The sequence below is a fragment of the Plectropomus leopardus genome, chromosome 12, assembly GCF_008729295.1.
Source record: "Plectropomus leopardus isolate mb chromosome 12, YSFRI_Pleo_2.0, whole genome shotgun sequence".
In the NCBI taxonomy this organism is placed as follows: domain Eukaryota; kingdom Metazoa; phylum Chordata; class Actinopteri; order Perciformes; family Serranidae; genus Plectropomus; species Plectropomus leopardus.
The window spans coordinates 4,981,841-5,270,198 of NC_056474.1; the positions used below are offsets into that span (position 1 = coordinate 4,981,841).

Genomic DNA, 288,358 nt, shown 5'->3' on the forward strand with positions numbered 1-288,358 from the left:
AGCAAGCCAATGTGGAAGTGCCAGAAACTGCAGAAGGATGGCTCCAAAACAGAGTTAATCCCCATAGACGCCCACATTAAAATGTCCAACTTTACAGCAGAAATAAACATCTCTACAGCCTGGTGCAAAAACTGTTTTGACTCTATAGCTACTTTTCGTTTTCATGACAACATTTGATTATGCAAAGTTATGCATATTTAAGGGCAGTGACAGGCTTTCTGCTGGGCGACGCTACAATCTGTGAGTCAGATCGCCCCTTGCTCCTCCACAGCTTCACCCTCTTGTCCAAATATGATCACTTATGGCTCCAAGCTATTACAGTCAAAATGCCAAATTCAAAGAGGCTTCAAAGCAGCAGTCAACAAAGCAATGGGTGACGTCACAGTAGTTACATCCATTATTTATACAGTCCAAGCTTTGCATGTAGATGGTTGTAATAAGTTTCAGGCTTTAAAGAAGCTGCTCCTGTGGCATGACAAAACTCCACGCTGCCCAGTTTTACCACCTACATGTAGCTCTTTTCCTACTCTGAGAGGACAAGCAGCAGCAGCAGAGTCAGTCTGGAAAAGGATCAGAGGAGCCAAACATGAGTCACTAAGCTGAACCTCTTTGTCCTCACAGTGAGGTTACCAAATGGTGGTGGGAGCCATGGATTTGGTCCCAACAATGGCATCATTTAACTGCAAGCAAAGTCCTGTACGTGACGCACAGGCAGTAAGGCTCTACAGCAGAGAATATTCTCTGTACGGTTGCAAAGTGTCCTCTTGATTGGCTGGATATGAACTTTCAGAGCAGTAAAATAAGGACTTGCAAAACACAACACCTTTCATCTCAAGGTGAACAGTTATGTAATGTACCTTGAATGTTGAGTTCAGTATGAATTAAAACACAAGTTTTAATTAATTAAAGTATTTTCTCTTCTATAAAGAGGTAGAGAGCTGAAAGGAAAATTGACTATTTTCATTTTTGCCTCATATTTGTCATCTTTTGGGTAAAACAGTCTACAAGATGAAAACTTACAGCTGCTAGAGATTAGGCTCTGGCCAGTGTAAAAACTTTCCAACTGGTTTGGTATCAAGCCAAACACCGGAGAGGACCAGTTTACCAATTTTTTAGCAAGTGTCCCACAAATCTCAGCTGCCAATCCTGAGTGAATATAATGACATCATGTCCCAAAGGAAAACAAATATGAACTTCTGCCATTTCATGTAAACAAACCATATAGCTATCAGCTGTGCACTCGACTGCAGTGTAGTTTATTTATAGCCTAGCAATAGGTTTCTATTTCTGGTGACTGCATTTAGGCTTCAAAAATCCTGAAGGTGGTGTTTATTTGTGATGATTATCTTGCTGAACACAACATGGAGCATAAACATTTGTTTACCACAGAGCTTATTTTCTGCAATGATCCTAAATCCAGTGGAAAAATCCCATAGGCTTTTTGATGAGGGAAACAGGGTGACGTTATCTTCCAGTTTGGGCTACAGAAAAACATAATCCATGAGGTACTCTATTGGCTCAGAAAATGCAGCATATCATGATGTGAATCCTGTGTATGCATGATATGCTGAGTATGTTAGATGTAAAACTAAAAAGAAATACAGTAATAGACAAGTAGCGCAAATATATGAATATTTCAATCACAATATGTATAATGTGCAGTGTGTATAAATATAATTCATATCAAATATGAGGAGTATTAAAATGCAATAAAAGGAGGTGTGTCCTGACCAACCAGTGTAGTTATATGATCCAGCACCGATTTTGGTTCTCTTAGTCACATGACCTGGAAGCTGTCAAATTGAAAATAACATTAACCTTGTGTCAAAGTAATTTGTTGATGGTCCCTGAGTGAAAACCCTGTACTGCCAACAGACGTTCAAGGCGACACTGCTGGATCGGGAGCAAATGTCTGTCCAATATCCAACCTAAAAATAAGTTCACGCGGTAATTATTTTTATTATCCCACATGCAAAGTAGCTTTATCATTGTTGTTGTTTATCACAGCCTCCAATATCACAATGGTTTCCAGCAATTATTTTTGTGACAGTACACCTAGTTGAAACAGCATGTATTTTCTCCATGTGCAAAATATGGTTAAAAAGACGTCATCAGGTGGAAAAAAGTAAAACAAACAAATTTCAAGGCAAAAGCCCAGAATGACACCCAGAAATAATACAATGCCATGTGTTTATGCTTTAATGGCTGTGGGATCAAAAACTGCAGTTTGAATGGGTTTCAATTGTTTATTTGTTTTGCACCTAACTGTATGAATTTATCCATTTTGTTAACACAGCGTATTTTAGATTTGCTGTTTAGATCTCAGCTGGAAATACCAAGATTATACAAACATACACAATCTTCCCAAAATGTACCAAAATGCTTAAACACAGCCAGAATTATCAAAAAATAAGAATGACAAGCACATTATTTGCACCCAGCAGTCCCTAAGGGGTTAACACAATAACCAAGCAAACACGAAACACAAGCACCAATAAACAACCATTTCTGAATCACCAGACAGCATCAACATCTGTAACTAACCTTTACCAAAACAAACAATAACACTGAACAACTTACCACCATGTTTTCATCCGGCGGCTGTTAGCTTGAATCCAATCCAGCAAAAATGACACCAAGTCCACTGGAGCCCGTATGAAATGTCCACTATGTCCAATGTTGAACACGAAAACGCACAAATGTTCCCAAAACTGTCCATGGCGATGTCCTCTCCTCTCTGCTTTAGCGCACTTCAAAGCGTCCGACTTGAACTTTTTCCATCATGTTAGCTAACACACGGCTAACGTTAGCTACCTTAGCCGCTACATAAAACACATCCAACCGCTACAAGTTCCCCAGACACGATCCGGACTGGCGTCGGTGATGATTATTTTGCCTCTGCTTGATTTTAAACGGACTTTGGACTTTACTTTTTTGGCGTTTTTACCGAGTAGCAGCGACAAAGCAAACAGACAAACAGAGAATCAGCTCCCACCTTTGACATTTCAAAACTTCCGTTGGTCGCGTCGTCACGTCACAAAGGGGCGGGGCCCGTTTGAGGGGGTACTCGCGCTGAATCAACGAGCGCGCACATACTTTTTCTTTATTTTCAAGACACAAACACAAACTTTAAGATATTTAACTAAAAAACATACTGGTGTTCAGTCAGACTTTGAGTTACTCGGAGAAAATGCATGAAGTGTTTGTCCCACATGATATGTTCAAGGACCGACGGAAATTAAAACATTTCACGATAATTTCTTGTTTTTACAGTCTCTGGCTTTTATAACTGGTATAATTTTGGCGAGTTTAGAAATTTTGGCGGAGCCGCATTTCGGAAAGTGTAGTGTCTTAGAAAAATACCCAAAACATTTTAAAAGAAAAAAAATCACAAAAAATTGTGAGGGAAATAAAATTGCTGTTTTTTAAATCACAGAAAAAGGGGGAAAAATTATAGAAAAAAAACATCAACAACTTTTTAAAAAAATAGTTAGTTTAAAGAAAAAAAACATCAACAACTTTTTAAAAAAATAGTTCATTTTAAAAAAAATGAAAAAACAACATTTTAAAGGAAAAAAAGCTTGCCACAAATTTTAAAATAAATATTAACTGCCAAAAATAATAAAATAAAATGTCTTCTTAACCCACAGGCATGTTTACTTATGTTGATTTATTTATTTGTTTGTTTTTTTAGTAAAAATTGCAAATTGCAGGAGAAACATCTGAATTATTATCAGAAAATACAGCTGATTACATCTTATCTGACATCCCAAGTTTTTACAAACATAATAAAACAAAACTTTCTGTCAATTTTTTCCATATATTATCCGTATCTGTTCAACAAATAAAATGATCTGTATCCAGAAATAACACTGAAGGTGGAGGTTTATACTGGAAGTCACATTAATCTGGGCACATGTTGTATTTTTCTACTCTATTAATCATAGTTATTAAATATATGTACTAAGGCTGCATACTGAGGAAAATCGTAATTCAGAAAATATAACCATTTGAAATATGAGCAAATTGGCTGGATTTCTTTTGATGGGAAGGAGGCAATGTGCGACAAAAGCAATGAACCCAAAATTAGCAAGAAATTAGTAAAAAAGAAGAAAGAAAGTTCCCTTTTTTCCCTAAGAGATTTTCCCTGGCTTTGTTTGAAATAATTTTCTAAATCTCAGAATTTCTTGCAATTAGTAAAACATTTCTAACCAAGTTGCTCCTTACCTTTTTCCCATGTGTTTGAAAGAAATCAAACTAATTTGCTCAGGATTCAATAGCTTAAATGCTTGAAACTATTGAATCCTGATCTGAAAAATAGCAAAAAATGGCGACAGATTATTTTTCAATTTAAGATGGGAGACTTCCTGTTGGGTTTCGAGTATGGCTGCCACTGACTGTTTTGTTTGTCTTGTGATGCTCCATACACCACCAAATTTTTGTATGTCTACATGAAAAAGGCCAGAGGGGCTCCTTCATTGAAGTCTGTTAGGTGGCGCTCTTGAGCCATTTTTTTGAGCCTATACAAGTAACCCGTAAAAAATATCAAATTTTTCGCCAGCCTTGATGTCTGTGCAAAATTTGGTGACTTTTTAAGTATGTTAAGGCCCTTAAAAATGGGTCTCACTCGTTCAAAAAAACAATAAGAAGAAGAATTCCTTCAGTTTCAATATGGTCCTCGCGCCGTTGGTGCTCAGGCCCTAAATATTGCAATGTGCATCGCAATTTTAAGCTGCCATGAAATCGGGCATTTCAGGCTGCAACAACCACAAACACAGCCTGCGAAATCCTGGAGGGACTGAACAATACAGGAGACTGTAATTTCTTTTGTGGTGCTCAAAGCATTGTAAATTTACATTTAAAAAATTAAACAGCTACATTTCTTTCCAAAAACAGTGACCCAGTTTCTCTGGATAATCCACAGAACACACTGTCAACATGTCAACAGGGAGATTTCTGTCTCCGGTGGACAATAACTCCAACAAAACTGCTCACTGTTTTCTTTTTTTGTGTCCACTGACCCTTTAAACACCTTTTTTAAAACATTGTCTACTTCATTTAAAAGTGGAGCTCGCCCAGCTCTCCGATTTCCTTGTTGCTTTCACACATCATCACTGCAAATGCACTGTACGACTGCACACAGCGACTCACTCTAACACAAAGTGACTCAGCTGGAGAGTCCACTCCAGGTTACCTTGTCAGACACGTCTCTCTAACGTACACCATCTCTATCTACCGCCTAATTAGCAACCCATGAGCATGCCGCACATCTAAGCCCAGCGACGCTCTCAATATAGATACACTATCTTGACATCTACCTTCTCCCCCTTCAGCTCCCTTTGTCTGCTCACCATGTTGCGAGTGCCGAACACAGGCAAGCTCGGCTCAATATAATGCGTCGGAAGATAAAGGGACTGACTCCCTGCCATGCCAAATCTATCCAGAACGCTATTACGGTGCCATGGCAACAGATGAAGACATGCGGGCCTCTCCGGATGGGGGCACCGCTGGTTCACTCGTCTTCTCTGCTAGACTGACTGGCAGGAAAGCTCCACGGGGCTGCTATGGCAACAGACTGATCGTATGCAGAGAGGGGTTGATGGCTGCGATGGCAACATGGGGGCCAAGCCGTCAGTTTCCCCCCGAGTTGCAGGAAATTAGATTGACTTTGATGAGGACTTGACCTCGAGCAATATTGTTTTGCATTTTGAGGATTTTCGACATGATGGAGATTGATATGCCGACACCAGCATTAGTGTGTGTGTGTATGTGTGTGTGTGTGTGTGTGTGTGTTTTGCTTGCTGGATCTACAATAAAACACAAGAAAGTGATGCAATATGCCAGCCATACACCAAACTAGGCTATCCACTTGTGGGTTGACACTAAGCTTGCAACTTCTAAAATATGTAGTCTCCAACTACTGAAATATGTATGCCACATCTGTGCCCAGGAACACTGTTTCTCAAGCCTTTTCACATCCAGCCCTCTAACCACGAGCACTACAGCACCAGCAGACTCCGAGGGCTGACAATGCAATCACATCAAACTGTCAGGGGGGATAGGAACAATGTCAGGAGAGCGGAGACATCTTACTCCCCCTCGTCCCTCTCTCTCCCCCCTCCATCTGCATGAAAATGGAGAAAATATGAGATATGGATTTGCCTCAGATGTTCGAGCTCGACAGGGGCGCTTTTTGTATGTTGAGTCGGTCCATCGATTGATCGCTCGCTCCCCCTTGGCAGACGCTCGATGGCAGGGCTGGGACTGAAAGCAAATACGCTGAATTATTGGAAGTCAGCTCAAAACAGCTGCTGCATCATTCTCCAAAAAAAGAAGATGTAGGAATGATTAAAAGCTTTTAAAAATCGCTGTGAAATCGAGGTTTTTTTAAGATACGGCCAAATTTTGCCGATTTTCAGCCACTTTTGGATCAAAACAATTGGGGTATTATGTGGTAATGAATTGAACTTTGACAGATGATGCAAAAACACGTCATCCGACAAAGTACCGCTGGCTCTAAGGGCTGCTGCTTAAACTAAAGGCTTTATTTTCGCATTTTCGTTTTGCCCATGACCGCAGGAACAAAGAGTATACAGCTGGATCAAGACACAAACCTACCTTTCTCCCAAACTTGGACCGAAATCTGATCAGACAGTAAAACTGGGCAGTGCTGATGAAATATACTGTCATTGTCTCACCTAAAATGTTTTTACAAACACATTTTAGTGCCCTGTTTAGCTGTAATAGTGAGAGTTTGTAAAGAGGCATAGTGAAAATGGAGGCTGAAAAAACAGCAAAGGACAAAACTAAACAGTGCTGAACAAATATAAACCGAATATAAGATTCTGTAACTGCATTTCCTATTTCTTGCCACAAATGTTTTCAGAAACATGTTTTAGTGTACTGTTTAACTGTACTATGAGACTGTTTCTCACAAGCCGGTCGCCATTTTCTCATATACAAGTACAAGTTCATGATCACTCATCATGATGTAAAATCGTTGATCTGAGTTTTAAAAAAAATCCAGGAAGCTGATTGCCTTGAAAAAGCTAAGTAGGTAAAACTTTTAATCTTAAGTTATGTTCAGTCTTTATCTAAATGTGAAGTTTATTTGTAATTTTCTTTTATTTACATAATTTTTGTGAAGCAACTTAAAAATGACAAGTGGAACTACCTTGTTGTTTCTAAGCGTTAGCAACTTCAGAAAACCACATTAGTCTGACTTCACGAAGAGGATTTTGCAAATAATAAAGTTAGGAGATCTGTGAGTTCTGTGTTGTTGACATGTTTAAGAAAATACAAATACGATAGATTAGTTTGCAACCAACAGAGCACAGATACATACATCACAGTCAACGTACTAAAGTTGCTAAAACTTAGAAAGATTGATTTGATTAAACTTGATTAAGAATTATATTAACTTACATTTTTCTAAGCAACCAGTTTCCTCGATTTTTTTTAAGTAAGACTTTACAATTTCGAATAGATTTCAATGATCTTTGAGCAAATATTCTCAAAAAGGAAAAACTGAATGACAAGAAGTTGCAACAACTTAACAAAACCAAGTAAATATGACTGAACCTTCAGTAAACTTAATTAGATACAAAGTAAACACAAATAAAGACTAACTGAAACGTATACGTTTTTCAATGTAATTGGTTTCCTGGATATTTTAAATAAAACCAAAGTGACAGATTTTACAGTGCCGTGGGAGCAGTCACCGGTCTGGTGCGGAGCACTGTATTCTGGTAGTTGTAGGTTTTCTAATGCTTGAATAAAAACATCTTTTTTCTCTGGTCATGAAGCACCAATTTCAAAAATATTTGGGTCTTCCTATCTTAGTTTTACATGAACGCCGTATTTCCAGTAGAGAATGGAAAGCCACATGATGTCCACTTCTTCTCTCAGATAGATTTACAGCCCAGTCTGTGCAATTGTTTGTGGTAGAAAAGCAAGGGGGAGGTGAAGGCAGAGAGCAGAGAGAGAACGAGAGAGAAAAGAGAATAATCCAGTCCCTGGAGATGGAAACAGGCTGTTGTGCTCCAGTTGCTTCAGCTGCCCTTTGACCTGTGTGTGGATCTGCAGTTGTCTCGTTGTTGCATGTGTTGCACGCGCACACGTGTGCGAATCTGCAGTGATGTATGTGAGAGCACTTGGAGGGTTGTTTCAGGAGGAGGCTGCAGGCTGCAGTTCAGCGAGCATCTTGATTATGAGAAAATACACCACTTAATCTGTCGTGGGCAAATTGCGGAGCGATTAATTATTCATCGGTGTATTCATTACATTGTTACATCAGTGCAGAGGAGGCCGAGTGTGAGAAAATATTATGTTCATAAATTCAATATGCATAATCGGGATGGAGAAAAGATAAATGTGCTCCTGGATCTCTCTTTGATACACAATTAGAAGAACTTCATTATTACAATACATACTTTTATCTTAATAAACACAAACCTGAAATATCTGCTCTCATCATCATCATTTCACCCTTTTCTCATTTGTTTTCTTTAGGATCTATGAAATATTGTCTTTGGGGAATAACTTCTTAATTACTTGAAGTGAATATGAGCATGCATGTGAGGATTTAATGTAAATGAGGATGTAACAGAGTAAAGATGATTGGCTCTACTTGCTGCTGTTGACTTGACATTATTTTGGTGAGAGCTTTGTCTGCTCTACACTGCCACCTCCTGGACACGCAGCGCCACAGCGGCAGCAGCGCCCCGAAACATTTGCAGCAGCAACCTTGCTCTTCTCAGTTGCAGCTCATAAATAATTCATAAACAAATGCAATGCCTACCAGATTGGAAAATGTGAAACTCGATTCTTGCAATGCATGTCTGGAAGGAAAGTTAAAGTCAGGATTAAAAGTATAACTGAGGCAGTGAAATAAAGCAGAGTATCAGTTCAGTGTTTTTCTGTATCTTTTCAGATGTTTTATGTCTTTTTATGGTCATTTTGAGTCTTTCTGTGGTTATTATTTGCTTTTTTGTTGTTGGTTTTTAAGTTCACTAAACAACTAAAAGAACCAAAAATAAAGCTTTTTTTTATTATTATTATTATTATTATTATAAATTGAGTTACATAAACAGAAACAGTAGGAAGTAATTTAGAGGTCCCAGCTTTTCCAACTGTGCAGAGAAATTTGCATTTAAGTCATTTTGAATCTCTTTGTAGTTATTTTGCATTTCTTAGAGGTCGTTTTGCGCCGCATTTTGGTTGTTTTTGTCGCTCTTTGTGGTTGTTTTGCATCATCGTCATTTTGAATCTCTTAAACTTTGTTTCTAACTTTGTTTAAATATTGTTTTCTTGTTGTTCAGGTTGGTTTTTTTCAGTCACTTTGTGGTTGTTTTGCCTTATTTAGTGTTTTTTTTGTGTGTGTGTCTCTTTGAGGTTGTTGGATTCTTATCGCACTGTTTGATTTTTTTCGTTTCTTTGTGTTTGCTTTGAGCAGCTTTGTGGTTGGTTTGGGTCTCTTTAAAGCTGCATAATTCTCTGTGATCTTACATTTGCCGTTTTTATTCTGGATGTTTTGAGTCCGTGATATTCGTGTGTTTCTTTGAAGTCATTTTGCATCTATTTGTAGTAACTTTTGTGTCTCTTTGTGGGTGTTTTGCTTGTCTGTGGTTGTTTTGCATGTCTTTATGGTTGTTTGAAGTCTCTTTGTGGTGGTTTTGCATGTTATTGTGAATGTTTTGAGTCTCTGTGGTATTCTTGTGATTCTTTGTAATCATTTTGCATCTCTTTATAGTCATTTTTGTGTGTCTTTCGGGTTAATTTTCATTATTTTGAGTTATTTTAAGTATCTTTGTGGTTGTCCTGCATCTATTGTGGATGATTTGATTTGATTTGATTTGAACTTTATTTCTTTATTTAACTTATGTTAAAAAAAAATAGAATGATATAAATAATACCACAGATAACCACACAGATATTTTATTAAACGCGACATCACACTAAACAAAATATGCCTCCATCGCGCCCCTGCCCCTCTGGGCCTGTGCTCCGTAGGCCTCTTCAGTAATCTATCCATGCATACAGCAAATATTTTCCATACATGGATAATGAAAATGTGATTAGTAAAATAAATGAGATTTACATTTATTTATGTTGATGCCATAGGCCCAGGCGGACTCGGAGACCAATCAGCTAATGAACTCTGTAATTTTCTTGGCTTTCCATTGATTTTCTTTTCTTACTATAAGTGGGACAGTTCTGCGTTGCTGGTTGCATCAGACATCATTTACCGTGCAGCTCTGTGAGCCTGTGCGTGTGTGTCCAGATGTTGTCCCTGTGCTTCTGGACTTCAGCTCAGTGAACATCTGGTGTGGACTCAGCTCACATCAAGCCTCAGCAGCAGGAGCAGCTCTCAGCCTCCTCCATCTCCCTCATCCAGACTCATCGGCTCCCCCGGTCTCCTTTTGTGAAACACAGAAATAATTCACCAGCAATGAAATATGAAACCATCCCTGGTGCCACAGCGCCTGTAGCTCTGACCAACTGGAACAGTCTGTAAAGGGAAAAGATGAGACCTTCAGCTTCCATGAAGATGTGCCAAAGATTTCCTCTTTCTGTCCAACTGAGAGTCTTCAAAGCGCTGCTGCATCCTGTGGAGACAAACCGGTGCATTGAGGGCCAATAAATGTATTTTTTAAGAACTGGGATGCTGTTAGCTGAGTCTCTCTTTGAACCTGCAATGTGTGACGAAGGGAAATATGGAAATTATGCTGAGTGTTTAAAATAGCGAGTCGCTAATTATTTCAAGGCCGCATCTGTGGGACTAATAACAGCAGAGTTGCAAAGAGATACACAGTGTTTGCATAATATATGCTCAAATTAAACACCTAATTTGATTACTTGTAGTTAAAAGCAACTTGACACTGACCTCTTGTGGTTGAAAAGCTTCAGGTTTGTTGCAGAATGCGGTCAGAGGTGTGCTGTTTCACCTGTAACCTCACTGTCTTTACAAGTGCGTCAAATTAGCTCCGACTGCTGCTTTCACTTATCGGTGCAAGTAAATCCTGAGCTGCAGAGCCCCACAGAAATGTACCGATTAATAACAGCTAGAAGCAAAGGAGTCGTCCATCAAATAATTTTGTGAAAGCTATCCAGTCCCTCCCACGGGGATATTGAAGGCAGACTGCTCTTTCTGAGAGAAGTTTATGCAGTGTAACTGGAGGCTTGCTGGTATGAATCTTTGGACTATAACCTTAAAATGCACGACAGATTTGCATTAGTAAAATCTGCTCCTCCTGCATTTACACCACTGATGTGCACTGGACTGATCTGAACCCCCAAACTGCTGCAGAAAACTGCCTGGTGGCTGACGGATGATATGAAGAGGTTTTAACACTCATAACACAAAAATACTCATCTGCTGAGATTTTTAAACGTGTCTCATTGTATTATAATAATCATTATTATCTCATACATACATTATATATCTTATATTTTGGCATTATTCCAATTGTTTGATTTTATTTTCCAATTGTCTAGGTGCAATCTTCTGGGCACTCTCCTGCCATTGATGGTCATTGATGGTCATTTTTTCAATTGTTGGGATTGCTGTTTGTTTGCATTTCTTTAAATTGCCTGTTTTTCTATGTGTTTTTTTGCCTAAATTCTATATTGTTTTGAATGTGGGATCAACCACACAAAGCACTTTTTAGTGCTGTGACGTGCTCTAGCAATAAAGTTTTTTATACTATACTACTACTACTACTTATTATCATCATTATTATTATTAAATTGAGCGTATAAACAAAAACAGTATATCGTAATTTAGAGGTCCCAACATTTCCAACTGTCCAGAGAAATTTGCATTTAATTTTAATGTATTTGTATATAATATTATAAGCGCCTGATTAGTAAAACATTTAGCTAAATCTGGACACACTACAAAGCGGTTTGGACGCGGCCACGTTAAAGGTTACATGTTACATGTGTTGCTTCCCTTCAGTTTATGCAGGTCATGATTATCTCTGGAGGAAGGTTCAGGAAAGTTACTCAGAAATATCACCAGGGGGAGACAAATCCACATAAATCAGAGGCCCGAGATCTTCACTGAGGCTCCAGATTTGGCCCCTCTTTGACAGGCAGAGATTCAGGGAGAGTGCGGGAGCCACCTCGATATTTAGAGCCTGTGTGTTTGTCCCCTCCAGCAAAAACATAAAATTAGCAGGAGTTTTATTTTTTCATTTACATCATACATTGATGCATAAAAGTTTAACAGAATGCAGGAAATCAATCACATTAATCATCATATCTACAATTATCTTTCCACTTAACACATTTAAGGCCGTCCTTTACCCTCTCTTTAGACGTGCACTTCTAGCCTCAGTCAGTTTCAGTGGAGAACTTTTGTGCCAAATAGTGACATCTGTGGCATTGCACTGGGTGACCAAACTGCACATTTTAAAGTTATTTTTATTTTGACGGTCCCGAGACACACCTGTGAGGTAATGATGCTGCTTCATCAGCATCTTGATGGGCCACACCTGTCAGCTGGAGGGAGTATCTTAGGAAAAGGAAAAGTGCTCACTGACACAGACTTTAACTTATTTGCAACCAAAACTTGAGAGAAATTTCTATTCTATCTATTGAGTGCATGAAAAAGTCTTAGATATTAAACTTAAATCTTTGAAAAATTAGATGAAAAACAAAAGTGCTGTGTTTAATTTTGTTTAGTAAATTGTACAATACTGTTTTATTTATTTTATTTTTATTATTAGCATTATCTAGATTGTATTTGTTCATTTATTTACTTATTTCACCTTTTTGATTTATGTTTTATTTATTTTATTTTATTCATTTTATTGCTATATGTGTCTGTTGTTGTTTTTGGTCTATTTCTATTTCTCTTCTATATTGACATTTTACATCTTGCATCCTGCATTATTTGTCCTATTATTTGGTTTTAATTCTATCTAAACTGTACCCTAGTTTTTTGGCTTTCTGTTGTTGCATCGCTATTTATGTATTCCAGTCTTCCAGTTTTGAAAAGGTGCTGTTTAAATAAGGTTATTATTTAATAATAATAATAATAATAATAATAATAATAATAATAATAATAATAATAATGACAACAATAACAATAATGATAATAATAATAATAATAATTATTATTATTATTATAATCTATCAAGTAGGCAGAGTAGAAAGTATATAAAAATTGGCTCCACACTGATGAACTACAACATCATGCAAACAGAACAATATAATCTATTATATTCACTTTCTAAGGAGCAATTCTGTTTGATGAGTACTTTTACTTCTGACAATTTAATGTACATTAAGCTGATAATGCATCTGTACTTTTACCTTGTTATGGAGTATTTTTATATTACAGTTCTTTTACCTAAAGGATCGGAGTACTTCTTCCACCACTGAAAATAACTCCATCACATTTCCAGTGTAAATGCACCAGTATAATAAGTTCAACTGATGTATCCACTGAAATCAAACAGCCTCACTCTACATTTAACAGTGAAAGTGTGTGATTTCAGTTTTTGTGACTGTGCTGCGAGTCCTTGACAAGCTTTTTAGAGGTGGGTCTTTGTTTTGACTCTGAAAACAAACTCGGGTCTATTCTGGCAGATCAGTCAGTATAAAGACTAAAAGCTTGGTGTCACCCTGGTCTGTTCAGCACATTTAGAAAAAAATCATCTGTAAGAATCTGAGGTTTTGATTCCAACTTCTCAAAGTCATTTGAACACGTCTCATGTACAACTTTTCTTTGTAAAGAGCCTTTTAAAAAGGAGAGTGTGCAGATGGGCCAAATGAAAATAACATTATATTAATATATTAATAAAATATTAATATTTCTGCAAGGTTAGAATACTTGTGGATCATAAAAAAATTAAATAAAAAATAAAAAAATCACACCCAACAACTTCATAATGCATCCCAGCACATCAACACTAACTAAAGCATTAAAACATCACCACAGAGCTAAATCAACACCTCTGACATATTCAGCATTTATATAAGAGGTGCTTTTAGAGGCTGCTGTATTTTATGGCATTATAAAGTTAAAATTGTTGTTGTTACTGCGTTTTTAAGAAGGGCGCTATGATTTCTTGTCATAATAATTGTTGTAGGCCTGTTATAGGACACAAAATATTTTTAGTTTAATTTACACAGTATCAGACTGAAAGAGTTTTCAGAAAATCATTTTGTTTAGTTTCACAACATTTAAAAATACAGAATTTGGCCGTATCATCGGCATTAGTCCGAAGTCAGATGGTTTACCTGTTTGAAGTGGCGTTGCTGTCCACTCAGGGTGTCGCGATGCGACTGTTCAGCCTGTGACAACTTAGTTTTCAAAATCATTCAACAAATATGCTTCAAACCAAACTAGGTCCATCTGCAAAATAGCAGCAAAGCCATCATTGTTTTGGGACTCCCTAAAAACTTCCACAGGAGTGTTGAGTGTTGATCTGCTCTCTGCACGTCTGTTCAAGAGGGATCCCTCCTCAGTCGCTCTTCCTGAGGCGTCATTAGGTGTTTTTTTGGGGAGTTTTTCCTTTTTCTCTGAGGATTCAAGGTTAGCTGGATGTCGTGTTGTAAAGTCCTCGAAGGCTAACTGTGATTTGTGATGTTGAACTTTACAGAACAATTGAAATTGAATTGAAATGACTATTTTTCCATCCCTTTGGGGCATGCCTTGTAATTGGTTTAGAATGACCTTTGACTAAACTGTGAAACACTTGGATGATTGCCAGTGGGTATGAACTGCATGTACTAAATAAATACATTTGCCTTTGTCCCGTGCATGTCCTCTTTGGTAATCTCTTTGCTTTTTGGATAAGATAGCAAAAATGTGAACAAAAGAGTTGTTTATAAACATAATCTTTGCCTTAAATCCAAAATTAAATCTACAGAAGACCTCACACCTAACTGTAATTTCAGAGATGACTTATTACTTTTTTAGTGGTCATGCACTAAAAGGTAGTTTTTTTTTCAACATTGGGAAAACAGATATGAAAGGTGGGATTTTAGGGATCCTCTGTCAGAAAATTTTGAGCATCGAGCACTTAATTGCTGCACTATAGTGATTTTTTCTGTCAATTTGTGCCTTCAGCGAAGAAGATGCAGATTTTTGCTCCTCGTCCTGCCAGCACAGCTTCAACAGCAGCTGATAAATCCTCAAATTGACCATCATAACATTATTATAAGAACATATTGATATTAAAATGGACCAAATCAAGTCCAACAACAAAAATCTACTCAAACGAGGAAGGCATATATACTTCATACATGCAGCAAAAATACTGATCTTGTGTTTATGTATTATTCAATCTAGTTTGCCTAATTTTGCAGATTTTAGAAATAAACTAGCTCTTACTTTGTGACTCAGTCTATATTTTATATTTTTTAATAACTCTTATTCTGCCTTCTCACAAAGATGCACGCAGGTTATCATATAAAGTATGAACGAGCGCTCACAGGCTGAGACGGTCACGGAGCGAGCTGAAACATGCACTGCTGCATCCTGCAAGAACACACTCATCTCAGTGAAAACATTTTAGGGAGTCCCTCATTCTTACAGTAGTGTAACAGTGCAGCTGGAGACAAAAATCAGGAAAACTGATCAATACTGTGGCACCTTAAAAAGCTGTTATCATGCAGGTGACTGTTCCTCCTCCTGTGTCCAACAGATGTCCCCCTAACGTCGTCTCTTCCAGCTCCACTCAGAAAAGAGGCAGAAATACATAATCCAATGTTTATATTGTAGATACATTTATATAATATCTTTTTTCTTTACAATGGAATTGATCTGTCACACAAGATGACCCCCCAAAAAAGAGCACACATTACAGTCAATAAACCAAACCTATAGAACATATGATTGTCACTTACTGCGAGTCACAAAAAAAGTACATACCGTGAATAAATAATCTACAGAAATATGTACAATATGCACAGCAAGAATTCAAATGGAAGTGCAAATAAAGCTTTGGATCCCTGTACAGGAAATAAGGTAAGCAGATGTAGACTGAGCCAGCTGTCCCCGACATGAAGCAATAATCATCTAGAAGTCATAAATTTACAGGACATTTAGTAACATTTAGGCTTCGAGCTCCTGCATTGAATGACTTTAATAATGAGCTGAGCAAAACAAAAAAAAAAAAAATAAATTAAAAAAAATCGGAGAGGATTAAATGAACACGTTAACATTATGTACAGTGCATCGCATTCCAACGGAAAACTGGAGAGTATTTCATCGTCCAGTGAGGATCAAGGCAACAACCACGGGACTACAGGCGGCTGAGAGAGATAGAGGCAGACAGAAAGAGGGATCCAGAGAGGAGGCGACTCACTGCAGAGGAGGAAAAAAAAAACCTCATTGTGCTCCTGCTGGCTTCCTTAGCCGGCACTGACAGAAACAGGCTGCGATATTTAACACTGTACAACTCTGTTACCTTCCCCCCATCAGCTAGAAGAAGAAAAGAGCTGGTCAAAGGAGCTGCGTGTTGGGTTGTGTGTGTGTACCTCGCTCCTGTCGGGTCGGTGACACACACACACACACACTTAGCACAATGCACACATGTGAGCTGCAGTCTTCTGTAATGTTCCAAACTTTTAAGTCTCTGGTGGGTTCAGAAGCTCCGAGTTAGCCAGAGTTCAAGTACTCCAGTGCCACTTCATAGCAAAACTTGTACTGGTCCTGAGAGACAAGAGGAGACAGAAATATTAGAGACGGACACGGCCAAGCTGTGGGGGGCGGGGGGGCAGGACAGAAAAACTGCAACTGCTACAGCAGAGCCAGTGGACAGTTTGATGACAAGTTGAGAGTGAACAGGCAGCTTTAACCTCCACTTCCTATCAAATCCACAACGTATGTTATATTTCGATGCTTAAATATTTATTTAGCACTGATTAATTCTGAAATATGCATCATGTAAACACAATACCCAACCCTTTCTCACTCCCAACTCGTCAAATGTCGCTATTTCGTGAGTGATGTCGGTGTCAGACACTGACACAAAGAGGGACGTTTCGCTGTGATATGAAACTGTGCAGCATTTTTTAACACTAAGCTGGAAAGTCCCTGTAGAGTGGGATGGTCCAACAAACCGCGGACTTTTACCTGGAAGCCTGCTGTTTGCATTGGTGCATCACCTGAGAATTGATTTATCTGCTGTGTTATGACGAGTGAGCACATGGAACCTGTTTATACCTGATATTAACATTTGTTTCAGTGATTTGAACACAAGTGGACAGGCAAGACACATCACTGTTCACAGCCACGTCTGTCCCCGTCTCCAGCTGACCACTTGTCTGCGTACAGTTATTAAATTCACACTGTTGCTAGCTGCTTGCTTATCATGTTTGTATCAGTACAGCTGGAGATATTTCAGCAGAATTCACACGTTTCCTTCAACAGTAAGAAACGATGGACAGTCATGCAGCACCATGTCCAACTAGTCCAGAAACGGGTAAGCTATAGACTATTGGTGCGCCGTCTCCAAATCAACCACCACGTCCTGCATTGATGACACAGTCCCTGTCATTAAGACGCATTTGCATTTACACAAAAAATATGCATCCAAATGCATCCCGGACCACCCTGGCGAGTCCGACTGATGGACTCACAATGATTACCGGATGCATGTTTTTAATACCAGGTGTAAACAGGTTTCTTATCGACCACAAGTCAATAAGACTTTAGGGATTTTTAAAGAGGCAATCGACAAACTTTACACATGAGATCTCAAATCATCAGGATTATATTGGCTCAAGCTTAAAAATAATACATTAATGACAAAAAGCTTGTGTTAGAAACCGCCGGAGCGGAGTTAACAGAGCATTACGTTTAGTTGCATTACAGGAAATGGGGGACTTAGCATTTTTGGAGCTTGACCCATTAATACCATGGACTAAAAGTCAGCAGATCTTGCTTTTTTTTAATATGTCTCTTGTGAGTCCCACAAGTTTATGAAAGTACAATAAATTGCTGGAGTACCCCCTTTAAATACCATCTGGTACTTTGTGAGGTTATAATAAACTCTTAACAAGTGTGACAAAAGTGCTGCTGCAGTGCTTCTCACCAGTAGGTCCACCATGTTGGGTTTATTGTTCCTTAGTGTTTTGACAGCGTGGAAAACATCCACAGAGCGCTGGTGCTGGAGCATCTCACACACGATGCTGATGGCGCAGAACGTCCCACTTCGGCCACCTCCGTTCCTGGAGTTGTCACAAAGGAGAAAGTAAAATAAAAAATCATTTAAGTTTTGTTTAATACAGAAATGACAAAAAAGCTGATAGAGAAGTGCCAATTCTCTTTCACTTATAGACGTTCATTTAGCCAAAACATCATCATCTCTTCATATTTTAGGTGAGAACTGGAGGTCATCCTAAAGAATCAAACCTCCTTAAATGCCTTCATTAGTATATTGTAACCTGCAGTCTAATTATGCACACACGCATGTATGCAAACACACTCACACTCAGAATTTGTCTCAATGTTTTTGTGGTTTATCACTGACCCCATTGTTTATTGCTTGTATTAAAGTACTGTCATTTATTGTATTACTTGTAATTTATTGTATTACCTTTTTGACATATTTCTGTAAGTCCATTTGGGTTTCTAACCTCTCTGGCACATTTTTAAATTTTTTTTTACCTGTCTTCTGTTAGTGTTTCTCATGGTGCTAAATTGATAAATGAGATAAATGAAATAAAATAAGGAGCCAGAGCTTTGTGGTGCAGAGAGGCTCTTCAGTCAGTAGGTGGAGATGTTTCATTTTTAATCGCAGCACTGGATGAACATCCCTTTGCACTGAGTGGAGTGATAACTCACAGACAGTGGACCACAGTGCGTCCCTCGCCTCCGTCGTACTCCTCCTGCCACTTGTCCACCTGTCGAATTAGCTTGAGGAAGGAGCGCTTGGACATGGGCGTGTCTCTGTACATGGGCCAGCCGAGGAACTGGAACTGCTGCACCATCCGGTAGCCGTCTTGAGGCTGCAGGAGAAACACACACTGGTTATCCCAGGTTACCACACAGTAGGGGAGGGGAAGGGTTAATCGCTGCGGTGCAAAGATGCAATCAGACTGTAAAGGTGCGGCTGAGCTGAGCCTCGATGGTGACACGTTGGACGAGAGACGGATGAGGGCACGAGGAGTCAGTGAGGAGATGAACGCGCAGACAGACGGGCTGATAGATGAGCACAGTTACAGCTGGAGACAGATAGTTAAGATCTGAGCTGCAGACACTCTAAATCACACTCAGACGCATCGATCAATAACACTTGTCAGTGATCATGTGTGATTAGATTGTATTATGCCTCTGCCGGCCAGACGCCGTTATAACACGCTCATGTGAGGAGTGATTGTTGACGGCCGCGGGCAGACTGGAGGGGTAAGGAGCTTATGCAGGTGACTGCAGGTGACGCTGGCGCAGATCAGATCCCCTCCGGTGCAGTTATGTCTGGTGGCTCAAAATTAAAGGGTCAGTTCACCCAAATGACAAAAACAAAACATAGTCTGACTTAGTTTTAGTTTTGTTTGGTTAAGTTGAGCGATATCTGTCTCTTAGATTTCTTCTTTCACTCCAACTAAAAGTTAACTGAAAGAATTTGATTTGCGGTGCATAAACCTGTTTACAGGTTTTTTTAAAGAATACTTCACCTTCATGATCATTTCTGTGAGTCACTCACACCGTGTTATGGTTAGTTTGTAAGAAAAAACACTTGTTTCTAATTGCCTGCGGCAAATGTTGAATCCAAAAAAAAAAAAAAAATATGAATTGAAAACTTAGGGGTGCGTGTTTAAAAACAGCAAAACTATATCAAAAGATTAATTTTCAAACTCTCATACAATAATATAACATAACAAACATATATCCGGTTGTATGCTCAGTATGTTCCACACAGACAGCCCTTCCTGACGGGGAACTGAACTAAAAGTGAAACTTTGTCTGTGCTCTCTTTAAAGCCAGACTCCTTTGACAAAAACGGTCATTTTACCTCACTGGACACAGACGCTGCTGGTCTACCGCTGCCTCCATCAGTTAGTTAGTTTGTGTTATTGTGTGACTTTGGTGTTTCACAGGGTTAGTTCAGACTCACTAAAGTCACACAATAGCACAAACAAATTAACTTCAGGAGGCAGCGGTAGACCAGCAGCTGCTGAGATCATCGAGGTAAAAATGACTGTTTTTGTCAATGGAGTCTGGCTTTGAATGGAGCAAAGATAAGTTTCACTTTTAGCTCAGTTCCCTGTCAGAAGGGGCTGTCTGGGAAATACTGAGCACACCACTGAATAAATGAGACTTGGATTATACTGCTTGAAATGTATGAGAGTTTCTAAATGAATGTTTTGATACAGTTTTGCTGTTGCTAATTGTGGTCCCATGTGAATTTTTTTTCCAGTTTTCGGATTCTTCATCCACTGGATGCATGTGAGAAAAAGTTTTTTTTTCCCACAAATTCAACGTAAGAGGGTGAGTATCTGATATACAATTGGGGGATGAAGTACTGCGGTCAACATGCAGCTTTCATAGGGACCGCACCAATAAAACTGCTCACAGAAAGGTTTGTGAATCTATCCAGAGCAGTGGTTCCCACTATGGGGGCCATCTGTGGCCCTTCCCCGAGGGACACAAAATACATCTGAGCAGTCACAGGATGATTAAAGGAATAAGACAGAATTTGTTTCTTTTTCACTAATTTATGTAGATGTTTTTGTCATACCAAGCTCAATTTTTTTCTTGTGAAATAGTGAATAAAATTAATTTACACAACAGATAAGAAGGAACATGATAACAAGTAATCAATCATCACAAGAATCCTGTTTACCGGTCCTGTCCAGGTTAAGGTAACAATTGTGGACCACTGATCCAGACAGCTGGTTCCCAAACTCTTCGGCTTATGTCCCTTTAAACCTGTGAATCTTTTGGATCATCACGTTTTGCATGCTGCATTCAGATGCTTTCACTAGTATTTAAACATACAAACCCAGAGCAAATTGGATTTTTTTTTGGGACAAAAGGGGGATGAACAACTTTTTTTCAGGTCATTCCCTTGTTTTAGTTGTTTTTATAGTTTTTAGGTAATTTTGGTAATGGGTAGATTGTTGTACTTTTTACTTTTTTTGTTGCTATTTTTGTGAAATTTCTTTTTGTGTTTCTCATTGCCTTTTTTTCTCTGTTTTTCAAAGGAATCGAGCCAATTTGCTGGGAATTCAAAGAGTTAAAAACAAAGCAAGTCAACAAGTGACACCCCTTGATAGGTTCAATGTGAGCAGTAAAAAAACATATTTCTAATGAATAATCATTTGAAGACGTTTTGGGGACGTGATTAAGTAAAGCCATCCAGCATTTAACGAGAAAGAGGAATTATTACTGAAAAGTCAGAAAAATAAATATAATTTTGTGTAAAGGAAATGCATTTTGGGATTATCTTGTAACTGCTCAGCTCATTTCGTGAACCCTTTGGGGGGTCGCGACCTCCAGGTTGGAAACCTCTGATATGCAGTAATGAGGAGATTGTTTCTATTCTGCATTGTATTGGTGTAGAGAAGGAAATCTCTGAGACAAAATCTAAAAACTTGCAATAATGAAACAATAACTATTTCCAAGACTGGATAAGTGTTGATTGGAGGAACAGTCGGTTCAACTTCTACCTTTTTAACTATGTGTGAACATACCTCAAGCTGTCTAAAAGACGTGACACGAGGCGATCACACCTCGGTCAAATCCCTGCTGCAGTGGCATAGTTAAAGAACAGAATGACTCTGCCGCTGCACAGCTTGAATGGACAGGCCGGCGTATGAGTGGGACGTGTGAGGTGTGCAGTCACAGAATAAATTGGCTGTTGTGATCACGACAGAGAAGGCAAACAAGCTAGAAAAGTTACAAAAAGTGTGCCGCACAGAAGAAATTATCACAAAGTGTATGTTGTTTTCTCCCAAACACGTGATTGTTGCTCTGAAGCTTGACCCTTCCGTGTCACCGTACCCGTGCTGCGTTATAGATCCGAAATATTCTGCTGATGATGTCCTCCTCCAAGTCTGCAGAGACGAACTCCACCTGGATGGGTCCATGGCGGTGGACTCCGTTTTCTGGCCAGTACTGTGGGCACAACTAAACAAAACAGGCACGTACACACACACACACACACACACACACACACACACACACACACACACACACACACACACACACACACAGAAAAACAGAAAAACACAGAAGAGAAACAAAGAAAACGGAAGAGGATTCATTAGTTTTGAATCCCAATTGAAGCTCATGACATTGGTTTAAAGTTCTTACACACAGAGATGTAAAAGAGGTTTCTGCAGGATTATAAAGTTTGAGGACATGAATCATAAGAAACAAGAGGCAGAGAGGAAGAAGGTGATTTAATTTAATGTGAAGTGCTTTCTTTTTAAAATACCATGAATCGTTTTTTCACGGGAGAAAATTCAAGCAAAAGCTGAAATAGATTTTTTTATGGATGCGACACTAAACAGAGATGCACTCTAAGTATGAGAGCTTTCTCCTAATCAACTGACCCTTTGTCCAACTAATTAAACACAAGTTCTCCAAAAACCTTGGCTAGTTGTTCTATCTCAACAGAAAAAAACACATTCTTTCTTTCTTAAAAGCTGTTTTTCTACTTACTTTGCAGGCTGAGAGAAATTCTGAGAATCTGCTCTGTGAACAAAAAACTGTCTTTAAAATATGTCTGTGAACAATGATTGATTGATAGATAAATAATGGTTCAGAATGTATTTATCTATTACCTTAAAATAACTATTTGAACAATTTTTTTTCTAGTGCAACAAGTTCAGCCAAAATTTTTTGAACTATTTCAACTATTTATCTGTTTTTTAAACCATTGAGTCATTACTTTTAATTTAATAACCATTCATCATATAGCTATCTACCACAACTGTTTATCAGTTACTTTGGCTAATTATCTCATCTCGATTTCATCTGCTTAAGTGTTAGCTATCTATTTTGACCATTCATGTAAGTAATGATTTAGATGATGATTTATAAAATGTCAACAGGTGAATTATACAAAAACTCACCACGTGAACAGTTGTCATGAATGCTGAAATTAGCTTTAGAGACCAAAACTGGTTTTTGTACTCGGCTGTAAATATGTTTATTTCTGCTGTAAAATTGGGAATTTTAACATGGGGATCTATGGGGATTTACTCACTTTTGGAGCCAGCCCCAAGTGGCCACTAGAGGAACTGCAGTTTTTAGCACTTTAACTTTGGCTTCATTTTTCAGCCTCAGAAGTTGCCACTCGTCAGGAGCCTGATTGACCTGTGAAATTCTTTCTGACAACCGACTGGACCCAGTTAATTTCAAAATATATAACCCGGTCTAATGCAACTTACTTGTGGCCATTTGAGGAACTTCAGTTTTTGGCACTTTGTGTTGGCTTCCTTTTTCAGCCCAGCAGGTTGCTGCTTGGCCGTAGACATGGTGTTCAGAAGTTACAGCCGGCAAAATATGTGGATTTTTAAAAAATGCAATAATATCTTAAGTTTTTGAATTTGTTGAGTTGCTTCACAAACTTTTGTAACCCCTGGCAACTGCAGAAGTATCCTCTGGAGTACAAATACCCTTGGTTGAGAATCACAGGCCATTTATCAAGTAAAACTCCACTCGGTGGATCTGATTTGGGCTTCTACATTGTCAAGATTGGCAGTTTTTCTCTGTTTAAAATAACTGTAAATCTAATACTTTCTGCTTGGACGAACAAAACAAGTTACTTGAAGATCTCACCTTGGGCTGTGTTGAAAGCCCAAGGTGATGGTGGGTACGCGATGGGGGTTTTTCAGTATTTCTAACACTTTAAAGAATATTGGGAAAAAAGATTAGTCTGTAACAAAAAATAACACATAGTTGCTGCCCTAGTTAAAAGTAGAAAAAGAAAAGACAACACTGATAGGGTTATTGACAGCTCTGATGGCAGTGTTGAAGAGTGCGTCGGGAGAATCAAACCCCTGGGACAGAATCATAAAAGTGAAAAAATCTCCCCTATTTCTGCTCCTCAGGAGAGAAAGCCCAGTTAAGAACATGCACCTGCTGAGCAAACCGCCGGCCTCACAGCACTAAATCAGACTCGTGGAAGCGTACACGCACAGATGGACAGATTCTGCACAGATAGACGTGCCTTCATGCAGAGTCATGGACAAACAAGGGAAAAAGAGACTACCTGAGAAGAATGCAAATAACAGGCCTGAGTACACGCATATAAATGGACACACAAATACACGCCAAAAAAAACACATTTAGAGTCTGTGTGGCAGAGAGAGCACCACTTTCTAGCTTCCTTTGAGAGCCTGTCAAAATTTGACAAATTCAACAGATGCAGAAACAAAGATGCTGATGGAGAAGATAGTAAACCTCCACCTCCCTCGTCTCCATCCACTCCTGCCTCCCCCACCTCCTCTTTCTCTCTTCCCACCTGTGCTGTTTCCTTGGCTTGCTGACTGGCTGGCTACAGTGAGAATATTGAATTAAAAGGCCTTTTCTATTCAGCCAGTCAGCCAGTCAGTCAGTCACCAAGGGAAAGGGGATTTGGATGGGGAGAGCAAGCCTGGCTTCAGGCTTTGATCCCCGGGTGTTATGACAGAGCCTCAGGCTGAGAAATCTGGATAGTCTCTTCCACAGGCCTGTCTCTCCATCTACCCGCGCTTTCATGGCAAGTCCTCTTCCACTCCACAGCAGCCACCTCATTTCAAACATATACTGCTAGACGCATATATATGTGTTTGCCAGCACAGATACACCCCTGTGTTTTTTCATACTCGGAGAAAACAAACAAAAAAAGCAATCTCTCTTTGAATCCAGTTCCCACGCTGTCCTTTTGTGCTACTTTATTAGATACAGACTTCTGATGAAAGGAGCCGTTTCATCTGTTTGTCAGTGTGCTTCTTACAGTATCCCCGGGGGATTACTTTGTGTGTTAATGCACACGTATCAGGTCGGGTTTACCTGGGCTGGGTCGACGTCGTTGAGCATTACTATGGACGTGCAGTGGTAATCCAGCACCAGTCTCCAGAAGTCCTTCACTGTGTTTGGCAACGGATGCTGGGTCACTATGAAAGCTGAGGGCTGCTTATAACTCTGGAGGAGAAGACGAAAAAGAAAGATGTGGAAAAACAGTCACTAAATACACCTCATGCATATTATATAGTGTAGTCAGTAGGCTGACAACTTACCAAGAATAAACCAATAACCATTTTAAAATGACCTCCATCCTTTGACCTGCCTCGCTCTGAGCGCTGTTTTCTAATGGAGATTTTGTGTCTGGGGAGATTATATTGGGACGCTGCACTTTTAATGTGGTTTCTGGCTCCCAGTGGTGACTGAGAGGATCCTCTACCTGAAAGGTCACCTGCTCAATCTAGACAAGAGCCAAAAAGTCCATCACGGTACACGAGCTTTGTCAAGGTGTTCTTTGTTTAGGCAGCCCTGAATACATTTAACACTCGAAAATTGGTAGACATGGATTTTAAGGTTTATTTTGTGTTGTCCTGTGCATTTTAATCACTGCCACAGATGTCCATGAGGGCAGAACCAACTCAAAATGACACAACAATTTTATTGCATTTGAAGATTTTTCTTTCAATGGCGTGTTAATTGTTAACAAAACACTTCAAGGTCGATTTATTTGCTGTTTGATCATATCACATGATCTGGTCAGCAGGTGAAGTTTGGTGGTCATGAAATTGGCCTGTTTTATATTATGTGTATTTTTTTCTGTTATTTCCAAGGTCAAAAATGAATATTGAACCCCAGACATATTGCACTGCTGGAAAGATGGTCTTTTCATAAATCTAGGCTGTTTCTGCAGCAGAAAGATGCAAATACTTTTGAAATTGTTGCTTTATGACCAGAGAAAATGGAGGAAAAGGACTGTGGCATTTGCTTTTGCTCAGAAATCTGCAGCCACACTACTGCACTGCGCTGCACCGGACCAGTAAACGTCCCTGCTGGTATGTGACGTTACACAAACTCACCTGTTTGACACAACGATGGCCAGCTGACAACAAACAATCTCATATTACGGTTAAACAGTAAACTAAAATATGAGAAACAGGCAGCACATGAACAGAATGCTGCTCAGTTTTATCATTTAATCTCAGTTTTAGCCTTTATTTTCACTATGCAGGAAATAGCAGGAAGCCCACTTCCTGTTAACAAAGTCTTGCAATAACAGCTAAACAGGGCACTGCCTTGTTTTACAGTTCGAGTCTGACAGACAGAAAGAGGGGTGGATCTGTCTCTTGATCCACTTCTATATTCTTTGTGTCCATAGTGGCAGAAATACAGCCTTTAGTCTGAGAAACAGCCCGAGGGCCAGTCAAACTGCGATGTTTTTTTGGCACATTTTGCGTCATCCACAAACTACCCACACTGTTATGTTACGAATCTGGTTGAAAATCTGCAAAATACCCCTTTAACCATGGAAAAATTAACTGCTTTTTAGCAAACAATCAATAATGTCTACATATTATCTTAAAGTGGTGTTCAATTAGCTAAAATCAACAATCTTTGCTGCTCTCAATGTTAGCCGGTGGCAGCAGATGATGATTTGCTGCTGCAATAACAGTCGACGCCGGTGTATAGATATAAATCACATCAAAATATGACTTGAGTCCTTGGTTTTGTGACTGTCGTAGAAAAATTACTGGAAAGTATTTGAATGTCACCATGTATAATAGTTACTGTATGAATGTATGACTCGTCATGGTCATGGTTTAAGTACTTCTGGAGGCCTCTGAGTCCTTCACTGTCTGCATGCAGGTATGTGAGGAGACTCCAGGGTGTCTGAGGGTTAAAATACTGCAGATGTAGATCTTTTAAATGTTTAGACTACACTGTTAGACACAGCTGTGTGGTGTGATAATTATACTTTGTAAGGGTGAATTATTGTTTTTTTTTCCTTTAGAGTCTGGTATGTCAAGTACGTGCTGTACCAAGAGCGTGTTTTATTATTAACTTTGCTCTATTTGCACTTTAATTTATGCTATTAGCACTTTAATGTGTGATATATAGTATAGTCCTTTTGTTTGTTAATGCCTTCTCTGTTGTGGGTGGGTCGGCAGTATTCCATTTTTTATGACACATTTAGTTGTTTTTGTCATTCGCGCAGGCTTGAGATTCTTGTCCCTTATGTCTCAATCTATATTCTGTAGTGTGATGGTATGCATGTGGGAACCAAAAGTCCTTGAATCCTTGAAGTGGAGTTCAAGTCTTAAGATTACAGTTCTTATTTAAGGCACAACCACACCATGGATTTCAAATACAGGAATATGTATGTAACATAAGCGATGTCAAATAATCACACAAAGAGATTGCATATGAGGTTGAAACACAAGCGTCCGCACTCTGATTAGCCTTAACAGATCAGGACTTTTTCTGTTAATTTTAAAAGGCAAAGTACTTGATTTGATATCGACGATTAGACAAGAAAAGCAACATGTTTTAGCTCACACGGAGAGCCGCAATTTCCTGCCCTGGGAATTCACCACTTTAAAATCACAGGGATTCAATTTGCAAGAATTTCAATCATGCTGGAATGCTCCTTTAAGTGATCCGTAAAGTGATGCCACTGTGTGTGTGTGTGTTTGACTCTTACATCCATGAGCGCAGCATTGATGTAATTGGAGCTCTCGCCGTCGATGGTGATCAGGAAGGGGAGGCAGCGATCTGGAGGGAGGACGTCCATGCAGCGGTTCTTCTCGTGGTTCCTGGGCAGCAGGGCGATGCTGCAATCCTCCACTCGCAGCGTGGGAGTCACCATATTCAGAGTCTGTCAGGGTGGAAGCAGAATTACACACTGTCATACGGACGCAGGAAGGTAGGCACTTGGGTCTTGAGTGCGCTAATTATCTCCCAATATGGTAATTAACAATGCAATTCTTTAATCAGTTACATTAGCGATAGCTCTTACTCCCCTGATGCGACCGTGATGAAACTTAAGGGGGGTGATGCATCTCATATAACACTGATTGGTCCAAGGAGGGGTGCTACTATTACAGATTAAAGCAAGGTGATATATTTGCCAGTGATTGTCCCAGAGGGGGACTGCACCATTCATCAAGGGACAACATGTTTACGGTTGTTTTGAACTTATCCTGCACTTGAGATAATGCTTTATTAGGGATTTGCACACACTGCCTTATTTGCATTATCATGTTAAAAGAGACCTATTCTGCTTTTTAGTATTTTTGTTTTTTTATGAAATGTCACAATGAAAGATGAAAATTAAACATGGCCACAGTTTCAAATAATGAGGTAAAAGTATGTTGAAGAAACCCCCTTGAGCAGTTTTTTTTACTCTGACTACAACCTAATGTCAGCTTGTGACTGATTTCTTTATCTGGTCATTTTCTCCAGGAACGCTAGTTCATATTTGGTTGTGTTTATAAGCTCTAACTGTGGACTTTTCAGAGAAAGTGTTGCTATATTCTCAGTCAGTCATTCCATAGACTGTATATAAAGACGGACAATATGGCAGATCCTCCAAAGTGTAGCTTTTTGATGTTGATTGCCCCTGTCTGTCTGCAGTATATATCATAAAGCCCGCCCCTCAAAAAATTAAAAACTCGAAGTACACGCCAAATAAATGTTTCCCAAAGATGGTTTTATGTCACTGAAGGTAGTTCTCATCACTCTGATGTTTGTTCAAGTTTTTGTTTTTATGTTAAGTTCAGTTTTAATGAGATATTTAATCCTACAAAAAGATTTTTCCCCCGTGATTGACAGCTGTGACAGCCAATCTGCGTGCTTGTGTTAAATAGGGCTGCTAGCAAATGGTCGGACGGGTGTTTTCGCAGGAACTCCCTCACCGTGGATATTGCTATACTGCGCAGACTCTGGCTCCAAATGACTTCACCAGCGCATGATGGCAGTGTCCCTATGTGGGATATTTCAGCTCCACTTGAGCATCAGTGGGGATGTGTCGTCCATCTTTATAAACAGTCTATCAGACCAATACTATAGACTATAAATACTGGACGCAGCTACTGTAACATCACCCACTGGTTTTTAGACTCCCGTTTTAATGCCTCGAGTTTGGCATTTTGACTGTCACTATCTTGGTTATTTAGAACCAGAAGTGACCATATTTGGGCGAGAAGCTGCGGCTGTGGAGGAGCGAGAGATGGATCTGTCTGAGATGCCGCGGACTCTATAAGCAGACAGCCTGTCACTCAAAGCGACCCGCCCCTAATTTTGTGTAGTTCTAAGCCTTAATAAAATGTAAACGGGTGAGTTATATAAAAATTCACCCCCAGATAAGTTGTCATAAATGTTGAATTTAGCAATATAGGCCAACATTTGAAACATTTCTGCTTCAAAGCTGGGCATTTAACGTGGGGGTCCATGGGGATCGAATGGCTTCGGGAGCCAGTTTCAAGTGGCCATTAGAGGAACTGCAGTTTTTGTAACTTCTGTTTCGGCTTCATTTTTCAGCTCTGGAGGATGTTGCTTGGTGAATATAGATGTTATCGTGCAAAAAGTATGAAGAAGAAATAAAAAGTTGTTTTTTTTTAAACATTAACATGTAGAAACCTTATATACAAGTGTGGACCTGAGAATAAGCATATAAGGACATTTTCTCACCCTAAACTCTTCTTTTATGGGGCTGGAGTTGGTCTGCGGGTCCAGGCGGTTCATGTCGTAGTACACGGAGCGGAGCTGACTGGCAGGGATGGTGGTGTCGCCACAGAGACATGCCTCCAAGATTGCATCATGGATGAAGACATACTGCTCCTGCAAAAAACAGCATCCTCATTGCGGATCTATCAGACTTCTAAGACTCATAACAACAGACAACATGTTATTTTATTTCTACCAGCAGCGGCAGCAGAAATGCACGAGCCAGTGTTCCTCTGCATTTTTGCTAGAAGAATTCAATGACCTTTCCACAACCTAACCATGATTATTCTTTACCCTTGAGGCATTTTCTATGACTAATATTTGTTATTGTCTATGTTCAAAGGTTACACATTACATATTTTTGCATTTTTATTTTGGTACGTGGCTGATTTAATTATCTCATAAAGCTCAGAACTGCATGACATTTTAAAAGCCTTAAAATATTTAGAGGCCTGGAAGAAGGTATTTTCTTAAATTCCATGACCTTTCAGGTTTTCATGACCCTGTCAAACCTTAGCAGCCTCTGGCAGGTTGAGACTTCAACTTTGTTATTGTCATGATCAAGGCACGAACAAGGCAGATGTCTTAAAATCAAAAACAACCCACTGCTGTCCTAAACTCCATGCAGAGCAATACTGGAGATCGCGACACATTTCCTCCTCCTCCCATCAGTCAGTCAAGCAGTCGACATGGTGACACAGCTTGAGGCTTGATGCAAATCTATTCTGAAGTGACATTTTCAGCTGACACTCCCTTGTCACTTCGGACCAAAATCCGCACACATGCACAGGGTTCACTGATTTACAGATTTACACAGAAACATGTGTTGCCATTTGATAAGTGTAGAGCAGGACGTGAACCGCTGACCTGAGAGTTTGACTAGCTCGCGCTGGGGTCAGCCGGTCGGTGACAACACGGCGCTCAAACCAGGATCTACAGATCTTATCTGAGCTTATAAACTGTAAACAACAACAAGGCTTTTCATTTCCGCGGACAGATTAAACAACGTCGGGAGAGTTAGTGTCTGGCCGCGGGCTGAGGAGCCGTGCCAACGAGCCTGAACACCTGCGAGGGGAAAACACACACATACACACTCTTTGAAGGTCACTGAACTTGAGGAGAGTGACTCAGGGTGAACAACATTTGGTCTCCAGTTACTCAAATCCCAATTCATACGTCAGCGATGAAACATTTGCCCATTAAGTCCAATGACGCCTGTGATTTAAAGGGAATTACGGTGAAATGATGCATTCAACGAGACTATGGACACCTCCAGATGGCCGGTGTTCAGGAAAGCGCAAAGTCCTCCTGTAGCCCCACACAGGAATAAAGCTGCAGGATGAGCCAGGGACGTTTTCAGCCATCAGTATGAGCTAAATGCTCCCAGTTACAAGCCTCTAAACCCTTTTATTATAACATGTATTGCCAAGCACTTGTGCTGGGAAATAGTTAGGGTGTGCACTTCAATAAATGTCTTTTGTGAGAAACAATCATAAACGTGCAAAGTCGTAGCCATCAATATATCTGCTGTAAATGTAAACACTATCCATCTGATATTTCAAGCAGGTTAAAACATGCACTAAAGAGTACATGCCCTCCAGCCTTCACACAGAGGTCAATTTGGACACTTTGGTTACATAATGAAATATACTCCTACTGTTTGAAATATGCAACACTTGAACTGGCACTAGAAAATGACTGACAGCAAAAAATTAAAACTAATTACGCTGCATTTTAAAAGATAATGGGCATCATCAGTCATGGCAAAATGGCTAAAAATCTTTACAGACTGGATCGCTTATCCTGCAGAAATATTGACTAATAAATGTCAGGTATGGTGATTAATTTTTCCCGACAATAACACGTTTTTCATGAAAGGGCTCCTTTCTTTGCGATTAATTCTGAGCATTTGTTCTGGAGCTCCAGAGAAGTGGGGCTTATGCTCAGAATTACTTGCAGATACCACTTAATCCACATCTGATGGCAACAGCCTGTCAAACTGCATCCTCACGTTCCTTTTCTCAGGAAACTCTGTGGACAGGCCCAGCTCTGCCAAGGAGGACCCTGTGGGACCAGATCCGCCGTACCTCAGTCTGGACCATGTTGACCCTCCGTGAGCGCAGCTCCCTCACGCAGTTGTAGATGTCCACCACACCCTCTCGCTCCGCCATGTCCAGCATGATGTCGATGACGATGAAGCAGCCTGTCCGTCCTGCGCCGGCGCTGCAGGGAGACACACAGATTGGAAACCTCAGGGGTGCGACAGAAAGCTTTTTTATTTTATTTATTTATAGAGGAGTAGAATACCTCAAGTTTGACATTTGAAGTACAGCATAATTTAAAAAATGGATGTGATATGTTTTTTTTTTTTTTGCTCTTATAAGCCATATTTTAGAGGGTTGGCTCACAAAAAAAACTTTCTCTAACTTCTCTCTAGTGGTATCTAGTAGTAGTTGTTAGATCTTTATTTCACACATGCCAAATAAGATAGGAGAACAAAATAAAATATAAGCGAGAAAAACAACACCAGAATGCTCATTGGACATATTCGGTAAACAAACTGAAGTCCTTCATGTCCGAAAAGGAGTAGGAGGAAGTAAAACTTATCAAATCTACCCACTTTTTTTTTTTTTACCAGTTTTATAAAAAAAAAAAAATTTTAAACATGGTTATTCCCTATTTCCACCACAGTGTTTAGCATGCACACATTTACCATCCACGTCTAATCAAACAAGATTCAAAACAAAAACAAGAGCAGATCGATCTTAATAAACAAATACACACACACACACACACACACACACACACACACACACACACACACACACACACACACACACACACACACACACACACACACACACACACACACACACACACAACACACTCACACACCAGGTCAATAAGGTCAATACAGAAAACAAAGTCACACTATCAAAAGCAACCGACCTGTCCTGTATCATATCTTACTGTGCCCATCTTCCCTCATATATATGTTTTTAAAAGCATGTTTAAATTCATTATAAATGTTTTATATATATTATATTATATATAATTATATTTTGCGTTTCTTGAGCATACAAACTCCTCTTAAATCACGTATACTTCCTTTCATTTGAAACAACGTTTGGATATTATTAGGAAGTAGATGATTTTTAGTATTCATGCTTCGTGGAGGTGGAAACTTTGTGCACTGAGGATTTTGTTTTTGCGTTCACAGCACTGACAAGATATATTTTAAAAAATAAAATTACATCATGTCCTTTCAAAAGTGTTGTCCCTGTACTTGGGGACAATCCACATATTTTGCAGTCAGTGCTTTTCTTAAGGACTATTTCTCACACATGGATCTCAACACCAACACTGTCTGCATCACTTGATAAGTTTGGAAGTAATTTTTTATCTACTGACAATAAGACTGTCAAACAAATGACAACAAAACATCTGTGATAATCTTCAGTTACGCACAAATCTATTTTTCCCAACCCTGGGAGCTGCTTGTTTTCAATCAGCAGACGGAATAAAACAGAGTAAAAACAAAATGTGAAACAAAGTGGTCATTTCCAGTGCACACCAACCTGCAGTGAACCACCATGGGCCCAGCATTGGTCAGAGTCTTGGACTTGACTCTCCTAATAAACCCCAGCAGGCCCGTGGCGTGATAGGGCACCCCGTGGTCCGGCCAGCCCGTGAAGTGAAACTGTCGGATCTCCCGGATCTCATGAGCCCCTCTCTGAGGAACAGAGCCATCGCGTTAAACACACAAAGCACAGCAGAGGACGGCGGTGATGTGGTGAGAAGACTGAGGATACAGTGTGCAGACGATGTGAGAGGTCCTTCTAAAGCAAATACAGAGTCGGATTGAATACAAACACACACTTCATGGGCAAAGTCGAGGAGGGGCTGAGCAAAGTTTCCATTATCTAACAGCAAACAGTATGTTCAAGGCCGCTTAGATTTTACCTACTATAGAACCTCTGTTATGTGGTTTAACATACCGAAGGCCGTTTTTGCAGTTTTAGTAAGTTCATATTTAAAGGTCCACTGTGCAGGATTTAGGGGGATTTATATTAAGTGTGTTTTCATTAGTGTATAATCACCTGAAAATAGTAATTTTTTTTGTTACCTTAGAATGAGCCATTTAAATTTACACAGGGAGCAGATCCTCGGTCAGTGTTGCATGTTTCTACAGTAGGGTTAAAGAGAGGGTTATTTGTGTTTTAGCTTTGCCACTGTAGTTAGCAGCCTCTCCGTGATGAGCAGCTTTGATAAAAACACTGGTGAAACTGCTTTATTGAGTGTTTTTAGCAGTTTAAATAACCTGGTCCATTTGTTCTGGAGAGGAAGAGACCTCTGCAGATAATTCGGCTTCTGGTGAAAAATTTCCTGCACAATGAACACTGACTGAATTGTAACCGGTTGAAATTTCAGCTGGTTACAATCTGCAATCCTCACCACTAGATGCCACTAAATCCCCATTAACCTCATACACTGCGCCCTTGACAGAGCAGTGTGTGAGATTTGGTGACATGTAGTGAAGCGTGAAATCCCTGTTAGAAATCCATCAGAGGTTCCAGCTCAGGTGGTTTTAACCAGCAGCCGAATTATCCACAGAGATCTCTTCCTCTCTATAACAAAAAAGTTATTAGAAGTTATTTGAACCACTAAAAACACTGAATAAATCCATTTCACCTCAAAAATCATCTCCGTTCAGCTTGTTGATGAGGCGCATCTATCTTTGGTGGCCTACAGGAAAAGGCAAATGGCCCTATTTGGAGTCAGTGTTTGGTTTGTCCGTTCTGGGCTACTGTAGAAACAAGGTGGTACAAGACGCTGGACTCCGGGAACAAGGACCTGCTCCCTATGTAGATATAAATGGCTCAAACTAAGGTAACAAATACACAAAAAAATGCCAAAATATCCCCCTAAATCCTACACACTGAACATTAATGTTTACTTTGTAGGTGGACTCACTGTCACACATTAACAATTATATTGTGACTGTAACTTGAATTCCTCTTTGTTCAGTAATTAATCAATATTAAACGACCCAGAGGGTCCCACTAGGAAATCATTAGTTAGATATAGTACAAGCTATCTTTCCTTAGCAATAGTATTGGAGGTTTTGCACTGCAAAATACATGATTATTCTGTTAATATTTCTTTGTTTACATGGTCTGTCATTGTCTACAACTTTATTATATAATTTTTTTATTCTGTTGCCATGCTTTTTTTGTATTTGGTGTGGGCATTTTTGCCATTTTTTCCAATACTTTTCAAATCCTTAAATGACCGTTTTAAATCTAGAAGTGTGTTTTTATATAAAATACAGAAAAACACTCATGCTAGTTGAAAAAAGTGGAATCAGAGAATTCAAACCCATATTGCTATGTCCTTGATAAGTTGTTTTAATCAAGTGAACATTTGAAACACAAGTCATTTTTTAAATCAAGTTGAAGTAGCAGAGAAACTTTTAAGAGGTGCTTATGAGCAATGCATGTAACCTAGAACTTATTCAGCCAAACTGCTCAACGGCCGAAGGTTTAGGTCGAGCACTCTGCACAAGTATAAAAGCTGTTTTGAATGTCTTTGTGGACAATAGAGATTATGAAGTGTACCTTCTCTACAGCAAAGGTCCTGATGACGTACTCTGACAGCAGCTCAGTCTCTATCAGCGTCACCTTGATGTCTCTGTAGATCTCAGTGTCATCGGGCCAGTACTTACAGCACTTCACCTGAGAGTGACAAAGGCAAGTGTTTTATAACCACATGCACACAGCACTGTATGCTAACCGCAATGCATTTACATTTGCACACACACACAATGCTTTATTCCATAACATGCTCTCTTACAAATTATTTCTGCGAGTTTGCAAGCCGTGAAGATAATCGTCACCCCGCATTTGCCATCTTATCTTTCAGTGTCTGCAGCATTTCTAAGAAGTCAAAATGAGATTTGCTTCTTATTAGTTTCAACCCCTGGTCAAGGATCTGCTGTAAATGGGAATCTTATGTATCGATGGAGAGCTCATTCTCACATTATTGCTTTTTCATTCTCACGTCGATAATGTGAAAATGAGTCTAAAGGTAGACCGTGCACACCTCTGGAACAGAGCTGAGTGGGGGGCGAGAATTGTCCACCTTAAGTTTTTAACTACCGGCGCAGAGAAATAGGACAAAACATTAAAAGAACAGCACACCACAATTGGATGAGGGAGATATAATGACAATCCAATAATGCTATGAAATAATAAACCCTCAGCTGTTTAAAACAGATTTCCCAACAGAAACCTAAAACACCCCACTGGAAATATTACTTGTATTAGGTATCATAAGAGTGCAAAATTACCCCCCCCCCCCCTTTCCCCCCCTGTTCAATTAAACTGTTGATACTGAGGGAGTATGGCTGGTAATAGAGATTGAGATCATGGAGGTATATCAGAGAATGATAATTTTTGATGAGGGATAAATGCGACATCAGCCACAACTAGATTTAATTTTCATTTCTGGAGTCTATGCGCTGATTAGGAATGAAATGAGATTTTGGTTTGTGGAGTGACACAGACAGAGGGGGGACTTTCAGGTCCCTTTCTGTGACACCCCTGATGACTAATCCCCGATGACAATCACAAATCCACCGTCCGCTTCCAGCCAGATTGAATTAGGCAAAAGCCATTACCTTATTAGATCACTCTGAATCAGGCGCCTGGTTTGGGGGGGAATTAGCCTTTGGGCTAAATTATGCCAGCATACACACAGATGTTCAGTTGCGTGGGCACACTTGTGAGCGTGTGTGCACCGAACTCATTCGCTTATATGGATAAAGTGTGCGGAAAAGATGCACACGTAGCATCACCTCATCACACATCAGCACACCACCTTCCAAAGCAAATACATCAAAGCACGGCGAGCGCCACCCCTGTGTGTGAAACCAGCGGGACACAGAGGCTGCCAGGATTTTCCCAGAGTTCATCAGCAACTGTGCCGAGCAGATGGCCCACTGTGATATGGCGGAGTGATTTTATGGGGCCCTCTGTGGAGCCACCGTCACTGTGACCAACTGTGCCTACCGCCCGCCATTGGACAAGGATCATATAACAGACGGTTTGGGGGCCGGGGCCCGCCGAGGACGGCACCGCAGCTAAGCAGGTGTGGAGAAGGTGTGGGGCGGGGCGCGCTGGGCTCAGCTACTGTAGAGGAACGGCCTAATGAGGTACCTAGAGATGGGCCCATGAATCATTATCAGCTCTGCTACATTTAAGCCCCACCAAAAAATGCACATCAGCGAAATCAAGGTGTGCCTGTGTTTAAGGGGCTTTCAGTGCAAATGTGTTTAAAATTCTTGGAGAAAATCCCCTGGCAGTCAAAGCATTACACTGTACGTTAAGACCTTCATTTTCTCTTGATTATAACCTAACCAGGAGGAACTACAGTGCGAGTTAAGTGGAACAAATTAGGACTGAAGTAGAGCTCTGTTTTTTTTCGAGGCAGACCACATGCTAAAAAAAGAGTCAAGGCTCTGCTTCCAGTTTGAGCATTATGAGCCATCCTCAGCACTCAATAACAGTCCCCTTTTGTCCAGTGGGGACAACATTAAGAGATGTTTCTGCTTAAAGGAGCCTGGTAGAAGCGGGCAGCTACAGCGGAGCATAATCTCCTGTTATGGAGCCACTCAGATGAAACAGTACTCAGTTGCCTGGATGCCTCTCCGGTAATGAAGGCCATCAATCAGTTTCTTCTCACTTCTCACTGATCAGATAGACGGAAAAAGAGCTGGCGGCACATGAGACCCATGCCTCACTAAGCCAGCACGCACACACAAACAGAAACATCTGGACAGTGATGTCCAAACCCACAAAGGCACTAAAAAAAGGATGGCTCCGTTTGTCTTCTGATACAATCAGGCTGTCAGTCGACTGGGGGCACGGTAATCTTATTTGAGAGCGGCGGTTAGAGTGAAAGTCTAATTAATACCCACCCTGCCCACTTCCACCAAGTTGGTCACCATGACGATAGCAGCCGTGTTCTCCTGCCAGACCATCCTCCAAAAGTCGAAGACCGTCTCCTGCATGGGGCCTTAGAGAGCGAGAGAGAGAGGTTATTATAGCGTTTTTGAGTTAGTAAATTACATGAACAGTCACTTTATTACACCGTCTATTGATCCTGGTCCCGTTTTATAGAGCTCTTTGCAACTGATGCAACAAAAATCCAGTAAGTCCCTCTTGACCCTCAAAAAATCATTTTTTACTACAGGCCGCTTTTCTCGAAAATGGCCACCATGACTGTAAAGATGAGAGTCTAATCCATCAATACATACACTATATGGCCAAAAGTATGTGGATGCCCAAACAAAGTACATGAACATTAGAGCCATATACGATCTAATTCCAAAACCATAGAGCAGCTTGAGCCTCCACTGCACAGGAAAGACTTTTCACAAAGATTGTGAAACCTGGCTGCGAATATTTGCTCCCATTAAAGATGTGTTATGTAAGATCTGGGCATAATTTTAGTTTAAAACATTCAAAAAACGAACTAACCCTATCAAAAGCGTGTGAAGAGGTAACACCTTTGACATTATGTCCAAGATGCCGATGTATTGGACTGCAGAGATATCACTGTTAGGCAGCCAGGGACGAGCCGTCCCCTCTGTAATAACACATCCTGGCCTGAGAGGCGATAGTGAGTGACTGGAGCCTCTAATGTGCTGCGGGAGAGGATGATGAAGTTGAGCCGTCCGGAGCATTTTCAATGTAAAAATTCTACCTAAAACAACTGGGTCCTTTTTTTACCTTTAAAATGTCTTGTAACGCATTAACACCTAAAATAAAGTGTTTTTATTTTACATTTGTCCACACTGAGCCACTTCTGACAGTGCGTCACCAGTAAAAATATCTCATGATGGGGCTTGTGCATTTTCATGTCTTTATAGAAGGGTGTTTTTCCATTTTCTGTGTTTTTCCATTCATAAACATACAACATCTTCAACATAACCGGTTCTGCTCGTGAATCTAAAGACTGCTTGGAAGCATAGGCATAAGGGGACGGGTCCTTTTTTTTCTTTTTCACTCGTCGCAGTGATTGGCACATCTGGGTGGTGCCGTCAAAAGTGCGTTAGTAATGAGGTCACCAACTTCAGTTTGGGTGATTACGTTCCAGTTTGTCCTGAAGGTGGTGGATGGGGTGGAGGTCTGGACTCAGTGCAGACCAGTCAGGATAGCGAAGCAATGACCCGTGTTACTCTGCTCTCTGATTGGCTTACCTTGATGTAATAATAATAATAATAATAATAATAATAATAATAATAATAATAATAACAACAATAATAATAATAATAACTTGAAACTTAACTTAAAAACAGAGCTTACAAAGTGCTTTGAAAAACAAAGCAAAGCAGAAATGGGATACACAACAGCAATATGACAACAGAAAGCCAAAAAGTCCAATTGAATTAAAGCTAGACAAAACTAAGGTAGAGTTAGGATAAAATTTAAACCAGAGGACAAATAATCAATGATGCAAGCCATAAAGCCAATATAAAATAATACAAAGAAATAGATCAAAAACAACTGAAGCAATAAAAGCTATAAAACCACAAAAAAAGGAAATAAAACATCAATTAAAAAGGTTAAATAAATTAAAAATGAATAAAAAGATGACATCACGTAAAATTAAGTCTGTAAAAATCAGTTTTTAGAAGTGATTAAAAAGAAGTCTTGTGTACGTATATGCTGTAGTGATACGTTTATTTTATCCTAACCTCACGCTAATAACGCTTCTCCCTCCGTCTTCAGAGGCAGACAGAGAAGCAGATCAAGTTACACATAATATACACACAGGGGATTTAGAGGTATTACAGTGCTACAGTAACAATGCAGTATACAGAGCATTTTCCCTTCATTTTCACTCCTCGTTTCGAGCATTGAAAAACACGTCAAACCAGATTTATTTATAGGGCTTCCAACAACAGATTCATAGCAAAGTGCTTACTCTACAGCAGAGGGCTTAAATACAGGTGAAAACAAGACGGTACAAATATATCACAAATTTAAAGATCAGGCTAAAGCGTTTGTGTGTGTGTGTGTGTGTGTGTGTGTGTGTACATGTGTGTGTATGTGTGTTTGGAAAGCTCAAAGTAATTACCACTACACCTCATCTGATCAACAGTAACCTTTCCACCAAACCTGACCCTAACGTGTCTGCTGAACATCAAAATAAATGAGCAGCGAGCCATTGAACACCTCCAATATTTAAAACTTCACTGAGCAATAATTGTGGATTGATAGGATTTTAATTATTATTCTGGTTAATTAAAATTATTAATATTAGTTTTAATCAAGCACCAAGTGGAAAAAAAAAATTACTTCTGACAAATTAATTAGTGAATGCAAATCTCTGCAGTTGTGCATTCTCCTGCGCTGGCCCAAATTACCTGGAGACATGACAAATTATGCAGACACACACGCAGAGACACAGGCTAAGACATGGCACAGACACAAACTATTAGGATTTCTCTTCCTTGTCATTTATGTGGTAAATAAATTAAATAACCTTTAGGCTCTTGGAACCTGTTAAAATACAAGTCACGTAAAACAGCTGAGTTAATTCTGTTGGTTTTTGGCTGACGACGTTTGGTCAGTCTCCAACTTTTGACGTGAAATTTAACAATGAGCTTGTCGGTGGCAAAATATTTACATTTTAACACTGTGTTTTCAAGAATTTTTCGAGTATTTCTGCTTCTGTGTGGACAGAACTGCACCAGGATTGTTGTATTCACAATATTTGGGACACATCTTAACCACGCAGTAAGAAGAACAGCTGCATAGTAAATAAATTTAGTGTGAAATATTACGGAAATCTGAATTACCACTGCAGCAAACCAAAGCACCCAACTATTCACTAAGGGGGGGTGCCTGGTTGGATAGTGGATAGAGCGGGCACCCCATGTAGGCTGTGGCAGTGGCTGCGGGTTCGATTCTGGCCTTGGCCCTTTGCTTCATGTCACCCCTCCTCTGCCCCCCCCTCCCCTTTGGTTGTGAAAAACGAACCCTTTATTGTGGATTTTTCACATAAGAAAGTGCCACTATTCTCCGTTACAGTCTTTTCCCAGGCTGCAATGATGGTGCAGAAACACCAATGGATGTATAAAGTGACCTGGATACACCATTGAAGGCAGAACCCTGTTCATTCCTATGAAAATTCCTCAGTTGATGGGAAAAACGTTTATTTGCCAAGTATAAAAATTACTGGCATGATTTGTGCACGATTTCCCTGCAGAGCAACAACACCAGGAACTTCCGGTTTGGTGCTCCACAAACTTCATTGGGGATAAAATTATTTAATCTTGCGGCTCTTACAGGTTTTCCAAATGTTACTGGACAGAATGGATCAAAGCCTGATAATGCAAACGAGTCCATTTGCAGGACTTTTGGTCACTACGAAAACTGGCTTTAAAACCTGGCGCACTTTCTAGACAGGCACTAAAATGCAGTGATTTAGAAAGTGGGTAAATACTGTTGTTCCAGCACGGGCTGTACAAAAAACTAAAGGTTTTATCAAACATTTAAGTATGTAAACACTTTCTCCAAGAAACCATGATACAACCTGTAAACAAGTGTGATATTTCCTTTTTAAGGTTTTAGGGGCATAGCTAAGCTGTTAAAACACAACCGAGCTGGCGACCTCTGGAGCTTGTCATTCTCCGCTCTCTCCCTTGAGTTCCTGTCTATATCTTTTATTAAATAAAACCATTGAATTAAGGCAGAAATGCCCTGAAAAATAAAAATAAGTGATGTTGCATATAGGAAGACGCTATCAGACACCAGCCGCAGCAGCTCTATCATCCTTTCTAATGATGTAGTGTTTGTGGTCCTTATGGGCTTACATCTCCTGCAACAACATAATTTCCCTCAGGACATCAACAAAGTGCCATCACCGTTTTAATCACTTGATTGATCAAGCCATGTTTGATTTGCTCTCCGTGGCACCTACAGTCTATCCTCCAACTGCGCTCAAGCACAGCCTCGCGTGACATCGTTTAAACCACTTCAGTTTCTCACAAACTGCAAATAAATTCAGGAGACTTTCTGCGTAAAAATAAAAAAAGATAAATGATTCAAAATGAACCATCATCTCAACAATCATGAGCCTGCTGCCAGCTTGTTCATGTGTCTCTTTTTTTGGAAAACTAGAACATTTTGCATAGTGTGTTTTTTTTTTTTTTTAAAAAAGAGAGAATTGAACTTCTGCTGACTTATTTCCATCCCAATTGGATTTGTAGAAATTTGGAACAAAGCTACTCAGTCTCTTCCATTTTTATTCCCACACTTCCTCTGCTATGCATGAGGTGGTTCGTCTCGATTGTAACTGTAGGACCTCAATCTCCAATCCCAGTCACTTCCAGTCTCTCCAATAACTACCCAACCTGATTGAACCACCCACTCGGCTGCCTCCTACACTCGTCCCCGAGGGAGGATACACACTGCTGAGAAGTTTCGTAGAGGGAGACTGAGAAGCAGGACAGCTGGTGTGTAGGACTTCAGTAACACAATAACATTCGGCATTTTATGGTAAATCATCCAATAGGAGGCCCCTGCCAAGCTTCAGCGAGCCAATTTATGTTTCCATATAATGGAGAGATGGAGAAAAGGTGAGGAGGAGACGCTGAACTTGATGACAGCCATAAGGAAGTGAGTATGGCTCTTAATGAATAGCTGGATAAGAACGATCAGATGTCACACAACGTGACAGCTTTCACATTAAAGTGGCGGAAAGATTCAAGAGTTTTGGTAAGAGAGGGAAGTTGGATTTTTCAGAGGCTCGTGTTTTTACCAATCTTCACTGAAAAATAGCTTGATTTTGAATTCAGTTTGGGATCCAAAAGTTGTTGTTTCTCCTACTGCAAGTGATCAGTTACTGTGGTTAACGAGTTGAAAATAGAGCTGTTTTGCAAAATGCCACAACCGGAGGCCACAGAAAGTACACACAAGCCTTTTTTACAGAGGTGACACTATAGGGCTCCTATGAAATCCTTAATTTATGCCACCTTTGCATTTTTACGCAGAACCAAACAACAGCAGCATCGTGTAGCACCAGTGTGTGATTTTAGACAGCATGCCGGCATTGTGGAAACAAAAGTGGAGCGACTGATGTGACACTTAACACAACAGGCTCTAATGTGACATAAAACAAACCTTTAAGCAGTGCTTTCTAAACAATAACAATAGCATAACACGGGAGTAACAATTGTTTACTGTCCCTGTTATATGGCGGCTGAACTGGTCCTCTGCTCAGAGGGTAAGAAGCTCCTGAATCTCATTGTTTTCCCAATTTGTGGGCATTTTCAGCTGCAGTTGTTCTTTTTTGAACTGCTGCTAGCTGCTTTTTCAAATCTCCTGCGGTGGCACGCATAACATGCTGTCAGAATATCCCACCAATTATCCCATCCTGTCCCTTTTACACAAACCTTAATTTGGCGCTGTTACTAACTCTATTGCCGGCTCAAAGGTGAGACAACTGTGTCGCCCTATTCCGTGGTCGTACCTTTTATTCAAAACAGCAAGGTGGCATAAATGCTAAAATACTGAACAGTCAGTGTAAAAGAGACTACAGTTATGCAACGTCAATCGTAATCGCCTGACGCCAGCAGCTGCATCAGCACTAAGGGACAGCTACGTTTGATGGAGTTATCATTACGTAAACACCAATAGCAGCAACATTTATGTAGGAGCTTTTGATATTTTGGTACTAATAGGTCAGGATCTGAAACCAACTTAATACTACTGAACTTTATTTATTTATTGACTATTTATATATACATTCTAGTCTGTTTTATTGTTTTACTAGATGGTATATTGTTTCATCATTTTTAACATTTTAACTATCATTTGTGCTGTTATCCTTTAATTGACCTTTTTTATCTACTACTTAGAGTATCTTATTTATTTATTTACTTATTAATATTAAATTTATTTGTTTTTATCTTTTCATCTATAGGTTTTTTCCTGCCTCTGGTGTTTCCTTACTTATGGTAGCGTTTCCTCAGTTCCTGCATTTAATGAGTACTCTTATTTTAGTTCTTTAATTAATCACAAAGCTTGCTTTTTTAACCAGTGTACATATGTGTGTGTGTGCATGTGTGTGTGTTGGGGGGCTGGGGTATTTCTTATATTTATTTTATTGTGTTAAGAACTTTGTGTTACAGTTTTGCTTATATGAAAAGTGCTATACAAATACAAAATAAAATACCGCTTATGGTGGACATAAGGACGGATGGTTGGGTGGACAAAGTGACATGAGAGATTTGTAGATTAAGATTTTAAGGACGCCTAAAATACGAGTCTTGATAAAGAGCCTCATTTGAGGGAATGTTTACAGCCTTAAAGGTTTTAGCCACAGGTGAGGAGACAAATTGGGTTGAGTGCTAATTTGAAGAGCTACAAGGTGAGAGCAGTGTTTTAGTACGCTGAGCGCAGAGCTTAGTTGAAGAAGTTTGGAGCAGGCACTTCACAGAGGAAGAACACCGGCAGAAGCCTCACTTCCAGCTGTCAGAGAGCTAACGCTGCTGCAGCCGACGCTGTGTTTTGGGACTATAGGCCTGTTCCTCCTCAGAAGAGAGGAGTGTGACAGCTGTAGAAATCCCCCAGCCAGGTACGCCGCAAAACTCCTGTTCCAACGTGAGCGCATACACACTTACAGACAAACAGCGGCGCTCCCGTCTTGCCCATTAATATTACATTCGGCAGACTTTGGAATAATGTACACTCACTTATCATTGATTTGCTCTCTCTCTCTCTCTTTCTATCTCCCACCACCACCCCACCCCCGCTGGGCTTTGAGATGTTAACCTGTAAATAATAAAACTTTTGCGCTGCTGGTGACATTTGGTGCTTGTGAAGGAGGGGAGAGAAGAGCGGAGAAGACCAGAGGGGGAAAGCTTGATGAAATTGAACCCTTTCCCACGTCATGAATATTTTCCACATCACCAGGAGGATGCAGGGACTTATCAGAGCTGTTTTGCACCCTGGCTTCAGTGTAATTCAGTCTCTTCCAGGAGGAAGCTCGTGTCTGATCGGTATTTAAACGATCCGCAGGACATAAAAATGGACAGAGGCGAGGCGGCGAACTGGGAGGGCTGAGCTGCATGCACACGCTCAATCTGCTAAGTAGGTGCAGTTGGTGAATTACTGAGTTGTTGTAGTGCTGCAGCAAAAAAAAGGAAAAAAAGCCCTGGATGAGAGAATGACCTACATAATGAGGAGCGGAGCTTGGGTGATGAGGCTTTTATGGAGTGACAGCTGTTCTACCTGCCGTTGTCACCTTGACAGAGCAAAGGGACTCATCAATAAACCCCAAACTAATGAGTGTCATTGTAGTTTATGGCATAAGAGAACGGGGACAACGTTATCCCACACGTCTGCCATATTAAGCACATCCTCAGCCGCCCCCACAACCAATTTATGACAAAGATTTTTTAGCTTATCCAGCAGTATTGCGAGTATCATCATTTTCTGAGCTGGTCCCAGTGGACCCTGAGTGGAAGTGTCACTCACTGAAAAACTTTACTGGGGGAGAGAAGAGACTACTTCCTCATTTTCAGCAACTGTGCCAATGCCCAGGTGCTCTTTTCAGGTGCTACAGTATGCAGTTTGTCTGACTGAGAGAGACACGTCTGTGTCTGGCTTTCCTATCATCTTGGGCTGCTCTTTGCCTCAGTGTCAGCAGACTGAGCCTTCCTTCCTGTCAGTCTGCCGGAGCTGATGATGAATTATAAAAGGGCCTGCTCTCCCTGAGAATACAGATGTTTCCACGCACACACACACACACACACACACACACACACATGCACCCGCACGCACGCACACACACATCTCCCCTCTTTGGATGACTCTACATTGTGCTTGCGATACCATCGTTGGAAAATGAGGACTTATTATGCAAGCTCAATGAGAAAACAGGGGCTAATTAATTTGAATGGAAGCACGTTTGGCTTCTTGAGCTTTTCATCTTAGAGAGGGCTTCTCTGACTGCTGATCTCCATATGCATATTTTTTATTTTGAATGAAATGCTCTTAATGACTATAAGACAATTATGGAAGTCAAAATAATCCAGTTGAAATTCTGTCGGAGGTGAACGCGGCTGTTAAAGTGGCCTGTTTTTGTGAACCGGAGCCCCGCAGGAGAGAGGCGACACTTGACAGACGGCTCAGTTTGGAGCGTTTGACTCTGTGGTCAGCGTACAGCAGGTGCTGTGCATACAGGCAGACAGACAAACGGAGCAGGCGCTGCCTGATTGGTATGCCATCTCTTTCTGAAGTAAGAGCAAACAGAGGGCTGTTTTTAATTGAGACACTGAGGAAGAGAGGCAATGCACTAATAAACAGGTAATTATGCAACTCCCAGCTCCGCCAAAGCAGATTGTGAATCCATTAAGGCCTCTTCGCAAAAACGCCTAATTTTTTTTCTCTCTCCCTCCACTGACTTTTTTTTTCCCCTCCAAAGTGGTGCGCAAAATCCCCATGCACGCAGCCCTGTTGTGTGGGAGTGAGGCTCTTGACGCAAAATTCATAACAATTAACCATCAATCAGACTTAACCTCTGGGGTCACGGTAAGTGCTCCTCGCCCTGTGAATCTGCCGGCCAGATTAACACAGTGACAAAATGTGCCTGTACATGTCGGCTAATCCATTTATTTATTCAGCTTTCTCCCAGACTGCCTGATTAATCGCTCCCACACCACCAATGGAAGGAAAGAGGGATGAGACGGCGAGAGAAAGTGTGCTGTTCTGCTCGCTCAGAGGTCCGTAAGTGTGTGTGTGTGTGTGTGTGTGTGTGTGTGTGTTTCTGTGCACTGAGCAGTACCAGATTCCCCGAACACACACTTGACTGAGCATCAAAGAGGAGTTTACAAGAGCGTATGTAAACAACGATGGGGATGTTCGGAGAGATATTCGCCAAACACCTGCACACATCCACCACCCCCAAAACAAACAGACAGCCTTAAATTCTCGCCGCCCACTCATTTCAACCAAGAATGCCTTGCAATTTCTTTCTTTTTTTAAAGAAAGTTTTATTCTTACCTTGAGTGGCGATGTAGTGATTTGGCCTGTGGTAGCCCTAAAAAGAGAAAAAAGCGAGAGAAGAGTCACTTCACTTTCTTCCTACTTATAAAAGACCAGCTGTCTTAAGGCCTCAGAAAACACTCATTGTCTTTGATATTTAGTCTGAAAATGCAGGTTGACCTTTGCACGCACATTTCTACATCATAAACTTACAAGCAATACACTTTAATTATTTCTCTTCCTCAAGTGTGGTTGTATGAGTTACAGCGATTTGAAATGACTGAACACAGGAGCTGCTGGTCTATCGCCGCCTCCATCAGTTATTTTGTTTGTATTATTGTGTGACTTTTCTTGTGTTGCTTTTAGATTCCTCTCACAAGTCTTTAAACCTTTGAACCCTGAACAAATTGATATTTTTTCAGAAACATGGAAATAGGCAATACATTTTTCATAAATTGCAAGAAATCAGTAGATTTAGAAAATTGATTTTTAAAAAGCTGGAGAAAAATTATTAGGGGAAAAAAGAAAGATGTAATGATATATATACAGTATATATCATATATATATATTATTTTCAGGAAATGGCCTTGTACTTTTTTGCGAACTTCTTGCAAATGTTTGGGTCATTTCTCTTTCATTGCTCATTGCCTTATGCCATGTTTTTGAAGGAAATCAAGCCAATTTTTCAATGTTCACAGGTTTCAAAGGGTTAAAAGGGCAAGTTTGTATTCACTAAGGTAAGATTCAATAAAGTCACATAATAACTCAAACTATCTAACTGATCGAAGCAACGGTAGACCAGCAGCTTCTGTGTTCAGTGAGTTAAAATTACTGTTTTTCTCAATGGAGTTTACTGGCTTTGACGAGAGCATAGACGGAGAATTTAAGCTATTATTGGCTTTCCTGTTGAAAAAAAGACTGTCTGAAAAAAAGATAAAGCAGTGAAAACACTCTTAAAATCAGGTACACAAGCTGATTTTGATTTTTTTTAGGTTGGACGTGTTTCTGCTGACCCTCATCCACAGCAGTACATTGCTTAGCTTCTGTGTCAGACTCCGGCCTGCTTCTCCAAACTGAGTGACTGTCATCTACTGTTTGTAATACACTGACTATGGATAAAACCCCACTTCAAAAAAAAAAACCCACAACTGTCCCTTTAAGAGTAAATGTGTGAGATTTTTGTGTGAAAACACTGTACACAGTCAGGCTGCCAGCTGTTTGCTACTGTACGCACATTCAGCTCTTTGTTTCAACGTCTGACTGGAAAACGCTGGTGATGGATGCAGCCGGATACGAGATGCATAAACACTCTCCATCACACACTCTACATGCAGCACACCTCTGGAGTAAGCAGCCAAAGTGTTGATAATCCCCAAGATACAACTAACAGCACTGATCTTCACAATAGGCCCCTAGTCTCACGGATTACTCTAATCCCTTCAAGTTTTATTTGTCCAATTCCTTGTCTCCTCTCTGGAGATATGAGGCAGGAAACAAAACATTAGGACTTAAAGGCTCTTCCCCGGCCCTGCCTCCTCTTGATTGTCTTCCCCCCTCTCCCCCTCTCCACCCACCCCTGCTGCTCTGCTTATCTCACTCATATTCAATTTAACTTGGACTGTGATTAACGCTCCTCCAATGAAGGGAGAAACACACAAAGGATATTTTCCTCACTCTCTCTCATCCACAGGGCTCTTTCAGCTCATTCAACTGTCCTCCATTTTTAATGACTTCTTTATCTCTGGACTGAGGAGGAGATTTGTTTGTGCTTTCATGTAAGTTCTGTCAAGTAAAGTGGAGGCCCAGTACGCCGTCGGATTAGAGGGGGAGAGACAGGAAGAAAGCAGGGCCCTGACAGTGACTGTCAGGTGAGTAGAGCTTACTATAAATGGACTCGCCGTTTTTGGACGCTTGTTACATTAGAGCGTGTCTTCGTGATCAACAGAAAGAGATGAATGCACGAATGTCCGTGTTGAAATTATTAATTGAACAGGCTTTGTTTCCAGGGATGTGTAAATTACTAAAGGGGAATTAAATATGTGTTATGCTCTTTGTGTCTTGCTGCATTGCTGATATTACAATGATCATTTACATTAATTCTTTCCAGTAACAACGGGCTGTAGAATGTCTAAAATATGCAGCATGAAATGTTTTTGCCTGTGGGCACGAATTTGTAATTTCAGCTTGAATATCATTATTTTGCCCACTTTTGCAAATCTGGGGTACCAACCTGATCACCTACAATACAAAATACATTTAGAAACAACTTATTTACTTTGACAAATGCAATTTAGAGAAAACATAGAGAGTAAATCCTGCTTCTGTTCACTGGCGAAGTGTAACATCTTTATATTAAACAAAACCCACAGGGAACTGCAAAGCAGGATCGCTAAAAGGGCAAAGTAAGAAACTGCCCTGAGGCCTCAGACCCTGAGGGGCCCCCAAAAGCTCCAAATTTATTGGGTGTCAGTAGTTTTGTGATAATTTATGGCAATAAGTTGTGATTATGCACAACTAATGCGCTATATAAGTAATTATGGTCCTTCTTTCTGCAATTCTCCACTGCATAGACTAAGGTGAACCAGGGTAACAATAGTGCCATCTTTTACAAGCTTTACATGTAGTAAGGTTTAAAGTGTGTGGTAAAACTTCTGTTGTACAACCAATATTGTCATTTTGCTTTTAAATAATTTCAATAATAAAAAAATAATGTATAATAATAAAAACAGTAACGATAATAATAATAATAATAATAATAATAATAATAATAAAATAACTATTATTTAAAACCACAACATAGTAATAATAATAATAATAATAATAATAATAATAATAATATAATAATAATAATAGGAAGTAGTATTAGTAGTGTCATTATTAGATCTGATGGTCTTATTTCCTTTTCAATCTAATTGTTAAGGGTCCAATCCAAACCTCTGTATGACTTTGCATACCCTTAAATTGTTGAAGGACTTAAGGGGTTAAGAAGTGCCAGTTTTAAGAGGCCATTTAAAGGGGAACACCACATAAATTAAATATTCCAATATGTTATTTCCACAATTAGCCTGCATCAATATTTGAGAATATGAGCTACTCTCCCTCAAAGCCAGAAACCAGCGTAAGTCATCAGAACATCGTCCCGGCTGCTTTCACTGTCATCTTTATATCTCTCTACATTTGAATTTCAGCACTCAATTTTTTGGATAATGGAAGTGGTTTTTTTTTTTGTGTTTACTAATAATTTTGGATGGCTTTAGACCATACTAACATTATACATTAAATCTGAAGTAGGTGTTATTCCCCTTTAAACAGTGAGTAGCATCATTTTCATGTAAAGTCAGAATATAGTACTTTGTACTTTGGCCATATTTAAAGATATTTTAACTTTTTGCAAAATATTCCCAATTGGCTGCTCAATACATAACGACACACTAATATAGACTTACGCTTAAATTTCAAAACAATATTGGGGAGCCCTGTTGCTCAGGCAGAACCAAAACTTTTGATTTGTGAATGGTGTGCAAGTTACCACAAACAGCAGGTTGTCGAAACATGCTTAACATGACCATAAAAACAAGAACAATGCTTGAATTGTCAGGACAAACTGACATTTTGCATCATCAGTGAAGGGTTTGGTTAGTACAAACAAAACTGCCAACACCTTTTTTTTCCTATATTAATAAAAAATGCTTGTAAAAATGAGTTGTATATATGAGTGTAATCATTAGGAGAGGAGGCCAGGGGCACCTGAGTGGCTTGATCTCTGTGCACATGATGAACTCCACAGTGTATCACTCCATTATTTTAGTATACAGTGCACAACATCAGCAAACCTCTTTGTGCCCTGTGTGCACACAAATGCTACTCAGCAGACAAAAGGCCATTACACTATGTTTCCTTGCCTCCTAAATGCTTATGAAAATACTCAATCAGCTGCAGAGAAAAGAAACATACCCCACTGGCTCTGCTTACTCGTACATGACTCGAAATAATCGGCAGTATAATAGAGTACAATAACAAACACTGTGGGAAATGTTCTACACATAAGAGTTTATTGGGCAGGACAGGCTTCTAGATGGGTTAAAAAGCTTTCTGAAGAGCAAAAACATCATTACCCATCTGCCTGCATTTCGACTAAGTACTTTTTCAATGAAGCTGGCAGAGCAGTGGAAATCCTTTTCAATCAGAGCCCTCTTTAATATGCGTGTATTCTTATCTTATAATGGGGCCCTCTCTATTGTGAGAGTCTTCTCTGCAGCGCCCCTTTTTGCAGCATAATGGGCCATAAACTGAATAGTGGGAAAGGTAAATAATTTAAGCCCCCCGCATTTGCCGTGGCACACCTTGCATTATGAATTTATGTTTGAAGGCGTAACAAGAGATTACAAATTACCACATTAGGGGGGGGGGGGGATGGGAGTGAGGAGACGAGTTCTCTCCTGAGCCGAAAAAGCACTTAGAGAGTCAGGTACATCACCAGGCCATTACACATGGAGCGGAAGCACCTGCTCACAGAGGCCAATGAGCTGCTGTGATTGGACACATCCGGATACTGACACGACTATCAACAGCAAATCAGGTCAGATCAGACCAGGTTCTATATTGTGTGAGCTAAGTGGGTTATATCTGTTTCAAACGGGTTGCATGTCGCACGCTACTTTTTAATGACTTTTACTTACTGTAAATGTAACGCTAAGTCGCTCGAGTGCATGTAAGTGCAGGGCTGCGAGCATTCGCCTGTGGTAAGACGTATAACAAAACCTATGTAGATAACGGCTGTCATCTTTGATTCACTATTCTGTGTGTGAGGGTTTTTCAGTGTCTGACAGAGGAGAAGGCAGCCGTCTCAAAGCGAGGCTTACAAAAAAAAAGCTTGGTAATTTCTCAAGACTGTCATCACCAGAAAATGACAGCACTGGTTGCTTGTTGAATTGCTTAAAATGGCCAGATGGGACAATGACAGGATTGTGAAAATGTTGACCGTCACCTTGCAGAAGTAGAGGCCGCAGTTGTCTGAGTTTGTTATCATGCTACAAAACATCTGAAGGTGTAGACGCACCAGGCCAGTTTTGGGCTGCACAGCATCTGCGGCTTTGCTACAATTATTTACCTCTGTTGTGCTCTGTGCAATGGTGTCTGTTGATGAAACATCTGAAGAGCTGATTTGGCGAAAAAAAACGGCATGTTTGGTTGCCAAATTTAAGTGAAGAGGAGATTAACGACAATGAGGAAAGCGAGCAAACGACTGAAGTCAAGAGGCCCCACACAGGAGCCTCTTCTCCCAAGGTGTCGACAGATATCACACATTTAAATTTATTGTTTTTTAAAACCTTTCTGAGCGCATTTTTAACTAAATTAAAGATTGATTTTTGGACAAATCATCCTCTAATTCAAGCATTACAAGTAAAAAGGTAAATGATGTATATGTCTAAATATATGGTTTCTGGCTGAGGTTGGTTATGTGTATGAGTGAGTGTGAGTTGGGTTAATCTACATTTTACTAACAAGTAGGGAAACAACAAGTATAGGTTTAAAGATTTGTAACATCAGAAATGTGGACTTTTATGCAAGAGACTCGTGAAAAAATGAAATTTAAAGTTGGATAAATGAAATTAAATCAAATATTTGTGGCAATTAAAGTCTTACAAATTATAATTCAAGACTATATAATGACTTTTAAGGGAAAATATTAATACAATTTAATTTAAGACCTTTTAAGGCTTTTTAAGGGCCTGCTGAAACCCTGTTTATATTGTACATCTTCGTGGTGTGCTCAAGTGCAACTTTCTGGCTGAGACACAGACGATGTGAGGCGACGTAACAGTCGGTCCGTGCCAACGCTATTTTTTTTTTCATAGCGTCAGTTTGGTGTGTCAGGGCCTTTAGGTAGGAGATCGATGTGGACGGTTGACAGATGACTGATGGTTTCTAGAGTAAGTACACTTCAACATGCGTTGACCATAACCATGTTTCACTAAAGCAAATAGTTAGAGATCGCAAATTCGACACTTTGAAATGTTTCAATACTTTTAAACCATTGCTTTGAAACGTTTTAAAACCTGTTCACTCTACATTGGCATCTGCTGGTAGAAGCTTGCATTGGACTCATTTATCATTGTTTTTGTTGTAAGTTCCCTTTTCCCAGCCCAAAAGCCTGTATAGCTATAATATAGTTATATGTATCTATATAAATCTATAAATATATATATGTGTGTATATCTACTTATATATAATATATTATAATATATTATATGTATGTATTTGTCAGTCTATCTGTCTTTCTATCTATCAATCTACCAACAACTCAGCTCAATTCGCACAAATCTCCCTCTACTTCCTCGCTACAACACAACACCTCAAACGCTCGCATTTCCTGCGGTCTTTTAAAACTCTCTGCCCGGGTTTTGTACATGAATCTATTATAAATAGGTTTAGTACTGATCACGTGACATTTCGAAACCTGTCTCGAGCTACGTGCCGAAGCCGGAAGTGACGAAACGTTTCGAAACAGTTCAATCTTGGGTGTCGAATTTGCCATCGCTACAAATAGTTGCCTCAACTTAGTCAACCCTTGACTATGAAGTGTGTGAACAAATCAGAATATTTTTAGTCCTTTTTGTGTCAGCAATATTGTCTGTTACGGAAAGCAAAGACAAATGACCTACTTGTACATTTAAGAATAAAAACTGTAGAATTGTTTACTTGATAGATTTAAGACAAATATATTTTCATGTAAATAAAGCAACGGAGGAGTTATGTAGTAATAGAAATCTTTTGACTTATTTAATGCTTATTTCTTTATTTTTTCTTCTCTTTGTGCTGTTCAGAGCACCGTATTGTACTCTTTGTTGAACTTGTTTTTTTCTCTCGACTTTTTCTCCATCTTTACAACTTCACTAACTAATCATCCATGAAACTCTACTTTTTCTTCTCATTTTTTGGTTTTCACAATGTGTTCGTGCTGTTGTTCAAAGCAAAGTCCAAAACTATAACCTCAGTTTCCCCCGTGTGCTGGTTTGCCTTTTTTCTCTCCCAGCGCTGTCAGCCTCTGATCTTCATTCCTCTTAATATATCCAATGAATAGAGTGATACAGCAGCCCTCTAAAGTTGAATAAAAAGGCACTGTGTGTGTATGTGTGTGTGACTGTTTCTGTCTGTATGTATCTGTGTGCATGTGATGGGCAGGCAGTAGGGGCCGCTTTGTCCCTCAGCCCAACCCGACCGCGACGGTGGCACCAGCGCCCTCTCTCTCCCCGAGAGGAAGCGCAGTGACCTTTGCGTTGGTGGCGCTGGCTTGTGTGTGTACTTACATCAACGTAATTTGCATTAATGTAATCGGAGCTCTGTTCCCCCTCCAGGGCCTGCAGCCTGACACGGGAGTGATCATCTGGAAGAGAGGCGGAGAGGAAGAAACCAGCGTTGAATTAATCATATTAACGAGGGCATCAGGAGAAGAAAGGCGGGAGAGGGACAGAGAGACAACAGAGGAGCAGAGAGGGCTGATGGAGGAGTGATCAGACGGGCATCATGCTGTGGCACAAATGAAATTAGAGTTGTAGAAATGCAACATGGCTGATTAATGGCCACTGTCATGTGACTAAGCCTGGATGACAAAAACAACAGGCCTCATTCACTAATGTGTGCATAGATATATTCTTAGGTTGCACACAAAATAAGAGTGCTAGCAAACTAAATGTCAGATTCATGACATGTACGCACCGCCCAATATTGTTCTTAGCAGCGTGCATATGTTAGTGAATCACAATCACTCTAAACTCAAAGGTGCATACATGCTATCTGCAAATCAGCATAGTGCCACACCCTATTTCTCTATACAAGGAGATGTATTTATATGTTTGCCTGTGTTCAATGGAGAAAGTGGTGGAAAAGTTCCTGTGCCCATATTGGTGAATTTCTCAGCAGTCAGAAACAGCTGATAAGCCGTTTGTCACTCCCTTCAAACAAGTTTTGTGAGTCTCTGAAAATACTCTCTCTCCTGAAGGCACGGGCTGCAGCAAAGCTAGATATCTTAACACCTGCTTGGAGGTAGATCAGAATCTTTTATATGCCCTTTTATATACGAGCAATTTAATGTCGCCGGAAATACTTGGATGTTGCTGATCTTTATAGAATAAGTCAATAAAAACTATGAAAACCAAAACAGTGACATTTATAATATGGACATTACCATGTAGTCAACTATAAGCGAAGACTGGGACACTCAGTTTTTATCGCTGAATATTGTTGTCTTTAAAGCCTATTCAATGAATGAATGTGTGTTTAAAAGTGTGTGTTTATATTTTCTCAGGCAGACCGGACTTTCTTATTTGTGTGCGCATGATCATGAATCTTGGATTTGAACGTTAAAACATTCGTACGGTACACAGAAGCGTAGCACCAAATTTCTGGGCCGTATGCACAAGCAGCCTCTAGGGGCCGAATTGGACTTAATCTCCTAATCCATGTCTTCATGCACCTTTATTAATTTCATTTCTTTGCAATGTCAGTTTGGTTTCTTTACCGTCCTCTTTTTGTCTTTTACGCACAGATTTGTGCATGCACACTGTTTTTGAATGAGGCCCAATGATGCTGCTGTCAGTTAAAAACAGCGACACGACATGCATGCACATCATGCACTGTGCTTCAGGCATCAGGTGCTGAGGGGGGCGCCGAATGAGCGAGTGTTCATCAGTCATAATCAGGGTGATACATAACAATTTAAGACAAAGTACAATTACAATAGGCACCATTACACCATTATAGGCAGCGGTGAGACCAAGCCATTGCTTTGCAAGTTACAAATAAGTCTCAAGTCTTTGCATTCAAGTCCTAAGTCAAGTCTGAAGTCTCTAACTTTGAGTTTGAAGTCCATAAGAAGTCAAAATTGTGCTCTTCCCCAATCTTAAAATTTGTATTTAAACAAATACGCCTGAACTTAATCTGAACAGAATGAATTCTGTATGTTTCTGCCCTGTCTTGTTGATTTCAACTTATTTCATATTGAATAAATGTTGATAACGTTTTCTTTTTCCAAAAATGGGTGGGGGGTGGGGGGTGGGGGGTCCAAGTGAAGTCATGAGTAATTGCTGTTAAACGTGAATTGAATGAATTGTCAAGTCAAGTCTAAAGTCACTTAACTTGTGACTCGAGTCCAAGTCATGTGACATGAGTCCACACCTTTGACTACTGACTCATGCCATGCAGCTCCCTCCCTCGCTGACCAAAACTCCACTTATCTGTCATTATTCTGTGGATTGCTACTATGAATGAAAAATTGGACCAAAAGTTTTATTACAACCACAAAGCAATTATGCTTAGGGCACCCAAATGGCCAACAACGGCCTTGGTTAAAAACCTTGATGATATGAATTTAAGAGCAAAAAGTAATAATTAAAATCTTATTTCAGAACTAATTGACCCTAGGTGTAACTTGCTCTATGGAATTCCTTTATAAACCTTCAATAAATGGTTAATAAGGTCAGCAGAATGGAGAATTGGATGGCAACAGAATTGATATGTGGTATAATATGATGAATAAGGAGATACATTTATGGTTGGATGTGTTTGTGAAATGAAAATCATGCAGCCTTGACTCTGGATAATGCTCATATTTCAATATATTGTTGTAACTCGCTGTATTTTTCGTACATCATTTGCATTCAAGTAATTTTCTTCAGGGTTTTTCAGTGACAGCAGTGATTAATGAGGGTTAAAATTAACTGTCCAATCAGCTTTAATTGTCAAACTTGCATCGCAGCTCAGCCCAAGTTTGGATAGGCAATACGAATTAATTGTGAAATCAAATTCAACATTTCTATAAACACTGCCGATGCTACATGTTATGTGCCATATGCTGCACGGCTTAGTTCTCATAACTGAAAAGACACTGCGGGAAGATGAATATAAAAGTAGATTGGAAAGGTCAAAGCTGCTCTCGTTGGCTGATAATAAAACTCTGTTTGAGCAGCTTATAGTTATCCAGAGTCACAAGCCTGGCCAATAAATCAGCCAGAAGAATGGGAACGGCACACAAAAATTCATGAGCGCTCAGGAGGTGCTTTGTACACACATGCAATAATATTCCCATATCGGTTCTTCATGCGGTTCTCATCCTTCTTGGCAGAGTCCCATGGCGCAGACTGTCCTTCAAAAAAGCTCTGAAAAAGACAGAAAACAGAGAACAGAGAGAGGGGAGATGAAATATGGTGTCATGTGTGAGCACTCTAAATGATAACCAGGCTACAGAACACAGTCTTCCTTTTTCAGCTCTACAGAAAAAAAAGGGAAGGGAACATTGGCAATAGAAAGGAAGACACGCGGAGAGATATATTCACATCATTATTAGACATGAAACACAGAGAGGGTTGTGGATCCTGGGGAGCTGTGTCAAACAGCAAGTGCCATTAGGGCAGTAACGGCGGGTGTCACGCTCAAACCTCTCCCCCTGCGCCGCTCTGCCGGGCGGAGCCACCGCAGCGGCTGTCTGTCTGCCTCATCTGAAGGACTCAATCAGCTCGTCGCGGGGAAAAATAAAGCCAGCTCATCGTCTGCAGATCAAAACCGCTCCGCTCAGATTACCCTCATGAAATATTTATCATCCCTCGCTGGGGAGATTTCCATTCTGATGGCACAACAGGCACAATTAAGCCAAATTATGAAAATACATCTCCACTGCCAGTCCACCGCTGTTTGGCAGGGGCGGGCGGGGTTTGGCTCCGAGCAGACTAGGCTGGACAAAAACATGTTATTGTTCTGATAGTCTAGCTTATGCAAAAAAAAAAAAAAAAGTCTGCTTATACATTAGTATGCAGAGTAAAGATTCTGGAGCATTGATCGGAGGTTAAACAGATTTTTTTTTATGTTCGAGGGCTCCTTTTAGCGTGGTTAGCCATTGTCTTCAGTCATCAGCGATCTAAGACTTGATGGTTTCATTCATCTCAGCACTGTGGCAGGCAGCAGGCCGTTTGTCTCGCAAATAAAGGCGTTTTCAGACACCACACAAGGACATATTCCTGTACTAAGTCCTGAGGATTAGTGATTTTGCTGAGAAACAGCTTTAATATGCTAAAAATATGTCCCATCCTTCCAGTGAAGATGGAGGCACGTCTCAGAGATGGATTACAAAGGCCTCTCCTTCTTGTGTCTTGAGTAAGTGCACGGGCCAATGTCGCTGTCTCTGTCACTCTGAAGGATAAAGGTCTAATATCAAGCATCTGAAGACAAATCATCTTCCAGCCCAAAGGCGTCACCGGGCAACTTTATAATAGTTCTCTCTCAAACTGAGTGACCCTGCCTGTCTCAGATGCTGTGGTCTCATTCCTCAGGCTGTTTGGAGCCTGAAGTGAGAAAAATAAATTATGGTGATAAAGTAGTTAGTGTCCCAAGAGGTAGAGATTATATGAAGGCTTTCAATTTAAAGGCTATATACCCACAGTGGGAATAATTGGCTGCCTGAAATTCATTAGACAGTGATTGGAAAACAACGGCTGGCTCCACCTGTAAAGACTGTTTTGTAGTAAAGGTCGGCATTGTACTTTACTTTAGAGCATCTGCAGGTAGTTTATTTTTTCACCATCCTCAAATTATTCACATTGGCCCAGATCCAGCTTGGTATGTTTTTAATTACAGGCTACCTGCTGTACTGCAGTCCCAGCACAGTTGTGACGGCTCTCTGTCCGTAACCACTTTAAGTGAAAAGCACGATACTTTCTCTGCACACAATCACATATGGGAAAACCTACATACAGGAATGCAACAACAGAGCGCTTGACATACAATACAAACCATGGCAAAGTAAAGAAAAAAAAAAGAAAAAAATAAAGAAAAAGGATGGTGACATAAAGAAGCAGAATTGTTTAGTGAGCTGCTTCTGAATTAATCATTTACTGTGTGAGAAAAGGAGACTCATTCAAACTGACGAGTGTTCATTTGTGGTTGGAGCCTATAGAAATTCTCACAAAAGGCTAGATGCAAAACATTTCCCTTTTCAGTAAAACAAGCTGAACACAAGTGAAGTACAATGACAACATAACACTTACAAAGCAGTTAAAGGACCAGTTTGTACGATTTACAGAATTAGAATATAACATCATGGGTATGTTTTCTTTAGTGTATAATCACCTGAAAATAACAATTGAGTTTTTGTTAGCTTATTAAGAGCGGGTCCTCTTCCATGGAGATCACCATGTTGTACTGCCAAGTTTCTACAGTAGCCCAGAATGGACAAACCAAACACTGGCTCTAGATTGGGATGTTGGTGTTCAACCGCTCTGCAAAAACACTGATTTTTTAAATGTGTAACTGCTTTCTTAAGTGTTTTAAGCAGTTTAAACATCCGCTTCTGTCTGTTTTGGAGACGAAGACACCTATGCTTTCTCTATGCAGATAATTTGGCTCCTGGTAAAAAACCTCCTACAATTCTGGATCAGGAATAAGGTGAGCACGCATTAGCAGGTGCTGGGATAGCGGCCCATCTGCAAGGTGCTGAACAGCATAGGAGAAACATTGATTTGTGACCATTTTTTAGCAGTTTAAATCATGGGGTCCATTTGTTTTGGAGAGGAAGAGACCTCTGTGGACAATTTGGTTCCCAGAAACAACTTCCTGAATGTCTGGATCTTTAGTTATCAGAGAAAAAAGGTGAGCAACACATTAGCAGGTGCTTGGTTAGCAGCCCTTCCCAGACATGAACGTAAAACTGCTTTATTTAGTGCTCTTACCAATTTGAATCAATGGGTCCATTTGTTTTGGAGAGGATGAGGCCTCTGTAGATAATTCAGCTACTGTTAAAAACCTCCTGAACCTTGGGATCAGAAATAAGCTGAGCGCACAGTAAGTTATAAGAGAAAAAAGGTGATTGGCAGGTGCTTGGCTGGCAGCTGGTCTGTAACGTTCAACAGAATTGCAGAAACACTGATTTGTAACTTGAAACTGCTTTATTCAGTGTTTTTAAAAAAAAATGTTTTTAATCATCTGATCTTTTTTTTTTTGGAAAGAAGAGACCTCTGCTGTTAATTTTAGCTCGCTGTTTTAAACCTCCTGAGCAACAAACGCTTTAGGAATTCTGACCGGGAGAAGTTTCAGTTGATTGCAAACTGCAATCCTCACCACTAGATGCCACTAAATCCCCCTAAATCGTACACACTGTTCCTTTAAAGCTTGCTTTCTGCTCATGGTTTACTAACTCAAACTGTGCATCGTGCAGAAGAATTTGGACATGCAAAACCTATGTTATAGTTTCTATTAAACATGGATTTATAAAGCTTTTGCAAAGTATACAACAGGAATCTGCAGAATGTGAAGTGTTGTGCAGTGTCCATTTTTTATGGTTGACTCGAATTATCGGGTCCAAATTGTAAATTCTGCATTTGATGGGTTTGGCTATGTGATAACGAAACACAATAATTAATGTGAAGATCCAGACTTACATTTGTAATTAATTAGTACAGGGCCAAAAATCCACCAATGTGAGTCACTGTGATCTTACAAATTAATTAAATTTGACATTTTATTATGTTTTCAATTGATTCTGGCTCTTTCTTTTCTGTGTAACTGTGAAGTGGTAAGTATGCTTTTGAAAAGCTTTATAAAGAAACATCAGAGTTTAGTTCTGAAGCATTTATGGATTTGAGAGTTTCTGATTATGGGGAAAAAACATGTCAGTGACACTGTAATGACTCAACAAAAAGTTTTTTAAAAAAATGACACTATTTGACACATTTCATCATCTGTGGACTGTCATATGCTTTGGTAACTTTGCATAGCTTCTGTTGGTAAATGCCCTTTTCAGACTGGATAAGACAGTATATGTGAGATGATGTAATCCCACAGGGCCTTAAAAAAATAGCCAACAAGCACCATCAATCTGTCAGGTTTGTGATATCATCTACAAGTTTCAAATAAAAACTCACAAATAACCAAAAGTATTGGCTTACCTCGTTTATCTGATCCAAAGTTAACGTACAGAATAACAAGAAGCATGGGTCAGAGAGAGATATAGTACAGTGTAAGTCAACAGGTTTAGAGGTGCACTGGGCTCCAATCTCATCATCAATAATAAACGGTTAAAAAGGGCATTAACCTTAAGACAGATTGATAAGACAGCAGCGGAACACAACACACAAATGAATCGCTCTAGCCAAGTGAGAATGAGCTCCGTTACACACGTTTAGCATCCCATAGGAATTTTTTTTGGGGTGACAACTGGGTGAGGGGACAGGTCTGATTGTGTGTGCTGCTTCCTTTTGATTGACTGTTATGCATTCATGCAATGCCGGCCGCGTGAACCCAAAACACCTTTATTCATTATGAATTAGGCCCGAAGGCCAGCTCAAAGCACTCCAGCCCCTCAATGATCTGATGCTGCAGGTAGCAATGGGAGGCTGCATTATTTAATTCTGCAGTCATGAGGGGGAAGTGGGGAGTTAATTACTGATAAATCTGGCCCACACATAGAAGAACTAAGCTGGGAGATGAAGAGAGGAAGAGGAAAGCAAGGACAGAACGTAAGTAAATCACGGAAAAGAGATGAAGCAGGAGAGAGGATATATATGTTCAGAGGGTGATAAAAAAGATGTGATGAAAGTCAAAAAGAAGGTGAGAAAGGGGGAGGGGATCAATAAAGACAGAGGATGTGGGAATTAAAAAAGTGGAAATATCATCAGTGATGTCAGATGGAAAAAACTGAAGTGATACAGATGAGTTTTTTCAAAAGAAGGATTTAGAAAGTATAGCTTGGAGCCAGTGTTATAACATGGCACCAGGGTGAGATGAGGCTGGCTGATGTGGTGCTGAGGGACGGCGAAGAGGCTGGAGCGCCGCCAAGCCCTGCCAGCCCTCCCGCACTAATGAGATGAAATGAGAGTGATGCTCTTCTGGGGCAAAATCTTTTCTTTTGGTGTCTGCGAGTGGCATGGAGTCATATTACGAATGCTGTTGTGTGACAACAGTCTTCGGAGAGCAGCCGGAGCCTAATCGGACCTGATTCAGATAAAGGAGGGGCTAACACACAGGTAGATGCTTCTAACTTTGTGTTTGTGTGTGTGTGTGTGTGTGTGTGTGTTTGTGTGTGTGTGTGTGATAGCGGGGGGAGTGGGTTGCATTTCAAGGTGGTCTACAGCTGAGTCTCCAAGGGGAACAGCAGCATTTGACACAAATACACACACACACACACACACACAGTGCACAATCGCTGCAAACAACATGGAACAGATGAACAACAAAACGAATCACACCGTAAACACACTGAGACGGGGTACATTAACAATTTATCATAAAAGTGCATCTGGGGAGAAACAAAACAGTTGTGCTGTGCAGTGCAAAACAGAGAGAGAGAGAGAGAGACAGAAAAAGAAAGAGACGGGTACAGAGAAAGAGACACAGGACAATTTACCAGGACACAGATGAAGCCTTGTATTAGACTGATAAACATTTCCACTCTCTGTGGAGACGTTACAGTCCATCACCAGGCTTTATTTATGTTTATAGCGGGGGATGCCGGCTGCGTCCTACCTCGTACTCCTCCTTGAAGCCGTAGCCCTCGGCGCACTTCATCTGGGTGATGTGCTGGAGGAGATCTGCCACTCGGATCGCCGGGTGCAGCTGACCCGTCTGGTACGGAACGTCAACTGGCTCCCGCTTCCTCAGGGAGTGAGTGTGCGACTGCACCAGGCTGCTGGTGTCGCTGCCCATGTTCTGGCTCTCATCTGTGGGACACAAAAAACAGGGACAGGCAGGTGAGGACGGAGAGGTGGGAGCTATAGCATGATTTATCAGTGTTATCTTAACATAAAGGTGACATAATGCTTGAAGCAGTAAACGGCAGAGGTATTTTTTTTTATATTTGGTCGCCTAGGTGCTGTCTCTTTTCAACCGGTACATATCTCAGTTACAACTGTTCTCATTAACAGATGGCACATTATCTCATTTACTGTTAAGCATTATGTCACCACCCTCCAGATTGACAAACAACTCTCAACTAGTAATCTGTTTGTTATGGATGGTCACAACAACACAACATCATTGAGTAATAGGATGAGTCATGTGGTGGGAAGGTTCAGGTCCATCTGTCTCAGTGTGTGGCTGGAAAGTATTTAATATTATAGGCCGACTCTTCTGTACGACAGCCTATAGCCATTAAAATACGAGGCCCTTCAACTGTAGCACTTAGACTATTAGCATTTAATATGGCTACTGTCAGAATAAAAGGAGTCAGCGGCCCTCTACTGCAAGAAACAGTATAGAGCGGTCATAAAAATCCACATGAAGATGCTGTAAAACAACAAGTTTACTTTTTTTTTTTTTTAAACTGGCAGTACAGTATGCTGGTTTGGGCTGCAGCTCATGTGGAGAGTCAGAGTCCATTCCAGCTCTTTCAAACTGTAATCCAGTCAGTGGCAGACATGAGGCACAGATGCTGTGGGGAGCCAGCGGACGATGGAGGGTGTCCAGAAACATGGAGGAGGAGGATGTGAGGGGGTGCGGTGGGCCACAGTGAGCATGTTGCAGCAGGCACCGTCAGAAGCATCACACAGACACAGCGTGGATTCAACCCCTGCCACCCGTTCTTCCCCGAAAAATGAAAAATAAAAAAATCAAACCTAAAAAATAAATAAATAAATAAACAGGAGGGAAGCGGAGATGGGAGGAGAATGCATGGGGTGATGCTGCCATGGGGCGTTGTACGTACTTTGACCATGCTAGGCTAATGGTGGCTTGGTGGCACGGTACGGTAGAGGGTGGTGAGATGCTAACATGTCCACTGGTCATGCAAATAAATGTCGTAATGTCCATGTCAGAAGCAGCTTCTCAGCTCGCTTTCTGAGTAAACACCACCTCCTTCCCCCAACCCAGGGCCCACTTGGGAAAACTTACCATTAATGGGCACTTTTTAGATAGCAGATACATAAGAGGTTACGTATGTAAAGAGAAAGAGAGGAGAAGAGAGAGGAGAGAGGGGATAAGCAACAATACAGCATGAGAACCTGTCACAGTAAGAGTGTTTTAGAGCTACGCTAAAGGGCAAGATCACATGCCTTCTCAGTCCAAACTGTCTACAGGTAGAAAGCCTAGTCAAGGGGGGATGTTGAGTGGATGGATGGGGCAATTTCAACAGTGCAAGACAAAAGTAAAATAACAAAACAAGGAAGTCATGGATTTCAAGGGAGAAAATAATGGTGAAATACTGGTCGTATTTTTGCAGGGTGTCTACAGGTATTAGAAAATTAAATTTAATGTGTTTTTAGAGCTTTTCAGGGTATTTTTTAACCAAATTTATGACCGATGTTTGGTCAAATCATCTTTTTCCTATTCATCCATTGTAGGTAAGTACATACATCAATTTATCCTGTTGCTATAACAATATCAGTGTGGTGCTAATTAAGATCTGAATCTGAGGATATTATGTGATGCATTCCACAGTCGTGACTGTCTGATGTGCTAATTTGTGTGTTAACTTCTTGAACGGAGCCGACTGTGGACGCAAAATAAATTTAAATGCAAACTTAAAAAAAAGTTGTATGTATTGTATCGTATCATATCGTATTGTATCGTATCGTATCGTATCTCATCTCATCTTGGGCAGAGGTTTTATGTAGGAATATTGCAGTTTTTGCAGTGAATTAGGTACTCCACATTTTGCCAAAAGATTAGAGCAAGTATAATCAACTGTTTTTGGGACTGTTGTAGCCTGAAATGCCTGACTTTTCCAGCTTTTCCAGAAAATTGTGATGCAAGTTGCTATTATCATGCGTGTTTTTTCACTGTGAAATTGTAGGACCAAATAAAAATTTGAATTGTTTAAACCTATTAAGAAATATAATAAAGTATTAGGTTTTTGGGATTGATGCAGCCTGACATGCCTGATTTCATGGCAGCTTACCCCAAAAACTGCAATGCAAGTTGCAGTGTTAATAGCCATTTTTGCAATGACATTGTAGGGGCAAGTGAACATATTGAATCTTAAGTGTTTACACCTGCCACTGAACATAATACTGTCTCTTTACATTATAAAAATGTAAATAGACAGTATTATTTTTAGTGGTAGGTTTAAAGAGTTGTCATATCAGAAAGGTGGACTTTCATGCAGAAAAGTTCCAGTAATTTGGCAAAAAGAAATTAAAAGATGGATAACTGAAGACCTCACAAATCCAAATTTAAGACTCTTCAATTTATAAAATTGAATTTAAGACATTGTAAGACTTTGCAAGGACCTGCAGACACACTGATTTGGAATTAGCTGTAATTGTTTCAAATCTCTGACTTGCATATTTTAACGATGCCAATATATTTTTTTGAGTACTCTGACATTTTAAATTTCTCTAATTGCTATAATTATATTTGCATGTGCTAGTGGTGACACCTGTATTTAAGCCAATTTGAAAGGAAAAAAATTAAAAATAGCAATGTGTGATAAAATCAAAAACAGTACCAATCCTGTATGATCTAATTAGTTTTGATCATTAACCTCGACTGATGAGACAATGCTGTGACTGAACGTGTCACAACTGAAAGCATGTAACCTTTTCTGGCTGCGGCAATTTCTTGTTAATTGTTTCATGCTTCATTAAACGTGGAACTAACATAAGCAGCTGTCACAACAGTGATGATGAAAGACACTGCTTAAAGTTGCACTTATGTGGAGGAAAAAAACTAGCTGTAAGTTGTGTGCTTGTACACGCAGTTGTGGTGAAGCTGGAGTAGAGTTGCTTATTGCATCTTTCTTCTTGGCCTTGAGTATTTAATTATTACAGTTGTAGTGCCCCACTTAGTAGCTACATTATGTGCTCGGCTGGTATAAAAAGCATCTGCTCGTTTAAGATGCTGCACTTTGGGCTGCTGTGCATATTCAACAAAAGGCCAGTAATAATTAACAGAAGAACAAAACGCTTTTTTATAATTCTATTTTATCACTGAACAGGATGAATAAACACTGGCAAAACCAAAACAAAAACAAGTAGGTCACTAGCAGTTAGCCAAAGGCAGGGGGAGCGACATTAAAAAGAATAATAGAAAAGGTTGTTGTTTTGGAGGGAGGGAGGGGAGTTAAATGCGTTGTGAGGAGAGAGGGGAGGGAGGGGAGGGCAGCACAGCTAATGCAAGACTTTAGATGCTCAGACCCAACGCATCCTGAAATTTTTTGGTGAGGGGAGGCTAAAGAGAGAGCGTTTTTCGGTCTCCCTCTCGTTAATTTCTGTTTGTGTCTCAGTGCAGCTGCTGCGGCTTCAGCACGCTGTAGCCTTGGCGCTGGGGCGAACTGCCCCCCCGTTGCCCCCCTTAGACACTCCCCCACATCCAGTCCACATGTCTGTCCATGCATATGAGAGGTCAAACACGTATGTGACATCACACGCACGACACGCAATGCGGATGGGATGGAGTGAAGCCAGCCTCAGCCCAGGAGAGCCCTTCGTTTGACGGGGGAGGGAGAGAAGGAGGGGAGGAAGGAGGAGGAAGAGAGGGGGAGGAGGGGGAGAAGCAGCAGGCAGGTATGAAGGTGAGGAAGCCATCTTTAGTCAAAGAGCCAACCAAACCAAAAATGGGAAAAAACAAAATCTGTGCTTTTTTTTGTCCTCACAGTTAAGTCTTCAAACAGCCATCTTATGAATGTAATTTTCTTCAACGTAGAATAAATAATCAACAGCAATGGGAAAAGAAAATGTGTCTCACCTAAGATAGCAGTTGGCACAAAGGGATCTGCTCATACCCCCAAAACAAGTGCAGAAGTTGGAGGAGGAAAGAGAGTTGCAGTAAATAAAAGAAGATAAATCCACAAAAAGCAACAATAACAAAAAATAATGGACATTTTTTCGGTTTCTTTCCAAGCGGCATAACAAGAAACTTTTCATATTTTTCAGAAAAGCTAATTATACACTAGGTTTAGTTGATTATAAATCTAGCTGCCCCTTACTCCATCTAATCAATGAGCTGTGATCTGATTACATAAGACATACAATTATGCATATTATATGGAGAAACTGAAGTCATGATTGAACAGCTAAATTCCATCTCGGCAAAGTGATAAAAAACGCTTTCTGTGATAACCAGAGATGTAGCCGTGTGTAAAACCATCTAAAGTCAATTTATCTACCTTCTCATTTGTGAAATCGTTTTCTAATTTTTAAAGCAATAAATTCATTCATACCACATATTACTTTATTACTGTGTAATTTATCCCAAAAGAATATCCAACCAAGAACATAAAACTAATTAACACTTGTTTAGAAATGCTGTCTCTTATTAATTTATCCTGACAGTTTTGCAGGTTTCCTGATGACTGAATTTCACACCTTCTGGTTTCACTCAACATCACTGCTTCCATAGTAAACACTTCTGTTGACACACAGGATTAGCGTGATGAAATACAGTGTATGTTTACCTGGGTAGTAGGAGTTGGTGGGGATGGAAGTACTCAGAGTGTTGGCTTTAGGCAGCGTGAAGGAAGACGGTGATGATCCAGCTAGAGATGAAGAAAAGAAAACAACACAAGGCAATCAATAGTCTGGCATTGCTCAGTGGTGGAGGTAAAAAAAACTTTTAGTTACAGAAAAACATGAAAATGCTAAAGTACCCAACTGCATTGCCATTGCAATATGTACCGGCAGCTGTTATTTGTTAATGCACAAATAAAATTCCACTAACATTCACTGTATGGTGGCTGCAGCAGAGACGTCAACAGACTAAACTAATATTGCACGATGTAAATGGATAAATATATATTAGAGACAATCAAATTATTTGTATGTTCAGTATCATATAAGTAGGTATTAGAAGTATTAGTATTGTTAGTATAACATCTATATTAATATATATTCTGCAATATTCTGCTGTACAATATTTCATCACTTTCTGTATAATAATATTTTAGGCTATATTTCCACATCTATGCAGTAAATATACCACAAATTATGTGCGTATCTCAGTTAACCTATGCAACTATCAATTACTTTCTCTATGAGTGAAAGGTTTAGACTACACTGTAAACAGATTTTGTTTTTCATTTTTATTTTATTTTATTTGTATTTATGTCATATTTGTATCCTTATTTAGTTTTTAATCACTTTGTTTTTCTTTGTTTCACTCCTCGTGCTTCTGAATCTTGAGCTGCAGTATTATCTTTTAAAAAGTAGTGTACTGCTGATATTAAGTAACATAAAATGGAAATGCTCAAGTACAGCTGGATTTGTCAAAACTATATAGTTGTGTAGACGTATTAGGTTATTTTCCATTACTGATTGTACCACAGCTCCTTATACGGGCATTAGAAAAAATGTTTTTCATCTTCTTTATTAACTGAGTACTTCACTCTCTTAATGATCATTTCTATATCAATTACCCATCGCATGTTACCTTGAATTTGTAAAGAATTTTTTTTTTTTTTTCTCATTTGCCTCAAGTGAATGAAGAACACAAAAACTGAAAAGAAAAATCTTGATGAATCGAAGTCACAGGGGTTCACGTTTAACAACACCAAAGTAATATCAAAACATCCTTTGACCGGGCGGCCTCTAGCTCACCTGCGAGAGTGTGTGCCCCATATGGCGAGGCCTTTGAAGCAGCCCGGTTTCGAGTCCAGCCCGTAGCCCTTTACTGCGTGTCAACCCCCCTCTCTTTCCCACACTTCCTGTTGTTCTATAGCTGTCCTGTCCATAAAGGGAAAATTCCCTCAAAAATAATCTTTTAAAAAAACAAACATCCTTTTACAAATTCTCACACAACAGCTCATTCTTGTGGGGAAATGTCCAGAAAGTGAACTTATCTATGCTTTCTTCAAAGCCAGACTCCATTGAAAAAAACAAATAATTTTACCTTGCTTAATACAGCGCTGCTGGTCTAGCACTGTCTCAGTTAGTTAGTTAGTTTGTGTTATTGTTTAACTTTGGTGTTTTAAAGGATTCACCAAAGTCACAAAATAACACAAACACACTGAGGGATCGAGGTAGCAGTACACCAGCAGCTCCTGTGTTCAGCGAGGTAAAATTATTGTTTTTGTCAATGGAGTCTGGCTCTGAAAAACATAGTCAAGTTTCACTTTTAGTTTAGCTCACCCGCCTGAAAGGGCTGTCAGTTTGGGAAGTACTGAGCATACAATTGGATAAATGACACCTGGATTATGCTGCTCGAGTTGTGTGAGAACTTGTAAATGTTTTAATTTAGTTTCACTGTTGTTAAATGTGGACCCCTATGACTACAATTCAAGAATTTTCTCCTTTGGATTCTTTGTTCACAGAGAAAGCATGCAAAAAAAATCAAAGTTTTCTTCAAAAATTCATCGTAACACAAGGTGAGTACCTGATATACAAAAGGTCATTTGGTTTGTGAAGTATTTCTGTAAGTGAATGAGGACTCCTAATGCAACATAAACAGAGCCTACCATGCTAATAGGGTGATGAGTGCAGTATGTTCAGGACTATAATCTGTCAGCTTTCATGTTTTGAGCCCAAATGACACTATTGACAGTCATGTAAGGTCACGGAGAGCGTGACAGGGCTTAGGTTCAGTATTGAAGACATTACACTGATAGGCAGAGTAAAAAGTAATGCATTTAAATCGTTTGGCAGACAGAGGGCCAGATTTGAACATCCTCACTAACAGACAGTTAATCAAGGTCAGAGCATCTTTGGGGCTCATCCCCTGCAGGGGTGTGGAGACAGAAGCTGCTGTGGAGTTTTAATCTGATGGTTTTGACTGGGATTATACCAGGTCAAGCCCTGGGTGCAGACTTAGCTGAGCTGTCCATCAACAAAGGTATTAACTTTAACCTGGGACGAAGAAAATTAATAGGTTATCGCACCAGGGCACATCTCATATGTGTTGTGTGAACTGCAGACAGAAGGCTGCTGAGTTTAGGACCTCGCAGCAGCAGAGCGTTCGTGTTTACAGGTGAGCTGTGAGGTCGGGTTTTTGGGTTTCAAGCGGCCTTGAGTATTAATCACAGTACAAAAGTCCCAACAATTTGTTAACAGGTGTTCACACAACTATTAACGCAGCTACACTCTTAGAAATACAGGTTCCAAAAGGGTTCGTGCTGAAGGGCTGAGGTTCTACCCAGAACTGTTTGCTTCAGAAGAACTGTTTTTTGAAGAAAGGGTTCTTTGTGTGATTACGAGCTAAAACCATGATTAGTGGGAGAGATATCCATGGGTACTGTAGTCAAATACTATTTTTAGAGCCCCCCTGAAAGGGTTCTAGATGAAACCTTTGGCAAAACCATCTGGGTGGGTTCTAGATGAAACCCTTAGAATATAAATGGGTTCTCTGTAGAGCCTGACGAGTGGGTTCTGGACCTAACCTGTGGAATATAAATGAGTTCTCTGGAGAATCTCCTGGGTGGGTTCTGGATTGGAACCTTAGAAAGGTTCTGGATAGAACTTCTCATAGGGGGTTCTGGGTGGAACCCTTCACAGATGGTTCCAGGTATTACTTTTTATGTTAAGTTCTCAGTAGATGCGCCTGAAACGGTTCCACTTGGTTGGAACCAATAAGGGCTCTCCAACGGGAACACGCCAAAGAACCCTATATGGTTCTAGGTAGCGCCTATATTTCTAAGAGTATATAGAACTTTAGTGCCAGTATCAGCAGCCTAATAGTGAATTATTAATATAACTAAATTTAGTTTACTTTTAGTTAATTTCACAAAAATTAATTAGAGAAACTAAAGAAATTTTGAAAGGGAATATGTAAAAAGGGCAGAACAAACCCTGGAGGGCTCGTGAAGAGGGATGAATCTCCCACTGATCAAAATCTTTCTCTAAATCATATCAGAGTCTTTTCCATCAAAGTAAATTCTGTTAAACTGTTTTGAAGAAGCCGGTTCCCCATTGGCCACCACTAGAGTTGGTAACAACGGGCAGCTTTTCAAAAGCTCAAAAATTAACTGTCAAATCATTTGCACTGGCTGAATAAAGTCTCGGTTAGAACAAGGCAAAAAAAGAAAAACAAAGAGACATTGAGACAGTTCCTCATTAAAAATCCATTTCAACACTAATTTATGAAACTGGAAATGGTAAATGACAAAAAAGGGGAAAAAATTACCTTCATCATGGTAATAAGAAAAAGTCATATGGCCTCACGCTGAGTTTTGATAGCCATTGTTACGCAAATTTAGCTTTTTTTTTTGTAGTGGGAGTCAAAACAAATATGATTCAAATCCTAACTTAAAAGCAAAGGCAGATATTTCACACTGCAGATGAGGATTTAACCCCTTAACACCTGGGTCGACACCAGTTTTCTGGTGCTGCGTTCAGATGCCTTGCACAAGCATTTAAACCTCTGAAACCTGAGAAAATGTTTTTGATTAAAAAAGACAACAGAAAATATAATGAGCAACTTAGCAATAAATGTCCCACAAATTGACAAAAATTTGTACGAGGTGACAAAAAATGACCTGAAAATTAGATAAGGGTAAAAGGATGCTATAGAAAACAAGGTCTTTACTTATGGTTCTTAAAATTATATATTTAAAGTTATGTTATAAAAAATATATAGCCTGTGCATGTAATTTTTAGCTCTTTCATGTTTTATGTTGTTGTGGTTTTTTCTTATTTTCTGGTAATTTTCTCATAACTTTTTACTAATTTCTTCTCCTGTTAAGCTGCATATTGCATTTTTTGCCCATTTTGTTTCTGCTTCGGTCTCAAGGACTTAACACACACAAGATTGAGTTTTTCTTCCCCGAATGTGTTCCACAGTTCACCTGGAAGAGGACCAAGAGTCACATTTTTCTCAGCGTGTCCCAGTGTGACTATTTCCTGTGCAGCCAAGTCTGATTTCTTTCTCACCTGACCAAACCAAATAAATTGCTTCCCCCATGCTCGGTGTGCGTGACCGCAAAAGGCAGGTGAGGCTGACTCAGGGCCATCTTACCTCTGCCGTTGAGAGTGAGCGCGCACTCGCTGCGGCCGTTGAGAGTGAGCGCGCACTCGCTGCGGCCGTTGAGTGTGAGCGCACACTCGCTGCGGCCGTTGAGTGTGAGCGCACACTCGCTGCGGGTGTTCAGCGTGTGGTTGTGTGTGTCCATGAAGGACAGCGCCTCGTCACAGTTGGTTCCCTGCTCCGTGTAGCTCTTGTCCATGGAGTTGACCATCACTGTCATCTCCTGGCGGGTGCTGTTCAGTGTCTCCTTACGCTTCTTGGCCAATTTCCTTTGCAGGGGGGGAAGAAATAAAAACAAACAATCAGACAAAAGCAACAATAAGTGCACTTGAGCGGCTCTGATATGATGCTGGTAGCGATGACTCATATGTAATGAGATGGCTGAGCTAATGTGCCCTGGGTTGTGGTCACATTAGGTTTTATTAGGCTCCAGATGCTTTTTCAAGCAGCAGATATAAATCCTTGAGGATGTGGAAAGGTGCGACACCCTAACCCAAATACATCAGGGGCCCTGATGATTTAAAATTAGCTATAGTATTGGGTGAGTGGGGGGGGGCTGGAAGAATTAGAGTTGTGAACGGTGAACTGAAACAGTCAACCTGCTTTTATTGACCTACTTTGAGTTGATGTGCTGGAGCCTACAAGCAATCTGTTCCTGATCAAACACCATTAAGGCATTGTGTACGCAGCGAACACACGAGAGAAACACACACACACACACACACAGACACTGATCACATGTATGCACACACACCATCACACGATGATTCTCCTTATGTAAAAGCAGCTGCTGAGCTCAAATGTCACCTGTCCTGGCTGCATTTCACTGACTTGATTCCAACAAAGCAACAATCTGGCCAATGTACTACATGTATATTTATCAAAGAACAATAACACTTTATACATCAGGCAAGACTTTAAAGGGCAAGTGCTGTTTTTTCAACCAACCAATTTTGAAATTGGTCCAGTATTGAGCAAAAATGTAAACAGGCTACAATATTACCACTTGGGGCAGTTGTGCTTGGGACTCAAGAACTTAACTAACTATTGAAACTGATTTTGAAACAAAAATCTTAGATTAGGGGTTCCTAAAGTTTTACTGATTTATTGCCATTTTAGAAAAAGTCATGACCCTTACTTCTGTATGACATGCTAGCACAACAATCAACAGTGACATAGCCTGTAACACTCATATTACATTCTAGTTTTTCCCTTTTTTAATATGTTTGATAGTAATGAAATAGAGACAGTATTGTGTTAAACACATAGCAGTCGACAAACAGCTTCTGCAGGGGTAAATCAATACCACATGCACAAACCACACACAGCGCCGCAGTACAACCCAGATGTTAGAACCGCTAATAATAATAATGGCACTGTATTATGTTTATTTAAATATAAATTGGGCGGATGTGTCCCCACCCAATGAACATTTTAATATCTGCTTTGCCATAACGGCCTGAATGCTAAAGCCAAAATCACCATTAAGCTAAATTAACATCTTTCCAAAACAGTTTTAACAAAATCTGAACATTATAAACTGGAGGTAGGATTTATTGTATCAGACTGCATTAGCTGTAGGTAGCTGAAATAAAGTTAGAAATTAAGTTAGTAGATTGTCCCTCAAATAGCAGAACCAGGCCATTGAATTTATCTTATTTGCATTTGTGATATTTTCCTTTTGACATGTGATACTTTCCTTTGAAATCTTCTCTATGTGTGACATTTCCCTGACAGTCATGAATTAGTTTTATTTATTTCCACCTGACTCATGATCTCAAAGGAAGCCGGACTGTCAAAACCACTAAAAAAAGTGTTAGCTGCAACAATGGTTTGTCCAGCTTCTGTATCCTCACTGAATCAATATGCAACAAAGAGAACATGCAAAAGTTTGAAAAGTGTTTTTGGGTTCAAAACAGTTCCCCCTCATTTAAACCAACCCCTGACCCAGCTGAAGTGTCCTAAGTAAGACTGTAAATCCCCGAAGAGGCTGAAGCTGACCCTGACCTCTGACCTCCCTGAGATTGGAGCCACTTGCATGAGAATATCTCCCCATGGCGATAAATAATGCATCACATTATCACTCTGAGGAGTTAACCCTACTCTATTTCCACAGAAGTTTCACAACAGAAAAAAATGGCAAACAGCTTGAGCCGGAGCACACTGTAAGCTATAGCCGTATCTGATGCCCGCCGCTGCTCTGTAGCTGGAGGGGAGCGAGCGGCGTAAGAATTAACTATGGCAGCCCTCACACTGATCCTCGCACTTTGTTGCTCTCTGTGTGACCCCTCTGCCTATTTGAATTGCAGTCTCTCACGCGGACAACTGCGGTCTAATGATGCACTCCTGCTGCTTTGTTTTCGCAAATCTCCTCTGTTTATTCAATTTTGTCGCTGTCTGCTGCCATATGGCAACAAGCCCCCGCTGCCTTCAAACAGTCATTTGCTCTGAAGGCCGCGACGTGAGGCTAATAGTGGATCCGTTCTTCAGAAAGCAAAGTGACAAAGTAGTGACATTTTCATCTGCTGGACTCACTTTTCGTCTTTAATCTGCAATTAGAATCGGGAACAAAATGGCAATCTTGTCTCTTTTTTTTTTCTTTTAACGTTATAGCTTCATTTTGTAATCGGGGGGGAATGAGGAGGGGATGGGGAGCTGTGTGCACCCCAGGCAATATTAAGACTGATTCGGCACTGTGTGCACTCATGGAGAAGACTATTAAGAACCACCATAATCCAGGTTTTAATACTGTATCGCTGTTCTTATTTCTGCGTCTGTAAGGACTTGGATTTCCGTTTTCCTGGCCTGTGTAACAGCTGAAGAACGAGCGTTGGAGATAAACGAGGCTGCACAGACACCAGTGCCAAAATGAGGAAAGCACCAGCAATACTGGGATGTTTGCAAGGCACCGTGGGTGTTAGATGAAGATTAATTGGCATGCTATTCTCTCTTCATTTGTAAGAGGGGAAAATTTAATGATAGATGACTATATTATAGGGTCTGATGTGCTGACAGAGATAGTGCGAGCAAGTGTACAGTAGAGTGTTTTTGCATTTTGATGAATGTGACCATTTATCATATCCCCTGATAGTTAGCGTAAAGCTGCATGTGGAATGATTTCCAACAAAAAAATATATATTATAGAACTGATTGCTTGCAGGCATGCCTGACATTAAAATCACAAATTTCTTTGAACAGCAGTGAATGTGCGTGTGAAGGGGAAGAGACAGACAGATGGCAGAGGTGTTTGTAGACATAAAGAGTGAGCAAACACTCCAGGTGACTATATTAGGCAAGTCTCATTAGAGGGATTGTCTGCAGCTCTGTACATGACAGGCGTGGCACATCTAGGATCTAAGTGAGCAGAGCTCCTAACTCCATGAGTTCAGCGACAACAAAAAGGAAGCCGCATGAATTGTATGTCTGTGCGTGTTTTGCCAGAATCTCTGTTCTGTGGGAGGTGACGCTGCCGCGACTTCTAAAACAGGAGCTTCAAAACCTCAAGCTCAGCATGGTGGGCCTCGTTTCGGCGCTGGAGCAGCCTAAACCTTGTGACATCGGGACAAAGAGGGCTTCATTAGAAGATCCGCACACATCCGCAGTGCATGGGTGTGTGTGGGTGTGTGCGTGTTAGATGACTGACACACAGCTGGGAGGGGCAACAGAAGCGTCTTTGATTCACGCAGTGGGGGCATCTCAGTAGTTGTTTGCACTGCGTCTCATTTTAAACTTCTCTCCATCTTTAGTGCATTCTGTTATGAGGCTGTCTGTCCATCCATCACAATTCCATCTATCCAGCCCTCTGTTTATTTACCTTCGTAAGAGAAACAGCAGAAACACTGGTACACCTTTATATATAAGGCAATTCTTGGTCTGACAAATGCTCATACAGAAATTGGGAAAAGGGCTTTTGGGTATTCTGCACCCTCAGCCTGGTATTTGTTGCAGAATGAGTTGAAAGTCAAGGAGCTGGTGTCATTAAATTAGTATTTTGACAGTGCAAGAAGAACTTAAATGAATTTCTTTCTTTTCTTTTTGGTGTCTAGCCACCTTGCTCCTTCATTATGGCTTGTCAGTCATTTTATTTTATAATAAAAATAATAAACATAATTAAGTATGGCCTAAATTACGTATTAAAATGTACTGTAGTTTAAAATTCTTCCTTTAAAACCACTTATATCATGTGATCTTCTAATGTATTCTCTTTCTATTATTGTTTTCTAAAGCATGCAATTTTTTAATTGTCACAAGAACACATTTTTTATGTTTATACCATAGTTTATATGATTTTTCTTTGATTATAATGGCACTATCTGTATTATGCCAACACATGTTGTATGCACTTAAGTAAGAAGCTGCTGAGAGCAACTGTGTAAAGTGCCAAAGTGTGAACGACAGATGTTTGTAAATGACACATCATTTTAAAATTTATGCACTGAAACTTCATCATTCCATGCATGACATCCCTTCGCCGGCTCGAGCTGCTCTTCCTCTTTCCCTTCCTCATCAACATTCAGAGCTCGTAGGTGCAAAAATCTGCAAGGCTTGTACCAATTAATGTGATTCTTGCTGCATGTTCGGCTTGTAAGGTTTAATGAAGGTGTTTGCCCTGAGCACATTGTGTTATACATGGTACATTTAGTAGGCCTCCCATTTTGACACAGAGTGCAGAGGAGGATATAATGAAAAGTAAGATTTATAAAGAATGATGATTTGTGCGTTTCTGTGTGTCTTCAGTAAAAAGGAAGCTATTTAGATATTAAAAGTAAATTACAAATGCTAACAGTGGCTGATTTAATTTAGATTTTTCTCTCTTCTTGATAAAACACTGCAAGAGTTTAGTCACTTGCAGCCTGGAAAGTGGCATACAGGTTTGTTTACCATCAGGGCCACTCAATAAAATGTATGCACTCATCGTATCATCCGGGATTTATGATATAAGTGACCACATGCCAGATGGAAATGGAACCGGTCTCTCCTGAATGAAATTGTTTTTTATGAGCTGATATAATGAAACACTGTACGGAAACATCAAGCGTAATGCCAATATTTATGGACTGCGTTCATGAGCAGATATGTTGTGCAGGTATTTTATAATTTCATAATAATCAATTTTTAATAAACTCATCAGGGTTGAAAAAACTGTCAAACAGCATTCAGGCTGTAACGGTATATAAAAATAACGACTTGATATCGATTTGATATAATGGGTTTATATCAAACTTTCCATACATAAGGGCATGGGTAACAGTTAACCTATCATTGATGCAGTCTACTGGAAATTAATTTCTTTTTTTTAAAAATATAAAAAGGTTGGTTTATATTTACTAATAATACATGGGATTTATGTTACTATGTAATTGAAGACACATTTTATTCCATTTATTTGCTCCTTTGACTCTTTTTTTTTTGCAAATATTGAGAGTTGGTTCATCAAGATAAGCAGTGCATGGCACCACAGAAGACCACCGCAGAAGATAAGGGTGCAATTAAGCGAATATCATCACTTCTGGCTCCAAAAATCTGAGATGGCAACAACCAAAATGCTGAAATCGAGGTTTCAAAACATGAGTGCAAAAACTGATGGGTGATGGCGTTTATGTCCATTATTTTTATGCAGTCTATGGATGCAATGAGATGATGCAGGTACAAGTGCCGGTCAAACCTCAAGTGAGAGCACACTGAATAATGGAAATAATGAGTAAAAGAAAGAAACAGCTCAATTTGGCCAACAGCCCCACAAACATAAGCATGTTAAAAGCCATCCAAAGACAAAAAAAGAGCTTGTAGTGGCTGCTGCAACAACTTTACACAGTTATCATTTCTAATCATGCATCATCATTTATCATTTCACTGAATCTGTTTCAGTTGCATTTAGTTGCATTCACAGTTTATTGAATGTTTTTTTTTCGTTTTTCCCTTTCTTGCCATTTTAACTCAGTTTTTGTTTTTATGTGCAAATTGAAAATGTGCATAAACAGGTGGATGGAAAAGTACAATAATGTTGTGAACACAACTTCTTCACGCTGCACCCCAGTAACCAAAACATCTGTCAGTGCAGGTTTAAAGCTTTTTCACTGAAAACAGTTGCCTGCAGATTTTGAAAATCATGCAGTGAGAGCGGTGAGAGTGAAGCAAACATTGACGTTTTAGATGGAAAACAAAAACAATGAACTAAAAGATGCTAAAGCACTTGGCAGCCATGAGAGGAAGTGCACAGCAAATTAAACTGCAGTGTAAGTTATTCAGTCTTTGTGCAGTCGTTGCCTTAAAGGAAACATCAGCATCTCATGTTTTACTATTAGCTGATGGCCTGTAATCAAGGGCCTAAAATTTGTTCGATACTACTGGATTCAATTCATCTCATCTTATAAGGTGAAGAACATATATTGGTTAATTATATGCGAGACGTCCTCAGATCACATACCTGAGGTTTGCAAAGCGCTAGACACGCCTGCCAAATCAGTCACAAAGTGATACAGTAGGTCTGCTAGTATTTAACATTCCTGCCACATGACAGATGAATCCGACTCTCAAGGGAACAGAGACCCAATCGCAACCCTTGCCCTGCGCTATTGATCTCTCTCTTGTCCCCAGCAGCAGCAGTGGGTGCAGCGGCCGGTACGGCCACCTGATTAAAGGACGGTCATATACTTGATCACACATGTAACTGCATCCCTAATGAGCGCTCTGACTGATGTTGTGTTGCCAGCTAGGCCACCTCTGGCAATGTACCCAAAGTGCATATTTTGGCGACTGCAGGATGTTCTGATGCCTTTAAAAGACTTTGATGAATGCATGAGAGCATTAATGGGGTTCATCAATCATAGAGGTGTTGTAATCTCACGGCTGGCAACAAGGCTGTCATCAGAACTGCAGATGAACACTTCAGAGAACGCTCCACAGGAGAGCATCTTAAGAAAGCAGTCTATAGTTGATTTATAGATAGAAACTTTGGGTTTATGCAACATATTAGTTATGTTTGTTTATGAGCTGAGCTACGAAACCCTGAGAAAAGTAACATCAGGGGTGAAAGGACTAAACACCTATCCTACAGAGCAACTCTGCAGTGAGTTGCAACATTTCCAGCTCCTGCTTTAAAACCATGAGGTGCAAATCGACTTTCCAGTTAGCTAACATGCTTCTGGCATTGCTTGCATTGCCTCTCAGTGCCTATGATGAGCACTAAATCCCTTCTGTATGCCATATTTGCCTTTTTACACAGAACTAAACAACAGTGGCATCATGTTGCTCCAGTGTGTGATTTTAGACAGCATGCCGGCATCGCAGAATCAAATAAGGACTAACGTTTAACACAACACTGTCTACCTCTTGTGTGAAATATAAGATATGGGTCTGCAGCCTTGTGACAGAACATGGCAATAACAATCATTTACATCTCTGTTACATGGTGGCTGATTTTGTCCTCTTTTTGGAGGTTTTCCCAGTTTGCGGACATTTTCGGTTACTGTTCTTTGAGTTAGATGCTAACTGCTGCTAGCTGCTTTGTAAATATCCATGGATGTATAAATCTCCCACCAATCGACTGCACACATAACAGCTATCAGAACATCACAGCCATCTTGTCTGTGTGTCAGTCCTGCAGGCTGTCCCCTTTTAATGGGACAGGCTGCTACTACCTCCAAAAAAACTCTGTCCTTTGAGTCCATGATGATGGTAATGATGGTACCTTTTACACAAAACGGTGAGGCGGCATAACGGTGGGATATTCCCACCTTGAACAGGCAGTGGGAAAGAAGCTAAGCACACAAGAGACACATATGAGGAGAAGATGGTGGTTTGGGTGGCTGTGGTGTTGAATGGGCTACCCTCGCCCACTGAATCATCATTTTGAATTTCTCTCACTCATGATGTGCAGCTGCATCACTTGTCAATGGACTAGAACAGAAGGCTTTTAGTTTTAGACAGTAATGCAGGGCTGGTGTTAAAGATCCTTATGTATTTAGCTGATCCAAACACCTACAATATACAGCAACAGCAAGGACTAGGTAAATAAAAATCAATCAAATCTCCATCAACTTTGTTAAGGGAATTTCATCCTTTGAAATAATGTATTACACCCTCTAGCCATTCATAAATAAATTGTTTCAATGGGCATCTTGCATGTGAAAATGTTCTGAGGTTGTTGCAATTTCCACCAGAGGATAATATCATTTGTTACAGAAATCTGAGGTGCTGTGGTTATATATTTATTTACTCGTTCTCCAACCGTGTTTTATTATCTTTAGTATTTGCTGCTGTCATGGCACGTTCCCAAATGGGGATCATTACTCCTTCAGCTTATCTAACTGTATATTATGTTGTTATCTTGTCAGCTTTAGAGAGGAGTCACAACATTCAGAGCCCACTCTTTACCTGTTTTTTAAATCTTAAGAGTAAAACGCCCAATTCATTTTGACACATGATGAGGCTGGAGAAAAACACGGACATGGTACTTTTGACATCACACATACAATAATATCTGAATGGATGCGATTTGGTTTAACTGCTCATACACATCCGGCTAAGTGCTTGGTGCAAATGTGTGAAGGTAGATGTAATTCATTGTGATGGCCTCAGGCCCGTTTCACACACCACGTGTCAGCGGTGCGTGAGCAGCACCGAACGTGTTGTTTTTTTATTTTGGTGGCCATGTTACCAAATTAGAGCATTTACACAGCCCGCCTGAGCAGCGCTTGTCACGCATCTAGAGAAACCGTGGCTCGCCATTTTTTTACGTGTGCTGCATTTGTCAGCAGAAATAGACAGCGAAAATGCTGTTTTGATGATTATCGTGACACTATACAGGATTCAGGATTTGATTGGGTTTAGGAGTGGGGAAGAAACATCCATCACCGTCTGTCCTCTCCTAACGACTCTCATTATAACATGGCGTGCCCCAGGCACAACATTTAGCTTGAAATCCGCAAAAGCAGCCTGAAAATGCTGAAAATATGATAAGGTTGCATGGGAGTCTATGGGGCACAGCTATGTAGATGCCGGATCCTTGTCGGAGCTGGCCAAAGCTGCACTAGGACTGGCCACTCTGTGTGAAGGGGCAGGATTTAGCAAAGGGTCAATTCCAGACTCAAAGCTTCAAAATGACAACCCATAAACCAATCTGTGACATCATGGTCGCTACGTCCATTATTTAAACCGTCTATGATACGAGTCACAAAAGAGAATATCAGTCATGGACATAAAGTGAGGGGACAAAGGGCCCTGCCCTACTTCCATCACTTTTGCTCAAACCACGTCCATGTTTGAACTTCTCATTTTGATCTCTACTACACAACTATAAAGCTTCATGACTCGCTTACATGGTGGCATTATTATTTCATTGACAAAATCTGTCCACAGACATACAGACAAATAAATACCTGCAAAGTACTCAAAAAAGCTTCTGTGGTATTTCCCCACTACAATTGGTGTCACCAAGACCGAATTCGCCATGACGACACACTCACAGACTCACAAGGGGAAAACAATACCAGCTGACACAAAGTTGTCACGTCTGGTAAAAAAGCTGGGCAGCAATCGAATGTTGAGTTACAATGCAATTGTCAATGTTATGAGGCTTGAAAATTTAGAATTGTTCCGCACAGCTCTAGCCATATTGTCCTTCAAATGGGAGAATAAATTTCAAAATCTTCACCAAAGCACATGAAAAATAGCTATTAAATCCCTAACTTCTTGTGAAAAATAATGTATTTACTTATTATTGTACACACTATCATCTTGGCTTTATGCAAATGGCCAATTACCCAAGAAAACACTACTTGCATGTAGCGCTTAAAAAACACAAAACTGATATTATGATTGTTTCACAGTCTCATCTCTTCGTGCTTAGCTCGGTCAATGTGTGCGCTCAGCTTTGATGACACCGTTCCTTCAAAGTCATCGGGGCTTTTCAGCCAAGACAGCTGTGATCTAATATGAGTGACACACAGAGTATTCAGAGTAGTATTATCTCCAGGTGTATTCTGAGATGTTCTTTGATGTGAGGCAGCCTCCTTTCTCTCCTCTGATCACAGCCATCTCAAGACAGATTAAGCGGCATCCATCACAAAGACCATACAGAGGGAGCCTATGAGCTACAGCAGAGAAGGCAGAGCTGCAGAATAAGCTTCTTTACCATTCAGAGGTATGATCTGGAATCATCTTTTCTATTAAGAGCGAATAAAGCAGCGCTGAAGCTATTGTTTTATGCTTTTGGAGACATCTAAATAGAAAGGAGATTATTCTGTGATCACATCAGCTCGCTCAGTAGGGATGCAAACGTCTTGTCAGCTAAAGACACAACTCCACCATCACCATAGAATCAAATGGGATGGACGTGCAATAACCCAAAAAGACATGCTTGAGAAAAAAAAGGGAAGAAAAAGCATGAGATGGTTTGACGAGAGGATGGAGTAGGGGTAAAGAAAGACTAGAAATCATCACATGCATATGGAGCCTCATTGGGAAGATCAACATGTTAGCTCATGCTTTGTTATACCTAGAAATACGATCAATTCATCATAGAGTTTTTGGCTGCATTTTTGGTGTTTGCAGAGTTTATACACAAGTGTACACAATCTGAAGCTCATTGAGGTTCTGGGCACAACTAAAGCACTGTGATAGGCACTTCAAAAAATCTAACTTTGACAAGTCAACAGAGATGAAATCATTGGAGGCAAATGAAAAATTCACACTCAGTAAAAATGCAGTATATCTCCTGCATTGATTTTTTTTTTTTTTTTTTTTTTTTTCACAAGATGAGTTTGGCAGCCGTACAATCATTAAGGCAGTTTAGTTCATCATTTGATAAACAAACTTCTTAAAAGTCTAGAAGAAATTATGTTTGCAATAACATCTCAGTGGCAGGTTTTGTGTTGTGGGGAGGGGGTGCAGCTGTGTCTGCGTGCTTTCGTCAGAAGTCGTGCCAATGTGACATACAGCGTGATGTGCTCGTCGTGTGGAGATGCATTGGAGTGGCGTCCTCCGTTCCTCCAGCAGAGATTACAGTTGGGCCTCTGTAATGGCTCTGAGCAGGAGGAGGATGACATGGCTCTTTGCATGCATGGGAAACATGTGTGGGTGAGAAGAAGCATGGCACTAACATTACACAAAGTGGTTACTTACAGGTAGTAAGTGTAGGAGTGATAGGTTCTTCTGCCGAGTGGGGTGGTGGTAGGATTTAAGCAGTGGAGGAGGGGAGGGGATGGAATGAAAAGGAAAGAAAAAGTAAAAATATATTAATGTTTGAAAAAAGAGTAGAAATGAACAAAATCAGATATGGTGGCATACGTGGAGGTAAACTAGTGATCATGAGGGCAAAGGTGATCGCTTGGAGTCATGTCATGCTTTGCAAGGGGAGGGGGGGCTCGGTACAGTAAAGTAGAAACTAATTATATCGATATTGAGCTATGATGGCAAACCAGACGCAACCACGCTACTCGTCACTAAAAAAACCCTTCTTTTATGAACACATAATTTTATACACCTATAAAAAATTACCATATCTGACCTCCGAGGTTAAAACTTAATGAGTGCTTTGAATGTCTAAACACAACTCAGATTCCCTGTTGGTAATAGTAAATTACACAAAATTCAACCAATGAAGTCATCTCCATCTCTGGTTTGATTAAGGCTAATTGAAAACAATTCCATTACTGAGTGCTGATTTTCACATCCACCCACTGATCGCTGTGCTACACAGACAGGGCCTCGCTGTAGAAAATGAAGAATCTCATATTACTGTCGAAAATAAACATAGAATGCAGTAATTATATTACTATGCAACTATGCCTCCTCACTACTCAATCTACTGCACTGAAGTTTACTCAACACGAGCTATCTAACATTAAAGAGACAGCTCGCTCCCTAATCAGAAACACATATTTTTCCTCTTACCTGTAGTGCTGTCTATTAATCTAAATTGTTTTGGCCTGAGTTGCCTAGTGTGGAAGATATCGGCCGTAGACATGTCTGCCTTCTCTCTAATTTAATGCAACCAGACAGTACTCTGCTTGTGGTGCTCAAAGCCCCCCCAAAAATATTTGAAAAACTCAACAGCAATGTCTCTTTCCAAATGTTTCCATAAACTGGATACTTTAGATAAAACACAGATCCTAGTGCGAGCGATTTCATGTGGGAACTATTTTCTTCCCACTTAACTACCCCCGCCAATCGTATCACCACGAGGGAAGGAAATGTGCATCTACTCATGGACGAGAGGCTCGTGAAATTGCGAGATGTAAACGTTAATGGCGTTCTTCTCAGCCGAGCTGTAACGTTAGTTAGCTCAGTGGGGCTAGGTGAGTTAGCAGTAGATGCACGCTTCCTTCTGCGCAGTGATACGGTTGGCGGGTGCAGTTCCTAGCTGGTCCAGTCACTGATCCAGATTTCTCTTTAGTCATTAGTTTAAGGTCCACGTGTTATAGGTGAGCACATATTCTATTTTATTTTAAAAAATGCAAAAACCTTGTTGGCTTGAAAAACAAAAAAATAAAACAAATTATAAGAATAACAGAAACGGCCCTTAAAAATAAAAGCTCCATGCTCTGATTTTAGAACATTGTTAAGATTTTAGGAAGTTTTGAGGATTTAAGGACACTTTTTAGGATTTTAGGACGTTTCTATAATTTACTGATTTTTAAAAGTGTGTTTTTTAACAATCTTGACACATTCACAAGCCACTTGTGGTCCATTCAAAACGAAGCCACGACTCACCAGTTGGAAACCACAATTCTACATGAAACTGCTCTCAACAAGATTTTTGGATTATCTGAAGTAACTGGGTCATGATTTCTGAAAAGAGAAATTGCTGTTGAAGTTTTTTAATGCTTTTTTTTCCGGGCACTTTAAACACCACAAGACGAGTGTCATCCAGTTCCGTTATATTGGAGGGAAGGCAGACATCTCTACTGCTGATATCTCCAACACTACAGCTACTCACAAAAAACAGTTTAAACCGATAAACAGCACTAAAGGTAAGAGTAAACATTTGTATTTTTGATTTTATGGTGAACTGTCCCTTTAAGGAAGAACGTCCGCTAGTACAGCTAACACATTTTAGGTTTTACCGGGGACTATATTCTTTTCACAATGGAGATATTAAAAGAAACCAACTTGTGTCCACCAGAGAAATATCTGCAAAAACTGACATTGTGTTATTTCAAGCCTTGCTGTGGACAAAAGGGGGTTGATATTTGTTGAGCTTTAGCTCCCCTGATAGCTGGGATATGTACAGAAGACCTCTCTCCAGTATGGGGTCCGGGGCTAATGTAAACTTAGCCTTCAGCTATGTGGCCATCCTCTTTCCTTTTGAGCCTTTCATCATATTTTCTTTCTTATCTCCTCCCCGCCTCTCTCCATACCACGGGCCTCAAAAACTGTTTTTTTCCTATTCCCATTCCAATGTCATTGAAGCGCTGCGCATTTGTTTGAGGGTGCCGTGGAAACGGATTAATTTTTCATGGCACACTGTATCTCATGGCTGTAAACAGCCTTAATGGGGCGTATCAACATAATCAAATTAATTATTTACTATGACGCTGACAATACTACCGTTTGAGGGAGGAATATACGAAATGATGAAACAGAAACTACTTATGTGTGAGCACTTCGGCAACTTTAGCTCAACCTCTTCCACAAATGTGAAGTAGTATTTCAAGGAGTAAGAAAAAAAAAAGCTTACCTTTTCTTCATGAGGAGTACCACTCCTAAGAAGATGATGACGAAGAGGAGGATGCCGGCGATGACCCCGGCAATCTTCACCGTGTGATCCGTTTGTTTCTCGGGCTCCACTGCGTCAGGTTTGTGAGTGGCTGCTCCTGCAAAACATCACAATGCAGAGAGATCAAACAAAGAAAGTGGAATTAATGTGGCACACTGTGAAACAAATCTAATGACCATTTGCTATTGTTCTCCATGAACCAAACAGCAGAGTGCACATCCATACTTTTAGTATTTCCCCTCATTGATTCGACTTTGTGGAGGTCTGAGGCTGATTAATCAATATGCTGATATTCTGTGACATTCTGTGGACCATAAATATCAATACACATTTACTGGCTGGGAGTAATGTTTGTTTTGAAAGTAAGTGACTCCCTATTGTTGTCAAGACTCCACCTTGTAGCTGGACATCAGCGCTTTGTGGACCAGGCTGCACGGGGAGAGATAAGTGTGAACCATCTTTACCCTTGGTTAATCATGTTTGGGGCAAATGGTGGCTGGGCTGTAAAAAATGTAAGGATGCAGGACGGAAAAGATAATACCCAAGAAGATAAAAAAGCCTGAAATAACCAAAACATTAAATATCAGCTCGGGAGAGGAGATAGCCAACAACGAGAGAGACAAAGAGAGAGGGAGGGGGGAAAAAAGCGTCTTGTTTTAACAGCGTCTGCTCCCCGGGAAGTGATAAGAAGCACTCTGAGGAAAAGCAACGTTCCTGGAATGACAACTGTCCACCTGAACAACACCATTATTCCTTGTCACCAGGGGTAAATTTAGAATGATAAATTGTTATGTCAGGCCAATCTGTTAGAGCGGACTCTCCTCTGCGCTGCCATTTTCTCTCCCTATCAAAAAGGTAAATATCTATCCCCGGCTGCTTTTGACATATTGTTCTTGCTCTGGTGTGTTGTTATCAACAGCCAGGCATTTATTTAGATATAACTTTTTAAGGCGGAGCTGTGGCGGATTTCAAGACTGGTGACACATTAACAATCATGTCTGAATGGGTGGTGCAGATTTTGTCCCAATATACTGTTACAGGATAATCTTACAGAAATGCTGTCAGTGACAAATCCCCATTTGAGCTGTGAGTGCTGTACATTTGCTGCTACAAGTCAATATTCTTCCATTCGAGCCTGAGAGTTTGAGATTCACAACAAGTAGAAACTGAGCAGAATTTTAATAGTTAGACGCCGCACTTTTGAAAACTTGCCGGATCTTAACGATGAGCATTTCAGCATCCTTTTGTGTGTTTACAGTTGTCGCAACCGCCACCTACCAACACTTAATCTCCCCCCAAAATAATGAGAAATATTCATGAAAGAGGATTAACTCTTGTCAAAAATCTCCAACACTGACACATCAAATGACGATCGCACCTCAAACAGGTCTTTCATGTCCGGTAATGCCGAGAAGATGAAGGTAGAAGACACCGTCTGTGAGTCTTTGATTTAATCACACTGATTCTATGCAAATAACAGGACAATAAACAAAACCACACACATGCAGTAAACCACTTGTTTGTTTTCCTGGTGAGGGAATCGTCAGCATGGCCGCCACATTAAACCTGTAATGCCGGGATAGCTTGCTTTGCCTGGAGGCCACTTTTGCAAAATGACAGGAGGCCAGGGGCCCAACACATCTTTTTAGGATTTTAAGATGTTTCTAGGTTTTTTGAACGTTTCTAGCATATGAGGACATTTCTTGGATCATAGGCTGTTTCTAGGATTTAAGACCATTGCTAAGATTTTAGGACGTTTTGAGGATTTTAAGACGTTTTGAGGATTTTAGGACATTTCTAGGATTTTAGGATGTATCTAAGATTTTAGGACATTAGGGGCTTATCTAGGACCTCTGTCAGAGGTGCAGGGGATCCTCCACTCGCACTTTTTTAATAAACAAGCTCTAATTCGATGCCGTTTTATGCACTTTGGCACCTTATGTATTCCAAAAGACAATAAATAATAAAAGAAACAATAATAATTTTATTTTTATTGGGAATTAGAAAATTGCTGGGGGACTCTCTCTACACCCTAGCCAGATTTGGCCCTCGGGCCATATGTTGAACATTACTGCCACAGTGGGTTAAACCAAGTTGTGCAGAAAGCTACGGATCTGACCTGTTAGTTGGTTGTCGCCGGCCGCTGGGGCGATGCGGATGTAGGGGGTTGTGAGCTGAGTCACGAGTATGGCGGCTGAGTAGAGTCAGTGGATCCAGGATTGCATGCAGTTGAGAGAGACAGAGAGAGAGAGAGAGAGACAGGCCACACTGAAGCTGAAAACAGCCACACCAACAGTTCTCATCATCATGCAACACTGAAGCAGAGAAATACAGTATTAGAGAACATTTCACAATTTGTTTTGCAAAGTTAGCGGCAGCAGTCATTTCACACAAGTTCATATCTTTGTGAGAAGTGCATTAAAATGTTTCCCTTCGGGTGAGAAATTGCTTATATGATCCTTCTACTTCTAGTGCGTGTGATTTTACATCAGCCCATTGAGCCATGTAGATGGAGATATCTGGAACTCTGCACGAGATCCATAGTGGTGCGGCAAAATATACATGATTGTCGGGGCGTGTGACAGGACCTCCCATGGCCCCGAACAGAGTGTGACTAGGGCTCCCTCCGGCCTTATCAATTCTGCTCCCCGATCAATGGTGCTTAGACTTCATCACCTTTAATGTGTGGAGCAGGACGTACGAGCAGCATAGCTAAGTACCTACAGACCTCAATGGGCACACAGGCTGCCTCCCGGTCAGGGGAAAACACATGTTCTTAGTCAATGTATTGATGTAAAGACCATATCACACATTAAGTCACTCACGAAGGGTTACACTTTAAAGTTAAGTTAAAGAGGACCGATTATGCTTATTTTCAGATACACACTTGTTCTAGCAGAAACAAAAAATACATGTTTATGTACGTTAATGGCAAAAAACCCATATTCTCCTTTACTGTCTGTGCCAGAGGAGCTGTATTTACCCTCTGTCTCTGTTTTGGCTATTTTTCCAGTTGTTATGTATCTCAGCCAAGGAGGTTAAAAAAAGAGAGAAGTCACAGCATCATATCACAGGACCCAAGGAAGAGTCCAAAAACCCAGAAATTAGTTAGCATTTGAGCATTCACAGTTTCCTTGTCTTGAAAGATTTTTTTATTGGGTTTTTGGTTGATGACTGAAATAATATTGTAATGTATTGTTCTACAAAAATAAAATATGTCTGTAAATAACCCAGTCGTAAACATTACACATCTTAAAAAAGGCGGTTGCGAGCAAGTGGCAAAACATGCTGGACAGCGCTGCACAAGGCTTGTTGTGGTGGCAACATTAAGTCATGTGACCGTGGTGTAGTTTGTTTATAGTCTAATATTAGCTTCTTACTTCATAACATTTAGGCTTCAAAAATCCTGAAAGTGGTGTTTATTTGTTAAGATGATCTTGCTGAGCAAAACATGTGAGTAATCCAATGGAAAAATCTCAGTTTTTGCTCACAGGGATTATTTTTAACATCAATTTTTCTCATTATTTGAAACATTTATTACCTACATCTGACATTGCAACATCATACATTAGACAGAAAATCAGTAGTAGGTCCCTTTTAATGATGCAACAGTGTTAAGACGTGTCAGTTTGTATCAGTTTCCTATTAATTTTGTTAATTATCAGAATCATGTGCAAGTGATGTTAGCAAACATCCTCATTCACACTATCTGATCTGTTCTTACCTTTGGTGGCTACTCGAACACAGTCGATTTTGGTCTCCTGTGCAAACAGATAAATTAAAATGAGAAAGAAGAAGGAAGAAAATGAGAGAATCAGAGTTTAATATGACACGCATGCACAGACATGAGACAGCGGCAACAACACCTCTCCAAGAACCCATGGTTACAACAAAACAGCTCGGCCAGTTCCACGCTGTCCCCTATCATCTGTTGAGCTCAATGACTGTGACACAAAACGCAGTTAGGCGAGAGGGCCTACAGCACAGATTAGTGGTGCTGAGCTGCTGATTTGTCAGCCAACAGCGATCTGTCGGCAGCCTGCGGCTCAAGGTGGTCAGCCACTGTGGAGAAACCAGAGCCCTGTGACAAGCGACACCAACCCAGCATGCACGGCTCCAAAATGACACGTCAGGGAGCCTTTCTGAATATGTAATGGAGTTTGAGCTCTGACAACAGCCTTCAACAACACAAAAAAAAAGCTCTTGCTGCTGGCAGAGAAGTTGGTTGTCAACAATGGTCTGGTGAACAGGAAAAAGGACACAGACAGGAACGAGGAGGCAATGAGTAATACAACACAAAAGACATGAGAGCCGTGTCCCTGTGTTTGACCCAGCCAAGCTGTCCAATGAGCAATGAGCACACATGGGAGACACAGCATTTAGAGGCCTAGAGAGGCATAATAAAGAGAGAAAAAAAACATCAGTGTTCACGTGACCGTGCATGTGTATTCACATTACAGCTGCTTTTAAGCTGTCAGGTGGTCCTTTTGTTAAAGGCAACATAACGAGTTATATTAGATTTTTTTTTATTCAAATAAAAGGCGAAAAAATTGTAGGTATGGATGGCACTCACCTTCTCTAAGTGCTAATTTAATTTAAGAAGCCCACACAAATCACTCCAACATTATTAGACATTAATTAATGCTTGCGGTACTATCCATTGACAGTGATGGCATAATGAAAGAGAGTGCATTTGGCCGCTGTAAATCAAAACATTGAATATATGAAATAATGTCAGAGACAAAGCTTTGTACAGTGTCACCAAGGGACTCTTTCATTTTTATTTGTGCAAGGAAGAGCACTGTGAGCCAATTCATACCACTCACAGATTCGACCTGAAAAGTTTCAGAGCGCCGGTGCTTTACTCTCAAGAGCAAACTCGCTAATTGGATTCAGCCCTGCCGCACATGTTATTTCTATTGCCTCCTTAAAGACGTGCTGGCGTTTCTCAAGGAGGCTGTTTACGGCGATTCTAATTCAGGACCACAATCGGTGGGGCTCTTGAAGTCGCCATCGAGCTGTCTGCTGCGGCCCCGTGGAGGGGGGGGGGCCCGCCAAGGGCCACTTGATGACAGAGGCTGCGACCTGCACGATCGGTAACCCCGTTGTTGTTTCCTGCCTCCCACACTTAACTCGCGCTGGGACGACTGCCTCTCTTAAATGCCGTTGATCAAAGGCTTGTCTGGCATTTGGCATAAAGCTCCATAGGAAAAGGCAGGAGAAGAGGGGCCACGGTAATGGAGGGAGAGCGCATGTCACCGCACAGAGCTCTGCATTCCACGCTTGACCCTGCTGTAGCTTATTAAGAGTGTAGACAGTGCTGTTGGTGCAGCCCACCAGAGAACTGACACATCTATCAGAGGCCAAATGCAATTTTGCTGCTGCGTGCATGTGTCTGCCTGTGTGAGCAGCTACTGTGTAGAGTCAGGGACTCCTGGACTCAGCCACTTCAGCCCCTTTCAGTCGCCCAGTCAATCAATCTGTCAGTCAGCCTGTCATTCTCATTAAACCTACCATAATATTTAGCATCGTTTTATGTAAGCCTGAAAGTGGATATGCATATGGTTCAAAAGAGAGGCCAGTTTTGAATATATTACAGTAAATCCTTATTCTCACAACCCACATTCAGTTTTGAGTTGGAATTTTTCTGCTGTCGGTGCTAAATTAAGTACACAAATTAGACGTTTTCTCTCGACTCTGCTTATCTAATTGTCTAGTTGCTGAGGTACTGTATATACTTATTAGCACAGCACTGTAAGACATGCTGTCAAATAATAAACTGTCAACCTGGCACGCAACACACAACATGTAAGTGTGTTTTTCTGCCTCTCTTTGTCATCTTTGTTTTAATTCTTTGGTTAAACCAGTAAAAGCAGAGCTAATATCACAACGTAAAGAGACTCCATTACCAGTAAAAGTCCTGTATTTAACATAAAAGTAAAAGTACACAAGTATTACCAATTTTTATTTACAGTAATAAAAGTAAACTTGTTATGGAGTGTATAATATTATTGTGCATTATATGACCGCATTGTTATTGATAAATAAACGCATATGCAGCCTTAAAATGAAGTAGGTGATTGAGATGATGATCTCTTAAATTACGTAAAACACTTTTATCATATGTTTCTTAATTTGACCAGGCTGCTCTCATTCAGTCTCACCTGTGTGCTGCAGGCTGTTGTCCAATCATGGATGTGTAAACAGACCTGGAAACAGCCTTTCAGGTGGGATCAATTCATTCCTATAAAATTTGCTTAGTGGCACATGAAGCCAAAAAAGCTCTATTTACATCACCTGGACCTTGTGCATTAGAGACTGGAGACTAACAGCAGCCGAGTGTGGCCAAGTGAAGCTAAATGGCTAACTACAGGTTTAGCGCTCTGGTAACTGGAACACAGATCAAATTATTTAATCGGAATTAATGTCATCAGACCGAAAGGATCAATTTCCAACAGTGAAACCAGTCATTTTGCTGAAGTTGTGACACTCAAAAAAAGTGTGCCTACGGATTTACAGGCATCTCTTTCACAATGAGAGTCTATGGGAAAAAGTCTTTTTGGGCCCAATGGCATCATGCGACAGACCCTGATGGTGTAATTCCACTTTTGGCCACTATGTAAAATTGGGTCCAAAGTGCTGTTCCAGGGAGCTTGTGGGGACTCATGTCTATGAAAGTTGCTGAATGGTGCATGAAGCCAAAAATGCTAAACTGCTGTATACAAAATTACCCAGCTGACCGGCGCAGCTTCCTCATTATTGGGCCCATAGAGCCGCTGACTTGGCTACTTCCAGTTTAGTGCTCCCCTAAATTGAATGGAGATAAAATTATTGAATCTTGCAGCTCTTCTCGACTTTTAAAATCTTGATTGGGAAACGAGTCATTCCACAGGTGTTGTGATGTTAAAAAATTAGGTATCTACTGATTTATATACATCTCTTTCACAATTTAAGTCTATGTGTCTGTTGGGAGTGGGAAGTTGTAATTCCACTGTTCAGCCACCACGGAAAGTGGCTTCAATGTTCGGGCACACTTGCTGTTGGCCTGCGTACAACCCAGGAAATCAGGGTTTGTGACCAAAAATCTATGTTGACTAATTTTAAGTTATGTACGTTATAACCAGTAGGGGCGCTAATTTGTAAGACATCATCCAAACACTGTGTATAACTTTTTGTAAGATATCAAATGAACCACTGAATGAGGATATGTTGATCTTAAAAGTGATGGTCAAATCCATGCATGAGTAAAAAGTACAATATTTCCATCTGAATGTGGTGGAGTGGAAGTAGAAAGTAACAAAAAAAACCCCAAAAACTAAAGGAAAGCATTTAAAAAAAGTTGCTTCGTGAAACAAACACAAACTGGCCAGATTTTTCAAAAATGTCACATTTGAATAAACCCTGTATTTTTAGTGCAACTTTAACTGACATTGCATAAATAGAATAAAAATTTGAGAAACACCCACCCCGTTGGCTGTGCTAACTGCCTGGTAGTAGATGCTGTAGCTTTTCTGAGGCAGCAGAGGGGCGTTCCAGTAGCCGTTGTAGGTCTTGTTGTCCCCCACAGTGAAGGGCTGGGGTGAATGGATGCCGCCGGCAGGGAACTGAGCTGTGAAATAGTACTGGGAGTTCAGGAGCGTGGCGTTCTGGAAGTGAATGGGAACTGGGTAGCAGCGCAGGATCTCTGCTGTGCCTCGTGCTCTGCGTGGACGTTCCTCCTCCACCACCACCTGGTACGCACTGCAAACACAGGACACAAACAGAATTGACAGACTTCAGTGGGCCAAACAGGCGCTTGCAGAACAGTGCTGGCAAATTTTTCTATGTTGCCTGTTAGAATTACAAAGTGCAAAAATGGCCTCTTTATGAATGGCACAGAAATGCATGCTGCAAAGCTCCAATTCTCAGAGTACACCAAGAAATTGTTCTTTATTTAGACGTGAGAGAGAAGAGATTTTTGGACGGATAATACATTTCTCATCCAGCCATTTCAGATTTGTTTATTAAAAGTTTTAGTTTTAATGTCAATATTTCAGGATAGATTACAATACATGACATGGGATGTGAGTCAACATTAAGCTCCTCCAGAGTTTTCTTTCCAACATCTTTGTGAATAAAGTCAATAGAAGCTGAAATGAACTCTTCCTATCTGTAAAAGCACAACATTTTGAGCCCTTTCTGTGATTTCTTTTGATGTACAAAAGTTAGAAAACAGACTGCAAGCTTAAAGCAAGAATGGATTAGCTTACACTGTGCTGTATATGAGGTCATGAAGTTACAGGAAAAAGGAAGAGCATCAAACTTTTACCAATAATATGACAAGACAAAAGAGTGTGACTTCATGTCTACAGAATAGGCATTATAAAGTAAAGTAGTACAAACTTGTTAATTAAGCGTAGTAACATTTACAAATACGCTCTATATGATTTTCAGAGTTGAGATTATTAAGTGTCCCCTTCTGGCAATAACAATAATTTATCGTCTCTCTTACATGGCGGCTGAAATGTCTCACCTGTCCCACCCATGGTCCCGTCCTGCTGGCTGTCCCTTTTACACAGATGCCGTTTTGGGGTTGTTACTACCTTCGTTGCTGGCTTAAAGGCGAAACAACTCTCAACCCCAGTCTGCTTTCTTAACATTTATACAGAATGGCAGAGCAGCATAACAACACTATATTCCCAACTTGAACGAGCAAGAAAAGAGGAAATGATTCAAAGGTTGTCTGCACACAGCTCTCAACATGTAGTGACTGAGCTGGCAGCTAACTGTGCTAACAGCACAGACAATTCTAACAATGGCAACAGTGCTGACAGAGCTAATAGTGTTTACCAAGGAGGAACTGAAGTGTGGGCACTATGCTTATACGATGCCATCATCCCTAAGAGGCCATTTACATGGCAATGGTTCTTGCATGAAACATAACACTTGTTATCATTCAAACTCAGATTTTTTAAAAGAAAAACTAAAATTAAAGACGTTTCCAGTTTTAGTAGGACCGTTGTCATCTTAACATGGCCTAAATCAGCAGTAGCCACCATACACACTGAGGGAGTGTGATAACAGTCTCTGCTCAGGATGCCATTATTCCACTACATCTTTACATAGCAAACACTTGTTTGCTGCTATATTAATGCTTTGAATATCATATAGAGCTCCTTAAAATAATCAAATAAGAACATAACATATTCACTTGTGTATGTAAACAGGGCCTGACGCCTGACGCCATTTGCATTTTCATTATTTAACAACTGAAAAGGTTAACGGCACTTTCCATTTCCTCTCCATCCAAGCCTTGTGTTTAGCTAGATCAAAACTGCAGCCCTCTGTGCCTCTGACAGAGATGACATTGTCTCTGAGCCGGCCACTTAGCTTGAGGGGGAGACTGACTGTCTTATAGACTTTCATGTTAGTATGCATCTCGCATCCACCTGGTAAATCTATTGAGTCGCTGAGTGACAAAGAGTCTGTTTACAGCTGCCACGGAGAATAACCAGCCATGATTGGGGACTAGTGTTCCATTTCCAAAAGAGCCATGCAAACAACAAGTTATTATTACACACGATGGAGCAAAGTTACAATGCTCAATGAATGAATGCATGACGAAATTTATGAATGAATGAATACTATGATGTGACATGCTCTGGTTCTCTAGTTTTGGAAAGCTGATTTCTGGTTTTAGCATGTTTCTTGTTCATAATTGGATTAAATTAATGAATAAATAATGAATGGATAATTTGCACATTGTTGAACTAAATTTTTATGTGTGGAGTTTTTGACCATTAGTAGCAATTTTTTACGACTGGGTGCTTATTTTGTTTGTGTAATTCAAATGCAGGGAGGATGCAAGGTTACGCATTACACAAACGAGAAAGGAAAAGCATTTAAGGTTTTTGTTAGACCTCAAGGATACACAAAACATGAAGGGCCCTGAGGACACCTGGTATTAACATGTGATCTGTATCTGGAAACAATATCTGGATACAAATAGACAATCCATGCATTTACACATGGTAATAATAAGCCTTCCCATCTTGATTCTGCCAGCATTGTGATCAGATCTCAATATGCACCAGCTCTAACCTGCAACCACATTTTTTTTGTGAGGGTGAGAGTTAAAATTTCATGTGGTCTCATTCATGCATGATGCAAAAGTCTCTACAGTGATAGAGTGACAGCTGCCTCAAACAGGTCTAACCCGGGTTAATGCGCAAAGACAGGTCTGCTGTATAAACATGAAAGGTCTACATAATCATGAGCTAAATACATTTATAAACTAACACAATCTGGTCAAATATCTCGCCCGCATCCGATATTACCTCACTCTCTGCACCTCTCCTCACAGTTCTTCTACAACTTTAGTTACAACCAGAAACAACTCTTACTGAAAGCAAAATGTTAACAGCGGAAACACTGGTCTGTTTTTGCAACTTTATTGCATTATTACAACTTTAGTAATATCTGCTTTTTGACATTCAGCAGACTGTTCCACTTTCTGACCAGAGCAGCAGCACCAGCCTCTCGGCCCGTCTGCCGCACGGCAGCCTTCAGTGTTGATATGCTGTTCATCAGATAGTGCCGTGGGTGGGACATTGAGCGAGGTAACAGAGCGACTGCAGACAGAGGAAAGAGGCGGCAGCATCAGAGCCAAAATAGCAAATTGTACTATTAATCAGTTTTTTCAGTGACTGAGTTAAAAAATAAAAAGACAAAAAAAAAAGAAAAATGATTTAAATAATATCAAAAGACAGTGTTTGACCAAATCATATGCTGCTGCAGTTACCTGAGAACTCAGCCAATATTTGCATGGAGGGCTTATGTGGTTAGTAAATGGGCTGAAATTTGGGCCCTTTATGGGATTGTCCACAGGTTCCATGATGGCCCTCTTCTAAGTGCCCACATGGGTGGATTTACTCAAGTGGGCGCCGCATCGGTTAAAACCCATTGACTTTGATATGAAGAAACTGGAGGTGCTGAAATGCTAACTCTTTTCCAGATTTAAGAACTTATTCCTTGAGTACTTCATTGGCTTGGGGCCATCTTGGAACCCGTAAAAAATGGGCCCCTCATACAAATGCTATCTTGAAAAGTTGAACAGGTGGTGCTACCAGTGTATATATCAGTCCAGAGTCCTGGTATGCAAATTCAGCCTGTTGTCACTCCAAACTCGTCGAATAGAGCCGCTCTGTCAGTGCTTTCAGCATACAAGCGTGACGCCAAAAGCCACCTTTCATGTTCAACTGGAACGTGGCTGGACGGCGTCAGATGAAAACCCACTCAGACAGAACTGGTGGCATTATTGTTATACGCTGGCGGACGCGTCAACATGCAACGTGTACAGGTGGCATCACTTGAGAACACTGCCGGACAGAACTGGTTCTGTGCCCATAAAAAGCTGAAGGACAGCATCAGGTAATCACGCTGGGGGGTTTTCTGCACTTTACCATGTGCCTCTTTTGCCTAAACCTAACCATCTGTGACTTTGCTTATGTGCTGTTGCATAAACATAAGGAACGTGCTGCTCCATCCCGCCATGTGCATTTGTTGTAGTCACTGTAACAGCATCCCAGAACATAAACAGCTGACGCATAAGGATCCCTAAAATGTCATAAGTAGACAGAGTCGCACCATGTGTTGAGTTGGGATGAGAACGTGTTTGCAAATTAGATAGACACACTGCAAGCCAGAACTCCTCCAGATGCAGTCTGCACAACTCTGATCACAGTGCATTCTGTGTGCAGTTACACCTATCATCGGCATGTTTTTTCTTTTTTTTGTTTTTTCATGTTTTTTGGGTTAGGGTTAGGGTACAAGGATATTCCACAAAGATCCTTTAAGTGTCATCCTGAGACCCATCCCTCACCTCTACAAGATATCAAAAATGTTTACAGTGCACCAGTTTCCCTTGCTCAAAGAAACAGCTTCCATGTGTGTTGATCACAAATTAGATTGATTGGAATTAATACATAAATAAATCGTGCACTTGTACATTGCTCTCATCGTGATTCAGCCTTCTCAAAATAGCTTACCGACATGAGTCTATTTTGTGAGCAACCACTTCAGACATTGTGAAACATTGCGTATTTATCTAATTCATTTCATGCCAAACAGAGATGACAATAAGCAAGGCCTGGCAGAATGTAGAGCTCTGATGACCCTGAACATTTTCCCTTAGCCTGAATTACTAGAACAACAAATAGAAAAACATCTGTGCTGTAATGTCTGTTCTCTTCAGCTGTATGGTCGCAGGACAAACAGCCCTGGAGATGATCAATTGTTCCCCGCGGTTGGTACTCTATGATTAAGTGTCCCCTTCTGTGTACAGCATGTGCTCTTTAACCCTATAGTTTATCATAAGGTGCTTGCAGTGTCATTAGAAAATCCCCCTTTGCTCATGGTGGGTGTGTCCCAATTCCTCAGAGCTCTCCTATTTAGTGCCGGGTTGGGAGGTGATGAAATATTTAATCCTGCTGAGAGTCTGCAGGAGAAATCAGCCTTTAATTACTGTCCCCTATTGAGAGCAGAGGTCAAAGGGCAGGAGCAGACCGTACACGGGAGCCCCTTAAGAAGCTGCAGAGTGGCAGAGAAATAAGTGATGAGGCTGCATGGAGGCCAAGACACTGTAGATCTGATGTGAGCCATGAAGAGACTTTAGAGTATTTAGAATATCTGCTGTCAATCATAGTGCAGAGACCCTCACATTTAACTCATGAACAAAAACTCTTTTTAGGATATTTCCTTAGAAAGCCTTCTTACATCTTTATTTTTATTTTAGAAATCAGTGATGCTTTAAAATGATGACCACAATAACTTTTGTTTTGCAGTAGAAATGCACACTTACTCCGAGCCCATATTGGTATTTTATATTCCAAATCAATCTGCAGATAGTGAAATAAAAACAAAAGCTGGCTTCCCCCCGGGTGGCTCCTTATGATATGATGATGTGGTGGTGCCATGACTTAATGATAGACACAGTGTGAATGGTACTGCCTTTCCTCAGGCAAAATACCAAGTGCCATAGGCTATGAGGCTCCAAGGGTAAGAGCTCTTGTAATGTGGAAATCTAAACCGCTGCTTCTCTTCCACAAAATATTCACTGCGGCGAGAAACGAAAAACTAGCTCACAATAACTTTGCAATTTAATAAAAATGTTTTGTTCATCTTTGTAAGTGATAGCGACAATAAAACCCACTTGACTGGTTTCACTTACAGCATCTTTCAGCAGCAACTTGCTGTGTGCCTATAAAATATTTTCTCTGTTTTAAAAAATATACTTTTTCCACCTCAGCTGCTTATAAAATGTAAGAGTGAATCACGAGTTTAATGCTGGCCATTTGAAAAACGCAATGATCCCTTTTTTTTCTGTAATTACTGCTGTCATGTTAATGTGCCTTTGAGCAGCTGACACCTTGTCACGAACTCATGCTGAGTTCACAATTTACATTCTGAGTCATTTTGACAGACCAGAGTCATTTAGTCATATTCTTGATTTAGTGTGACATGAATGAGCAACGAAAAAACAACAAACAACAGATGAACAAGCAGGGCTTGATAGCAAGAACAAAAAATCCTTTATAGCTGATGTTTCATTTGATCTGACGGCAAACAGAGAATTGCAAATTACTTACATTGATACTAATGGTGATTACACAGTAATGGAAGTATTTAGATCATTTGCTGAAGTAAAAGGAGCATTACCACAGTGTAAAAATACACCATTACAAGTAAAGGTCTGCGTTCAATATGTGAATTAAAGATATACTGTGCAGGATTCTCATACTTGCTCAGATAGACTCGACTGATAGACTAGATACAAGATTAAACACTCAATCATCACTTATGATCCATTAGAGGTGTGTTAGAGTGTATTTATCTACAGAGACTCTGCCCTATGCCTGTATTTTCTTATTTTCTTCTTATTTTGCTATATTCGGGATGTTCCTGGGTATAGCGCTCAGGTGAGGCCAAGACTTTGTATCCAAAATTAAGCAACAAAATCGGGGAAAAAGCGCTAAAAAATGCATATAAAGCGAGGTGAAATGCAAGAGGACAGAGCTGGGGTCTGCTTTCACTAATGATACTGTTCAGAGATAGTAACTGACAATTCCTGCATAGTATACAATATGTTGCTCAGCATCACAACGGACCAAAAAAATGCGGGTGTTGTAAGCAGTGGGTGATGTAATGCACACTTGTCCATTTGAAACAATGGCGGCCAGCTGGTAACAAACAATCTTGTATTACAGCTAAACGGGAAGCTAACAACATGTTCCTGAAAACATTTAAGGCAAGAAATAAGCAAGTGTCAGAATCGTGGTTTATATTTCATCAGCACTTCTTAGTTTTACCATTTGATCTCCGTTTTTTCAGACTTCATTTTCATTTCACATGACACCAGCTTCCTGCTCACAAAGTCTCATTATTACAACTAAAAAAGGCCCTAAAATATGTTTGTGAAAACATTTAAGAGGAGAAAAAGACAATATGGTAAGACAATCTTGGTTTATATTTGATCAGCACTGCCTAGTTTACAGTTTGATCAGAGTTGGTCTGAGTTTAAGAGAGAGAGCGAGAGAGGGTCGGGTCTGTGTCTAGATCCACTTCGATACTGTGTCCACAGCATGGTCGGTGGGAAATACAAAAATGTGAACGTAAAATCTGTAGTTCAAGCAGCAGCCCGAGATCCATGAAAATCTGCTGAATGACATGTTTTACTTCATCTGGTGGAGTTTTTCTGGGCGGTAAACAGAGAGATTTAGGCCCCAGTTAGATGATGATTGGTAAAGAATCCCTTTAAGCCAATCCACACTGTTGCTAGCATTGAACAGCTTCAGCTAAATGTTAGTCGTGTTCACAGCCAACTAAACGTTTACGAGCATACAGATCACAGATTAAAAGCAAAACCTCAGGAGAGGAAACTCGCAGCTCACCCCAAATGGCTCTGTGAAAGCTGCGTAATTGTCCTTAATTCCAAAACTGCTGAAATCCTTAACTTCCCTCCCTGAGCAGAAGATGGAGAGACAAGGAGAGGAGAGAGGAATGAAGGCAGGAGCTGTACGAGCAGAATGGTATAAGCTGTTAAAAGTGGTCTGCCAGAGGGGCCGGCGGGGCAGACCTGTATTCCTGCAGTAGCGTTGCAACCTGAGCTGACACCAATTAGGCCTCCTCCAGCCTTGCTGCCCGATAGATTTCAGCTCTGCCGCCATGTGACGCCAACCAATTATGGCGGATTGACTCGGAATCGACTGGATTGTGACCTGAAACTCAGATTTATTTTTCATGTGGGCTGATAGGGGAGAACTGCAGGCTGTTTGAGCAGATGAGGGAAGGGGTACGGGGAGCATTTCAATCACTGTCTCTCTCTCTCTAATGCTAATCGGTTGGCTGTGTATGCCTACGAGTCTGATTTAAGAGCGGTTGTAAGTAACACACTTCTCCTGACCCAGCATCCTTCCTCCATGAGTCTGTCTTCTTACTCTTTAAATTTCCCTTGTGTCCATAGAACTATAAAGCAAACAAATTAGAAGGTGCCATAGATTACGTTTGCCATTAAATCGTAAAAAGCATTGAGTTGTGTCACGTTTAGGCACAGCTATTAGCGCCTGCTTTGCCGTGATCAAAGAAAGTTAGTGCTTATTTTAGGACTGTAGAAAATCACTTAACTGATTTCAGGCCGCGGCTGAGCACAGATAATCTGATGCTACAGGGTGAAAACTACACTGGAACTCCGTTTCCTCTCTTACAACTGCTGTATTTTAAAGCTTTCTCTGTTTATGTATATGTGTGTGAGCTTGCTCAAGGCAAAGGTTATGGCAGGAAAAGAGGCTGATTTAGTGGTGTAAATGATAAGGAAAGCATCTCAAATCACTTATTTCTGCAGAAGCATGTAAACATTTATTTTGATGCTACGGAGTGAGGAGGCGTATTCTAGCCCTGACGATGGGCCATTGCAAACATTAGTTTAACACGACATGACTGATAGACAGTTCACTAATCCTCTTAAAGGAACAGTGTCCCCTCTGGTAAAAATTGTTCCCGGCTACGCGTGTCGTCCCCAGAGATTAGAAGCCAAATCCAAGTTGGAAATGTTATACCGATTAGCAATTATACAAATATGAAAAATGCACTGCCTCCCTCAGCAGTGACAGTGTCTGCCCGGGTCTGTCTGAAATATGATTTGACTCTGAGCATGAGTGCCGGATGCTCAAGTGAAACGGACGTTTGTCATCTGCCACGTTTTGATTTTTTCATGAACCGGCGCTTATCTTGTGATCTTCCAGTGCGTTCCCCTTCCTGTATTACAGCAAAACATCTGCTGTTTGAAACTCGAATGTCTGGAGCTCTATTACCTCCTAAACCCAATCAGTGTGCAAGATTGCGTTATCAAATCACGCTTCATGCTGCTCTGCTCTGTGGTGTTGCAGATCAGTGTGCTCCCCTGTCAAATCCCTATTTCATATGGGCTTTAAAACTGATTTCATAAAGTGTTCAATTTCAAAATGAGCTACCCACCACTCTAGAAAAGTGATGGCTGCTCTTGCAACCTGAGCAAAAAATTAACATCTAACTGCGGTGTGAAATTTGAGTCCTTGGTTGACAAAACTCTTCAATAGATTGACGGCATCAGCTCAAAGTTTTTGACTTCGGGGATTTTTTCCAGCACCCCAGGTCATGGAACAATTTGGGAAAACATCTCTTTATGTGTGCCTCAACTCAGAATGTCTAACTCAAAAGACATTAGAGATGTTATTTTTTGATGACTAAATTTATCATTATTGGCCAGACCGCAGATCCCAACAGACCGCCTCATGCAACTCCTGCGAGTGAAAGCGACTTTATAGTCACCTTAAATTTTCAAAGGCATCGCGTGTCACTTGAGGTGGAGGTGGAAAACACCCTTCAAAAGCTTGCCGGTATCTCGTCTTGGGCCTGCATCATAATCTCTCCTGTTTGCTGCCCTCCACCACCTCCTTTCTTTTTGCAATTCATATTTTTAAGACACCAGGCGCACACATGAAGGCAGCATACTGGCCTTTATGTCCTGTGAGATTTAAGAGACGGGAGGAGGTGGGGAAAGGAATGTGTACCTGAAAACCCCCGAAGTTTAGACGTGGAGAAGCTCTGCTGTGATCAAAGGATGCCGCAATTAGTTTTGAGTTGTAGTTGTGCCATGTACTGAACTCCGCTGATGAATGGCAGTACATTTTTTTAATGGATTATCTTGAGAGACTCATTAATATATATGATCCTTGAAACTAAACGTCTGTATCAAAACACATTATTTTCTCTTTATCTAATAATAAACACTGTCACCGAGTTTATCCCCATCAAAAAGGGATTAGATGACAATCCTCACATTTAGGATTACGCTGTAAAGCGTTGGAGCACAGTTATGTCTCATCCCAACCAAACAGAATGAAGTGGGTATCAAACTTCAGGTTACATCTCCGAAGAGGAACCTCTTTCATCTGGTTGCGAGGTGAGCTTGGCTTCCAACAGTAAACAAAAGAGGAGCCCAGCATGCTAATTAATGTAAGCTCTGATTCACGACAGTCTGTTAATTATAATTAGGGGTTTGTAATTAGCCCACTGGAAGAATGGCAGCCTGAGTAAGGCCTTCTGAATTGTACCTGTGAGGAGATTAAAAAGCGATCGCTCCGTCTTTCCTGCTCAGGCCTCTCCGTTTGGCGCCGGGGCATTAATCTGGGCAGCTGCACATACGGTAAACGTGAGCTGACAAGCCTGACTAAAGATCTCCAGGCTGTAATCTTTAAAGGGCTCAGATGAGTTGATAGTGTAAAATTGAGTTTAACAGTGAGCACAAGTGTTCATCACTCCTCATATGAAGGATTTAACCCTTTCTTTCAGGGTGGTGATGACTGAGAGCACCACTGTTGCGATATTTTTTGGGTGTTTTCTTCAATCATGGAGTGACAACACTTTTCTTGTACTGTGTTCAGATGCTTTCAAAAGTATGTAAACCTTTATATCCCGGACAAATTTGTTTCCTTTCTTTTAAAAGCAAAGGGAAAAAGGCAATGAGCAACTTGGCAAGAAGTGTTCCAAAAATTACAAGAAATTAGGAGATTTAGAAAATCATTTTTTAAAAAGCTACGGAAAAATGTCAAAAATTCCAAAGTCTAAATCTATAATTCAAGCAAATATATTTAAAAAATAATTATTTTACAGACTTATTTTTTTAAGCATATTTTTTCCAAGGTCATTTCCTTGTTTTGTTTTTTATTTGTTTGTTGGTTTTTTTCTTTGCTTTTATTTTGATGTTCTTTTTTTTTAGGTTAGTTTTAGTTCTTGTACATTTGACTTTTTTTTCCCTTTTTGCTAATTTGGGTCATTTTTTTCTGAGCTGCTCATTGCTTTTCTCCCATGTGTTTGAAAGAAATCAAATCAGCTCAGGTTTAAAAGGGTTAATATATAAGTGCAGATAATTCACTTTGCACAGTCTTCACACCAAGTCCCTATTTTTAAACTGTTGCATGTTTAAAAATAAGTATGACCTTAATTTGTGTCAATCACGGTTACGGACGAAATGTCATTAAAGTTTATGATTAGATTTTCTGTTTTTTCTCTTGATAAGATGACATCAGATCATGAATATTTTCTTTATATAGTCATCTCCTCCAGGCACACTACTGCAAGTGTTTTCATTCTGTAGTCTACACTGCTACATGTAGCTACATGCTAACATCAGGGAAACATGAAATCTTGTTTGCCAACGTTGTTAATTTATCTCTTATTTTGGATCATGTTCCTTTTGGAACTTTAATGGAAAGTGCCGCTTTTCTTTTGTTGCAGTGATCCCTGAGCCGCAATGGTGGTGCAAAGACGCCGAGATGCCAATCGATTAGAGACCTATCAGAGTCATGGATGTATAAGCAGTCAAGATGGGCCAACATTGATCCCTGTGAAAGCTCTTCAGTGGATTTGGAAGCAAAAAAAAAGCTCTATTTCCACAGTACAAATAGCCCCAGTCTTTCAAACTACAGGGCCTATAGAGCAAGCCTGCTATAGGCTTACGGCGGCCTAGTGGCTAACTTCTGGCTAAGTGGTCCGCTACCTTGATTTGGACTAAAATGATTACATTTTTCAGCTCTTCTAGACTTTTATTATCAGATTCAAAGGATAAAATCCTGAGAGTGAAACAAGGTTTTTGCACGGGTTCTGATGCTAAAAAAAAAATGTATGCTCTGATTTACAGACATCTCTTTAACAATGTAAAGTCTTTCTGGCCCCGTGGCATCACATGAAGAACTGATTGGTGTAATTCCACTTTAGGCCACTGTGTAAAAGTAGCTGCTCCTGAGGGCTTGATCAGAGCAGGTTGTGCTTTTTCGGAGGGTTGGCTTAAAGAGACAGGCACTAAAATGCACTGTTTAGACAGAGGGTTAATGCATAAGCTCCAACACAGACAGTATGAAGAAAATAAATGTTTTTTGACCATTTAAGTATATGTTCTAGTAGAAACCTTAAATGCAAGTATGAACACAAAAATGAGCATAACAGGTCCCCTTTAAAGATGCTGCATTAACTGAATAGTTGTATAAAAGAAACAACTCGTATTGACCAACAAACAGATGATCAAGAGAGCAGTATTCCTTCCAGAAGCATGCAGTGGCCTTGGGTAAACAAAAACAATGACTTTTGCCCAACAGCTTGGCACTTGCTGTACACAGTGCAGACGCACTGCTTCCCTAATAATGACTAACAAATGCAGCATCAAGCAGGCAGCATTCCTTCGCTCCCCAGAAGCCTGAGGTGTCTCGGGGTGGGCAGCCAGCTACATAAAAGACATGTAGTGGAAAGAGATCCTGAAGCTAGCCTTGGCTGCACCGGGTTTTGTTCTCATCTTCAAAGGCTGTGCTTCTTTTTCACAGGATCAAAATCCACAAACAAATAAAGCTCGGAAAATGAGATGCGTACAGTAAGGTACTGAATTCCCTTGCAACTTTCTTTCACGGTGGGGTATTGATAAACACAAGCTCTTTGATAATTTTCTGTTGCTGATGGTGGTTCCTGGTGTTTTAATATGCTGTTTTGTTGTTTTTACTCGGTGCCCTGTGTGTGTGTTTGTGTGCGTGTGTGTGTGTGTGTGTTGTTATTATGAAAGCCTACCTCACAGGTGCTCCTCTGCTTTGTGCTGGTTTAAGCAGTACAGTGACTGTGCTGTCTGTTTGGTTCAGGGAGGTCTCCTGGTCATACGCCGGCATCGAAGGAGCTAACGAGAAAACCAAACAAAAAGTGTTTTTACTACCCTGCAAAGCAAACTTCAGAACAGTTCAGTTTTGGTCAACAACAAGTCATCTTGTGTAATGAGTCATTCAGCTCGGCAGTAAATTGAAAAACAGACAGTTTTCTCACTTCTACTCTGAGCACTTAAACCTTTTGCCTTTATAGCCCCATAATTTAATCATTAAGTAAAGCATTAACAGAGGGGTGAAACATCGGCTGCTGTCAAAAAAGTATTCACAGTGTCTCGCCGAAAGACAAAGTCTCCAAAGTAGTGCACATGTATTACAATAAAATAAATGTAGAAAGTCAAAAAAATAGCCGTCTAGCCTTGTGCTCATTATCTAAATCAATCCCACTTTTCATTAAATAAGACCAGACATGGTTTATGGCACAATTTGTCTTTTACCAATCAGGCAAATTTGCTAAATCTAATGTCATTATCGGACCAAATAGCATTGGAATTAATTAACAAAACACTGAGCTGGTTCAGTGATAAAGGATATGCAATGCAATGAGTTGTATCAGGGTTTTCCCACACATTGATCTATTGAAACACACATTCATGACTGAAACATCTGCCACCATGTATTGATTTTATATTTTTGGAGCCGGAGAGTTCATTAGGAGAGCTGTTGGAATTTATAAAACCCTCGGTTATGCATTGCACCACACTCTCGGAGCCCAGAGCGTACTCTGGGTAAAGACAGAGCAGCAGAACATCAGGCCCAGTGAAAGTGAAAATTAAATCTTTAATTGGGCTGAGTCTAAAAGTTTGCATTCATTTGCCTCTGCAGCAGCTGCTCCTCTCATCCATTGATCGGATCTGATTTGCTCTGATGGCATCAACAGATCGATTATCCACCCAATAACAACAAAATGCTGCAGAGGAGAAAAAATACTCATGAGGAGTTCTGCTTATATTAATATTATCAAAATATATTATTACACTGCATTCACATACCCATATATATGTCTACATTTATTGAGGGGACAGACAATAATAAGAAAAGGGATACACATGCACAAAATAAAAAAAGGGAAGTTTGCTGACACCCACCAAATGTCCCCCTTTATCAGCTACCACCATGCACATATTATAATTCTGTGGGAAACACTGTCTTATTGTATATTCACGGTAACAAATTTTTGAAAAAATATGGCCAAACTATCAGTAATTTCCAGTTTTCTAAAATGCAGTAAAATACCATAAATCTTGATGCTTTTTGAAGCCAAAAAACAGTAAAGATATTTCATTTTACCAAAAGTAGGTCCAACAGAGGGACAGAAACCACATGCAGGTTTGTTACAGTATTACACTGTAAACCTCCCATTACTCCTGTAGGATAGTATAATAAATTCAACAGAAATATATAGTTGAAGTATTGTAAGTAAAATAAATAAATAAAACAAAGGTAGTGACACTGTTAAATAACAGAATTATGCTGGCAACTGCAGCTGCCATATTTTAGGGTAAATTTGTTGCAGTGTCGGTTCATTTAATGAGTTGAAAACCAAATGCATAATAATGATTCTTTGAGACAAAGACTATCAGGACAGTAAAACATTTGCTATCTAACTTTGGTTGAATTATAATGAAGTTACATTTTTCATTCACACATTTGGACATTAAAAAAAAAAAAACTCCAGCAGCAGTAAGTGGTGTACCACTTATTCGACATCATCCACACACTGACTGGCCGTGCTTTGTTTTGACCTCGCTGACCTGAAATCTTGGTGGTGAACTGGGTGATGATAGGGGGGCCGTAGCCCTTGGCTGTGCTGGCGCGCAGGGTGAAGGAGTACGTCGAGCCTGGGTAGAGGCCTGTGAACATGTGGGTGGTCTCGTTGCCCAACTTCACTACCTTCCCACTCTGGTTGGAGAGGTCCAGCTCAGGGTCGAAGGAGCTCACAGCCTTGTAGGAGATCTAGAAAGGAAGGAAATGAATATTCTGATAGTGGCCTCTGGTGCTCCGCGCTCAGCTCTCCTCAGCTGAGGATTTGTATTCAGACAATGAAAACATTTTACGTTGGAGCCCCTACATTTACTGTATTCACCATGTTAAGGTTTTCTATCTCACTCATGCTGGTGAAAGTTATCCTAATTTCCCTTTGAACTACTTAGAAATACCAAAAGCAACAAAGCACAATTTAAAAAGCCTGAAGTCGTACAGTACCTTCTCCTGTGTGTGCTTATAAATAAATTAGATGGATGACTAAATCCAATCCAGTTATTATCAAGAGAATTTTATCTTTTATCAGTATTATTTATTTATTTACTTAAGGTTTATTTAAAAGGGGCACGGCATATTGATGAATATAGTATAAAATACAAATGTAAATATGCCAGAGTTAGCAGGACTGATAATTAACCCTTGGCAGGTAACAGGAAAAAAAAAAGAAAAACATGTAACATGGTCTAAAGTTCAAGATGTAAAGTGCCTTATTTATCCTGCTATAGCACATATATGCAAGATTACATATAAAATTATCAAATAAACTTTAACTTTGTTCTGCTGATGTTTAGTCAGACACAACTGCTCAACGTTTGTAAAACAAAACCTCCAATGTTTAAGCGATGCTAGCAGATTGGTTTTGTCTGTCAGTTTGTTGGTTCACCACTTTGAAAAACTTAATAATATAAACAACTATTGAATGGATTGCTAAATTTTGGTCGTCCTTTACCTTTCAATCATAGGTTTGAAATTTTGATCTGCAGAATACTTTGGTTCATGACTAAATGCCAGCAAAACTAATGGCTTCACCACCAGCCTCAACTGTTCCTTATGTTTTAAACTAATCACCAAATGTTAGCATGCTAATATGCTAAACTGAGATTGAGGACACAGTACACACTGCACCTGCATGCTAACAATAGCACTCAAAGAAATGTCCCCACTTAAGGCTTCATGGCCTCCAAATGGAGGTTTTTCAAAAGCAAACCGAGTGTTTCGAGAAATCATTTAAAAGTTGGCTGCACAGGATACAAAGGACACCCAAAAATGTAAGTTCTTTGTTGATAAGGATTAAAAAATGTTGAAAACCATAGCATTATCTTATTTTAATGTTGTTATATGTATTCCAGCTGACGTTACATTGGCATAGCTGATTTGTGAATTATATATATATATAGGATGCTAACCTTAGCCTACAGAGCATCTTGAATGGCTAATGAATCAGTTTTCTTTTTAACTTGATAACATATTTGATGGATTGATCCGTGTGAAACTTCCGTTGTGAACAAATTACAGGTATCTATGCTTTTCTGTCTCCATCAGATAAATGTCAAATGTAATTTTGTTAATACTATTATTTGAGGCTTGATATGAAGATCCCGCAAACTGCTCTTTCTTAGCATCACATTGTATTGATTATATTAACGTTTCTGCGCCCGCGGACCTTCGTCAAGAGTATAACTGTCTGTTATACTGAATGTTATGTTAAATTCTTGACAAAGGCACCAAAATGTTAGTATAATCAATAAAATGTGATGCTGAGCAATGGCAGTGTGTGCAATCCTATTTTCAATTCTCAAGTGATATTTCCAACACACCTGCATTCGAGCTGAATGTGCAAATGTCTCTCTTTAAACAGATAATACAATTATTGCCATACTTGCATCTGTTTACAGTACATAAACACCATTTACGAATACTGATAATAAACCAGGATCCTAAAAGTAAAACAAACATAAGAATGGGATTGAGCCTTTGTGTTGTTGATGGGCAACATTATTTTGTACAACAGTAACATGTTATGATAATATTTACAGATAATATTGTACTATTTGGAAATAAAAACAAAAAAATATATATTGGAAACACTTTTTTATAATGTAGCCCAAACAATCCAAAAGTTTTAAATTGGCTTCTCTATCTCCTCTTTACTCCTCAGTGAAGCCAAATGCCACGGAGTAATCTTTAAAAAGTCTTGTGTTGAGAAAACAAACTCTGACTTCATGTGTGAGCTGCTGACTCCATGTCAACAAGGCTTAAAGCTAAAATTAGTGAGGTACAAAAGGTCTATGGAGAGGAGCTGTTTCACAGCAGCTGTTGGATTCTACTGTATAAGCAGAGCTACGTATTTTTTAACCAAAGCTGATGTGAGCTCGTGGTTTCAAGGAGGGAGGAAATACACATAATGTATTCCTTCTGCATTAATAAACACAGGGAGCTCTGGAGGGAAGCATTAAGGTGAGTGTTTTTGCTAATATCCATTTTGAATAACTGTAAAGTCCCACTTTAAGAAAATGCCTCTGCTCGTAAAGGAAAACCTCCATTATAATTCCAATTAAGGAACACAAAGGGAGTTAGGAGTGCTGCATAATTTGTGTCCATCAAGTTTTGAAATGCTTCGAGGCCTTCTCATTTAGTCTTTGTCTCTGAAATGAGTCTGTGATGCCAAATCCTATATCATAACATTTCAGGGAGAGGAATTTGAAATGACTTGTCAACACTGGGCACACGGACAGGTTTTTTACAATTATAATGGGACTGACGGGAAAAATAATGGAGAATATTGGAGCAAATTAATTTGGGCTTGCTTGTAACTATAACTTGATCTGATATATTACGCTTATCAAACCACACTGGTTTATATTTTACTATATGAGGGAGGAAAATGACAAATTTATGAGGCATTCATAAAATATAAATGCCTGCACTATTACCCGTACAGTAATTAAGAAAGCCGACTGCTGATGTATGTTGCTGTGTACCCTCTCCTGTTACCTAAACTCCTCCTAACATTATTTAAAGAATACTTTTAAACGAAACTTTAATCTATTTAAATGTGTCTGGTGGATTCGGCAAAAGTAATATTGAGGCTATCTTTCTTAAAGGTCAGTCTCTGTAGGGATCCTTTTCATAATGTTTATTTACACTTAAAACAAACGCATTTTTAGATTTTAGTTTTTAGTGGATGTATATTGCACTGTAAATTACTATTACTACTTATTATTATTATTATTACTACGATTACTATTAAATTCGAGTAGACAAGTTGAGGTAATTTTGTAATAATTTAACTTGTCTTCTCAAATTCAGTCAACTTCAAAAATTTGAGGCAGTCTGGACACTTATATTTTTATGTTAAAACAAATAGTTTCTTTTTACAGTGTGAGGGGGCATACTGTCAAAGTTATCCTTTACCTCAGACAGACCTACAGTAAATATTAATAATGTATGAATGTAAAAGACTGCAGGTTTTGTAAGAACATTGGCTTTTAAGGGAAATCGCTTTACCTAATATTACTTTTGGTTTTATGAAAATACAATTTCTTTTTTCACTTACCTAAAAAAGTAATTTGATGCAAAGCTTTTACTTACCGCAGCATCACTATGATAAAGAAAATGCTACTTAACTTTAATTTGTATTGCAAGAGATGTCTGATGAACAACAATTGGAAGATATACTGTCGAAGAGGAGCTTTAAAGAGAAGCTGGCTCGTGTTTGATTGAAAGGCTGCCAATAAAATGGCATCCGCAGAGCTTGGTCAAAAAGGAATGGAGCTGAAATCTGTTTGATATCAGGCCTTGTCAGACGTATTTCACTTCGAGTCTTTTGATAATGTCAAATCAGAGAAAGGTCCTGGCTTATGAGAAGGGGAATACTGGTAGAATAAAATGTGGTTTTACCATCTTAAAGTCCCAGTGAAACAGAAATGACAGCGTCTTCAGCTTTTGTGACGTATCTCCCAGTGAAAAGGAATTTTTCATTAGTGCACAGGTACAGGAGGGATTTCAATCAAATCTTTTGTATTTCATTGGACCAAAAAAATGTAGTTTAGCGCAATATGGAGCAACAGCAAAGTATTGGCTCCATGCACACTTCCCTCGCATGGGGCATGTTCAATCTGGAAACAGTGTGCAGTGAAACATAAACTTTTGGGTACATTTCTTCCATCCCAAACATGTTTTCTATTGTCCCTAAGACGGCAGGCTGCTGTTAGTTTCGAGCTCTGTTTTTCGCTCGTGCAAAATTGATGTGGCACAACAGAAAAACATCGGCCTCTGCTATCGAGGAATGTCACCTTATTTACCAAAGAGAGGCAAATATCTGCTGATTTCTCCCTGTTTAAGACACGGTGAAATTAAAATGAATACTCTTTCTTACTCTAAAATAAAATCTGTTATTCTAAACAATGTTGGGAAATCTATAATGATGCTTTGTATATTAGCTTCAAGAAATACCAGGATTGTCTGTGACATATTGATTACTTTAACCAGACACATAACTATACTGTTTAGGCTTTCTAGTCACATACAGAGAGGTATTTTCTGCAGCATATGAATATAAAAGCCTGGAGTGGGCATTTTATAAGGTGAAACACATTTGCATCAATGTAAATATGAGTGAACCTGACAAAGCAGCAATGCAAACCCGCCGTTTGCTCCGAATGCTTTTTCTTGTACCATGAAATTTTAAAAAGATAAACAACTGAAACATGTTGCTCTAAAAGTGATTAAGTGTGCGGTAAATCTACCGTTTTTATAGACATTGTTTTCCTGCACTCTGCCAACACCTCTAAGTGCCATATCGCCGTTTACAGCAGACAACACAGTACTATACACACTTGAATAAACAGGCCCTTGTTATGATTCAGAGGACTTTAGGACTTTGCTGCTTGGATTGAAATGTCTCGGAGCCGCTACTAGAGAATCTATTCCATATTTCATTCACCTCAGTCACCTGATGGCATGGAAGTGGATAGAGCAACCTATACGACGACCCCGACCGCATCGTTTTTACTATTCAATCTGCTCTCCTCGTATGAGAAACAGACCTGTCAATGACTGCTAACCTAGTCAAAATATCAAGCGTGAGCAAACGGCGACAAGAGGGGGAATCAACAGAGGGGAATCAATCTGTGGGAGAAGCTGCGGGATTACTTCCACCTTAAGCTGGTTAGGATCAATGTGTACATACACAGTGTGCATGTGTGTGTGTGTGTGCAGACTGTTTCTATTATTCAAGACTCAATGCAGCTCCCGGACAAGGCTGGCAGGGGCTGTGTGGAGCCTTAAGTCAACATTTGCTCTGTGCTGAATCGTGTTATGTGTTCGAAGCGTGTTTCAGAGATTGTATTTTCTTTAGAGGTCGCACATGTGTCACAGGACAGAAGACGATGGCAGATTGCAGTTGATTCAATGAACAACGACGGAAAAAACTCTTGGGTGGTACTTCACATAGGAGGTTGAAAATAGATGAGTTTATTGTGAATAATGGAAAGTGAATGAGTACAAAGCTATGCTAGAAGTGGCGCTCGAGGAAAAAGCAGGGGCTCGACAAAATCATGAAAATAAATTTCTGTATCAAATTTTGTGCCAGTCTATGATTTAAAATAATTTAATTTTTGAATATTTCTGTCAACCACTGTAATTCTCCTATACGCTTAGCACATCGGAGAAGTTTAAGTTCTGCAACCTCAACAATAGATGCAGCTAAAATCTACGCACTAAACCTTGAAGCCTGAACTGAAACAAAGCCTAAAAACTAAGTTCAACCTTATTTAAACCAGTTTCATAAAGCACATTTTTCATTAAAAATTGGCCTCATTTAATGGAATATGTCTGCTGGTAATCTTAATTTATGAGGTACTGTCTGTGTTGTTTGGACTAGCAGGTGCACATTGTTCCAATGTTCGACCTCAAAAAAAAGTACTTTGAACATTTCTCTAGCAGCTCTGTACACTACTGCACATCACAGCTGTGCAACAAAGAGCTCAAAGATGCACAGGATCCAGAGGTGGGGGAAGAAAATATTGCAGGTCTGTTTAATACTCTAAAAGGTGTTCAATAACTCTAACACGGTGTGAACGCTAATGTTTGTGTACCTCGAACTGAGTGATGATCCCGTAGGTCTGCGCTGGCTCCCTCCACTTCAGGATGATCTTCTCCTCGTAGGCACTGCCCTGAATGGACTCCAGAGGAACAGCTCCTGGCACTGTGGGAATTTATCACACATATGCACGACATAAGTGTATAAAAAACATTTCGAATTTTCATGGATACACATGCACTGATTTGTTTTTTCTCCTCTTTAGTTGACGTGTGTCAAGTTAAAATGCCAATAAAAGTTGTTTGAAAGCCGTTGCAACTTTAGTCTTTTCTATTATGATTTACCCAACCCATCACCTCGCGCCGATGTGCATAAAACAATCAATAAAAGAGCTCTTCAAGGACCCGCAGTACACAAATGGCCATGAGCCAAAGTCAAACACATCTTAATGGGAATTTGTGAGATTATTTGAAGTCACTGTCACTCAAAACACAATGTGTGACAGTAAAACTGAACACTTTTCACACAGATAAAAATCAGTTGCAAACAAAGATGAACTAGTATCCCCACGGGAACCGCGGGATTCTTAATCTTTCCACAGTGTTTACATGTACTGAAATACTGCCAAAGAGATCCGGTCCTTTAACCCCTCATGTGAATTGCTTTCATTCTGTACGCGAAACATAATGATGTGGAGATGTCTTTTTTTTCCCTGAGATTTATCTTCAAGAATGCAACTACAGCTACACCCTGTCTGTACACTTGTTCCCCTGGGACTCTAAACACACAGATCCACAGACACACAGAAGTCAGATAGTGAGAAACAGTTGCCACTTTCAAGTTTCCAACCACAGATATCTGAGCCCGACATGACAAGGCTCTCTTTTCGTCAGCTGAGCCTGTTTGTTATCTGGCGGCCGGGGTTCCTTGAGACTTCTATAGAGTTCATTTCCTGTGTCTTCTGAGGCGACACTGAAGAGCTTTCATCTTTGAAGGAGGTGAAACAACCGCGCGACACAGACACACACTTGCTTGTCTGACTCATGTGCTATCCTAAAAAAAAAATTGAAGAATTCCAAACTTGTTCTTAGTGGAAGCTGTTTATGATCAGGTGAGATTTATCCCGTCATCCTTTTATCCATTTGAAGATGCATTCTATGTATTCTGTTCTGATTTTATTTTTACATGCAGGTTTTATTATGTCTTATTGTCTTTTAATGTGTTTTGATGTGAAGCACTTGGTGCATTTAATTTCTTTCTTGTAATGCACGTTAGGCCTCATTTGCCGCTATACAAATACGATTTAATTTTATCATGATTATAATAAGCACTTTTTCTTAACAATTTTTGGGTATTTTTTTTCTCTCATTGCTTATTGCCTTTCTCCCATGTTTTGGAAAAAAATCAAGCCAATATTGCTCATGTTTCAAAGGGTTGAATATTGTAGTTTGAATGTAGGTGTTGGATAGTTGGGTTGGGTGGTTGTGTTTCTCTTTCTTATGCATTTGGTCTCCATAGTTTGTAAGATATCTAACATACGATCAGTTCTGCAAAATCTTGTTCCACACTTCCCAGTCACCGGTACAGGAAGTAACTCTGCGTCACACTCACCATCCTCATCAGTCTGAACCTCCAGCTCCGTGCTCTCCTTGACCCCCTCTGGATTGCGTAGCACCAGCTTGACACTGAGGTTGGTGAAGGGCGTCAAGTTGTGGATGGTGTGCTGAGGATCGCGGCTCTGGGTGTCGTAACACACCTCCTCTCGGGTCTCCTCCTTGCCGGCCACCCTGGACCGGTACTGGACGGTGAGGTTGTAGCTGTAGCAGCGGGTCACGTTGTAGCCCAGAGGCTCCCAGCGCACCGTCACCTGCTTGGATTGGATGTCCACCACTTCGAGCTTTTGTGGGCCGTGCATGGGCTCTGTCGGGGCGAACAGAGAGAGAGGAGTGTGAGCATACATCAAGATAATCAATTAGGCCGTATGAAATGGCAGGGAGCACGAGATAGTTTCAATAAAATCAAGGAAATTACTGAGGTATATGCCAGGGCACAGAGAAGGCGGTGTTCCTTTGGGTCAAAGAAAATCTACTCCCAGATTTTTCATAACACTTGAGACCCGGACGATACTTTTTTTCATATTGAAAATACTATTTCCTCTGTTTGGAATTCATATTCCCAGAAAATATTTGAAAACTTTCAAAGCCACAGCCTGATACTGAGCATTGCCACATCCCATCACCGTTGCTAACTCGCTCTCACAGCAGCTGCACACACCAAGACACCACAGGTCTGTTGGTGGAAACCCTCAGCAGGAGGTGTATCATCCCTTCAGAGCGTGCCGTTCCTCTGCTCCTTCTACCTTGTCCTCTGCCTTTTCCTCTCTCTTTTCCATCTCGCCCAGTGGCGGTCAGCTATTAGCGCCACACTGATACAGAGTCAGCCAGCCTGCCAATCCAGGCAGGACACAACCCCCACTGCCATCCTATCACCTCTAATCACATATACTCTGTGTCTCCTCGCTTTTTCTCTTCTGCTTTCTCTATTTTCTCTCTCTCTCTCTCCATCCTTCCATCTCCTCTCCCTCCGTGTCTTTTCTCTTCATTCCCCTTCTCCATTTCCTCTCTTATTCTGTGGCTCCCCCATTTCTATTTCCCGCTCTCTCTCTTTCTCCCTCATCTCCTCTCTCTGCTTGCCCTGTCTATTTTCCCCTCTTGCTCTCTCTCTTGCTCTCCTACCTACGGGAGGAAAGCAGCCCAAGCACAAGGTAATGGGATCAATTTCCATTCCAGGTTAAATTCGCAGTCCATTTCTCTGGAACTTAACACTTTACCACCTATTAGGAAGAGCCAGGGCTCAATTTCCCCGTTCCCCAGGAGACACAGTCCAGCAATTCAGAGGCAGCCACGGCAGCCATGTTTAACATTCTGGAGGTGCATGGGGGGAAACTGGACTGGAGCTCCAGCATGCTGTTCATTTCTACAGGCTGTACAAAGGACGTGACAAACAAGCAAGAATCTAAATGAACAGCACAGTTGGCACCATTTGAATATTATGAGTGAGGCTTTACAAGCATAATGTCTGACTGATTAAGTTTTATTGAAGATTTTTAAATACATACTGGCTTGGGCGGTATCACGGTGTTATGATATGCCAGCGTATTTAGAAATCCAGCAGGTATGTTTGTACATACCATCATTAATACAGGTGCATATCTTTCTATTAAACTCACTGTATGCAGTGCACAGCACACACCACCAGAGCTCAGTCTCCTGTCTGGTGGAACCATGGATGTATTAAGAAAATCCGGATACAGCCATGAAGGTCGGGCCCCCTTCATTCTCATGAGAGCTGCTCATTGGTGCATGAAGCAAAAAAAACACCCCTTCTTCCAGGTATAAAACACTCTGATCGAGGCCCCATAATCCATGCACACTAAAGACTTATGGCGGCCAAGCACGGCCGAGTGTGCCCGAGCACGTAACTTTCAGTTTAATGCTTAATTAGCTTGGATGGCGGTCTAAAAAAAATAAATAAATAATCCTGCAGCGTTTGGACTTTCCTAATGTTATCAAACTGGATGGCTGAAATCTAGATAGTGAAATGTGTCATTTTGCGGGGGTTTTGTCGCTCACAAAAATGTATCCACTGATTTACAGACGTCTCTTTCTGGATGTAAGTCAATGGGAAATCTGTCCCATGAGCATCACATGACAGACCCAGATGGTGTAATTCCATTTTTGGCCACTATGTAAAATTTGCATCAGAGCCTGATGCACCTCCTGGGGGGCTTGGGAGGAACAGGCATCTGAGCTGAAAGACAAGGCGACACCTTGTGGTGGAGGGAGAAGTTACAGGACTGTAAACAGCTGGCAGCCAGCAACAGACAGACTGTGAGTAATAGCATGTTTTTTTTTTTTTTTTTACATCTAACTTGGTGAATTAAGGGTTAATATAGACCACCCTGAGCTGGTGATTGTTGGAAAAGTGGACTAACTAACTAGATTACTAGCAAGAGTAACCAAGGTTTTGGTTAGTTTTTTTTTGTTTCTGGCGAGTTTGAATGAAGTGTGTTTTATGATGAGTTAACGAAGCAATTAAGCCTTCAGTGAGTCTTCAGTGACTGAAAGAAAGTTGAATTCAAAAGGTGTACAGTTGTGTTTCTCTGTTTAACAAGGAAAACAGGTGTTTGAATTTTACTTTTTTTAAAATCTTGTGGGTTCTATTTTGGCTTTATTGATCTGAAAGCTAAAAGTAAGTAGCACATTCACCAAATACCCAGATGAATTTTCAGGAAGACATGAAGTATTACATACTGCCCAAGACTAACGTGAATGATTAACAATGCGACTCATGTAACGCTTCAGAAAAGCTAAAAGACAGAGATTAATGTTTTTCAGGAAATTAGGTCATGACATGTGACATAACAGAAGCGAGTACAGTGAGAGATAATAAAGGCGCCTTCTGGCTGAATGAAAGATGGAACACTTTCAGATTTTACAAGGAGAAACAACGGATGTGATCTCTGTTGCGCTTTCACAGAGCAGATGAAATAACATTAGATGGGCCAGACAGAGGCAGAGGGAGAGCTGTTAAAGACAGATGAGGAATGGGATATTAATGTGTAGCATATAGTATATGAACCATACACAAAGGGCTACCCATGAAAAAAAGCAAGTGATGAAAATGGAAAAAAAATATTTCCGAAAGAGATCAAGAGGCAATTAGGTTTTTTTCAAGGATTTGTCACAACAGGTCTACACAGAGCTACAAACAAAAAAAATCCTTGACAGAACATGTATCAATCAGCTTTAATAAAAAATCAAATTAGAATTTCTGCCTACATGTAGTGAAGACTTTCAAGGAATTAATTTTTGGTGAAATTGAAGTTATCACTGTACTAACATGTTTAATCGCAGTGAATAACTTCCATTTAGAAACGTGCTGTCTTTACTTAGAGACTATTTTTTTTACAGTGGAGTACAGCGGACTGATAGAGAGCTTTGTCACATGGAGCAACGACAATCACCTGAGGTTCATTATCAGATAAACCTATGAGTAAGTGGCGGACCACCAGAGCAACAAGACAGAGCACAAAGTTTTAGCCGTAACAGTAGACAATACTTGAAATGTAGATGCTGCTGAAAAGAAACTACAGATTCCAAATGAAGATGCTTCACACATATCTTCAACTTGGCAGATGATCACAAATGATCTGTACAATCAGCACAGTTTCAAGATTAGTGTCACAAATTCAGCATCTGACCAAATGTCTCCCCTTCTGTTCCTGAGTTATGGCGCTGAATAATGGCCAGAAAAGTGTTTTTGCTAAACATTATGATAAGTGAAGTTGACCTCTTGGATATAAAATGTCATCACTTCATCACTGAATCATATTAGACATCTGTGTGAAATTTGGTCATAAATAGTGTACAAATTCTTGAGGTCACAGTGACTGGGACTGTTGACCACCAAATTCTTATCAGTTAGTTGAGTCCAAGTGAATGTTTTTTAATTTCTTAATTTACATAAATTCCCTCAATTCTTAAGATATTGTGTTCACGAGAATAAAACAGAAGGAGGTCACAGTGACTTTGACCTTTGACCATCAAAATCGAATAAGCTCATCACTGAGTCGAAGTGGATGTTTGTGCCAAATTTAAAGAAATTGCTTCAAGGTGTTCCTTTTTCTATTTTACCAGAATGGGATGCAGTATGGACAGATGAACATACAGACAACCAGCCGTTGTCGGTGCAGTGACAACAGCTGAAGAACCTGTATATATTTTTTCTGGTAATCAGTACTCTGTATTAAAGCTCGCATAAAAGTGCTGCATATTCTTTGAGAAATCCTGCCATGATGTGTAGGAGTACTCCTTTGAAGGTGTCATCTTTGATAAAGGATCTCGCAGAACTGACCTCCAATGATTGTTAAAATTGAAAAGAAATGTCAATCTTCGATGCAGAATGGTATGTAAGACATTTACCTTCAAAGGGATCAGCCCTAAAGTCAATATTCAAGTGCTAGTAGAAAAAAAGAAAGCCAACTCCTCTCTAGTGGAAAACCACAGTGTGGGAATAAATGTGATAATTCAGAAAGTAATCTGCCATTTTAAACAAATGTAATCACGCTCAAGTAAAAGAGGTTCTTACACAGGCCTTGGAAGAACTGGCTAAAGAAAACAGGCCTCTTCAAATAGGTTGCAATGTTGGGAAAGCCATCCAGAAAATGGAAGTTTAAACCCCTTTATTTGCGGAACTATCTGTTGGCTGCACTCAGTAGGCAACGGTTACACTAAAAGCACAGAGAATTGCAGGGTGGCCAGGCACAGAAATCAAATTAAACCAGATGCTCTCAAAGTGACAAATGCACCAAAGTGTGAATCTCAAGCAGACATGCACGAGCGGCTGGGAGGAAGTCTCATTTCGAAAGCGTTCAAGGAGAATGTCACACTTCCGTCTTTGTGGAACATCACAGATAATGTCCACTACACCCTAATTCCTGCCAATGGAGGAACGCCAGAAAGAATGGGAATCACTTGTGAAAAATATTGAGAGAAATGGCCTGGGCCACATAAAGAGGAGGGAAAATGAAATAAGAGGAAGCAATAATTTATTGATTTATTTATTTATATTTGGCTTTTTGGCACAGGGTGAGAAAATTAGACAAAATATTTCTTGCTAGTGTGCCAACACAAATAGTGAAGGTACATAAAGGAATATTGGCCATTTAGTAAACAGCTCTTATGACTATTCTACAGCCTCTCCCTGGAGTTTTGTTGAGAAAAGGCTAATTGTTTGTTACCCCATTGGCTCCCTGCAGTGCAAATGCCAGCTGTCTGAGGGAGGCAGTAAAATGTGAGGATCTGTGGCGGACACCCAATCACAAAGTGTGCCCCGTGACTCAGAATGACATCATCTGTTTTCATGAACAACAAGGTGCCTCATCCATTTCGGAGCCTGGTCATGGTTGACTTTGAAGAAAGAGCAAAAAGGAAAAAGAAAAACACCCTGTACCCTCCTCCCCCACTTAATCTCAAATGAACGGGTCGCGCTGAATGGCTGATATCCTTTATAAATCCTCCCGTGTATGGATGGAGGCTATGCAGCCATTTTCAAATAGGCCCATAGGCTCATGAATGACAGCTGATGAGATGAGCCTATTACCCCAGTCTGCTGTGACCGCTAGTTTAGTTTTATTGACCGAGCAGTAAGAGGCTCAGTATCAAAAGCGCAAGCACAAATCACAACAAGGAATAACAGGGCTATCTCTCGAAATCCATACCATTTTTTTTTTTTTTTTACCAATTCTCACAAGCTATCACACACTGAGGGCGACACTGGGGTGAAAGTACTGAAAATATGACTCTAATATCTCTCCAGTATGGCAGATATTTCCAGTGGAATAGAGTTATAATAATGGCTATGAAAGCATCCCTTGGAGCAGCAAATTACTGAGGTCTATCTTATGCCAGGGCACACAGAATGAGCTCCAGCGAGAGCCAGATTGGTATTCCAAGCGGTGGACAAATTATCACCTGCCCCATACTTGGCCATGTAATTGAATAATTTGAATTTGACATTTACATAGAACTATTAGTGATTTTTTTGTTATTACAGCATGACATTTAAATAATGTTTTTAGAAATTATCAGCACATTATTGCTTCTTGTTAATTTGAATGGGGGCTGCGTACACGCAACTGCAGCTGAAGTGATAACATGATTTCCCCCAAAACATGAAACAAAAACAACAAATAACTGCATGTTGCAGCCCGTCTGTCCTAGAGGGGGCTTCAAATGGTGCACTTAGCCCCTGGGTAGAGCGAGACATTAGTCCTGGATGAAAGGAAGCAAATTGGGCATGTCCGGAGCACAGCCACTTTACTGCGAGACAAGTGTGTGTGTGTGTGTGTGTGTGTGTGTGTGTAATAGGGGGACAATGTGTGCTTTCTGGCGTGTTTATGGTCTTCTGTCAGTGAAGTGAGCATCCGTGCACAGCGACGCAGATCTGGTTCCTCAGCATCTTGCTGGTTATACGTACAGAGGAACGATTTAGTTATCAGATCTTCCTCAGGCTTTGCGGCGTACAAGTCATTCAGAGAGCCAGGATCTTTATCAGATCCACATCGATTAAGAGCAGAAAAGCCTGGTGCTGGCATACACTTCCATCTCCCTGCTCAGCAAACAGAACCGGGGAGGGGTTGGGGAAGAAAGGACTACTTCTCCAATGATTAGAAACCATCGTCAAGTCAATGCGGCGCCTGAGCCTGTGTGCTATCTCATCAGGATGAAACGGCGCTCAGGTTGAGGAGGAGGTGGTGTGGGGTTGGGGGGGGGGGGGGCTGTGGTGGTTGGAGATGAAAAAAAGAAATGCCTCGACTTTCACAGGATGGCATGTAGACAGTCAGCTTCCGCACTGGAGAATGTCAGCCGGGGCTTGTCACACGCAGGTGCCTTCGCTGTAGACAGTACCAAAACAACATGACAACGGTGAAGATTAAATTCTGGTCGGAGGGCTGTTTTCATGTAAAGTGTTCCATTCTAGGCAGTGAGGCCTGGTATTGCTGTCACTTATCTCTCCGTTGCTGTGTGTTACTCACTCCGTTCTGTTTGAGCTGGGCGGGCTGGGAGGCGAGCACATTTGTTTGCCTCTTTCTATTACATCTCAGTGATAGCACTGAGGCCATTGAGGTAATGACATGGGTTTTACACTTAGGAAATCATTTTCATATCCCGCAGAAGCGAGCCGTAATGATAGCTTTTGATAACCGACAATCAAAGCTCCATCACCCTCCTAGAGTGCTCCTCTATGCAATCCTCCGGAGGAAGAAAAAGAGAGGAGGGAGGGGGTTAAGAGGGAGAGATGGAGGGAGTCAATGTGTGGGTGGGGGGGACTGGAGACAGAAAGCTAAGACAGAGGAGGGCGGAAGTGCCAAGGTTTTTGTTCATCAAATGCAACAAGTCAAACCAGGCCTTGGGGTTGACGCGTGTACACATCTTATAATTGATAGCTCTTTAAAAGGCACTGTACATGGACCTCTTATGTTCTAACATCACCCTCTACAACCATTACAAAGTCAGAGACAAATGCCCACGTGCTCAGGACACACACACACACACACACACACACACACACACACACACACACACACACACACACACACACACACACACACACACACACACACACACACACACACACACACACACACACACTTTGCCCATACACCTTGGAGGCGTGGATAATCACAAGGATTTATTGAATGGTGGTGGTCGCTCCTCACTCTATCAAGTCCTTCTTTATAGGCCTTGTGATAAATGAGACTGCCATGATGGGTGAGGATGAGGGGCGGAGGGGAACTACAACGTGCTGGATCGAATTGAAACCACAGAATGAGCCCCAGCACTGGGCCGGCCTGGACTGCCACCTTGTCTGATGAACCCCCTGAAGCTGTAGGGGTGGAGATGAATGGGTGAACGCCTTCCTTCTCACAGCGCTGAACGGGAAGGCCGAGTGAAAAGCATGAGGGGGAAAGTAAGATGGACCTTACCAGCACAGGAGGATGATGCATGACAAGACTCAAGATTGTCAAGTCATACAAAGTAAGTGCTTGTCTTTGTTCATGATCGACCACCTTACTGTCTACTGCCCTAAAAAAGCAAACAAACTAATACTAGTACGCTTCAAACTCACAGGTCATTTTTGTTTCACTCCCTTTAATATAGCCCCATTTTTCTATTGCTAAAAGTCCATCTCCATGCATTTTCCAAAGTATATAAAAAAGCTTTTAGTAGGCCTAATAGCTATATTTCGTTTAACATGGTTTTCAGTTATAATACTTCACACAAAACTCAGAAAAGTTGAGTTTGTTGAGGAGATCTACTCTTTCTCCCTTATCAGGAAATTCTGGAAAAGCCTCCTCTGTTAGTTTCAGAGGTTTTGTTTTCCATTTTCTTCAGCACCGTTAGTACTAGATTGTCCGACGAAAGATAAGTATGCATCAAGATGGCTGGCATTAGCATTAGAGGAAACATCGGAGAGATTCAGTGATACATGTTTGAGCCCCAGTCAGACCTGGATTCAGAACAGGAGTCTGTTGTGCACCAAAATTGGTGGCAGGAAGATATATCAAAATGACCCTTTAAGTTAGCATCTTTTAAATATGTTTTTTATTAGCTTGGTGGCTAACTGGCAGCAGATGACACAGCTTTAGTTTTGGTGAAACATATAATAATATTTGCTACAATATAGTTTTTGGTAGATAGTGGAAGGCAGCTCCGTGCAGGGTCCAGTTTACATCCAAAAACTGCACACTTTATCATGTTTGCTGTCAAAACGGTAATTATGCTAATACTAATTCTGCTCTCTGTATTGACAAATCTGCTCTGCGCTGGAGGTTTTTTTGTCAGTGTTTTGTCAAAGTCTGTCACCCTGTTGGCAATTGGCTTTTGCATCAGTGACACACCCAGTCCAGCTTGCCTGGCATACATTTGGATCTCTGATTTAAGGGAGGTGTACCCACTTCAGTCGAGGAACATGAAAACACCTCTCTAATGATAAACTTTGCAGAGATACAAGTCAGTATAGTCAAGGTCAAACATTTTAGGGAACATAAACTTTAGAAAAATACATTTTTTTAGTTACAGGACCTTTGAAATAATTTTTTTGACAAATCTGTATGAATGAACGTCATGTTAGCTTAGCTACAACCAGTTTCCATTTGTACATTAACCCCTGATGTACAGACAACAATCAACTAAATGATACTGGAGAAAATGTTTAAACTGGACGACTGGGAGACAATATCTTAATAAAGGAGTACATTTTATGTTTCTCTAAGCAGATTTACTTTTATCCTCAAAGGGCACAGAAACAGCAGGATATGCACAATGCATGTGTGTTTATGTTAAACTGACTCATGACACTGGGAGGACGGGTGCATCTGCGAGCATGCCTGATAATCCATACATACAGCATATTTTCATGGAATGAGTAATTTCATGAATTAATAATGTTTACTTATTCCCATCATTTTTGCAACACACTAGGCAGCACAGTAGTTTAAAGCCCACTAAAGCTAAAAGGGGTCCTACAGTTTATTCATCACGACGGACACATTTCGTGGAGGGGAGATGCAGTAAGTAAGGCACTGCATCGCACAATATAATATGATAACGCCATTCTCTCACACTTTTCCACAGGAAGCAAATAACCTCATATCACTTTGCTGCAAGTCATAAAACGCTGAACTTGTCGACTGCAGTATTGAAGAATCAGATTTTTTCGAAAGAATAAAAATGACAGAAATGGAATAAATAACTCAATCAAACACAGGATATAAAATGTCAGTGGGAAGTCTCTTCCATCACTGACCATTTAGAGGGATTAGGAGAACAAACCTAGCAAGTCTGCCGCGAGGGCAAAAGGTGAGTCCACCAACCGGATGAAAACAAATGGACAGCCAGTTGATGGGAAGAGCAGAGGCAGCGGAGGTGGAACTGGTTAAATCAATCTTTCATTTCGTTTCCACCAATATGCTGTGCGGTGATTGGGGTCAGAGTGACAGGCAGGACTCACCCCCTCCTCCCTCCTCCCCCCATCTGTCTTAACACACACACACACACACACATGCCTCTCTACTGTCAGCCCAGGCTTTGTCTTTTGTGTTCAGGTTCCTGGGGAAAACGCCTGTGGTTAGGGCTTACGCACAGGAAGAACACAAGCCCTCATTTACCGACGGGGACACAATCTCTACCGGAGCAGTGGGAGGTTGCCAAGGTGATTCTTCAACTTCAACACTCCCCAGATGGCCCAAGCGGCAATGTCATTTGTCGCCAAAAACCCGCATGTGTCGCACTCAACTCAGGGTGTTACCCGGAGTGTAAATCAAAGTGAAGCTCTTGACTTTGTGAAATGGTCGCTGCGTTTTCTGAGCCACCTACTTTGGGGATGTATGGGAGCGAAGATCTTGCTATCTAGGTGGGGGAATACAACGTATAAATCTCAGCCTCCCTGACATTCCCGTCCTTTTAGTTGAGGAGGAGGCGCTGAAATGTTCTTGAGTTAGAGTTATACAATCAGACTGAATGAGTGCTTCCTGGACGCCTAGCGAGGGGAATGGGACATCTATAATTCAGCAAAAGGATGGAGAAAAATCTGTGACAAAAATTACGGCAGATAGACCATGAATAATTAAACACGAGGAATAGAAACATTTAAAGACCTTGAGAAGCATTTCAATTCAAATTTAAAAACTGCCGGGAAAAAAGGATCTTGCCAAGTCTGACTAAACTACAGCTATTTATCATTCTCTTGAGGCTTAAGAGTTGAGGATACAAACAACCCCGATGATAATTGTTTGTGAGGAGCCGGAGAGGCAGCTCTAGAGTACGAAGAGAATAAGTTTACGCGGATGTCACCAGAGTATCGTTTGTGCACATCTGTTCTCAGAGCCTCAATTCCTTTGTGTTTGGGGAATAGATAGATGGAGTGATGGAGATGAGGGAAATAATAATAATGAAAGCAGCTATAAATGCAAAGTCTCCCTCGCTCTGTTTCTCTCCTTTCCAACAGCAGTTGTTTGAAGACGTGTCCTTGAGAAGAACGCAATTTGCCTTTTGCATAGCCAATATCGTAGAGCACAATTTGCCATTCTACCTCCAACTGCCTGTGATAAAAAGACTTTTATTGTGGTCCTCCCATAACCTTCCTGCACGCCACAAACTCAATCTTCCCTGTTTTCTCTGACGGACAAAAGAACACAAATTCAATGGGCCTCAAACCAAGGCTTTTCATTCCCCTCACCAGACAATATATAAACCCTATAGGTCACATGACTGCCAGCTATTGTGAGCGACAAACCAGACCAATGTTATCTGAGATGGTGAGGTGAAGTGGCTTTCCATTCATGCCTTGGGGTAATAATGGCATTAATTAGACACATCAAACCTAGCAAACAATTTCCTTTTAAACCCGCAGAGACAGCTCTGCTCAATCTTAGCTGTATAGGGGGAACAAAAAAGGAACAATCATAAAGGGTTAGACCTCACCGAGGCAATTTACCCTGAAGACATGCATAAAGCTATACAGGGGAGGAAGCAGCAGTTATAGCTGACAGATCATCATTCTACCTTTGTTAATAAAATGTTACGGTTGGGTTAGACAAGAACTGGGAAAGCAAAACAAACTGGCTGGTTTTAAAGGGAAAAACCACCTAAATTAAGAATTCCAATAAGATATTTTCATGGTCTACGAGGGTTCAATCAATATTTATGAACACGAGCTACTCTGTCTCAAAGCCAGAGACCAGAGAGGTAAGTCTCAAACTTGTGATTTCACAGGGTATAAAAGTAGGGAAGGGCCTTACAATTAACTTCCACATTCGAGTACTTGCATCAAATTATTACAGAGTACTCGAGTTTGCGCAAAAAAACAGCTATAAAATACGAATGTAAATTGCCTGACGACCAAAAACATGTGGTATTTTAAATGTTTTTATTGAACAACCAGGATTTAATTAGTATATTAAACTACGAACTTAAAATTCACCTGAGAAAAATCAGCCATCTATCTGTTGCTGACATTAATGTTACGTTACACAGGTAAGGCATTTCACATCTGCAGCAGCAACTAACATCCAACACATTGCATATTTATTGGTGGACTCTGTGGTGTGATGACATCGATCTAACCATGCTCGGTGAAGTAATGTGGCTCCTAGACAAAATTTTAAAAAAAATTTCTCATAAATTTCTGACTTTCACCTTAGAGAATATCAGATTTTTATTCACAAATATTAGACTCTATAATCTCAGAGAATATTCTCAGAATTTTTTTTTCAAAGAAAACACTGTTTGTTTATCATAAATTTTAACCATTAACCTCGAAAATTGTTTATTCAAACTATCAGTTACAAGTAGGCAAGAGTAGGTGTGTGATGCTAACTGCTAGCCCTGTGACAGACTGTCACCAACTGTTTCTCGGCGCGCCTGTATCGGTAATGTTGGTCTCGTGGTAAACACAGAGAGAGAGAGAGAGAGAGAGCGAGGCAAGGCAAGGAGGTGATGAGCGAGTACCCATTTTAAATTGAAAATATATATACATAAAAAATACGCTCACATGTGGCAGGGGCAGTGGCAAGTACTCTATGTGAAACCATTACTGTTGTCCAAATGAGTACTCGAGTACTCATGCCCATCCCGAGCATAAAGTCTGGAGCTCCTCATAGACAATAAATAGGAGCCTGATTTTCTGGACTGAGAATGTTTTTATTATTTATTTATTTATTTATTTATTTATTTTATCTATACCCAAATTAGTTTTATCCTCTTGTGTTCTCAGTTCAGAAACAGAAAATGTACCCATATACTCCTGGGTATACATCTTTCACCATTCATTGTCTATGGAGCAGTTTCAGACTTTGTATCCTATGACATCACAAATTTGAGTTTTAGCACTCTAGTTTTGGCATTTGAGGGAGTGTTGCTCCTGTTTGTTTATATTTTCGGACTGTCCCTTTAAGTGCAACTGGAATTATGTAAGCTGATGGAGCTCACCTGGTTTGAAGGCATCCCACAGTTTGAATACAACAACACTTTTGAGCAAGCAACACATACTGTCAACCTGTATCTCTGTCCTTGGACTCGACAGCTATTCAGCACCTTTTATACCGTGCTTCTTTTATTCTTAAACTATTGTAGTTTCATCAAATATACAAAAAGACATAAACCATCAATTTTTCCAGAACGAAAGGTCTCCCACTCTCCTGATACATGGCTTTGCAAGTTCAAAACAGAGTGAGTGAGCACAGAGCAGAGAATTTCTCATAGCTTTCACCAAAACTGGACGCAAATTTGTGAATAAAAATAGCTGCTGAGACCGAGCCACAACTGTCCTAACAGCAAGTTAAGTCGTTTAATCATCTTGTCTATCAAAGTGAACAGTTTCTTGACAAATTGAGGATATGGCGGGGGGAAAAAGGCCTTTTGTACTGTGAATTGCACTTTTCGAAGCACTTTTTTTGACAGCTGAACAATGGCAGGAAAAGGGGATGACATTAACTTACCATTATTCATGACTTCGTAAGGTTTAAAGATAGGTTTAAGGTCTGGAAAGGAACAGGTTGATTAGTCAGTAACTGACATCATCGGACGGTTAACTGTACAGCTAAAATCATTCTTATCATGCGTACCATGCTTTTATAACAGGTTTTTTTTTCCACAGTTTGTGTGTGATTCACTAACTTTTCAAGCCAAGGTATTCTTTGGACAGGATTTCTATGGACTATACTGATCTGCACAGGACCACTTTCATAATGTATTTTATGTATTTTGACCTGTGTAGAATAACTTCCTTAAGGTTTCTACTTCACTGAGACTTTATGTAGTTAAACCCACACAGATAAGCATTACACAAAGTGACATAATGTACAGAAGAATAGTATAAAAGCAGGGGCTGTCAACATTTTTCAGGCCTTAGCTGAAAGAGGGACACAGCAAGGACCCTCAATTGTATAAAATTGAATTGCATATTGAACTGGGCCTACATTAACAGACAGCCTATAGTGGCACCTATAAACATACCCTTTTATGATAGATATAGAATATAGAAACATAGATGCCTCATTGGCTGCTGTATCAGAGGGAGCAAGCTTTGCCTGTGAACATATGTAGGCGAACAAAGTGGCTGCAGTTTTCTGGATAAAAACGATGGCCCTCCTATCTAATGACCCTTTGTAGAGAAATATTTCACTAACATTTGATGCTTTCTGCCTGAAAATTTTTATTCAAGCTTCTGATGCACATATACACAGAGCAACAATAAAGTTTTGCAGCCACTTTGGTGTCTGTCTTGTGCATCAGAAGAACTTTTTTTCACAGGCAAGGAGCACTGAGCATTGATTTTTGTTTCTTTCTAGGTGTGTTTGAAAGCCCCCTTTCCCAACCATATATGATGTGTTTATATTGTAGGACTGCTTCATTGAGTGTGGCTGCTTTAATATTTTTCTCCAGGTTCCACTAACACACCCAATCTTGTGTTGTACATGCAATGACAGCCTTGTGAATGCACTGATTTATTAAAAAGCATATATTTGTAGTATTTGATTAATGCTTTGCTTGTAAAGCCACTTAGTAAACACTCTAACAATTGATATTAATGAGAAAAAATTAACATGATTTTCTAAATATATGTAAAACTTTGCAGGAATTTTTATAATGGGAAAAGGCATGCTGGAAAATCGGCTTAACATTCACTGTGACAACATTCACACTTGTCCTTCAAGTTGTTATGTCCCGACACCAATGTTACTGGAACAAGTTATTGTTCTTGGCACAAAAATTGTTTCTACCATTACTACCATTTTCATGTTGCCAGACACTGCCGTCATTCTTATTTGCATCAAAACAGACCTGGTCTTTCACAAATTAACCAGGAGGCTAAATGCAAATAACCAGCCTTGGTGTGGGTGAACATAATTGCGCAGCTCCTCCCTACTCGCCGCTCTTATAAACGGGTGTTTAAGCGAGGGCTGATCCCTGATTAATGCTCATTCCCCCGTGTTTAATAGCACTGAGTGCAACAGAATGGCAAAGTAAAAACAAACAGATGAGACTACTCCCACGTGGTACCGGAGCGCAGATGGAGACACCTTATAGACGGAGATGTGGACTTGGCAGAGGCTGGAGTCTGAGCAGGTGTTTGGACCCAGCATGGACATCATGTACCGACATTTTTAAAGCGCCTGGGAGCCAGCGGGACAGCAAAGGCCATAGGGTGGAGATGAGGCACGCAGGACAGACTGTTCTTTCACCATGGAAACTAGTATGAAATTATCTCTGCATGCATGTGCACCCCTTATTCAAACAACTTGAAATGGATTTTAAATAATTGAGAGCTGATTGATTTAGACGTTGTTTAAGTAAAATTCATGGTTATAGAATTATTTAAGGTATGATTCCAGTGAAATGCGATCCCATCAGCTCCTTTATCTTGTGCAATGTAAATTAGTCATTTTTTTGTCTTCTTACATTCTTGGCTACTGCTTTATAATGATCATTTCTTCTGGATGGTTCGGGTAATCTATGATTTCTGGTTGATCATTGATTTTACTGTCCACACATCCTGACCCCAGCAACACGGCCGTATGGATGCTCCTCCAGAACGCACGCAGCTACTTGTAGTAGTTGTGTGTAGCAGCAATCTACAACAGGAACAGTACAGCACCTCATATTTCTACCATCATCACCGTAAAGCGCACGCCTGCTCTCCTTCTCCCATCAGAGTCCTCTGCTCTGTCAGATCGCCATACAGAAAAAAGTGCTGCCAATTTGGCGACTTTGTTGTATTTAGAGACTTTTCCGACAATCTTGGCAACTTATTTCTAAAAAGCGACTATCACCAAATAAAGCAACTTATTCAGATCATCAAAAAAATAAATAAATAAAAATATTTTAATTCATCAACATGCATGCTGCTCAGAGAAATCGCAATCCACGGCTGTGTCACCATCAGCGCGAGTCTGTAGCCATGCAGTAGGTTTGTGACAGGCAGGAGGAGAGGAGACGCAACTCACAGTGGGAGTTCAATTGTAGTGAGTTGCTAAAGTTATGTTGAAGTTCTCGCTCTCTGCACTGCAGTATCAGCGCCATAGCTCCCATGGCATCTAAATGTTTTGTTGAGGACTTCTGTTCTGTTGAAAAAGCTACTTTGGCAACACTGAAAAAGTCACCTGGTTGAATAGCTCAGTCTAAGGTTTGGCCACGTTTTTTGTGTATCAAAGCATCTTACAGTTCATGATATCCCGTGCAGTATGGAGGTCGTCCAGTTTATTTTCTTATGCTGTATAATAAATAGTGGGATTACGAATTATGAAATTTTTTTTGTCCACAAATGTGAAAATTTGCCTTCATGTAGCATTATCATGCTGTGCAAAACCTGAGGCAAAGTCTCAGGAGCACCCGAGACTGCTAGTTTGACTGGTGACCATCATTTCTGTCATTTTCTTGACATTTATGTTTGAAAACCTTCACCCGGCTCGCTAGAAGCTAGCTGGCTAGAAGTCGGCAGAAGTCGAGTTTACAGACTGGTGAATAATTTTTTTATCCCGACGAATCCAACCACAAAAAACACCACAACACTTGCAAAATAGGCATAGGAGCCTTAATTTTGCACAAATTTAGCTTAGCTAAAAGAGAGGCTGTGGAAATGTCCAAGCGTACTACAGCTGATTTATCCAAGTCACAAAATGTCCCAAACGTTTGCTTCCAAAGCTGGCGTGAATCTGTGTTCAAAATGTGTCTGTAACCGTCTTAACCCGAAGTAGATTACGAGGTGAAGATTCTGGATAATACTTTTCCACACGGCTCCAAAGTACATCTCAGACTGCAGAGGAGTAGTTGTTTAAGGCTCGCTTATCTGCCATCCTAGTGTGGGCTGGAAATGGTTTCTCAGTGTGAGATGGTTTCTCAATAGTGTTGCTGAAATGCAGGGCACCCTGCTGTGAACCGAGGGCACCACCTGATAAAACAGTGTCTTCCTTCAAGTAGCACTTACCAAGCGTGGAGAACTCTGAAGTGGTAAACAACTTCACACAGACACAAATTTCACATGGCAGAGAAGTGCGCTTACCAAATGCTTTTCTCTTTTAGCTTTTGAGTTTGGTAAGTAATTTTGGCCAGCAGGAAAATGGGGGTGGGGACGGGGGGGGTAACAAATGTTAACAAGCTGTGAAATTCGACATCGACGGAGGAAAGACGTGAGGATATGCAAAAGCAAAATGTTGTTTGAATCATTCTGCAAACCCTTGAAACCCACAAATAACCCCCTGAAGCAATCACAGAGCCTTGGATACGGACATTCTTTTGATGTTCACTGGGAAAGTAATGGAAGTGCTTCACGGGGAAAAAAACCTTTCAAAGCTGCCCCTGTCTACCTCCTGCCTCTGAATTGAATTGGTAGCGTCCTTGCATTATACATTCGCAATTTTACAGAAGATTGAATTAAAACATCCTTTGTCATCAGAAACATTGTTCAGTTTGCGAAGTGACCAAGGCATGGCTATGAATAATTATGCGAGAGACAGTGCTCTAAAGTGGCCACAGATTTTCATTAGCGCCTCCAGACAGCAGCGCAGGGAGAGAGGGAGCGAGTCTGCGGGCCTGCCTGTATCAACAGTGATGTATCACACAGCCCTGTGAGTCTTAACCGTTCAATTAGGAGCTCTGCTGAGGCCCAGCCTGTCAGTGGGAAAGACCAGCAGAGTGCCGGACAAGATCAAGAGCTGCTTCCTCAAACACACTTCACGAGCCGGGGCCATCAATCTCCCCGACTGTGACCGGCAGGGCGGCCAAGGGGGCAGGACCCCCGCAGAAGCTGGGCCCGGCTCAGAAGGCTGCACAGGTAGGGTCATTCATCCCTATCAGCCAGACTAAAAATGAATAAGCTCATGACCTTCACAGTGGGGAGAGGGGGTTACACCCTGGGCAGGGAGGGGAGAAAAATCTCATTTTCATCAGCATTTCTCTGGACACCAAACAGCATTAGCCGGGGGAAAATGCTGAGGCTAGGTTTGTTTTGTTCCCAGAGTTGGCATCCTGGTACAGCATGGGAATTTAGCTGGTTAATGTTGTGAGAAGGGCAATTTGTACAATATCATCAGGCGTTCTCAAAGTGTTTATGTACATGTTTGAGTGCGACTGCCCACAGCATAGTGGCAATATAACGATCCAAATTTAAGGTGCCACTCTGCCTCACGCATGATATCAATCTGTGTCGCTGATGAATTAAGAAGCTCGCAGGGACTTTGAAATGAGAATTAACCCGAATAAACAAGTAGTTATAGAGTTAACCATGTGGCAGGGCAGTTTCAGCTCTATGTCTGGAGCCAGCCATAAATCATATCAATTACACTGACACACAGCTGCTCCAACTAGCGAGGAAAGTTAAAAGAGTTTGCTTAAACTTGTTGTTATTCCACCGGTTCATATCTGTTTTTCTGTAAAGAGTATGCACAGCTCTAATTGTTCCAGGTGTGCAGGTAGAATATATTACTTGGGAAAAAAGACAATTTATGTCCATATGCCAACAATCTTAATGAAGATCTATAGGTGGAAACAATGAAAACACAGAGGGCTTTGTCTACTATACAAAAATAATTACCTAAGTGAAATGGCAGTGATATATGTTGGGCAATTGTGAGCCGCAGTTATTTGCTTCAAATGCAATGAGGCTTTAGAGGAAACACAATGGAGCTTCACCAACAATGGAGCCCTGATGGCTATTTATTGTAAGCACGGGGTGATCTGTAAAAATAGGAATCTTTTGGAAATATTTTGTTTGTAAAAGTAAATTAGGGATGGTACAATCTCAAATACAACTAGCCCAAGGCCATAATAATACAAACTGCTGAATGAATGGATGCTTGAACTGCTTTGACCACTCTTTTTCAAAAAACTATTACAATTTCCAGCATCTAGCTATTTTTTTCACTATAATTCTGTGTTGTATCAGTGAGTCATTGTGTTCAAACTGTGCAAAGTGCTGACAGGGAGAGAACCTTGTTTTTTTCAGTTTCACAATTGCAAATTATTTTTGCAAAAGATATCAAAAGCTCCATATACTGCTCTTCACCTCAGATTGTAATTGACAAGTCATTATAAAGCTAGAGTTGAGAAAGGGCTACCGGCCCACTCCAGTGTTTTGTTTAAAGGTCTGTTAGAAAAAGTATCTGACTCGATTGTCTACAATAAAACTTTAGAGAAACTTTTTCAAGTGAGAAAGAAAAAATAAGATTTATACACACAAAAAGAATTCACAACTAACTCATATTTTTGTGTTCAGAGTTTCTCCACATAAATGTGAACTGGCAGTGATACTACATTTGTTATGTATGTTAGCTGCAGTATATTCAGTTCATCCAGCTCAAACATACAGTTTAGGCGGTAGGATGTCAGTGTTACTAAGAACGGGACGATATACGATTTACAGATTAGATGAAAAGCACTCACAGTAAGTTGATTGCGGTGAATTTCCATTATTGGGATAATCGTTAGTATCATGTCCAGCGTCACCAAAAGAAACTGCTGGGCAACCAACAATGACAGAGGCTCTGCAAAAACAGGCTGCATACGCACCAACCTCATACTAAAATTACTGCCTTGTGGTTGTATATCTCTGCAAACTCCAGGTCCAACCTAAATAGATACAATAACCCCTTGCAGCACATTTTTCATCTGAAAGTACACGTTTGAATATTCTTTCTATTTCTAGTAAACATTTAAGGCTTGAGGAAAATCTGTATGCTTTGGCTGCGAGTTATGTTACACAACATCTACAACATGATGTATGAATAGGGTTTTTTTTTTTTTTAACTGTTCATGTGACACTGTGAAACAAACACACTGCATCATTCCCCTAAGCTCCCAGTGGTAATGGTGTAACTAATGGTGTTGTTGGCCTCACCTGCACATCTGGTCCTGGCCCTCAGAGGAGGTCCGGGGGCTCCGGTGCCTCCTTCCAGAGGTCTGGTCAGCAGAACGCTGATCTCGTACTCTGTGTCTGGATCCAGGTGGCCAATCTTGTGTGTGGTCTTGTCTACGGGCTGCAGGTCGTACATGGTGCCGGACACAGTGCGGTATTCCACCTCCCTGTCAATGATCGGGCCGTCCCCGTTGATGGAGTTGGCGTTCAGCTGGATCCAAAGATAAGTGGCACCAACAGCAGTCAGCTGTGGTGGTGCGATTGGCACTGGAGGCTCTATGAAAACCAAACGTTTTCGAGGTTAGATAAACATATTATAACAGTGAAATTGCAGAAAGTCTTGACAATAGAGAAAGCAATTATGAGTTTTTAATTTGTGGAAAAAGTGCTGACATTCCCACAAAAAAAAAAAAAATGGGTGAAAGGCTTGAACTGAGAAAACAAGATGCTCAAAATCAATTTCTTCAATCACAAATCGTGTGAAGCACATGAAAAACATCTTTATGTTTCCAAATAATCAAGGTATTCAAGAGGAACCACGTGACAATCAATAGTTCCAGCTTGGTGGGGAATCTCATCATCAGTGGTAAATGGACTAAAGTCAGCCAATCCTCAACAAATGCTGCTTCTATTGAGCAATGTATTGATTTCAATCAGAGGACTTCTATGGAAAAGCCTCTGTTAATTGACAGCTACTGTAGTTTTCATCTCTCTTGTCTGACTAAATCTCTCGACTCATGACTGCTGTGGAATTTTATCATTCTATCCAAAGCTGAAAATCTGAGATGAGAAAGCCTAAAACCCGACTCTACAACGTCTTCATTATGTTGACTTACTTTAAAAACACAATTCAGTCTCCTACAAACTACTTCATCATGTGCAGATATTGTAAAAAATCAACTAAACTAATTTTTCTCTTTGAATTTCTGATGTCTGAAATGTTCAAGAATAATCCAGTCAGAGCTGCTTTTTCTCTAAAACATGGCTGCTAGCACAAAAGAGCTGCATGTAAACAGGATTTGAAGAAAATGAATTTGGATGTGTTCACTCTGCACTTGTTGCTGGTTTTGAAAGATTCACTTCTTTTTGTAAATAATACAGTTACTCTATGTGCACAAATCTCTTCTGATCTGGAATACTGTTTAAAGATAACGTCAGCATTTTTCAACCTGAACCCTTTAACGTCGTGTTTATGTGTCTACAAGACTGATAAGAAAAGCTGTTTTTGAAATTGGTCCAGTATTGAGCGAAAAGGTAGCAGCAGGCAGCAACGCAACGGGCTACAATGTAAGCATACGGGGCGATTTCACATCGCCATTGTATCTCTATTAAAAGCAGTCATTTTTGCTAGACAGGCTCAGATTGTTATTGTGGTTGAAGGGTCTCCTCACCTTTTAACCTCAGAATTCCTATAGTTAATCACAATTAATTGCATTTTTCAATTCCATTAGTTTTCATTACAAACCTGTTTTGAAGTCTATATTCACGATACAGCAATTCTTGTTTAAAAATAATAATATATTATATATAATAATAATTATATATAACAATTATACTGAACACAGTACATTCCATTTTCAGTATGTTACATAATCGTTGTTTCAAGAAATGCAATTTTGTGACTTAATTATGTTTAAGGTATTAACCATAAATACACTGCAGTTGTACACAGTTATCACATGAGACATCGTACCCCAACCCACGCAAACATATACATACTTATTACGCACATACACACAGCCACACTCCCCTGCCTGATCCTCACCTACAGACATATACAAAAAGGCACACACACAAAGACACAAAAACACACACAAAAACAGACACATGATAAACAAGAGCTGGACGAGACCAGCATAAAGTGGGTACAAGGGACCTCAGTTAAATGGCCATGCTGTTCTTCCATCACCAATATGTGTCCTAAATTTGGAGCATTATTTTGCCCCCTTACTGAGAACCGGACATGGCATAACTGGTGTCACTGGATTTCTCAGGTCTTTTAGTTTCATATGATACCAGTATCATTATTCTAGCTGTAAAACACAGCCTGGTACAGTCTCTTAAATTCGGGAAAGTTGGCAAGCTATTAACATGATTTAAAAAAATAAAAAAATGCATTAATACTCTAACGCTGAAATATAAGAAAAATTATAGCCTAAGAGAAAACTGAAGTCTTTTTTTTTTGATGAGCGAAACATTTCCATAGATGTTATTGTACAAATATTTCATAAAAGGGAAGGACGTTTTTCATCAAAATGAATATTAATTATAGACACATTTCTGGGCCTTTTGAACCTTCGGTGTGTGTCAGAATTTGAGCTCAAGTTCTTCAGTACAAGTTTATCTCTTTCAGACAAATGTGGCATTCAATGACAACATTGAAGATGACCTTTTCTTTGTTATGTCACCAATATTTGTCTAATCTCGCTTAAACCTTGTGCCATTTCTGCTTTAATGAGACTTCCCGAAATGTCAGACAAGTTATTATAACTGCGGGATATTTTCAGGGTTGCATAAGCATATAACCAGGTAAGAGGACATTGCAGCAACACATGAAGGGAGGTGAAACATCTAACATATAGAAGAATACTTCTACACTTTTATCTTCGCATTTGACAAAATTTTTGGTCCCAGTTACCATTTAAACAGAGGGGCACCTTCACTATGTCACTGGCATGTCATTCATGTCTGCTGGTGCAACCAAAGACCACTGATCATCAACAAAGAGCTCTGTCCCACAGCCGAGGCAGTGCTTAAGAATCTACCCTTGTCACGTACTACAATAGCTTCATGTCCCAGAGGCCAGGGTGAGCAGCTCTAATGAGCACACACATGTAACAGAATAATGCCATTAGACGTCTGGCTGCTTCTCATGGAGTTGTCATGGAGAGGTAGAAGTCTCCCGGCACATAAAGGCTGCGGTGTCCTGCAGAGAATTGGAGGCTCTCCCTCAGCAGATGGTTACCCTACGGTGACCTCCATCGCAGGTCCCTAAACTCCCACTAATCTGAGCTCCCAGTGTTGCTGTCAAACATCACCTAAAGCGAACCAGCTAATCCAGTGTGTCTTCTTCTTGACTTGCACGCAGAACGCCAGTCTGAATGTTGGAGCCAGACAAAAGAATGGGGTGATCCAAAATCTGGCTTCAACCATTGGCTTGTTTTGATGGTCTTTTGTGGTCTGTTGTTATGTCTTAAAAGAGGTTTAACTGAGTTAAGTAGCAATATGCTCAGATTAATTTAAACAACACAAAGCAGCACTGGCTCACTCTGTAATGCCATCCCTCAAGGTATGATGGTGTACTGAAATACTGGTGTTGTAATGGTGTTTGGCATTTGTCATATTTTAAAATGTCAAATGAGACTAAAATGTATGAAATGGGTTTGCAAAAGTTGGTTTCAGAGAACAGAGAGCTCAGGTTTTCCTGTAGTGCTTTGGCTTTTATGTTTTCTCTTGAGAAAAGCAGATGGCATGTATGATTAGGAGACCAGATGTAATTTATTTTATTGCATAATAAGTATCTTCAGTCATTACAGAACCAAATTAAAAAGTAAGAACTTTGTAAAACTTACTAAAAGTACAACTGAGTTATATCAGTACCATTAAAAAAAAATCTAGTCAAGCTTTAAAGCAGGCAAGTGCCATGTAGGTTGATGTTATTGACACATTTGCCAACACACTCATTCTTTGATAACACCTTGTGATGTAAACTACGACAAAGTTTTCAGCTGCTGGCTCAGAAATGACTGACTCACAGGGTGAGAAAGTTAACACGAAAGTAAACCAACTAATATCCACTGAAGTTATGACACTGCATCATGCTGTTTTTTATCTGGTCCTCTTGTAGGATCACCTGTGACAGTAGGATACAAATGTCCGAGCCTTTTAATAATTTCAGTAAATCTTCATTTTCTATAGAGAAATGCTTTTTTATGCACTATAAAGCGCACATGCCACTGCTGCCATTCAGTCCTATTTTTGCTGTTATCACTTGAGACAGTTCATGAAACAATGTGACTAAGCAGCGTGATGTATTATAGCAACGAGCATTTCATTTAACTTTGAAAAGTTGCTGCTTCACAAAAGCAGCAGCAGCAGCAGCTTACAGTGATGAAATAATTCCTGTAGGTGCAGTAATCCTCTGTTCAACAGCCAAAGCAGACGCACTGAAAATAACGGATTACCGGTGTGAAATACACTCAAGTGCTGGAACACTTTAGGATATTAACAACTCAGTTCCCACTGTTTAAGCCTCGCGAGGCGGCTTCACAGCAGCGGGGGCCCTGGAAAGGGCTCCGCGCTGAGCTTCACGCTGGCTATAGATGGGTGACAGCGGCGCAGATGACAGTGGCGGCCATACGCGAGGGTCAGCGAGCAGCTGTTGTCATGATGTTGACCAGACAGGCAAACGGCCTGGCGACAGCTGCGCCCCCCTCTACCACAGCACCTGCCTGCCTGCCAGAATGCAATCACACAAATGCACACTCATGCACAGGCAACGGAAAACGGTCACACCGGCATGCACATGGACCCAACACAGAATGACAAAGACATACCGTACTGAGAGCCAACATACAGGACTGCGACCTAAATTTTAAAAAAATGTCTATTTCTCTAAAGGTCCAGTGTGTATTGGATTTAGTGGACGTTATACAGAAATGGAACTTAATATATTAAGTGTTTTCTTTAGTCTATGATCCAATTAAAATATTGATTGTCGTGTTTTCATTAGATGAGAATGAGCTGCTTACTGTAAAACCTAAAACATAAGCCTAGTCCCAATTTAAGGCCCAGTCCCTTTTACTGACCCAGTGTAGCTACACATTTTGACAAATAAACGCCTGTCTCAAATAGAGGCCCGGTTACCACGCAGTTCATTTTCACAGAAGTTCTTTGGCTACCTGCACAAGCTAATGTTGGTTAGCTGCTTAGAGACACACATACAGATAGAAACGTTTAAACTTTGTCAGTATGGACGAGCTGCACACATGGTTAGCTTGGTAAGATTCACTACAATTCTTCCTCTTCCTTTTCATTATTTGCTTTTTTTTCTTTAATGTGTTTATTTTTTCTCTTATACATGACTTTCAAAATATTACAGACAATATGAGTCTGCTGAGTTCAGTGGTTTAAGCAAATAATGGCTAAAGGTATTAATTGAAATTTAATGGTATATTTAGAGAGCGCGTCCTATCCTCGAAGTCCGCCATGTTGCACCGCCATGTTTCTACATTAGCCCAGACAAGGACAAACCAAACTCTGGCTCTTGATAGGGCTATATGCTTTTTGCTTCAGCCACGGTAGTTTGCAGCCCCTCTTCGATGAGCAGCGTCAGAAAAACTGTTTTTTTAATATGAAACTGCTTTATTCTGTGTGTTTAGTGGTTTTAATCACCCAATCTGTTTGTTTTCTAGAGGAAGCGACCTTGGCGGATAATTCAGCTCCTGGTAAAAATCTCACCGCCAATGAACCGTAAAGAAATCTTAACTGGAAGATCATGAATGGCACATGAAGGAAGTTATCAGCTGAGCACAGTCTACTACCTTTAGCACAGGCTGCCACTAAATCCTACACACTGGTCATTTAAATTCATTGATCTTCTCGTCTTTCATATATCAGAAAAATTGAGTAAAATTCTCATTGATACTACCTGACATTCATGCAGACACTGCAGACGCACACGCCCCGCCACCCATTTGCCATTCACCACACAGAGAGCAATTATAAGCGCTGCCACTCTGCTCTGTTGTTAGATTAGTTAGACCTGACTCTTTATAAATCCCTCTCTCATTTGCCCGTTACATCCACTGAGCCTCTCTTGCTGAGATGCAAGAGGTCCTCATTACGTTGTGCGCTCTCCTAATTGGGCTGCTGTGAGTGAAGAATTGATCTGCTTCTGATAGGAGAAGAGGTGGCCACAGGAAAATGACGAGCTTGACTGGTCGGCCTTCGATTTTTGGTGGCTATACTCATTAGTGCTGACACGGCCGCGCCTCGGCAGCCTTGAGTTGAGCAGCATGGCCCAGAATACTATGTTGGAGCTCAGCGGACGCTTTGTGGGCTCCAGGTGATTCTAACCAGGCCAAGAAAGGAGCCAGCACTTGGACAGGGAGTAATTATCCCCCCTTTCAGAACCACTGGCTGCACTACAGGAGAGCCCATCACGAGGGGGGCACGAGGAAGGGGCCGCACTGGCCCAATCCGTATGGCGCTCTGGAAATACATGCAGTGCGCTTCCACATAGGCGCATAAATCTGACTGAATACTGGCATGAAAGGCAGTAGTGATTATCTGGGATAATCAAGCATTCACTCTCCTCATGTTGAAGAAAAAGGCAGTGTATAGTAATGAGGGGAGGGGGAGCGAGCCGACGTGTGACTGTAGCAGGCTCATAATCCACAGAATCGCTCCGTGGTCACTCCTCCAAAAACGAGTCACGGAAGCGGTGAATACACATTTAAGGAGGATTTACGACTCAGACACATTGCTAGGAGGGTTAAGCACTTGTTTTATGACTGGTACGATAAGAGGAGATATCAGCCTTTTTTTATGTGTGACACTTATAACCGTGAAAACGCCTCTTTTCTTCCCGCTACGGGTTGGCTTATGTCGGAGTCATCGAGGTGTGAAATCTCTGCTGAATTTAAAGCAGGACGCATTAGAAGATTCGATAAATGCCTAAATCTAGAAAATTATTTGAAATATTTATGACAAAAGCACTTTACGCTTAACGGGTTTGTCTTGTGTAAAAATACATCGAGTAACACATCGAAAGCAGCGATCAGCAAAAATATTGCCGTCTAGCAAGTGTGTGTAAGTGCGAAGATGTGCGAGTGATTCTGTTGCTGAATTTATGCACGAGCGTGGTTTTGAGTGCCTCCAGTGTGTCAGTAAATTTTCTTTGAGTACGCCGCTGAAACCCACTGATACACTCAGGCAAAGAGACTTTATCTCCCTCTTCACTCTGCTGTGTCTGGGCCCGGCCATTCTCGCATGATTGACAGACCTCGATCTGGACAGCCAGGATTAAACCTATCAATCACATAAAGCTTGGAGACAAAAAAAAAGAAAGAAAGAAAGAAAGGAAAAAAAACGGGGCAGTAAATTCAATTGAGAGCACAGAGAGAAAATTGAGGTGAAGAAATATAGAAGGCCATTACCGGGCTATAGGGCTGTAGGAAAGTGAGGCCTTGCAGGATTTAGTTTCAGAAGACTCCATAAATTCATATCAAATGACTGCAGGAGTGAAATATCAGTGAGGTTACTGTAAACCCTTTGTGATCTTTTAGGTGGAACTGTGCTCAGTCAAGGACAGCCTTTTCAGGGGAAGTATTAAAGTCCTCTGGATAACAAATCAACATAAAAAGCTTGTATTTTTAGTATCGCCTTGGAGGACATTTTCATCTACGAACACGCAGCATTTCCTGTTTATCTCCTGTTGACTTTGCTGGATGCATAGAGGTCGTGTGCACGGAGAAAAAAAACATTCCTGCTGTCTGTTGTGTTAGTTCATATAGCCGGTGTTTGTGTTTTCTCTCTGCTTTGGGACCAATACTCACGTTTTATGGTTAGTTCCCCATAATTGGACACTCCAACCCCTTTGTCTGAGTGGACGATGCAGCGGTAGCGGCCCGAGTCGCCCTTGGTTGTGTTCTCTACATCAAAAGTGCCTATGAAGCGCCGGTTGTTCCAAGGTTTAGTGGCTTTCATCGGGGCCTCCCGTCCACCGATGCCCTGTTTGGAAGCGAGACAAACACACAAGTGAGCCTACAAAATGGAAAGGTTTAATAAGCAAAGTGGCCTGACCTTGTGTGTTTTCAGAAACTCTGGTTGAGTGTACTCGTTGTCTGTTCTCGTGCGCGTTTGTTTGTGTCCTATCATTCCCATCGGTGGCTGATAGTAGGAATACATTTATCACACAGGAGCGCGCGTGCACACATACACGCACACAAACACGCGGTGGGCTCTCCCCAGCTGTCACCCCTCACAGCAGGCAGATGGGGGACATTTGTTCATTAGAAATATTTCTTCATTACTGTCATCGGGGGACTTCACTTAATGTTTGTTTTCCAGCTCCTGTGCTAATGAGGACGTGTTTGTTAAAATGATGGAGTACCTGGCAGAGGACCTTTACCCGGCGTCATGCTCCCACTGATCACATGTGTGACAGTGTGCTTAGCAGCAGAGCCGGCAGGGTTATGTCTGCCAGATGCACTACCTTCGCTGCTCAGAACAAGGTCAATTCAAGACTGCTGTGCAGCTCAGTTGTGCCGGATATAGTACACAGTATCCACAGAGCCAACATCTATATAGGTTAAGACCATACTGCGGTGATCTGAAACAACTGTGATCCCCTGCCTCCCAGACACAGAGGTGATTTCTACAGCTTTTGGTTTGTGTTTCCATACTTTGTATGAGCATGGTACGTGACTAGCTGCAATGATATACAGGGTTCATACACTTTTTTAACAATAAATTTCCATGACTTTTCTTAACTTTAAGGCAAATGAAACGTCTGCATATTTTTTTTTTTTTTTTTCAAAAACATGAGAAGGCGGCAATGAGCGACTTAAAGAGAAATGACCCAGAAATTAGAAAGAAATTAGTAAATATATAAAAGAAAATTACCAGAAAATTACCAGAAAATTACGAAAAAACAAAACAAACAAAAAATAATTAAGAAACCTCTTAAAAATTATAATAATTGTGCAAAATAATTTTAAATATATAATAGTAATAATTATAAATATAGTTCTCTGGACATTTTTCCCTAGTTATTTTAAAATTATTTTCTTTACCTACTTACTTCTTGCAATTTCCGGACAATTCTTGCCTTTTGTACCATGTTTTTGAAAGAAATCAAACTAATTTGTTCAGGTTTCAAAGGTAGAAATACTTGCAAAATGTGTCTGAATGCAGAATGAAAGTGATGTTGATCCAGTTTTCAAAAATATATATATATTATAGAAAACAATAAAAAATTCAGTTTTTTTAAGTATGTCTTAGGGACTGTTTGTTATATATGAAAGGGGATGTTGGCATGTAAAAAAGGAGGAGGCATGTCAGATTAATTTTTAAGCACTCGTGAAGGCACTTGTGTTTTTATTTTGGCTTTAGGGGAGGGGCATACAGCTTTAAATGGCTGTATTTTGTATTTATTTTAATTGACTGTTTTGTTTTTCTTAAAAAAACGTTATTTTTCAATTTTTAAGAAAAAAAATTGGCCTTCTTTTTTTGTGATTTTTTTCACCAAAAATGTCACCTTTATCACAACCTGAAACTGCAAAAAGATTAATTATCATTGAAATTTTGAATTTCTGACAGCCCTTGATGACATCATGTGTTATTATACAAGTTTGTGAAACAAAATGACTTTTCCCTAAACCATGTGCCATTTGCACACTCCATGACCTTTCCAGGTTTTTTTTATGACTGTACGAACCCTGGACATATATCAACATGATTTAACCCTTCATGGCGCCTCTTCTTTACTTTCACCTTGTCGGTTATTTTCTCCTTTAGAGTTGTGGTTAAACTGCTCACCACAAGCTATGTTTGAGGTCTACTGTTGTGCAGTTTTAAAGGACATCTCCTCCCCAATCAGGAAAATTACTGTGGTGCAACTGTTTACATTTGGCACTATGTAATTAGGGTTAAAAATGTTTAAAATAACCAAATACTTTCTTTTTTATAACCCTCTCTCCCTTTCACTCAGCCACTTGGGTCCAAATAACATGACTTACTGAACTTTGAAGTTGCTGATTAGTTATTAATTTATATTTTGTTCACTATGTCTTTTACTTTGGTCTAATTTTTTTCCACACGTTGATTTAGTAACCACTCCAGTCACGACAAATACTGTTAGCCCCTTAAACCCAATGTCACTGTTATGTGTTTAACATGAATTATTTGATAATCTGCTACATTTTCCTCATTTAAAGGAATACTTCACCCAGGGCTGGGTAATATGTCGATATCATACTGTTACTGTGATAAGACTAAGGCTGAGCGATATGAAAAAAAGTCTTATCGCGATCATTTTTTTCATTTCAGTCGATATCGATATATGACACGATATAAATCAAATCACTAAGGTTCCCTTTGACTCCTAAGTGAGATATGAAGATATCATAAGCAGCGATGCACAGTAATGATTATTTCAACCAATACCAAAAACCGATAATTTCCAGCTTCTCGTGGCCGATAAGATACCGCTAACTTCTTTTTGTTTGTTCTTCATTACCCGAGGGTATGAAAGGCTGAGATGTGGTGAGTACCACATGTCATGTGGATTCCTAGTTTGAAGTGTCAAATTCAGCCATGCTGGTTTTTTGGAGCCAAAAGTGACCACATTTGGACAAGTTGGTGGAGCTGAGAAGGAGCAAAATGGTGGATCTGACTGAGAAGTTGAGGACACCATCAGCAGACTCTCGAAGTTTGGGAAGCACTGAGCAAACAACTTGATGAAATAGACTTGGATTATATTGTGTTGTGTGAGTGTTTGTGAAAAGATTTTTTAATACAGTTTTACTGTTGTTAAATGTGGCCCTGTGACTTTAAATCATCAAGAATTTTCTCAGTTTTGGATTTAGTATGCAGCTAATAAAAACACATTTTTCTTCTCAAATTTAGCGTAACACGGGGTGAGTTACTGTCATACAAATGATCATTTGGGAGGTGAAGTATTCCTTTAAAGACGACATTAGCCTGCAGCCGTCTTAGACAACAGTAGCACTGCTGATCAGAAGATTACATATTCAGACAGTATGGTCCTTTCAGTGAGACACATTCATTTCCAGAGGGCCCACTTCTAATACCGATTCCATCTTCTGATCTAGTCTTTGATCTAGAGTGTAAGTAAAAGGATAAAAATTGATCTCACCTGAAGCCAGAGGCGGAAATTGTCCCTTTTGCGTCCATTGACGGTGCAGTGAAAAGATGCCGTCTGTCCGGCGTTTACCTCGACTCCCTTTATAGTCAGGAAGTGAGGTGTGTTCACTAAGGGAAAACATGATAATATCGATCAGACAGCTGCAATAAAAGTCATACAAGATTACATGCTTAGATGTAACATTCAACTCTGCCAATAGGGATTTTACTTAATAAGAATTAATCACCAGAAATTGGTGTTAGAGTATTATTTAGTGATTATGCCAAAGATTTTACTGTAACCCATTATCTAACTCTTGTGCCAAGATTTGAATGCAAAATTGGAGATCTGAGAGAAGTAGGCTCAAATGAATAGTGCTCTTTATTACACTATCTTATACCCCTCAGCGCCAGGGGCCAGCATCATTTTGAGAGGACCATTCCACCTAAATCCTTAAAATGAGACACCAGAGGCCAATCTTGCACCTACCAAAAACCCAATTTCTGCTGTCTTTAAACTGCATCCTATCATTGATTGAGGAGATTTCTCCAAAAGCATCATTCTCTTCTCTAACTCTGCTCAATATCAGCACGCACACTGACTGGGATAGTCCACACAAAGTAACTTATGTAGAACATTTCTGATTAGTACCGCTATTCTGCACAGAAAAATAGGGCAATTCAGTGGAGCGACCTTGATTCGAAACATAACCAAATCTCTAAAGACTTGGCAAAAGCTAATTCTATCACTTTCATCATCAAGACTTTCACTTCTACTTAATATTTTACAACCTCGTCTTTGAACTACACCTCCCTTATAACTTTGTCCTGTCAATCCATCTGGTGCCAAAAAAGACAAATCTATTTTTCTCCTCGCTAATGTCTTCTTTAATGATGCAAGGAGAGGCAGACCACCCAGTGGCATAATCACACCTTTGTGCTAGATATTCCACATGGTCGTATAAATAGAAAATGAATTGGCTGCGCTCCACTGAGGAGTCGCTCTGATCACTTTGCTTATCACTCAAAGAAACCCAATTGCCACTGAGCAGGTTATTGATCCACTCGCACTTTTGCGCATTTAAACATTGATCACGTCGCGAGGCCTCATTGATTTACTCAAATACATTTATATGCAACACCTATTGCTATATAAATCCATCTTATTGACATAACATTTGTAGGAATTCAGCTGCTTTCAAATGGTTACCAGGTCATTAGCGCCTAACAATCAGAGCTTGATACTTCAGCTATGAGGGGTAAAGCATTAATCAATTGATGAAAACCTGCGCGGTATCGATTTAGACTTAAGAGTGTGAAAACCTCTTTGTATAAACTCAAGGAGTGCTACATGAACTAACATGACTCCCACTACTCAAAAGCACAGACATGAGGATTCATGAAGAGCCCTCATTCTCCCACAGCAGCAGCCCATCCCAAAAGTTGAAGCAGAAAAAACTCTAAATATGCGAGTGATTACATGTTCATTAGCTCTGCAGCGCACTCTGAAGTAAGTGCTTATATTCAGCAAGGGTAGCAGAACTCCGACATCTGAGAGATGAGATGCTGTACTGAATATCCTTAAGGGAGGAGAAAAATAGTGGAATCAAAACACGAGCGGCAGCAAACTGTGGGGCGGTATTTGTTTTTCGTCCCCGTTTTTTTTTTTTTTTGCACTATTTCTCCCGTCTCTCAAAGGATAGATTTAACACAGCCTCTCCAACATTATATCCTGAGCGCACTTCAGCATGTCAACTGTATGCTCATAAATCTTCAGGGAGCTAGGAGGAGGGAGGTTTGTACTTTGGATTGACTGTAGCGTACTCTTTGAAGGCCCTTTGTTTGACTGGGAGGCCTTGAATAGAACAACGATACAGGTATTTGGGAGGGTGTCATGGAGAGGACAATGAATGTTTGATGATATTCTTTTATAGTGAAGGGGGAAAAGGACTTACTGCACTGATGGCCCTGGACCACGACATCTTTGATGGCCAGCAAGCCACGCTGCCCTGAGGTTACGGCTTCAAACACAATCTGAGGAGGAGAGAGGAGACTCATAACACCAATGATGAATGGGCACATGTCTTCAAATGGCACTTGAGTGAGGCTGCCCGTGTGCACAGAGAAGTTCAGCTACTGATAATGCGATCTGCTCGGAGCTGGGCTGCAGCTGGACACACAGCTGCGGGCCACTGACATTATTTCCACAATATGTCACAGTTGATAGGTGTTATGACATGCAAGTGTTAAATTAAGTTTGAGCCTTGAGATGATTAGCACAGTCTGTGACAAACACACAGTGTTGGGGGGGGGGGGGCACCACTGAGAAACCGCTATCTAATCATTTGATTTAAGTTGTCAAAGTGCTAAGAATTTTGCCCTCACCCAAAAAAAATGTAGGTGAATGAGAGTGCATTGACGTATATATATCTACATTTGCGTATAAAGTCCTTCCAATCAAAAAAGTAAACAGGAAGTCACTGTAGCAAAGCTGTGACATAAAGTAGCTTCCAAATATTACAGTTTTAAAGGGCCAAATCCTGAACTTTAACAATTTTATTTATGCATGCTAACATTAGAGAAATATGATTGTTTCAGAGTTGTCAATATGCAGAAACAGATTGAAATAACAGATCTAGCTAACCTTATCAGTGTTACTTTACTTTACCTTTAAACGAAGCATTTTGTCCTATGACATATGCTGTGTATTTTTGCAAAAGGCAATTTAAAATCTTTCCCATTTGCGTCATTAAACAAGATTTTGATCAAACACCAGGTCAGTTATCAGCAAGCTTAAACCTCAGCAACAAAACTGTTTCACCTGGCAGTTGGTGGGTAGAAATATAAAGGAGCAGCTACTGTAATCTCTACATAATCATGAGCTTGTTTGGCACAAACTGTTTTAATTTTGTGATGCATGAATCTTCACTTAGCAAAGACTTAAATTATAAAGAGGCAAAGTTTCAGTTTAGTTTGTTCTGTCAACTGTTTGAATTGTTGATACATTTTCTTCTTCCTGCTCCTGTTTGTTCTTGGAATGTGTAGAAATATTATGAGAAAAAAAGTGTATAATGGGGTTTTTGTTATTGTTTTGGTAATTATATGAGCAAATAAACCAAATATGAATACATATGAATGTTGCTGGAACAGCTTTCTATTAAGGAAAAATACTATAAAACTTGTTGACTGTGTTAGAAATCCTAGAGGCAAATATCTCAAAACCTGAAAAAAAAAAATGAGATCAAAATATCTGCATGGATAGATGCCACTGGATGTAAGTGCGAACACATGTGAACCTATATGTTGCCTCAAGCAGTTGCTCTGAGTCTTGTGTTACTTCGTTGACATGTTTGTTTCTATCTCTGACACCAAAACATCTGAAATCAACTACAACTGTGCTGCGTAGGACTAACATTACCCTATTTTAGGGACCAAGTTCTCCTGCAAAACAAATGGTCCTAAGCCCTGACAGAGGGCGTGTCCCTGCAGAATGTCAGAGTTATGCACTCGCTGGTCTGCACTGTGATAAAAAGGGAAACAGAATGCCGGTCCCTTCCCAAAGCCAGGGTGTGGTACCGAGACCCATTACACCACACACACTCAGACTGCACATGTTTTGCATGCCATTATTCCATAAATACAAACCTATATCTTCCACTGCATGGTATATATTAATGGATATGGTCTCACACAAAAACTTATGTCCTGCCAGTCGTAGCTAGGCTGCACACACTTACATCTCTGAGATTCCTTTTGTAGCCTGGGAATGTGAAAGCGGAGATAGTTACCATTGTCATCTGGGAGGCAGGATGCCTTCAGATAAGGCTGTCTAATTATAAATTTCTTTTTTTGTCTCATGAAATATGAAAGTGAATGTCTTGGGTGCCAATTATGGCCTCATTACAGGCTAATTTAAAGGAAATTAAAAGGCCAACCACTCCATATATCGCCACCAGACAAATGAACTGGCCCCCACTCTCTAATTGAAATCCTTTGTTTGTGCAACAGACATCAGTCAGGCTGCCTAATAGCTGTGATATAATTGATTCCAACATCAATGATAGTGCAGTGCATAATTGGGCCTGACCCACAGACTGAAAATATTCACATGGGACTGAAGCTGTTGATGTCACGGGAAAGTTCACCATTCTCATTTGTTAGAGAGACACACGCTGAACCCAACATTCAATGTCTACATCACCGCACTGGCGATCCCTGAGGGACTTGGCTAAGTACTACATTACAGCAGGATTGATTAGCTCTGCCATAGGCTCTACTGTATTGAAATCAAGATAGATGAGGACATTTGGGTTTTTCTCTCTCATTGGTGCACTGCTGCATATACATAGATAAATTATCTTAAGCACATTTCTTGACTAGTGTGTGCAGTATCAGTAGACACAATGCATGTATTGAAAATTATAGATTTTATGTTCAGTAGTTTTGAAAAATGCATGACAATCTCAATTAAAAGTTTTGGAGATGACCTGACAGAAGTGTAATTATCAGAGGCTGAAAGGCTCATGATGACTACAAGCCTTACTGGTAATTAAAAAATAATTTCCAAGTATCAGGTGGCTTCCCTTTGACAATTGCGTAGGTTACTATGCAATTAAAGATACCTATAATTAGTGCCATGTTGTTAATTAGGGACAATTTCAAGCATTGGCCTCTCTTTTCTTGACTGAGAGTGGCGCTAAGTTCATTAGCATCCTCGCATCTACCCATGTTGTCAGTTTGGGTCTGGAACAATTACAAACCAAGACAGACCTTCCACTGGGGTTTGAAAGGCAACAGATGCTGGGAATTTCCCTGAGCGCGCTGGAAAGCATAACACGTCATTTTGGGCATAAATGCTCACCCTACGTAGAGATGTGCTGAAAGACACGAAGAGCAGCACGCCAACATGTGTAAGCATCACCAGACTTCACTTTGAATGCAAAAGCACCAAAGTTTAAAGGTTGGTTTTGCTGCATGGAAGAAACAGTTGAAGTCAAAGTGTCTGAACTTCACAAATAAAAGCAGAGCAGAGCTTTTTTTTTCTTAAAGAAGTATTTCACCAATATAAAGAGGGTCCTTGCAGAAAACTAGGCTGCCTATGCAGTAGAAAGCCAAAATACTTTTGAAATTGGTGCTACATGACCTGAAATAAAGAGAAAAGGGACTGTGGCATTGCCTTTGGTCTCGAGGTAGAAAACCTTCAACTACCACAATGCACTGCACTGTACAAATCCAATAAATGCTCCCACTGGTGGGTGATGTAATGCAGACTTGCTCATTCGACACAGCAGCTGCAAGCTGCTCGCAAACTATCTCATATTGCTGGTTAAAGCTGAACTAAAACTACCTCTGAAAGCATTTCAGGAGAGAAATAGGCAATGCTTTAACAGAATCTTGGTTTATATTTGCAGGGTTCCCACATCTTTTTACTAATGAATTTTCAAAATTTCCTGGACTTTTCCACAATTTTTTACCCCATCTCCATGATGTTAGGCCTATAAACAAGCACTTCACAGGCACTTGCGGATAACGAAACTGCTAACGCTTGCTATCTTTACATCCAAATTAGACATTCTTGCCACCATATAGCTCTGTACACCAACAGACCAGACCTCACATACAGGTACATAACAAAATGTCAAAGGCTGCGCCACTTTTGGGGGGATATAAAAACAGCCAATCCAATCCATGGTTGTGCAGCGCAGAATTTAAAAATAATGTATTTTGTGTGATGTTCGACATGTTCTGGGAATTTTATGGAAAACATTTAAACAATAATGAAAACAATACATATTCAAAATTTTCCCCAAACTTGCTGTTAATTTCAAAGTATTTCCAGCCTGGAAAACAGTATTTCAAATGTCATAACTTTTCCAGGAATTTCGTGACCGTGGGAACTCTGTATTTGATCAGCACTGCTTAGTTTTAGTGTTTGATCTTAGTTTTTTCAGCAGGAAAATGTGCAGGAAATAGTATGGCGCCCACTTCCTGTTCACAAACTCTCACTATTACAGCTAAGCAGGGAACTGCAGACATTTTAGGAGATAAATAGGCAATACAGTAACATTATCTTGATTGATATTTCCCTGATTCACCTCTATACTCATTGTGTCCTCTGTGGCAACTAGGTGAATGGTAAATGGATTGTACTTGTGTTTCTAGTTTTATTGACCACTCAAAGTGCTTTCACACTACACTGTCTCATTCACCTATTTGCACACACATTCACACACTGGTGGCCGAAGCTACCATACATGGTGCCACCTGCTACTCAGTAATCATTCACTCACACTCATACTCCAATGACGTGGCATTTGGGAGCAGTTCGGTGTTCAGTATCCTGCCCAAGGATGCTTCGACATGTTGCCCAGAGAAGCTGGGAATCAAACCGCTGACCTTCCAATTAGAGGACGACCCGCTCTACCTCTGAGCCACAGCTGATCCAGGCCAGGGCAATATGAAAATACGTATACGCTCAGCCTTCAGTGCAAACAACAGTCCATGAACCAGCAAAACTCTACCGGATGTCATATTTTAAGTCATCCTGCAGAGTTTTTCTGGGGGTTGGAGGGATATCTAGGCTTTGGTTTACACACAAAGCTGGTTGAAAGACAGTAAAGAGTCCCTTCAATTTAAAAAAGAAAGTACACACCAATGACATGTAGCACTTAAACTTGTGGTCTGCATTCGTTTCAGCCACATGTCTGAATGTACGATGAATCCAAACACCTTTTGAGCTGAACTAAAACAAACCAAAACATCTGACCAGCCTGGCTTTGCATCATTATGTCACACACGGGGGTCACCATACTGCTTCCTTCCTCCTCTTCTTCCTTTCTTTTGTCCATGTGTCTCTCATTAAGGCCTCCATCTTGCAATCAGCAGTGAGAAGCTCAGCGGTGTTCCTTGTTAACTAAGTTATCAGGGTGGCTATGATGAGCAAGCACGAGGACTCCCCTCAGCTCCACCGTGGACCAGCTCTGCCAGGCCATAATGAAATAATTCACCAAGGGACCAGTCTCCCATTGGGAGGTTAAGGGGTCTCTCTGCATCAATTAACATTTGGTGGACTTGTGGAACAAGCCCCGGCGAAGACTAATAGCCAGGCAAGTGTGAAATCACCTTGCCCCGGCCAGCAGTCATGTGCATTGGTAAGTGAAAATGAGTTTTCAGAATTGGAAAAAGAGAACAGGCTCAGATAGAAGGGAGAGAGAACAGATTACCATGGATACCGAGGTAGCCCCAGAAATCAATAATCTTAGGTGTTTTGAATAGGCCATTGTGCGATTGTTTGGACCTCCTCAAATAATAAATTTGTCTTGCTCCACCCAGCGAGCAGGCTTTAATGACTTTAGCTTAACTATAAAGGCTGCTCACAATGAGCAACCTAGTTTTCTGATGAGACATTATGCAAAACAGAGCCGGATTCAGACTGCATTTCCTCACCTGGTAGAAGTTGGGCCAGTAGGTGCTGATGGCCAGCTCTACCTGTCCCCAGGAGCGAGTGGCTGGACCCGACACGTTCCAAACGGGCATCCCCATGGGGCTGTTGTTTTCCTTGATGTAGACATTTAGGTGACCTGGGTGGCTATTGTCTCTGCCTCCTATATAGTAGTGGAAGGTAACGCAGTGGGTGTCATTCTCCCTTAACTGTGGTGTCAGCAGCAAGGCCTTCTGCCCGGCAAAGCGTCCAGACGTGTTCATCATCATGAAGGCTGAACCTGCAACATTAACAAGAGGTTATATCATGAGTCGAGCAGGTTATATCCAACACGCAGTTCAAACAGTGTCAGGTAAACTAATGTTTGCAGTAAAAAGTCCGGCAACAGTGTCCAAAATACAACCGCAAACCCATCAACCTGGCATGAATAAACTACAAAAGGTGTTTGGTATTCTATTTCAAAGGAATGGAAATATGGGAGGAAGCATTTAGCCAAGCTAGCGCAGTGGCTCTATGAAAAGCAAAAGCCCTCATGCAGCAACGTTATCTTAAATTTCTCTAATATTTTTTCTTAAATTTCTGTCAAGACAAAAAAGAGATGTCAACTCCAGATGCATCGAATGATCTTAACAACTAATCGCACTTGATCCTAAATCTTAGGCGCAAGGCCAATTGTTTATTATTAGCATAGCTGACACTCCCTAAGGGCAGGTGTTGTGCCGAGTGCAAATACTCTGGCGTATGCCCAAGAATTGGGGAGATACAACCAAAAACTGTAAAAGGAACTTTATCAGTGGTGCAATCGAGATATTCTTGAATAAACTTAAAGTCAGCATGTGATTTTCCAGGGCATTACATGAAAATCAAAAATCCAGCAATGGCAAAACATTGGTAATGCTGTTAATGCCGTGTAAGCAGAGGGATGCACAGCGACTGAAATTAACAGAATTTGGTTTGACACAAAAAAGAAGCAAAAAAACAAAACAAAAAGACAAAACACACATACAAAAAACATATTTTCAAAGGATTTCTATGGTCTAAATTGGGAAGAAGGACCAACAGTATTTATTTAGCCCTCAAGTTCAGAAATCCAGTTCTTCAAATCCAATCCAAAACAGCTACAGTAAAAAATAAAGGAAACAAATATAAAGGTTATACACTTACAACACTCAACTATAAGACATTATAAAATAGTTAAAAATGCTCCCATCTCTGATTTTGCTTCAGCCAACGTGTTAAAAGTTACCTTTCTGAATTCATTTTTTATGGAGCAGCTCCAGACTTTATAGCCTTTGACCTGACAAATTTGAATGTTATCACTCTAGCATTTGGATTTGAGAGAGTTGTGCATTTTTACTAATATAACGCCCCTTTAACAGCTAAAATGTGTGATTATGTTTTGAAACTCATGTAATGTGTTATTAAAGAAACATGCCAAAGACTAATGTGGTGCTCCCCTGTTTAATCCCTGGCAATAACATAATTTAGATCCACTGGTGTTTAGAGGCAGGTGGTTATTAACGTAACAGAAAGAACTCCAAGACACAAATCAGAATATTACTAGCAATTTGGTCCTGAGGTAAGTAAATAAAAGGCTTAATCTCATAAGAGTATGCAGAAAGCATGTAAATGACTATGCCGAGACCTTTTCTATTAGCACTGAGAATTTCAGCATGTGACCCTTAATGAGAAAATGCTCTTATCTTTGGATTGATAGAAAGTGTCTGATCATTATCATTCATCAAAACACCAAGACAAAAAAACAGACTAATCGTAAAAATGCTAAGTGTGTGAGTGTTTTTCCCCCTCAATGACACAGAGAGGGAAAATGATGAGAAATCAATACGTTAAAATCTGCCAAAAAATTTGCCAAGCAAGCCCCATTTAGATTTTATCACTTTGGTTCAATATTAAAGGTTAATCTAATTCTCTCCCCTCTTGCCAATAAAACACAAGTGAGAATTATTATACTGGCAAAGTTTCAAGGAGATGCAGAACACATTCTATTTGTCATCATCCTATTTAGCTTGGCTCAGTAATGAGATGGCACAAATCGCAACAGCATTTGAGACACGGCCAGAAAGACTCAGTTCATGTTGAAATACATTTTCTTTTTAGAAGTGTGCTAATAACTCGAAGGCACATTCTGCTTAGAGGTGAGACAAACAACCTGTTAGCCGAAAGCTCCTCTGCTCTCCTGAATGTGAAGCAGGGCTGAACCTGCAGTGGATGTGAATCTTTGTCATTAAATTTAACATCTGGTGATTCACTCAGATTCGGTGTTAAAAAAGGGTGAATACCATCGACTAAATCAGCGGGTCCCCGAGTGTGTCAGCCAAACAGCCTCTCACAAAACCCTATTTGTTCCATCAATGACTCGAGCTTGCCCACTTGTCTTGTTGTGCTGCACTTGTAACGCTCACCAATTCCAGATGTCTCCAGCTTCAGATAACGAGTGGGGATTCTGTCATGTTTACACAATGAAACAGGAGGAGAGGGAGCAGAGGAAGGAGGAGGAGGAGGAGCAGCGCGTTGTGATGACACCGAGTCAGCCTCCCCGGCTTTGTCTGTCAGGTGGTTCCAAGTTGTTTCTTAAAAGGATCTCATCATGTTTTGGATCACACGAGCGTCACATCACACGAGGGGCTGCATTTTAATATGAACTAATAATAACTCCTCACACAGAAGTGAAGCCACAAACACGAACCACAGAAACCATGTTATACTGCTGGTGAATATATGCATGTTAAGTGTACATGATCCACATTTGATTGTGGATCGTGTGGAAGGCATGAGCCAGAAGTGGAATACAGAATATGTGGGCCAGAAAGTGCACCGAGTATCAACAAACTGTGGCTTACATTTGAATCTAATCAACTTTCATTGATCAAGAAAAAAATAACTTGATATCAACTCATATTTTTTTTTTTTAAGAATTTGAGAAATAATATTTCTTTGATACATTCAGATAACGATGATATGCAAGTTAATAAAATGAGCGTGACAGCGCTGGAAACAGTTTGACAAAAAATTGTAGTTCATGTTCTAGTTACTAGCTTTTTCCCATTGTTTCAACTACAGCTCATGGGCTATATTCAAAACCACCTACTACAGACTACAAAAACAGTATGCAGTGGGGACTACATACTTCCTTTTTCTATATGCAGTATAATATTATATTATCCATTTTTTTGTGGTATGGTAGGCAACACGTAGCTGGTGTCTAGGTTTTTTAATTGAGAGTAAACAACAGCACAACTAACAGCAAACCATCATTACAGTACGGCAGTTCGCCTGCTGATAAAGGCCACTGTGTCCTACTCTGTCCCCTCATAACCAAAAATATGACTCAAGTTATAACTAAGTTATCTACTTTGTGTTGATTACTTATTGACAGTTTGCTATGGTTAACGTTTGAGTCTTTGTGATATCAAACATTAGCTTAGCTTGTCTCTGATAGTTGAATGTCTCCTAATAAAGCAGATAACAATCATGTGCTTGTGCCTTTATATTGTTTAGTCTGTGATGATGATTTTAAAATGCCTCACGAAGATGTCTGATTGAAACGTTGCAAAATTAAAATTTACTGGGAGCTTTAAGTACAGTGTGTGGAATTTGTTTGATTCTTACCAATAAGACTTGAACTTTACTAGTTTTCCGACCACTTAAAGCACTTTTACAGTCATCCAATCACTCATACATTTACACACTGGTGTCCGAGGCCATCATACACGGTGCCACCTGCTACTCAGTATCTATTCACACACTCACATAGATGGCGCAGCATTGAGAGCAATTTGGGGTTCAGTATCTTGCCCAAGGATACCTCGACATGTTAACCAGAGGAGCCGGGGATTGAACCGCCAATTCCACAATTAGGGGGCAACCTGCTCTACCTCTGAGCCACAGCCTCCCAAATAACAATTCAAGATTCTAGAAGAGCAGCAAGATTAAATCATTTTATCTCCATTAAAGCTAGTGATGCGCTAAACCGAAAGTTAGCCATTCAGCCAGCGGAAGTTAGGTGCTTGGCTGCACTTGGCTGTCGTGAGTCATGTGCTCTACAGGCCCTACAGCTCTGAATATCTGGGTAATTTTATACCGCAGAAAAAGAGCGTTTTTGGCTTCATACACCACTGAGCAACTTTCAGGAATGAACATGGCTCTGCCTCTAATGCTGTATCCAGGTCTTTTAATACATCCATGGTTAATCAGCATCTTGATACGACACACCTGTCAGTTAGATGGATTAAAGAAGAAGTGCTCACTTACACTGATTTTAAGAATTTTGCAATCAAAATCTTAGAGAAATGCATCTTTTGTGTGGATTAAAAAGGTCTGAGATCTTTAATGTGACTTTGTGAAAAATGTGATCAAAAACAAAAGTGCTGCATTTATATTTGAATTCAGTATATTACTGTATGATGGTGGCTTTCCTGTGTTATAGATTGTCCTGCACAGCATGATCTGTTGTGATTTACTATTGTGAACAGCACTATTGTTCTCCCAGAGCTTTTTAATGTATTATTCACTTTCAGTTTGTTTCCGATTTGAGCGTTGAGGCTAATTAATTCTGAGGCTATGCAGGAAGTTGTGTAAGGTGCATGTAGAAGGGCAGGAGATGAGTCGACTTTGAGACACTTGTTTGTCCAACCAGGTGCCTCTGTATAAGGGCTGTGAGGTCTCTTTAATAACATTCAGCCATCTGCTCAGGTGCCCACAACATTTTTTGTTTTTTTCCCTTTGAGGCATCAGCAACCCTTGGTGTGATGCGAACCAGCACTAATAATCAGTTGATGAATTGTTCAGTTGTAGCTCGTGTTACAAAGACAAAGACGCTGGCACCACTGCTTTCCTCTATGATTAAAACAGGCTGTTTACTTTTCATTTCAAAACAGCCACGTTGTGACAGTGTTGCACAGGAGATTTATGCACAGCAGTGCTTTTCGTCGGTAATTAGAGATGAAAATATCAGATCCCTCAAGCGGCATTTGTACATTTTTTACTACTTCGTTAATGAAATATTAATAAAACAATAGGTACCCTTTGTAAGTAGTCACTTCTCGTTTAATAAAACTTAATGCAGTGACTGTTGGTATTAAAGCGCAATTGCTTGATAGAAATGCATGCAAATATCAGAGCATTTCTTCCTCACTACCAGGGTGGTTGCAGAACCGTAACAATGACTCTGTGAAATTGCTGTCACCAAATTTGAGGCCTAAAAATCGTCTTGAATTGGGTCAGTGAACTTGAACACAACAAGGGGAAAAAGTCTTTGCTTTCCTCATTATTGACCACCATAAAACATACATTTCAAATGTCGGCGCGCCGCCTCATCGTGCGGCCATTGTCACTGTCACACAGAAGTGAAGATGATGACAGGGGAACACTGATTGTCATTCAGTTTCTATGCTCTTAGAGCCTAATGACCACATACTCTGCAGGACCTGCTGCACCATGACAAGCTAATTAGCCAGCGAGACTAAGAGCAAATTATAATGACACTGTGTTAGTGCTGTGCTAATGTGCTAGTGATGCACATGGGTGTTTTCTCTCCCTCTCCTCTTCTTTCTCTATCTCTTGTGCCTTAACAATGCCGTGTTCAAGACCAATTAAAAATAGAGAGCTCGGCACACTCAAGGCCTGTCTCTGCAACTCTGTAAAGGCCAGGGCTCGGCTATTGTCTAAGGTATTCAGAGGAACAGATTTATTATTATTTCAATGTAGGCCACCTTCACCTTCCATTACAATGATGGCTGAACATGGAGAACATGGAGACTGGTATAAAAAATGAATAAGTAAAAGATTAAATGTTCCTGCCACAGAAGCTACATACATTGATGTTGGTGTTCCTCAGAAAAGAAGTGCACACTGCTGAAATGGAAAAGTCTTCATTATATTAGAGGATTTTAGACATTATTAACAAGGACACTGCCTGAATAAGGGCTGTTACATATAAAAGTATTAACCACACATCTACTTTCAGACAACTTGTTGTCAGAGACCACAGATGATAAGATGTCAAAAAAACAAAAATTTCCTCACATTTGGTTGTTGCCCCAATGATCTCTTGGATGGATTTTAGTGAGTTTCTGTAATTAGTCGAGTGTTTTATTTTGATTAAAGGACAACTTAGTGAAAAGGTGCTGAGGAGTACTGCATACCGAAAGAGTTGTAAAGCCTACAGAGAGCTGCATAAAATCTGATTAATTGCCTCCAATAATATCACATGTCAGCATCAGTTGGAGCTAAAAAAGCTTAAAAATAAAAACAATTTGGGGTTGCAGAGATAGAAAATGGTGAGCTTACCAGACACCTGTAGCTCGCTCTTTACCTCTGGTGTATTAGCTGCTAGAATAATACATCGAATCTCTAACCTAACTGTCAGATGTCACGTTTTGACTGAAAGAGAAATATATGGAATAAAAACAAAAATATCTTTGGTTCTGCTCATGGATATACAATAATAAATAGATCTCAGACCCAAGGTGGCTACTATTTAGTCCAGTGTTATTGCTCATCTGCGCATACACCAAAATAAATTTTTTAGCTCTCACGTTTACTTCCGCAGTTTGTGCCCCAATGAATATGAGCTGTAGTGCTCCTCCCTCTGTCCCTGCCTGCAAGTCACAGCTCAGGTCAAAGACTGTACATGGTGATGATAACCTCCATTGATCAGAAATTTATAATATAGAGACATATAAGTGACATTGTTTGCAGTGTGAGGTTTCCTGTCAAAAGTTTTATAGATGTCTCTTTTATAATGGTAGTATAATGGTGAAAACGCTTTTTGGGCTGCAGGGGATTTTCTTCACTGCAATACTGCAAGTGGCCACTGGGAAAAATTGGAAGCGAGCTGAGATGCATTCCTGGGGGCCTGATTCTGCTGCATCGGTTTTTATTTGAGGCTGTGCACTGACAACATTACATATTCATTATTATGCTTCTCGAAACCCCCTAAATTCATGTGGTATTCTCTCTGAAAGTCAAACCAAGAATGAATACAAAAAAGTTTTCTACTGGGATGAATACTTTTCCAGCAACTGGTTCAACTGGAAGTTAGTAATCCAAAAAAAAATCATTAGTGGTTTAACGGTATAATGATGCACACAGATATAGAGTGCTCCAGGGATTCTGTAGGCCGCCATGGACATTAACAGGAGGGTTTCCATTACAGATCTGTGCAAAACTTAAGCAATATTTTCTAAATGCTAATGAATCACAATTGAGGGATGACTGCGTTTCCTGTTGAGTACTGTTATGCAACTTCTCCTTTCGCAATAACATTCCAAGAAGCATGGCGAGGGACGTTCAAAACATTAGCGGGTTTATTTCTGTTGCAGACACCATACTTGCCGTCATTATTTCCTATCGAAGGTGACGTAGGCCTGTTCTGTGAGTGAGAATGGAAAGACAAGCCCCTTGTACGTGGGAGCAGCCATGTATGAGGGACTTCTGGGAGGTGATAGTCCATGATTTCACACTTTTTTCCAGCACCTAATTATTAAGTAGCACAACATTTTGGTGGCCACCAAAACCCAGTTCCATCAAAGCAATAAGTCTCTCACAGCGATCATTACTAGTTTGACATAATCCTAAGGAAACAGGCAAAAGTTAATGACAATAATCCATTGAAAGACTAATAAGTCAGATATACAGTATGAATTCCTGCTTTAGCAAAACAATAAAGCTCAATTTAGAAATGACAGCTTTTCAAGACTCCAACAATGTGACAAAACTGCATCATAATTTCCTGCAGTAAAGCCTCATATCTGTAGTCTTTTTTGTAATCATTGTAAAAAGCAGGAGGAGCCTGTGGATTGGTGTAGACAGAATAGTGACCTGAGGCAAACGCCACATGAATCCGATTAACCGCAATTTTTTTGCATTCATGCTTCCTTGTTTGATTGTAAGAATGAAAAATGTTGATGACGCTACTCCAAAAAGCATACCAGCACACCAATGTGCAAATATGATTTTCCTTAAACACACAGTTGCACAGAGGTAATCACATGAGTGCACTTTATAAAAAGGATAGAGGACAAGGTAGTAGTTAAGAGGCTACATTTATGTATTGTATTTTCTCCCTTGGTTACTTTTACCAAAAAGGACGTAAAGTATATTTAATGGGAATACAGTCTGATATAATTTAGTTCACACAAATAGGGTACTGTCTAATCCTCATCATCAAAGTCTATAGGCTGAAGGTATTTAGATTAATTATCAGTTGAGTGATGGTCTGAGCAGAGGATATAATTTGCAGTAATGACTAGCGCTCATTATTTCTCCTCCATTCAGGTCCTGAACTCTGTGAAAATCATTATGTGGGGGAAATCAGAATGAAGGGGCGCTCTTTAAACCCAAACCCTCCAGGTCTCATTTGCTAATAAAATTCACAGAGGTCACCACCGCAGAAAAGCACGGCTGCCGCTTCGGAAATGTCAATGAAGACAGGGCTATTCTCACTGTCTGCCACCAATCAAAAATGCTCTCGCTGTGAGGGTTAGGCTGTTAATGTGAACAGCCGTGGCCTCCACTCAATTTCCAAGAACTTTCCCTGTGTCCTTTGAAACATGAAAGGCGGCCTGATAAAGTAACACTGAATAAGTTTGGGCTCTCCATATGAAGGAGCTGCCAGGTTTCTTTGACGGTGTCAAACACATTCACCCAAAACCATCCATCATGCGGAACACGTTTCAGCCCTGTCATTTTAGTCGGGTGGAACAACTGACCCTTATTATGTTCCATGACAGCATCCTTTGTTGCTGCATGTCAATCAACAGCAATTCTTAATGGCTTAATATGTCATCTTAATATGCAGTACGCACTATTGGCGCTGCACTGCAATAAATGGGTCATATAATGGCCCATTTGCCTGATACAAACCCATTACACAACAGAGAGTGTTCATGTGAGTCACCTCACTGCATCATTAGCCTTAATTGTACATACCATGCACACTAATGGGAAAAGATACACTATGCAAATATGTCCTCCATCATGACAGTACAGTGTGCTGTCATAATCCTGTTTATAGTAATGCACACAATCCTGTTTGCTCCAAACACGGTACACTTCTCAACCCTGCAAACATGCTAAATTGAAAATCGCAGTTTGTCATTCCCGGGAATTAATTCACCAATTGATCAGACGTCGTAATTTGCTGTTCTGTTTCGTCCCTTAATCATATAATGGGGTTTCTCCTTAACCTCGCAACCTTGCCAACGCCGTGCAAGGTGTGATTTTCACACAAAGTTGTGAATGGCTCAAAAGCAATTAGCTTATTCCCCCTCCCTCTTCAACAGCAAATCCCATCTTTTGCTGATGTGATTTAAATTCTGATTAAATTTCTGACGTCCTTCAGTCAGTGGGTGTTCTCTCCTCTCATATTTTAAGTGGCTATCCTCCTCCTCCTTCATTTGAACGGCACATACAGCGCCGTAAACAACACTTGGTCGTCCAGGTAAGGCGGAGGGTCTTTGTCAATTCATTATGATTGAAATGGTCAAAAAGGGGAACAGTTTGACTTGATCTGTCTTATCCATATGCAGCAGCCGCACTCTGAAGAAAGGCACCCTTCTGGGTTCAAGAGTGAGCTGCATTTGCATGAACGCATTATGAACCTGATAAGAAAGAACCAGAAAGGGAGACGATCACCGTTACCCTATGAGGAACCTCATTCTGCCAGTCCTTCACTATTGTCTAGGTGTCATTATCGACCAAGGGCGTGCTATCAAAACAAAGACTCTGTGCAACAGTGACACAAAAACATTCAATTTCTCTCCCACAACATTTTTAGAGCAGACATTAAGAATACAACAATACGTCATTTAGCCGGAGCTGCTTTTGCTATTGTGCCGAGCATAATACAAAAACCCTAATTAATCTCAGTTAGAGGACCTTCTTTCTCCTCCTCCCCTTGCCATTATTCCCCAGAACGAGTCCCAGGGGAGAGTCAGGGAGCAGCAGCCTACTGCTGGCAACATGCATGACACCATCAGAGGGGGAGGCAGCCTCTGCACCAGCTGGGACCCACTAAAAACAGCTTCTGTCTTATTGGCATCTGGACACCCTGTGCAGCACCACACTGCAAACTTCCTTGACCGAGTCAGCTCCAACCATCCCTGTCTGAGACCGCTGCACCATGCTGGAGAGCTCATAACAACAGAGAGAAGGCTGGGAACTCAGAAATCAGTATTTTTGATATATGTGTCTTCACATATTCAAGCGTGTAATTTTCTCTCCAAATAACATACAGGCCAGGCCAACATCTCACTCTGACAGAAGTGCGTCCAGCTCCTTCCTCTAAGGCTAAATGAGTGTCGTCTTGGCTCAAACGCTTTTAATATCATTGTCCAGGACAGATGAGGCTCGTTGGTAGCAGCAGGAATGACAGTGACAGTTCTGCCGGGGGGTTCTCCAGTTGGCTCAAGAGAGGGAACACACTGGGGAGTGCCCAAGACATGCAGAGCCTCAGAACTGGGCTGAGCCACCCTAAAGGAGCCAAAGCATGCAATCAGGGCTGCGCGGAGGGATAAACAAGACTGCTCTCCGTCCAGACGTAGCAATTAGGTAGGGAGCGGGTTGTCGTAAACAACCAAGAGTTTCGGGCACTGCTCGGCTCTTCTTCATCTGACCAGAGGGCTTGCTTTCTTCGTTGCATTTCATTTTGCTTTTTAGTTTTATTTACATGTTGGGATGGAATCAGGCCAGTTTGGCCTTTGGTTGCAGCATTAGCTTTGCAAGATGAAGGAGAGACCTCAGCAGACTGACATCAAATTCTGCACAAGTCCTCTCATGAGTGTGCTCTCTACACATACCACAATGACACAGTGCTTCAATTCAGGATGTTTTCTATTGATTTCAAAAGCGTTTGAGACATGTTTTTGCAAGCAGATAATAGACGATGTGCAGCTTTCAAATCTAAACAGTTTAACTTGTAAACTTGGCATTTTTCCTTTTAAGGCACTCAGATCTGGTCTGTTTTGTCATACTGGCAATATTGGTTTCATACTGGAGTTTAAACCCCACAGACATCAAATCTTGACAATTCTGCAGAACCCTGGATTATATTTAAGAACATCTTATTTTCCATCCAGTGCCAATATTTTAAAATTCTCCCTTTCTACAATATTGGTGTATGGCAGCTACGATATGGTTATGGTTTGTATAGATTTTAGTCATGGCTACAAACTATAGTTGAGTATGGTTAGGGTTAAACAACTAGAGCACTCTGTTATGATTAGTGAAAGATTGTGATTTTGGTTAATAAAAAGACGAACATTAATTGTATATCTATGACAAAACAACAACTCTGGAAAAGTCATGCTACACCACCCTAATCCATACACCCTTACTTTCCCATAAACGGTGACAGGATGGTACTTGGGTATTGGAAGTGTTCTGTTTTTTTTGTTTTTCAGTCCATTTGTAGTCCGCAAAGTATAGATCATTCGCGTGTGAACCAAGGCGCAACAGGGTCCAAAATTAAAACTCGCCAAGGGTTAAATGCAGGTAGATTTTCTGTTTGTAAATCTGTGGCCATCTGCCACACAGATGGTTAAATGTTTGTACTAAAAAAGTCACATAATAGAAAACTATGCTTAGAACCTCTTCCTTATTTAGGTGTTATTTATAGTCGCACTACTTCTGTTCTCTCCTGTCTTTATTTGTTGGACATGAGATTGACTTGTATTAAAATATTCCTTTGTTGAAATTCATCTTTCATTACTTTTTGCTCTTTCAGTGCAGCTTTTTTTTTTTAATGAGGCAAGAATCATATCAATATTCCATTTATTTCTACACAGGCAGACTTAAAAAAGCTATTTAAAAATTGCATTGATGACACTTCATATAATTTACCTATATATTTTGCCAGGGCCTAAAGTTACATATAATTAGGGGAAGGGTTGTCTTACATAGTCTCCTCGGGTTCTCAGTCAAACCACCCCTCAGTCCTCCACAGCTCCACCCCCTCGACGAAATATGGAAATTTCTGGCTCCAAAAAAAAAAAAAAACCAAGATGCCAATGACCAAAATGCCATTGCCATAGATAAGAGGAAGTCTTGGCTTGGGTATCTGCTGGCTACACTGTATCAGCACAAAATACTGGCCCTCATCCCCAAATCTTAATCGCTGTCAGACCGATAGGGTTCCAAGATTAAGAAGTATCTCCTACATTACCACTGAACTTAGGCATTCGTGCTAAATCATCAGGTGCTGAATCGTCTAAAGTGCTTAGAAATACTGGTGTCGGAGCTTATATGAAAGCTAGATGTTTAACATCTGGAAGGGCTCAATTTGCTCTCAAAACTGAGCCAGATTTTAATCATCACTTTATTCACACATTTATATAGACATTAAGAACATCCCATAACTGTCTCTAACCAATTTCAAAAGTGTCTGACGTAGCCATGCCTTCTGTTCGGAACAATCTGTCCTGTGAGTATGATAAGGTCGTTTTGTGAGGATTCATAAGTACAGGTTGAGAGTGAGACAGCAATCAGAGGTGAGATAGCTTTTCCACCAGTGTGGTGTTCACCTAAATGCATTTCAACCCATCAACACCCTCTCCAGTAGCCCTAAAACAATTTCATCCGTCAAGTACACTACATTTCACATCCCTTTCAATGCGGTCAAAGAGGAGAGATTACAATTTCGCACGGCAGGTTGAGTGCTCACACTGAGACATGGAGAAAGAGCTGCAACCTGTTAATTACGTGCAATTCAAGACGCACAGGTAGAAAACAAGCCCATCTGAAGAGTACTCAGACTAGGAAGCACAATCAGGGACGCCTCTTAACCAGACATGGGATTTTAATCAGATATGTTAAATTTAGACCGTGCGCAAGGTGTTAATTTGTAGGTCAAGGCTTTTCCAGATTTCGCTGTAACCTTTGCCCAGCCTCCATGTGTCCTGACATTAATCAATTGCGATAGAAAAAGCAGACACTTCCCCCTCCATGGAAAGTAATTTCTCTGGGGCGGTTCAACACACATCATTCTGATGTACACACAAACAGGTCTGGGCACTGGCTGCTTAAAATTAGTGAGGGCCTGCTAATTAATTCCCCCTCTGTCACTGGGGGGGCCCGGTGCAATCTATCTGTGATGCAGCCTTTGTGAGATTAGGCGTCAGATAGGGGAGGAAAACAATATCCATTAGTTTGCAACGCTACCTTTGTTATAACACACACAAAAAAACATCATTCCATTAGTCTAATTCCTGCTTGGTGGCGGTGATATCTCTGCATTTCAAATCAAATGGAAGGCGATCAATGGAACATTAAAGAGACAAATTGTGTGCAACAGACACAAAATGCAGGGAAAGCATTTTAATGAATTTCAATATGTGGCTGACAAAGAGACTTCTTTAATTAAAATGGATCTGAGCATTTTGATATCAAATGTCGCTTTTGTCTCGGCTCATGTGGCCGTCCAAAATTTCCAGGGTGGTAGATACTCAGGTGGAAAGATATTTCAGGAACATCTCATATTGATAATCAGGGGCAAAACCAGACATTGCAAACGTTCAGCCTAAACCTAGAGGGTCCAGGTGCATGGAGGGGATTTTTTTGCAGTTTACTGCAGCTATATGCACTATTTTTCAAACCACTCCAGAAAACAGATCTCCTGAAGATCTTCACATCATCTGGGAGAAACAACATGAATTTGTATCTAATTGTTTTCCAACTGCCGTCATCATTCTGAATCCATAACACACACCAAATGTTGCTGATGATTCATTTTCCCTTCTGTCACTATAAAAAGGCAAAAATTGTCTGACGTTACTATTTTAACATAACATAGGTAGAGTAGTAGAAATTTGGCATAGACAGCATTACTAATCCTGAAATCTATTTTTGTTAGACGGTGCTGGAGTCGAGTTCAGAGAATGAATGTTCAGCTGACAAATCTGATACATTTGAATCTATGCCATAATAATCTGGCCTGCTCTAATTGCACATCAAGGATTTCCAACAACACCAAGTAAAGGCTGGTTTATGTTTGTACATGGGGTCTGTGCAGAGCCTACGCAAGTGTGCGGTGTTGTGTCTGCAGTAACACCTCCAAAACACTAGTTGTCAGTGGGGTTTCTATGCCCCTGTGTAAAGTTTCTGAAAAGTTCAATTGATTAAAAACACACCTAAACACATTTACACAAGTACAAAACCAACCAAATTATAACACTCAAGGTTCACCAGTAAAACTATTTTGTTATACTACATGCTTTTCCCTCATATACAACATGCTAACATTATTAGCACAAGCTTTTGACATTTTACATTGCAAAAATAAGCCGAGTGGCTAGCGGACTTACCTCTACCCATATAAAAGATAAATCGCACACCATTTAAAATGCTATTTTGGTGGGGATTTATTGTCCTCAAAAACAAATTAAATGTGAGAAACATGAACAGAAACAGCTGTAGCATTTCAGCCACAACCCCATCAGAAGCGTCCGTACCTAAAACAGGTTTTTTCTGTTAATTTTGCCCACACTGGATAGGTTTATTCATCTCTGAGTGCCAGTGTGATGTTTGCTTGTGGATCCTCACCACAACAATGCACCTCTATATACTGTTTAGGACTTTTGGAGTTGTGTGTGCTGCTATTTTTTATCTGTTTTACTGTCTTCACAATTTATTGTTCTGATTTGTAAAATATAAGTAAATAGGAGCTTTGTTTTAGTTTGATTTTGATTGATTTATTGATATTTCTCACTTAACTGTCTTGCTTTTACTGATTGTCATTTTACTTATTCTGTACAGTTTTTACTGACTTTAATTAACTTTAGCTTTTGTTTCTGTCTCTTTAAAAATTGTGAAACGTGCTCTATAAATAAAATGAATTATTATTATTAATAATTGAGGAACAGATCTGGGGCTTTCGAGAAAACATTAGGGGATGGAGTCACAGCAGCCAACCCTTCATCCAATAATACAAAAGAAGAAACTAGTGTTGAAAGTTTAGAGAAAAATGTAGATGTCCTCTACTTAAAGTTTATGCTTACAAGCTCAAATAGTAGTACATATCCATAAGCTGTAATCAATATTTATTAGTCTGTAACATTAAGCTGTTTACATGCAGCCTTACAGTATATTCCAATTAAAGTCAGACTTATAGCCTAATCAGAAAAATGCCTGTAAACACCTAAATCATCAGACTGAAGCGGCCATTCGGAAATAAATATAATTCTGTGGAAAAACCTTACAGACAAAGATTTGTCATGTAAATGTTCTGTCAAATACGCTGAATGTTTGGAATATTTATAATGCATATAGCTTATCCACTTTAGCCAAGTACTATTAACGTGTTCAAGAATACTCTTATTCATGGCGGATGTCATAGTGCATGTCATGTCACAATTTCCAAATGGATACTGTGTTGCATGATGGGGGTCAAAATTGTTAAATACAATCTGTTTTTTCTCACTGGCTTGAATACTTTTCTGAAAAGTGAGTCCTAATTAACATACTCAATAATTTTATGCAAAAGTAATCGTTGCTCAGTGCTGCTTCTTACTCAGCAGACAGGGTCAAATGTGCAGACTGTCGCAGTGATGTTTTCTCCATATGGATGGAAGCATCATTTCTACTTTACACGAGCTAATGTCACTGTCCTTACCTGAGGGCATCCACGGATCTGATGAAGACTTCTCTCTGGTATTCGCCTGCTCCCAGTCAAGGTCGTCGTCTCTGCCTTGGCTGTACCCGCACGCTGCCAGCGGCTTCTCAAAGTTACAATCGCCTGTGACAAAAGGAGGAAATTTATATGGTTATACAGTTTTTCCATTAACTTGCTGTTCAAATGAATGAATATATAAATTATATTCTCCTTTTTTTTCCCACCCAGCGGTATTCATAATGCAATATGCCAGACAATGAGATGCATTTAAGTGAGACAGAGTGAAGGATTACTGTAGGAGGCGAGGCACAACATACATTACCATCATTAGCAACACGGCAGTCCAATTTCACAATGACAAGTATGAAGTGTCCAAACTCCATCATCGTTAGGCATTATGTTCCAAAACTGCACCACCATCAGAGATAAATTGATTTATTTTCCTTGCCGGCCACAGAACTTTGCTGTTCATGCGCCCTTACTTCACGGAGCCACTCTAATCCTTTTTACAAGCTGCTTGCAAAATGACAGCAAGCAACCATTAGGGCCAGGCTTCAACCAGGCTGGCGTGTGATCGATTAATACAAATACTCCTTTATTCCTCGCACCTTAAAGGCCACACTGAGAATGTGAGAGTTGAGCTTTTTTTCCCCCCCCAAAGTGCTTTTCAATCCAGTCATAAATCTACAAAAAAAGGCATGTCAGAACAATATGTGGCTGGAAAGGAGTGAAACATAAAGGTGTTTTTTACACAGTGGGAAGCTGTTTTCAAAGCAAGCAGACGTCTTAGAGGAGAATTGGATAAAATGATATTATGCTGCATCAGATATATGATTACATTTGGTCTTTGTTAACAGATGTATTGTACATTATCCTGCTTCTTGCCAGCATACAAATCTGAAAATATTTGTTGTTGCTCATTGCTAATAAGTTTCTAAACACAGACGACATACAAATTTTATTGCCTCTGGGAATGTCCTTTGAGCCAGAATCCATGCCAGGCCAAAACCAATATCTCATCTCTTACAAGCTCCCTCTGACATTCTGCTGCATAAAGGCTACGAGCCGGGGTTTTTGTTTTCCCATTTATCTCTCTGGTGACATTTACAGTACACGTGCAAATGAGTGGCCAAACGAGGAGAACACAGGATAATTAATATCCAGCTCCATAGGGCAGCTGCTAATGATATATTTGCTGCTTTGTCTGGGTTTTTTGAGGGGGTGGACGTGGAGAAAGCGAGTTATTGCCAAAGTGCCACAGGTAAAAGGGTGAGGGATTGCTGAGAGCTTTATTGCCTCCTACAGCCTTTATACAAAGGCAGGTTGTTAGGATGAGAGTAGGCTATCTGTGTGTTAGTTAGGTGTCCTGTTATGTGTGAAGCTAAAGGCGGATTAGTTGTGTGTCGGCTCTATGCAGAGCCAACGTAATAGCCTTCGCACTTTGCCTACACCATTGTGTGTGTGTGTGTCCCTCTACAGTTAAACCTCCAAAACGCTGGTCGATGGTGGGGTTTCTGTGAACTGTTGTTAAGATTGATTCAAAACACAACTAAAATACACATTAAACATGGCTTAATGATAACATTTTAAAGCACAAATACAAAAATCAGCTTCATTATATTATTATATTGTATTATATAGATTAGTTTTAAGACACCTTAAAAAAAGGCCCACCTAAAAAAAAAAAAAAAAAAAAGAACATTTTCACCGCTTTACCTTATTGTAAGACAGCCCTTACTGACAGGGATTTGAAGCCGTCATATCAAAAACATCAGACTCCAATAGAGTTGCTGCCTCCATCAGCTACTGTGTAAGGTAAAGCGGAGCAATTATTAAGATAATTGTGCACACGTAAACTGATACAATTTTTTTTTAGGTGAAATATGTTAAGCTGCAGTACATTGCCTAGCTTCCATGCCGCTAGATTTGGTTTATCAAAGACTTTAGTACAGCAACATAAAATAAGCACAACAGAAATAACAAAATGGTCTGACCACCATGTTCAACTTTATATATCTATATGTTACAGTTACAACTGAAAATGACAACAGATATAAACAAGTTTGCCAAATTTGCATATCTATGTCTTTGAGGAGGTGACCTTTGTTCTTAGCACAAGCCTATAGCATTTTAGCGGCCTTTCTTTTATTCATATAAAACCACGAACAGCAGCAGCATGTCTCAAAATTCAGCTAAATAACACAAGGTTCATCAACAAATTGTCTTATAACTAGACACAAATACAACATGCTAACATTATTAGCTTCTGTCTATGACATTTTCCATTGCATAAATTAGCCCAGTGGCTAGCAGAGCTTCAACCCATATGAAGTCAGGATTAATGACACACAGGACTAAAAATGCCATTGTGTGTGGGCTGTAATATATTCACAATTTATGATGATTTGAATGATTTAATGACCTTTCTTACATAGTTTTGGTAATTCAGACAAAAAAAAATCATGAAAATTTTTCCCAGAATACTGATAATAAATGAATAAATGAATAAAACATTTTTTTCTCAAGTTTATGTATGACGCTTAGTAAAACTTTTATTTTTCCTTTTATGACAAACCAAAATGGTTGCAATAAAAAAGGTTAATGTTAAAACAACAATCCCCATCTGCACTGTGAGTACTTTTACTTTTGATACTTAAAGTATAGCCTATTTTGAAGCTGATACTCACTGTCCTCTCCACTTGCATTTCTTTTTCCCGCTGAGCTAATATGCTAAGATCGATAGCATTCTTTAACAGCTGTACTGTATAATTAGTTATGACATAGTTTTGAGCAAAAGATCTGACAGCAGCACAGCCTCTGCAAAGTACTATAATGTTGACTGTTGATTTACTGTGAAGCAGCAGTAACAGGTGGCTGGAAACTTATTCCCAACACTAGCTGAGAATCTGGGTGAGGACTTCTGAATAACCAATCCTCTTGAACCTCCATCAACATGCCCTTTAGTAAGGCTCTTAACCCCCCATGGTCCACTTGGAACTATTTGTGGCCAAAACCAGGAACCTTGTGGTCATCCTCCACCTCCCTGGAGTGACTGTGTAAAACTGAGAGTATGAGGCAGCTCTGAAAAGAACATTTAGGATACATCATGCTTTCTGTCTAAATAAATAAAAATGTTTGTGTTGCCAAGATGTAACTTGGAGAACATTAACATGAGTCTTTGGCTGCAGCGTCACGGGGACTGGCTCCGTTCCATCAATATTTTGACTCAATAGTTCCAAGATCCTTTGCCCTGTGCCGCCCACCTTCCTTCTCACAGCATGGCGGAGCTCAAACAAACTCAAAGAGGTGGCTTTTATTGGTGTTTGATATTCAAATCAATGGCATTGGCGAGGAGTGAAATGTATTCCGAGTCAGTGGGTGATGGGAGCGTAGGGAGTTTTTCGAACACTGAGGGCAAAAAAAAAAAAAAAAAAAAAAAAAATCCTTCAAAAAGAATATGCACTAAGCAGAGCCCGGTCGTTGTTTAATTATTTTTTTAATGTCAACTAGGTGTTTAATAATAAATTAGGAAAATGAGAGGGTTGAGGTGTCAGTTTGAAATCCCCTTCAAAGACATCATTAACAGATCTGTCCTATTAATGATTCTCTTGTTGCTCAGTTAATTTGAATTCCAAAGACATTAAAGTAAAAAAAAAACAAAACACATTTCAGTGTCTATTACATACATTTCCGGATATGTCAATAAAATATATTGCTTACATTGAATGTGTTATTCCAATGCTCACCTTCACTTTTAACCACAGTCATAATCTGATGTGTTTAGCTGTAGGCTATGTTACGACAAAAGGTGATACAGTCCCAATTAAAACACAGGGGCCAGTTGCTCAAACCACCTCTAGTTTTTTCCATAAGTATGACAGATAAGGTTTAATTTCTTTTTATCTGAGGGACCTACTTTGCTCTTGTGCAATGGTTTAACTAACTTTAAGAGTTTCATTAAGACAACAAGATAAGAAGTAAAACCTTAAATTCTTCATTATGAGAAACCTTAAGGAGTAGACTTCAGGTTATGTTGTGCAACCAATTTTATTTAAGGGAAAGCTTAACTCTGACTTTAAGGAAAATCTTAACTTAAGACAGTTATGCAACCAGCCTGACGTTTTAGCTAAGTAATAACAAATCTAACCCTAAATGAGGATGGAGCCTATTGATTATAAACCAGGGGCTGGTTGCACAAAACACCTTTAGTTTTCTCCTTAGCTATGACACTTCAAGCTTCAATTCTTTTTGGCAAAGAGACATAAGGGTGTTGCACAGGGTCCCTTAAAACATTTCCTTTAGTTAAGGCGAGGACAATATGAGAGGAGGAAAGGTCGTGAGTCAGTGACAGCATTCAAGGAGCCAGACTCTGGCGTTAGCTCTTTTGGAGTCAATGAGGCAAGCACAGCAAGTCTCACTATTATCTTTAACTTTGACCTATGAATTGTTCCACCAGATAAAAAAAAGAAAACACATTCCATGATGCTTATTGACCATTTTTATCTAAATATGCGTGTTTGTTTTCCCTGTTATTGGTCTCCAAACAACAGATCATGGCTCTATCCTGCAGCTGCATATCAAGCCGTTTGGCATTAGGTCTGTTGCAGTCATCTGTCGTTTTCTTGTCCCACTTGTTTATGTATCATGATATAACCCTTTTTTGGACCAAAGTCTGATTCCTCAATGCTGTCACTTACTCATGACCTTTTCTTCTTTTATATTTTCTTTGAGTGAAAGAAAACAGCAAGGCATTACAGCATTGAAATAGATTTTAAAGCAGTAGATTTCTACAGTTTTTGTTTGCATTCGCACTTGTGAACTTAATACATTTTTTGCAACCAGTCTGAATTTTTGGCAGAGTAATTACAAATCTAATAGTAAATGAAAGTGTATAAACCAGATTGCACTATATAGTCTCTTGGTATCATGTGTTGTTATTGATTCTCTATGGATCTAGTATTATAAAACAGTGGGTGGAACAAGCCCATTCTGCTTTTTTATTGACAACATCCAAGTACCCTCCACATTCGTTGCTTTTGCTGAACCCTTTTAACCATTAAGACATTGTAGCAGGGTGTGAACAAGCAATAAATCAATTTGCATTGCTTTGATTGGGGCTCTTGGTATCAGACTTCATTGGGAAGTTCTCCAATAATGCCTGCAAGTCGTTATCGATCTGTTGTTGATGTGTTCTGTCAGGTAAACATTAAAGCATCTTGTTCTGCAGGGAATGCATGGCATCATTCTAGTATGTGTGACTTCACCATCGTGAGCGCCATAAATCAACGACGAACTGTATCACTGCTCACATGTTGCATGCCATCAGTGCAAACTGCTGCTTCTGAGTCAAGAGATTGTACACATGCATGCAGATGAATGCATCAATCAATGGCATCATAATGGTCCTTCTCTCCGTAGGAGGTTTATATCGCTGCCAGTGTGTGGCACAACCCCCATATAATCAGCCTCGACAGCTGCTGAAATAGATATCCCAACGAGAGGCTGCCAACTCTCTGAAGGAGATTTAACTTTCAATAAAAGCTTCTATGAGGTGTGGGTAGTCTGGGACTACAGATGAATGTGCTCCACCCTGTCAACATTCCCCTTTCAAGAGAAGCAGGCAGCTTGAAGCTAAAAAGGTGGCCCTAGATATGTCATGAAACAATTTATTCCTGAGCCAGAACACACAATAGTCTTTATATTCTCACGCAGAGTGCATTTCAAAGAAATCTATCCATCTTTTCCTGGACTGAGCCAGAGGCCAGAATCAATACCTCAACCCCTCAATGCTGGAGCCAATTTCTCCTAAAGATTTTCAAGTCAGACTTAAAAGGCCTTTTGTTATTGCACCTGTAACAAAAGTAAACTTTAAGCATTAAAAGCTGTGTGCGTGTGTGTCAAAGTTTGGTACTGTAGCGGAGTGCTATTCACGCAGTCCTCTCCCTGAAAGCCAGTGAATGAGTGTAGGAAGGATAGTGAGAGTGGAAATGGAATATTGAAAAAGCAGAGCGGTAAGGTATTAAATGGAAAATAAGGTGTTTTGAACATGTTCAGAGTGCGGCTCCTTAGTGAGGTTGCGATTGAAATTGCTTTGTTGCGTTTTGCAGCATTTTATTTTCATTTGCAAGATTACATTGGTGAAATTCTTTTGCTTTTGTAGATGCCTGGCTGCTTTCCAACTGGCGACTTCATTTCTTAAGTTCATGGGCGGATTTTAAGACCATGGGCCCCAGGGCACAGATATGCAAAAGGCCCCACCACCTCTGCTTCATAGAAGCCAGACACAGACTTTTTGGTGCATTACCCTCTTTTTGTATTTTTTTTTTTTTTTTCGTTTCTCTTTGGAGATGTATTGTTTTGTCAAACTGTTGGCTATTTTTTGTGGATTTTACTTTTGTTTGACATGGCATAATGCAGAGAAAGAAAACTGGAAAGTTTCCCAAACAGAACATGAACTCAGGACTTTGCAGGTGCAGAACAGGGTTGGCACCTAACCCAGGGCACCTGTGCAAAAATTACAAGCTACTACATAATTATTAGTCATTTTCTACCCTGTCATTTTGAGAGAGTTACATAAAGCACGCCATGTTACAAAGCAAGCAAATGAACAAAAGTACCATTAGTGTGACGTGAGCTTGTACGGCACCAGATAGAATATCCTCCCAGTGAGGAAAGTGAGCCCTTTTCCAGCATCGCCACTGCTTCAGTCCCAGTGGCAGATATCATTGCTGCAAGACCTCCTTAGCCCCTCTGCCAATTCTGCAATTACCAGCTTTCCAACCTGCTCTGTCTGGCTAGGAAATCGCAGGTCTGCTCTTTGCCCCAATCTGCCTCAATGCCTGCACTTGTTTTAACAAACATCTTGTCTGCTGGCGTCCCTGCAGACTGAAACCACAAGGCAATCTTGGGTAATTTAAAACCAATGTCAACTATCTCCCTCCACCACCGCCAGTTTAGAGCTTCAGAATCCTGCAGCTAAGCCCCTTAGGGACTGATAGGTCTTTTCACTCTGGCCCTATTTCACTTATCTATTGGCAGCTTCTGCCAAGTCCTATCTCTGCACTGAATTGCATGTATATATACTATCTGTTTGGGGACTTTGAACTGAGGGAAGGGATTTAGACAATCAATCTCAATATCATTATCAATCACGTCTCGCTGTTCACCACATTGATTCTGGGGGAAATAAAGAAGTTGGAGTGGAGATTTCCACTGATAATCTGCCTGGCTGAGCCATGCACTTGTCAGCAATGTTTTGCAAAACAAAACCGACAAATCACATCTAGTGTGACGGAACAAAATCAGGGCAAAAAGAGAACATCGCATTTGTAAGTTAAAACGCTGGAATATGTCTGATGATGTATGAAGCCATAAAGATTTTGATTTGAAAAATATTGTGCATAGATTCATTATTTTTAAAAACCCTTCGGCTCTATGTGTAGCTCAAAAAACCCTCGTTATAAAATCCTCTTTGCCTTTCCTTTCCAGGGCTTTTTTTTTTTTTTGTCTTGTCAACCAAATATCAACTTGATGAATGTGCTTTACATCAGGAGTACAACATAGTTCCTGATCAAATCCACCCTTGTGCATGGTTAGATGTACATCGAAGATGACAGGCAGTCTTCTCCTTAGATATGCTAAATTTTGACAGATGATTTTCAAGCTATGTGTGCCAGCACGGGGCTTGACGTTCTCTTCCACTGCGCCTGTCAAGAACTTCCAGTAAATGACTTCAAATCCATCTCCATTCTGTATAACCTGCCAGACACCAATTAAGATAAATATGGAATCTAACTCCGAGACATGCAGTATCCTTATTGTCATTTTTCTCTAAGCAATAAAAATGAGGACTTCAGGTCTGTCTGCATAGTCGTATCCTGTCATGATAACTAAACATTATACTAATGTACTCTAAGAGGAGGTCCATTTTGAATCACTGCTTGTTTTCAGGGTTGTTAGGGGTCAACTAATATAGCTCAGTGGCTCATTTACACTAAAAAGCAGGGCAGCTCCCAATTTTTAAGGATCAGATTTAATCAATTTCTGAAGACTAAAGAAACCCACCTGCAGTGCTTGGTGTTTAGTTTGAGGAGAGGTGGCTTAGGCGCATTCTGACTCTGATTTGACAGCAACAAGGCTGGTTAACAATGGCTTCTCCTCCTATTGTTCCCAGCACCCTCATTCTTGTCTCTATCCACAGAGAGAGCTACAGTCTGTCAGTCTCGGAGTCTCTGCCCTCCAGAGAGCGAGTGAGAGAAAATAAGGCTGTTTCCTATTCAGCTTAACGCCTGTTGATACACTGAATGGCAGAGTGAAATAGGCTTGTTTGGCTTCCCATTTTCCAATGTTCAACATGCCCCCAGAAACGATATGGTGACTGAGCATAAAAGGCGCTCTATTAAAATCACTGTTTATTTGTTGCACAAGTTAAATCTGTGCCGAGGAGGAGATGCATTTTGATCAGTGGGGTGAGGAAAAGCTGACAAAAATGCTTAGAATTTGTATGTCAAATATCCTAAATAAAAAACAAAAGCCACGCTGCCTGTTCAAGGCGGACTTATCTGTCTGTATAAGAGGTACAATTGTGAAATCGGGGGACAAAGCTGTCTCGCCTCTACGCTGGCAGTGGAGGTAGTAATAGCGCCAAAGCAGCATCTTTGTAAGGGCTCATTTACGTATGGTCAATATTACATATGAAGACGGAGACAGACAAAGCCCTCTGTCCATTCTCTGCATTCAGTTCATCAGTATTGAATGAACTTTTTCTGAGAGCTTACAGATACAGAGGCAATGGAGCAGTATGACCAGAGATCATGGAGACAGTGTAGCGTAGTTCAAGCAAAATACAACCACAGGAGACTAAGAAGAAATTTACATAATAACGGAATGGAGAGAATAGTTAATATACAATAATATATAGTAATACATGGTAAATTTGGGAAAAGAATTCTCGGTATTCATGTTGGGATGTATATCATGGCTGGACAGACCACAACGCTGCCTCGATTTAAAGGTACATTATGACGACCTCCTGAGACCGCCCTCTGTTAGCTGTATCTGTGCCAACATGAAGGACACGTGGAATCAAGGAAGGACAGTGACATTAACGACATTTGAAATGCACTATTTTTGTACATAAAGGAAGTATAAATGAGCCTTTACTGGAACAGCTGAAAGAATGGAACCAAAGGCAAGATAGCTGTGACGTTTTGACGACATGTTATGCTTGCGACACACGGCAGGAGATTTAAAAAAGCAGCTGGTAGCAGTTAGCAGATAACTCAAAGAAGAACAGTGGCCAAAAATGTCCACTAATTGGGAAAACAATGAGATTCTGTTGCTCCTTACTCTCTGTGCAGAGGACGAGATCAGCCGCTATATAACGAGAGGTAAATGATTGTTACTGCCATGCTATGCCATTGTTATTATTTAAAAAGTGCTGTGTTAAATGCCAAACAAGAGTCAAACACCTGTTGTGTTAAACTTCATTTCATCATCCTTCTTTTGCTTCCATGATGCCTGCTTGCTGTCTAAAATCACACACTGGAGCGACATGCTGCTGCTGTTTGGTTCTGTGTAAAAATGCAAAGGCTGAGCATAGAAGGGACTTAGTAGCGGCCCTGTAACACAATCTCTGTTTAAAAACAGCTTTAGAAACATCCCGCAGTGTCTGAACGCCCTGCTGTTGTTGATGCACATCCTGAGCTGCAGAATAAACACATGAAGATGGTTTAAAGTGGAATTAACCCTCTGCATTGATTCACAACACAGTAGCAGCTCAATACCAGAAGACTGGAAATTTAAACCTCCTCCAGTATGGGTTCGCATTTGATCCAGGTGTGATGGGCCACTGGCCTGTGCTTCAATCAATGAGAGACAGTATAAAAGAGGAGAAAACTCCCTGGTTTCCGGTGGAAAATAGATCCACACCTGGATAGGGAGCCCTCAGGAAGAAAAATAAAGGAAGAGTCCAGAGCCCAGCCAGTGCTCAAAGCTAAAACCACCTCTGGCTCACTCCAATGGAAAACAACATCCCCATCCCACAGTGGATGACCCTTCAGACTGAACCCCTTCAATCCTCCCAAAACCTGCTAAGTCAGCAAACCTTTGAATTCTGCCTGAAACAAAGAGGGGATGAAATGCTAATGTCAGTATCAGTAGATTTCCCCCCTGTTCTCCCAGAGTTTCCCAGAGTCTAATTTGTCAAACATGCAAGTAACAATGCCAGAAATTAGCCCAAAGGGAGGTTTCCTCCAGAGGAGAGAATGATTATGTTTGATCGTGGAATAAACAAGAACATTAACATGCTTTGTTGGTTTTCCAGAACTGGAACAAATGCTTGTTTTTATGTGCGGAGGAGGGAATAATTCAAGGTTGAATGTCAAAGAATTAGGAAATCACTAAAGCTAATTAGAAAATGTAGAAGAATAGAAGAAAGGTTGAATCAATCCCTCTTGAGAAGGAGAGAAAATCTAGGCCACGAGGCAAAGCTCGCGCGTTCAGGCAGAATTATCGGCTTGATGAAATATCATTACTTTGCTTTTGTGTCATGGCATATCGTCAATCACATATGCAGTGCGTTTAATCCCCCCCGCCACCACACACAGACACGTTGAGCTCAGAAAATCTGACCGACACGTGGGCAGACGGTGCACAGGTGGAAGGTGGATTCCAGCCCAGGTGAAAGGTTACCACATGGATCTGAGCGTTGCCTTGACAGGTGTGGCTGAAGAGATTTCAATCCTAGAGGGAGCTTTTTCAAAGTGCCGTCTTAGGGTCTTCACCTGCACACTTCAAACACATTCAGAGCCTTCGTTTCGCTGCTGAAGCCCAATAAATCAGCTACCTGAAAGAAAAACCCCGTGGCCGAGCTTAATCCTCTTGGGTCAGGAGGGGGCCGACGTAGAAGGCATGAGGCATATGAGCCCCCCGTTTCAAATGTACTGCGTGTGCCGAGCTCTTGTTGTGCCTGGCAACAGGAGAGTCTGCAGACTGGTCAGTGTGAATCTCAAAACAAGTGGGAGGAATCTTGGCTCACTGTGTTTCTATGGCCACAGTTCTTACTGCGATGACATTTTAAGACAACATAGATCATCATACCAATAAAGATCACAACAGCATTTACCATGACATGTGTCTCCTTTATAAAGCAGCTAGCAATATCATCCACATGACTTTGTCTCTCTGGCCTAAAGCCATTTATTCAACTGGCATTGCAGTCAGTTTCCACTGAGTCAAAATGCTGCCCAGAATCACAATTGATTGGCCATCAGCGTGTCTCTAATTAGGGACACAACGATCTGATAGTTATTATAGTCTGAAAAGAAAGTTATAGTTATTAAATTAAGTGCTTTAAGAATATCTTACCACAGTTTATTGAAGTAATCTATGTTGCACTTCATTTAATAGACTTAAACCTGTGCAATTTTATTAACATAACATGCAATTTATCACCATGAGCAATTATCCATGTGCAATTGATCTAAATTCATTCTAACCGTTGAGTTTTGCATCTTGCTTATACTGTTTATACTGTTCTTTTTGCTTTACAAATTTCAGAATCATTTCTGACAACAAAGTGAAATCTAAATCTAAAAAGACATTTAAAAAAAGACAAGGCAAAACAACCACAACGTCTGTGTGTCATTCCTAATGTAGGAGCCTTTTGCATATCTGTGCCCAGGGGCCCACTATCTCATAATCCACCCATGCATTTTGGCATGTAGCTTGCTAGCTCGAAGGTTCTTGTTTCATGTGCAGTGCTAAAACAAAGTGTGCAAGACTAGCAACTAGGGATTCTGAAAACGGAAACATTCAGGGAGTGCGTTACCATCTGAGAAAGGCAGCCAATGACAGGTTTTATACCCATAGCCCTCATCCTGTAAGCCAGCTATCTTCAGACAGAACCAGGGTAGCTGTTTCCGCTAATCTAAGCTAACTGGCTGCTGGCTCCAGATTCATTCTTACCCTACAGACCTCAGAGTGGTCTCGATCTTCTCATTAAATTCTTGGCAAGAAAACAAATTAGCTTATTTCCAAAATGTCAAACTATTGCTTTAATGAGGTCAAAATTTGCACCAATACAAATCTGGCATTTTGGATCCCCATTTCCAAATTATGGCTGAGATGCAGAAATAAGTTAGTGGTCAAAAATAGTGATCTGGATTTAAAAAAAAAAAAAAAAAAGTTTGGCCCACAAACCATAGTTGCTTTCACCCAACAGGTTGTGTGGATTTATTAGGTAAACAGGGTCAGGAGATGAAGAAACAATTGGATTTTACTGTTAGTTCACACTGATTTTCCAACCTATTAATGTCTTTAAAATATTTACTGAGAATAAATAAATTATTCACAATAGAATTTTAAAACAGTTTCAAGGAGTGCATATAACCCTTCAAATAGCATCAGATTTTAGAAAATGCAGTCTTTAGGAGTCAATGCGGTTAACCCACTTTTAATATGATCATTCATGTACGGGTCACCTCTGTGCAGTGAGTGACAGATTAACATGAGACCAATTAGACTTTTCAGCTGGTTTGTTATCAGTTCCGACAGTGAAGTGGTATGAATAAGTCAAGGAAACAAAGGAATTCCCTGAGTCTCATTAATATTATTAATTTTTAAATCCAATTATTGTATGACGGCTCGTGACCTATTTTCTGATTTAAGTGTCCTATCAAAACCTAACACATCACATAGAAAAGAGAAACCTTTAGATGGCTCTCAAGCTCCCACAGGGTGCCCCTTTGGGAGACTTTGGGCCTCCGATCTTGGCTGCCTTCTATGGTGTCCCCTGCAAGAGAATATTACAATCTAGCTACTGCACCGTCCAGGTGAATGATCGCAGGTATTAGTACGGAGCACACAAACTTGTGAGGCACAGCACCTCTCTGATCCTTCGTTACACTGCAGGTTTTTTCATTAACAGTGTGACAAACGTCCGTGTAAAATCATAGTGCAAGCACATTTGAGGTGGACAGAAGAAGGAATTTATAACAGAGACAATGTGAATGCAGGTCCAGTGAGATGAGTAAATGTGCAGATTGAAGCAAAATAATCTGATTGGTTCAGTGTAAATGTAAGGAAGCTTAAAAATGACAGCATTAAAATTAAGTTAAATCATCTTCAGTGTAGATTTTTTGTCTCCATTGTGTGTGTGAGTGTTAGAGCTCAAGTTTGGTCAATTAATCAATGTGGCATCAAAGAACTAAACTATTTCAAAATGATCAGTTATTACTATTTTTATGCTTGACTGATTGTTTAAGTTCTTTTCCAAGAAAATGTGTCAACTATTCTCTGGTTCTCACTTCTCAAATGTGAGGATTTCCTTTTTTCTCCAATTACCTTCACCAAGTAGGTTATGTTTTTATTACGGTTTGTTTGTCTGTGTGTCAGCGGGATTACTGAAAAATTACTGGCCTGATTTTCATGAAACTTTGTGGACTGGTGTAGCATGAGCCAAGGGAGAAGCCATTAAATTTTGGAGCAAATCATTGGGCGGATACACAAATTATCTTTCACTTTGCCCTATTTCAAAACAGTGAAATAGGGCATTTAGCCTTTAGGTGAGATCTATGCCCAAGTACCCCTCTAGTTTGTATCATGTCTTTAAGTCTTTGGCTGTTCGTCAGACAAAACAAAACACTGAGGACGTCACCGTCCCCAGTCAAGTCCAGTTTCTAAATTCTTAGTTTTGAGTCCACAAGTCATAATGCACTTTTCTTCTAAATTTAATGGCATTTTAATAGGTAAGAATTAGCTTGATACATTACAGTTTTTTGTACAAATTCAAATGTTGAACAAAGGTGGAATTTGCTGCATCTGTTTGTTGACAACATAGTTTTGGTGTGATTCTTTCCCAACTGCAGCTAAGTACTGTCACGTCAGCTCTTCATGGTTCTCTCCTGCAGCTTAATTTGATGCTTTCAGATTGGTTCAAACAAAGTATGGGGAATGAAATTGCTGCAAGTCCATTTGCTAGTTGATTCTGGAAATGAAGGAAAATGAATTGATTTTTGACAAACTTTTTAAAAAGTCTACTAATTCATCTTTGTGCTTGGGGGAAGGTATCATTTATTTTTAAGTCAAAAGGCTCAAGTCCAAGTCACGACTCACTAATGTTAAAGTCCAATTCAGGTTGCAAGTCTTTAATTTTTGTCAGGTTGAGTCTAAAGTCGTCAGGTTTGTGACTTCAGTCTGACTCAAGTCCTAGTCATGTGCCTCGAGTCCACACCTCTGTTAGTTGCAGCCATTTTTAGTATAGCTACATCTACAAAAACTTTTCACTCAAAGACAGCAATTCAATTTAGATCATAGTAATTAAACCACCATGTACTGTCTTCTCATGAATGATAAAATTCATCAAATTAAAAAGATAAAAAAAGTACCTTAAAAAGGTCAGATTTGTCTGATTGACTATGGGAATACTGAACGAAAATAAGGATGTGTCAAGAAAGTGTCAAGTCTGATGCCTTGAGTATTAAAATTAGTAAAACTGGGCCCATACTGGCCCATAGGAGAAAATCAGTAAAAATGAATGAGATATAAAAGGGTACCTTAAAAAGGTCAGATTAGTCTGATTCTCAGTATGGGAACACTGGACTAAAAACGATGCATTAGTAAAATGTCTGATGCCTTGAATACTTCAATCACAAAAACTGCGTCTACTGGCCCATAGAAGCATTTAACGGGCCAGCACTGAAGAACTGAAACGTCTAAAGAGGAACAAACTGTACATGCTCCAAAATAGTCGAATGATGTGCATTCAAGTGCTAATTCACCAAGCAATTTAAAAAAAATCAATAACAGAAGTTTAAACTCTCCTAAAAGTCGAGCAACAAAGAGACTTAAAAATAGACATTATGTGTGCTTTCTTCTTTTGGGCTTGGTCAGTGCACATGCTGCTGCATTTCGAATGATCTGCCATTTATCTGAAGCTTTCTGGGGCAGATCAGAGAAAAGAACTTTAGTCTGTGAGTGATGAAAGCTGTATCTGCCTTGTAAGTGTAACTCAATAGACACACTTCTGTGACATTTACATTCTCTCAATTTAATGTGGTGTCTTGAATAGAGTTCCTGGTCAATGCGTCATACAGTAAACACTTTCTGGCTCTATGAATAAATGCACTGTAGGACTCAGTATCCATAATTATATACTGCTGTTTGTGCTGCAGATAGTCGAGCAGCCAGCTTTAATATGTCTCTGCAGTCAAAGCAACTGCAGGCCTAAATTAAAGTAGCAAAATAAAAGATGTCATCACTTGTTATATATCGTCTGAGCATGAAATATTATTTGTGTAATTTTCTAAAATAGTAAGTGAATCTCAACAAACTGGAGCATTTTGAAATATGCTAAAATGGTTTGACTAAAAAAGTTGTTGTGATCAACTTTTATCTGCAGGCACCTGGAGACAGGATTCTTAAAAAACAGTGACATGTGTCAATTTGATCCCGAAGGTCTTTCTAAAAAGTGTCATCATGTGACTGACCACAAAGGTCACAATACTCTGACAATACAGGAAAACGTCTCATCCACTCAAACGTCACTCTGAGCCGTCTGCTCTGCTTGACCGCCCCACAGGCCTTTCGGACTATATTGGTTTGGCCAGAAGAGCTAAATCAATCATAAAACAAGGAGAGCTGCCAAAGCCTTCTTTCACACCCCAACACTGCAACACTCACTGCCATGTTCAGGCTATTTTGACATGGTCTTAGAAATGTCAGACATCAACAGGGACAGCCCACAAAAGCCACAGGGCTCACGGCTGTCATGAATATGACCATGAGACGATGGAAAGAGAAACGGCAGAGGATGTTAAAAAGATAAAAAGATGAATAAATATTTAATGACACTTGGACCAAAGAAACTATTAAAAATGTTTTAATGACTCATTTATGGCAGAAACTTTAACAACCAGAAAAGTTTTATTTTATGTGAAATTAGCTTCTTTATCTGAAGGGTTCCAGGTTCAGTCAAGTTTATATCAAATGCTGCTAATCCAGAATAGTGAAGGAAATTATCCCTTTGATGGAATTTCACAGATCAACAAATTGAGCTAAACCACAAAACACACAAAAGTACCTCCAGGCAATGTGAGATTAGCGGGAGAGAGCGGGAGAAAGAGAGAGACGGAGAGAGAGAGACAGGGGACAGGGGTGCAGGGGGGAGGGGTTGCTCGATCTCAACAAAAGCTGTGAGCTTCAGGGCTGCTGAGGAATCGACCGCAACCCCAGGGCATCATCCTCAATGCTAATACCAAGAAGCACAACACAGGCTGTAACTGAAGCTGATGATTTTTTTTTCGCCCTTGCAGATGAATGAGAATATATCAGATCAATTCCAGACAGACAGATAGATATAAAAATAGAAATACAGATAGATAGAGGCAAATCAAAGGGAAAAACCTTAATAAATGAATGGATAAACTCCGTGAACACAAATTCTCCTATACAGAGCATGAAATGGTTTTAAAGCGCATGTGAATCAAATGGTTTCACAGTCACCTGGTCTCGACACAACTAAACACCTAAGGGAAATGTTTGGAGGAACAGCGCTTTCCACCATCAGCAGTATAACACCAAATATGTAAAGCTACAACAAGCTACTTCTTGCCCAGTGTCAGCTGGGATAGGCTCCACCCCCCACCCCACCCACGCACTGGGAGGTTACGGATTATTAATAAATCTTTGTAAATCTAGTTAAATTTGAAACGGTAATTAGTCCCTCAAGGATGTATATTTTATTGATGTGATCGCAACAGTTAATGTAAATTCAGCCAATCAGGATTAACTTTGCAAAAGCTTACAATCACCATAACTTTATCACAAATTTGACATTTAAAACTGGCAAAATGTAATTTTATTTTAGAGCTGAACACGGTGTATTGATCCGCTCAGCCCCTCCTTCCCTCCCTCAGTTTATCATGACACTACTGCTGTAGGACTGTGAGCTCTGCACCTGGGACAGAAACACACACACACACACAGTGACAGGGCTAACTGTTAGTATAACATGGCTAACGTTGGTTATTAAAAGGTTTAACAAGGGTCGAGCCATTTCACTGTCAGGGTGATATTGTTGGACTGTTTCATTGTTTGGTGTTGGATGTTAGCTGCTTTTTTGTTACAGACAGCGGGAGAAGAGCAGCTTATGGAGAGCGTTCTTCAGCGCTGCTTCAAACAGCAGAAACAGCTGTTGTAACCGATGAGCTATTAGCAACAATCAAAAAAAGATACTAATTCTTTGGGAGAACTGAATTTTCATAATTATCATACTATGTCACTTATTTTTTTCTATGCAATTTTCACTTGTCCCCGCAATTTCATTGCAAAAAGCACCTATAAAACATCACAACATTCATTGAATTTATTCATTTATTTTTCGAAAAGTTGCCATGAAATATTATGATAATATCAGGTCGCAACAATCCCCAAAACAACCTGCTTTAGCCAGGAAAACTGGGTAAAAGTAACAACCTGGAATTTTACGGCAATATAGAGTGAAACTGGTAACCAACACCTTCAGCACTTCATGTTGATTTTTCCTTCAATTTGTCATCTGTCACCTTCTTGTATTTAATCTAATACAATTTGGAAATCGTCCATTTTAGTTTGCCTTTTTCAAAGGCGTGAAATGTCACACATGGAAAGCAGTAAAAAGTTACAGAGCTGCTAAGTACCTCTCATAGGTATATAACAGTAGTGGTAATGATCAGATGGCCTGAGTAAAGAGAGAATGACAAGAGAGATTGGCATTCGTTATTTATGTATACATGGCTGTGAGAAAATGTTATTTTAACTGTTATTCTGACTCTTCAGATGGGAACTGGAAGAACACCAGGAAGTTGTTTCCCACTCGTGACAACAGAGACACAGCTTGCTTAGTTAACCTTGTGTAGCCCCCTTCCATATGGCGAGATGAATTCAAGAGAGTACATGGTGTGATAACACAAAATATGGTCAGCTAGAGTCACAGTTGATATGACTCCAACATCCAGATGTTTAAGTAAAAAACCTACAAGGAATTTTACACTGCGACCATCTGTAGTGCTGACCTGACACCACAGGGAAAAAAAAAGCACTGCTCCTTTGAAAGCGTCTGAATTTGCATCTCCAGCAATTAAAAGTGCACTTATTCCAAATACAAACATGGATTCTGTGAAGCACAAACATTGGAAACTTTTAACTAGCACTCTGTGCACTTGGGATAAACCATATGCACACACAAACAAACAATGCACAAAACAAAAACTTATCCAACAGATTGAGAGTTGGCAGACTTCCCAAAGCTTCTACATGACAAATCTGAATATGATGAGAACCGGCGCCAGGGAAGCGTTTGCTTCTTAAAAAGGAAAATGTGAACATTCAGCTGTATTTCCCGAAAAGATACACACATAAATGTATTATCCATCTTGTGCATAAAATTAACAAGCTGTGCCTCATTTTGACATTCACAAGCTTTCATTTTCTAATGATTAAGGTGAGAAGTTGCAAAGTAAGCGTTAAATTTAGTACTGGATCATTTTTGCCGCTTGTGCCTCCGGCTTCGGCTCTTAATGAATTAGATGTGTGAAACTTTTCAAGAGGCATCTTCCATTTCACACACACATTTCATTAACCTGCAGTTCATTCATTATTGCTGTGGGTGTGGAGGAAAGTAGCAGCCCCAGATATAATTGTGTTATTGGGGTTGTAGGGCTGTGCCTAATTACTGGCTGAGAACACAACACAGGCACTTAGACATCAGTCTGATGGAACAAACCACAATGGCTTGTGACAAGAGCTGTCCTCCCTGGAGTTTCAGGAGAAGACATGATAGCACAGTAATTCATGACTCATAACAGAATCACATCATCTCCATAGCATGGGAGATGACACATGGACACAGAAATAAGTCGACAAGTTTACTACAGCTCAACTGAAAGACAAGATCTGACAGCAACCAGCTAAAGCAGCAGGAATGTTTTACAAGAAGTCGAAATTAGAATTATTTTAATCACTGCGTTCGAGAAATCCACAGCAATTTGTCGCGGTGATGCCGCTGCTGCAACATAGTGGTTATGCTAACATGCACGAATTAGCCTGGCTGTGGGCCACAGAGCCGTTAAAGTCTTATTTGAGTTAAGCTGTTTACACAAGCCTTTGATACCCTCAAAGTGGGTCTCCTTGTTGCCAGAATATTCACGCAAAACTGCAACGTCCTGTCCACTGATACAGCAGCTTAGCAGCAACAAAGGTACAGTCAAGTCAGTTTTATTCATGTGACCTAAAATTACAAGTTGGTCTCGGATGCTGTACCCTTATACCTTCAGTTAAAATAAGGTAAAACTTCACAAAATAATATTTAACGGGAAAAGAATGTGAAAAAGTATTGTAGTCTACAATAATTATGGAGTACTATTAGTTAAATTGGATGAATGAGGTGTTGAGAAACTACCAGGTGCCACCACCACTGGTAGGCACAGTGTAAACAGCAGTAATAGTCTACAGACACTTTGAGCTAAAAGCTGATTCCAGCTTGCATAAAATTACAATTTCTATGCCCCCCAATCAATACTATGTGTTAAACTCTAACTAGAGTGCATGTATACTAAAAATGGTACATATCCAAGTGCACTTTAGATGGACACTATTCTCCAATAATAGCGCAGCCAACCAAGGTATTAGCCAAACTCATCATCAAAGTTATTTTAGTTCAACCTTGGGCGACTATGAACTTCTGTACAGAATATCATGGAAACTGACCTACTAGCTGTCAGGATATTTGGCTTAGAACCACAAATATCAACCTTATAATACTAGAAAGAAAGTCACAAGATCTCTACAAATCAGTAGGATTCATCATCTGGAAACCATGAATGTCCATACACAGTTTTATACCAATCCATCCAACGGTCGTTGAAATATTTCCATTTGGACCCAATTGGTGGACAAACCAGCACACCAACATCGCCATTCATAGAGCCATGCCACTAGCTTGATTAATTATAACTATAAACATATAAAAAGTATAAAAGGCCTATTAAAATGCTTTTAATACAGGAGAAAAAAAAGCCCATAATGTCATCTGCAACCACTTTGCTCATAGTTCTCAGAATTGGATCTTAACCAGGTTATTCTAACAGAGTTATGAAGCTACTTATAAGTAATGTGGAGCCAAAACCAGATTTCTCGTGTAATTGGGTTCCCCACATGTAAATGGATGCCTATTAACATAGACTCTGACAGCTTACAAAGTACTGTGGAGCATACTACTGACACACCTGTTAAATAGACAATACCTTTCCAAATACAGAGAATGCCAGACACTCAAAGTTCACATTTATAATCCATGTACAACAACTTCAAGTTCACTGGAGGTACCAAACCAAAAAAAAACTGTTAGGTCATGCTATATACAGGATGTGGAAGAAAATCCCATTTCTCACAACTGCGTTTTGTCTCAAGTCTGCTTAGGAGTCTTTAAATTAGTCACAGTCCTTTTCAGCCTTTTGGGGTAAAAATCAAAGTAAATGGCCTGACATGAACAGAGCTTATCCCACAAGTCAGTGGAAGCTGAGACATTGTCTGTCACCTGACCTCCCTTATCTTCTGGCCAACACAATGTCTGACTCATTGCAGCTCTGAAAACTCAAAACACATTTGGAGCTCGTGAAAAGCGCTTTGGACGAGACATCCACAGCAGCATATTTCCGCACAATCAAAGCTTTACAAAGGAAGAAAAGGAGCGCGCAGACGCTTGAGAGTTATCCTCATGAATATCTGGCAGGGTTTTTTTTTTCCTCTTTATCCTCCTGTCGACAGCTTGTCTGATTCCTATAAAACCTATCCTTCACTCATGTGTTTGGCTTTCATTGAACTGACTAGAGATATATCTCCTCCACTCATTGACCTTGAGAAACTAACTTAGAGTTTTCAACTGTTTGCAAATCTAAATAATGAAGCAGTCAACTTCAGGCAAATCTTTATATATTTTTTTTTTAAACATGAAGGACAATCAATGGAAAATCTGTAATTAAAAAAAAAATTAATGAGTAGGGATGCACAATAATAGAAGCACGTCATCACTATCGGCAGATACTGGCCATAAAATGAAATATCAGAACCAGCCAACATGCTGAGTTTTGCCAATATGACAAGCCTTTATTTTTCTTCTACTTTTTTTTTTTTTTTTTTAAACCTGTTCGGATCCTCCTTTTATTCGGGATTTCTTCAAAAATATCTGAATGTCACCTGGAAATTAACAGGGTAATAGAGTATCTATAGGGAAAAACTGATCTGATTCTAATTTCTAATGATACGAAAAGCTTTTAATGTATCTTATTATGTTTACAGATAATTAATTTTTGGATGTATTCCACATACTATTTTCAGGTGATACTACATATATAGATGAAAATCTATATCACCATTTATTGTCATTTTCAGTCCATTGCAATGGAATGAAAAAAGAAACACAAATAAAGCACATAATAAAGTATCCTAATTGTTTTTCTGCTAATGGTTTATGAGTGCATTTAGAGAAGAAATCCAGCAGTATAATATTTTTTGTGTTTGGAACATAATTGGGTTTTGAACCGGTTAATTAACAAAGTAAAATGTACAAAACATCAACCCAAAGTTGAAGTATTTTTCTTATTTTGCACAATGAATGAATATGACATACACTGAGAAGCATTGTATTTCATGTTACCATCTGCTGGTGGGCCATTACAATAACAGTATGCACGTATGATGTTGATTCCACTACACAAGAGACATAATGATCACTAAAATTAGGTGGGGTACAGTGGATATATCAATATTGGCATATTGGATATTGGCAAAAAATTAAATATTGTGCATCCCTCAAACTATCTTTACCTGAAAACTCCTCTGTAAAACTCACCAGACCCAAAGATTATGGTGTCGAGCAGCCGCTCTAGACTAGTTTATTTTCTCCCTGCCATTTTTATCTCTCTGTTCACATGCTGTTCAGTGTCCATTTATCCATGGTGAGGGCTTCTCCTTGGCAGGAACGATCACTTTCAACAACAGTCCCTGCGAATCAGAGCGACGTGTCACATCGTTCCAGTGACAACTAACGACTACCAATGTATCTGGGCAGGCTGCCAGCGCACTGGGCTAGGAACAGCCGTGGGGGGGTTGGGAGGAGACTGTGGAGGTGGTGGGGGCTGCACGCTCCAAGGAGACAGAGGTTTAGCTCACATGTGGCAGCATTAAAACCTCACATCACATCCCTTCAGTCAACAAAGTTCCTTACATATCATGTGCCGAGAGATTAAATCAATGTGCTTTGAGAGGCTGACTCTGATACTGTGTGTCTCGGAGGCCGGCTGAGACAGGAGTCAGAGAGTCCAATAACCCAGCTCAGAGCGGAGACATGGGGGTCATCTGATTCATCCAACAGTCAGCCCCTTTTTTCCTCTCCTCCCTTTCTGCTCATTTGTATTCCCAAGGTCAAAGGGGTCGCCAAAACTTTAGTTTGCATATATTTTTTTTGGCACTAAGATTGAGAGAAAAACACACTATCCCCATAAATAAACACTAATTGGTGGCTAATTTTCTTAGTTCTTGCCTGGTTGATTCATTGCCTCTGGGCTAATATGAATTATTCATCCAAGTGGCAAAACAGCTTTATGTAGAAACCTACAAGGCACCGCATTCATTATGCTATCATGCCGAGTAATTCCAGGCACTGACGGCTGGTATTAGAATAATATGCATATTGGGTATTCTTTTTTTTTCCCGGGGCATTGGCAGGCAGTAATAGCGCTTCCGTTGGCAGGGGCTGAGAGGGATGCAACACCCCTCATGGCTGACAAAACCCCCTTGTTTTGACAGAGGATTGAGCGAGCAGGGGAACGAGTGTTTCAGCTCTGCCCTCGTGGAGAGAGGATTAAGCTGTGTGGTCGTGCTGCCGGGTGGCGCTGGGAGTCGGGAGGCTATGTTATCATGTCAATCCTCCCTCCCGTGGTACCGCAGATCTGCGCTGCCCCCATGACTCCAAAAGAAGCACCTGGCCTGGCCACGGGGAGCTCATCAGGCTCACTGTTCTCCCTCGGGAGCGGAGGCTGCATCACACTTTTTCCGCAGTATCCATAAGTCTGCCTTACTGCAGAAGAAGGACAACTCAAAGGCACATATACTGTGAGGCTACAGGTGTTGTTTTTGCTCGGGAGTAAGTTTTCTTTCCCCGCCATCGCATCTAGATCCCCGTGTTTTTTTCTGTACACAAGTTTACGGCGACAGCAGCAGCGCGGAGGCGATGAGTCGGACGAGAGACGGTAAAACAGAAATGTCAGTTCAGAGCAGGGTGAGACTGTTAAATGGCAGCAGGCGCCTGGCTGAGGTATCCGTCTTCCCAAGTGTTCCCTGTCTCCGCAGATCTGTCTCTGCGCCGGAGATACCTTGCCTCCGGAGGCCCACACCATGTCCTCAGGCAACATTAGCGTGTAGAGAACACGCACGGAACACGTGTGGGCTACAGATGGTTGTCTCTCTCACATTAAGAATTTACTTGGAGATTTGCAGGTTAAAAGTGTTGCTTAAAACCGGACTCATTTAGGTTGAAAGATTAAAGTTCAATGCTTATATCTCAAAATGTAGTTGTATCCTGTTTCACATTGAAATATAGTGTTTACAAATGTGTTTGAAACAATATGGAGCTTTTAGCTTCTAAAAACAGGACAGGTTGTCACGTTAACAAAGATGTGATGTTTTTTAACCCATAAATCAATTAACTTAACCTGAACTCACCAAATAGATGCTTCTATAATCAGCCCGGTTGCAAGAGGAGACTGGGCTGCATTAAGCATTAAATTTACACAAATACGTTACTTTTGCATCATACATCATCATATCAACGTTTCTAAAATGTAGTATATGAGCTGACTTTGTCTTCGACGCCTGCCAAGCTGCAGACCAGACTGTTCGAAACCAACAAACTGCAAAACTGGTTGTTTTTTAGCGGGTCATTGTTTTGTTTTAGCCCCCAGAGGTGGGTATTTTTATAGCGACCCATGGCTCTTTTTACAGCAGACTTTTAGCTCCCAAACTTACGCTTTTTCGCCACCCATCACTGTTTTCTTGCAATTTTTCAGCCTCTGAACTTGGATGTTTTTCACCGTTTTTCCTTGCAGCTTTTTAGCCCCCAAACTTGGGTGTTTTTTAATGTCTCATAGCCCTTTTCACAACAGCTTTTTAGCCCCCAAACTTAAGTGGGTTTGTTTTGCAACCCATCGCTGTTTTTCCATTTTTGCCAACACTTACTCAGGTGGGGGTTTTTTAATGACCTGTTACTATTTTTCCTGCCACTTTATAGCCCCATGGGTGTTTTAAGCAGCCTACCGTTATTACTGCACATTCACCTCCCTCAGTGAAAGCAGTATTGAATGAGTACAAAAAATATAGGATTATTGCTGCCTGTTTGCCATGGCTGGTGTCATTTTAGAGATCTCTGGTCAATTTGTCATTGTTTTGTTGGCACCAAAATTCACTTTTTTGTTACAGACCTCAACAACAAAATACAATCTGTCTAATAGACCGTGCCGGTTCGGAGGAATTATCTGTATTTCAAGTGTTTTCCTCATTATTCTGAGTATCAGGGTGTGTGCTGCCAGATATTAGGGGGCATTAACATCATGCATGCTCACTGAGGTGAAATTCAGCCTGTCTCTGGACCAAAGTGGGAGCTATTTTACATGACATTCATTTTAAGAAATTAGACAAATGTGCTGTCAGATCAATCTGAAAAAAAAAAGAAGACTGAAAAAAAAACAACAACTACGTTCTGTGATTCAGAGACCACATTTATCCAAGGACAATGCTTTTAAGTATTTCTGATTCAACAACACAAATGAGGAGATTTCACAGCTAAAAAGTTTTTCCTGGAAAATCTTGCCCGCAAGACAGCTGCTGTTGACTTTCTCCTATGAGAGCAATAGTGTAGATATATTAAATATGTTAAGCAAATCTCTACATATTCCCAAGTACATTGAAAAGATGTTTAAAAACTTATTAACGGGCAAAGGATAATATCCCTCCTGGAATTAGGGATTGACAGAATTGGAGCAACTCAGGCGAAACATTAATTAAGAGCAGGGTTTGAATGTTCCACCACTGCAGCCAGCGGATTGTCTGGCATCTGGTCCGAAATCATCGCAAGAGGCCTCGACGCAGGCCTAATGCACACATCTAAAATGTCAATGCATATCTCCAGCATGATTGCATACTGAGCACATTTTAAGAAACATCAGCGGTGCAAGACCAAACTATTCAGACGACTCAATCTTGACTCTCGGAGGGCAAATCTTACAAGCCATGACAGAAAGTCACACACTGGAGGAGTACAGCAGTAATGAAAAATGGTGATGGAATCTAGATAAGAGTGATATCATAAATCCAGAGGCAGAAACCAAAGGTGAATTTTCAGAGTAAATGTCAGCTCCTCCCACAGGAGGATAAGCCTCTGTGCCTCACCGCTGTCGCCGCTCCATCGTGTGTGCGCTAGTGTATTAGTGTGAGATAAGGTGCGCACATCCGAGGGCGTCCTATTTAATTTCTGAAAATAGTACCCTTTTACAAGTGTGCTAGATGAACTTCCACCTCGCCGAGCTACTTATAACGATTAGAATGAAATTTCAAAAATTGTCTTCTTCCACAATTCCAGATAATAGTCCAATGAGCACACAAAACAATGTGAACCCCTCCGCTGACCCTCTTTGTGGCAGGGAAATTGCCTCTAATGACATGCTGTAGCACAGACACATTAAAAAGATTTCTCTTACAGCTTTGCCAATTGACACATCTTCAGAAAAATTCTCCACATGCAATAAATACGGCACCCACTGTACCAGAGTGTAGCAAAAATCCATTTTTGCCCACAGCAATAATGTTGCATCACTCACTCTACATCACAACGTAGTACCTTGATGTAATATGACAACTACACGTGATTCTGAATATAATTTGGAGGATGAAATAACCTAATTTTTATGGAATGGATGTTAAGGGGAATGTGTTCAAGACATATGCACTGCTGGGGTTGCAGCTGTACACTTGGGTATGTGAAATTAGGAGCCATCAAAGTAAAACATGTAATTATATTGAAGAAAATGAATGTGCATGAATGCATTAACAAAAAATTAATAAGACTAATCCTAATCTATCTTTTCTTGGTTCTCCTGGAAAAGCCGGACAATCTTTGGGGATTTCTTCAATTAAAAGCGTGACACTAGAGCTCAGACCTGGTTATTATAAATCTAACCCCACCTTCGTTTCATCTTCCAGCCAAAAATCACAGATTTTTTCTGTTGTCGCTGCCGAGGAAGGCACTAATTACAACTCATACATAATCTTTTATGGAAATGTTTTTGCCTTCTTTGATCTCCCCGTGTAGTCGAGGACAGCAGGATCACACACTCAGGCTAGATCTGTCACAGAAGGAGAGAAGTGAAGTAGAAGGAAATCTGATTTGTTGTGGTGTTTGTCAGCCCATGAGCACAGAGGATGTTTGATCAGGTCATTACATGTACGGGTCTAAAACAACATGGTCAAAGCTCCGGGGCTCTTTCATCATGATCTTATGGGACAAGCGAGCTTAGCCTCAGATGTGAACCGGTGAAGATAGAGGATAGACAGGGATTTGAACACCTTTTAGTCTCTGGATTAATCTTTCTTAAGCTGCAAAGCAATCACCTCTTTACACAGTTCTTTAACTTAATGAAATGCCGGCTATATGTTCAAGTGAGTCGTTTTTCATAATGAACTTTAAAATGGCTCGTATAATTCTAAATTTCAATGACAGATAACGATTGGCGCTGGAAATAAATGGGGCGAGCAGGGGCTATCAGTATCAGTATGAGACCAGCTGAGCAACACAACTCATACTGTACCTCATTTGCTTTTGCTCAAATATAACATTGGTGCAGCCCCCTTTTGGTCACTTTGGAGGCATAAACACAGCTGGGAGCATGACAGATAGAGGTCGGCTGAACGTTACCCTCCTACCTACAGAGAAAGGTCAGCTCTGACACCCCCGAAGAAGCCCTCAAGCTCTGGTGAACACAAAGAGGCCAAACTGGCTTTTTGTGAGGCGGGAGGGTCAGCCAGCCCAGAGCAAGGCAGGAAGAAGTACAGACAGCCTCTGGGCTCTGCTATCCAGTCCAAGCTCAAAGAGTTGGTTAACCCTAATTATAAAAGACTCATATCTACTCTTAAGAACCTGGATTGACATCTGTTTTTTTTGTGATGCGTTCAGACACCTTTCAAAAGTATTTAAACCTATGAAACCTGAGACATGGAAAAAGGCAATAAGCAATTTGGCAAGAAATGTTGAAAAAATCGCAGAAAAATAATAGTAAAATGTGAAAAAAATAACTTAAAAATTACCTGTTGGGAGCTTATTAGATATTATCCAAAATTATCAAAAACCCACCCATTTCTCCTGCCAAAATCTGCATGTGGGGCCCATGTGGGTAGTAAATGGGCCGAAAAATACCCCTATATAGGATTGTCCACAGGTTCCCTAATGGCCCTGTGCCAACTGCCCACACTTGTGTGTTTACTCAAGTGGGCCACATATGGGTTATGCTAGGATGACCTCGATACTAAGTGGGTATAGGCCCATAATGGGCATCTTATCTGGGGCTTGAGTAAACCAACCCATGTGCTGAATCCATGGAAAAATCTGATGTATTGCCCATTTTTGAGCCCATTTCCTACCCACCTGGGCCCAACATAGCAGCAAAAGATGTATTTGGAGAAAAAAAGGCAAATAAAACTAGAGACCATCTTGCAGTCACTCCAGCTGTGATACAGTGATCCATAACATAAAACAAATGTGGGCAAGGGGTATGGTGTGTAAATGGAAGTTGGACAATGGCCTCTTCCTTACTCCCAGGCCCCCTAGCTCGGAGCACATGCATCTTCAAACTGTGCCTTGATTTTAAACTTAACTACACACCTGTAAAATTTTGTGACTGCATCATGCAGCAACCTCTGAGGCTGAAAGATGAAGCCAATGTGGAAGTGCCAAAAATGACAGTTCCTTGGGGCTGGCTTCAAAACAGAGTCAATACCCATGTATTGTGACAGTAACACTGACACAGAAGGGTCATAAAGTCTGTGAACAGGCTCAGTGATGGAGGTTATACAACAGTATTTACTTATAGTTTACTAAAATCAGCATTAGCCACCATAAGCTGTAGGTCACACCAGACCAAATAGGGCTCGTTTAAATTGAGGTAGGGTGCAAAAGGCTTATGAATTTGACTGAGTTTTTCTTCTAAAAGTCGTTTCACTTTAAGGTCGGCTGACTTTGTTAAAAGCACAACTCTCAGCGCTTGGATACTTAAACACATGTTGATCCATGATCAAAACCAAGCACCAAGAATCAAATGGGGCCAAGGTTAGTCCTAGCCAAAACTCGCTCTTTGAAAGTGAGAGCAAAAAGAGATACTTGCCAAGGTATAATGAAAAGGAGAAGATTGAAAAAGAAAACTCAGCTGAGTAGAAAACGTGGTTTGGGGGGGGGGGGCAATCTTTGGTCGACCAGCGGGGAGTTTTACATTTGTCGGATTTTGATAAGAAGAGTGTAGGTGTTCCCTCCTTCTGTGTGGTCTACAAATGAACATGACGGGCTTAATTTAATGGTGTGAGGGCCGGACCCGCTGTCCTCTCCTTTCGTCCTGCCAGTCTGGTTACTGCCTCTCTCATTCCCTCACGCTACGGTGTCACCAATTAGCCAGGGCCCAGGTTTCATTAAGGCATCGCCGCTGCCGCCTGCCGCCTTCTGTCACATCCCTGATAATAAGCCGGAGACGGGTCTGCTACCTGACACGCAGGGACGAGGAGGAAACCACAGCGCACACGCGGCACACACACAAAAGATGCCAACACTGGCTATGTGCGACAACACACATCCAAGCACATGTGTGGACTGTCAGTGACACACACACTATACAAACACAGTCTATGTGTTTATGTGCACAAACGCCTCCACACGCCTGCTTGGACGCAGATGATCTGTCAACGCTTGAGTATCTTTTGTTCAGATAATTATAGAAATGAAGGCTGAATGATGAAACACAGAATTATTGGAAGCATGTTGATCTCAAACCAAAGTCATGGCAGCTATGCTACTGTTATGCAGAAAACTATGGCATAAATATGACTATGAAACACATAAGAAAAAAGATAACGTGGAGATGATTAGCAGCAATGTGTGCACATTTAACCCCTAGGGCCTGCTGTAATATTACACACACTCGTATCACTCTGTGCACAAAATGTGCTTTGCAAAATTAGGCTTTAAAAAATATTATACATTTATATGATTTTCTACTTTCATTAAGTTATTCTTTTAAACCAAAATCAGTCCTAATCATAAATATCAATCATTCATTTTTAGAATTTTAACCCTTTAAATGCCATGTTTTTGTCATGATGCCCCTATGTTTTAAGATGAAAAAAAAACAAAACACAACAAATGAATCATTTTCAATTTACTACATGTTAAGTAGATTTTATTTTGATTATCACAGCCTGGTATGTGTCAATGATTTGCAGCAACATTGACTGTGACAGTGCACCTAGTGGAAGTAGCATGTATTTTCTCCATATACCAAATATGGGAATAAATGATGTCATCGGGTTGGCTGTGATAATCTAAAGAAATCTACTTAGTATGTACTAATTGAAAGTACTTAATGAAATTCTGAAAATTAATGAATATATAAAATAAGTAGAAGAAAGTAGAAAATAATATGAATGTATAATATTATTTAAAGCTTGATTTTGAAAAGCACATTTTGCGTGCAGAGTGATACAAGTTTGTGTAATATTAAAGCAGGCCCTAAGGGTTAAAGTTGGCGATCACTAGTTGACAACTAATCGATTAATCAGTGCAGCTCTACAAACAGCTACTATATGGAAGCTGCGGTGAGAGTCTTCTCATTTGGCGAAATGTTGATTTAAATCACAGAGTACATAATCACAGCATAAGCAACATGATTTGAAAACAAACTGGATGCCAGCTCAGCACCTGATTGTTTTCAAAGCTCTGTGCCATAAAAATACTTCTGCCAGTGTCTAAAAAAGTATTGCCATTCGAAATCCAGCCCTAATTACGTTCACACTTTGCTTAGTATTTCTGAGTCCAGTCACACAGCAGCTGACTGTACACTGATCTGTTTCCTCTGTACATTTCTGTCATCCCAGCACAGCATTCCAGCCACGGCACTGATATCCTGACAGTTTGGAGAAAGCACAGCTGGGGTGATGCCAGGGTGAGGTTCTCCCCGGGGAAAGTAACCTGGTGGGTTGAAGGGGAGAGATTTTCAGACACACAGGTGCTGTTGAATATTAGTCTCACGGCGAGAAGTCTGGGCTCATGTGAGTGAATTATTCATCATCTGAACCCAGCCCGTGTGCCTCTCTGCCTCACTGGGCCACTGCAATCCTGAATCTGCACTGTTTGATGCTGCTGCAACTTCCCAGCACCTAAATAAGGCTGTGTGTGGAGCAACACTGGCCTGTCCAAGGAAGGCAGGGGTGTCATATCAAAAATTCACTGATATCAACACTTAATTCTAACCACGTTTATATGTTCGGTAAAGTTTTCCCTACAGTTTGCTTAAAAGAACATGCAGCAACATTCAGTCCAATGATCTCATGTCAAGTTAAGGAAAGCCCTACAATAATAAACCAAATAATGTTATTTATAAATGATTTAACTAAAGTCCTGAGTCTGACATTGAACATGAGCAGGATGAAGATCTGGCACTCAAAGGATTCATTTTGGCTTCAAGAAATGTGAAGCAGAATAGAGTAATTCATAGTCAGAAAACAGCACCTGCTGTCAAAGGACAAGCAATATATGAAATTAATAATATACACCTAAGTGACAAAATGAATGAGAAATGTGGGACATATTGATTTTTTAATTGCTGTTAAAAGGTCAACTTGTTTTAATGTACAGAGAATGAGCAGAGAATGAGAAAAACCGACACGCAACTTCAAGATCTCACACTCTAAAAAAAAAAAAAAGGATCCATTGAAATGGCTTTGTGTCTGCTGTTGAAATCAGATATTAAAAGCTACTTGACAACCTCTTTGTGTATGCAGTGGGAAAGTGACTTTCAAAACAATGACAATAGCTCTGCTAATTACCAATGTGAAGGTAAAGGAGAAAAATATATCTATATTATATTATACTTTATTGCTGGCCAAATGAATGCTACACTTGGTTACAGTTACAGAGTCATGGTTAGAGGTTCAGTAGTTAAAGGCTCCTTTTTTGTCCTGCTTTGTTTCAGTTTCTTTTGATGTAGCCAGTGATTAGGGGAGACTGGGGTCAGTTGCAACATGTTTTGCATTTTTCTCAGTTACTCTGTGACTATTTGAATAACAACCAGTTTTTTAATATATTCAGCTTACATCTGTGTGCTGATTACTCAAACCATTTTAGATTCATAATGTTTGTTCACAATAACTATTTGATTTGAAGAAGTCAGGAACATGTTAAATATGCATTCGATTTTCCAAATTTACTCGCTTTTTGTTTCATTAAGCATAGCTTTATGTTGTACAATAAATTTAAACAATTAATAGAGTATTATCTATCTATCTTTTTCAATTTATTCAGTGTATGTTAAACAATAATTGCTTACAGTTTACAAATATAACCATTACAATAACAAGACTGTGTTAAAATAAAAAAATCAAGTGATTGTTATGTTAAAACCAATGAGTGTGTACCCCACAATGAATTGTGCATGTGTAAATATATACATTTTAACATAATCTTAGTGTTTTTTTCCTAGCTATTATGACTAATACTGCGACCTGCATGCTAAAAAAGCAGCTAATTATCACGTTATTTCAGGTGCACTGACTGAAATGTTTTTTTTTTAAAACTCTGACTTATGTCTTCATCTCTCAATATGCCAGGTTTTGAAGTTATAGCCCACCTTGTTTGTCTTACATTTTGTCTTTTTATTTTGTTTTAGTATCATAATGCTAACTGAGAGCTAGTAAATGTTAGCCTACTTAATCTAAGCATTTAGTTTGTCGGGTCGAATGAAGATATGACCAGTACTCTAATAGCACTCTTAATGACGATCCAGCCCAAAAAATATAAAATCAATAAGTGGCAGCACATTTTGATTCTGGCAGGCTTCCGCAAAAAAATTGTGTGAAACCCTAAATTAACATAATTTGTAGGAAAAGAATGGCAGATTTAGGAGTGCAGCAGTCAAAACGATGGCAATCGAACAAAATAGGGAGATATTTAAATTTGGTGAAACAAACCTATTTCCTGACAGAAGAAGAAAACTGAAAAAAATCTATACGTACATGCTTTTGTGTAGAAATCCAGTTACTAAGAGATTTTTTTCTTGTTCCTGCCTCTCTTTATAAATGTCTCTACTGCCTTTCCTCAGCTGGGATCCTATTATGAATAATGCCCCATTTAGAGATCTGGGAATGGCAATAGGGAAATTCTCAGTTAGCCTTGGGACTTGCTCAAAGACTTAGTAGGACAGGGAAAAGACATGTTTGCATTTTAGTCGAACCATCGCCTCAGCGGCGGGTAATGATATTCACATTACAGAAAAAATATTCACATTTTGTGCAGAGCATTTTAGTTGCAGTTCTTGAGGCTATAAAGTGCGGAAAGACAACTGGACAGACTGCTTTTAAAAATTAAAATCAAACAAAGTAAGATTTCACTCTAAGAAATATTGAAAAAAGTTAATTCTGTTGTAATTCATTTAAGTGTAGTGCAATTTGTCATGACACAGTATGCGACACTGAGGCAGTTAGACTGATGATAACGTTGCTGAAAACCAACTGATGCTAGAGGCTTTCCACATTAATTACTCCTCTTGCCCTGATACCAATAAGTCTCTAAGACTTCAAATCCAACTGAATTCGTCCTCCCAGCCAGCAGCGTACTATCATTACAATCAACTTGTCAGATTTTCACCCGTTTGTTTATTCAGATGTGCATTATTCCAAAAACATGTGTTTTCAACTTTGTTTCCGTTTGCAATGCGGAGCTACACCCACACTTCTAATGACTCCTGTGCCCTGTAATTTCTTTAGCGTGACAAACCCTGATTACAGGGTGGGAGTCAAGCTTCAAGCCAAGCATCATCTTTCCAGTTATTGTTTTGTGTTTGCTCTGTCTTTAACACGGGGCCTGCAGCTGTGCATCTCAACAGTTGTTCGGATGAAGCAGTGTTTAACACCAAAATGATTTAGTACAACAGATCACTGTGGTACAGCCCATGGCTACTGATTTTCAATGCATTGTTTGCTCAGGCACGCTTGCAAATTAAACAAGGAGCGTGTTAAAAACTGAGCCGACATCGGCTGAGCTGACTGATCGTCTTTGATAGTGGATGGCCCAGCAGTTAGCCAAGTTGTCCACACAGGAGCTAAGGTGTCGTATCAAATTTCAGTGAGTTAACAGATTACACTCACAGGGACATGCAAGAGAGTCTTATTTATGTTGTAATAAGAGGTTTGCAACATTGTTAAAGGGATAGTTTGGATTTCTTTAAGTGGGGTTGTATGGGCTACATATAGTTTATATTACATATCGTATAAAGTGGTCAGCACACCTCTTGTTTGGAGAAGCAAGCTGGAGTCTGCAAATCTACTGTTGCGGATAGGTCAGCAACAAAATATATTTTAGCCACCTAAAAGATTATTATCATTTCAAATATATGCAATATAACGTTTTAGCGCTCTCCTTAAAGCCAGACCCCATTGAGAAAATCATTCATTTAAGATTGCTGAACAGCTGCTGGTCTACCACTACCTCGATCAATTAGTTATTTTGTGTTACTGTGTGACTTTGGTGAATCTAAACTAACTTTTTCATATACCAAAGTCACACAGTCACACAAACTAACTAATTTATAGAAGCAGCGGTAGACCAGCATCTCCTGTGGTCAGTGAGCTGAAACTACTGTTTTTGTCAATGGAGTCTGGTGGCCTTGACAAGAGCATAGATGGGGAAGTGAAGCTGTTAGAAAAATACTTTTTAGTTTACACTTAAACTAATATGAATTATTTTGAGGTGTTACTTCTTTTAAGGTCACTCAATTATGTTTTGGTGCGGAGCCCCATTCACAGCAGGACATTGCTTAGCTTCCATGTTGGACTCAAGCCCATTTCTCCATACCGGGGGCTTGCCCAATGACATTTACTGTATGTAATATACTCAGTATGTTTACATGATGTTAGAAAAAGTCGAAAAATTGTTTTAGTCAGACTAAAGATGGACTTTTAAAATACATGTGAACGTGTTAGTCCAACTGAAATCATACTAACACGGACAAACATACCAAGATAATGCAGCTGGGGGTCAATTTACTCTTTTATGTATACGCCTCATTTGGACCCTAACTGGCCTAGGTACCGATCTGCGCATGCTCCATAGTCCCCATCCGGACTTTGACCCGGAAGTCGAACAGTATAAATTCATAGAAGGAAGCCAGGAAAAACAAAAGAAGAAGGGAAGAAAACAAAACAAGACAAAGGTACCAGGTGACGCGTAAAGTAAATACCAAATGTACAGCAACAAAAAATTAGTTTAGTTTGCCACTTGCTAACAGATGAACGGTGGCATGTCATCAACTACTGTGGTGGAGTCGGACATACTTCTGTCAATAAATCGATTCTCCCCTGGTGCTTATATACTGAGAAAGGACAGTAGTCCAGTTAAACGGCCTAATCAAGCTGTAAATGTACCTCAATTGAACGTACTTAAAGACTATGGATTAGTACCCCATACAACCCCACTTAAAAAAAATCTGAATTATCCCATAAAAAACTAAAATTGTGATTGACATTTAAGGAAAAGACCAGATAATTCCAATCCCACAAACTACCTTCAGTTTAGGGGCATAAAGGGGGCCATTATTGCCCTTATTTTCCAAATGTTCAGCAAGCGACATCTTTTCTGCAACTAAGTCCCCACTGTCTCCTTCTCCGCCTCTCCCTCTGCTTGTGAAGGCACAGACACCCCCCTCTGGCTCTGACAGCTCCAGAGTGACCACCCTGCGCGGCGCAGAGCGTACAGTAATGCCATTAAACCTCCCCCTGGGGGAATCAGTCACGCAGAGGTTTGAGCTTAGGGGGCCGATACAAAAGCAAACCATTTGAAAAGGAGCCAAACCCAGCCTGAGGAGGTCAGAGGGCTGTTTACAGAACAACAGTCTCTTATCGGCTGCATGCTTCCCCGAGGAGTCTCCACCGCAAACAGATAACAGCCTCCAAATAGGCGCCGGAGTGTGACCGATACGAATATAATCAGGTACATTCTGCTTTGGGAGGAAGAAGTGGAGGACGAGGGTGGATAATAGCGACTGTTAGCGGGGAGATCATATGCCACAGGGATACAGCTAAGACATACAGTGAGTAAATAAAACTTTGTGACAGAAAAAGGCAGTGAAAATGTTGTTTTCACGTCCTAATAATCATTATTCAACGGGACCACTGAGGCCTAATTCATCCTCGGGGATCGGTTCATTATTGAACAGTTAAATGGTCAATAGGTTCATCCAAGGCAGCTTTTAGCGCAAGGGCAAATAGACAGTGTAAAAGCCAATGCAAATAACTGGCACTCAAACAAGGCCTAATGCATTAATGACTGCATGACGTGCGCTAATGTGACGGCAGCAGATTCAGACTGACAGTAATGGAGAATTTTGCCCCTGGTTATACTCATAAGGCCCGGATGGGAAGAGAAAGAGGAGGAGGATGAGGGGGGTGTACACCTGCCTACTGCCTGAGCCTTGACAGAAGCCTAATAAATAACAGGAGACAAGGTGAAACAGCAGTAGCACCCCCTCCCCACTCCCCTCCTCTCACTGCAACCACCTACACGACCAGTTGTGTGAGCAGCGGCAGCCTACGCAGACAGCTTTTTGGCATAAAACAGAGTCTCCTCCAAGTTAGCGAGTGCACTTGTCCCGTGAAGGAGGCAACTTGAGTTATTCATGAAATTACAGGAGAAACTTTGCACCTTTTCAGCTCAGGCGTCAAGAGCGGCGATGGGGAGTTTTATTTGACAGACTTGAAATTAAAGCTTCGGGTCAAGGCTATATGCGTGCACCTGAAGCAAATATCAAAGGGTGCTCTATCAGAATCAATTTCAGTCCACATAATAACCCGTAGGTTATAGGCGACAATGCTGAAAAGAAACCAGCTGATTGAACAGCAGGTTTTGAAGATAAGTGAGGAATGTGCCGGGGTCCGGGTCAATTCAATCTGAGCGTGAAACCGTCGGTGCAACTGCAAGTCATTGGTCACCAATACAGATTTCATTTTAAAGATAGCAGGAGGGAACTTTTATCAAATAAAAGATCTTTCTTTTCTTAATTTTGGAATAAAAGTGACCCCACCCTCAGATACGAGGCCAAACAATCAACTGAGCAGACACTCTGTAATGTCCTGATTTAAACTGCTTCTCCTACTCCTCCCTCTCTCCCTCTCTCCCTCCTCCTTCTCGTCACCATTAATAACAATTGAGACCCTTGGAGCATTAATTAGTGAAATTTCAATGCGTGCCTGGACTCTCTGAGCCACCTACAACGAATGCAGACTCCGGTAAACATGATTCGCCGCATAGTAAGTTGTTGTTTTTCTACTGAGAGGGTTTTTTTTTTGTTGTTTTGTTTTTAGACATGGTGATGAGATCACAGAATTGTTGGAGCATGCCTTACACACACAAACACTTCCTCTCCCTTACAAACACTCCCCTCTCTGTCTCTCACTCTCTCTTCATTAGGCAGCCCCTGCGCTGGCCTGTGTGCGATTCATTAGCTTTTATCCTCTTCATTTGAAGAAGGAGCTGTGTATAATTAGAGCATCTCTGTTTGTCCAGCATCCTTCACACAGTCACATCTCAAGGCCAATTATCATTCCGCTGCCGAGCTCCAAGATAACATAGTCGCCTCGAGAACCAACTTCAAACTATTACTGCCTCTCAAGAATGTAAATAAAATCACTTGCAAATCAACAGCTAATGATTGAACGTGGAGTGGCACTCCAGGGATATGAGGATGATGAACCATATTGGTGGGCTTCGAAGATTTGACTCACTTTCATTTGCTCGAAAGTGCCTACGATCGGTCGGCACTTAACCAATTTCCATGCTTATAGTGCAGTCTGTGAGTACTTGGACAGTCACATGTTTGTAGTCATATCGGCTCCAAACCTCAGAGTTATTGTCTCATTTGAAAGTGCTTTCAGCTTTAATTTAAGCTTTACACCTTTAATTGAGCCTTAATTTCACATTCATTTTTGGAATCACAACAATTTTAAACAAAGCCCCCCAATTTTAGGACATTACAGCTGGACAATGATCTTAGACATACAGTAAAAACCCCCAAAGAGCCTTTTGTGGTCAGCAGAGGAATGCTTTTTACCGGCCAGGTCAGTCATCTGACTCTAAATTACCATGTGGTTCACTCGCTGCAGGCCTGAGTGTCAGCCGATGCCACAGGATCATTGCTTGGAAATGATTCGACATAAGACTTTCTTCAAGCACTTTTCGGGAGGCCAAGGAGAAGAGTCACATTAAAGGTCCCATATCGCAAAAGTCAAATTTCTGTATTATTTTTTAAATCATAAAGTAGCTTTCAGTGATATATTAATACTGTGAAAGTATCAACATGCTCAATAAAAAATGCACACAATTCATGTTCAGAAACTGTGCTATTAAATGAGCCGTTAGGGTGTCCATGAAGTTGTGATGTCACCACCATCTAAATTTATGATGCAAAGATGCCACGAGCGCAGATGTTCATGACCCCTAAACACTGACCAATCAGAGTAGACTAGGCTGTTTTAGGAGGGGGGGCTTACTGACACAAACACTAACGCAGAGGGTGAATACAGATATATTCAGGCAGTCTATGAGAAAAATAAGGTTTTGTTTTAAACATGTTAATGCCAGTTTTTTAAAATTTATTGTTAATAGTTCTATATCATTATAAAAAAAGGGACTGGCACGGTATCAGATTCTGTGGCAAAAAGAGTTCATGATAACAATATTATTATTATCTACAGAAAATTTTGGGGGTAAATAATGCTATCAGTGAAATTCATCTTTAACTTTGTTTACTGTACGTTTTTTCTCTTTTTTTTTTGAACAAATATATAACGTGTATATAACGTATATAATAACGTGATTGTAGGGAAATGGAGATAGCCTCTAACTATAATGACACGAACATGTACAAAAACAGAAAACAGACTTAATGGATAGTGAAAAGGCAACCACATAGCATTGTGAGAGCATAAAGAAACAGAAATTGTTTAAGAGGCACTGGATTATTTACACAGTATCATCATGTGTATGTTTCAATATTTCATTTTTAAAAATCATGGCTATCCTTAATAGCCAAATATCACAAGAGCCGCTATTTATAAAAGGAAACAAAAGGTTTTTGGTGAAAATATCTTAATTGCTCTTTTTTTGTAAGCTGACAGTGGGGGTGTTTCTGCATCTGCATTTGACAGCAAAGTAAACAAACATGCACCGTCACAGGCACACAGTTTGTAGTTAGTGGTCTTAAGAAGTAAGGCCCACATCAGCATCTAACTGCACCAAGGTGATATTTTCAGGTAAATTTTAATTAGTTTAATGTGCTGCAGCTGAGCAGCTAATTAGCTACCTTGCAAATAGCTTTAAAATTGGAGTCTACATATTAAAAGAGCAACACTTTGTGCACTGTTCATCTGATGACGATTTAATCTCTTTCCAATTAAAGCTGAGAGTCAGGACTTTGACCTCATAGTCATTTTAAATCCCATATGCTTGAGTGCAGAATCAAGAAAATGGAGTCACTGTGCACTTTCCTTCTTAAGCCAACCAATAAAACGAATTTGATCAATTTTTAGTTTGTTTTTACAAAAGTAAAATGCTATTTATAAAGTGAAAAAGCCTTGATGTGAAGAAAATGAGAACAGGACATTACCTCAAACATAATTTCGCATGAAATCATGCAGATTGTCTTGAAAACACACTCATGTGAATAGAGTTGTGAAACCCAGACACTTAACTGACCACCCATTGTCCCGTTTACAGTGTCACAAACTGTGTCGACTGAAGTTTGAAGAGGACAGATTCTTGCCTGATTCAATCTCTGCAGTAGTTATGTTACCTGCTGCTGCCTAAATTAATGGAAAAGTCCACCCTCTGCTCCTCTCACGCTGCTCTGCATCATCAATCTGTGATGTTAACAGTGTTTTGGAGTCATTTTGTGATAAAGCATTGTTTACTTTTTTTTTTTTTTTTTTTTTAGGCGTGTCGACTTTTTCTCAACCTCCCTTATCTGTTACTTCCGTTACCATATTTCCAAGAATGCCTCGTGGCAACTTCCAGAGAACAGATGTCGACTTTTCCCATCGAAACAAAGCTGAATAATGCGTCAAGCTGTGTGCCCTTCGCTCAGAAGGCAACATGTTTTGTTATTCTGATCTTAAAAAAGTCTAATGAGGATAGGAAAATACGATATGTCTTCCTTTTTTTATGATGGATTTCTCAAGGAAAAATGTTCTTGAATTTTGATTTTGAACTGGTTATAACATTGGCTGTTGATGCTTCAGATTGCAATTTTTTAAAGATTTTAATTTTGGTCTGGAAATATCTTGGTGTTTTGCATAAAAGAAATGTTAAACACCATCTAAAAAACAGATGAATGCAACATACATCACTGACATGTATTTGTTTTAGTGTTTATAAAAAGTAGTAATGATTCCGGGGCGCCTGGTGGCTCAGTGGGTAGAGCCGCGCCCCATGTGCAGAGGCTGTGTCCTCGCCGCAGAGGCCGCAGGTTCGAGTCCGGCGTCAGCCCTTTGCTGCATGTCTCCCCCTCTCTCTCTACCCCTTTCACACTCACACTGTCCTGTCAATCAAAGGCAATAAAAGCCCAAAAAAATAACTTAAAAAAAAAGTAGTGATGATTCCTTTTGTAATGGAATAAAGACATTTACACTATAAATTAATACAGAAAGAGCACAAACTGGTGCATAAAAATACACCTAAACACAGAAAATTAAGTGTTTGACACTCAAAACTTCCTGGCGAGGGCCTCTAAAACCCTTCTGTTAAGCCTACGCCATCGCTTATTGGATGTAGAATTTTCCTTTATGCACTGCAATGCTGTTTGTTATTGCCATTGGTGTAGAATACACAGGGGGCACCCTCAAAGTGTGGACATGAACATTTTAAGACATTTTTACAATAGATGAAATTTTAAGGGCACAAATTGGTGGATGAAAAATTTACTAGAATTCAAAAAACTAAGTGTTTGATGCTCAAAATTTCCTGGTCGATGCTCTAAAACCCCGTTTCACGTGTTCCCCATAACTACGAAATTAAATGTACATCCTTGGTTATTGGGTGTAAAATTCCTTTATCGCAGTGTTGTTTGTTATTTGTATAAGTTATGTGGGTGGAAAACCATCAATATTTATTTGCATTTGACCCCTCTCCAACCCTTAACCCTAACACCCTAACTTATACATCGGTCAGACGATTTTATTTGCCAATACTGGCCTCACACAGCTATATTTGTATAGGCATGAATGTTCTCTGATATGCACGTATATGAATTTTTTCTTTTATTTATTTATTTATTTTCTTACAAAACATAATACAGAAAAAGATGCTGTGAGAAATTTATAACTATTAAATTGCCAAGCAAGTTTACCATTTTATTTCACTGATATCATTGTTTTAAAATAAAGTTTATTGTTAAACTGTAAAATATCCTACTTCCATTACATATCTATAGCCACAAGTGTTTGGTAACAATATTTCAGGGACACCTAAATTGTAAAGATATATAGATAGATGGAAATATGAATAAAGATGAATAGAATATTTGGCTGCTAAATCAATATCAGGATTTATTACTTCCTTATATCGGTATCGGTCCTAACAGAATATGGTATCGGTCGGGCTCTAGTTTATACCATATATTAATACAGAAAGGGCACAAACTGATGCATAATTCACCAGAATGTAAAAATTAAGTGTTTGATGCTCAAAACTTCCTGGTGGAGGACCCCTGACCCCCTTTTTCGTATATGCCCCCCCCCGAAAAACCTACACCCTGGGTTATAAACTAACATGTACAGATACTGGCAGGCCACAGCTGTAAAATGTTACTTAAGTCTTTTACCAACCCACGTTCACACTGCAGTAATTTCATTTTTCACACACAGAAAGAAAAATGTTAGACATCTCCACTCGTGAAAAATGGATAATACTCCTGTCAGTCTAGTCACTTCAAACGAACGGTCTGAGTCTATACAGCAGCACTTAATATTTGCAAGTTCTTAAAGTTAAGTTTTTAAAGTGACACACCTCCTCCATGTCTACCAGCTATGATCAGTCTTAAGACAGCCCTGCTGACAAACTCAGCAGACCCTTTCCAAGGAACTCACACATGTACCCGTAGTGTTTGAACAGCTTCAGTAAATCCATGTGTTTCCACCGCCTTCATTATCATCATAATAAAAGTGTCTGAAAAGCAAAGTTACAGAAGAATGTAGACACCTCACTTTCTGCTTTGTACTATCATCAATCACCATGGTGCTTTTTTTTCTCTCTCCTCCAACATTTGGTTGAAGCCATCGAGAAAAAAAAAGAAAAAAAAAGAAAAATCACATGCATATTTAATTTCATTCTCCACTGGCTCACACAAAGGAAACTGCCACCCTTCAGGACACCTTTCGGAAAAGTCTCTATTAAATCTGAGTCAGCTGGGAGAAGAAAAAAAGAGGGGAGGGGGGGAAGAAACATTTCATGAGTGAAAAACTATCTAAATTATTGCCAGACTTCAAATGAAGTGCTGTTTATCTTTCCAAGCAGCCAATGTGTTGTTTTACTCCTTAGTCACAGCTTGGATGGCAATCAGGATCGGTCAACCAGGACGCTATCAGCAGCAGTCACTCCGCAATGACAAACTACAGCTCTCTACACTCCAAGCATGGGCATTATTCTCAACACACAGCTCACCCCTATCAGAAAACAAGGCAGGTTTTATGGCTGCTGGAAAAGGTGGTAAACATAACAAAGCGCACAGCTCCCTGGAATTTAATGTGCTCGGTCAAAAGACAGAGTATAGATATCAAAGGCCAGACCTTCTGGAGAGAAAAAAAGCTGTCCTCATAATGTAGAAAAAAGAAGCACTGGGCATACACAACAAGTGATTTATAGTGTTGTTTTTTCTTCTTTCTCTCAGAGCATCCAGTGGGCATTGTGGATGCAACACGGAGGGGAAGAAAAAAAGAGCAGTTCATCTCTACCATGCCACTGAGAGCAGATACGCAGGTGCATAAACAACTTCACAGAGAGATGAAACTGATACAGCGTGATCCTAATTATGGAGTTTCTTATGTTTAAATTAAAAGACCTCCAAAGGACTGTGATCGACTTGAGGCTGCACAGCCACAAGGCACTGCTCATTCTGTGCACTGAAGTCGACCGGACTCTGGTTACCTCCGTGATCTAATTATCACAGGAGCTGTTATCACATACTCTCCATAACAAATGTCTCGAGCCGCATGCACGGGCTCACATTTAGCCTCTACCTCTCCATCCGTGTGTGGCTAATCCGTCACCTAGCCAGAAGAGAGCAACACACATCCAATTGATTTCCTCCTGGTTTACATATTTACACACACACACTCATGCAATTAGGAGCACATTTATCGATGGTTTCGGCACCGCTGGGAGCCCTACAGTGCAGCCCACTCCAATAAATCTCGCAGTCCTGAGGCTGCCAGCGGGCAAGACTGATGAACCTCACACAAAAATGGACTGGGAATACTTTGCGGGTAGGGGAGTTCTCAGTCACTAAAATTGACCCCTGGTGTTCACACAGCTTGATAAAAACTCTGTTTTTATCAGAAAAACCTTTTAAACATCTTCTGAATATGCAGTTCTTCTCTGTAAAAAGAAATGGGGACTCATAAATAAATTCCCAAATGTCATTTATTTAGCAGCCTAGTTATTTTTGTTGAATCAGAGTTGTGATCAAGCTTGGCACCAATAGTTTCCAAAAGTGCATCTGAATTCTGATCTGACTCGTGGTCCTCCACTGAGAAGCAGCTTGACTTCATCATCTGGGTATCATATTATGTGTGTACCATGCTGCCCCCAACAGGCTCTCTGAAAAATGCATCAGCTGTCTGCTGAATCCCACGGCATCCGGCTGAAGCCACACACACATCACACAGTAACCTCACACACCGCTCCCTCATAGTCTAACCAGAACATCAAATCAAGCACAGATATGGGCCAAATTTTACCAGCTTTTTAAATGCAACTCTAATCACACTGGCAGCACGGATCACCCTCAGACTGAACAAGCATTGTCTATATATTGATTTGCATGAATATAGGCTAATGTGCCTCTTAATGTCACTGTGCAGACAACAGAAATTACCCCTTTAGGGGCTAAATTATTCTGAATTTTAAGTCCCTTTGGGCAATTTGCAGCCATTACACTGACTGTGAAAGTCTGCTCCATTATTACAGTAATTCTAATAAGTTAAATCACTATCTGGTACTAATCCCTGAACTTTTTCCTTTCTTCACAAAGCTTTGAATAGACTCACTGCAAATGAAGTTGCTCTTGCATGAATATTATTAATTTGAGTAAGAGTGCTTTTTATCTATATGGGCAAAGTCTGCATCAACTATCAAACTGTGAAGCAACAAATCGATCAAATTTGAAGTGAAACTCCAAAAATTAAAAAAAAGTTAACACTTTACAAATGCATCCAAAAGCATTTTGATGCATTTGAAATCAGGGTGCACGAAAGGTAACTTTTTTAAAATTACTTTTTACCAGATAGTTTTAATTAAAATAGCTTTTTGGAAGTGGATCACATACAGACAGCTCCACGAAAAGATAATTATATGAACTATAAATGCAAAAACAAAAGGAAACAAAGGAATGTTTAAAAATTGGAATCTGATCTTATGCATATAAGTTGAATTTTTTTTGGCACTAAAAAACACTAAAAAACACTGAACTCTCCGCACACTATAATTCACATTAGGTATTTTAGGCGGAGCACTCCACTTTAAAGTCACCATAACCTCCCTCTACATGGTCACTGGGACATTATAAATTAAGTTCAGTCTAAGTTCACGGTGAAACAATGACAGTAGGTCTCGTTTGGCTTATCGCCTCTTCGTATAACAGCGCACACGCGGCGACACCTCTCCGGTCAGTGAATCCCTTGAGGTTAATCACATTAGACAGCAACTTATCAAGATAAAGTTAGACACAAACAGTAAACTCATTAAATTTCGTGTAAATGGTTGTAAATGAGTTGCTCCGGTGCCCGCAGCGCACCTGCCCGTTGCGCACAGCGGCACAGAAGGTGAGAACAAACTACTCATGAGTGCCAGTGTTTCAGCGGCAAAATGGGACAAATGTGGGCAGAATTTACGCTTCAGTCTTATTTCATGGCACCCTCGCATGAAGTGCGTTACTTTAACGCGGCCACATGTGCTCAAATTCACACCACAAATGCCAGGTAAAGCTTTAAAATTGCGCGTCAACTCCAAGACAACAAAATAGTGTAGTTTAAGCGCCTGTCCTCCTGACTCCGTCTCTGCCACAAAACAGCGCGTATGCTCTGTACGTGCAAACATTTCCAGGTAATCCTCCTTACCTTTAAAAACTTCCCCTCGTGCGGACAACAGCAGGGTTAATGCAGCAAACAAGCAATTGATAACTTTATCCATGTCGACAGCGCCGTCGTAGCGTTAACCCCCCGGCCGCGGGGTTAACTGGCAACTCTTCTGTCTTTATTGCAACTTGAATCCTACCTAGACTTTTAGGACTGTTAAATCTAAAGTGTTCTCTCTCTGCCCACCGTCCCTTGGCGTGTTGTCGGGGGTGTGAGAGGACACTGTCGCCGACACGGCTGCTCCTTGCCGGCTTGCTCCACACTTGGAGGAGGAATGTGTGAGTGAGTCCTGATTCCGGAATTACGCGTGGATTGAGTAGTCCGGCAGCTCCAGTAGAGCAGCGGCTGCGTGCGCACTCTCTGGCCGGTAGAGGGCGCATGTGAGTCCAGCCTGTGAGTGGAGAGGACAGGCGGCGGTGTCCCCTCCTCCTGCATCTGACTGTTTTGGCGTTTTTTTGGACCAGCTGTGCAGGCTGAAGTTGGTTGAGGTAATAGAGTACAGCTAACCCTCGCCATGACAGAACCTGTGGGCTGTTACCCCCATCAGCCATCATTTATTTAAGACAGCAATTAATAATTAAGTCAGAGGTATTATGATAGATGATAGAAGAGCTTTAGATGATCTACAAGTAGTATCTAACATTAACAAAGAGAAATCATTTCAGCTATATTAAAATATATATATTCATGTAAGGGTTTTCCACTATTTTGTATTCTCTATTTTGCATTTGTTTTCTTTTTGCATTTCATGTACCTAGAAAGGCACTATATAGGTCCTATTATCATTATTATTTATTATTTATGATTATATTGACCTTTAACCTTCTTTTTAACATTGCCTTTGCTTCTTTGTTGTTTGGGCTCCTATATTCCTCACTTTTGCATGAGTAAAACTAATAATAATTGCAAAATCTATATTTTTATTAATATTTTGTTTTATGTTCTTAAAGCACATTATGTAAAAAAGTAGTGACATAATCGCACCTTCCCTTTATCAAAAAGTCAGCATAACATTTGTGAACAGGACAAAATACTGAAACGACCATAAAGCATTGCTGTTACAACAAATAAAGTAATATATTTTATGTTTTATATGTTATAGGGGATATGTGTAAGAATACTTTGTTTGCCAAAAAGTAATTAAGAAAAGTAAGACCCAAATGGTTGAAGTCCCTGTAAGATGTCTTAATTGTTAGGCTAAAAAACTTCAATAAAACAGAATCAAACAGACTTATTAGGGATTTAGGAGTATAAAAAGATGTGTTAACACTTATCACAGATATATATCATATTAATATTCTTTGAATTTCACCACGTTTTACAGCCGCAGAGACCCAAACCAAAAGTAATCCATCATTCTCTGTAGCAGACTTCTGAAACATATCTTCAGTTCAAAATCATGTTTAAAAGCAATTCTCATTAAGTTAGGGAAAGTAAAGTATCATTATGATAAATCGGTGCTAAATAGCTCACCTGGTAGAGTGGACGCCCCATGTGTCCTCACTGCTGTGGGTATGACTCCTGCATGTGGCCCTTTGCTGCTGGTCATCCCCCTCTCTCTTCCTTTCATGCTCTGAGCAGTCCTATTACATTAAAGACAAAAAGACAAGAAAAAATCTTTAATGTTTTTTTCTGAGCTGTTAAAGACGGTTCTCCAAGATCTCAAACAGAACTGCTGCCATCATATTTATGATACACAACTGTACAGAAACTTCTGGGCTGCCTTATTTATCTATCAGGGAGACTGATGAAAGACTGAAAGCTTTACTTCTTTCTGGTTATCATTCAAGTACTAATATGAATGGGTTATTTAAAGAAATGTATACATTTGAAAATACAACATGGATGTCAATAAATGAATAAATAAATGAAAATAATCTACCAATCAGGATCATGTGAAGCTCAAATGGCTACTAAATGGACCTTGTGGCTGTTTCCAAAATAAAAACATTAACCTGAAACTTCAGCTTTCGTATGGATTAGAAGTTCTTAAAATGCTCAGAAAAAAATTAAACATCCACATTTCCATAGTATCTGTGCAAACTTCTTATGCTGACAAAGATCATGTGATATGATGAAACTAGAATTACGACCCCACGGTTGTATGCCTCCGTGAACCAGTCAGGTTGCTATTACAGTTAAAATTCATGTCTGTGAAAACATGTCATTTCCTCACTGGCAGCACAGAAGATCTACACAATCAGCACAGTTTCAGGATGAGTATAACAAATTCAGTATCTGACCAAATGTTTCCCCTTCTATTCCTGAGTGATGATGTTGATGTAATGGCTAGAAATTTTGATGTCAGAGTGAAGTTGACCTTTGACCTTTGGGATATAAAATGTTGTCAATTCATCATTTTATCTTATCGGATATTTGTGTGAAATTTTGTCATGATTAGCTTTTGAATTTTTGAGTTATAGCCTAAAATATGTTTTGTGAGGTCATGGTAACTTTGACCTCAAACCACCAAAATCAAATCAAAATCAAATCAAATCAAATATTACAAAATTCCCTCAAGGTGATCTTGAGATATTGTGCTCACACGAAGAAAGCAGATGAGGTCACACTGACCTTTGACCTATGACCACCAAAATCTAATCAGTTCATCATCCAAGTGAATGTTTGTGTCAAAATTTTAAGAACTTTCCTTAAGGTGTTCCTGCTCATGATGAAAAAATTAGAACATCAGCTAAATGGACCTTAAAGTTACAATGAGTAAACGCAGCGTGGTCAACCTTTACCAGACCATATTGAAGCAATATGTTTCATTGATTACCCCTATTATTTATTTATTTTATGTTTTTGCAAAATATATCCCCCACTGGAAGGTGGTTTATGAATTACAACACTAAATATGAAATATTAACCTTTTTCATGCTCAATTTGATTATCTAATTTAATATTTCTTTAAACTCGCCTGCTGGATTTTTAATCACTGCTTACCTTGTGCATCCTTTCCGATCAAATTCATGCATTGATCCCACTGAAGGGAAAACCAGGTTGACCTTCACGATGACCTCATCAGTCGACCTGGCGAAACAGGGCTGCATTATCACACAAATTCTTTTTTTTCCTGGTAGGATGAATCAATAATGACGCCTTACTTTAATAAATGCAAACGTTTGCTCAAAATTAGTCTTATCCGAGACAGCAAGTGCAAACAACCCCAGGATACTCTCACAGCGATATCAAACAAAGAGATGGAGAAGCAACTAATGACAAAGTCAACCAATGTCATTCCTTTATTGTTTTTGCATGCATAAACACACATGGCGATTTCACTTGTACCAGCAGTTTTCATGGCTAATTAAAATGCAGCCAGATTGACATGGCTCTGCATTTAGTCTCAAAATGACCTCGTGTTGTCAAGGATATATGGCTCCGGTTGTTGTTTTGAACTAAACAATGGCTGAAGCATTTCATAGAAGCGCCACATGTCTTTTTGTGGTCTTTAGGTATTGTCTTGGCTGCATCAGTTATGCTGCCAGGAATGCATGAATACCAGTCTGAGCAGAGCTGTCATGGGAATTGATGAGAATGTAAACTCCTCTGATTGGATGGAGGAATGAATGGATAGCATCATTGTTTGTGCTCACGAATGCAGAGAGAGAGAGAGAGGGTGAGTGTGGTTGTGAGTGTGTGATTGAGTGTTGTGTTTCACTGGTTCTCCATAAACACAGTCCTAACTCATGCTCAACAAATACATCATAATAATATCCTACTCCATTGTTTCCCAACCTACTCCCAAAGCCCTAAAGTGCCCCGTCATTAGCACACACAACTCGTCGTCTTGCAAATGTGTCCATTTGTATTAATTTTAGACTGGACTTATTACATACTGTTGCAGCAGTTACTTAATATCATTTATCTCAGTCAGTTTGGTCAAGTTTGCATTTGTACCACTGCCACTTGGAGGACCAGAAGCTGGATATTTGCATTTTATCCACAACCTTTATTTATTTTAAACATTTTCCTACTAGTTAAAGCTTGTTATTACTTTTAGTTAACAAATCTGAGCAATTAATGATAACTTTTAGCTAACAATTCCACCATTTACATTACTTATAACTTACTATTTAAACCAACTTCCCATTACTTTTAGCCACCTCTTTTGACCAGTTGTCTGCTACTTTTAACTATTTATTTCAACCAATTATTCATTACATGTAGCTAACTTTTTCCATCGCTTGTCTATTATTTTAACTAACAATTTCCACCAAATGCAGTATTCATTACCTTTAACTAACCGTTGTGACCAAATATTTATTATTGCTTGCTAGCTATTTCACTGGTTATCATTTAGCCCATTTTTTGCTTTGCACTTTTGCGAACACCAATTATCCATTACTTTCAACTATCTGTTTTGACCAGTTACCATTACTTTTATCTAACGATTTTGACCACTTATCCACTTTTAGCTAGCTAGGCCTATTTCTACCATTTAAGCTAACCACTTTTAGCTAACAATTTCCACCATTCACATTATCCATTACTTTTAACCACCTGTTTTGACCCGCTATCCCCCCTTTTTTCAACAAGACTGTCTATAGCGATAGACGATTTGTCTTTACTTACCCCAGCCGCACAAAAATAAGGCCAAAATGTCCCTTATACGGCCGGCGGCCACTGCCATCTTGTTCTGTCTACAGGCGCAGTAGCAAGAAGTTCCCGCCTTCTGACCAATCGAGGTGCGTACTATCAGTTGCGTGTGTGCGTGTAATGACGTAGGACGTAGGCACGTCCGTGCGCGCTCCGGTCAAAGCCGTTCCAGAATGACCGGAGCTGAGTCATCACTAAGTCGAGCTCAGATAAAATATGATGATAAAGTTTAATATTTATGATTTGAACGTGACCAAACTGCTGTAACTTGTTTTGTGTAAAACCCGATTCGTCTCATGAGCGTCCTGTTGAGGTTTGTGTTCGTTAATTTAAGTTTTAATGAGTTTAGTGTCGCGACGAGAAAGCTAACGCTAGCATGCTAAGTTAGCTTCAGTTACTGGCTAACGGTTTCGCTTTAGCTTTTTTTAATGTTGCCCTTTTGTTTCTTATTAGGAGGTACGAGCTCAGCTGCCATCACCGTACACACGCAGCTCATTGATGTCTTTCTATTGTTCCACAGGTATGGAGATATTTTTATAATTAATGGTGTCGTTGTTTTTATATATTGTTGTAAAAGTTAAGCTATTTTAGCTGTTAAATGTCAAGAAATGTTTTGTTAACTTTTTTTGAGAATTAGTTTCGCATGTTAATTATGAAATTCGATTTTCTTCATGAAAATGATAAATATTTGGGTTTCTGGTTGTTTAAATGATTCATGACATTTATAAAATGAGAATTGAAAAAGCCCTTCTTCAATGGCTGGAGGCGGTATGAGCTCAACTGCCGTCACTGTACACACACAGCTCATTTAGTGTATCACAGTAAAGAGTCAGAGACCCAGTGCTACTTCCTGTCGCTTTATAGAGTGGTGATGGGATGATGCATTTTTGTAGGTCAACCAGGAAGTTGGCATTGCACTGGTTCCCTCTTCTTATGGGATTTTTGAGTGGGATTGTCGATTATCGCCAAAATAAGCTCTGTGATGCACACACGTTTATGATACTTATATGTTTAGTTCAGCATGATAATCTTTACAGATAAAGACCTCTTTTGTGTGTTTAGAAGTGTAAATGAAATCGCCAGAAGCAAAAAGCTATTGTTATTGGCTATACACAGACTACATCGTGGTTGCACGACTTTAATGTCACTGCCACAAACACTGTAAAAACACATTAAAACATGATCGAAAAATATTATAAACAGATAAATCTACAAGTGGGTTTAACGAGTTTCTTTGTCTGGTGTGATGCTGTCTAAAGTCTGACAAATACTGTAGTACCATTTAGCCACTAAATAGTAACTGCCTTTTTTAAGACGAGTAAAACCTTAAGTTCAAAAAATGGGTTTAAGCGGACGTATTTTATTTTGCAGAATGAAACGTCATTACTTCACCACTCTATTCTACAAACCCAGAATGCAACGCAGAGAGAGAGAGAGGGAAAAGTCACACAGGTTACAGTTGTATCTTTTTGCCATGCAGGAATGTTGTCTTTTGGCATTTTTTGGACAACGTGGGTCAGCAAAGCAGTGGTGATAAATTTGAGCATGTTTTAGGTCTTTTAAGTTTTATTGCCCTGTTTTAGTGATTTATTAGAAAAGTCATCAAATTTAATAATTTACATTAATTTGATGAAGTACTTAAATAGTTACATAACTCATATTATCATGTCATATTATTAGTACTTGTTTGGAAATGGATGTAAGCTATGACTCCATTTGTGGTGATAGTAAGAAAAAACAAGCCAGTATCACCTGCCCCTTTTTTTATTTTACCCAGTAACCTTTAACAAGCTTACTTTCATCGCACTCTCAGAGCAACACACAGAAATGCTGTGAATTTATACTGATTGGAGGGGAGGAAATGGCTCAAAAATTGATACCAGACCAGGATCAAAAGATTTCATATTCATGCCTCTAAGGTTACAACAGTGGTCGACCATTTCGGTGCGCTGTTGCTGATATCTGAACAACATCCTGAGCTATTGAACAGATGATATTGACATTTTGTTGTGAGAGCCGCCACCAGCCCAGAAAGAATCTGTTGGCCTTCAGTAAATCTATTCTACCTCATATTTCTCCCCGCAGGAACACTTTTGAATCAGTTAAACATAAGAACGATGAGCTAAATAACACTTTGTAGTAATTGACATAAGTGGCAGAATAATGCTGTTTGTCGATAAATGCCAATCAGCTCACCCTATGTGTGGAGTCTCAGTGTGACTGAATAAATCACAGAACTTACACTGCACTCCAAAGTCTTATTAAGCCTCTCCTCATGTGGCTGCCAAACAACAGTGATTTTAACATTTAATTCCATTGTGATTATCCCGTGCCTTGATTGTCAAAAGCTCAATACGAGATTGATTAGCTGTCCTTCATTATGGGAAGTCACTGGCTGCTGGTGATGCTTAACTGTTTTCTAAGCCTTGGGCTTATGAATGCAAAATACCTTTTGAATGAAGAACACGGGTGCCAGTCTGTGCTCACCCAGTTGTTATATCTTGCACAGTGTCTCATTATAAAGCAAAGTTATTGGAGCACACAGCAATTAAATAGGATCAGCAAATCCTACAAAGCCTGCTAACTGCAGTCATGGGTGATCCCTGATGTACAGCTGACCACTTGTGAGTGAGTTTAGTGGAATAAGGTGGATTGCCAGACTTCAAAGATGTATGTTAATTAATTGTCATAGTGGTTAAATTGTGTTTTACTTGACTGTACACTGGTCACTGCTCACATTTCAAATGTGGATCCCAGACATACTTTGGTAAAGAGTTTCAGTCCGTTAGATACTCATGGAAAATGTTTCTGTCTTTATACAATGAACAAAAATTTAAACCTAGCAGTTTTGTTTTTGCTCCCATTTTTCCACAGATTCAAGTTAGAGATCTAAGGTTTTATTACGTGCACTCAAAAGATATATTTATTTCAAATTTGGTCGCAAAAAAAAATCTGTGTTTGTGAGCAAATTTTCTTCAAAAATTGTTTTTCACAATCAAAGAATTTCTGCAGAGACCTTCTCAGGGAGGTTCGTCTGCATGCTTATTGTCCTCACCAGGGTCTTGACCTGACGGCAGTTTGTCATTGTAACCAACTTGTGTGGTCGCGAGGCCGGTTGGATTTATTGCCAATTTAATTTCACAAAAATAAAACATTGGAGAGGTCTTATGGTAGTGAAATGAGCATTCATGTCATGAGCAACAGTTCTTAAAATTTGCAACATCTGTGTCATTGTGTTGTGTGATCAAGCCCAAAAAAAAAAAAAATGTGCTTCCCCCATAGTAATTATGCTGTTTAATCAGCATCTTGATATGCCATGCCTGTCAGATGGATGGATTATCTTGGAAAATGAGAAGTGCTCACTAACACAGATTTTAACATATTTCATGAAATTGCATGAAAAAAAAGTATTAGATCTTTAACTTAACCCTGTGAAGAATGAGAGTTAAAACCAAAGTATTGTGTTTAAATTTTTGCTCAATATATAATGTTCACTTGATGTTGTATTATCACAAAAATAGTAACATCACCACAGGACACTGATACCTGAATTCAGGTCATCTGACTCGCATTGATGCAATATCTTTATGGGAGCTTTATTTGACAGCATGTCCCATGATCACTATCTAGGACAAAGACTTATTCAGGAAGGGTTCATCTATCATGAATGCTCGGTGTGTGTGTGTGTGTGTGTGTGTGTGTGTGTGTGTGTGTGTGTGTGTGTGTGTACGCATGTGAGCACTGCAAGAGAGACAGAGGGTGAGTGGATAGGCCAGCATTCACTTTGACTTAAAGTAGTAACAGATGCACACCAACAGAGGTCACTTTTCTGTATTTTCTACAGTTCCTTCAGTCTTTATTGTGACTGGTTTAAAAAATGCTTATGACCTTAAATGTGCAAAGATCTAGACCTCATGTTGGCACAAACTCTGTTTAATTTACAGGCGCAAACTGGCACCAGAAATTAGGTGTATGTATGTATACATTTACCCAGTTGGACTCGTCATCACACTGTAAAGCTGCTCTATTGCTGCAAATTAAGATAAAGTCATGTGACTACAAGCACCGTAAAGATACACTTTGCAGGATTTTCCTAAACAACAAAACTCATCCCTCTCATTCACCACATATGACCTACTAGAAGTGTGTGGAGGTGTATTTATCTATAGAAACTCTGCCCCTCTGCCTGTAATTTTCTCATTTTCTTCTCATTTTTCTTCTTGATGTCTGCGTGCCCCCACAGTGCTCAGGTGAGGTCAGGGCTTTATAAAAAGACCGTGGGCAGGTACCAGACTGAAAGCAACAGGCATGCAAGAGACACAACACCAGTAAAGCGCAAATTTAGCAAGGCAAAATGCCAAACCAGAGTGAAACTGTGGTTGGCTTTTACTTTTACTTTCACTAGTGAGCGTGTTTAAAAACATCTTGCATAGTATAGTTAAGCTCTCTGGAGAGGGGAGAGCGGGCACTGATGAGATGTTTTTGGATAGACATAATATTGACTTCCATTACTCATAGACTACTTTAACTGTTATGAGAATAATGTAATCCCTGAACAGGTATAGATGTCTGCTAGCTATCTAGTTTTTAAGAGCCCAACCAAAACATGAAAGCTGCACTTCTGTAGACTATACAAGAGTGTTTTTTCTGAAAATTTTGCCTCCTCTAGACTATTGGGAGAGTTGATTGGGTAAGTTGGGACACCTTGTTTTGAGCTAAAACAAATAATATATATAATTAAAATTTAAAAATGTATTGCAGTATAATTTCTAGATGAAAATAAATTCTTAATGTCGCCCTGTCCCACAGGGCGAACTTAATTTTTCTCCTAACTTAATTTTGGAGGAGTTAAGTGTGACGTGCTTTGGATTAAAGCATGTTACACATATTTACCAATATCACAATAATAACAAAAATATCTGATATAGATATGGACATATTACAGTACAGAAAGTTAATTCAAAAACAGATTTATTTACACTTATGTGCATTCCAATGGACGTTTTTCCACTGTTGTGTCTTACATCACAAAACTCACACTTGTTACACAAAACCTACAACTTTCGTCGGTTTTTAATGCAGTTTGGATGACGTGATTTTGTAAACTTAAACAATACAATTTTATTTTTTCACTATGACTCCACTGGAGGTTACATTAATATTAATCTATCATGTTTTAGTTCTTGGATTGGTTGAATATGTAATGAAGGATATTAGTGCATGATCTGTCACTTTGTAAACATTTCTTCTATGACACTTGAACATCCTTAAAAACTTTTTATTTTGTTTGCGTATACATCCTCGCTGGACGGGCACATAGTTTTTCAGCCAGTATTTGCTTTTTATGACACCATCACACATGATTACTATATTAATTATTTTGCTTGTTAGATTTGTAAACTCACAAAAATATTTTGCAAAAATATAAAAGGTCTCAAAAAGTGTGTGCAAATGCAACTCAATCTGATTACCTTCTCGTTTATTTTTACAAATTAAATGTTTTCAGACATTTATTTGTTTGTGTTTATGCAAATCCATTTTATATTTGCAAAATAACTTTCTGAGTTTACAAATCTTTTTTTGTAATTGTGGAGGGTGTTTTAATACATGCAGTGTCAATCTGTTCTCACAAATACTACTGAGGCAAATCTATCTCCATAGTTTGCTCTAAATTATTTAAATTAAACTGAATAATTTGTTCCACAGTAGCCCACATTTTTTGAGAAACAATATTCAATCATATCATGCAATGTAAGTTTTTTTCCCCCCATCGCTTCAAATAGTTTGTGTGACAACACACGACAACCCCAGAGGAGCTGCCACCCAGCAGCCTCGCTCTGATCTGATGGAGTGGAACAACATTTAATCACAGTTTAAGTCCCTGTTGTGTTTTGTTTTATTATTTTGCAGATCTTAAGCCTCCCTCCACCGTTCTTTCCACTGACTTTACACACCTGATCCCCCATGACCTGATTTTAACAAAGGGGTTGCCGATATGTAGCTGAACTTACTCCCCTCATTGCCACAGGCCAAATAAGATCAGCTGGCCAGTTAATCAGCCCCCAAATGTAGACCTGTGAATTTTTGCGAGAGCTGAGTGACTCGTCCTGACCCCTGAGCTGTGGATTAACAAATGTTTAGACATGACACAGCACTTGGTGGTTGTTTATTTTTAACCCAGCTTTTACATAATATAAAAAACTCATCAGGAAATAATAATATTAATTGTAAGTGATCGTCATTTGTCTTAAAGCCTGGGTAGGGCAAAATAAGTGATTCTTTCTACACAGATTATTAAATATTGTAAAATACTTTTTGAAAACATATGAAGAAACAGGGAATAGTGTAGTACTAAATTGTGGAGTTTGATTGTTAAGCTGTTTTTCACCATTACTGTGTCCAGTATTTTTTGGGCAGGGCTAAAAGCATACTCAATGATGCAATGGAGCCATCCTAAACATAATTCCTCTCCCACTCTATAAATATCAAGAATGAGCTGTTGCGAAACTACAGACTCATGTTAGCAGCTAAATCAGTTGCACAAAGCACACACCCGAGCCGAAGAGCAAGCTGCCACACAGAACTTAACCAATAGCACGATAAAATACACACCCGAGCAGACGAACAAGAAAGCTGTTGCTCTGGGACGGACTATTGTTAGCAGCTAACATTAGCATCAAACACACACCCAAAGCAGTGAGCAGTAACCGCTGGTGAGCCACTTAGCCAATTTGGGCTAAAATGTCTGAAAGTTATGTTAGTGACAGATATTCTGCTTGTGTATATATGATTGTGGCATTTAACAGATTTATTCATTGATGTATTTGCAGCCATCTCTCATTCCAAAGTCGTCAATACTGCTTTTGCAGTGCTTCCCGACGCCAAAAGCCACCTTTTTTCTTTTGCAGCATGCTCCCACCATGTGCTTGTGTTGACATCTCTGTAAAGGCATCCTGGAACATAAAAAGGAGATGCAGGAGGATACCTAGAGAGTAATATGTAGACAAGGAGGTCCACTGCAAAGCAAAAAAATGTGATGACTTGGGATGAAAACTTTTTGGTATTTATAGGGCTTGTAAAATAAAGTGAACTCACTGCTCTCACACAGAGGGTGAGTGGAACAGCACTATATAGGCTAATATAATGCTAACATTAGTAGTAATTGTAACATAGTTTCAGCTCCTTCAGCAAACACCCCCTGCATCTCTGAGCAGAAAACACTGCTATTTTGACTCAAATTTGCCTAGGTGGTTAATAATACATTTTCCTGCAATGTGACAGACTCATTTAGCAAATATATTTTTGCTTTACCCAGACTTTAGGTGATAGCATCTTAATACTATCAGGCAGTTTGTGGCAACAATAAGGGCTCAGGGGTGGTCAGATTTTTGCCAATATCCCATTACGACTCTTTTAGACGTGCGCACACTCACACACACTCATACACACAGTGGTAGTCCCTCACGTGGGCTTGAGGTAGTTATAGAGGGCACTGAGTCCTCCTTGTAGCACCTCCTGGATAGGCTTAAGGAGGGGGTTGTGAATAATATGAAGTCCTTTATCCAGCGGATGGCACGCCAGCCTCCCAAGTTTGCTTAGTAGGTACAATTCCACAGGCACATTTTGCAGGTCATTAAAGTCAACATTGAGGAGTTCTAAAGACTCCAGGAAGCACAGCGTCTTCGGCAGTGTGTGAATGCTGTTACCCTCCACGATGAGGATCTTCAGGTTCACCAAATCCTGGATCTGGTCCGCAATGGTCTCCAGACGGTTGCAAGCCAAATGGAGAAAGACCAGGCCCTTCATGCTGTAGACGCAGGTGGGGATGTGAACGATGCGGTTGTGGCTAAGGTTGAGTTTGGTCAGATTGTGCATGGCAGCCAAGCTGCTAGGTAGGCCTGTAATCTGGTTGTTGGCCAGACTGAGCACCTCCAAGTGAGTGCAGCAGCCCAGCTCCTCGGGGACCTCGCTCAGGCGGTTCCGACAGGCAAAGAGCACCCGCAACTTCTTCAGGAGGCTGATCTCAGGTGGGAGGCTCGACAGGTTGTTGCCCCACAAGTTGAGGATTACCAGATTGTCCAGCGCGCCCAGGGCAGGGGGCAAAGAGCACAGGGAGTTCATGGACAAGTTTAGCTTCTGGAGTTCTCGGAGCTCCCATAGCTCCGAGGGGGTCTCATCAAGCGACCGCATAGCCAGGCTGAGGGTGCTGTAGCCAAAGTGCACCGTGGCATGTCTGCGGATCCTCTCGGCAGCCGAGGACAAGCTGGGCTGCTCGTCTCTCCCAGAACTCTTCCTCCTTTGACTCACCTCATTTAGCTCCTTGTTGGAGAAACCGCGAGATTGCCTCCCACCCATCGTCCTCACAGTTTTGTTGATTCTATCACCAATAACAAGATGTCAGCATGCGAATAGCTGAACAAGTGGAAGATTGCTAAAGATAACAGCTGCCGATTGATCTCCAGGGTTCTTGAATGAGCCACATGATCAGATCCACAGGTCGCAGAAGTCCTGATGTTTGGCAGCAGGTAAATCCTGGCTGAGTTTTTGAGTTGAGTTGCAGGCTGCTGTAACTGAGCACTATTGAAGCTTGTGCCTGCGTCTCTCAGACCAACTGCCTGTCTTACTGAATTTCATACCCCAGCTGGTCCTGTCACTTCACATGTCCACAGATAGCACCCTGCTCCCCACCCACTACAAGAGAGCAAAGCTGGGGATAGGATGCTGTGTGGGCTCAATCGGATGAGGTCACTACCATGATCTCATAGTGTAACACACAAAAATACACTCACAAACTGCTGCCACACGTGGTACGCATTATTCTGTTAGTCACACCTGCTATCATTTGTAAGCACATTACATTTTGCACTTAAAATAATTCAGATATTTTACATACCATCTCTGACCATAATCTCTTCTCACTTTTTTTTTTTCTCATGTCGGCCTCTGCGCCTTTGTGCATGATCTCCTGTCTGAACTTAAATATGGCAGCGAGCCGGCAGCAGCCGTGAAAACACTGAATCACCTCTCAAAAAAGTAACAGTTCTTAAAGGTATTAGTGGAACCTTATGCGCAGACATGCGCTGGTTTAATCTCAAGTGCAAAAAGGACATGGAACATTCCAGCGTGTTCCTAGAAAACTCTGCTGCTATTCAAAATCTCATTCATGTGGCCTCGAGGGGAGGATCTCCCTTCATGTAAAAGCATACACTGTAGTGCATTTACATTTTTGAATTTGTCTTTCCCCCCAGCAACTTAGACACAGAGGGAGAAAAGTTCTTCATGCTTTTTCTCTAAAGAGTTCTGTAAGTATCTCACTGAAAGCTATTTGTTCCACTTCCTCTCAAGATGTCAAATTAGAAAAAAGATTCAAATATTATAATTTTCCAGTATTTACCTTGAGTTGTCTGCCTAATTAGCTCATAGCTGGAGGGCAGTGAAGATATCCCATCATGCATCTGTTGACACAGGGTACACAATGTGTCACAGGGCTGTTGAGACAAACACATTCACACCTACAGGCACTTCAGGGGTTCAGTTACAGGTACTTGTACTTTTCATTAGTATTTCCATACTACTGTATACTTCTAAAAGATAAGTGCATTTTACTGCACTACATTTACTTCACAATTATAGGTAGTACCTATATGAATAAGACTTTAAAGAAAACATGCTATGAGTTTTTTAAAATATAATGCATTGGTTTGATTTCTTTCCAAAACATGGTGAATAGGCAATGAGCAACTTACAACACATGGCCCAAAATTAGAAATAAATTAGTACAACGTTATAAGAAAATTACTCAAAAATAAGCAAAACAACAAATAATACATCATTAAGATTAAATAAAAGTTAACACAAACAAAATGACACAATAAAAAGTGTAGAAAATATAGAAATATATTTAATATGTATTATATTATTATTATTTATTTGTATTGTATTTGTATTTTTTCCTGTAACATCTTTTTAAACATAATTATGATATAGTTTTTTTGGTCATTCTTTTTATAATTTTGTAATAATTGTCACAACTTTTTAAAAAACAATTTTCAGTTAATTTTTAACCTTTTGACTCATGTGGTCATTGCAATCAAACCAAACCAGTTTGCTCAGGTGTCAAAGGGAAGAAAACTGATGTCGATCCAGGTTTTAAAGGCTTAAATTACCTACCACAAATAAGATTTCTATACTGACAAAATACAACAGCAAAATGTTGCTTACCAATTAATGCATTGTCACAGCTCATCCCACTACATATGTTCTGTTGTTTTCCATATTTCCACAGTGTTACCTGTTTACCTCTGATTGCTTCACATCTCTTTTCAGACCCACTTCCTGTAAAGTTTCCCACCTGTGTGATCGCCTGCCCTATCATGTGTTGCACCTGTGTCTCATTGTCTTCCCCTCGTTCTGTCCAGTTCTTCTTTGCCTTAGTGTGAAAATGCCAGCGTTTTCGCTTTAATATTCATAGAGTGTGTTTAGACCTTTGCCCCTCTTTATTATCTACCTTTATTATATACCTCTACCTGCAGATTTGGATACCTTTGCCTGTGTACCAGTCTGTGCTCAATTAAAAACCCCTGAACTTTTATGCTGTTGGGAGTCTGCTTTGTGGGTTCATCTTGAGTTTGTGCCTGATACGCATCAGAAATAATAATCAGAAAATATATATTAGGCTAAATAACAGGGTCCACTTTTCCTGCATTGTAAGAACCTTCCCTTTTGATACTTTAAAATACTGTTTTACTAATAGTATTTTTCAAACACTTAGGCTCTTATCATTTTGTAAACTGTGAGTTCAATTGTTTTAACTGTTTCATGGGACATTACAGCTCTATCACATGTCTGCAAAACGTTGTGGCTCTCCCAAAACATCTTATTTATGCTTAATTGTTAATGTGTTAGTAAATTGGCCACTGCCACTAAAATTAAGAGTTGTTTGATCATAATATTGACATATTGTTTTACCATGTTAGTAAGTCAACCCTGAAAATGTTTCTTATACACAAATCTGTTTCATTCTACTTATGTTGTTGTCACTGACTGCTTACTGTACAATACAAGTCGGTCAGTTATCCAGCTGAATGCCAAAATTATTGTGTATCGCACTGAGCTTTTCAGATTCCAATTTTAACAAGTGTGTTTATTGGAAAAAGTCAATACTGTACAACTTTGTTGTAAAAGCACATTTACAGTAAATGTATTTGTAGCAGTGTGTTATATTTAACTTACACAGTCTGCTCTGCCTCTCTCCTGATGCTGTGGGATTTTGTCGACTTACTCCGCCTCGCTCTCCACCTCCACCTGGTGATCCCAACTGCTCTTCATCTCCAATCAGGCCTGTACTTAAGCAGCCTCACTCCACTCACTCATCGCCAGATTGTCTTCGCTTCCATGCCTGACCTTCCCGCTGCCTGCTCCTACTGGATTCGTCTGCTCTGCCTCCTGCCTGCCTGACGCAGACTCTGCCTCCTGCTTGACCACAAGCCCTGCCTGCCCCTGTACAGAGTCCCCACCTTTCCCACAAGCTGCCTGCTGTAAGTGTCATTGCAACTTACCTGTCACATTCACCTGTTAGTCCACTCCACGTTCACAATTTCCCCACCCAAACTCTGAACGTGTGAATGTTAGTTCACCCCAGTCCCTCCACAAGCTCTGCTCGACCCATGAACTCTGCTCTACCCCAGAACTGTTAACTGTCTCTATTTACCTGCAACCTGATATTATACTCACCTTGCTCAATTCAGCCTCTCAAAAGATTAAACAAAGGTCATTACCAACTACTCGTCTGCTCTGTTGTGCTGCGATGGGTCCTACCACACTCTGTTACAGTAACAGAAACCTGACCTGTGATCTTTCACGTAAACAGTGGACAGAAAAAAATATATCTACTCGAAAAAAAAAGGTTGACCAAAAATAGACCAATTTGTTAATTGTGATTCCTTATTACTGTCACTTGGCATTTAATTTGCCAATAAAGCAGACATCACAAACATTTAATGGTATAGACATTTATGGAATACATGATTTTAATAATTTGATGGATCATTTTGTGTGTGATGGCTAAAACAGACAGACAGACAATGACAGAATGTTTAGATGTTGTGAAAGAGTATTAAAATTTCCCTGAGAGTTAACTCAACAATTTTGATCAGCAAGCCATGTGCAGGTTGTTGTTGTATAAACTGTAAAAGACTGCACTTATTCTTTTGCACGTGCCAAAATACATGCAATTTTGCTTGAATAAATGACATATTCAAATCTGTTACGAATAACGAATTTGTTCAGAGAGATGAACTTATTGTGTTAAAGAAAAACAAATCTTATTCAAGAATTGAGCTATAGCAAATGAGTAAACTGTGATATTTTCCATGTAAGGCTTTACTTATAATGGAATATTTTCATATTTTAGTGTTGCTTCCTTTTCTTAATACTTTCTCCACCGCTGTCTATTTCATACAAACTGCTTGTTTTTGGACTGCAGGAGGAAGCCAAAGTATCTGGAGGAAACCCACGCAGACAGAGGTGAACATGCTAACTTCACATAATAAGGCCCTGGCTGGCCTGGTTTGAACTCCGGTCCTTCATGCTGTGAGGCAACAGTGAGTACTCAGTGAAGTCAAGTAATTTTAGCTCCTAGCCCTTTTTTTTTTTATTATTTTTTTTTTTAACCCTATGGAGTATTACACCTCTTCAACATGTGAAACCCTCTACCCTCACAGGATCAATTTCCATTTTTTAAAGGAAAAATCCTTCAAAAGGGAAGGAAAGCATGCTAAACTTTCAGACAGAACACAAGAAGAGAGGTCACAGGACAGACTTTCAGTAGACGTGCACAGAGTGTACAGCATGTACAGTACAGCATGTACACAGAGCTTCAGTGCCAACCGCACTGCACTCTGGATATTGTTCAGGCAACACTTTAACCCCGCTGATGAGTAACTCTTTGGTTATTTGGATTTTTATGTCCCTGACAAAAATAAGAAAAACAAAACCACATAATTTTTTTATACTTATTTGACATCTTAAGCGACACACAAACGATAAATGAAAGATAAGTCAAATGACAATGTCAGTGTTAAATTACTTGAAATATGGCATTGACACATTTTTCTCAATATCTATATATTTTCTAAGAGTTTTCAAACCAAATTGGACCATATTGAAGAATGACCCAATTATTATAGTCCAGTCTTGTTTTATTTTCTTCTATTTTATATTGTATATAAAGCACCCTTTGATTTATTAGATTTGTTATTAGTTTTAAGAAAAAAAATCTGAATTTAATTTAAAAAAAAGTTAAGTTCTTCATACACAATAAGGGTAAATAGGTAAGGTTAAATGAAGGTTTAATAGAAGGTTTAAAAGTTCTCTCGTTCACTAATATTGTAAACTTACATGGGTTACAATTAAAACTGTAATTTTGTCAAATAAGGACAGAAATTTACTTTTGTTTCTCAAAACAGTTTTTCTTCATCTTTACAGGGTGTTTAAAGGTATCAGACACTTCATATAATGAATTTTAATTTTTTCAAGATAGTTTTAAACCAAATCTAAGACAGACTTTCAGATAAATCGTCTTTGTCTTATAAAGGTGAGTATGAAAGTATGTTGTATGTTTGTGGTCCCATACAGAGGTAGGTTTTATGTAAGGTTATAAGAGTGAGTAAGGAAAAAGGATAAAGGAAATTAAGTCAATATTTGTCGCAATGAGGACTTAAAAAATAAATAGTAAGTAAGATTATTTAATGACTTTCAAAGCCAAAATTTATAACATTGAATTTAAAACCTTTTAAGGACCTGCAGACACCCTGCATTTATTCTACGCCACTAATCATTTTCTACTGGGTGTCACTCAAGTAATTAACAAGATTTTTGCAACAGGAGAGGTCCACATTCCCGAGGCGTGAACACCTTATATAAACATTAGAGGTGTAAATGGGATCTTGGACTTGATCCTCTTTCCTCGACAGCCTCACAGACTCTAACCAGGACTTAGAGTGGCCTCCGTCATCATTCTTCTCCCAGTCCAGTAATCAAAGTACTTGGATGACAGTTAGCAGTGATATCCAGCTCTGGGGACTCGGAGGCTCGGCTGTGAGCGCGGCTACATCAGCACTTATGAATGACAGCTTGAATCATGTGTTTGCTGAATTGGACACTGGAGATAGGGCTGTTGCGGTGCATTGCCCATTCAGACAGCTGCTCATCGGGGCATTTTTTTAAAGTAAATGTTAACACCTTCATATCGCAGTAACTTTGTGTAGAAACAGATATGTGGCTGACATTTAATCTCAGTTTTTAGGGGCACATCTGTGCTGCTGTTCTTGTGTATATGTGTGCCACGGCTAATTTCGCAAACAGCAGGATTGCAATACCCTGCCATCTTCTATTTACATGAAAAATGACATCTCAGCTGTAACTGTCAGAGCACCCCCCACCACCACCCCAATTGCAAACACACCCCCGGAGTGGCAATGCGAGGCTCAGTACACAACGCATGCTGTCAAATATGCAGGAAACCCATGAGTTCATATGCATATCCCTCATTACGGGTTAACTGTAGCATACCTGGAAGATGCTGAGACGGATGGACAGATGGAGAGAGGGGGTGGGATGGAAGCTAGATAGGTAGGTGGATGAATGGACAGAGCGAATAATGCTCATTTCTGTGACAGAGAGATGTCATCATGACATACTTCTCCATAACACACCATCGCCTAGCACTTCGTCATAATCCTGTGAGGCATGAATCTTCCTTAAATGCTCCTTTTTTATCCCGTGCATGCTTTTTTCCCCCCCAAATGAATCTTCCTTTCTACCAGAGGAACAGATGTGTGGAAACAGCTTGAGATTTAAATTACAAGAAAATGGGATTTACCATTCCTCCCGCATTCGCACAACACCTTAATACAGAGTCCCATTAGCACCAAATGAGGATGAGTTATTCACTCTGAGAACAGTTACACCCTCCAGTCCTCAGGGTGACAAAAATGATCTCATTTGAGAAAGCTCATCTGGTTATGTGGCACAATAATGACTCTGGATGAGCTACCTTTAGAGACTGAAGTTCAAGATATATACCATTATTACTTGTTCATTACTGTGGAGGCTTCTGGCGATGACAGGTGATATATGGCCTCGCTGCCACAGAATCTGCCGTAGGTGTGTCTCTCCTGTTGAAATGTAAGGAGTACCTGCCAAGACCTGAGGCTCTTTAGAGTCTATATTGCAGACACATTACTCCCCGAAGCCAGCGCTCTTATTGAAGAATATGTTCCCTCTTTAGACAGAATACGAGACAAGATCAGGTCTAAGAGACAAGAAATGTGCATTTTGCGAGCCCATTGAGTATTCCAGACAAAATTAGCACCCTGAAATGGGGGAGAGCATGTGAATAGAGGGGTGGAGGGTAGACGAGCCACCTGAGAAGATAATCGTCTATTATTCAGCAGGTGCAGATGTGAATATTCACACCACTGGACACTTTCCATTTGTGCGTGCATCCCCCTCAGCTAATGGAGTCTGTGGAAGCAGCCGTGCATTTTAGTCAAAAAATCGAGGATATGTCACACATTTGAATTGCCATCTGGAAATTGGCTGCAGCAGTGCTCTGCCCAAACCTCCAGGTGACACAAAGGATGAAGTCAGCAATGCAAAATAGCGGGGAGGAAATTTTGAGGGAGTGTTCAACAAGCCGGCTCGGAGGCTGAGGCCAAGAACTTTTCATTTCAGTGTTTTAAATGTTCATTTATTTACCAGTTTGGACACACTGAGGTTGCCCCCTCAGTGCTTATGGAGTTGTCACCTTAGAAATGACTATATATCAAGGCATTTTTAATATAAACACTTTTTCCTAAAGACAAATTTGTTGCCTAACCCTTTGAAATTTGAGCAAATTGGCTTGATTTATTTTATTCAAAATCATAGAAAGAAGGCAATGAGCAACTGTGCAAGAGATGGCCCAAAAATGAGCATGCAATTATTAAAAGATAAAAGAAGTAAGCAAAAAAGAAAATAAAAAAAAGAAAGCGACGAGAAGATTTAAAAATTTTAAAAAATGAAATAAAATCTAATAATCTCCCAAAGCGAATGTTCTTTTCACCTTTTATTATTATTTTTATTTATTGATTTTTACAATTTTCCGGACATTTTTTGCCAAGTTGCTCACTGCCTTTTTCCCGTGTTTTCCAAATAAACCAAAACGCATTAACTCAGGTTCCAGAGGTTAAAATGCTTGTGAAAGGCATCTGAATGTAGCACAGCAACACTGAAGTCAATCCAGTTTCTAAAGGGTTAAAGAGCCAAAACACAAATTCATAACGACTCTGCATCTTCTTAGAATATTTTTCACCTTCTTATCAACTCTATGAAGCACCTCCGCTGAGTATCTTGTAATCTCCTAATCTCTCTCCCCAGGCCACACGCCCAGGTATCTGTAGTTAGATCCATAGTGAAGCATCCAGATTCATCTTTAGATAAACTGGGACAACATGATGAATAGATAATAAAGGCACCCGGGGGAGAGCACTATCCGGGTTAACTCCGCCGCATAGAAACACCATTTGTAATGATGGCCAGAATCAACAGGGAAGTGCAGTGAGCAAAGCTAACTGGGCTCCAAAGTGACCAAATCAGTCCTGACTTTGCTGATGCAGCAGATGGGGGTAGTACAAACCAATTGTGGCTGTGACAACAACAAGCCGGGTGATGAAGTACCAGCGAGCAGCCTATCTGGGTCTCACCTGCTCGCTGCCACTCCTACAGGCCGCTGAGTGCTCAACAAAAACACGCTGTACACTGAGTTGCAGAGTAATCATGATTAGATAAACTGTCAATGGGATGGCAATGAGATTGATTGATTTATTTGGTCAGGCTCTGACCTCGTCACTCCCTGAAAGCTCAGCAGAGACACAGGAGTGACAGTAATGAACTTCTCCTCCAGAGTTGCATCAGATACTGAGTCTGATGGCACCTCCTGTGTGTGGGCTGGGCCCCAGCCACCACGCGGCTGTTCCTCTGTTGGCACCACAGACCATTGAGGGAGTGTAGTTTCCAGTGAAACTTCAGGCAGTAATCTAAACAAAGTACCTCCAACCATTACAAGAAATATACTGTAAAATACACAGAGTTGAGAGGGATAAATGAGAGCAATACAAAATAATTACATGCACAAAAAATCATAACAAAACCAAAACGTCTTCAGGAAAAAAATAATTCAACACCAAAGTTTGTTCATGAGCTGTGAAATAATTTGACCTTAAAATAAGATCTAAAAATTCTGATATCCTGATATTCTTACCTAAACCAATGTCACTCCTCTTGCCTTGACCTGACCAATCCAGTCAACAAGTACTAGCCAATCAGAGGGAGAGTTGGCTGTGTCATCCCTTTGACTTCCTAGAGAGAAAAGAAAAGATGTAAAATAATTTTTTTAAAAAATGGCATCTCAATGAGTCCTGGATGCACCGGTTTGTATATTAAACAAAAATTTTAATGCAATGGAATGTCACATTTTTTAATCCATCCATATGACAGGTGTGGCTTATTGGACAGCATCGTTACAACACAGGTGTGTCTTCGGATGATCAATTAAAAAAGGACATTCTAAAATGTGCAGTTTGATCACACAATACCACAGATGTCCCAAGTTTTGAGCGAGCGTGCCATTGGCATGTTGACTGAAGTAATGTCCACCAGAGCTGTTGAGCGTGAACTGAATGTTCATTTCACTACCATAAGCCATCTCCAGTGTTCATGTTAATTTGGCAGTTCATCCAACAGCTGATCCTCAATTCTAATAAGAAAAAAAAACTCCAAAAATACCCACTGTGGAGACTAAAGCATTAATTTTGGGACAAGTTCCCAAAATCTCGACAGCCACAATTCACAAACCAGATCAGACACTCAGTTTGTGGTTTGAGTAAACGCCGTATGGCTGCACATATGATGCACGACCAACTAACAGAGTCTGGGATTGACTTGGCGCAAACTTGAATATCATTTCAGGAAGCCACGCAGCCTGATTCCAGACCACTGAGTTCCCAGCTAGCAGGGAATGTTCCCACAAAATTGGCTAATATTACCTACAAGTTGCAATAATGTTTAAAAAATAAATACATTTTAATCTAATGTTCAAAGGACGTTTTGAGGATGTTTATATTTTCAAATAATTTCCCCTACAAGGTTAAATGCTGACTAAGATGTAACGTTATAACTGCAACATACTGAGGATGTTTTAATTGATGATGAGAGGTGACAGATCATTGAATGATCTTTTATAAAACATTCTCACAGTGTTACATGAGAACTAGGGCTTGGCGATATGGAAAAAAGTCTTATCACGATACTTGTTTTCATATCAGTCAATATCAATATATATCAGAATATACATCAAATCACTATTTCTGTCAAGCTTAAAGGTTCCCCATGACTCCTAAGTGAGATTTGAAGATATCATAACCAGTGATGCACAATGATAATTATTTCAACCAATACCGATAAACTGATCATTTCCAGCTTCTCATGGCCGATAAGATACAAATAACCGAGGGGGAGACAGCGGCCACTTACACTGGTGTTCAGTGGTTACTGTAAGCAGCGAGTATAGTAATCAATGACAGTATCAGGGCCGTATCTAGACATTTTGGTGCCCTAGAAGAGATTGGAATCACCTGTGGGACAATGAGAGCGGAGTGGACATTCGGACACACCGGCGGAGAATGAGAGCGAGTGGACATTCAGAGACACTAGCGGAGAATGAGAGAGGAGTGGACATTCGGCATAAACAGCGGCAGTGAATGAGAGCGAGCGAATATTCGGAGACACCAGCGGAGAACAAGAGCGGAGCGGACATTCGGAGACACCAGCAGAGAATGACAGCGGAGGGGACACCGGCGAGGAATGAGAGCAAGCGGATGTTCGGAGACACCAGCGGAGAATGAGAGTGAGCGGATGTTCGGAGACACCGGCGGAGAACGAGAGCGGTGTGGACAACGGCGGAGAATGCGAGCAGAATGGACATTCGGAGACACCAGCAGGGAATGACAGCGGAGCAGACATTTTGAGACATTGTTGGAGAATGAGAGCGGAGCGGACAATCGGGAGACACCGGCGGAGAATGAGAGCAAGCAGACATTTGGAGACACTGGCAGAAAATGAGAGTGAGCAGACACCGGCGGAGACACCAGCAGAATATGAGAGCAGAGTGGATATTCAGAGACATCGGCAGAGACACTGGTGGAGAATGAGAGCGGAGCGGACATGGCTGGAATGCGTCCTATCCACATTCTATCGGTTCCATTTCACATTTCAATCGAGGAGAAGTTAGATCGCGATTGATATTATCGTTTTATCATCCAGCCCTAGACAAAGGAAGAACACTGTGAAAGGAACATTCAGAAAATGTTATTGAGGCCTGAGATAACACTTTAAAAAATATATATATATATGTCAACAAAAAAGAACCTTTTTAACTTTTTTTGCTTGCTGGGTTGTTGCCTGCATCTTAGATCTCTCAGCAATTCGACTCGTAAATGAAGTAGTAATTTAGTCTCATTATCATAATCCTGAAGCAACATGATCACACCGTTTACAGTTGAGCTTGGTAGAAAGAGTTTGCACGACAGAGTTAACCGATTAGCAAGTGAGGAGTGCAACAGCCAGACAGCAGGGCAAAAGAGAGGACTGACAGTCAATAGACCACCTTATTGTAAAAGGTGTGTTGTGTATGTTAAAGTTGTTGGAGAACGTCCTGTAAGTGTAGCAGGTGGGTTACAGGAGGCTTTGGTGTGTCAGGTGTGCTGGAGAAACTCTTATTATTACAGAGTTTTAATTCTGACCGCGAGTGACAGCACAGTTTCATCACCGCTGATTTTTCTGCTCATGTCACCAGAGCTTGAAACAATAGGATCTGACAAGCTCTGTTCGAGAAATTAGGATGCTTGCCAGCCCATCACTGCCAGCAAGCCATAAATGTTTCATGTGGTGCTGATATGGTAATCATTGGATCCCTACAATGACACCTTGTGAGAGTTGGATAACGATGGCTGTCTTTCAGGCCTGTGTGACTCTGGACTTGCTCCAACAGCTGAGGCACAGCCTGACGTGTGAATGTGCCAGTTAGAAGGCCGCGTTGCCTCCAATAGGTAGATAAAAGTCTCAAAGTACAAGCGAAGTAAAGGTGCAACGGGTGTCCTCCAGGCATCCCACTGATGTACACGCTCTCTGGTCTGAGATGCTAAACAAATGCATCTCTCTGACTCAAATATGCATTGCGTTTCATGAGGATTTTGCGAGTGGGTCCAGGTGCCCGTTGGTGGCACAGACCCAGCTGGAGGATGTGGCTGACTCGCTCCGCTGGCGCTCAGGCTGGCATACTAACAGAGCCAGGGGTGCTTTCACAGTGAGTTGAAAGAGGCTGGCGCCACACACACGCGGGGTTCAGAAACACGAGCTCCAGCTGCATGTCCACTAGCTCGCACTGCTAAAGAAATCAGGATTTTCTCCAACCTTGCAACATGATTTGTGACACAAATATTGATCTCCTGACAACCACGCACCTTAATCACATCTCAATGAGATGCGGTGAGATTAATTGTTGAGGTGAAAGGAAGAAAGTTTCCAATCACAAGGGATGAAGCAATAAAAGGCCAACATGTCTAAAAGAGCTTAATGTATTATTTCTCTGAGGCTTGTGTAAGCCTTTTATTAAAGGGAAACAATCTTGTCAGACACCTGTTGCTCTTGCAGGGGGTATTTATTGTTGGCCTATGTCAGCACACTGTAATCCCTGGCTAGAACATGGCTGTATTACCACTGTGACCTATTCTTGGTCATCATAATTTCCTGAGTCTGTGTGTGCGTGAAAGAGAGAGGTAGAGAAAGTGATGTGCACGTGTGTGTGTGTGTGTGTGTGTGTGTGTGTGTGTGTGTGTGTGTGTGTGTGTGTGTGTGTGTGTCTGTCTCCAGTGATTGCAGGCACCCTTCAGCCATTTCAGTTGAGCTTTTTCTTTTTCTTTTTTTTTTTTTTTGACACCCAATGTCATGCAGAACAAATCGCCTATTGCTGACACCAGTGATTTCTTGTCTCCAGTGCTGAGAAGTGTGTGTGGAGGCAAAACAGTTGGGTCTTACTGTCGGGGAGTTGGACATTTCTGTGATTAAGTGGTAATAGCCCGGGACGTGACGGGGAAACAGGGGACTTCATTGGTCACAGGGCAAGAAAAAAACTGCACACCCTTGGGTCCGTGGGGTATTTTTTGAGAGAGTGTATAATTACTTCAAGAGTTTTGCTTCAAAACTGGCATGAAAAATCTATTTTTTTTTTTTCATTTTACAGTCTGCATCATTGGTGAAGAAGTGATGACACTCATAGGAAACATTAAAATCAAAGAGGTCTCTCATCATGCCACCACCTTTCGCCTCGCCTGCCTTGAATTCCAGTGTCTGCCAAAGGGCTTAACCCGCTAACTGTGGCCTGAGTTCCTTTGGTATTGTTGCATGCCTGTGGTTTGGTTTAAGGCCACGGTTATATTAAGACCTGTGTATTTTAACATCTATAATGAAATACTCGATCAGTTCAGATAATCAGGGGTATGCGCAGTTTGATTTATGTGTAAGGTTGTTGTGTGTTAATGTTTGAAGAGTTGGAGGTCATTGAGTTTGCTCCAAAAACAAGAGATGGATGGAAATAAACAGTAATTAGATAGTGACGTTTCTGTGGAAATGAATGATAGTTATATGAGCATTTACTGTAGACAGGCCTCTGGTACTGTAAGTGGTTCCTGTGTGAGATATAAATGGTGCTATGGGGACATCTACTGGTTAAATTGTGAGATTTTTTACTTTTAGCCAGTTGATTGCATTTTTTTCTCATTTGCTTGAACACATTTATGCATTCAAATCAGTTTACACACAGACCTAAACTGAAAATCACCAAAATAGCATTTTGTTTGCAATGTGCTCTCACACTCACAAAACATTAAAATCATGCAACAAAAGCATTTTTTTTGTTTACAAAACAAGACAGCTTTGTGGTCAAATGAATATATTCTTTGAATTAATCATTACACAATGGACAACAAACTACAAAACATGAACTGCTCCAACCTGAGTTTTAGCTACATTTGTTGATATTTCACAGAGTTTTAATCTGGGCCAAAAAAGCATGTCACAGCAAAAATGTATTTTTCTCCCCAGAGATGATCTTTATTAGAAATAAAAAGCCTTGCTGCAGTCTGCACTGGCATGTTTAAGGAAAAAAGGACTGATTGCTGATTGAAATGTGGAAAGGAGTTTGACACATATGCATCAGTGATGCATCAGCTGTGAATAAATGTTTTTCCTTTTGTTTAAAGTGTAACTAAACCCCCAAACCACTTTTTGTAGTTGAGGAGCAATATATTTATGAGTATTTAGTAGTGTTGTTAATTGATTTAGGTCCAGCTCTTGACATTTGAGTGCAAAGTATTAAAATTCTACACATTGTGTGACTGCCCTCTAAAGGTTGAAATCTGGCAATTGCAGTTGAGTGGCTTTGAGTAAATTGAGTCAATACTATTTAGAACTACATAATAATATATGTTGTTTTTTATATATACACACACACACACACACACACATAGTTTATGCATTTTTCCCCATAATGTTTTTTCACTTCTTTTAAAGAGACTGGACTGATTTGTTTCTGTAATACACAATAGAATAATTTGTCTATGATAGTCTCTGTTTTCACTCTGGTAGGTTTATGATTAAGAGCATTGTGTTTTCTGTGTTCTGGGTTTTCATTAATTGTGTTTTCCCCTCCTGTGGTCCTGTGCCGCATGCCCCTCTTTTGTCCACCCACACACACCTGCTCTGCGTCAGACTCATTAGTCCAGTTTTTTCCCCCCAGTCAATCAGCTCCTAACTTCATCACCTTATTCTGAACGTCTCTGCTCTTTTCACCACCTGCACTTCATCTGCTCGACAGATGAGCTTGAACTGTGATAATCAGTTTTGCTTTTTCCTTATTTGAGTTCTTGTTGACTGCAATCTCCTGCATTTAGATTAATTTGGGTCCATCTGCTTCAAACCACATGACAGGTTTAAATGCTGTTCAAGGCCTTTTCTCACACTACCAGGATTTTGTTCTGTTAGCAGTATTTTAAATGCCTTTATTATATTTCCATTACTTTATTTTTATTAATCTTTTTTTTTTTTTTGGATGTAGTTATGCAACCTGAATCTGCTGATGTTGAATGTGTGAGGAATTTGCTGCTCTTGAGCACAATGAATGATTTGGAGTTGACCTGTGATTGATTGCACCTGTGATAATGAACTAATGCTACTCTGATTACCTGACACCTGACATCAGCCTCGGTGTATCTACGAGCTGCGACTTGTTTTTACGTGCCCTGAAGAAGACTTCATGTTGAAACACATTGACGTCAAGCCCATTTTTAAAGGCTTATTAACTTTTGTAAAACAATGTGCTTTGGAATTTTTTGGTTTTGTCTTATTGACAAAAGTAATAACATATCTAACCTCTCCCTCCTTTTTAATATCGCAAAGAGATATTAAAAATATTCAGTCTAAATTATATCAGTATCAGCATCAAAACCTGCCATGTGTAATTTGTGTTTAATTATATCATGTAAACTCCTCCTCAGATTGTTAAATTCTCCAGACACAATACAAAGGACGTGACCTCTGTGTCCTTACTGGTAGCTGAAACCCAGTCACTGTAATTCAACTGGGTTTAAGCGCGTGAGTGAGTCTCATTAGCTTCCCTTTATCACTGGTTTCCAACATGGGGCTATATTCACCCACTAGGGGTCGCCGAAGCTTCAAGGGGAGGTCACAAGGCCTCCTTTATTTTAAGATTATTTCGGAAAAAAAAAAATACAGTGCGCCTGTATCTCAAGATTTCATTCATTTTCTAAGAGAAATTGTGGATTTTTTAAAGTTGTGATTAATATTCAAGCTATAAACTTTTACAGCATTATGCTTTATAAGGAAAGTGCACAGTTAAAAGAACTTATTAGTTAGCAGAACAATAGCCAAGTACTGGGGAGAAGAAAACACTGAATTTGTTAAAACAGAAACATATTAAGCATTAATCATTTTTACACATTTATTTTTGCGGGAAGGCAATTATCACAATCTTGTAATTGCACTTCTTATTTTGTTTTTATGTCTGTAAAGAACTTCGTAAACTTTCTTCTCTTTTTATTTAAAATAACGGATTAAAAATAGATATATGTATAAATGTACATGTATATGGGTAAACAGGGAGAAAGTAGTCAGTGTTTTCAGTTTATTTCCTATTTATCGGTATCAAACTTTATGCTATCTTTAATGTAAAAAAAAAGAAGAAGAAAAACGCATATGAGATGATAAAAAAAGATAGTAGTGATAATAATAATAATAATAATAATGATTATTGTTATTATTATTATGTTTATTATTAAAGGCCCATTTATGGTCATTTTTATAGGACAACCCCATAAGCTATATGAGAACTATGTGATGAATTATATTTTCTAGTGACTTATATTATTTTGTGTTTCCTCGCGGTCATTCCAGAACAGTGTGTACGTGTGAAAAAATAAAATAAATAAAAAATAATGACGTCTTCACTGGAGCAGCACAGCCAGTATCCCTGCTCCCTGACCCTAAACAAATGAATGACATTGCACCCGACCACCCAGCCCGTCACAATGCTTGTAGCAGCCAATCACATTCCAGAACGCTGGCCCTTGCCGCGTGACGAACACCTGCCTCAACCAACCAGAGCTTTACAACAGGCACTAACGCCCTCCTCCACTCCGATTGTAGCCAATTAGGACGCAGCAGTAATTACTAATTCATTACATTGCAAAGGGGAGTGACGCAGTTATTGTAGGTCTGTAGATACTCCATGCTTTTGCATATGTCCTGAAATAACATTTTATTTCCGAGTTTTGAGTTTGAAAAAATACATAAAAACGACCAAGAAGAGGGATTCCTGCTGTCATCTGGAGGCTGTATGTCGAATCTCTGCGCCCCTTGAATTTGGATGCCATTCCGGTTGGAGGTTGCGGTACACCCCGAGGACTAGATGCGATAACCAGGACGAGATATGCCGCAGCCGAAATCACGAAAAATCGCCATCCTCGGGTACAGATCCGTAGGTGAGTTTCGAGCAGACGACAGGGAAACGGGGAGGGGGGCGATGACACCTCAAGGGCCTCGGATGCGACGCTGAGGCTAAAATCAGCGGCCTTTGGGTCAAATCAAGCCCGTTATGTGGGCGGTTTACGCGTCCTATAATAGACTTAAATTATAGGAGTTGTCACGCAACATCTCACAGCGGGCGAAAAGAGCGCCACCAGGTGAGACGTTGCGTGTTTTTAATCACACGAGGCCTGCGCGTGCAACATATCTATATTTCTATCTTTATTATCTATCAGTGACCCCAGCCCCTGGTTACAACGGTGCCATGTTTTGTGAAGGCCCGAAGGACCACCGGGGGATTTGACGCATTACTGTTTTAGCGTATTTGAAATCAGAGAAGCGCAATTTGTATGCGGTGGAAAGGATGTTCAGGATGACACACGCAGATAGAAGGACGTGGAGGCCCAGCCAGCATACCAGCACTAACGCTAAACCCTGTCATATTCCCAGAGAGACTTGTATTGTGAGCCTATAATGAGTTTATAGTAAACATCTCCCATTGTGTTACTGTAGGCTTTTGAATGTGCTGCTAATCTGATACACTGTAAAATCTGTCAAGTTAATTTTACTTAAAAATATAGGAAACCCTGACAATGTAAGTATATATAACTATCAGCCTTATTTACTTTATATATTCACTATTCACTATATTTATTTATATCTAATTTTTGAGGTTGCTTCAAATATAGTTATATTCAGTGGTGCATGAAGTACGTGAAAGCCACACTTGAGTAAAAGTACAGATGTCCAAAAAATGACTTTGTCAGAAGTTAAAATCATCTAGTAGAATATTATATGACTAAAAGTCTTAAGTACATTTAACATCATGAAATGATACAATATCAGATACTTCAAGTATTAAATGTAAAAGTACATAAAAGAAGTTTATTTCTTTATAATATGTACAGTGTGTACATTACACGAAAGAAATGTTCCTTTCTCCCTACTTAATGTCCTCCCTATTTTGCCGTAAGTAACTGCTAAATGCTTAGGGGAAATATAGGGGAGTAAAAGTATACATTTTACTTTGGAAATTCAGTGGGGTAAAAATGAAAGTTGAGAGAAATATAAAAACTCAATACTCTCAAAAATACTTAAGCATTGTAAAAAAAAAAAAAAAATAGATACATTCAAAAGTATGATTACTTTGTTACAGTACACATTTGGTTATATTTACTTAATTTTGTGAAATGGTTGCATCTTAGCTCTAATGGCAAGTTTAATTAGATCAATCTGTCTAAGTTTTAGCATTTTAAGTAAATCAAGTTTACTGTGCTACATATCCGTATTCTGCTGGTTGCGAAGTAGTTATTTATATATGTATTTTCTTCAATATGATAACAAAACAGAACTTGTAGATCTAACTCTTTAGATTATCTTGGTTGACTGAAGTTGCTAATACTTGGAAAGAACAAGGTAATTTCACTTGTTATTATTAAGTTGCAATGACTTCACACATTTATGTAAATATAGCAGAATTTTTGGGTTAACTTAACGCTCAGATACATAGTAAACACAGTATTAATTTGTTTACTATATATATTATTAAGTTTACTAAAAATTTAGTTATATTTACTTAATTTTGTGAAGTTTTAGCAATTTCAGTAAACTAAGCTTACTGTGCTATATATCTGTATTCGCCTGGTTGCAAACTAGCCAGTCATATTAATATATTCCTAAACATGTTAATAAAACAGAACTTGCAGATCTTCTTCATCATTGTCAAAATCCTCTTTGTGATGATCAAGTTAAGTCAGACTAATGTGGTTTACTGAAGTTGCTAACACAGGTGATTTCACTTGCAATAACTTCACAAAATAAAGTAAATACAGCAAAATTTAACACTTAAATATAATTCAAACTGAAATTAAGATTAATAGTTATATTTATTGTTTCAAGGCAATCGGTTTCCAAGATTATTTTCAGTAAGATCAACTTGTCAGATTTTACAGTGATGTATGATTTCTACATAATTTGTTTTTCATAATGTGGATTATCAGTCACTAATCCTCTTGTCATCTTTACGCTGCAATTCCAATGATTTTCCAACATCTACATGTTTACAACTCTACTTTGTGTTTTGCAGGAAAGTCCTCCTTGACAATTCAGTTTGTGGAAGGCCAGTTCGTGGACTCCTATGACCCAACAATAGAAAACAGTAAGTGGAGTTTATGTGGACTGTAACACCTCGATACACAAACAGAACACTTCTTTATAGAAATTGATCAAATCGACAATGTACATTTCATACAATTTCATAGCAAAGTATAATACAAAAAAGACGCATGCCATTTTTCTGTTTTTATTTGAGTTTTTTTATATTTGACACCAGAAACTAGAGTCCAGGTGGGGATGACTCGGTTAGCCAGGTAACTTTTGGAATAGCCAAAACAACTTCTCTTGTCTCTTCATTTGTTAATAAATAGCAGCAATCAAAACTAATAACTAGTAACTAATTGTGGTCAAAGTGGGTTCAAATTTAATAGGGAAACCATGATAAAATAATAAAAACAAAATCATTTCTGTCCGTTTATGGCCTGAGTTATTTTGTAGTTTCAGGAGTTAACTATTCAAAAATAGGGCAAACAAGTAATTTAACTACTTAAATCACTACGCAGATTTAAATAACTACCAGCAAGCTGCTGTAAAATGTAGTTAAACTACATGCAGTAAATCATGTAGTTCACTACTAAAACATTAACTCCCAACACTTAACCTGCTTTTGTATATCAGTTTTTCATGTGTGAAATCTTGTTTGGTTATCAGACTGTTGGTCAAAACTTTTGATCGCACAAAGTCAAGTCTGTCTAGTTTTATTTATAGAGCCGAAAATCACAAATTTGTCTCCGAGGCCTTAACAACATGGACAACAAATGAGCCCCTCTGTCCCGAGACTCTCAATTCTGATCAGGAGAAATGCCACAAGAAATATTAAAAAAAGACATAAGTCTGGTCAGTATGCTTGAAATCAATATTATCAGTTCTCATCACAATGCAAGGTTCAGTTTCAGTGTATTCACTAAAAAAAGTTAAAATACAAGTGCATTTTTCAAGACTTAATGGAGATGTGAAATGGGACACCCTGATAATCTTCCAGAAGCTTTAGAACAGGGGCCCAGAAACTAAGCTGAAGGTATTTAAAATGTGTTCACATATTTTAAATACAAGAAAAAGAAAATGCATGTATGACACAGTGACGTTTGCAACCTACAAAACTCCTCAAATTAACCAAAGAGCCTGAAAACTAAACTACCCTAACTCAATGCAAAACCCAAAGACATTTACTTTGTCAGTCTGAACATCAGTTAAATAGGTAAGATACAATAAACAGAGACAAATAGCAAGTGGAAATAACAGTTCCATGTAAATGGATTGAGAGTAACTAGTTTAGAAGTCACCAGTTTTTTAGGGTATTCAAGCTTTAGCATATTTTTGTAGTAAAGTGTTTTGACATTTTTTTACTGTTATTAGTCTCATTCCATACCTCTGGACTCCTGCAAACATCACTAAAGCTCGTACATTTAGGTTTATGTTTTATTTTTAATGTCGACTTACTTGGTGTTTCTAAAGCTTTCAGCTACATTTTGTGGTCGTCCTCACTGGATGGAGTTGCTCAGTTGCCATGCAGATGGTTTAGTCGATCAATAATCGCGTGCATGACATGTAGAATAATGGTGACGCAGAGTTTTTTTAATTCTCTTGCTACTGAGAAAACCAACCAAGTATCCATCAAACATTGTATCATCACATATACATTTTTCTGTTTTAGACATGAAGTTTAATATTGATGTATAGGAAATAAACTGAAAGATAGACACTATACATCGACCCCTTATATCTACACGAGTATATCAAAACATCCCTCCCTATTTACCCATATATATGAACATTATACTTTATATGAGTATAAACTGTATAGTTTTAATCAGTCAATTTAAATTAAATAAAAGATTAAAAGAAAGACAACAAATGAGGACAAACATAATACTGATGCAAAAAAAAATAAAAGATAAGATAATAATAATAAATGATTAAATAAAAATGAAATAATAATAAATACAATAAAATAAATTCAGGAAATAGAGAAAATGCTCTCTATTCTCTTTCCTTTTCTTTCTCTCATGTACCTTTCTCTTCCCTGTACTGCTCCTCACACAGTATTTTTCTACTTCTGTCATAGTAGTTATACAACTTTCAAAAATCTTTTGCGATAAACCAGGAGACTCATCAGTGTGCGCACTGTTTCATATAAAGTCTTGTGGTGATATGTACTCAGTCCAGTTTTTCACCAGGAATTTCTTTACGTAGCATTCACTGTAGGGCTTCAGCTAATGGTTGCTGTTATAATTGATCAGTCGATTAATTGGCAGGTTTATTAAATATCAGAAAATGGAAAAAAAAAAAATATCCATCACATTTCATCCTCGGTGACATCATCAGATTTTGTTTTACCTGACTAAAAAACTAAAATATTTAATTTATAATAATATAAAAGAGAGAAAACCTTTCATTTGAGAAGCTGGAACCAGAGAATGTTTGTCAGTTTAGTTTAGAAATTATTATTTATCCGAATAGTCAATTGATATATTTGTAGTTGCTGCAGATCTAATACAGTGTCCCAATATTATGTCATTATACAGCACACATTTCACATTTTACTCATTCAAAACTGTGTGTCACATTTAACTTGATGAAGAATAGACAGATGGAAAAACTTTGAACTAGAAATATTTTTCCACTAAATGTTTCAGATTTTACCTCTTTTTGACCATTTTGTTTTTACATAAGCGTTATATGTAGAAGTGCATCCTGATTTCACTGAGAGAGGAAGAACAGTGTCGTTCCCCTGCAGCGGGGTGAAACGTTCCCACTAAACCGATGTGTCCAAACACTCCACCAGCTGATTACACCAGAAAGAGAAAACTTTCTTTTGAGGAGCTTTGGAGAAATCAGCTGGCGCAGTGTTTGATCAGAGTTAAACCTTTAAACCTGATTCTGATGATATAAGCTTCGAAATCACTGGCTCGGAGGAGGAACCATGCTTTCAGGTACTGTAAGAGTACGTTGTGCCAAAGGAGAGAACATACAGTAATTCATCAGCCTCCTAAGCACACATATTCCCAGACACTCCAGAGATTTGAGTTTAAACTCTACCTGTAGGCTGTTTTTCTTTTTCCCGACATGTTCGCCACACATCGCCCTCCGTTTCTCGAGTGTGTGGTCTGTATCTATAAATAATCTCTGGACGGTTAACATAAAGTGAAGTGTCAGCGTTATCAGCATGATGCTGCAGGCGGTGCCATCCCTCAGTCCTGTAGATAATGTGACCCATCTCCAGGCAGATATTGACATTCCTGTACTGGATGAACTCAGTGGTACCGAAATGGATCCGTAAGGGGATCTGCACACTGGAAACCTCGAGTAATGAAGATACAATATAAGGCCGTACAGTAGACATGGTGTTGCACTGCCGTTTCTCGCTCTCTATCCACTGCAATGTTTAATTTGACATTTCTATTTGTGGATTTCTAATTTGTCCTTTTTCTTTTAACTGCAGCATTTACTAAAATGATCACAATAAATGGACAAGAGTACCATCTTCAGCTGGTAGACACAGCAGGACAGGTAAGATTGTTGATTTTTACCTAAAATGTGTTCGTGATAACAATGTTATTTTCTAGTTTGGTGTTCATTCTGCTTGATTACTTAAAACTACTGTCACTAGAATGGTAAGTGCTCTCTGTGTTTCTAAAAGAAAGTAAGACCCATGTTTTTAATCTGCCTTTTAATTTGGAGTACTATTACAGTCTTGATTTAAGTTTTAATCATTGGTGTGTACTTTATTTTATCCCTGCTGCAGTGTTTTCCACACTGGTTCTTGCCTGAAATGTTATACTTTTGTTGCTGTTTGGCCATTCGTTCACGCGACAACAGTATTTTGGGGCCTGAAAACACAAACTTTTGCAACCCGGTTCCAAAGTGTAATTTTTTTAAAATGCCACCCCTTCTGTCGCCCTGCAAACTGGCAAAGCACGGCTCCTGTGAGAACGGTGATGCACTTCATGCATGCGCATTACGTTTCAAACAAATAGCCATGCCTGAGTAGGAGGACAGCAATAACAATAATGGCGGACTGCCGAGCTGTGTTTGTTCTGCTCACTCGACTGAGTTTATTAACACTGTCGGTTCTCGTGTGTGTGCCATCGTCTGCTTGTTTGTTCATACTCACTGCTCGGTCGGCGCAGGCGCGTGTTCTTCTATGGTGTGTCCTTACAAAGTTACACCATGATTATCCATGAAATTTTGTCTGTGTTGCACTTGCGGCTACACATTTGTATTCAAGATGCTATATCAAAGTTGAGTTTAATTCCTCCTTTTCCAAACCTATAACTTTGCGTACTAATTTCTCCAATATTTCTGCCTCTATAGGATGAGTACTCCATCTTCCCACAGACCTACTCCATAGATATCAATGGTTACATCCTGGTCTATTCAGTTACATCCAATAAAAGGTATACTTTTACTTTTTAATAGCAAACAAATTTTTATAGTTCTCTGTATAATAAGTTGAACAGAAATGCTGAAGAAGAAACCTTTCCCCTTGTTTGTTGCAGCTTTGAAGTTGTACAAGTTATCCATGAAAAACTATTGGACATGGTGGGGAAAGTTCAGTGAGTACAGCCTCTTTTTCTTCTTATATTTGCTGCCCGAGGCAGACCAAGTCATATGTAATATATCAACCATAAATGACTTCACTTTTTCCTCTAATGCAGAGTTCCAATTATGCTCGTCGGGAACAAGAACGACCTACATATGGAGCGGTACGTCCGAGCACACACCTAAATGATACAATTGATCCACCACAGACAACACACACAGGACACAGCAGTTCAGTTTCAGTCATCATTTCTCCGTATTTTTTTTATATTTGTGTGTGCTTTTGTTGGCAGAAATTCAAAATTAAACATGCCTGACACATGACACGCAGACAGAACTACAGGGCAAATGTTAATACTTGGTTCACAGATGACCCGAAAGAAGGAAGAGTAGTAGTAATACTTGTCTGTGTGGCCCTGCAAATATCTCTACTCAGTGGAGGCGTTTATAACAGCAGATTTCTTTGGAATTGAACTCAGTGGGTTGAACTCTGCAGCCTTACTCTGAAATATTTATGTGCTTTATCCTGCGTTTTTTTCTTTAGAGTAATCAGTTGTGAAGAAGGAAAGGCATTAGCCGAATCCTGGAACGCTGCCTTCATGGAGTCCTCAGCTAAAGAGAACCAGGTAAGAGCACACGCTCTTTGCTTATGTTTGATGTGACTGTTATCAAGGCCAATTTATCTATCTGTTAAATAAAAAGTTACTAAAATTAAATTACACTTTTAACCTTGGTATTAATTAGACACACCCTTGTCACTAAAGGTTGTTGCAATCGGTCTGACAAAAGGCTCAGAAAATGATTTTACAGAAAAAGATCAGTTTACTCATCATGGGGAGCAGCCTGTTAAAATAGTTGTATAATGTCGTGTGTGGCTCTGATGGGTAACTTCCCTAAAAGTTGCTTTATTTTTATTTGCTTCATGCGCCACTTAGCAGTATTTACAGGTATGAACGGGCCTCCCTGCAAATGCTGTATCCAGGTCTCTTAAAGGGATAGTTTGCCCAAAAATAAAAATTTAGTCACCCTATTACTCAACCTCATGCCGATGGAAAGCTGGAATTATTCGGTTTTGTAGTACACAAAACACTGGTGGAGGTTCACGGGAAAATGCCATTGCACTTATCTCCCAAACAATTGAAGCAAATGGTGACCAGGATTCAGACGTTAAAAAAATACATAATTAAATCACAATATGTCTCCATACTGATTGTTCAAAGTAACCCAAGTGTCCTGAAGCCCTGAAGTGCCAAGTTGTGTTGAAAAACGATACGATATCATCAATTTACATCATGAAAACACATCTAGTGGGTCATAAGTAATGATTGAGAGGGATTGCTATTGTTCGAGACCATGCATTGTTGTTTTTCTTTTGTTTGTTTTGTTTTGTTTTTTAGAAGACAAAAAAAGTATGTCTTTAAATTCATCAAGTGGTCCAAAGCATGACTCCAAATGAATGCATGTGTTTTTTAGATGCATAAATTAATTTTGCTTATAGGTTTGCTGTATCAGCTTTAAAGATAATTTGTCAATGTTGTGATTACAGCTTGTTCTGCTGCCTCCAAGTGGCCAAAAAGATGAATTCATGTCGATTTAATAATGGCTCAAAAGTTTATTCACCACAGCCTTCAACATACAGCATGTTGTGTCCACCTTTACATAGATATCCTTCAATTTCATTCAGCCTCAAATCCAGTTAGTGAAAACATTGCTTGACTGTCTTTAAAGACACATGAAAACAACGCCACCTTTGTTGTGAGGCTCCACTGAATGTAGCGTGTTTTAGAAAATTCAAAGTGGCGTGACTGCAACATGTGACCACGTCCTGTGTGTGTGTCTTTCTCTCTCTTAGACGGCCGTGGAGGTTTTCCGGAGGATGATCCTGGAGGCAGAGAAGATGGACGGTGGCGTGCAGCCAGGAAAAACGTCCTGCTCCATGATGTAGAGCCGCCCAATCAACACACAGGACACTGCACTGGGATATCCCGTTACTTGAAGGCTAGCTGCCAGTTCTCCTCCACCTCAGCTGACTCCACCCCTCCAGGGTCCTAAATATCCAATACTGTCTATTTATGGCTCTGATTCCACTGTTATTTATCAGTATTTCCTATTCCCTTTGGTCATCCTCGTTTTTCTTTGTGTGTTTGATAAAAAAAAGAAAAAAAAGAATGAGTGGCGGTTCCCTTGTCTGATATTTCCCACAATCCACCCCTCCTCCATCTCTGTGCTCAGCACTGATGCAAACCACAGAACTTCATTTGGGTGTATCAGAAAAAATGATTTCCCGTGCTCGGTAATAACGACAGCTGAGATAGTAGTGGCTTGATGCATCTTAGCTTCTCATTATGCAGCTCTCATATAGGCAACGAGTCCCTCCTCTGTTTAAATAACGAGAGATAAGAGAAATGTCATGTCTGCCATGCATACGCTCTGAAAATGGATAAGTAAACATTTCTTCTGATACATCACCAGCTGTTTGGTCCCTCCAATATATACAGCTCTTTTTCTACTTCATCTCCACGCAGTACCCACTCCTCTGTTCCTTAGTTTGTTTTCATAGCAGTTACTGTCAGCCAAAAAAAATAAAGAATCTGCATCCATTTTCTAATGTTGAAAATGTTGTACAAATGTTTTTGATTGTAATCATTAAAGCAAAAAGTGGTTATGTAAAGCAGGGCTGAGTGTGGGTTATTACTTTGGCTGATGAGGGAGATTTTTTTCACCCGGGAAGCAGGGTGAGGTTATTTTTTCAGCAAATATCAAAGATAATTTAAATTGCATCACAGCACGATTAAAAAGGCAGTAATAAATACAGTAGAGCATAAAACATACTGAGGAGGGCACACGGTGCAAATGCAGGATGAATAATGATATATGTCTTTGAGATTCAATACCAAGAATCTATGGCTGACATTAAAACTTTGTTCTATCTGTCGCATACATCGAATGCTGCTTTTCCATGTGACAAATGGCATACCACTAATATGATCTGAATGGCTGAAAAGATTCGAAATAGTAACAGACACTCAGAGATGTATTTTTGCTCCATATCGACCACAGGGTTATCTTGAGTGACATGATTTCCGTAAAGACATAATTCTGTCGAGATAGTTCCATTAAACCAGAGAGAAGGCAGACTTTTCAATGGTTAATATCTCCAACACTCTGCAACTCACACCAAAACAATCTAGACTGATAAATAGCACAACAGGTAAGAAGAAAAATATGTATTATTTTGGCATGAAAAGTCCCTTTATAAATGACACATGAGGACACTCTTAAACTTTGAGGTCAATTTTGGACATGAATAATTAATGTTTTAGAGAAAAACAAAGCTCTGGGAGCTGGTGTGATGTGCTTTTCTTCATTTTTAATAGACTTCTAACAGTAGCAGCGGTGTTCTGATTTAACTGAAGTTATCTGAGCACCTTTAAGCTTAAGAAAAAAACTACAATCCAACCTGCTGAAAATGCAACTCTTGCCTGAACATGAATCCTCTTGATGCAGCTGTCAGAAAGAAATAAGAAAACTCCAAATATTTCCAAACATAAGAATGAGAACAGGCACTTGTTTGTCACTTTTTATTATTTGTGATTGGAAAGGGCTGACAGCAATTTCTGCTCTTATGAAAGGTTGCCTCTTTGAATTCATGCATGCGCTCACACTTCGGAGTCACTTGCAGCAGTCAGCATTGGAGTCATAGGGTTTATTTGCTTTTTTCAGTCATACTTTTAATACATTGTAATTTTAGTAGGTGTTGCACATGCCATTGGTACAGCACTTGACATCAAGGTAGGCGTTCATCTTCAGCACTTCGCAGTCTTCCAGAGCCATGCACTTTTGGAATTGGGCATCTAAGGACATAAAAAAGGAGGTTTTAACAAAAATATGCCCTTTTATTTTGTAAGAAGCTGAAAAAAAACCAGTCTCAATCATTTGACACTGATAGAATAGGACTTAAGTATATTTCTCTTTTTGTACATTTTTAAAAAACATATTAATTTACACTACCCCCAATGCCCCCTGCCTTCTAAATTTGGTATCATGGTACTCATGAAAATGATTTTCTTTGGTGAACTTCTCCTTTAATTTGATCATTTACAGCACTCATATTTTATTGCGGTTTATGTACTGAGTCCATGTATTTGTTAAGAATAGAAAAGTTAAAGTATGTTGAGAAACCCACTTGGTGGTCTGAGGAACTTGACTGCAGCGCAGGCCTCCTTCCCTGGTTTACATGTCTCCACAGTGTGCTCACAGGTTCCTCCAGCCGTCTTGGAGACGCAGCGGTGGCAGTTAAGGGCTTCACCTAAAAACCAGGAAAACAATATTTCAGTCATTGTCATAATGTGGTTATGTTAAAGATGTTATATTCCCCTCTCTAATGCCAGACTCCTTTAGGAAAAACAATGATTTAACAATGCTAAACACAGGAGCTGCTGGCCTATCACTGCCTCAAACTGTTATTTTATTTGTGTGATTTTGGCTTTTTAGTGTTGACCAGCAGCTCTCATGTTCAGAGAGCTAAAATTACTTTTTTTGGCAATGGAGTCTGGTGGCTTTAACAAGAGCATAGATGGGGGGGTGAAGTCGCTTCCTTGTCCAAACGGGCTGTCTGACAAAAAGGTAAAACTGTGAAAATGCTCTCGATACAGCATACAATTAAACTGATATTGACTTTTTTATTACTTTTTTTTAGGTGGCTTAAATACATTTTGTTGCTGGCACCCATCTGCTGCAGTACATTGCTTAGCTTTGATGTCGAACTCCAGTCTGCTTCTCCAAACTGGGGACGTGCTGATGGACGTCTGCTGTATGAGATGCACTGACATATATGTCATGTATGTATTAATACCCCATAAAACCCCACTTCAAAAAACTCATCACTATCCCTTTAAGGAGAGACGCCGCACTCTCACAGGTAAGTTAATTACTTTCACATCTTAGAAATGACCCCAACAATCTGTTGCAAAATGAAAAGACTGCCTGAGAATGCGCTAGAAAAGACTGAAAGGGAAAGCAGACATCTCTGTAGCACAGCAGCAGAGGTTGTGTTTACTCAGTGGAGAATCAGTGACAGACTCACCAGCTGTAAACAGCAGGGCGATGGTTAAAACCAACACCAACAACTTCATTGTTCTGTTCAGTACTGCTGCAGCCTGCGAGAGATAAAGCACAGAGTTGATTATACAGTATGAACATTGTTGCAGTGCTCCAGATTTCATGACATTGAACAGTGCTGCTGTGAGATGTTACTAAAAGGTCTTTTTTAGCTGTGATTATTTCTCTTTTTAGGAACTGATTTGAAATATATTCTGCAAATAGTAACAGTTCTGAACAAAAGCAGGTGTATTAGCATGCAAGCACACCCCTTTACTGTGATATAGATATTTGACAGCAAATATGTGGCAAAAAAATGTCAAGATGATACTGATTTGGTATCGATTGCTATTTTAGATATATATTGTTCAAAAGAGAATTAAAGGTTAAATGCACAAAATAAGATAGGAGTGTTCATACCTTGCTGATGCTTCTGCTTTGGTTTCTGCCACCAACTGACATGCATCCATCCACTTTCCCTCTTTTTATACCCGTTTATACTGTGTCCTGCCATGGTAACATCCCATTAAGTGGTGTATTTATGTTAAGTCTATATGCTTAGCACTTAATTCACACTGGGTTCACTGTGTTCAGGGGTTACAGTTTCCAATGCTCAGATTCCTGCATTATGCAAGAGCAGTCCACCCTTTGTCCACTCCTGTATATAATTGATGAGGCTTTTGCAAATATTAATGTATGCATTTGTCACAGACTTAGATAAAGATTTACATTAACTGGATTTAAACCTCAGGAGGACAAGAGGATATTAGTGAAAGGTGCAGTGTGTTTGCTTTAGGTGGATTATGTCTGAACAAAATGAGGGTTTTATACGTGTAGTTTAGTGGTCTTTAACCAGCCTTGGCTACAGACTCATGAACTGACTCAATAAGAAATTCTGACAGCTAGCACTTAATATTAAACTAATGACAGAGGAGGAAAAACTGGCACTCTCACCAGCGGTAAATGCCTTCAACTACATAGTACAGTAAAAAATATTTCTCCTTGCCACAGAAGAAATATAACCTACATTGTATTTTAGTTCAAGGGAAAATAGATGTGCTTTTTGGCGTAAAAGGTCCAGTGTGTATGATTTAGGAGGATATATCGGCAGAAATGGAATATAATATAATAAGTATGTTTTCTTTAGTGTATTATCACCTGAACATAAAGATTGTTGTGTTTTTGTTATAGAATGAAGCGTTTACATCTACATAGGAAGCCGTTCCTCTTCCAGGAAGTCCGTTATGTTGCAATGCCATGTTTCTACAGTAGCCCAGAACAGAAAAACCAAGCATCGGCTAACATTGTTGTGTTTTTGGCCACTGTAGTTAGCAGCCCCTCTGAGACAAGCCAAACAGCATCTAAAAAACACTGATTTGTAACATGAAACTACTTTATTCAGTGTTTTTACTGGTTTAAATGACCTGGTCCATTTGTTTTGGAGAAGAAGAGACCTCTGTGGATAATACAGCTCTCTTTAAAAAAAACTCCTGAACATCTGGATCTTACATTATTGAAGAAAAGAGGTGAGCGCACATTAACAGACGCCAGGCTGGCGACCCGTTCGCAGTAGGTCTAACAGCTTGGAAGACACACAGATTTATCACAGTAAACTGCTTTATTCTGTGTTTTCAGTGGTTTAAATGACCTGGTCTGTTTGTTTTGCAGAAGAAGAGACCTCAGTGGATTATTCAGCTCCCACTAAAAACCTCCTGACCAATGAACACTGTAGAAATCCTAACCAGGAATTTATGCTCAGCACAGTTTTATCTGGTTGCAATCTACAATCCTTACTTCTAGATGTCACTAAAATTACCTGAATCTTACACAGTGTTCCTTTAACTTTTTTTAATGAAATTAATGTTGATTTTACAATGTAATGGCTATGTTTAGACTGCTTTCCTAAATGCCTTGTTTTCAATATGCATGTCCTCTCTACTTTATCCACAAAAGTGATGCAGTTTTCTTCTTTACAGTGGCACCAAGAATAATAACGACTGGGGGGAAGGTTGAAAAGTTAGCCTATTTGTTTCCACCTTAAAGGTCTAGTGTGTAGAATTAAGCGGCATCTAGTGGCGAGGTTACAGATTGCAAGCCATTGAAACTGGGACAAGCATGTAGGTGATCTACAATAGTCAAATCAAAAACAAAAACTGCCCTTTTTAAAGCCAGTGTTTGGTTTGCCTGTTCTGGGCTACTGCAGAAACCACTTTGTGGACTCAAAGGACAAGGTCCAGCTCTGTGGCTCATTCTAAGGTAACAAAAATACAACAATTCTTGGTTTCGGGTGATTATACAGTACTAAAAACATAATCATGAATATTATATTTAATTTCTTTCAATATATACCTCAATATCATACACTCTGAACTATAAGTCCAGAATACGTAGAAAAAATTGCTCCAATATACGAATGGCAGGCTGAAAATGCTGCGATCAGTGCATTGCTTTCTTGTGATGTAATTTCTGCATGTAGTCTGCTAAAAAGAACTGACATCTGTTTGCCTTAGGTGTAAAAGTTCATGTGATTATTTTAAATCTACAACCTGAGACAAATATTTTACCCTTCTTACGACGGCTTTAGTGTGAATGCCAAACCCTGTTGAACTTTCTAATCTTTTAAAACGTACTCAAGTGCAATAAATCATTTCAAAATGCGTGCTTTATCTTCCCTATTAGCCACCGTAGATATGGAGAGAGCGTGGGCTGAAGTCATACAGGACATTAAAAACAGGTTTTATCTGTTTTGTATCCTGCTCAACCTGTCTGACATTAAAACTCTTTGATGTTGCAACTGAGGGAAATTTTCACGGGTCACGGTCTAAGTAGATCCAGGGATCCTGTTTGGATCAGCAGGAGCGAAACAACAACAGAGAGTGATTCGAAATCTGCTTTGGAGTATGACGCTAATTATTTCTATGTTTTCCCAGTTCCTCGCCCAACTTGTCAGAGGACAGATTTCTTGTTTGCACTGGGTCATGCATGTTCTTTAACTTTCCCTCTCTGTTTGTTTTCCCTCCTCTCATCTGGACACCACCCAAATATTACTCTGCAACCCCGACTCAGTGCAGCATCACTCCCAAAGCCCAATCATAGCAAAATCCCCTCTCACTCTATTGTTTTGCCTCCCCCAGAGCCAAACTCCAATATCAGCACTGGCACATGTAAGGGAAACTGTCCATGTGGCAAAACGTCTAAACCCCCCATTGTTGTGCTTTTGTTGCCGCTGCCTCGCGATACCACCACACTCTCTGTTGCCCATATATATCTGGGCGTCCAAATTTTTCCACTTTTAGACTGTGTGACTAGTTGGGAACAGCTAACAGTGGAAAATGTCTCAGTACTCAGGAAAGGTGAGTAGTCGAGCCTTCCCGAACTTTATCATGTGTATCACAAACAAATCACAAAGGAAAATATGTGTCTATCTGCAGCGTTTTCTGTGCACGTTTCTGTTGGGGGATAAATATTTTAATCTTCACACCAGATCGTGTTCTATGAGGGCAAATGTTTCACTGGGAGGAAGCTGGAGATCTGCAGCGACTGCGACAACTTCCAGGACCGCGGCTTCATGAACAGGGTCAACTCTGTCCGCGTGGAGAGCGGGGCCTTCGTCTGCTTTGACCACCCAGACTTCAAGGGCCAACAGTACATTCTGGAGCACGGAGAGTACCCCGAATTCCAGCGCTGGAATGCCCATAATGATCACATGGGCTCCTGCAAGCCAATCAGGATGGTAAGAGTGTGTGTGTGTGTGTGTGTGTGTGTGTGTGTTTGTGAGAGACACAGACAAATATTTGGTTGTTTGAAAAAAAAAAGCCTTGCAGACTGGCATATGTGTGGCCTCACTTGTACACATCTGTTTTCCAAATAAATCTGAATGATTTTTATAATAATGCAGGAATTAGTCATGCAGCAGGTAGGCATATAAACAACTCGCAGGTTTTCACTTGACATGTTGATGTCATCAGCTGAAAGAAAATCACACATTAAATGCACTTGAGACATACTGGAGACCGTGGGCTATACATATCCTCCTCTATGAGCACAGCCTTTGCCGCATAAAGCAGGAGGCCTTGCTCCCTTTGCAGTGAGTTGAAGGTGAACAGTTTTTGTTATGATTCAGTGAGAGGGCATGTCATTATCCTCCCCCAGCATGGAGAGCACTACAGGATGGAGCTGTTCGAGGGAGACAACTTCTCGGGCCAGTGTGTGGAGCTCTGCGACGACTGTCCGTTCCTGCAAGCACGAGGCCTGACCAAGAACTGCGTCAACTCCCTCAAGGTTTATGGAGATGGAGCGTATGTATCTCTGCAGCAGGGGGACACAAGCACAACATATGCAACAATAATCAGGTTTAATATACATCATTGCAGGGGCGGAGCCGGTGGCTGTGAACACTGGGGGGCTCAGCCCAAACTTAGGGCGGGTCCGAGGGGAATGCTCCCCTTGGAGATTTTTTTTTCCACTTTACGTCAGCTGTATGTGCTATTTTTCAAACCATTTCAGATAATAGAATCCCTAAAAATGGTGGGGGACTGAATATAATATTAGCTTTCATCATATTTTTTTACTTTTTTTTTTTTTTTTTTTACTAGTCACTTTTGTGACTATTTTGAAGTTACATAACATAGGTTGGGTAGTCATTGGTGTACGTAGTAGAAGATTTACTCATTTACTCAGTTATTTTAGATTTCTTTGTTAATAGCATAAATTTGGTATTTTTAAGAAAACATTTGAAACTGGAGGCTGCTCCCTTTATCTGCCCTGTCTTTATTAATGGATTTCTGTGAAACTAATTATTATTATTTGGTCATGTTTAAATCTTTTTAAAGGCTTAGTTCAACCTTTAAAAGAAAGGAGAAGATAAGATTTAATTATTTTATTTGGAATTTAGCTTTTATTTTCAGGAGGCATGGGAGGAGAGAGAGAGAGGTATGATATTTTAAACAATGTTCAAAATTTAAATGTATTTAAATTTTATTTATTTTCCCAAATAGCTGGGTGCTGTACGAGGAGCCTAACTACCGCGGCCGCATGTACATCGTGGAGAGAGGAAACTACTGCTCCCACACAGAGTGGCAGGCGGAGAACCCCAACATCCAATCTATTCGCAGGGTGGCAAACTACTTCTAAAACACCTCGTCGTCACTGGCAATGTGACAGCTGCAGGGATGAGGTCATCCACTGAGGAAAAACACACCACACCGTCACGTAATCTGACTCTGTGGGGCTGTAACATAATAAAAGATGAAGAAAATGTTTGACAGTGCTTGTTGTTTTATTTTTGTACTGATTTATTCAAAGGCTGAAATAAAGTAGTGATCCTACAATATCTTCAATCTTATTTCCATTTTTTCCCTTTCATGCTCACTCAGTGTGAAACTCTTGACTTAACCACCACATTTCATTGCGGAAATGGCTACAGGCTATGATTCAGATAATTGCTCTCTCTTATAACTACAAAACCTTTTCTTCATACTAATGGATCCATTACCAAGTTACTGTGAGATACTCTGAATGCCACTAAACAAAGATTAAAAGATAGGTACACTGACATTTTGTACACCCAGGAGTAGGGCTGGGCAATACGTTACCTGAATATCATTATGTAAGACTATATTGTCGTACATTTTACATAACATCATAAGTTCCTGGTTTTGAAGGCTGCATTACAGTAAAGTGATGTAATTTTCTGAACTTACCAAACTATAGCTGTTTAATTATTTGCATTTACTTGGTCATTTTATCCACATTATGACCGATTAATCATCAAAAATCTCATTGTGTAAATATTTTTAATAAAGCCCCTACAGTCAACTGTACAATAATGTAGCATCATTAATAGCAAGGTATTTGGTAGGGCTAGGCATCGGTACTCAATACCTTTAAGGCCGTCATGTCCAAAGTCAGGCCAGGGGCCCAATTGTTGCCCAATTTTAAACAACCCTCTGCTTGTCCTTAAAAATATACTATATGATTAACATAATATTGGTTAATCAAGAAAGATCACTATGCATTTCATGCCCTGCAGATATTTTCACGTTTTCTTATCCGGCCCTCATTCAAAAAAGTTTGGACACCCCTGCTTTAAGAAAATTCACTGAAATAAGACAATGTTTATCGAAACGTCTCCAGTCAAAGTACACCTGCATTCACTCCTTTTTTGTGCGGGGAGTCAACCCACATGAGCTAACACAGCAGCAGTAGCTAACATCGAACTCTGAGCCCCCACAAACTCAGAACAAACTCACACGAACACCAAAACAGCTTGACTTTACTGCTATTGAACTATTAGGTAATGTTAGCCATGTGATGCTTACAGTTAGCCCTGTCACTGTGCGTGCGGTTAGGAGCTCACACTCCTGCAGCAGCAGCTATGTTGAGCATGATGAATTTGACCAAGTATGTATAAACTACATGCCACTCCATTCACATTGTGGGTATCAAATGAAGTACTTTATCGGTGTTAACATCCATTGAAGGGTACTGGTATTAGAAATGGTATTATATTTTATAAAACATTACCCAGCAGTAGTATTTGGTCCAAAATATCGTGATATTTGATTTTTTCCATATGGTTTCGCTCTGTCCAGGAGGGAAATTGAATGCTTTAAATAGTAAAAAAACCAAAACAAAACAACTGTTAAAACCTACTCAAATTAAAACCCAAATTCAAACACACATCAAAGCAGTTATCCAGCCTTATACCAAACTCATTCCCTCATACAGGTGAATTTTGGCAGTCTGCAGTAAATAACAGTAATTGTGTTTCCTCGCCACATATACACTGTATAAATCAAGAGTGAAAGAGAGATATTGCACAGGTTGAAGAGTATCTGCACCTGCCCCAGGGAGCTCTGCTACCACCTAGTGTCATTTATCTATTTTACTGTGAAGTCATGACGCTCACCTCGGGGTTTTTTAAAGTGATCACAATGGGGACGGCAACAGCAGTGACACAAACGTGAAAAATATCTTGACTTTTTGGATTCCTCCTTGAATAAAGACAGAAAACCAAAGAACAGAAACACTAATTCTGAATATTGTTGTAATTAATGTTGTCCATTCAGGGCTTATCCCCCTGAATTCAGTTTGTCCAACAAGCTTTTATCCAGTTTTTCATCATTTTGTGCACACAACATATGTAGAGAACGGTAAAAGCGGTGGAACCCCTGGAAATGTTTTCATAGTGGTGGTCAGATGGGACCATTCAAAATCTGTGGCACATCCAAACTAAAAACCATAACTGAATTTCAGGATTTACATACTCTAAATGTTTATAGGCTAGCTGAATACTATGTTATTGTTTGAGTTCAGGAATCATACCGATATATCTTGTTTTCTTATTTATCTTTGATATCTATTATCTGATTGAATTGATAAATTTATTAATTAAATTTACCATGTAAAACCACCTATAAACTGGTGTTATGGTTTTAACATGGAGGTCTGTGGGAATTTATTCTATTTTGGAGCCAGCTCCAAGTTTGCTAAACTGCAGTTTTTGACACCTCCAAATTGGCTTCATTTTTCAGACTCAAAGGTTGCCACTTGGTTCAAACACCCAACTTTGCAGCAGAAATAAACATGTTTACAGCTCTCTTTTTGTCTCTATAGCTAATCTCTACGAGGGTTGAATTTGTAAAAACTCATCCATTTGCATTTTTTTTACGCTCATAGTTATGCTTATTTAGTGGTGTCAGCCTCTCTCCAAAGTATGGTCTCTTGTGGCTCCAAAAAAAAACAAAAAAACCAAACAAGATGGCGATGGGTAAAATGCCAAACTTGAGTCCACAAACCACAGTATCAGTTATTGTCAGCAGTATTGACAGAGTGGCATATTTAAAAGTCTCTTACAACATTATTAGCTCATAGTTTTGTGTTTTTTGTGAACCACTGCATCATTTTGTGTCACACGGTGGCTGTGGCCGGCGGACCTTTAATGAGCGCTCATGTGCTTTCTCTTCCAACTGTCATGACAACAGAACACCTATCTTTACAAGGTTTCGCTCATGGCCTCGATCGAGTTACAGGGTCAGTATAGGGTAGCTTAATGAGGAAATGCTTTGTCTTGAGTTACACTCAGCGGCACTAGTTTAAGGGCGATTACATATGGCTAACCTTATTCCTGGGCCATTTGCTGCATGAATTGTCTGGGTGTCACTAACATGCCATTAGTCTGCGATGTCAAGGACGAGAAGGAGAGAGAGGAACCTCTGAGCAACGCTTAATGGCATCTGTAACAATGTCTCTGCTGATTTTCTCTTGGGATTTTACATTTTGCACAAAGGATATATGTTTTAAGAGAATATGATAGAAAGCAAACTATCTGCCATGATATTTTGCCATTATGGATATGTTATATCATTAATAAGCCTTGATTATTTGCTTTTATGGAGGTTTCTCTTACGTGGGAAGTGCACAAAGAGATGCATACCCAATTAGTTTTAAAATTACTTTAACCTTAACCTTTTTCAGGGAAATATTTCTAAAAGTGATTGTCTGTTGACTGGGAGACTTGGTGTGTGGGCAGGCTGTCCTTTGTCACTTTTTTTTTTTTTTTTTTAAATGTCAGGTCACACATTATTTAGCAATTATCAACAGAGATAATATTAAAAAAGAATATCATGTTGGGAAAGTGGGGGAGAGTTTTTGTCACACACTTCCTATTTTGTAGTAATAATAATGATAAAAGTGCTTGGTAATTAATTACGAGCAATTGTTTGGCTCTATTTTAGGTTTTCTCTGTGAGATATATATTTTGTATTCAACACTGTCTGACGACGAAATGAGTAATTAGGATGAATACATTTTAAATAGCATTTATTTTATCCCCTTACTCCAAATTAGGTCATCTATTTTTAGCTCTGATACTTATGCATAAAAGATCATTCAGATAGAAAAAATCCTCAGTATTTATCAGACTATGTGAGATATTTTTCACATTTAAAAGGACAAAAATGTAGGACTATACTATATGCTAAATTACCTAAATGTTGTAAAAGCTTATACATTATTTTTTTAATATGTTCGTATGGATCAGGACTTTTCTTTCTGTATTTCTGTACCAACCCAGTTTGAGCTTGTGTCCTTTAGACACATGCTTATGATAAACTGTTTAGTTACTGGTAACTCTTCTGATGTGTGTGTATATCTGGGTCTGTCTGAGAGAGTGTGTGACTTTTTTGTAGTTTTTGTGTCCTGATTTATGTGTGGTTTACATTTTCATAACTTGCCAATAAAAATGATACAAAAATCATAATAGCGCTATACGGTAAAGTAAAATAAAAATAAAAAATATCGTAATAACGTCCTAGCCACCACCACCCTCTCCTCCTTTGATAAATAAAGTACAGTCCCTAAACATAATGAAACCATAGACTTTATGTAACCTTACATGGTTCATGGCTGGCTTTATTTCTTGTGAAACTGTGGTTTATGTTCCCATAACTTGCCAGTAAAAAAAAAAAAAAATTAAATCACACAAATGAAATCAAAAATGAAATTGTTAATTAAATTTATTTATAAAGAATGTTAAAAAACGATCAGAAATAAGAATAAGATAATATACTAATATAACCATATTATCATATATATACACACACACACACACACATACATATATATATATATGTGTGTATATAAACCCTCTCCTCCTTTATATGTGTGTATATATAAAATACAAAATATGAAAAAAACAAAGTCACACCGCAGCCACCCTCTACTCGTTATGATAACATAAACCACAGATTCACAAAATAAAACCATAGACAGTGTTTAGCCTAACATGGTTCATGACTGGCTTTATTTCTTGTGAATCTGTGGTTTATGTTATCATAACTTGCCAATGAAAATAATATTTTAAAAAAGTAAAAGAAAATTTAAAAAAATTACGTCACAAATTAAATTAAAAAAAAAATCAGAAATAAGAATAAGATAAGATAACATAACAATATCATCATATATGTAATACAAAATGCGAAAAAACGAAGTCACACTCCAGCCACCCTCTCCCCTGATAAATAAAGTACAGTCCCTAAACAAAATGAAACCACAGGCGGTGTGCAGCCTAATGTGGTTCATGGCTGGTTTTTTATCTTGTGATAAAGCTGTTATTTCGCAGTAAAAATATCCAAACATAGCCTATAACACACGAAATTAAAAACATATACATCGCACAACCCTCCGCGTAAAATCTGCAAAATCATCACGCATCCCCTTAAACACTCACTTAAACCCGCAGATATAATAAGAAACCGAAAACTAGACCGTAAAATACCAACTCTGACCACAGAAAGTGCAAGTGTTATATCAGCTGGAACCGGGACAAAAACCAACGTGGAAATCACACATCTCCCACTAACGCCTCTTTTTTTCTCCCTCTGAGCTTTTATATGACTAAAAAATGTGACAATTGTGGGTACGGGGCGAAAATAAAGTCATTTCAGGCGTGTATCTGCGGTGTCGTGTTAAGGTCACACGGTGGCTGCCTGAATTCCCCTCTTTGTGTTTACACATCCGGGTTTCCCTGTTTGCAGCCCATTCCCCATTTAGAAGCCATTTTGGACACAGATCAGTAACATGCATGTAAACCCCGACCGACCTCCCGATGCAGCGGTGCTACTATTCAAGTGAATAACCTCAAAAAGAGCGCTGAGCTTTCGCCTCGGATGGTTTAGCGGCTTCCCAAACGGTTTTTGGATCCACTTCCGACGCGAAATGCTGCAGCTGTTAACGGAGTAACAGTGTGGCAGTCAGTTAATCGCTCCTATCTTTTTCTTGCAACATTGTTGCGGCGTCGCGGCTATTGACACGCGCTGTGGTGGTGGTGGTGGTGGAGGTGGTGGTTAGGCTGCTGGAGGGACCGGAGGCCTGTGGTCGTTTTGATCCTGGACTGATGTTTCGGACAAGCTGAGTTTTAATGTTCGCGACGGAAAGCGGGAGAAATATCTGTCCTGTATTTAAAACGGAACATGTCTTTTTCATGGCTGACTTGTTCACTTCTTCTGGGAACTTTATGCGCAGGTAAGCTGCTATTGTTGAATTTGCAACAGTTTTTGTGTGTGTGTCGCGAGGCACATTTTTTTTATTGTTTCAAATGTGCCCCCCGCGTGCGAGTTTACGTGTGTTTAAACTTTGTTGGCAGCGGATAGCGACGAACACGGTCATATGTGGGCTTTTATTCCCCACAGCCCTAATCGCCTTTTCTCTGTTTTCTGCACCACGTATTTCACACACGGGGATAATTTAAGTTAAGCTGTGGCTATTTTGCGTCAAAAATACAATGAAATAACACCGAATACAGCCTTTTAATGCCGAGAAACTCCCCTAAAAATATCCAAATTTGAAACTGTTGCGTCCCCCCCTCCTGCCTTTCTTAACAGTGGCAGGAATAGAAGGCAGCAGCTGCATCAACATCCTGAAACCTTAGAGGCTACATCTCAGGTCTGCACTCTTGTTTGTGGTTACAGCCCTGAACAAGAGCCCGTGAACACACACACTTTCCCTGAAAAGGATTTTTCCATAAATCAATGTGCGTTTGATTTGACGACACGGCGGCTGTTTGTCTGCAGTCAGGTCTTTTACCTGAACTGAGGTTACTGTTACACAGCTCCAAAGCCTCTCTCACTTGCTACCACGTGAAATTGAGCATGAGGGTTGTTTTTCTTTTGTTTGGCCTTTTTTTGCATGCCTTTGCAACTCGAATTGGAGCTTTTATTGTGTGTCCCAAACATGTTTACCTTTGCCCTCCTCTCACCCCCTGAGCTTGTTATTCCCTTCACTTTGTTTTTTTTAGATTTCCCCTCTTACTTTTGAGTTTTTCCACAAACTGTGATAAAATTTTTATTGAGGCACAGCTATCTCATGTGTGCAAAATACTGCTGGGGCTAATGCCTTTATGGTTTATAGATTAGGGCTCAGAGTGTATAGTAAGCTGCTTCTCCAGAATTCATGTTGTTGTGGTGTAAGCCTCAGTAAGTGACAGAGGGAGGGGGGTTGGGGAATGATCTTGTAGTAAAAGTCCTCCCGGATCATGTGACCACAGATATCAGAAATGCCATCTCTGCTCAATGGAGCATTGAGAATCACTGCTGTGTGTGTGTATGTGTGTGTGTGTGTCCTTTCCACCTTCCTTCCTTCCTTAATAATGAGCATAATGTTTGGTCATTGCATGCATCCCCTCTGTATGCTATAATGAAATCCATTGTATGCTGCTGGACAACTAAAATGTATGTAAGTGGATGCGTGCCTCTGTGTGTGTGTGTGTGTGTGTGTGTGTGTAATGGGTTTGGTGGGGGTAACACTGGGGGATGGGCAGCCTCCTATAGGCAGGGATTTAAAGAGACATGCACTATTTTTTCTGTGAACAAAGATTAGGCATGAATGTCCGAGCGACATTGTGGATGACATGTTATCTGCTTCGGCATTCGTGAAAAATCTCACATGTGTGCGCGTCCAACGTGAAATCCACAATAATAAAAACCTTTTCAATTAGGAATTGTGTAACACAGGGAAGACTGACAGCTATTGTTACGCCTCGGCTTGGTTAGAGGGGGGACTGTTTCCTGCGAAATGACAGTGAAAGCCCTTAAAGAAGAAGGTCTTATCTGTCTTTCCAGATGTGTCACACTACAGCAGGATACAAGTGTGCTTATCTATAGAAGTAGCACGCCGGTGTGTGGTGTGTTTCTATATCACAGAAGGGCATACTATTGTTTTTCTGAAGCTAATTAAGTCCTGTCACCAACCCCCCCCCCTGCCCGTTTTAGTTGTTACTCTCTGAAAAGATCTTTTAGTGAATGGGATTATGCTGAACTACTATTCAGCAACAATTTCTTAGCCCAGAGGAACACCCTTTTTACTACAGAGAGCTCCCGAACTTGGCCGTGCGCCAGAGTGATGATAGAGGCTCTGCTCAGAGATGCTTCTCTGTGGCATCGAGCGGATCCTGCGCCATATGTCTGTGCTTCCGCTGGTGAGTTTCAATTCATTACGATGTGAGCTGACTGAGGCCTTCTGTCCATCTCAGGGTACAGTCTGGGCGAAGCAGAGACCCGGGAGTGTGTGTACTACAATGATAACTGGCGGACGGAGAGGACCAACCAGAGCGGCTTCGAGCGCTGCGAGGGGGAGAAGGACAAGCGACTGCACTGTTATGCCTCCTGGCTCAACTCCTCAGGGACCATCAAGCTGGTGAAGAAAGGCTGCTGGCTGGACGACTTCAACTGCTATGACAGGTCGGGTCACAGAGCGAGGTCATCGCCGCCGTGCATTTACATGTATTTTTTAGGTGTTTGGCTCGTACCCAGAGTGAGTGTCAGTGAGTACAACACAAATACCTGCCTCGGTGCCCACACGCGGATAAAAAAACATCTTTATTTCTTTGACCTGGGGCTTTTTCAGCCACAGAAACCAAACATCTAATGCTGAAACTATTTGCCAAATAGCCCTTTTTAACTGGAAAATATTTGCTCGCTCTGGCCACTCAAATATGAAAATTAGCTGTTTCCCAATTCTTCCTTTTGTATCACTTTGAAGGAAATGTCTTTGGCCTTGTGGTCAGACATAAAAAAAGCAATTTTAAGGTGTCGTAACATTGTGAAATATGTTTACAGAGTAAATGATGGATCAGCAAATTAATCAGCTCAAAGAAATCAACACTTTCAGCCTTAAAAGCATCCAAACGGGACATAAAAGAAAGAGATTTAGGTGAATCAGTCTCAACACACAGTGCAAACTAATTTTATCATGCGGACAGAGTAGTATTTCAACACTTCAACATTTCAGTTCAGTTCAATTCAAGAGCACCACAGACTGTAAAAAATGCAAATATTTGCCTGCTCTGGCCTCTCAAATGTGAAAATTAGCTGTTTCCTAATTCTTCTTTTTGCATGACTTCAAGGGGAGTGTCTTTGCCTTGTGGACTGACAAAAAAATGAATATCAAAGTGTTGTAACTGTGAAATATGTTTACAGAGTCAACGATGGATCAGCAGATTTATCGGCATAGAAAATCATCAGTTTCAGCCCTAAAAACATCCAAACCTGACATAAAAGAAAGAGATTTAGTGGTATTTCTGTTAAGCATGTATCTTACCTTCATTGATATAAATGTGGTGCAGACAAAGATAGAAACACTCTGCAGTTTAAAGCAAAACAATTCAACAGCACTACAATCTGCCGCCAGCCAAAAAATGATCATGGAGCTGAAGAAACAGTTTCAATGAAAGCAGAACATTATGACATTCATGAAGGGAAAGATTACTGCAGGACGGTTGTTTCTTTAGACTGCTTCAGCTTTTGGTATCTAATAAAAAAGCAACTGAATGTGTCTCGGCACAAAGAATATCAGCTTGCAAACAAAGTACCCATAAAGCAGGAAAAAAACAAGGTTTATTTGAGAATTTAAGAAAAAAAAAGGCAGGCAAAGTCCTTCCAACATCACATCATCTGCTCCACTAAATATCTCACAGTATTACACGTTGTTACGCACTATAACGCTGCGCAACACGGTAAAAAATGTGTTGTGACTTAACGTCGTCTTCAAGCACTACATGACAACCTCTTTTTGTCGTTAGCACCAAACAGCAGAAAGCCTGTCAAAAATACGTTAGACCTGTATTTCTAAAACAGAAATAAAAGTAAATATGAACACAATTTTAGCATAGTATACTACTGTTCAGCATTCAAAATATACAGAAACTGTTGAGTAAATAATATCAAAGCCTGTATAATATGTCGTATCAGCGCAGATATTGTTTTCATGATACGTATCTGTACTCGAGTGGCACTCGCACTTCTCACTCGCTGCACTCGAAGCTATGATTAGAATAATGCAGGGCTGCAGATAACGATTCATTTTAAATGTCAGTGAATCCGCTTAGTATTTTCTTGAATATTCATAAAAAAACATTGATTCATTTAATTTAAGACTCTGGAAATCAATGGAGGGAAATCCTCATTTTCAGTGATGCAGAGCATGAACAAAATAAATCAACAAAATCACATAAAATCACATCACATAAAACAAACAAGAATAGTAAATCGATAAAAATACAGCATAACAAACATATTGTGGCATAGAAGTACAATTTAAAAACATTTCCACTAATTTAAAACAAGATATGAAATTTCCATTGCATTTTTTTCCAGAGCCGCTCTTGTTTTGTCTGATCTGCGGCCCAAACCTGACAGATATTCACTTTCAAACCACATAAAACAGAGAAAAGCAGAAAATAAACAGATTTAAGAAGATGATCTCAGCAGATGTTTAGTGGTTTTACTTGTGATTGGGGGAGATAAAGAGAAGATCAAATATCACAAAGTTTTTAATTGAATACTTATTTATTGTGGGACTGACTATTGGTGCTTTCACAAAATACTTTTTTCATTTTTTCATCAATAATTATTAATGTGGATGTAATGAGAAAGTGATTAAAAACAAATAATAGACACAGCCAGAGAAGCCTGGTACGTTTATGGTGATGTCGCTTTAAAAAGAGGAAAAGTGAACACTTATGACCTCTAAAATCTAATTTAATATCGAGAATCACGATCTCAAAATAAAGTTGACACTCTGGCCATGCTGACACTTAAAGTGACTCAGCAATTGATGGATTAGAAAGCGCTCAATTAATTTTCTGTCGATGGAAACATCGATAGACAAGAGGTATAAAAAACCAACTAGGAAGTGTGTATTCCATCCGCACATGCAACCGTCCGTACACGCAAACATACCCAACGCAGCGTACCAAATGTAAATTATGTTTACATATTGTATATCTCCCCATCCAAATTGTCAGAGCAGCCAAACAGGTTGAGGTGCACTGATGCAACATGAAAATTAAATTTCCAATCTTGATATAGAGCCAGACTCTATTAGATGGGGGCGAATTGATTTCCACATGTAGGAATTAGTGTTTAGTAAATGCTCTGCGACCAGCAGAGCTCACTTTCGCTCTTCCTGGGAGTAACCAGATAGCGCGCATCTGCAGCGGCGGAGCGGAGTGCAGCTCAGTGTCCACAGCCTGATGATGGCAGACAGATACGGTGGCACGGGGCCACTCTGGATTTTGTAAGTCAGGAGGGGAATTTTAAACTAGCTTTATCAGCAGCCGGCGCAGAGCTGTGTGGCATGATCAAACTTTTAAGTCCTTTAATATTCAAGCCGCAGCAGTTTGAGCAAGCCGGAGACCTCTGGTGGCTCGTGAAGGCAAGCTGGAGAAAACTATAATAATCTGCCCCAGATGACACGTCTGTGTGTGCGTATAAAGAATCAACCATCAGCCGCCAAGAAAATAGCTACTTTTTGCTTTTCTATTACTTTCAGTTTATTAAAAGTGCAGTTCTGAGATTGACCTGCAGTTTTTGAGCGTGTCGGGATAGAGATAGGCGTTATTATGAGTGACACGGTGGCGTTTTATCGTTGATTATTTGGTACTTCATTACACCGATTTTCAAAAGCTTTGCCGGAATAGGATGAGCACAAATTGTAGGTTTAGACGCAGGTACAAATTTGCTGACAGTTTCAGCGGAAATAGCTTTGTCCTGAAGTGCTGTGGACTGTTATTATAACTACAAAGGAATAATTCTTTCTGATCAGTTTAATCTGAGTGAAAAGCTTCATGAAATAATGACGGAAAGCAGAAACTGCCGAGTAGACGGGCAGTTGTGAGCAAGTTGAGAGACAAAGTTACAAAGATGAATTATATAGTTGAAGAGCAGATCTGCAGTCGAGTGAAAAGTCAAAGAAACTCTGGGTCATGGTCTGACAGATTCAAAAACATGTTCTCAATAAAAAGGAATATGGTCCTTCAAGAACCTGGTAGAATTTGGTCTCTGTTAGCAACAGTACTTCAAACCTTTACTTAGAAGGGTTTTTGGGGTACTTTGTCAGTGTATTACATGCAGTAAAGTCAGTCGGTACGCCCCCGGTTTGGAGAAGCAGGCTGGAGTCTGACAGGGAAGCTTTACAGTGTCACACTGTGGACGCACTCAGCAAAAACAAAAAAAACCCACATTTTTAGGAACCTTAAAAAGATCTACCTAAAGAAGTCAGTATCAGCTCAGGTGTACGCTGTGTTTCGAACATTTACCTTTCCATCAGACAGCTTGTTTTGACGGTGAAGCCGTTAACACCTTCAGCTCCTCATCTATGTTTTCGTCCACCAAACTCTGTTGAGAAAAAAAGGAACTTTAGCTCGCTGAACGCAGGACCTGCTGGTCCACAGCTGCTACGATCACTCAGTTCATTTGTGTAAATATGTGACTTTGGTTAATGCAAACTAACCATTTTAAATGCCAAACTCACACATTAACAGAAACGAAGCGACTATACGAGGCAGCAGTTGACCAGCAGCTTCTGTGTTCAGTGTAGTTAAATCACTGTTTTTCTCTGTGGAGTCTGGCTTTGAAGAGAGCAATGTTAACATGTTAACATTAAGGAAAAACAATAAAAATATTCTAAATAAAGCGTCCTCTTCAACCAATATTGTTTTTTTTTTTTAAAGTGGGACCTTTTTTAGGTGTCTAAAACACATTATCCACAGTCTGTGGATAAGTACTCCTCACGCTTAAAAAACTTAAACTATCCCTTAGAAGCATAGGAGTGCTAACCAAAAAACAGACAAATACAAGTCTTGAGGGTTTACATACAACAGAAACAGGATATAAAAAAACAAGAGTCAGTACGTTAAGTATTAAACCTGTTTGACATGTGTCTTGTTTTAACATGTGGTTATCCACTTAATAATGTAGGTGTGTCATCTACTTTTTTTTTTGTTTAGGCAAGAGTGTGTCTCCATGGAGGAAAACCCTCAGGTCTTCTTCTGCTGCTGCGAGGGTAACTACTGCAATGAACGATTCACCCACCTTCCTGACATGATTGGCAGTGGCAACCGAGGTGAGCGGCAAAAGCAACCCACATATAGTGCAGGCAAAAAATAGGTCTTTGCTTTTCCCCTCCCATTAGTGGGAGTGAAGCTTAGCCTTGCATCGAGTAATAAAAAACATCATGTATATTACATTTGTGCTTTACACACAGGATGTGATTTTTTTTATTTTTAATATTGCTTAATGATTAAATACTTGGATATTTTGGTTTTCTTTTAAAAAAACATCTTATCAAAACTGTAATCTTTTATTTGCAGAATCCACCTCTGAGTTTCAGCTCACTAGAAGGTGACAAAAACTAGATTTTGAACACACAAACAGTTGTTTTTTTTACAGTCTGCGCAGTGACTCACTCAGCAAGGATCAAGGCCAGACAATCTAGATAAAATGTTACACGTCTATTTTAACACCAGCTCTCGCAGTGCGTGAGCTACGCTTGTGACGTTGCTTATAGCCTACATGTCGTAAAGTTGACATGCTGTAATTATTCTCTTCATCCCTGACAGTGAAAATCCGGCCTCCACCTCGAGTGCCGTCCCTGCTCAACGTGCTCGTGTACTCCCTGCTGCCCCTCTGCGTGCTGTCCCTGGCCCTCGTTCTGGCCTTGTGGATGTACCGCCACCGCAAACCTCCCTACGGCCACGTAGACCTGAGCGAGGTGAGAGAGGCCTGACTTTGGTTTCATCTGTGACATCTGCGGTGCTTCTGCTGCTGCTTATCGCTAATATCAAAGTTTTAATGTCATATTTCTGTAAGATTTTGTATAAAAGGTAAGAGAAGTGCCAACATATTTTCCTGCTCTGTTATTCAGGATCCTGGACCGGCTCCTCCATCCCCCCTGGTGGGTCTGAAACCACTGCAGCTTCTGGAAATCAAAGCAAGGGGGCGCTTCGGTTGTGTTTGGAAGGCCCAGCTGATGAGCGAATACGTTGCTGTAAAGATCTTCCCTGTTCAGGTATGTCGACAGTCTCATTTCATTCAAGGCATCCGCGTAATTTTATTTTCAAATGCTGCGTTGTAGCTGCAGTTTGTATATTAAAATATTTGATATTTGATCCTTTCAGTCCTGAAAGTCTCATCTAACATCGATAGGAATAAATACCCCGTCTGTTTAATCAGTTTCTTATAATCCAGGCAGCCACAAGTTACACATGTCGTTGTTTTTGTTTTTAGATAAAACACAACAAATTCCTAATAATTATAATTCCTGAAAATTGTGTTGCGTCATTCCCTGTTTCACATAAATCTAAAAATACAAAACACAACAACTATAATACAAACACCACATATCATAACAGACTGGTTCTGGGCGATATCGAGAAAATCAAATATTTTTGACCGAATTCCACATCTGTACTGCTGCGATATTGTAGAGATGACCACACATGCAAAAAAAACCACAATGTGATTATTGATAATCATCATAAATGTGGATATAATGACTAAGGGGTTAAAAAGGCAAATGATAGAAAATATAACATATAAGAAAGGACCCCATTATTTAACCAATGTTTGCACAAGTCATCAGCACCTCAACATTTCTTGCGTGTTCCTGCAGGACAAGCAGTCTTGGCAAAACGAGCGGGACATATTCGTGACTCCGGGGATGCGGCATGAAAACCTCTTGCGTTACATCGCCGCAGAGAAGCACGGCACCAACCTGGAGACGGAGCTGTGGCTCATCACGGAGTTTCATGAGAGGGTGAGCGCACATCTTCCCGTATATACACCTGTGTTTACCCACATATAGCACATGCATGGTGAGATATAGGAGACTGCTGCACATTTTCCCAAATCTGCAGAGGCCTTTATTTACCTCAACAAAAGAGCATCACAGCTTTTATTAAAGTGGATTTTATTACTTTTGGCAGGTCTGCACTTCACCTTAAAGTGATAGAACTGTGTTATTTAGATTTATGCAGTCAGAGTGTTTTTTTAAGCAGGTAAAAATAATACGGACAATTATGTTGAACGCTACTTCAGTGTCAAAAATGGCATTAATCACAAGTGTGTGCCTGAAATAATAGTGTCTGAGTAAATACCTCGAGGCTACCAGAATAACCTGTTCATTGGTGTTCACAACAAAGGTATTAATACATCAAAACAGGATTAAAGAATAATTACCACAAATGTAGCATTACGTTTGTGTAATGACTTTCACGGCTTGTCCTCGTAGCACCTTCTCTACATGGCAGTGGCACAAACATATTTAGTTCCAGTAATTGTCTCAGTGCCATCTGTGTGTGTGTCATCTGTTTGGTTTAGTGTTTCCAATCTTGTCTGCATTTTTTTGAGCTATATTGTGTGGATTTCGATGCCTCTGGGACTTCTTCCAGACTGGCAACTGAAATGAAACACAGGACCAAAAACTATGCGTTCCAGGGTTTCGCTTGGCGAGCTCCCTCGCAGCAGAATTGCCGATAGATCGGTTAAAAAATGAGATTTTTCAGTTATTAATCCTTTTTGTGTTTTGTGTGTGTGCAGGGCTCACTGACGGACCACCTGAAGGGTAACACTGTGACCTGGAGTGAGCTGTGTCACATAGCAGAGACCATGTCCCGCGGCTTGGCTTACCTCCATGAGGACATTCCCAGCTACAAGGGAGAGGGGCCCAAACCCACCATTGCACACAGGTAGAAAACATAATCCCAGCTTTCCTGAAAACCAGACTACATTCAGTTTTTGGCTGAAACCTTTAATTGGCACTGCCCTCTTCTGGTTGTGCTCAATTTAATAATTCCTCCCTGGAAGTCCACGGATTAATACGCGTGACTAAACATCTCTGTGATTACACATTTTTAATGAATTTGTCCTCGAATAACTTTCTCAGGGACTTCAAGAGCAAGAATGTGATGCTACGAGATGATTTGACTGCAGTCATTGGAGACTTTGGGCTCGCTGTTCGATTTGAACCAGGAAAACCTCCAGGAGATACTCATGGCCAGGTGCGGCAGCAGTTTGTTAACACTTTATGTGTATAGTACGTTGTAGTATTTTTGGATTTGAACAGATTATTGTTAATTGGTTGTTTCTTTAAGTTTGTTGCTCGTGCTGTTTGTTTTCATTTTTGCCGTTTGGTTGTTACGTCTGTTTGTTCCTTAATGCAAAATGATTAATGCTGTTGTCTGTTGTTGACAAACATACACACATGCAACAAATTGAACATGCCAGGTGTACACGTATACAGAAAAAATAATTAAAGAAAAGCAAAATTAAAAAATAACACAATGATAACAAAACCAAAAATATTGCCTTTTCAGGTGATGGAAAATTACAAAAAAATTGAGGAAGATTTTTTATTGATTTTCCTGCCTGCCTTTTTGTTTTTAAGGCCTCATATCGTGGTGCCATATTATTTAAGTTCTTATGAAAAAAGTTTAAAATCTGGTTTTCCCAAAAGTAAAAGCAATTTCACATAAATATGATGTCTTTTTTCCATCTCGTGGATTTGGAAAAATATTCAACCTTTTGCTTTGTCTGCAGATGTTTATTAATAAAAAAGGCCTGTCCAAAATCTGGCCCGGGGGCCAATCGTGGCCCAAGAGCTGATTTTAAACGGCCCACAGCTTGTTGTTGAAAATATACCTGCATACTTAAACATACTGGCTTATCCATCAAGACACTTTTTTTTCACCCCATTATGGGCAAGATTATCAAACTGTTGTAGACGTGCACCAAGTAGGCAGAGGGAACTAATGTGTCCTCATAAACTGACGGTAAACAAACGAACAGTTACCTAACAGTCGACAGTGGGAGGGCCACGGCTTTCAGGAGCGGTGAAAAGTTAAAAACTGAAAGATGAAACAGCTGCGTTTGTCTCACGTGTGTGTGACTCTTTATGGCTTCAGGTCACATTATCTAATCTGGCCTCCATTCAAAAAAGTGTGGCCGCCCCCGCTATATGTGACCATTCAAATATATACTCTCAGAAGTTAGGGAACTGTTCACTCAGCCTTTGCTGCATAGGTTGAGTGAAAAGGTCAGTGAAATTGTTCTTAAAAATATGTAGGTATGTTCATGAATTCTCACATATCTACATACGTAGATAATCTGTTAAACATCCACAGAGTAAAGCTAAACTAAATCTCAAATAATGTGCCGCTGAAATGTTACAAAGGCAAAATATCCAGAGAAAGTGTTGGTTTTTATTTCTACATTGGCACTCTGATGCAAGTGTGAGTAATTGTCAGCTGACTGAAATATTCAGCTATAATGTAATGTACAGCTTTCTTAGTAAATACTGAATAGGTAATAATTATGGAGTCAGTTACTGTGGTTCGTATTTGCACTTCTCTTCATAAGTAGAGGTTTTTTATTCTGACAAAAAAGCTTCAGAAACGCGCTTTGATTACAAGTGACTAATTAAACAGTCAGTATTAGTATATCAGTCAGTGTTTTTGTTGTAAGTAGGAGTTCAGAATAGAGGCTGTTTCCTTTTGTAGGGTTTGACACTGAGGGATGGAGTTAATAATTCACCATGAAAAGAATTCAAAAGTGTTTATTCTGGCTGCAGAATAACTGAGATAAGTTTGGAAATTGCTGCCTAAAAGCGCAGCCAGTTTACCCAGCGGCGAAGCAGGATGTTATTTGGCATTAACTCATTGTTTTGCGGTGCTTTAAGTGGCTCATGTTCAGCTACATTAAAGTGTATGTAGGATTTAGGGGGATGTAATGGCTTAAATTGAATCTATCGAGTATGTTTTCTTTGGTGTATAATCACTTGATAATAAGAATTGTTGTGTTTTGTTGCCTTTGAATGAGTTGTTTATATCCACATAGGGAGCAGTTCCTCCTTTAAACAGTCCACAATGTTAGCAGCCGTTTGGTGATGAGCACAGAGATGGAAAAACACAGACTTTTTTGCGTGGCAAAGCATTGCTTTATTCTTTGTTTTTATGCCTCCGCACCAGTGATACCCGACGCTGCAGGCATTGTGTTTTTGGGTTGTGTGCCTGTGTGTCCCATTCTAGCACACACGATGTCTCAAGAACGCATTGAGGGACTTTCTTAAAATTCAGAACAAACGGTTGGTTTTCATGTCAAAAGTCAAGGTGACTGTGATGTCATCCGTCTCATTCTTGTGCGCACCTTGAGCGAATTTCTTCAAAGTTGACGCAAATGTTCAATTGTATTTTTACAAAGAACTGATTAAAAGTTGGTGGTCAAAGGTCAAGGTCATTGTGACCTTTTCCATCTCATTCTTGTGAACACAATATCTCAATAGTGCCTCTGGGATTTTTTTTTTTAACATTTTGGCACGAACGTTCACTGAGGCTCAAGGATGAATTGCTAAAATGTTGATGGTCAGAGGCCCACTGTGACCTTGCATCTGTCTCATTTTCATGACTCAAGGTCACCTTGAGAGAATTACTTTAAATTTGACACAAACATCCACTTGGACTTCATGACATAATTAGAATAATAAGGTTGCTGTGATCTTGTCTCCGTTTTATTCTCTTGAACACAACATCTCGAGAGTCTTCAATCCTCTCTGCTGGATGTCAGTATATCCAACATATTCCTCTTTTACGTGTCAGACGAAATTTTCAAAATGTGTTTAAAAACATGCATTGGAAAGTTACCTGCAAGCGTTACTCTACAGAAACATAATTCATGCACCCACTCACACATACTTGAATCCTTTTTCCTGCCAGGTGGGTACGAGGCGCTACATGGCTCCAGAGGTGCTGGAGGGAGCCATCAACTTCCAGCGAGACTCCTTCCTGAGGATAGACATGTACGCTATGGGCTTGGTGCTGTGGGAGCTGGTGTCCCGCTGCGGAGACACAGACGGTGAGTCAAACAGTGCAGGAATGCTGCCTCACCTACAGGTGAAAGGTCACCGCGCTTCAGGCTGACCTAATAAACAAAGGATTAGTTTTCGTTGCTTTGGAAAACCATCTGATCTAGGTTAAAGGTGTAATGTGCGTAGTTGCTCTTTCAACAGAGTTTCAGATTCTCAAAATGCTGCGCTGTTTCCTTAACCTGATCTCTGCGTAATGTTTCCATCCTGTGCCCCGATTGCCCCTTTCCAGGTACAGTTTGCGAGTACATGCTGCCGTTTGAGGATGAAATAGGCCAGCATCCCTCCCTGGAGGATCTGCAGGATGTGGTCGTGCACAAGAAGATGCGTCCAGCCATCAAGGACTGCTGGCTCAAACATCCTGTGAGTAACAGTGGAAGAATAGCTCTGCAGTTTCAGCAGCAATACCAGGATGTCATGCATCCTTTTTTCCAGCGAATACAGCTCGATCATGAGGTTATAGTTCACCGCATCAGTTTTGTTTTTCTTGTTTATAAAACTTTGTCGGTTATATTTGCACCTTTAGGCCACAAAATAAGTGAGGGAATATTTTTATTTAATTTTTAAGTTCAAAACCTCGGAAGTGCCCTTTTAATATAGTCAGAAAACTAAACTACTCTCCGAAAACTTCTACTTTTGTGGCTGCAGGGTCTGAGCCAGATGTGCGAGACCATAGAAGAATGCTGGGACCACGACGCGGAGGCGCGATTGTCCGCCGGCTGCGTCGAGGAGCGCATCGGCCAGATCGCCAGAACGATCAGCAGCACTACCTCAGACAGCCCCGTCTGCATTGTGACGTCTCTCACCAACGAGGACCTACCTCCCAAAGAGTCCAGCACCTGAACGGGTGACACCATCCTTCACCTGAGCTCCTCTGGCTTTTTTATTTTTGAAATCCAAACTCAGCAGATCTCCCTGAATATTTAAAAACAGAAAAAAAACAACTAGCAAATTGAATGCAGCTGCTATTTTACCCCAATACTGGTATTATTTTTTTTCAGTTTTAATGTTTTTTGGTGTTGAATCTTACTAACACATCCATCTGCTGTAGTTTTGAAGTAGTAATAAGTTATGCGATGGGCACATCTGATAACACCCATGTGTCAAATCCTAAATGTCGTCATTACCTCATGTATTTCTTTTGTGTTAGTCTATTTTTATTACCTCATAAGTTGTCGTTTTTCCTGTCTTGGTCATGATCGTCTGCGGCCAAAATGAAACGAACCTTTTGCTCCCAACCTCAGACGACGCGCTGCACACCTCGGAGGAACGTTTTGAGACTGTTAGACAAAATACATTCATCTTCCTCAGGGGTCGAAGCTTCTCGATTTTTTTTTTTTCGAGTGTGCTCCCTTATTTTAAACCTGTGAATGCCTCAGAATGGAAAAAAAAGATAAAAAAATCGGAGCACAGCTGTTTTATCGCAAGGGAGGAGCTAAAACAGGAGCTGAGCAGTTGTATTGGACATTTTGGACTTTTTTGAAGATTCGGGACAAGTGTCTTTGTCCCCGGGGAACTACCTCTCAGGTATCCAAGTAGGCTTCTTTGGAACATTTTCTCTAAGTTGAGAGCCAAGCTATCCAGCTAGCTATCATGGACATATTCCTGGATTTTATTTTATTTTTTTGTTTTTAATTGTAGAAATTCAGAGTTACTCCTTTGCCAGTGCCAGGGGCATTGACGGATGCTGTCTGGAGTTGCAATGTTACACATTCTTGATTTTAACTGTCTGTGTGAGCGAGCGAGCGAGTGTGTGTGTGTGTGTGTGAAATGATGTGAGATGGATAGTTTTTAAAGTAAGAACCATGGACAGATAGTCGGGGTTTATCCTTGCTAGGGCCATACTTGAGTAAGCAACATGTCTGTTTTTTTTTTTTTTTTTATTTTCATGGGTGTTTGTTCAATAGACTCAGTCGGACACCAGTCCCCAGATACCTCAGTCACTGTTCATCATGCAAGGAGAGCTCAAATGGTTGCCTTTGTCTCAAATGCAATGCCATAGTTGTACCATAACATGAATACCATACATTGAATGTCCGTTATGCTGCTGTGACTATTCCAGGATACTCAAGGATTTGTAGATGTACATGTATTCTTTGTTAATATAACGCTAATGATATTATGTGAGGCTAATATTCTGTTTTTGTGTTTTTTGACCGGGTAAGCCCTCAGCTGCTTACTCCTCCAGACTGACCTCAGATATTCTGACAAGTACCTCAGGCTTTTTCTACATGTATATCAAGTTGTGTTATGTATTTTATTGTGTTTTAGTAGTCGATATATTTTATTGCCGGCTCGGGCCTCTTTGTCTGTGGAGATTTTTTTAAAAATAGAGCCTGACCCAGTCGTGTTAATGCTGTACAAAACCGAAAAAAGAAGAGAGAGGCAGATTCTTGTAAATAGACGTGTACACACAGTTGCCGAACACTGATCTTTTTCTTTTTTTTTTAAATACAAAAATCAGGGCATTATTGTTCTCATCTCACAGAAAGGGATCCTTCAGTTCCACTAAAAAAAATATTTAAAGATCATTTTGACAACTAGCCCTGTGATTCTTTTATATAATATATATATATATATATACAGTATATATATCTTTTTTTTTTTTTTTTTAAGAATGGTGGTTGTGTTACTGATTTCTATGAATAATGGTATCAGTTCCTCTGAATCAGAAGCTGTGTAGGTAGCACTTACATTAGAAAGCTTTGTGTGTGTATATCATCAAAAACAGAAAAACGTCAAAAAATATATCCCTTATGGTTTGGTGCTGGCGGCTTTTGTGATTGGCCACTTGCTGGAAATGCCAGTTTGAACAGTATTACCTCAATATTAACCCGCTGATGTGATGTTCAGACCCCGGGCCCTGGTCTTTCGTACGTGGAGTTATCCAGATTAGGATGCTGATGAACTGACAAGTCTAGATTTGTTTCGGTTCTTTGAAGCGGTCTTGAAATTCATCGGGAATAGTTGTGATCGAGTGTGTTTTTATGTGGACTTGAATAACCCGATTGATCTGGTTTTTTTTTGGAGTACTTTTTAGCATGTAAACACCATATTCAGTTTTGAGAAAATCAGATATACTGGCTGGAGTACTCTGAAGAATATGGGATGTATACAGGGAACATGAATTTCTCTGTGCTCATGTTAACGCCGTATCCCAAATATCATCATAAGCCTCATAAGCGGGTTATTCATGCTGATGTAAGCGCATTCATAGTAACAAGTCTTTAATGCAAACTTCTTGACAGTTGGATCATAGTATAAAAAAATAGGATTTTTAGTGTGTTGTTTTCTTAGATTTATAATGAAAGAGGGTTGTTATAATCATGACTAAAGATGAGAACGTAAATCATTATGATCTGTTAAGAATTACTTAGGCTTAAACATGATACAACAAACTAAGTTTGCGCACTAAAAATGAACCAAGCTAAATGTAATTTTTTGTAACTGTGATCAAAAGACAAATTAAAATATTCTGACTGTTAAAAAACCAGTGGAGTCAGAACATCTGGCACTTAATTTGACAAGAAAATTGAAAACTTAAATGATTAACTTTTTAAAATTTGCTCATGCTTGCAGCTTTTTACAGTGATTTTTTTAGCTTTATTTTCAATGGTGGACTTTGGTTTTTAACTTGCAGAAAAGCCCCACACACCATCTCACTTGCGTGAATAATGATTTAATGCGATGTTTTGGTAACTAGACCTTCATCAGGCAAGCAGCGTCTTTTGTCTTTGTCACGCCTGATGAATGTAACATCAAATCAAAACCATTATTTTTGCAACTAAGACAGCGTGCACGATTTGCGTGCTGATTTTCTGCTCATCTCTCTTTTATGCACCTGTTTGGAAAAAGATGCATTACGTATTCTTTTGTTCTAAAACTGATTTTCGCTGAAAGGTCTCGTGCAAGTCTATTAAGGAGAACCTCACCAATCATGCATCAACGTTATTTGTATTTGGACCACACTGAATGGTCATTTAAAAGTGTTTAACTTTGATGAAATTGTGGCGAAATGTAGAGCACAACACAATAGCACCCATTACATCATTATACCTATTCCCATAATTTAAATTCACCGGTGCATGCTGGGAGGGTTTCCAACACACCAACCTGATGTAACCGTTATCAATTAGCCATTAATTATTATAGTTTCAGCTCATTTTGGCCTTTTTTCCCCAAGAAAGGTGCACTGTTTTTTTTTTTTTTCTCAAAAACAAATCACTCTTCAAACTGCTTTCAAAGAACCAAACAAGCTGGATGAGAAGAAACAGGATTATTTTAGCCACGTTTGAAGATCGGGGCCTTGTTTCGGTGATAGTTTAGCCCTGTTGGACAACACGCAGGCTCATCTGTTGTGCTTTGATTAGTGCTGTGGAAAGATGGTGATTTTAACAGTGCTCTGTGACGCTTGCTCGTGTGGGAGAAAAAGAAAAAAAAAAAACATCAATCCATACAGAATAATGTTTCTAAGTGTTTGGGAATCATCAGTGTGTCTATAACATGATTGATTGATAATGCAGCCCCATTGCGATTCGTGTAAAACCGTGGCATGTGCGTGGTCCAAAAGAGTCCAGCAATATTTATTATACAGCAATAGTCACTTGAATATCATAGTTTAAAACTCAGCTGTGACTTAGCAGTTTTCTTCTGCGGATCAATAAAGTACATCTCATCACACCTGGATCATGTTCTGATGAGGACATAATGCTTAAAAAAAACTCCTGATAGAAGAAAATGGGTTGAATTGTTTGTGTGCGAGCTGAACGTGACCCAGGTGCTTTCACGTATTGTGCCAGAAAAACGGCGATCGCGAAGGAAAAATCTGCCGAGATCGTCCGTTACCTCCAAATGCTGTCTTACACCCAGCTCTTCTGAACAGAAAAAACCAGTTACCTCATGCAGTACCTCGTTAGTAACACTAACATGGAGTCAGTCTCATCTTCAAAAAAAAAAGAAAAAATATCAGTTATTGTGTATATATTTACCTGACAAATGTAAAGGGTTTCTTCCTTTTCATGTGTGAATCCTGTGAAAGCAAAGTCCTTTTTTTTATTTACAGTTGACATTTCTCATAGTCTGAATGGATGTCTGAACCGTGTGTGACCTTCCCTCTTTATGTGAACTGTCTGTGTGCGGTGTGTGTGTGTGTGTGTGTGTGTGTGCGTGTCGGTTGGTTTCACTAAAAACAGTACGAATGGTGACTTTATCTGTGAGTTGAAATGCTTAGAAATATAAACTAGATGAGAATACATCCATCTTTTGTATATTGAAATAAAGACAAACACTGATTAACCATGTAAATGGATTTGTTTGAATTCTTATTGAATAATTAAAATACATAAGCGTTTTAAGATTTTTATGCCATTAGCAAGACATAATTTAGCAGGTATAAATGGTTTTTTTTTGTGATAAATCATTTTTTGTTTTCTTTGTGTAAAATTGTGAACATATCTGCATCCTCAAACTATTCTTTGTCCGGGTCTGTGACCCTTTCTAACAGCTCTCTTGTTACGTGTGTACACTAGATGGCAGCAGCGGTGAGTTTGGATAAGTTAATTTTATTTGTCTGGGACAATGCCCATTCATCAAAACTGTAAATGAACCAGAGAAATTAGGCTATACAATCATTTAACATTCCCTGCCTAGATGTGGAAAAAGCAACTTAAAGTCGATTAAAGATCTAGTTCGCTTGTAATTTTGATCTGCATAACATCATAATGAAGTTTCACCTATTCAGTTTAATTATGTGCTTTTCATGATGACTTCATATTTTCTGTTCCATTTACTTCTATTGTAATTAGGGATTATTTGTTATTTATAATGGGGGGGAGCGCAAAATGGATGCGGCACCTCTAATAATTTTTCAAGCACTCGGGGTAGTTATGAGTTTTTATTTGGCTTTAGGGAGTGACTTGCGAGTTTTGGGGTCAGATATAGGTTGTAAAAATGTTGGCAAGACTTATGCCTTTGATCATAAAACATCATTGTTTATCAATTTATTGCGGAACGGCAACAGAACGTGTACTCCATACATCCATAATGTGCCTAGTTCAAGCATACATAAATTATATAATGTGTCAAATATGTTCATTATTTATGAGAGGATGGTGCAAAACAAGGGAGGTACTCCAAATCATGTAGCTCCATGATATATATATATATAAGTCAAATGAAGTCACACCACAGCCACCTCCTTCTCTGATAAACAAAGCACTGTCCCTGATGATAGTAATAATTTAAGAGAGTTCAGAAAGGATATAGTTCAGCTATGAAATGAAAAAATCCTCAGCATGCCTCTGGGTAACTCTCTATTTGAGTCAAGGAATTTAACCACTGAAACAAGAAAGTGAAAAAAAAACATTTAGCAATTTAGGGAACACTGTATATTACAACACAATCGTAAGGTGTGGCACATTTGTCACACAATATTACACAAGTGACTTGCTGATTTAATCCCCTATAAGCACTATTTTGTCATATCTGATGTTTTTTTGCAAAAAAAATCAAAATTCTATAAGGGACTGTATATACCTGAGGAGGGCAGTGGCTCAAGTGTGATTTCTTTCTTCTTTTTTCTTTTTTAATCTTAGTCTGTCCTGGAAGCTTCAAATTTTTTCCTAGAGCCTCCCAAAATCCATGACCCTCCCTTCACCCCAAATGAAATAATTACATTTTTTACATTAATATTTTTTGCCGTCACTGGAAAAAAACCCTTGCTGTTTTGCTACTGGCATGCATGCATCAGTGCAGATTTTAATGTTTGGTTTTTTTTTTGTACAAGATCTGGTTGGTGCAAACTGTTTATTTTTTTTGGCAAAATTCATCATAATATTTATTTCATTTTTTTTTTTTTTTTTACAGTTTCTGGCTATGATATTTATTTTAATTTTGGCGAAGCTCAAAGACAACATGAAATGGGGTTTCAATGGTATTTTGTTTTAAACAACAACAAAAAACATTTAACCATTTTTTGAATCCCTCCCCCAGAAAAAAATAATGGAGTGCCCCCCATGTTTTGCACCACCCCCTCACTCTTATAAATAAAAAGTGGGAATGAGTGGGGTATTTAAAAAAATACAAAACACAACAATTTAGCTGACGCACAAACACAAAAATGCAAAAACAAAACCAAACAAACACACACTCAAATAAAGACTGGACATGCTCCTCATAAATAACAAAAAGCCCTTTATTATAGGCTATTACACTGAAATTTGTATACTGTTTTTCAGCCCATTCAAATACAATTGGACAATCCATTTTTAGTTGACATGGTATGTTAATGTGACAACATGTTTGCAGGTGTGACAGAAGTTTACCATTGCAAAGATGTTTTTTTAAGTGTCCATTAAATATATATCATATAATAATTAAAAATGCATCACTCTAACTCGGCAAGTTAATGTAAAAATAATCAATTTCAATTAGTCTGCCAAACGTCCGTCAGCACCTGAAGGCATCACAGCTCTACTCTGTTGAGGGCATTTGGCCAATCAGGACGCGTCTGTACCGTCACGTGACAAACCGACTAGTAAATTACGATTGACTTGAGAGTTGCTGATTGTAGCTCTACTTTCCGATGTACAGTGACTCAAAGCGGACAACTTTTGGCTGTTGTTGGAGTACATTTTTCTAACGGGAGTGCTTATGGGTTTCCACAGCCTCCAGTAATTAAAGTTTTGTTCGGATATCGTGGCCATTATGTCTGTAAACTGCAGAGCAGGTGAGTTTAAGAAGCGTTTTTTTTTTGGCTTGTGCCAGCAAAGCAGTTTATGACCCCGGTCGACACAGCATCACTTTTTCATTGTAAACTGTCCGGAAAAAGAAATGTAGAGGTCGCGCTGTTGTTGCTCAAGTTTTAAGACATTTTCTATCATTTTGTTCTCTTACGTTAAATATGTTAGCTTTCATTGGTATTTTCATTTTGTGGAAATGTGCGGCAGTGCGTTTTATGTGTTTACAGATAACGTTATTTTTACAAACTATCTAGCTAAAGTTAACAGCAATTTGAAGCTAACTTAAAAATACCTCCGTTGTGACAAAAAGGAAAAGTTTTACAGACATATAGTGACACACACACACACACACACACACAAAACATTAAATATGTTAGGCTTGCTGTAATCTCTAAACTTAGAGTAACACAATATAGGTCATGTAAAAGAGCCGATTTAAGACACTTGGGTAGCTGTGATAATTGTGAAGCGTTATCTAAGTGGTTACTTGGCTGCATATATCTTATTCCCATCTATGTGTATATCGTGTTATACACTGCAGTATCATTCACATATTTTATATTTCTAACTTTACGTACTAGCTATATGTGTTGTATTGTAGCATAAGGAAAATTGTTTTATATTTTTTACACACTTTACGCACTCAGCACATTATACATGTTTATTATTTTAAATACTTTACATACTAGGGTTAAAATTGGTTTTACTATTACTGTATTTCTATTTACTGTCATTTTTTATTTTTATTTTTTACCCTCTTCTACTTATATGATTTCCTATGATTAGCATTAAAGTGACTGTTATGAACCACATGCATTTAGTGTATAAAGATTCTGTATTATTTTACATTTATATTATGTAATTGGTATTATTGTAATATTTTTATTCTTTTAAGCACTTTTTTTTCTCTTCCGTCTGACCCTTGATCTGCCCGAGAGTGTGAAATTCCTCTATGTGGGATTAATAAAGTCTTATCTTATCTTATCTTATCTTATCTTATCTTATCTATCAGGTACTTCACAATACAGTTGTACAGGATATTACAGAGGTGTGTCCACACAGACACACAATCAAACACATCATCCTCACCCTTTTCTCTCTGTCTTTCAGCCATCCAGGGACCAGGGCAGCGTGTTAAGTTCAGGGGCTAGCTGGCCTGCTGTACCCCTGTAGAGGGTCGCAGTTGGAGTGGCTGCTGGGATGCTTCGAAAGAGCAGCAGCAGCAGTGGTGGCGGTGGTGGGACTAACAAGCACACCCAGGGTCTGCCTCGCCATCTTCCCAAGTCCCACACAGGATCTCTGTCTGCTGGAACCACCAAGACCTGGGACATAGGCCGCAAGAACTCCAATCCTCTGAGCAGCATGGGGTTAACTTCCAACCCGATGGGGGCTCCAGGAGTGGATCCGGAGTACGTGATGCATCTGGTGAATGATGTGCGGGGGTTTGCGGATGTGTTGCTGCATCTCAAGGAGGCTTTCCAGTGTAAAGGTGAGTTCAGAGGGAGCTGAAGTTGTGTTTGTGCAGGAGCTGGGGGAAGTGGAAGACCATAAAAATACTTAGCTGGAAAAAGAAAATCCACCTTTAGATACTTGTTACCCATAATCAGTGTTGCTTGATGCTTGATGTACATCACTGTCCACTCACCCATTTTTACTTAAAGGCATAGTTTGGATTTTTTGAGGTGAGGTTGTTTGGAGTACTTGTCCACAGTCACTGTATTACAGACAGGAGATGTCAGTCCTTCAGTTTCGAGAAGCAGGCGGGATTCTGACAGAGAAGCTAAGCAACATGTATTAGCCACCTGAAAAAAGTCACACCCAAAACAATCTGTAATGATCTAAGTGTATATGATATTGAGAGTACTTTCATGGCTTTACCTTGCCGTCACACTGCCCGTTCAGACAGG

At 39.9% G+C, this 288,358-nt stretch overlaps 7 protein-coding genes and 2 long non-coding RNA genes across 21 annotated transcripts in view; 5 read left to right on the forward strand and 4 right to left on the reverse strand.

Annotated features, from left to right (window-relative positions):
• Positions 1 to 16,001: 16,001 nt before the first annotated feature.
• On the reverse strand, positions 16,002 to 213,851 carry LOC121951210 (receptor-type tyrosine-protein phosphatase mu-like). Of its 13 annotated transcripts, none has more exons than XM_042497451.1 (36): positions 213,445 to 213,851; positions 168,724 to 168,846; positions 153,101 to 153,375; positions 147,610 to 147,688; positions 145,668 to 145,783; positions 142,345 to 142,519; positions 134,768 to 135,061; positions 114,920 to 115,228; positions 113,364 to 113,473; positions 107,256 to 107,457; positions 105,416 to 105,518; positions 92,755 to 93,028; positions 89,013 to 89,049; positions 87,408 to 87,482; positions 85,250 to 85,379; positions 82,693 to 82,722; positions 71,560 to 71,837; positions 67,073 to 67,153; positions 66,364 to 66,390; positions 63,571 to 63,582; positions 62,209 to 62,402; positions 60,633 to 60,641; positions 56,768 to 56,855; positions 54,009 to 54,085; positions 46,717 to 46,753; positions 37,617 to 37,714; positions 35,257 to 35,373; positions 33,217 to 33,371; positions 31,726 to 31,861; positions 29,603 to 29,752; positions 27,615 to 27,788; positions 24,965 to 25,096; positions 21,965 to 22,090; positions 18,806 to 18,969; positions 18,054 to 18,189; positions 16,002 to 16,669 (listed from the first exon to the last, which is right to left on the reverse strand). In XM_042497451.1, the coding sequence occupies exons 1-36, from the start codon at positions 213,515 to 213,517 to the stop codon at positions 16,616 to 16,618; spliced, it is 4,650 nt and encodes a 1,549-aa protein (XP_042353385.1). In that variant the 5' UTR covers positions 213,518 to 213,851; the 3' UTR covers positions 16,002 to 16,615. The 13 variants fall into 13 exon arrangements, with proteins under 13 accessions (XP_042353385.1, XP_042353386.1, XP_042353389.1 ...); XM_042497452.1 differs by having other exon boundaries at positions 29,603 to 29,746; positions 85,250 to 85,385; XM_042497455.1 differs by having other exon boundaries at positions 21,965 to 22,078; positions 85,250 to 85,385.
• Positions 213,852 to 214,970: 1,119 nt separating this feature from the next.
• On the reverse strand, positions 214,971 to 218,107 carry LOC121951277. Its single transcript, XR_006106387.1, has 3 exons — positions 218,041 to 218,107; positions 216,409 to 216,495; positions 214,971 to 215,045 (listed from the first exon to the last, which is right to left on the reverse strand). It is a non-coding gene; the product is annotated as an uncharacterized LOC121951277 (long non-coding RNA).
• A 161-nt stretch (positions 218,108 to 218,268) lies between these two features.
• On the forward strand, positions 218,269 to 230,644 carry LOC121951965. Its single transcript, XR_006106412.1, has 4 exons — positions 218,269 to 218,377; positions 218,518 to 218,584; positions 229,403 to 229,601; positions 230,549 to 230,644. It is a non-coding gene; the product is annotated as an uncharacterized LOC121951965 (long non-coding RNA).
• On the reverse strand, positions 225,446 to 226,419 carry LOC121951964 (leucine-rich repeat-containing protein 30-like). The gene has a single exon (XM_042498464.1). It carries the CDS (start codon positions 226,417 to 226,419, stop codon positions 225,526 to 225,528), a length of 894 nt encoding a protein of 297 aa, XP_042354398.1. The 3' UTR covers positions 225,446 to 225,525.
• A 12,283-nt stretch (positions 230,645 to 242,927) lies between the features above and the next one.
• On the forward strand, positions 242,928 to 252,589 carry rheb (Ras homolog, mTORC1 binding). Its single transcript, XM_042498470.1, has 8 exons — positions 242,928 to 243,218; positions 245,348 to 245,419; positions 248,819 to 248,886; positions 249,691 to 249,773; positions 249,876 to 249,932; positions 250,035 to 250,082; positions 250,463 to 250,544; positions 251,771 to 252,589. Exons 1-8 carry the CDS (start codon positions 243,167 to 243,169, stop codon positions 251,861 to 251,863), a joined length of 555 nt encoding a protein of 184 aa, XP_042354404.1. The 5' UTR covers positions 242,928 to 243,166; the 3' UTR covers positions 251,864 to 252,589.
• An 896-nt stretch (positions 252,590 to 253,485) lies between these two features.
• Positions 253,486 to 255,507, reverse strand: ly97.3 (lymphocyte antigen 97, tandem duplicate 3; the record flags this gene model as incomplete). Its single annotated transcript, XM_042497034.1, has 4 exons — positions 253,486 to 253,772; positions 254,105 to 254,227; positions 255,005 to 255,077; positions 255,439 to 255,507. Coding segments are annotated over 4 exons (372 nt in total), but the record flags the coding sequence as incomplete, so codon positions are not given.
• A 703-nt stretch (positions 255,508 to 256,210) lies between these two features.
• Positions 256,211 to 260,320, forward strand: LOC121951204 (gamma-crystallin N-A-like). The gene is made up of 5 exons (XM_042497444.1): positions 256,211 to 256,259; positions 257,198 to 257,274; positions 258,503 to 258,751; positions 259,171 to 259,316; positions 260,016 to 260,320. Exons 1-5 carry the CDS (start codon positions 256,211 to 256,213, stop codon positions 260,149 to 260,151), a joined length of 657 nt encoding a protein of 218 aa, XP_042353378.1. The 3' UTR covers positions 260,152 to 260,320.
• Positions 260,321 to 265,592: 5,272 nt separating this feature from the next.
• On the forward strand, positions 265,593 to 280,834 carry acvr2ba (activin A receptor type 2Ba). Its single transcript, XM_042498380.1, has 11 exons — positions 265,593 to 266,043; positions 268,049 to 268,256; positions 272,804 to 272,919; positions 273,416 to 273,567; positions 273,721 to 273,864; positions 274,468 to 274,611; positions 275,394 to 275,542; positions 275,740 to 275,854; positions 278,564 to 278,702; positions 278,945 to 279,075; positions 279,361 to 280,834. The coding sequence occupies exons 1-11, from the start codon at positions 265,992 to 265,994 to the stop codon at positions 279,553 to 279,555; spliced, it is 1,545 nt and encodes a 514-aa protein (XP_042354314.1). The 5' UTR covers positions 265,593 to 265,991; the 3' UTR covers positions 279,556 to 280,834.
• A 5,436-nt stretch (positions 280,835 to 286,270) lies between these two features.
• Positions 286,271 to 288,358, forward strand: part of LOC121951374 (rho GTPase-activating protein 29-like) — a 44,733-nt gene continuing 42,645 nt past the window's right edge. The window contains exons 1-2 of the mRNA XM_042497674.1: positions 286,271 to 286,438; positions 287,562 to 287,940. Of these exons, the coding sequence (XP_042353608.1) occupies positions 287,652 to 287,940 (289 nt within the window). The 5' untranslated portion in view covers positions 286,271 to 286,438; positions 287,562 to 287,651. The remainder of the gene's footprint in view (positions 286,439 to 287,561; positions 287,941 to 288,358) is intronic.

Coding starts and splice junctions, on each gene's coding strand:
- LOC121951964 (XM_042498464.1), bottom strand. CDS start 226,419: ATGGGTGGGAGGCAATCTCGCGGTTTCTCCAACAAGGAGCTAAATGAG.
- LOC121951204 (XM_042497444.1), top strand. CDS start 256,211: ATGAAGCGTTTACATCTACATAGGAAGCCGTTCCTCTTCCAGGAAGTC. Junction 256,260..257,197: donor GTTCCTCTTCCAGGAAGTCC/GTTATGTTGCAA, acceptor GCCAGTGTTTGG/TTTGCCTGTTCTGGGCTACT. Junction 257,275..258,502: donor GCTCTGTGGCTCATTCTAAG/GTAACAAAAATA, acceptor TCTTCACACCAG/ATCGTGTTCTATGAGGGCAA.
- acvr2ba (XM_042498380.1), top strand. CDS start 265,992: ATGTCTTTTTCATGGCTGACTTGTTCACTTCTTCTGGGAACTTTATGC. Junction 268,257..272,803: donor GACTTCAACTGCTATGACAG/GTCGGGTCACAG, acceptor TTTTTTGTTTAG/GCAAGAGTGTGTCTCCATGG. Junction 278,703..278,944: donor CCGCTGCGGAGACACAGACG/GTGAGTCAAACA, acceptor GCCCCTTTCCAG/GTACAGTTTGCGAGTACATG.
- rheb (XM_042498470.1), top strand. CDS start 243,167: ATGCCGCAGCCGAAATCACGAAAAATCGCCATCCTCGGGTACAGATCC. Junction 249,774..249,875: donor TCAGTTACATCCAATAAAAG/GTATACTTTTAC, acceptor TGTTTGTTGCAG/CTTTGAAGTTGTACAAGTTA. Junction 250,545..251,770: donor CCTCAGCTAAAGAGAACCAG/GTAAGAGCACAC, acceptor TCTCTCTCTTAG/ACGGCCGTGGAGGTTTTCCG.
- LOC121951210 (XM_042497450.1), bottom strand. CDS start 213,517: ATGGATAAAGTTATCAATTGCTTGTTTGCTGCATTAACCCTGCTGTTG. Junction 46,754..54,008: donor TTAATGCAAATTACGTTGAT/GTAAGTACACAC, acceptor TTCTCTTTTTAG/GGCTACCACAGGCCAAATCA. Junction 18,970..21,964: donor GGATCTATAACGCAGCACGG/GTACGGTGACAC, acceptor TTTCTCCTGCAG/CCTCAAGACGGCTACCGGAT.